Here is a 216,720-nt window from a genome sequence, read left to right as displayed (position 1 = left end):
TTTATTTTTATATGTCCAGACATATTTTACATCATGTTTGTTTTGCCTTCACGTTCCGTACATAATAATAAATAATTTGTGTAATATTCGTCACTTGGTTTATTCCGGTGCATTGCGCGTTGCGAAATTGAATTTTTAAGCCAATTGCTATAATTGATTTCGGTTATTTTTATTTGATTTTGTAAAAATGTAGACTTCGAAGCGGCATCGGCAGCGCGAAAATTTTAATTACTTCATAAATGAAAATTACTTGCCTCAGTAGTTTAATTAATAATAAGAATAAAAGTGTGTTTATAGTGTGTAACCTATATTTTGTTCCCTTATTCCTACTGTCTTAACTATACCTCATCACCATCAGCCAATAATCATCCACTGCTGGACATAGGCCTCTCCTAAGGAGCGCCACAACACTCGGTCCTCGGCCTTCCTCATCCAACCACTACCCGCCACCCGCCTGTATAAGGTCGTCAGTCCAGTGGGCAGGAGGGCGTCCCACGCTGCGCTTGCCTGGTCGTGGTCTCCACTCGAGAACTATACCTACTTATTGTCAATCTCCGGTGAGGATAATGGGCCGAAATGAAGTGCAGTGTATATGAAACTCATATCTTCATACATAATGTTAAGAATCTTATAGATGAATAGAGTATTTTGGAACGAACGGTTAACACAAGCTATAAAACTGAACTGACCTTGTTCTATCGTCTATATCTAAGTTATATAAATAAACATTAATGTTTAAATGTTATTTCTTATGTTTATGTGTGCAAATATATAGCTTGATTATTTTTAAAATTTCATGTTTAGCTAGCCGAAACCCTATCCCGAGATTTAGGAAGTGAATTGTGCACCATACCTCGATTTAACGTATGTAGATGTAGTATACACAACAATCTACATTCTACGATTTACATATTACCTATATTATTTAACCTTAACGTCTTATTGGAGATAATACACAATGTTGAATACATTCCTAAGGCAATCACGATATAAATAGTAACATGCATGTGCGGCATCAAATCTTTCGCTGTTTAAACAAAGCCATTACTATTTCAATCCGACCAATAGGAAGATTTCTTTTAGCCCATCAAAGTGCCGCATAAAAACTTTTTACGACCGCCTCTTTTTAAAAAGCGTTGACACAAAAACGGAAACTAGCTCTATCATTAGCTAGAAAAAAAGATAACGTTCGAAATCCGAAATGTTCGTTTTGTATGTGGCCGGTTGCGCAAGATGCGACGGAAATACTCTCGCGCCCGCAACCGACCTTGATGATGACTGGTATATTGTATCCTCGGTTTAAGGATGACAGAACTCTTAGGGCATATATATTCACAAGTACCTATACGTACTCGATTTTTTCAATGATAGAGTTGATCATCTGGACACGAATCAAGTGTTGAATGAACAACGGAATCGCTACAGCTAATCTAGGATGGAACATTATAAAAAAATCGTAAGTATACAGATAATTAATATAGTAATATTAAGGTAGGTATAGGTCTAGGTATATAATTATTAATAGCTATGTAGGTTTAAAGTATTTATATGTGTTCATAATATATTTAAGTATTATTGTATGTAGGTATTTACACATTGTTCATAGTAATTATGTTGTATTTTCTCTTGTCTTGTCACACGTTACCCCTTTCTTTATACTTTATATTTCCTTTCAATGTGATTGTCTGGAAGAGATTACTTTTAGTAATAAGGCCGCCAATTGTACCATTTTTCTTTTCTATGTTTGTGAAACTGTTTCTGTTTGTGTGCAATAAAGTGTATTTTATCTTTTATCTTTATTATAATAATAATAATAATGTTTTAGGCAAATCGTCTTATTCCTCAAAAAAGTTAAATGTATAAATCCGTCAGTGAAAGAGACAGACGCTGCGCTTCCTATACGGAACAAGACGGAGGTCTCACGTTCAATGCCGAGTTGGACATCATTTTCTGTTAATTTCCAAATTGATGATAGTTGGTGCTAGAGCTATGGTGTTGTTTATTATTTTTTTATTTAAGAAGTGTAAGTCTGTATTACATATATTTCACAGATACTTGACCCTTTCATAGCAACTCCACAGCTCTGCGGCTACTTGCTCTAAAGTATGCTCCAGGTTAGAAGGGACGAGGAGGAGAGGGGACGGAAAAGGAGCGGTGGTAGCTCAGTCGGGTAAGCGCCCAGCTTCTCACGCAAGAGATGCGGGTTCGAATCCCGGCCCTGACATGTACCAATGGCTTCTTTTAACTTAAGTACAATGTACATCATCGCTCTTACGGTGAAGGAAATCATCGTGAGGAAACCTGCATATCTACCCGCAGTGGACCAGCGTGGTGGGAAATGGTCCAAGCTTATGGCTATTAGAAAAAAACTATTACTCAATAAATGAATACTTAAACGAAAGGAGTTTTTAGATTGTTATTTTATTCTGTGCGCTGATAAATATGTATTGTACAGATATATATATATATATCTTTTTTAAATATTGTAGGCCTTTTGTATTATTATTCTTTGTATGTTTGCATGTCAAAAACTTGACAGGAAGTGCTGGACGAATTATGAAACTTAAGATCTTATTGTATTATTACCACTTTTACGCAAATAAATGATTTTTACTTTACTTTACTTTTACTTTAGGAAGGCAGTTTAGACCTTGGGGATATGAACAAAGGTTCCACTCGAGAGTGTAGGTACTTACACCCCCTCAGAGAATAGAATAGAATAGAACAGGGGACGGAAAAGATAGAGAAAGGAGGAGTGTATTTTACGGAAAAACGTGAAGCAAAGCTTGCCGGCAGCAGCTAGTGATTACATAAAAAAAGCTTTCCAAGTAAAAAAGACTCAAACTCAAAAAACTATTTTGTAATAGTACAGGGCTAGTGGTGGCATGGTGGCACCACCAGACTGGTGCCAACATGGTGTCGCGGTCAAATATAGGCAAAGGTCAGTTGGTTCATTCACGGATTTCAAAGTATCATAGAAGTTCTTTAGCATGACCAGTTCAGTCACACTTTCTACTTACTTTTAATTGTAACAACCATTACAGTTTTGAAGAGAATTTTAAAATTAAGGATTTTTAGTAAGCAATCCAGGGTTTCAAAATATAAGAAATGTATATTAAAACCATATTTTGTTTTTTCTTCGATTTTATTATAAAAATTAAATTGTTCATACGATACGAGTAATACTTAATACTTTTAAATATGTTACAATAAAGTAGAACAAAAAATATTTGCTATCTATTTTTAACAATTGTTCGTAATAAGAGCTTTAAAAATAAATCATTTAATTATAATATATTATCATCTGTATCTCATAAGAAAGTACATATAACGTAACATATAACGTAAAAGTACATATACATATTAGTATAAGATCACACTGACTAGAATGCCACACCCCTTGTCCGTTTTTATATTATTTCATCATTTGTTTTATGGACAGATATATAAATAAAAAGGCCTTTACTTTTAACTAACGTTACATGACGTACCTAATAATTCCAAAAAAAAATATTATTTCTTCAATTAGCAATTTGGAGATTTTGTGATGCATAGAAGTATAGAAATCTGTCATATAAAACAAATAATAATCAATATATTATGTATTAGTCAAACATCTTGTTAATCACAAAAATATATGGGAATTTAGGAAATGCGTTTGTATATACTTAGTCAAATCAATTCGTTAAGGACATTATATTAGTCACCTACATACCAGGTAACACTCGAAAAAACAGGAAGATTTTTGTATCTAGAATAATATAAATAAAATATATACATAAATAGACAGGGAATACTCAGACATAAATATTTGTTTATAACAAATACCAATAAATATATTACATTCTATTATGACCGCTGTATATAATATACTTACCTACTTATAATGTTATATATACCTACTAATAACAAGCATTTAAAACAGTAACAATTGCATAGCTAAAACCTAGTAACTATTTAAAGTGACAGAATATTTTTAACATTCAATACCAACCTATATTTTTCTAACTTCGGCAAGCATAAAAAATCTACAATAATCACAATGCAATGACATTGGCATTTAAGCCTTTTATTAATAATAATCTGAACATGCGTGGTAATATTTAAAAAAAAGTTCAGTAAGGTGATGGCTAGAAATTAGGTCATTTTTATAGATTGTAATTCAGTCAGGAATAGATGAAAAAATAATGAACTATGTTAAATTAAATATGAACATAAAAAACCATTTTCGAGGAAGTCCTAATATTTATTTCTAAAAAATACGCAAACTGAGTTCTAAGAAATATCCTCCTATTTTTAGTAAGTACCTAATTATATTTAATCTTTGGCAACTTAGCCGTTTATGTTATTTACACATATAAATTAAAATTAGCATTATAGTGATCACATGATATGATAAATTAAATAGGATGCCTATTTTGCCTACGAAGATTATTATTATTGGTGACGATTTGTGACATAAACGAAACATATTTATAAAATACATAATATTAAATTAATCTACCATTATGTAATATATAATATATTTGTACATTAGCTGGATAGATGCAGTGCAGTTGAATAATTCATCATCATCATCATCATCAGCCTTCTATCGCCCACTGTTGGGTATAGGCCTCCTTATTTGTACGCCAATTCTTCCGGTCCTGTGCCGCTCTGATCCACTGCTTCCCTGCAACCTTGCAGATGTCATCGGACCATCTAGCAGGTGGTCTGCCAACCGCTCTTCGTCCGTCTCTAGGCCACCATTCTGTGACCGCCTTTGTCCACCTTCCGTCCTCCCGACGAGCCAAGTGTCCCGCCCACTCCCATTTCAGTTCGGCGACCCGCATACCGACGTCGAACACTTTGGTCCTTTTGCGGATCACCACGTTGGGAATACGGTCTCTAAGCGAAATGCCTAACATGGCTCGCTCCATAGCTCTCTGTGCAACTCTGATTCGGTGCACAGTTTCCTTGGTCAGCGTCCATGTTTCGGCACCGTATGTTAGTGTGGGCAAGACACATTGGTTAAACACCTTGGTCTTCAGGCATTGTGGGATCTTAGACTTCAGGACATCATCTAGTTTTGAAAAGGCGGCCCATCCCAGTTAGTTTTGAAAAGTTGAATAATTACCTAACCTAAATTTGATTTAACTGTAAAATATTAACTTCAGAAATATTTAGTTTAGTTTTAGTTATTATTTTGATACCTAGCTACTTATTATATAACATAACTTAAGTGTACAGTTAATAAAGCATAAAAAATATAATATTCCCCAACAAACACAACATCATATCGAATGTAAGTCACTCTCGTATAACACGAATATAATTTGAAAGTTAAGATTTTGCAAAGCATATTATAATTATTTAATATCGAGTTTTCGTAAGCATTAAACTTATATATAAACACTAGCTGTTCCCGCGCGCTTCGCTTCGCCTTAAAAAGTTTTCCCGTGGGAATTCCGGGATAAAAAGTAGCCTATGTTCTTTCCCAGGGTCTAGACCGTATGTATACCAAATTTCATTGAAATCCGTTCGGTAGTTTTGGCGTGAAAGAGTAACAGACAGACAGACAGACAGACAGACAGACAGACAGACACAGTTACTTTCACATTTATAATATTAGTAAGGATATGAGCACTATCATCACAAATTTAAACCAAGCAGTCCGTTTATTCACATAGCATGGTAACCATTCAACCAGCTGTTTAATACCTTAGACCTTCCTAGATTTATTCAATATAATCTGGTCCTTTTGTAAACTTTTACCACCGTTCACATGTTAATTTACCGGCATTTAAGTCTCTAATGATGAACCAATAAGTGCTATGAGTCATCGTCTTGGGTTCCCGTGATGACCTGCAGCACCCTGAAGGCTCTGGACTGCCGCGGGGGACCGTCTGATGCAAACTTGTGATGAAATACCCTGGAATCAGAAAGGATAATTCAGTTAGACAATTTCAAAACTAACATGAAATGAAGTGTTTGATTTATTGGTTAGAATATTATGAGTATGTTTAGGTGTAAACAAGTGCCACTTATGTTAAATTGGGTACCTAACTGAATCAATTAATATCGTTAGCTACAACATCACTGTGTAATAGTATTTTAACTGTGGTGTTAAGTTGAAGAAACTCAAACTTCGTCAGTCAAGGATTCAAAAACTACAAAACAACTTTTTAGCGTAAGCACAAGTTATTGGCGTTAGAGTAGCGAATAATATTCCTCAAAGTATAGCATGAAGCGTAACGCTGACAAACACACGGAAAACAACTTTTCAGTAAAAATATTCTGTTTACTTTGGATGAGTGCAAACATGTCCGCCTCATCGGCGCCCGCCGGAGCTGAAACCATCACATGTGATATGTTAGGAAGTGTTGAGAATCGGGCCCACCCGTCACGCCAATTTTGATGTATCTGTGTATATGAAAATTGAAAAAAAACTGCAAAATTACACTATGTTCGCCTGAATGTTTGTATAGGTCTTTTGTTGTGTTTGTGTGTCGGAGAACGGTTTCAGGAACTTGCAGCTGTATGGTATAAATAGCAAACAGTAAACCTATTTCCATGAATAAATTTAGTTTAGCGGGGACAGATTCTTGGAAAGAATATAATGAAGTATGTTGTAAAACTTACCTTCTGTTAGCTCCGTCGTTCCCTGACTCTATATGTATAGGAATAATCCTCTCTTTAACTTGATTGTTCTGGAAGTTTCGATTCAATGATGGAAGGTCGTGCTGGGCCGACGATCCATCGTCCATTCTTACTAGCTGTGGGGACAAAACTCTCATGATTCGCTGAGTGGGCTGGGAGAATGGGCCTTGAGGAGACGCTTGTCCCTGGTAGTTAGCATTTGGCTGCATTCCGATAGTGATCCTCAAGTGAGGCTGAGGTTGGCCTTGACGCCCGTGATCCTTGACCTCTGTATTCGTCACCTCCATCTGTATGGGAATAACTCGTGCCCCAGTTTGCCCACTCGGAGGATTCTCTTTCGGTATACTCTTCCTATTTTCTGAGGGCAGGGTGGACCAAGTAGGTTGCGGTTGCTGATATTTCGGTGGACTGACAACTTCACGGATGTTTCGCTGCTTTTCATTGCTAAGCCTAACCCATTCTGGTTCTTGGTTTGCTTCCCTTGGGGGAGTCGTAAGTTCCCGGCTCAAGCTCTTTCTGACGCCATCTAACGGCCTCTGGCACCAAATTGGTGGAGGCGTTTTTGTTCTTTCCTTCTGTGTTTTAACAAATCCGGGCATCGCTTTAGGGCTGTCGGGGCAAAAGTATACTGGTTCTTGGTTTACATAGACAACTTCTTTTTGCGGGGGCGTGTTGTTGTATTCCGGCTCAGGTTTATTTTTCCTTCCAGTAACTGGAATTGAAATGCTAGATTGGTATCGTGGCTGCTCCTGTGATTGATATTGATTTGATGGTGGTGTCATTGGCTTCTTATTTTCTTGTACAGTACGCCACGGTGGACTGTAATTATCTTGGACTGTACTGTTGTTTGTGTCTTGGTGTTCTTTAGGAATATATTGTTCAGGTTCATTCCTTGTCTGATTCATAGATGGGTTCCTAGCATTCCTTATTTCTTGAGCCCAGGGAGGCGTTTGTGGTGCTTGATTATTGTTGTTTGAATCTTGGAGTTCTTTAGGAATATATTGCTCAGGTTCGTTCCTTGTCTGATTCACAGATGGGTTCCTAGCATTCCTGATTTCTTGAGCCCAGGGAGGCGTTTGTGGTGCTTGATTATTGTTCACTTCTGGTGTTGTCTTCCATGGTGGCGTGTACGTTGCCTGTTGGTTCATAGGTTGGCTGTTGTGGTAAATCGAAGGTGGGTTTTCCGGCTCCCTAGATTGGCGGTTGAGAGTGTTTGTTCGCCAAGGAGCTGCATTTTCTGATTTTGGACTAGGCGGTCTTTGCTGGTTAACATTGTTATAAATAACATTGTTATTAGTTTGAGTGTTATTGTTATAGTTGTCCCTAGGTCTTGATCCAGCTCGTGGTAAAGTATTATAAACTGGTCCTGAGCTGGCCGGTGATGGCGACGCTTTGCTTTGATTTGGTGAATACTGTTGGGTATTCGGTGAATACTGCTGGGTATTCAGTGAATACTGCTGGGTATTCGGTGAAAACTGTTCGCGATTGTATGGAGACTGTGGGGTAGCAGGAGAGTCACGTTTTTCAGGTTGCCTCCAACTACTGTTTGGAGATGGCGAAAATGAAGAACCATTGCTGATAGGAGACTGGCCAGCATAAGGTAACGGACTCTTGTTGAATTGGGAGTCCTGCCTCTGGAGAATGTCCCTGGTCGGTGTCACCCCTACTGGTGAATAGTTCTGTCCCGGATACTGCGGCTCTGGCTTGTGAAGAGGACTGTCGGGACTCTGGTTCAAGTATACATTATTCTGACGCTGGACGTTATTGTACTGAGGCGAATAGTTCCGGGGTGGCTGTTGCGGGAACGATGATGGCGGCATTTTCACTGTCAACGGGCTCGGCACCTTCTCAGTGAACTTTGGCACTGGCCCCATGCGTTGTTGATCAGCCTTCTCAGCCTCCCAATGATAGGGGCTGTTGGTTTTTCTCAGCATGCCAATTGGATTTTCTGGGATAACGATTTCGGGGCGCTCTCCGGGAGCCAAAGTATTTGGTTTTGGTGATTTGGATGGCGGCGCTGAGATGACCAGCGGTGGTGGGGGAGGAGGGGCGGGAATATTCATGGGCGGGGGTGGAGGGGGGGGTATGGAGCTGCCTTGTGGTTGGTAGTTGGCTGGTGGGTAGTTTCTGTTTCCATTAGCTTGTTGCTGGGCGTAGGCTTGTTCGTGTTCTTCCTGGGACCGTTGCCTGGCGAGCCGGCGCGCCATGCTCGGTGTCTTGATCTGGGACAGGTCGAGGCCGCCCGGGGTGTAGGTGAATGGCTTCTTGTCCTTCGTCATCATGGCATTTTGGATGCATGCCGGAGGCTCCGGGTTGTTGTTCATAGGCTGAAATTATGAAAAAAAGGTTTTGTTAATTTATTGATAATATCGACTTTAAATGTATAGTCAGAGCTTTAGATACTTTTGGTGTGTTGAGTTACTAAAAGTTTTATAATTAACCACGAAACGAGGTCAGGTTTGCATTTGTGCGCTCTGCACGCTTTGCGTTTCGTATGCTGCCGACTTGCCGACAAAGTTTAGAATGGGGCTATACCGAAAATACTCCTGCAATATTTAGCATATAGCCATTTTATATACTAGGTATGCTGTATTTCTGTTTATTATGTGGACATCCTTATATTTTATAACTTTCTGTAATTATTTGAAAAACTACGTTGTTTGCAGTTGTACCTTATGCGTATATATTTTATACTAGCTATTCCCACGCGCTTCGCTTCGCCTTAAAAAGTTATCCCGTGGGAATTCCGGGATAAAAAGTAGTCTATGTTCCTTCCCAGGGTCTAGACCATATGTATACCAAATTTCATTCAAATCCGTTCAGTAGTTTTGGCGTGAAAGAGTAACAGACAGACAGACAGACACAGTTACTTTCGCATTTATAATATTAGTTAGGATAAGGTACCTAACCTACAGGACTCTTGCATGGTGGCTTGCAGGATAGGTGTCAGAAATGGTGATAGTAAGCTGTTTGAAGGTGCAGAGAGCCGATTCTGCAGATGATATAACAACTAACCTGCGCCTTGCCGTAGTTCGGGATTCTGCCGAGATGTCCGCCGGGGATGTACCTGGAATGTGGCCAAGAATACGTTATTTTTATACACTGTCCCGTATCTTCTTCGTGTTATTGGAATATTTTATAATGGCACTTGTGTACGACTTGATACATAGTAACGAAGCGATGTTTTAAAGTGGTTGGATTAAATGAACTCCTACGGATTGAACGTTACCGAAATTGAAAATCTTATACAACCGTTTATCATCGAATCACTTAGAAACGGCACTACAAATTTTGTGTTTCATAAAATAGTTATAAGGATAATACATGTAGCTACAGAAGATAATTAATCTGATAAGTATATAATTAGACTGCCTGATATAATTTTTACCAAATGCCAAAAAGAGGGACTTTGTAGTTTCGATGTTCATGTCTGTTTTTCCTTTGACTCTAAGGGATGCATATTTGCGACTTTCCACCACCTCTGACCTAAGTATATTTTCCATATTCAATGCTATTAAATATTAAAGAAAAATATATACGTCAACATACCCATTTTGCGCCATTTTCAGTCGGTAAGTGCTCAATCTGCGGTCTTCAATACATCAACACGAGTCGTCCTCGGATCGCTGCAAGCAATGAGATCATGTTGAGAGTTGGAGTAAACAAGATGGAAACAGGGAACCTTGCAAGCAAATGTTTCTTTAATTAATACAGTGTTGAATTTTGTAATGACACTTTCTTTTACATCATAGAAGCATAGAGTTGCATATAACATCTATAGTGGAAAGGCACCCTTATACTTTTGGTCGTGATCGTGAGTTAACATAACATAAAAAATTAAATAAAATAACGAAAACATTCAATGCCTGGTAGTTACTCTCTCTAGCAGGGAAGGGAAAGGCACATTGATAAAGTAGTTGCACTTTTCACGAATATTACGTTAATCGATGTATTTGTCTTGTAATTTTTCGAGCAAAACCTACCCTAAACCTCATCAACCTTTTGTACTCTAATTATGTTACAAATTGTTAATTTTGGTGTACTTACACATAAAGAATACTCTACATATCTAACTAAATAATCCGTCTAGTAGTACATGAATGTGGTCTACTACAAACTTGTACTTAATTAGTAGTATGTAAACATCCATATTAGTCATTCGTTTGCATCAAGGCGTCTCCTACTAAGCTTGATGGCATCGGATAAGGAATTTTGGCACACTTCAGGTAATAATTACATACAATGGCTGGACGCCAGACGGTGATAATTTTAGATTATGCGATCCTAAATTAAGTTTGTGCATCATGAGATTGTGTTTACGTTGGATAATCTATCTATACCTACACAGATAATTATTTTTAATTAATAACTTGTGCATCTGCTATCGGTATACGTACGGGGCCGTGGTGAACTTTTATAAGTGCCATTCATTAGCAGGAATTTTGGTGGTCATCAGGGAACTAGAACTAGAGAGAATGATGGATCGTACGCAACGGACGCATCGCATTCAGTATTCACACTATTGCGTCCATGCGGCGGCATTGCCGTTATTAATAACGGCAATTTTAATTGCCATTATTAACGGTGAAAAATTCTCAGTACCGGATGGTTTTTCGTCTTCGAGGCGAACTATGTACCACTGCTACACACATCACACACACACAACACGTCCCCGGATTTATAACAGATGTAGCTGGTCCCTTCATCATCAGGGATCGCTATTTTAAAAACTCCGCCTGTATACTTTTAGGCGCAGGCCACCGTACCTATAATATTTGAACCCTGCATCGATGTTTGGTAGGGGGCAGTCGAACTTTGCATCAGTTTATGGTACAGGGGGTCACTCTATATGACGAAAAACTAACTTTCGGAGCGCTGCTGCGCGAGCCACGACTCTATCTCGTTGTATTAAACGTGCTGATTGCACGACAGCTCTCGTTCGTTAGTTTTTCGTCAGTATAGAGTAACCCTACAGGGCAGGCATGCGACACACATTCAGTCCGCGTCTATTTCAGTCGCGAGGACGCCGAATTAGGGCGACCGCACACGTGCACCGTTGGACAGGTGATGATTCGTTGCGGCTACTTTGTAACACCTCATGTAAGAGCCTGTTAGCAGTTGTTTAGTCTGTTAAGAAGCTTATGAGATATTAGATATTACCTAGTTATTATTTATGAGCACAGCTCGTGAGCTTTCATCGATTTAAAAGTGTTTCAAGTATAGCGCGATTATATTTTCATGTTTCCAGCTAACTTCTCAAACTACGGACCTATGTGATGTCATTATTTTTATAATAATTGTGTTGCAAAATTAAGTTTTCCATCAGTAGTAAAAAGTAACGTGACCAACAAAGTTTCTATTAGAGAAATATTTTTATTTTTCGTGAATTTCTTAAACTTTTAGAACAATAGTTTTAGAATGTGCCCTGAGTCATCCCCTTTTGTCTTAGATGATAAGTTCATACTAAGAGAACACACTATATACAGGGTGTCCCAAAAGTCAACGTCATCCCTTAAAGGGCTGATAGGTCAGCTCATGAGAGGCCAGAATATCACAATATAACCTTAGTAAAAACTCGATCATTTTCGAGATATTGACACTTTTATAAATTTGCTGAAAATCGACACCTTGGATCAGTTTTTTGCGTGCCGCCGGTACAAAAATCCATATTGTTAGAATTTGTTTGGTGTTGCATCACCCTGTATAGCCCTGCTATTGATCGCAGTCAAAAAAATATCGAGTAATGCTGTATGTTTAAAAAAAACACAGTTTTCAAAGTCATAAAAAGTAATTGTATTTTTTTATAAACAACTTTGACACGACATACTGTAAAAAAAATATACCACGGAAACCTGGTACCTTATTTGAAAAGATTGCTCATTTAATGCAGTTTCCAAAATGGTATGAAACGTTGCTATTGTTACAATTAACAAAAAAGTTATTGCTATTTTAGTACAAAACGACCTCGATGTAAAATTGTTTGAAGGAAATTTATCTGACTGAATTTATTAAGGGTAAGTCATGTTGGAATGAGTAAAAGTAAAATAGGTGGTGTGGCCGGGAGTGGGAAAAGAGACAAAGTTGTCACAGTTAATAAAAAAAAAACGCATTTTGAGTATCTTTCTCGAAAAAAGTGGACTATAGCAACTCCACATTCCCCATAAATGTAGCGCATGGTAACGTACATTCCTGAGTAGTGCTAATGTGTGATATAATGAAGTAAAACGCTTACACATGTACATTGTACACCCACAGTATCCAAAAAAGGGACAGATCAGTTTGTCATTAACATTACCTCTAATTACTTGTTATTTATTTTAAAGTAATTGTTAAACAAAACCAAACTCTCAAAATTATGATTATGACCATTAATGAGTATTATTTTTTGCTGATTATGTACTTAATATAATAATGTGGTGTTATAATTTTGAGAAATAAAAATAAAAGTCAATAAATGTTTGTTTTTTTTTTAAATTAGGTGTAAAAAACGCAAAATACGTTTTATAAGAGTTTGGTAAGTTTTTTCTTAGCTATTTTTGCGTCATCTATGTTGCCACGGCTGACCCCATCACCTATTTTACTTTTACTCATTCCAACATGACTTACCCTTAATAAATTCAGTCAGATAAATTTCCTTCAAACAATTTTACATCGAGGTCGTTTTGTACTAAAATAGCAATAACTTTTTTGTTAATTGAAACAATAGCAACGTTTCATACCATTTTGGAAACTGCATTAAATGAGCAATCTTTTCAAATAAGATGCCAGGTTTGCGTGGTATATTTTTTTTACAGTATGTAGAGTCAAAGTTGTTTATAAAAAAATACGATTACCTTTTACGACTTTGAAAACCGTATTTTTTTTAAACATACAGCATTATTCGATATTTTTTTTGACTGCGATTAATAGCAGGCCTATACAGGGTGATGCAACACCAAACAAATTTTAACAATATGGATTTTTGTACCGGCGGCACGCAAAAAACTGATCCAAGGTGTCGATTTTCAGCAAATTTATAAAAGTGTCAATATCTCGAAAATTATCGAGTTTTTACTAAGGTCATATTGTGATATTCTGGCCTCTCATGAGCTGACCTATCAGCCCTTTAAGGGATGACGTTGACTTTTGGGACACCCTGTATACAACACGCTGTATTATTCAATTCATCGGGGAAAGGATCGTATATATGTAGTAGCAGGGTGAAATCGCCAAAATTTGTACATTTTTTGTCCATTTCTCTTGGTTGCACTAAAACCTACTACATGTGAAAAATATAACAACTTCACATAGAAAATTTTGGTAAATCATATTAGTAGAATAAGTAACGTATTAAATTATTTGTATTTTATCATATTTTGTACAGTGATTATTGAAATTTACATAAATTTAAATCTTAATAAAAATATCATATTTCTTTGTTATGCTCTTTGTAACAGTATTTTTTTGTATAAAATAGTATTAAATATAAATTATTTTACTTGCATCACCACGAGCAAAAGTTTTTTTAGAAGTGGCGTTAGTGTCGCGTCTCTGCCATTTTGTTTGTAGTCGTTATCGAAGTTATAGTAAACTCGGAAGAAAAAAGACTTTTCAGTGTTCCCCTTTGTAACAACCGACAAATTAAGTTAAAGGAAAGTATTTACAAAGTAATTCCTGCACGTAAAATCATGATTTCAGTCTGTTTACTATGCAGTTAGTCAAATTTTCGGAAAACTAAATCCACGTGTGTTAAAATATTTTTAGCTTATGAACGTAAGAATTTTTGTTCCATTTTGTTACAATTTTCTTTGTAACGTTACAAAAAGGAAAGCTAAGGGCACATTCAGACTGACAAGAATGTGATGACATTTTTTAAACTAATAAATTACAAAAACATATTAGTTGTACAGAAGTTTAATTTCAACTATCCTAACTAGTGATACCTAATACCAAAATAATTAATAATTCAATTAATAAAAAAAACCTCATAGATATATATTTTTTTTAAATATTTTTGTTTAAAAAATTACGAAAGTAGTTCGTGTTTTAATTATTGAATAGGTACCGGTCAAAATCATAACCATCCTTTTCGCTTCGCCGTAGTACTGATTAAATAAAAATTGTTTTATTTATTCATAGTAGTGTGATCGAGTCCGTATAGTTCCTTTTTGTAACGTTTCCCTTTTGTTACGTTTTTGTTACGTACAAATTTTGGCGATTTCACCCAGCAGGTACTGACCGATTTTCTGTGAAACAAAAGTAAATCGACACACAATACACTTGCCAAAAAGCGATGATATTAATGTGATGTTCGTGCATTATCATAAATAACACTGGAGTTTATGATGAACGAGCTCACCTGGCCAGTGCCAAGTTTCAGTTTCATAAATACCAGTGTTGTGCATTCGGGAAGTTTCCCTACACCTGCCGTTTTATATGTGTCACGGGATAATTCGGTACTGTGCCGAATCGGTATTTATGCGAAGCCAAACTACGGTAGATATCCGTGGTGAAAGAAGGTAGGTACTTATTACAATCCTAATCCTAACTATCCTAACTAATATTATAAATGCGAAAGTAACTGTGTCTGTATGTCTGTCTGTCTGTCTGTCTGTCTGTCTGTCTGTCTGTTACTCTTTCACGCCAAAACTACTGAACGGATTTGAATGAAATTTGGTATAGGTACATACGGTCTAGACCCTGGGAAAGAACATAGGCTACTTTTTATCCCGGAATTCCCACGGGAAAACTTTTTAAGGCGAAGCGAAGCGCGCGGGAACAGCTAGTCACTGATAAGTTGTAAGAAGATCACTCATCAAGTCATCACCGTCATTCGGGGGCACTGGACGTTTCATGCAACCTAACGTGAAAAATTGAAAATCTGATTGAACAACAAAAGTAAAAAATCATATTTGACCTACTTGCTAAGTATGTACAAAACTTTCTACATATTTGTAAGTATTTAATTTGATTTCTAATTGCTGATTAAATGTCATACACTGAGTTGCAGAAAGGATCTTTAAGTTAATGTCAGCTTTAAATGTATTGTTGCCTTGCTTTGACAGTATACGGACAGAAAGAGACAGACATAGATTTAATGTCGACATTAGCTTAAAGTCCCTTTCTGCAACTCGGCAATAGCTCATTAGAGCCACCCAGCACACACCCCGTACCGTCTCTAATCTCGAGCCGTTCTTAGTTTTAAGTGCCTTTACTTCAATTTAATAACAGTTTAATGATCATGATTTTAATAAGTTTACGCTGAAGCAAAAGTAAGAGTCTCGTCTGATACTAACTATAAGATGAATGTATGTTATTTGTAATCTTATTCCAAGTCTGTAGTGTTTATTTTGGGATGCTGGCAGACAGCGTCCACTCATTCACGTAATTTACGCCCGAAGGAGGTTTGATTACTCATTCCTCGTTCGTGATCATGATCAAATGATCATATGCAAGAGTGCGTCACTATCTTATATGTGCAAAGTCCTTGATAGTTAGGTAAGTGATATGAATTTCCGTGACCTCTTCAGCCAATCATGCAATGAAGTTTTTTTACGAGCGAGTGTAAAAATAACAATGATAAAGTTCCAGTGACAATAGCATCAAATTAATTACCCCAAAACGAAATGCTTATGTAATATTGAAGTACATTTATCACAGCATCAGAATATTACTAACTAAAGACGAAAAAAAATAGGTTTAAATTTTTGCAAAGTTGTGACCAATTGGTGTCATTTTGAGAGTGGAAGTTTATCATTGCTCGTGAGTGTAGGTAGGTAAGTAAGTAATATGAATTTCCATGGCCTCTTCGTTCGTGGAATGAAGTTATTTTTATTATGGTATAGATACCTACCTAAGTACGTATAAGTATTATTATAATCACTCACAAAACAAAAACTCAAAAACACAAAGCCCTTAATTATAGTCTATTGCAGGACATCGAAGACTGGGAGGAAATTGCCATAATCTCCACGCTTGACAGGCAGGTTGGAGATTTAAAACATTTAACACTAAAGTCCCTAAAGCAAAATATCTGATTTTAATCAAATATTTGACCAGGTCGGGAAAGTACCCAGGACCCTCCGTACAGCAGCCACTAACCACAGCACCATCCGGTAGTCTGGGTAAACACTCAAATATTGTACTTATGATTGTATGTACCTACTTCCTTACGGGATAGGCAGAGATGCAGTGTTATACCTGGCCCGATGTAACTAGGGGTGGGCTTAATCAAATGCCTGTTTCCCGGCACGAAACCTCCAAAACCCACCGTGAACATCGGTTTTAGCCTTTTAATATTGCCGTATAACTAAGTTAGTGGATGTTAAATGCAAGAATATTTTTAAATAGTTAGCAGAACGTCTAAATAAACGTAAGTAGGACAAATTCTTTCAAAAATAAACAAACATTTGTTGATCGCTATATTGTTACACAGACGTTTTCTTTTTCAGGTTACCGGATGCTGACAGGCCACGGGATACTTTACCTCCGGTTTCCAAAACGATATTCCGATATATTCAAATTAATGGAGGTAGGTACCTTTGCTACGCCTATAGAGCTTCCACTATGTTATTGTATTTTAGACGTTTCCTTATGTCTGGTAATGTAAAGTTGGTTTTCCTTTGCAGTCATCAAATATGTATGGGATTTCGACTGTCAAAAAACCAATAATATAATGGACAGAGTATAGTTTCTCATTTGAGTTTCTCATTTGATCTATATGGGCCTTACCACAAAAACTTAGACAGTATTTAACAGATGTTAAGTGCTGTCAAACGACTACAAAATCTGTCAAATTTCGTTTTAAACACTTGTTGAACCGTGTTTATACATATGTGTTTTAAGGATGCACTTAACGTAAATCATGCGCAATGACAATAGGGTAGTTTTGCAAGGTAACTAGGTATATGAAAATCTATCTAAATTTTATTTACTTAATCCGTATTTTGAGCAACGTAAAAATAGCAGACCCCTATTTTTTTCCTTTTAAAGTTAAACCATCATTTAGATTTACGTACTTATACATATTAGTTAACATAAAACTAGACTTTGTGCTTGTAATCTATACCAGTGTGTTAGCAATATCAATAATAATTTGTTATTTATCTTAATTTCAGGAGGATATTTTATGCTGTTTTATTACTTTATTAGTATTTTATAAATTATTATTTATTTAATGTTATCTGAATCATTTTAATATCGGCAATTGTAAAAGTTAGGTGTAGCAACACTAATTTTGAATTGGCGGCCATTCGTGGTACTGTGTCGGCACGACAAGGTGATACTTACAAAAATTGTATGTGTTTTGAAGAAATAAAACGTAATCAGTGTGAAGAGTGTTTATTATTCGTATAAAGTTAATATTTCAGAAGTTTCGGATAGAATCTGCCCACCGGTGAGTGATTTTAAACATGTTATTGAAAATTTTCTACCGTTATTTACCTATATTATTATGATCATATTCTTACAATCAATGCTTTATCAACCCGGCGAATACCTGGACGTGTGATCTATGGTACTAAATTACAAGTAGCAGTATTTACTACAACAAAATCCTTTATATTTACCGTAGTAAGTACAGTACAACTACCCACTTTACATAGACGGGTACATCGCTTGTAGGTAAATAGCTACCAATGTTGGTTGGTACATTCCACAACTTATTCGCCGAGAATGATATCAAGCCCGATTTGTTGACTTCTTATCGAATGCTTGAACACAAAGTGAACTATGGTAGTAATAATTACCTACCGCACTTGCGTTCTCATGAAGTAAGTAAATAATAATAAGTGATTTGATTTTGAACCATTTGTACGTACCTACAATAACTTGATAAAAGACATTACGATGTTAATGCCAATTTTAAGGCAAATTAAAATTAAGCGGACGAGTACCTTCACGAACAAAAGTGTTATTTGATTTTACTTATATTATTTATTGGTTGGCTGTGATAATTTTAATACACGTATGATTATTTAATCACTGTTACTTTAATTAATTTATATTTTCTACTCCTTCTCTTCCTTAACCTTATCCAACTAAACTTATAATATTTCGCGTACCTGTTTAATATACTCATTTAGTAAAACAAAATGTCTGATGATCGTGATGCAAGTACCCCTGAGATAGTAAATCAAACCACGAAGAGGAAGAGAGCGGGCTCAAGCTCAACCTCACCTCTCAGGAAGAGGCGTCAGAAGCGTCATCATAGTCAGTCTATAGGTCCGGGGAGACGATCAAGATCTAGATCTAACATATCACGAGATCGTAAAGGGACACGAAAACACCGACGTCATCGTTCGCGGACTGAACACCATCGCGGGACTAGACGTGTAGGTAGAAGCCGCTCCCGTTCCGGACACAGAAGGCGATCTCGAAGGACGCGAGTGCGAACACGGAGGACATCTACTTCGACTAGCTGCTCTACGCGTTGCTCCGAGAGAGACTCGACTTCTTCGTCGACTGCCAGCAGTTCAACTTCAAGCGATGGCACTCATAGTTCTCGCTCTAGTACCAAACACACAAAAACTAAGCGAAATCGTAAGAGAAGTCCACGTTCTGGCTCGAACCGAGATAAAGATCATACAGTAATGGATAAACTTATAGATGCTCTAGGTAAACATGGTCGCAATACTTACGTAGGCGCTCATGATGTTATAAGTACTTTTGATCCAAGCCAGAAGATGCAGTCCACAAAAGCTTGGCTCAGAAAAGTTAACGAGACCGCGGAAATCTATAAATGGAGTGATAAACAAACAGTTTTCCATGCGTTACCGAAGCTTGCCGGTTTAGCCCGTACATGGTACGAAAGCTTGCCTTCAGTCAATTTAAAATGGAAAGAATGGCAACGCAAACTGCTACAAACCTTTCCAGATAACTGTAACTACGCAGACAAACTATCAGAGATGCTGGCGCGACGCAGTCGTAGAGAGGAAACGTTAGAAGAATACTTCTACGACAAGGCAAAGTTAGTCAGTCGCTGCAATATCAAGGGAAAAGACGCGGTTGACTGCATAATACACGGAATTTTTGACACAAACATCAAGCTTAATGCTCAGGGAGCAAACTTCAAAAGTCCTAACAAGCTGCTAAGATACTTGCGTAATATTACGATGAAGTACCAGAAGGAGGTCAAAAGGACGCCGGCACCATCCAAAATACCCGCTGTTACAAGAAATAATGACATGTCGAAGAATAATAACATTAATAACGCCACTCGAATTTGTTACAATTGTTCGGAACCAGGTCACACTGCTCCTAGGTGCCGCAAAGAGCCACAGAAGTGCACTAAGTGTAATCGCATCGGGCATGTTGCCGATCACTGCAAGCGTGAACTTAATACGGACATCAATAAGACGGTTAGTACAGACGAAGTTTCTAGTCAGTCTACAAAAGTTCTACTTATTACTGCTAAGCGTGATAGTGAATATATTTACAATAAAGAAATAAAAGTTAACGGAAAATCAAAAACTGGATTTGTAGATTTTGGAAGTCAATGTACTTTAATAAAACATAGCATAGTTAAAGAACTAAACTTACAAATACAAGACGACAATTTACCACTTATTAAAGGTTTTGCTGACGGAACAATGCGACCTCTTGGAAGAGTATCGGTTTACATAAATCTTGATTTTATCGAGGCCCGCATAGAAGCCTATGTGGTCCCGGACCAATATTTGAGCACGGATCTGCTTATTGGACAGAATGTCACTGAAATGTCTGAAGTTGTTGTGTATAAAACTAGTTCCAGTCTAACACTATATTCTAGTAATCCTAAAAATAATAGAACACCAATCTACAATTCAAACAACGTTGTCGTTAAGGACATTCTTTCAGTAGCAATGACTTGTGAAGATGGTTACACTGGCTGGATATGTACCCATGGTAATACTTCTTTCAAACCAAATGAAGAGTTAGTGATATTACCCGGGGTTTATTTCTTTAAAGATGGACTAGGATGTATACCAATAATAAGCTTTTCGGGTAAAGAAATCGTGCTTAAAAAGAATAGGCTATTAGCAAGGGGCTGTCGTTTGCCCACTCAAACATCGGCTCCAATGGAACTTCCAAACGAATTTGAAGTCAGAAGAATGACATTATCAGATCCTTCGACGGCTAAAGTTACAAAAACGCCCATATCTTTGGAAATGCTTAATATAGGTGATGATGTTACGCAAGAGCAGAAACAAGCACTTTTAGATTTATTGAATGAATTCAGAGATTGTTTCTCTTTTGACATGAGCGAGTTAGGAACGACCAATATTAGCGAAATGCACATTCAGCTACAGGATAACTCCCCAGTAGCTTATAAACCTTACCGACTTTCTTATAGTGAAAGAGAGGTCGTTCGCGATATGGTTAATGAGCTCCTGGAAAACAAAATAATTCAAGAATCGGATTCGTCGTACGCCAGTCCAATAGTATTGGTCAAAAAGAAAAACAATGAATACCGTTTGTGCGTGGACTACCGAGCTTTAAATAAGAAAACGGTAAAGGACTCTTACCCTATGCCGGTAATAGACGACCAACTGGACCGACTGAGCGGTAAAGTTTATTTTACCAGCCTGGACCTTAAATCTGGATACTACCAGATACCGATGGCAGAGGATTCCAGGCACCTTACTGCGTTCGTAACGCCAGACGGACACTACGAATATGCAAGGATGCCGTTCGGTCTGGTTAATGCACCGGCCATATTTCAGCACATGATAAATAAGGCACTCGGAAAAGACCGATACGACCTAGCCATTCCTTACATGGACGACTTGTTATCACCGGCATCATCTGTTGATGAAGGCATGCTAAAGCTACGGAAGATTTTATCATCACTACTTAGTGCAGGTTTAACCCTCAACATAACTAAATGCTACTTCTTTAAGAAAAACTTAGATTATCTGGGGTATGAGGTATCTGCAAATGGACTCCGCCCTGGAAGTAAGAAAATAGAAGCTGTTGCATCGTTTCCGAAGCCTACTAATGTTCACCAGGTTAGACAGTTTGTTGGCCTAGCCAGTTTCTTTCGTAGGTTCATTCCTGGCTTTGCTACTATAGCCAAGCCTCTCACGGTCTTAACTAGATCTGACGTGACGTGGCGATGGGACAAGGAACAAGACTCAGCTTTCCAAACATTGAAAGAGAAGTTGATTGAAAGACCTGTCTTGGCACTATATAACCCCAAGTACTTGACGGAGGTTCACTGTGACGCTTCCAAGCTAGGAGTAGGCGGGATACTGTTACAACGACCGGATGAAAAATCACCATTAAAAGCAGTTGCATATTACAGCAAGCAAACTGCCAAAGAAGAAGAGTATCTACACTCTTATGAGTTAGAGACTCTTGCTGTAGTTTTGTCATTACGGAAGTTCCGGACCTACCTAATAGGGATACCTTTTAAAGTCTACACTGACTGCAACGCCCTGAGGACAACCCTTACTAAAAGAGATTTAGTGCCTCGTATTGCGAGATGGTGGCTCCATTTACAAGAATACGATTTTAGCGTGGAATACAGGCCTGGAGACAACATGCGTCACGTCGATGCCTTAAGCAGAAATCCCGTCCCTAATACTAGTAATGAAGATCAAATAGACACACGGGAATTCGAAGTCATGAGCATATCCACAACGGAATGGTTACAGACCGTTCAAATGACAGATATGAGATTGAAATTTATTAAATCTATTCTAGATAGTGGCAGAAAAGATATACAAGATATCATAGATAATTATGTTATTAAAGACAACAAAATTTATAGAAAGATAGGTGATAATCTAAAATGGGTAGTCCCTGATGGCGCCAGGTGGCGGGTATGCCAAATTTGTCACGATGAAGCAGGCCATTTCTCAATAGATAAGACATTGGATAAAATGAAGCAGGATTACTGGTTTCCTAGGATGAATAGGTTTGTGCGCAAGTATGTGGCAGCCTGTCTCAACTGTGCTTTCAACAAAACCTCAACCAGTAAAGCCAGTGGTTACCTACACCCTATCCCAAAAGGAGATGTTCCATTCCACACGCTCCATATGGACCATTTGGGACCCTTTGTCCGAAGTAAAAATGGTAATACATACATACTTGGCATCATAGACGGTTTTAGCAAATTCATATTTATAAAACCAGTGAAAAATGTCAAAAGCAAAACCACCATCAAAATTCTTGAGGATCTCTTTAGTGTCATAGGAAGTCCAAAAGTAATAATCTCAGACAGAGGAACTAGTTTCACTTCTACAACGTTTAAGAAATATATACAGACAATCGGAACAAAACATGTATTGAATGCAGTGGCCACGCCACGCGCAAATGGTCAAATCGAGAGATATAACAGGACCATATTGGAATCTCTAGCGGCATCAAACCATGGCATGGACGAGCGTGAATGGGACAGTCACGTTCAAAAAGTACAGTGGAGCCTTAATAATACTCTTAACAAGAGCACAGGTATGTCGCCATCAGATGTTGTCTTTGGAAGGAGAACCACCAATCCGAGCGAAGGCCCTATTTTGAATGCTATTCAAGATATTACCGATTCGACATGCAACGTCGACATATCTACACAAGGTCTAGAAACAGCAAGGGATGAAATCCGTGACAAGGCTGTAGATAGTATAACTAATAATCAGATGGCTATGAAAACATATTACGACAACCACAGGGCTCCGACAAAGATATTTCAATTAGGTGATCTGGTTATGATCCCCAATAACCACCTTCCAGCAACCGGCAAAAGTAAAAAGTTACTTCCGAAGTTTAGAGGACCTTTTAAAATAAGTGCTGTTCTCAAAAATGACCGCTACGAGATCTCTAGCATCGAAGGTCACACTAAACGGAAATATAAAAGTATTTACTCTGCAGACGCTTTAAAAAAGTGGATTACTTTTAACACCCCTGATGACAATGTACTCGAAAATGATCCCAGCAGCTCGGACAGCTCGAGCTAAAATTTAATAATAATAGATGTGATATACCAACTAACATCCTAAACATTATATTCCTTGCATCCTTTACATGCGCCTTTATTGTAAATCGTATTTTATGTATTATTATAATTATGTCCCCACCACCTTCCTATAACTAGATGACCCAGGCGAGCAAACACAATGGATCCGCTGATGGAGTACCTACTACTGTTTGATGGCCTATGAAAGGAATAAAAAGGTGTGTGGCTTCTTGTTATTCAATATTTTAGTACTTTATTGATAATGAAATATGCTGCATTTACCTGCGGTGCTCATTCATCAAATCTTTATGAAAGAAATATGCTGCTTATATGCGGTGATCAAATTAAACTGTATCTAAATAATAATAAAAGTGAAAAATGCCGTTCATCTGCGGTGATCACTGTATATAACTTGTAAGATATGCCGATATATTGCATTCATGCAATATATTGTTCATTATCTAATGTTTAAAAGAGATATGCTGCTTACATGCAGTGATCAAATTATTTTGTACCTGAATAAAAGTGAAATATGCCGTTAGCTGCGGTGATCACTGAGGACCTTACAACTTGTGAGACATACCGATAATTATGTTGCGGTGATCACAGAATGATAACTATGTAATATTCACTTTATACATACTTGGTAAATTGATAAATCGTAAAAAATATATATATAATTAAAAAAAAACTTAAAAAAAAATAAGAACTAAAATTATATTAAATATGCATCTACTCCTATCAAACACCTAATACCTAGTCATACTTAAATAATAAATAAAAAAATACTCTTTGCTTACAGGAATCCCACAACCAGCAGCAGACAGTGGCAGTACACTCCAGAAGAACGTGATATATGTACAAGTGTCGGTGGAAATCTAGCCTGTAGTGTCACTGATATTATTTACCTACTAAAAAAAAAAATCACAATGATATTAATTTTGTATAAGTAGTTGATTAGTGCCTATGAGTAGATCAAATTATCAAATCAAATGTAAATATTCAAATTTGTAAGGGATAGGTATTTAATTTATGCACTCTGTTATGTAATTATTTGATTTAAACAATAACTTGCATTATAATGATGATTATGATTTAAATTTAGTTTGTATGGGGTCATACAGTTGCACATTCGAATGGCCGGACCGGAATAGGGTCATTCCGAATACAGGACGGCCGTCTGTTAGCAATATCAATAATAATTTGTTATTTATCTTAATTTCAGGAGGATATTTTATGCTGTTTTATTACTTTATTAGTATTTTATAAATTATTATTTATTTAATGTTATCTGAATCATTTTAATATCGGCAATTGTAAAAGTTAGGTGTAGCAACACTAATTTTGAATTGGCGGCCATTCGTGGTACTGTGTCGGCACGACAAGGTGATACTTACAAAAATTGTATGTGTTTTGAAGAAATAAAACGTAATCAGTGTGAAGAGTGTTTATTATTCGTATAAAGTTAATAAGTGTTTTTCAACCTGTGGGTCGCGACCCCCTGGGGGGTCGCGAAGCTTCTGTAGGGGGGTCGCCAAAGGGCGAAAAAACTAGGAACTTTAGTAAAAAAACAATAAAGACAATTACATAGTATTAATTTATTAAGAAAGACTCTTACTTTAAAAATACTTTTACTTAAAATTTTCTTAAATGCGAAGGCATTTTTATTAATTAAATTATCTCATCGTGGATCTGTTTTAGTACAATAGACCACATCCCCACCGTAAGGCAGATTACACAGAAGACCGAAGAGTATAATCAACCTCTGCATCTAGCCTTTGTGGACTATGAAAACGCCTTCAACTCCATCGAGACATGGGCAATTTTGGAAGCGTTGCAGAGATTTCAAATCGACTGGCGCTATATCGAGGAGTTGAGGAGTCCCGATGCCGCTGGACATGGCATATGTATAAATGGCGAGTACATGTCACACCTCTCTGTTTCGCGGCGAAATCATTATTATGGCAGAATATCTGCAGGAACTCAGCTGGATGATGGAAGTGGCCTAAATGCTGCTTCCCAACGTGTAGGCTTCGGGGTATAAACTTGGACAAGACGAAAGTCATGTACAATGCTCACATCGAACCGGAGCCGGTGATCGTTGGTGAGACAACAATCGAAGTTGTGCAAAGATATGTCTACCTCGGGCAGACTATTCGGCTAGGCAGAAGCAACTTCGACAAGGAGGCTGCAACGCACATCCAACTGGGTTGGGTTTCATTCGGAAAACTTTGTCAGCACATATTATATAATATAAGACTAAAGATCTCAACCAGTGCGTCCTGCCAGTGATGACGTATGGTGCAGAGACGTGGACACTGACGGTAGGACTGGTCCACCGATTTAAAGTCGCTCAGCGTGATATGGAGAGAGCTATGCTTGGGGTTTCTCTGATGGATCGTATCAAAAATGAAGTTATCCGTCAGAGGACTAAGGTTACCGACATCACTGACAAAATATGCAAGCTGAAGTGGTAATGTGTTGGTCATATCTGCCGAAGAACCGATAACCATTGGGTAAACGAGTTCTTGAGTATAGACCACGAATAGGCAAACGCAGCGTGGGAGGCCTTCCTGCCTGGATCAAAGACCACGGCCACAAGTACTTATATTTTTTTTGTAAAGCCAGGTATTTTGCCTTTTTATTTTCATTTCACCCTTGAAAACTTTTATTCAAGATATTTAAATGCTCAAAAAAGTTGGAAAGTAAAAGCTAATTTCATAAAAGAAATTCCGGGTCGCAATGGCATTAGTCGTACGTACCTATGTACAATTGTACATGGCCACACGTATCCGATGTGTGTAATTGTAAAATAATGTGTTTTTAAATCCGATAAGTATGCGTACTACTTCGAATCCTAATCATGGAGACCATAAATACGTCGTATGGAATGAATATTGTGAATACTGTAACAGTGTAACATACACATATATACATGGTATAAAACCGAAAGGGTCAAGGGGGTCGCGAAATATTTTTTTATTCCAGGGGGGTCGCGTCATGAAAAAGGTTGAAAAACACTGATCTATACCTATAAGATCACTGTATTAAATCACGTTTCCGTAATGCCCAATTTTGTTAATGTTTTAATAGGCGTTTTACTACCTATCTAATAAACTTATCTTAGGTATATCTGCTTAGGTAAGCAGATATTAAGCAGACCTAAGCAGGAACAGGCACAGTTAGATAGATAACCTCTGGATAATGTGTTATTAAGAGATTGTTGTACAGGCACAGGTTAGTAGGTATATTTAACGTTATAAGCGCTCCTAAAAATCCTACGCACACGGTGTTTTTGTAACCCGCCCAAAGGGTTAAGTTTCAGTGTATTTCAGTCGGAACTACTTAATTGTTATAAACGCGAAAGTTTGTGAGTAAGTATGTTTGTTACTCCTTCACCAGAAAACGGTTGAATAAATGTTTAAGAAATTAAGTACTTATATAGAAAGCTGACACTCTGGATTAATACGCTTTTTATTCCGGAATTCCCACGTAAAAATAGTGTTGTTTTCTTTTTGCACACCTTATAATAAAATTTTCTTGCACCTCCTGTGGGTTGACTGGTAGAAAATGCTTGTAGCATTAAGTCCACCCTTTGAACACTTATTTTTATATTTGTGCAATAAAGGATTGAATAATAATAATAATAATAACGTTTTAAGGCGAAGCGGCGCTATTGCAGGCAACAGCAATTCAACAAAATAAAGACTAATATACTTAAATCATAATAATTTATAATAATTACAGAATATTTACAGTATGCCCTTCAATTCACTCTCTATATTCGCGATTTATCAATGATAAACCAAATAAAAAATAAAACTCACCAAAAACAAAAGAAGAAAACAATCCAAAACTAAAGCGCGCTCACTTCACAGAGTTCGATATTCGAAAATTTGCTTAGCGTTCGAAAACAGAGTAGTGTGGGGAAATACAATAGATATGGTTGCGTAAATTCGTTCGTTCGGATGCGCTGCCGGGCGCCCGGGCAGTCGGCGCAGCGCTAGGGAACGGGAATTGGCGGGAGACGCGCGGGAACGGAGTAGGGATGGCGGGAAATATTGTCGATAGTTCCAGTATCATGAGCATAAATAATTATAATGGTCTTGGTGTGACGCTCGTGGTTGAAAATGCGTTTAGATGTGCAATGACTTGCGCAGCGGCAGCGATTATGCTCAGATTAGCCCGTCAGGGTGATAGTTTATAACAAAAGATTAAATTTAAAAATACCGATTCACACTGAAATAAATATTTAAGTAGGTATTATATAAAATATTATAGGTACCTACTTAAGTTTTGCAGGTGAATTTATGTGATGGTAAATGCTACTAAATGATTGTGAAACACAAAATGCATGTTTGTATTGGCTACTTAAATCTTAGATAACACTTTTAATACTCGAGACGGGCCCAAAGAGCATTTTAGCATCATCAGCGATTAATTTTACGTGTTTTCTATTAAATTTATATCTACTGTTTAATAGTAAATTCAAATTTTAAATGTTTAACTTGAAAACAAAAACCATCAATAATACAACAAAAACCATTAATAACAGTTAATAAAAGTATCGATATCGATAACTACACTGTCACGTCTCTAGCCGTTGAGTAATAGTTTTATTTCAGCGTGAAGGAGATCGCCAAGCCGTGAATCGCACACTCATTGTTGTAAAGATACCGTTTATTTATTAGCTTTGCACCCGTACAGTGGCAGACCCCCTGAATATATATAACGGTTGCCTGAAAATTAACCCTTATTCTGTGAAAGTTCTCTTACAGTGCGTGGGGTAGAATCTGCCGCTTTAGAATAGGACAGCCAACTTTTTCAGTTACAAATGATGAATACCTAAATTGTCTGTAATAGACGTAGAGACCATGAAGAGATTGAAGAGGCAAGAGATGATGATGATGATGAGGCGTGAGATATTCTAAAACTTTAAAGTTTAATGTATCGTTATATTTTATTATTATTTTACTAAAACACTAACTAATTCGTCTAACATTATATTTTATTAAAATATAAAGCCCCAAAGCCGGCAAAAAGCTTATCGATCATAATCACCTACGCCTCCAAGATCAACCATGTAAAAAAACGGATGCAGCCTCGCATACCAGACGGATCCACCTGGCAGGTAGACTATGAATCATACGCGGCGTGAGAAGCAAATTAGATTTAAAGTTCTCGGTCGAACCATGGAGTACAGGTACATAGCTACTACCTGCAGTATACAATATAGGTACCTCCTCCCTTTACCTATGAGTACCAAGGATGATCATTTCCAAGGAAGGATAGGGAATTCCCCGGGTCAACTGAATTTTTTCTACCAATACCACACAAGAAGATATCTTAGGAAATATGAAATGAATGTTCGCCACATGAAATATATACCTACATAACTATTAAGTATTATAAATTATCTACAGGTACCTATATAACTACCACTAATAAAGATCAGTTGTAACATAATACCTATTTGGTCTTATATTCTTATTATATTGTAAACCACATAAGACATCTCTGAAAGTTCATCTTAGGTAGGGACTGGGAGCAAGGAACATAAATATACTTCTCTAACAAGAAGGTAGGAAGGTACTAAATGCCACAGGGCCCAAGTCGATACCCTGCATAGAACGTGGATACGGGTATGATACTTTCAGCTTACCAACATTACGACGATTTACACGAGCAGTCCAAAAATTCACCAATAATTTTACTAGAAGTCGGGAAATAGCCAGTCGTAAAGAGCGCCATGTAAACAGCCGCGACCTCGCCCGGCTAAAAATACAATATATTTGGGAATATTTGCTCGACACTCGGTGGTTAGGTAGCTATATTTATATAGAAGTGATTCAACCTGAAGAAAGAAACATGTAGAGCGCTTTAAACAACCTCTTTAACTCCTCTATCAATTTCTCTGTTCCGTAGTGAGTAAAAAGTAAATCACAATGAAAAAGTAAGATACCGACTTATAGATACTTAAATAAATAATTAATCAATTAAATAGGAGCTAAAATAATTAGTTTAGTAGTAGTAGTTCAGTTTTCTACGTTTTTGCGAAGTTGCAACCGGCTACCTCATCAGTATCAATAAGATCATGACCAATGATTACCCTAGTAATAATATATTATGTCAATGATCAAGGATACTAAGTAGGTTTAAAAAACTGAGAACACTCGGCAAGTCTAGATTGTTTCCTTTGTAAAACGTATTTTAGCGATAGGGCCATGCGTATGCGCCGAATCTCGGGTCACGCACCAAAATAGAACCTAGCTCGGTATTCAGAACAATAACGCCATTCCAAAGCAATCGTGAATAGGTTATTACGTGTATCTGATACTTTAAAATACAGAACTGTAAATCTTAACGGTATAATTAAGCCCGAACTAATCTCTAAACTGGCCAAGTTTTTCCATAGAGAACGGTAAATACTTAGTCGGCATTTCGAGCTTTCACACCTAGGTTCTAGGTAATTACTTTATATCCCTGCGAGATAGGATTCGCAATGAAGAAATCCGCAGGAGAACTAAAGTTACCGACATAGCCAAAAGGATTAGCACGCTGAAGTGGCAATGGGCTGGCCACGTAGCCCGCAGAGCCGACGACCGCTGGAGTACAAGGGTTCTTGAGTGGAGACCCCGTGTCGGCAAACGGCGTGTCGGTCGCCCCCAACCCGTTGGGCTGATGATCTGCGGAAAGTAGCGGGAAGCCGCTGGATGCAGATGGCGGGTGACCGTTTGGGGTGGCGATCGTTACGAGAGGCCTATGTCCAACAGTGGACTACAGAAGGCTGAGAGAGAGAGAGAGAGACTTTATAAACCTGGAGTTCGACACCCTAAAGCCAAAACTAAAACTTTTCCCAAAAAGGAATATATCTGATACTTAAGTGTCTATCATTTTCTTTATGCCACCAATACCTACCTGCCAACAGACGTCTTTTTACTGATTATTTCCAAGATCTAAGCCTCCTCGCCTCTTTATCCTGTTTCCATTGTCATTGCCATTTTATTTAGAAGCTATTGTTAATTATCACTACAGCTTGCCTTCACTTCGTATCTGCCGAGTTGTCCTGAATATCGCACATTTCAGTTGGAATGGTGCCGTAGAAGTGAGTCGCGCACTATTAATAGCGACCAACTCGCCAAAGTTTGGTGCAAAGTACAAGATTTAAGCGATTTACTAAAAATTATTTAGAATATACCAAGTTTAATAATTATTTTTATTGTCTACTGGAATCTACTCAGACTATGGAATCTTCTACGTACTGGGCTTCTCGTTAGAGAAGTATGTACCTACTTACTTATGTTCCTTGGTATTGGTTTTGGAAGGTAGGTTCTACGTACAAATTGGAATTACATAGTATGAAGAGGGTGCAAATCTGGCAGTTTTGGGAAAGTTTTGGGGTTGGCCTTTCACCTCACCTTGAGTCTATCAATCTGTCTACAGCTGGCGAAACGCTATTGATCTAAGTTGTGATGTCGTATGAATAAATTTACAACTGCACATATTACATTTACGGTGCATTTCGCTGTACTTATCTACTATAATAGGGCTAACGAGGGATGATTACTAGTAGTAAATAAAACATATTTCACATGTTTGTCAAGTATAAGAGGAATAACCTTTATATTCTTTGCATCATAGTTTTTCACCTTAAAGCTATACTTAGACCTATTTCTGCACTCATTGGAGCCGATTCTGAAGGCACATATTTTAATTTTAGCGATGACAAAATTGCCAAACCTTGAATGTAAAGTATGTGAAATGTGATTTACACTGGCAATCCTAAAGCCTTAAATTTAAAATTGGTGCCTTCAGAATTACTACCATTATTTAACTTTATAGAAACGAACATAATGACATTGTCTGTATGTCTGTTACAAATTACAATACAAAATTAGAACTTCTAATAGGAAACACCTTGGCAGTACCTGTTGCTATTATTATTATAGGTTATAAAATAAAATGCATGTGATGGCACGATGGTACGATACAAACAATGACAGTGTGTCCATATTTTTGTTTTGGTCATGTTGCAATAAAATATAGTTTTTGCATTGAATACTGGTGTACATTGTAGCGACACACGCAGGTCGTCCTCGTACCTGATTGAAGTTTGGTTGCTTTAGCATCTCACCCAATATTATACTTGATTTTATGTAAAATACAATGTACACCAACATCAATTTCTACAAAGGTAATTATTACATTCAAACAAAAACTTAGATAATATAATGCACAAAAGATTAATATAACATTACGTGCACGTAATTTGAACTTTTCAATTATTGCTTAGAATATCTTAGAAGAATAATAAATAGCCCGACACGCTAAAACGGACATATTATACGCAAAACAAAATTTCCGCGCTGTACTATGGAAACTACACGATTTTTAGACAATATTTTCTAAAAGGGAGCAGATTGTTTTAAAACAATACTAATGAACCAATGTATTATTTTATCAAAATAAGTGCAAAAGCTTTTTTAATATAACTTTTTGATTATTTACTGAAATTGCGTCTGTTATTGCAGGAAACAAAAATTCAATGGCCCTCAGGATTGGTCTTTATAAAATAAATTTCCTGCTCCGAAAACGATAAGGGCGAATGTTACAAAGTTAAATAACTTTATCTTATGAAAGCACTATTTTATCATCGGAATTTTATTAATTACTAAATTTGTTGAATTATCTCACATTCATAACGTTAATAATAATCGTGCATTCCTTCAAACACCAATAAGCATCTATAATTTACACAATACGACTGTAGACTTTGAATAATATTATTTTCTCAAAACTTTAACATTATTAAAAAAAACTTACCACTTACTAATATCATTTAAAACCCTTAGATTCCTTTCATCACTATATTAAAGAGGTATTTTCGACGCACAACTTTTGTGTAAGCTTCTAATTTTAATATTTGTAAGTATCAAGTGACAATATATTATAATATGTAAAATATATATCAATGAATATAAAAGAATTTAGATCTCGAATTACAAGACTTAAGGCCGAAATTAAATCGGCTTCAAAAGTGTTCAAAATATCAGATAACTCTTGACAAAAATTTGATTGTACTTTTATGTAAGTATACAATTTTAGATAGTGTGGTAACAATAATTTTAGTTTCTAAGATTTTAGATAAATTATACACATTTATAAATAAATTCAAATACAATAAATTACATATTACTTAATTAATAATTCCTCAAGGCGGAACCGAGGCCGACATCGACGCCCGCATCAACAAGGCCCGGTCAGCCTTTGCGCAGCTCAAGCCCGTCTGGGACTCCTCCGTCATCGCTCGCCGCACTAAAGTTCGGATTTTCGAGTCAAACGTCAAGTCAGTACTCTTATATGGTTGCGAAACGTGGTTCGTAAGAGATGACCTAACAAGAAGGCTACAAGTATTTGTCAACAAATGCCTTAGACAGATACTAAAGGTATTCTGGCCGCGAACCATCTCGAATACGGAGTTATGGAGACTGACCAACCAGAGGAGAATTGACTCGGAAATCCGGCTTAAGAAGTGGAGCTGGATTGGCCATACGCTGCGGAGATCCGAAGACCATCCACCCAAAATCGCCCTGACAAAGTGGGCTGCATCTGGCAAGCGAAAGAGGGGACGGCCAAAAACCACGTGGCGTCGCACTGTCGTGCAGGAGGCAGCCGCCCTCGGCATGAGCTGGCACGAAGTCGAAGGCATGGCACAGGACCGGTCAGAGTGGAAATCTACACTTCGAGCCCTATGTCCCTGATTAGGGATCCCAGGACCTGATGATGATGACAATAAATTACATAATAAGTAATCATTACGAAGCTGCGATTATAGCAGGTGTATAACTTCAAGTCCAATTTTGATAAATTACGTGAATTTATAATCATACAACATTTTATTGAAAATATTTACAATACGTTGTATTATTTATAACGCCTTTTGTGTATAACAAAATGTATAATATCAGTTGTATTGAACACAAAATACCTAAACGATAGTAAAGAATATTCTTCATACGAAACAAATCTCAAAAATGATATAAAACGCTTATCGTTTCTTAAAATCTATAAAAAATAACGTTCCTACGATTTCGTACACAAAATATGTCATTTTACTCTTAAATCTAGGCACAAATACGAAAATTAATGACGTAGACAGATATTCGTTTAAAATTATCTTTTTGATTCTAAACGGCTAGTACGTGTTTACCTAAACTTTACCAAACAATTTCATTAGCACATCACAGATCAAACAACATTCCTAGTCGAATTGCACGGAGGTAACCCTATTTACAATAACAATCGACTTCTACATTTTTGATTGCCAGGTGCAAACACCGCTTTTGTTTTTGTTAGATGTCTAAAGTGTTTTTATAGTGTTGCCTAACTGACAGTGTTTTGTGCGTGCGTTATTCCTTGTTTTCTAACTATGACTTTTTCACATACATATTTTTGATGAATCCTCCAATGCAATCCAAGGCAGGCACATAAAGCTAACGAAACAACAGCCTTACATTCCAACACGTACTAACCAAACCAATTATATATTTACATTTGAAAAACATTAAAAATAAAACATAAGTTATCGGCTATCTTAAAATAAACTACCTTACAAATTATATCTTAAAGTCTAATTTCCCATTTGGCTTCTTTCAAGTTGAACTATAATTACATCTTGTCATAGTCGTTATCTATAAAATGCTTATTTTGGTATAGCTGTTACAAAAATCAATATCTCATATTACTATTCAAGTTTGGTTAACCAACTGTAAATATGTATCTACTAGCACTATCACTCTTAACGTTATATATTGTATTCATTTAAATATATAACTACAATCTTTAGGATTTGTGAAATATATATTTACTTACTGAGATCCTTTATAATGTTCTTTAGTTTGTCTCCTTCACAATACTGCAATATAATCTATTTATATCTATCATTTACCTAACTGTTAGGGGTTAACGCTAAATGAACTAAAAGTCTCCTTGAAAGATAAGAGACAAAACATATACTCTAGAGTCCAATATAAAATGACAAGATTTAATATAGTTCACCTGTTTTAAAAAAAACTCGAACGACGCACTTTAAAACAAATGTGCAATTTGTTACTTTACAAACATAGCCCTTCATAAAAAAAACAACGCCAATTTGATTGCCAATAAAAATAGAAAATAATTTTGATAATGGAAGACGGCCAAAAAATATAAAATACTAATGATTAAACAGAGTATTATTTCAAGTCTCACTTTCTAAATAAACAAAGTAAATGCTCTACATTCAACATATTATATGGCAAAACCGACTAACAAAAAACAATATCTTTCTTTAGTAAAACAACAAACTAATCTAATTGAAACTTTTATAGCAACCGTAGTATACAAAAATACACAGTAGGTAACAAAAATAACAAAGATTAGTTTGCAATTTAAACACAATTCAATTCCGTATTTATCACTTTCCTTTTAGTTCACAGTCACCCATCACAATCCTTGAACAAACTTGCACATTTTAATATACGCGTACTGAGCACGCATTATCACGTACTGGGCACGCACTAGCACGTACTGGGCACGCACTAGCACGTACTGGGCACGCACTAGCGCGTACTGAGCACGATTTAAGTGTCTGTCGAACGCTGCGATCGCGAAGGCCTCAAAAGAAGCCGAATAACTCCTACTCGATGTTGCTCCGAGGGCCGTCGATGGGCATCGTGTGCAGCACCTCGTCCAACAGTTGCAGTGCCCTGCGGATAGGTTAGATTATACAACGATCTATTATATAATTATTGGAAAACTATTTATATCTTAAACACTACTATAAATATCTTGTAACATTTTCTGATATCCTTTGTAGCGTGCATTATAATAAAGGAGAACGGCAGTGGGCGTACCGCCTTTTTTTTGGAGCGTTTCAGAACCATGTTTTCACCATTTATTAATACAGTGTAGATAAGGTATTTTCAGTAATTACAATATTTTTAGAAGTCGGGGGAAAAGAAAAAATTATAAATGAAGAATATTTAAATCTAAGGATAATGGAACGTAAAAAAAACATATAGAGAACGGAACGTAACAACAGTGGTGCCAGACCTCGGAATATTACCAACAATCAAAAAAGTAATCGAATAGAAATATCGATACATTCTTAAATACAAAAGATATTTTATTTATCAATAAATTACATGTTCTGGTACTATTTGTGCCAAAACTAGTACATTTGGTTTATAAAATATCATTATATTTAAGTCTTGAAGACTTTTATCCATAGTAAACCATTTTCTTTTTCTCTTTATTCGATTCACTATAATCGATATTTTTTGAATATTTAAATCTAATAACACTGAATCTTGCTTGTCAATCTTGTCATAGTAGTTGTTATTTCATTTTCCATTACCTAACCTAATTATTTAATATTTTGAATACCGCTGAAACTGCTGAAGATATAGAACAAATGTGACAAAGGGGAGAACCAGACCCGGTTCCTGTTCCACTTCCCCGGCAGGCTCCCGTCCCACTTCTTCATCAGGAACCTGCAGAAGCAGCAGAACAAGAACACGCAAAATCCTGACAATATTTTCTATGAACCATAGGATGATAAATACCTAAATCAAATATGAGAAGAGCAACTGCGTTCTGCAGTTCGAATCCCGGCGCTGATATGTACCAATGTGTTCTTTGAATTTAATTAAAATGTATACCATCACACTTACAGTGAAGGAAACCTGCATACCTATCTCGATTTAGCATATCTAGAGAGCCAGGTGCATGTACTTACACCCCAACAGAGAATATAATAGAGTAGGTAATAGGAACATAAAATTCCTAAAGTTGATTCCAGGCAAATTATGTTATGTAAATAAAACAATGATCTTTTAAACAGTATATTTATTTCATTACATTACTCGCCAAATGCATACCCATATAGTAGAACCTTTACATATAGCATTTCGAAATGGCATAGCAGTTCCCTGTTGCGGAATGGCAATTTAAAACTTCAGAAGTTGGATAAGTATAACATTATTCCATGATGAAAGTAGTAGCCTGATCTAGTCGATAATATTAATAAAATCATTATATTTATTATGTACGTTGCACGTCCCGTATTTATTTAAACGTAAACATATAACTTGATATACCTAACATATTATTATCAAATTATTATTCACGGTGTTCGTCTTGTGTTGTTCAAGTGTTGACATGGTGTTGACGTTTAGTTGTTGACATGACACATTTTTTTATCATTTCAATTTTTCTGCTCTGGTTTGTCAATTTTTATCATTATACTGAGATCCAACCTAGACATTTATGACGTAAATCACAGAGTACTTGGCATTAACCTTACTTCACTTGACGTTCCATTCTTCCTGTATGAATGTTTACGTTCCATTGCGACTACATTTTAAAGATTCTTTTTTTCCGTTTTTCTCTTTTCTCCCAGCTTCTAAAAATCTAGTAATTAATTGACTTGTGTACCTGTACAGTGTCTCTCTAATCATGGTACTTTCATTACGGAACCCGTCATTTCCATAGTGGTACAAAACGTCCTTAGAACCCTGCCTTTGTCCTTTCAATACTAGGGTTAAAATCACGATTCATCCACATTACATAACTCTTTGCGGTATCGACACTGGCCTAAAATCACAATCGCTCCATCGTGCATTACATCAATCTTTGCCTTCCTTCTTCTTGCCTATCAGTGTCATAAGTGCTAACTAAAATCAACACCACACAAACAACTTTCATCTCATTCTAGATTCTAATTACCCTCGTCCACTCACCTATGTAGATGCACCTCGACCCAGCAAGGCGTCTCCTTGATACTGGAGCGCGGGTAGTCCGGCCCCCAGCCCTTGACGAACGACAGTCGGACTATGCACAGACGTCGCAAGTCGTCCACGCCTATGCCCGCCGCCGCTGTTAGATCTGTGGGCGGTTGAATATAAGTAAATGTTAAGTATTTCGTTATTTATAGGTTTTAAAGCTATGTGCCAAATGACGATGCGTAAAATTCAGGTGTGAAATGTGGCGTTATTAAAACGGTCTCACTACACACACTATGTACACTAAAATAATATTAATCCAATAAAGTTATTTATAACACGTATATTACGCCGCAAATGGTACAAATATAGCATCACTGCAGTAAAACTAGCTATCTATCTCTAGTAACAAAGCGTAAAGCCGAGTAAAATGTAAATGGCAAGTGTAATTTTTTTCTGACATAATGTTAAATGTGACGTAACAAAACGGATTTCACTGCCGTAAAATCATCTCCCTAGTAACATATCGTATATTACTGGCATGCACCGGCCGCTTGACTACAGTAAAACCATCTCTATCTCTCTAATAACAAAGTCATATATTACTCGGATGCGCCGGCTGTATGTGCCCGGCCACCGCGGCCGCGCGCGCCGCCACCGCCGCCTGCGCCGTCGCCGCCTGCGACTGCATCTGCCGGTGGCACTGGCGGAGGTCGAATACCTGGGGACAATGCAGACATTGTAAGTGATGATGGTAAAGGTAGATTCATTCGTTGATGTACACTTTTGTATCTTGTCAAACTCGTACATAATGTTCATCCTTGAAGACAGCTAGTAGTTAATAGACACTATATTGTCAATAGCAGCTAGGGAGGAAGCGTCCACGACGCCAGCGGGCGACGTGGAGGCACGCACTAGTATGATTTACTCTATGGAGGAGAATTACGTAAAAATCTCCGCCTCCACAGACTAAATACTAGTATCCGCCTTCGTCAGTCCCAGTGCACGTCTAGCCCTACGGTCTTATTCATAAAAAAACCTTAAAGTAGGTTTACTGAGCTCAATAGTTACGGAACACATTAAGCCTATTTGAGGTTTCGTAAAAATCTCTATTCATAATAGTTCCGTAAAGCTTCAATAACTATAGTGATGCTAATAGATTTCACAGACCAAACATTTTGACATTTACCCTATTAAGTTGCCGGTCCGACGAAACCATAAACAAAAATAGCGAAAACTTTCATTCATTTATCAATCTATATTATCTATGTTAGCCACGGCGCGGCACTTAAAAAAGTTTACGTTGGCTTAAAGGCGCAGTGGCCAAGCCAAAACCCACAAAAAAAATATTGGAGTTTTACCTACCATTAAAACTCTTATTATGTTTCCAGCGACATCTGAAATCCATGTTATTAGGAGATAGCATCTCCCTTATCGTCACGCCAACTTGCAGTTTTCAAATATTCGCGCCTAAATTCCACGCTTCTCATTGGTCAAGCACTCGGGCGGCGTCCTTTCTAGCCGTCAAGTTGGTGAATTTTCCGCCATTATATTCCCGAATAATCATAATAATGCAGCGCCAGGTAGCGCTTGCTGGATTTCAGATGTCGCTGGAAACATAATAAGAGTTTTAATGGTAGGTAAAACTCCAATATTATGTGTTCCGTAGCGACATCTGAAATCCATGTTATGAGAAATGTCTGTTATCACCTGGCGGCTAGAGATGACGCAATAATGTGAAGTAGGTAGGTACTTTGATCATCATCAGATATAAAGCTGTGATGAGAATCTAGGTACTAACTATGGAAATACCAATGAAATGGAGGAAACCATATTATATAATAATACTAATTTATTGGAAATAAATTGGCCATGAACCTATAGGACCTAATCACAACAAACTTAGAATAATTATGTTACTATCTAGGCATGTAATATCACATAATAATTCTGTCAGAAATCAATTTTCTAAAAATATAATTATTATCACACAAAATATTCTTATCTCAATCACAATGTAACAAGAACAAGAATATAATACTAACAATAGAGTATTACACAGATTCAAAATATAATGACAAGGAATGTTTGCCCTCATTAGGTTTAACAACTGGTAGCAATTCTCTTTGATAAAACTTACGAAAAGTTATCACAGATTGCCAATTGGCTCTAGAAATAATGTCATTTACAGGTTACAGGTTCTATCCAGTTTAAGGAAGAAACAGCTGACCGTGTACTTCCTGGTGAAGCACTTATACCGGAATCCTTAAGGCAACGTCTAATCCATCCACCAATAATAGTAGCCGAAGCTGGTTTAACTTCTCCTCTACATGTTAAAAACAATTCAGTGAGCTGTTTCCCCTCTCTCTTAATACTAGACAATTCTAATAAACGTCTTAACCAGAAAATTACATCAATATTATGATCTGCCCCCCGATAACAGCTTCCAACCTGACTGTTGAAATGAGTTGGTATCTGTTTTTTAAACCAAATACAGGAATTCGGACTATACTATTACCATTGTCAATTAAATGTTCATTGTCACAACGCAGCAAAGTTAAATCATGTACCCTGAGCCTCGAGTATAATAGGAGTAAAACAGCTATTCTCTTAGTTACTTCAAACCAGTTATCTACCTGTGGAGAAGAATGTTGTAGATATTCTATGAGCACCCGTGCATCCCAGATGGGTGCTTTCATGGGCACAGGTTTTGCTACTGAAATAGTTTTTAAATCGTGTTTTTCTACCGGATTCTGCGGTGTTTTTTCCTGAGAACTGATTTCACACATACTATAAATAACAGATTTATGAACAAGAACCGATTTGAGGTATGCCCCAAAGGCTGAAGATCCTTTCTACTGCTGGGCTGAGTAAATGCCACTCTGGAGTTGGTCGACCACGTGACAAGCAGTTTGCGTTGTAAGGGCCTGGAAGGTACTGTGGTATCAGCATAATGTCGAGCTCGTCAATGAGGTCCATTAGTGTCTTGGCTAGACAATGTAGGGTCAACGACCTGGTCCCTCCTTCTTTCTTGATGTAGGCCATAACTGTCCAGTTGTCGCTCTAGTCTGCAGTAATACTGTTGTATGTCTGAGTGTCTTGTATTTCATTCTTATGGCACCTATAACAGTGAACATTTCCTTTCAATTGCAATGCCATGACATCTGAAAACTCTCCGACTGGCCGATGACTTTGGAATCGTTTATTTGGGTTCCCTGTGCCTGGTCTGAGGCATCTGTGGCCAGGTAATATATCACTTGATGTGGTTCGTGGATCAAGGACGGGATGTGCAGATTCTGTAGCCACCACTTTAGTTCTGTTGAAACCTCTTCTGGAATCAATAACTCTGTCTGGGGGCATAATTAGAGTTTTTGACAGTGTCTTTGCATAAAACGGCAATGCAGCCTTCCCCGGTGGGTGATGAAGGCTGCAAAGTTGAGTTTCCCTAAGAGGCGTTGTGCCTGCTTTAGGATCCAACTGCCACATGCCAACAGACGAGTAATTGACTGTTGAATACTGTCTGTCTTTGATGGTGGGTGGGACTTGCAGTTTGCGTGTATGTCCCAACCCACATCCAAGAAATCCAGACTTTTTGATGGAGTCATTATGGACTTTTGAAAGTTGATGATCCATCCTAAGCTTTGTAGAAGATCTATGGTTGCTCTTGTGTGTTCTAAAAGGATCTCTCTCTTTGCACTGACTGACAAGGCATTAATCGGCGAGATACACAATTATGTGAAATCCTCGAGTCCTGAGGGTTTTCGCTATCCAATTGGTGATTGTTGCAACCATTTGGTTTATCTGAGCAGTCATTCTTTGCGACATCTGTATATGGAAACTTATTATGTTTTCTGCTGACGGTATAATCAGTGGTGGTTTCGTATAAACTGGGATTCGAGCTGATTTTATTAGTTTTAGTACTACAGGTGGCGCCATGAGTGATTCCCAAACGTGAAGGTAGTATTGAAGGCAGCCACATACAAACGGCTATAAGTCATTTATCATAAGATTTTTTGAATTTATTGTAATTGGACTTGTTTTTGTTATCGAACTTTTTGTCTCCCCCTCCTGCTTGAAAACCACGAAAGGGCCTTGGCTTATAAGACGGATGAGCAGAGTGTGAGTGTGCCGGGGGCACGGGATGTACCGACTGTAACGGCCTAGCACTGCGCGCGGGTTGTCTTGTCGGCGATGTAAAGACCGATAACCCTGACCTTGAAGTCGAAGGTTGTGGTTCACTGTTATATTTCACAGCAGCACGCTTTAACTTGTCAATACCGCCTATTTTATTGATGTACTCTGCCAGCATTACTGGATTAAATAAATATTCAGATGACGGTGGAATATTGTCTACGCCCTGACTGATATATTTATCGCCAATAAGTTTCAAAAGTGCCCCCCTACGTGCCGCAATACATTCGTTCCGCTTTCCGCAAATAATCTGTAATATATCCTGAGACACTAGTTTATACTTAGAATCCTTATCAAAAATTTCTTTCATTTTCGTATACAAGGTAGAAGCTGTTATCGGTTCATTGACCTTTGACGCCCAGTCAATAACATTTTGCAGTGAAGAATTAACTATTTCATTTTGAGTTAAAAATGCATTCGATAATGCTGCAAAACTACGCTCCATACGAGGCCAGTTAATAAAGGAACTCGACTCGTCGGCCAGGCTAGCCAATTCTTCGTTAACTTTTAAGTCTACGAACGCGGGACACGCTAAATATTTCTTTTGGGTGTCAGCATATCGCACAGACTTCCAGTCACTTTTGTTAAAGTGTTGATGTTCCACAAGTTTAGCCACTCTATGAGATGGCGCCGCCGGAACTAACGGTTCTTTTATGGAAATTGATAAATTACACACCTCGTCATTTGATTGTGGTGGAAGTAAAAATTCTTGTGGCTTTAGTTGGTTTTCCTTATTTGCACTCACTAAGTCAGATAATTGACTTACCAGCTGCTGCGACAGAACTTCAAACCTTGTATCGAGCCCAGAAGAACTCGATGAGCAGACACGGGGGCGGGTTGCGCCCCGGCGGCGGCGGTGGCGCGGGCGCGAATGCGAGCGCGCGCGACGGCGGGACGCGCGGCGCGTGCCGCGGCGATCCCTGCGGCTGCGGCGCGCGCACTCTGATGAGCTGCTGGCCCGGCTCCTGCTGCTGCCACTCCGAGAACCATGGCTTCGGGAACTCGACGTATCTCGACGTCTCTTACGAGAGCGAGAGGGCGGCGGCAGCAGACGCGTGGGCGTGGCGGGGGCGGCGGCCGCGCCGGCCGGGCGCGGCGCCGGGCCGCCCGCCTCCTGCACTTGCGTGTTGTGTTTCTCTGGCGCGCCTGCTACGGGGGACCGCAGCATGTACACCACACACTCATTTTCTTCGGAAAGGCACGCGCCATTTTGACTTGCGGAAAACACTTCCGCGGTCGAATTGCACTCATCTGACACTGCATCCATCTTAATTTTGGTATTTTCACACAACACGCGAGACGCGAACAAAATCTTGTTGGAAATTTGCTAATATTTCAGTTAAAACAAGATTTTGAAAAAACTGCAATGCGTACGACTTTAAGTTGGACGCAATAATGGCGGAAAATTCACCAACTTGACGGCTAGAAAGGACGCCGCCCGAGTGCTTGACCAATGAGAAGCGTGGAATTTAGGCGCGAATATTTGAAAACTGCAAGTTGGCGTGACGATAAGGGAGATGCTATCTCCTAATAACATGGATTTCAGATGTCGCTACGGAACACATAATAATTAAATTTTTACGTTACCATGGCAACTTATTTTCAGCAAATATTAACCATGGAAGTAATAATACAACAGGAATGCGCACTCACCAAAATGATGCAAACTAAAATAGACCTAAAGAATTCACCTTAAGATTTATATTTGAAGTGAAAGAGGCCGCGAGCCGATAGAGAGGGTTATCACAGAGCCCTTCCTCTCTTTCTAACAATTGCCAGGATTTAGTTGTGTAAACTTTAGTAGATTATGTACGAAGAGAGCTATGCAAAAAAAATATTAAATTAACTCATAGACTACTGTATATCATATCATTTTCAAAAACAAATTTATAATAAATCATTATAAACATGTAATTTTAATGAAATTATTGGTATTTGAATGAATAATAATTTCATAAAAAATATTGGTAGTTTTTCTAAATACTTTACGACAAGACCGAAGTTGTCAAGATGACGGATGACGTTTATACTGTTGTGAGAGACGTTATGGTTAGGGTGACCATTCCTTCGTACTTTTGAATCACTTTCCATTAATTAGGACCTGTTTCATTCAACTTTTTGTTTTATTTTATACCTAAGTATCATTAGGTATTTTTGTGGCTGTTATGTTATAAGGCTGGTAAAGAGTTATGAGCTGTTGATTTTTTTGGTGATAGATATGAGTATTATAAGATAATTTATCAAGCTTAAAACCGGCGGAAGCACTTAGGTTGAGATATTTTTTTGAAATCTTATGATTTTCATCAACTAGACTATATAAACGGAACACCCACAGAGAAAACACGTTTTATGTACATAGTTGCGTTTAATGTTAACCTGTTTTGACACTTTCTTGTCAACACTACACCCAAATTATATTTTCCCAAATTTCAGCTTTCCTTCCAATGAAGAAACATAGCAAAGGTGGTTCCAAGTAATTCCCACCAATTTTCATCATTTTAAACACGATGATAAATCTCGATTCATCGCAAGTGTTTATTATCGTTACAGTCGAACTATAAAGTCCTGACAATAAAGAGTGCGATTTTGCTAAGACTTTTTATCATTGTCAGTTATTTACTTACCTGTACATCAATTTTTAAAATTAAATACCGATTGATAATGGCTTTTTAACGGATTTATCTTTTAATAAATATAATAGATCGATTAAATACGGTCTTCAGCAATTAGTAAGGATCCACTTCCGTTTTCAGGACTTTATAGTTTTACTGTACACACCAATTACAGTTATTTATGCACAGGCAGTTATGAAAATGTTTATAAAAATCTAATTGATATGGAAAAAAAAACATCACCCACCCCATTTGTTTACTCAGTTGTCATATCACCAAAATACATTCGTACCTACATTGCAATCGAATTATTCGAATAATAGGTGACTTTGAGACCATCGACACCTATTCGCGACATGATAGATTAGAAGTGATGTCTCATGAATTACCTAAAACTATGGTCACCAAAAATAGAAAGAGATGGAGGGCTCCGTGCTGACTATCTTTGTCGGCTCGTTTTTTTGGTGCAGTGCGCATTCCTGTTGTATTATTACTTCCATGATATTAACTCACAACAAATGTCAAATCGTCAATAAAGCAGAACAGCTGTTGACCGGCCGCCATGTTTTTGTACAAGAGGAGGTTTACGGAAGGTGTATAGTAGGGTCCAGCCAACTTTAGCATATCAAGGTTTTACGAATCAGTTGGAGAGTTCTTTAGCGCTATGGATCGTTTATGGATAAAGTTTTTTTGACATTTGCTTATAGCAGGCCTATAGGTCTCCCGTAACTTTTTATGAATAAGACCGCTAGTGTCTAGCACCGAGCCTATAATCGTTTGCAATAGAATCCAACAATTATTACCGAGCCTAGGTATCGCCGACGCACTAAGTATTTTAGCAGAGATTTGTATGTAATTCTCCGTCAGAGTAGATAATAATAATAAATTCTAAAAACTAAAACTCTACATTTTGGGTCCTCCGAGCCGGATCAGTACTTGATGTTACTTTGGACACTGTCACTTGTGACAGTAATTTCTTAAATATTCTACGCTACTAGACAATATTATGTCGCCGTTTTCGGTTCTTAGATCGCAGTATACGTGAACTAAAACACAAAGACTCACTTTAATGCAGGCGGAGGGGTATATCTTGTGCACGGCGTCGCCGGGCGCGCGGCCCGCCTCGCGGTCCAGGTAGTAGGACTGCACGAACACGGAGTGGTCCGACAGGCAGCGCAGCCACACGTCGCCCTCGCCGCGGAGGTCTAGTTGCACGCCTTTGCCTATGTGGAGTCTGGAAGGAGGTGTTGGGTTAGAGGTTATTCTATAAATAGCGGTTCGTACTAATGACAGTTAGGATGGTCAGTAAATAAGCGGTAATGTACGGTCAGGGGCAGACAAACCTGACCTCTCATAGTAACATGTTTCTAAGAGGGGTCAAGTTTCTCTGCCTACAAGGCGTGTGCCAGACGGGCAGCATTCACCGCGCAGGTCTAGTTGTACGCCCTTGCCTATGTGGAGTCTGGAAGTGAGATAGATGTTGGTAAAGGTTATTCTATAAATGGCGGTTCGTAGTTATAATTACAGTTAGCCCCTGTTTCACAATGACCAGACATGCATGTCTTTTATCTTACAGGTAGACAGTAGTGGCTACCTGTAAGATAAAAGACATGCTGTCACTCTCTGTTATTAGTGTTTTGACAGTGACAGACCAACCAGACATTGTGAAACAGGGCTTTAGGATAGTAGTAAATAAGGGGGGTTTGTAATTAACATTTGTAATTAACGTAGGTCTAGTTGGACGCCCTTGCCTATGTGGAATCTGGAAGTGGGAGGTTTTGGGTAAGAGGTTATTCTATAAATGGTGGTTCGTACTAATAATTACAGGTAAGATGGTCTGTAAATATGTGGGTTTGTAAATAAACGATATTGTTCAGGTGTCAGATAGGTCTAGTTGCACGCCTTTGCCTATGTGGAGTCTGGAATGAGGTGTTGGGTTAGATTTATAAAGAGCTGTAGTTTAGAAGTAGTGTTTATTTTTTATCTGTGGTTTAGAAAGGGTGGAGGTAGCTCAGAGAGTGTGGTAGTAGGTCAGCCGATAGGAATGCACGCTCAATGTATAGGTATTTACTTAAATCCTACGGACCTCTTTTTTCATTGTACAATGTATACCATATCTCTTACGATGAAGGAAAATATCGTGATGAAACCTTCTTATTTATACATAAATATATATAATGATTATGTGAAGACACCAAGCCACACTGAAACAACGTGGGCGGAAATAATCTAGAGTGAGTCCGATGTAGACACTCACAGAATCTCACAGGGAATAGAATCGATTATTTATAATTATTTACGATCATTACCTCGCTCTTTCACTCTGTTCTGTTCTGTGCACATTGCTGAGGGCGCCCAAACAGAATCTGTTTCCTCCTGAAGGGTCTACGTAGCCGTCCACCTGAAACAAATAAATACGGTATTGTACATAAAATTTCCATATTTCAACTAAACAGGAAGCGGCAGTTGACACGACTGCAATAGGACTGCAAACCAAACGCGAAGTCCGATTGCAGTTCAATTCGGCGTGATGTCGTGATCGATCGGACTTCGCGTTTGGTTATCATTCTAAGGGTCTGTCTAGACCCTTAGAATAATAATATGACGAAGACTTTTCCGAAGATACCACAAAATAGTGTCATAAATTAGTTCAATTTCCCTCCATTGAAAATTAGCATGACTAGACCCTAACGAAATCTCTCTAGCCGAATAAAATTTAACCTTTACTTACCGTAACATTAGGTCTGCTCGAAGGTACTTTGAAGGTCTCCCCCACTTGAGTGTCTAGCTCGAAGTACGCGACTGAACACCAGTACTCGGGCGCTGGTTGACTTGACAGCAGGCCACCCGGGTTGCCGTTATCTGTAAAAAAATTTAGTGAATTACCACCTACACGTAATCATTATTATCAAATAATATTAGCTATTTATGGGTGGGGAAAAAAGAGATTACCAAGGGATCTGTGTGATAAAGTCAAAGTCACATGTTTTTAGTCATCGTATAAATACAAAAAAAAATGATGAACGTTAATTTTTACAAACTACTACTAATAGGGAGGTGAAGGACTTTATTGGGACTCGTGATGTAACCGCATGGCATGGTGCATAATGCTACGTGTGTAATTGTGTGAGCAAGAATAGCATATCCTAACGCTCTCACTCTTGTGGATTTCAAACATTTTATCGCAACTGATCCACAGTACATTGCGTAACAAAACTTTGAAACCATAATTTAGAACTACACATTATTATAGTTAGACCACACAAGCCATCGAAGTTTTAGTAATAAAGAGTACTTACAATAGTGATGATGGTGGGTGGGCGTGTCGACGGCGGGCGCGGCGGCGGGCGGCGGCGCCAGGCTCTGCGTGTATGTCAGTGTGTTGTTGCCCGTCCATGTGCCTGCGACAAAAAACACGTCTAAAATATATAATTTAAGCTAAGAGTAAGTCAAACAAAAGTATGTAAACAGTTATATTTTAATTGCATGACCACAAATATCTTCTTGATTGTTCTTGAGTGCGGTGAAAAAACTAAGTAGAACGCGTCTAGGTTTGTAGGTAGGTAGAATGTCAGAATAGCGTCATTCGCTGACTGTCCAGGGTGGGCCAGTGGTAGGTATACCTATAAAGTGATACGTCACTCGGGGAGGCTCCTTGCCAACACCCATAAAAATACATCATACGTAGATACAATTAAGTTAGTATATCGGTTTTCGGCCTTTAGAGCACAAAGTCCAGTTAGATGTGGTTATTTTAACTGAGATTTATCACACTGGTGACCCCGACGTGATAACTATCAGTTTCTACCCAGCTGGCGGCGGGCGGGCTGGCGACGGGCGCGGGGCTGGCCAGCGGCGTGGCGGGGCCCAGCCCGTTCTGTTGCGGCTCCTATACTGACTGTGGGGAGCTTAAACCAACGCATTTTCAGGTCTCATTGGAGATGCGGACGGAATGCGTAAAAACAAACGACGCCTTTGACACGCAAAAACTGCTATCCTACCATTACTTCATGAGTATGTTAGCCGCCATTTTGCTCTTACTTCATCCCTCTAAAATTACCTTGTTGATGTTCGTTGTGCGCGGCGGCGGGCGGGCTGGCGACGGGCGCGGGGCTGGCCAGCGGCGTGGCGGGGCCCAGCCCGTTCTGTTGCGGCTCCGGAGGCACTGACGACACCGCCACCGCTGATACTGTGGGGGGAAAGTTGAAGTATAAGAATGGGAGAGATTTTAAGGATCAGGAGGCTAGAGAGTTGTGGCGCCTTGGGAGAGGCCTAGGCCTATTGGATTATTGGCTCTTATTTCAAGATGCTGTGTAATCTTTAACATGGTAGAGATGCCTAGGCCTATTGGATTATTGGCTCTTATTTCAAGATGCTGTGTAATCTTTAACATAGTCAAAGATTAGCGTCAGCCACTCCCTCACTGCTCAGACGTACAGATACAACTTAAACATACTTATTTTGTGCAAGATTAATAATAAACTTACTGGGTAGAGTCTGCGTCATTTGCGTGTCGGCGGCGGTGGGTTCGGCAGCGAAGAATGTCGTGTTAGCGTTGTCTATGAGCGGCGTGGTGGCTCCCGGTGACATACCCACGGGAATCGACGCTGGAAATTAAAATTAAAAAGACTTTTAATTTTGCTGTTAAATATTTGGCTATACCAACATAGTATAGTGCCTGTACCAACTGGTTGTGACTCAATTTTGCCTGTAAGTTGCCGTAGGAGACCAATAATCATCATTGAAAATAATACTTTTTAAGTATAACAGTAAAAAGAACAGCTTCCCAAATATAATTTAAAAACAAAAGCACAATAAAAATGCAAAATAAATAAAAGAAACAAAGCTTACAGTGATTCATTCTTTTCGGCAGCCACATGGCTCTCGCGTCCATCGTGTCGGGGGGCTCTAGCTTGGGCACTAGCGCCCTCTGCTGGCCCATCATCTGCTGAGGGCTCGGCATGGGCATGCTCTGCGATATGCTGGGCATCTGCGGAGTGCCCGGGGACATCTGGGTGGGCGCCTGGGCCATGCGGGGCGATGCCAGCGGGCCCCCTGGGCTCATACCCCCCGGTCCCATATGCGGAGTGCCCGGACCCATATGTGGAGTCCCAGGCCCCATGTGAGGGGTGCCAGGCCCCATGTGTGGGGTTCCAGGGCCCATGTGAGGGGTGCCAGAGTTTCTTTGGGGACCCATTTGAGGTGGGCCTTGGTTGACGTTGGGGTTCGACATTTGCGCGCCTGTGGGGTGGTTGGATATCATTTGTGCGCCGGGCGAGTGGCCCATGGGTGGCGGCGGCGCGTGCTGGGGCGCCCCCGGCGGCCGCAGCGGCGCGCGCGGCGCGTGCGACGACGAAAACATGCTTTGTAGACTTTCCGCTGCTAGATAAGAGACAGAAGCAGAAACGAAAATTAAAATTGGCTGCGATTTTGCAAATTATAATAAAAACATTGCTGATACGACTAAACATTTATGGCTATGATGAAGGACAGTTTCACATACACGATAACTTCAAGACTGTTTTTAATCGTTCATTACTGGAGGCTTAGAAAAGCCTCATTTAATGCTAGAGAAGATTACCAAAACACAGACATGTATATCAATTAGATTTCCTCCTATGCCATGCCGTCAATAGCCGCCTGCAGCACAGCAGATTGGTGGCATAATGACAATCGACAGTCAGCATAGGAAGAAACCCCAACCAAAAACACAGGTTACACACACACACTACTCACCTGGCCCCTGATTAATGATGATGTTGGCCGGCTGAAACTGCGCATGGTGGTGCGGCATGCTGCCGTGGTGGTGCCGGGGGCTCGTGGCGTGATGTTGGATGGTGACCAGCTCGCCCGTGTCCATGTCCATGCCATTGCCACTGAGCCCCGCCGTGTATTCGTCTTTGACTAGCCGGCTCGGACCAGACTGTAGGGTTAAGCCTGACAAGTCTGCAAAGATTAATTTGGGGATTGTGATTATAAATTGTTGGTTGGTGTTTTGTTAGCAATCACGTCAAGGTCAATCAGACAGTCAAAGTGCCCAAAAATTTAAATTGAAATACCTACTAATCTACATAGAAATAAACTGGGCAATTATGATGGATTTTTTTTTCAATATTATTTGACTTCTGCTTCTGATTCTGATCATAACATAATATATGTGTCCATTAACCCTCACAGATTTAGATCAGGCCCATAGATCACTATCTAAACAATAATTTGAATGACTTCTTGTAAGATTTATCAAGATCAATATAACTTACCAATGCCAGGTGAAACCACCCTCTCATAATGATAAGGGTTCACGCACACTGAGTCACATTTTAGGTCAAAGGCAAACTGACAGAATTTAACATGCTTGAGCTCATTCTTGTGGAGGTCTGGCCATCGCCATATTCGCGCGTATATCACGTGTGGGAACCCCTTGCGGCCTGCAACCTGAAAACAGAATATAATTTGTTTAATTTTATGAGTACCTGTAGAGAATCCAACTTTCTTAGGAATAGCTGAAAAAAACTCTATTTTTGCATTGCACAAATGCTCATGAATCCCCAAAGTGATCATCACAGCTGGCTCGCAAACAAGCTCACTTTTTGCTGTGTATTGAGCTTTGGAATGAGCTCAGTGCATTTAGGGTACACATCTAGAATCTAGTTCCTAATGATTTCCTCACATACCTAATACCATTTAGCATTGCTATTATTCAGACGGTCGAATGGCGTAGTGGTTAGTGGCCCTGACTGCTATGCCGAAGGTCCCGGGTTCGATTCCCGGCAGGGGCAGATATTTGTTTAAAGACAGATATTTGTACTCGGGTCTTGGGTGTTGATATTTATAATTAATATGTATCTATCTATGTATTTGTGTAGATATATCAGCTGTCCGATACCCATAATACAGGCTCTGCCTAGCTTGGGGTCGGATTGCCGTGTGTGAGATGTCCCCACATATTATTATTATTATTATTATGTCGTTACCGTCTCGGGACCATGGGGTCCCGGGCATTTGGAAGGCGTGCATGGGGCCGAAGCCAACATGTAGAGGCCCGTTTGACAACATTAATCTATATGAAATGTGACACCAACCGACGATTTTCCCTGTGCAGACTATAGAAGTAAACCCAAGGAAAATCCCTTATAATCTTATTATTATTATTATTATTTACTTGAATGAAGCCATAATTACAACTTGATATGTGCTATAAATAAGTTAATGTGAATTAAGAAATGACTCAACACCAGTGACTCGGATCAAAATAAGGAAGTAGAGAAACATTCTCAGAATATTTGGGCACTGAGTATTACAAATTGTACTCATGATGTATGTATGGGAACAGTTGGATTATCATTGAATTTCTGCCTTTCTTGTTAATCATGGCATATTGGCTCTTACCTGTAACCGTCCATCAAGTGTCCTCTGTATAGTGACACATTTGCTTGGATGTGCTCCATTTGTTGTGATAGCTGTGATTAAAGAGTCCAATTCCTCTCTTTTCTCCTTCAGTTTCTTAACAAGCGACTCTATAGCTCTCTTCGAGAAGCCTTCACTTTCTCCGCCCTGCCTGTGACACATTAGGGAGTGCACAATGCTGAGGCAGGCATCAGCAGAGGTTGGTGCTGCCGTATTCATGGCTAAAAACATAACAAACTGATTAAATGTGACTTATTACTCAGTGATTTAGCAGACATGATATATTTAACTGCCCCTAGACTACCTATTCAATAAAGGTATTCTGTTCCTCTGAAAACAAGTATTTGACAATACAAGAAGTGCTTAGGGGTACTATATATTTAATGAAAGCGACAATGGGCATGCTATGAAGTGTATCAATACAACCGGTTCAGTTACCAAGCTCTCCTACATTGGGCTGAAGTAAATAAATGGTTTTCTTTTCAAATGTAGAGATCCTGTTGGTTACATTTTGAAAGCATCGGTACCGTTATTAAAAGTTGCACCACGATTCAGTACAGCTACCAGGCACACAGGAATCATGTATATTTAACGTGATGGTTAAGTTTAACTACAAATTATTATTACTTTCGTATAAATCATTGGTAAAACAAAAATGATTTCGTGTGAGATGAAAATAGCAATATCTGAAGGAAAAGTAACGGAATACCTGCATTAATTACTTGCCTGTGTGTTTATTATATAAACTTTGGGGTTAATTTGTGTGATAAATACTTCAAAATTAGGGAAATTGATTTTCTTTATTGAAAGACAACACCAAAACAGAATGCGACATTTTGTCCATAGACAGTAAAATTACTTTTTTTATTTTCATTTTTTTTAATGATGTGTGCCAATATGCAAAATAACATGACATTCTTGTTCTGAAATATAATAAAAAATTAAAATAAGATTGAAAACTCTAACGTTTAAAATACAAATCGAATATAGTTGAAACTAGAACTTGTGAAGTACTTCTTCTTGCAATATTATGTTTCAATCAGGTGAATTATCGCGCTTTGAGTTTTGGCCATTTTGGTCCTTCATCGTGGTCCATCACTAACCCAGTAACCCATCACTAGTTCGATACAATTATGTCACGTTTCGTTCTACACAGTTTCACCTTCTCTATATTTTTGATTTCACGTTGTTGTTCAATGCCATATAACTCTGAGTAGTCTGTGTCAATGCTGAGTGAAACGGAACAGATGTTGTGAGTTGGGTGGTTTTGATGGAATTTGTCAATTTCGTTTTTGATTTCAGTGTAAAAAATCGAAATTGAAGTCAAAACAATAAAACAGTTTTTTTATCTTAACAGCATTTTATATGCTTATCTAACATATACAAGAAACCCGTGTTGTTGGATAGTGTACGTGTTAAAATTCAAAGTGGGTGGATTTCGAATTCGACTAATTATTTGGGCGAAATATTACCCGCATAAATTGTGTCATGAAAAAGTTGGTGGATTCTCATCGATAATGAAAAATGAAGAGCCTTGACTATTCCTCGATTAACTGCGAAGGCATGACCAATAAACCGATTATAACATGTACGTACACAACCTGTTTTGTGACCTGTTAGTAAGTGTAGTAAACAAGTACCTTGTGATTAAATCTGATTTCTATACCTCAGGTGCAGGCGATTGGAATTTGTTTTGTACCCTGGAAGCGCCACTGGTGGCCGCCATCCCGCAGGATACTTGCGAATGGCGCCGGTCCTATGGCCGAGTCACAAAGTCTGTCTCCCTCGACTCATCTTTTGTCAAGTTTAACAAGGAGGGTTTGCAAGCTGACAACAACTGGAACCTCCTCAAGAAACCCATATTTCATATTTACTGGACAGATTGTGCTGTAAGTTATTACCATGACTATTTTAATTTTTACAGAAATTAGACACAACCAATCTTAATTGAGGATTATCTTTTTCAGGATGTAGAATATTATAAAACAACTTTACGAGAGGAAGTTGAAGCATGGATGAAGCAACTAGAAGCCAAGGCCATAACAGACTTCATGGTGGTCCATGTAGAGACTTACGATGTCCGTAAAACAAATAAACTATTGCCACGGACCACGGTGCTGGATAAAATTAAGGGAGACTTTGCTGCTAAACAAACGGAAGAAAGATTTATTTCTGTGATTAATCCTATAAAATCAGAAGCAAGGTCTGCGGAGTCATGGCGAGGTTTGGTGGCAAAACTGAGGCATTTTGTCCTGGTAGCATATAATAAGTCACTCATAAAGTTTGAAGAGTACATGAGAGAGCAGAGGGAAAAGCGCAATGATCCTGAATGGGACTTTTGTAAATATTTCATTTTACAGGTATGAATTATGTTAATGTATCATGTCCCTATAAATTATAGCTATTTAAACTTAAAACATAATTTATGAAAAATTGGCTATTTCCTGATTTCACTAAAAATAATTTTAAAACCTTTTTATTTCAGGAACAATTAGCCTTTGTCTTAGAAATGTTAAGTTTATATGAAGAAGCTCTAGTCCAATATGATGAATTAGATGCTTTATTTTCTCAATTTGTGCTCAATTCTAATATAACTAAAAGCCCTAAATGGCTTGATAGCTTCAAGCAACCAATTACATCTTGGCAAGCCCCGAGACTGACTACTCTGGTTCCTCATCAACTGAGGGATCAAATAATTAAGAAGAAAGCCACTTTACTGGAGTTCCGAAGTTATTTATTTCAAAGACAATGTGCCATGCTACTGCTTACCTGCAAGCCTTGGGAGGTAAGGCATCTATATTTTTATTTGTACACTAATATAGTTCTATACTATACTATACTCTCAAATTAAATATTTTTGTAAATCCTGAAGAAGATTTACAAAAATATTTAATTTGAGAGTTATATTAGTAATAGTAAGTAAGTCCTTCGTAATATCTAGTTGGTATTTAATTAATTTTAAGTTATTATTTGTACCCATGTAGTGTAAAATAAACCTAACCATATGATGATAGGATGATTTACCTTAAATAAGTAATCACAATATTGATTACCAACAGTACAATCAAGTTATCATAATACATATCTCTACATCAACAAGTTAATGTAGCCAACCATACAACGATTTATTCCAAGCAACATGTAATGATATACTTCCTGTAACAGTTTAGCAGGTAATTAAAACCGTAAATCAAAGACTTCCATGATTAAATGCCTAATACAGTCCAATGCATCCTAAACACAATAATTGGTCTCACAGTAAACTAGCCCTTATAGTTAGTGTATAATAAGAGCTTTCTATCCTTTGTTTTATTCTTCAATTTCAAAGAAAGTACAGTATTAGGAGTTATTAAACTAAGACATAGAGTTTATTTTAGCTAAACAGTAGTTTTGGTGGGTAATTTTGATCGGCAAAGTGCAATTTTTCTGTATGCCCAGCCATCTGTGAATTCTGCCAATTAAGTGCAGTTAAATTGACATGCCTAGTCTGATACGACTCACTGATTTAGTTTGAGTCTTTGCAAAATGAATTTTATTTGTCTTTTTAGATTAACTGTGATTTTACTTATATGCTAATTAATTTAAAAACGAGTACAGCTGTATGGCTTTAACAAGGTCATGTGTCAAAACCTCAATCGAATCTCGATCTGTACCCGTATCATGAAAATTCGAACTAACGAATAGAATCGAATGCGAGTGCGACTATTGTCAACTTGACAGCACTTTCGAACACTTTTTACCTTTCGAATGAGTTTCGAAAAGAATGACCACAGAGTACATGATATTATTCTGACAATGACCTATGGAATGATAGCTGTCAAACTTTCGCAAATCTGTACACCGCAATACACCGCCATTTTGTTGTTGACAGGTTGACAGCACTTTCGAATAGACTATCGAATAGAATATGCTGCGGTTTTTCATGATACGGGTACTGTTTTCATAATGTTGCGACGATGAAGGAGTTGTAACACTTGACCGCCTTTTTTACAAACACTCTGTTTACTATTTCCATTTCAGATATCTTCCCGCTGCCTATCAACTGTCCACAACACCATGAAGGAGCTGTCTCTACTAAATGTATCCGTCGCTGAAGGTAAACATCAAAACAATACTATTTTTTTTAAATGGCTGAAGTAGAAGCTCTTTTTGAAAATCTAAATTCCTTATACAGTAGGTATATCGTCATGACCATTGCGATCCTTCGATTAGGTATCTATCCATTAGCGACATTCCTTTTTTAAGGCTGTGTTGATTAATATTATATTAAACCGAATTTTCGCAGTTAATTTTGATATCGAAATAAAATTATTGGTCAAAAAGAACGAAACCATAATTAGCTCAACCAAGTGTGAGCTAAAATCCCAGACAGATACACTCTATTGTGTCAGCACGGGTCTGTTATCGACTTTCACTGTCACTATATTGCGATTCGCGATAAATGCGCCGCTGCAATTGGTAAAATGCGCTAACTAGTTTAATTAAGTCGATAACCCGTGCCGCGAAGCCAGATATCAAAACCCGTACTAAAGCCTATCTTATCCTCAGGTGCCGCAAGCTGTTGGTCACTCCTAGCCTGTACAGAGACGCTAGAAGCGTGCGAGAACCTCACCATCACCGACAGCAGTGCCATGGAGCTATGTACCGCCCACCAGGCGCCGCTACTGCACTATGCCAAGGACAAGGTAACGTGGGACGCCCCCCGGCTCACTGACAGCAGTGCCATGGAGCTGTGTACCGCTACTGCACTACGCCAAGGACAAGGTAACGTGGGACGCCCCCCGGCTCACTGACAGCAGTGCCATGGAGCTGTGTACCAGGCGCCGCTACTGCACTACGCCAAGGACAAGGTAACGTGGGACGCCCCCCGGCCCACTGACAGCAGTGCCATGGAGCTGTGTACCAGGCGCCGCTACTGCACTACGCCAAGGACAAGGTAACGTGGGACGCCCCCCGGCCCACTGACAGCAGTGCCATGGAGCTGTGTACCAGGCGCCCCTACTACACTACGCCAAGGACAAGGTAACGTGGGACGCCCCCCGGCTCACTGACAGCAGTGCCATGGAGCTGTGTACCAGGCGCCCCTACTACACTACGCCAAGGACAAGGTAACGTGGGACGCCCCCCGGCTCACTGACAGCAGTGCCATGGAGCTATGTACCGCTACTGCACTACGCCAAGGACAAGGTAACGTGGGACGCCCCCCGGCCCACTGACAGCAGTGCCATGGAGCTGTGTACCAGGCGCCCCTACTACACTACGCCAAGGACAAGGTAACGTGGGACGCCCCCCGGCTCACTGACAGCAGTGCCATGGAGCTATGTACCGCTACTGCACTACGCCAAGGACAAGGTAACGTGGGACACCCCCCGGCTCACTGGCAGCAGTCTCAAATAAGGATAGCATGTGGACCAATCACCATCCTAATAAAAAAACAGCTAGACCATTTTTTATGAAATTTGGCATGTAGTAGGTACACACATATAAATGCAACTTTTTATCCCGGGATTCCCGGGGGAAAACCTTTTTTGGGTTAAGAAAGCTAGTGGAAACCTAACCCACAATTTATGTGATCAATAATGTCTAATCTAATGTATTCTATTCCATTTATCTGAAAAGTGCCTAAAAATCTAAAACTACATTTTAGACTCGCACCTTTTGCCACATATTTATCTAATCCACTCTACATGCAAAATCTATAAATAAATGTTAAATAATAATTTAATAATACGAAAACTTTTCTCCCCCCAGCTCCACGAGCTAGGCAAGCTCTGTGGCCTACTCCCCGGCTCTCCCGACCCCACCTCGGCACAGCTACACCTAGTGGTGATGCTCTCAGCAGGCATGGGCGACAGTAACGGGGCCCACCCCACGGACCGACTGAAGGAAGCGCTGTGCTCCACTGCGAGCTTCCAGCTGTATTATTTGGAGCTGGCGGAACGGGCTATGGCGACTTATAAGCATATTGGGAGGTTGAGGTTAGTTTGTTGTGTGGTTATTTCGCTGTAAGTATTGTGCATTACCTTATGATTCTGCGTTTCCTGCCTCTAAAGCAGGCGCGGCAGCTCTTAACACAATTTTTTCACAAAATTACCCGAAACCCTACATGGTAGTAGATACAGTGTAAGGGCTTATTCTGATATATCAATCGAGCATAAATGTATCTAATGCGGAAATATAAAGAGGTGCGATGAAGAAACAATATTGTAATAGTGCTTGTCGATGCAGGAAAAAGTAGAGACAGAACGATTAGAAAGAGATAGCATGACTTTGTCCGGCATTCTGCTATGGTTATAACTAGGGTTGTCCAATGGCATATCGATTTGTATTATTGGTCTTAGACTAGGCTCTACACAAATCTGCCGCTCAATTATTTATTTATTACAGAATTAAGAATACATTAGGTATCCATACTTCATAAACACCACATTCGAAACAATAATCCTTTATCCCTTTTACAGATTCGCCCGTCTAATCGGCCGGGACCTAGCATCCTTCTACTCAGAACAAGGGGAGACGAGCAAAGCTTTGGTCTTCCTAATGGATGCCCTGAGATCCTATGAGGAGCAGGGTTGGAAGCAGCTGGCAGCGCAGACTAGACTGGAGCTGGTTAATATTGCTAGAAGCAATGATGTGCAAAGGTATGTGTCTTATGTGTAGAGATCAAAATGCAGCAAGACACTTTTAGGTCCCCATTGGACGTCGGGGTGAACTGTGTCAAAATCGCGCGATGCTATTGGTGCGCGCTATGCCGCTCGGTCGCTATTGGTCTAATCCGGCAAGTCGGCTTCGAATCCTCTGCTATCATTCGTTCATAAATGAGAAATGCGCAAAAGATCGCTATTTTAAAACCTATCAAATATTTTGATTTTCCTTTCTCTATAATTGATGTTCTTCCCTCCTAAAAGATACCTAAAATGTGTAAATTTTCCAGGTTCACAAAGCTATCGGCAACAATCGCTAGCACAGCCGAACTAGAAATCCTAGTCAGACAATTCTACTTCGACGAAATGATGAAATCCATCCAAAAGAACCTTCGAGACCAACCAGAAAGCGTTCTAACAGAATTGAGCGATTGTTTCAAACTTATATCGGTCACACTATTGCCATCGGAAAGAGGAGCCTACATCACTGACAATACGATCGAATGTCGTTTGGTGCTAGAAAGCTTTCTACCCAAAGATGTGGTTTGTACGAAAGCGGCTATAAGTGTAGAGACATGTAAAGAAAAGTCAGTGGAGAAAAAGACGCCAGTAAAAGGAGCCAAGACTGATTTAACAGTTAGTAGTAGTGTTAGTCAAACTAGTTCGCCTAGGAAACAAGTGCAAGAGACTGCTACGGATAATGATGCGCAGGAGTTTATTACTAGGTAAGTTATTGTTTATTAAATTGAGCTTTTTATGGCATTATCATAATGTGCGTCAGAATAGGTACCCATTTTGACAACACCGTTAATTTCCCCAAATTAATAAATGAAACGTTTATTTTCCAGCATAAAACTAGATGACCTTAAACCTAAGAATCCTCTATTAAACCCTTTGAAAATCGTCTCGCAACTCCATTACAAAGAAGACAACACATTAGAGAAAGCCACGATCGAATGTATCAATCCAAAGATGACGTTAAAGCGGTCCGATAGCAGCAAATACAGAAAACCATCTAACACTTTAAGAGCGGACTACACCACCGCTTTAGTCTGCGAAAATGCTTGCTTAAAGCCTGGGGTTAATGAAATAACTTTATACTTAACACCAAAAGTGCCCGGTCTGTTCAAACTAGGGCAAGTTTCGTTGCTGATCGAAGAGAAATTAGAGTTTTTGTCCAATGGGCTGGCAAATGCCAAATTGGGCTACAATGTGGTCACTCAAGGAGTGAATGTTTACTTGAATAAGGTTGATCCGAAAAAGGATTTGATCGCTGGACTTGAACATGAAATGGAGTTGGTGGTTACTAGTGGCAGCTCGTGTATTGAAGAGGTAAGCCAATGATTTTATACTTATAACTTATAGTTTTTCCGTGAGTCCTTTTCCGTGCCTTGAAAGGATTGCTAGTGTATTCACAATCTACTACTACTGCTGGGTATAGTATAGGTCTCTTTTAAAACTGAATGCACACACAGTTTCCTGTAATGGTAGAGTAGAGATTACATCAAACATTGACTATTACATTTATGTACGGTTTTATTTTAGGTTTTAATATTTTATTTTTGTTCTTAGTGCCATTAAAGTGCTTTGAATTCATACCAGTCACTATATTCGTACTTCGTCACTACATTGCTAATATGATTTACAACCAAACAACTCACATCACCCTCCATTTCAACCCCTATCCCCTTCCAGAAAACGGAGATAATCCTCAAAGCGTCCCCCGGCGTGACCCTCCACCACGGGGGTGATTCCGGCGCACGGCTCGCCCTGCCCGTGCCCGCGTGTACACGCTTCCACTGCACGCGCCTGCCGCTGCGTCTCGCCGCACACATAGTCCTACACGGCACTGTGAGTTGGGTATTGCTACTGAGATGGGGGTCAGGTTTCTTTGCAGTGAACTGTACATATCGCAAGGTGAGAGTATGGTCGTTTGCCGCTTCCGCTATGCATCGCGGTGCGTTTATTTCTACACGGCACTGTGAGTTTAACTCTATTTCTCTCTTGTTTTGACAGCATAGTTACAGAGCAAGACAGAAGCAGATTTTAATACCCTTAAATGTTTGGTGCAAGTCACCCTAAATGTGTAACTTGTGTTCTTTTTTGTGCATTCAGATAAAGAATATTTTTCTATCTATGTGTTGATGGCCCTGACACTTCTAATAGCACCTCTCGCCTCAAAAATTTCTACCAGCGCAAATCCATAACCACAAACATTACACTCCAGGTCTGGATCAAGTGCCCATGGTGGGAGACAGCTACCGAAGTGCCCCTCCAATTCTCCCCGCCCATGGTGGCCTCCCACCGGCTGCTCACGTGTCAGACGCGCAAGTTTGTGTTAACGACACTGAAGTGCGGGGCGCGGGATGTGCGGTTTGAGCTGAGCAATGCAGAGCTTAGTGATGCGGATGTCAGGCCGTGTGGGCCGGGCGATTTGGTGAGTTGGGTTTATAATACCTATGAAGTATAAGGGCCTGTTTCACAATATCTGGATAATGGCTACCTGTTGGGTAAAATACATGCTGTCACACTCTGTCATTATTTTTTAGACAGTGACAGCATGTATTTTATCTAGCAGGTAGCCACTAACCAGACATTGTGAAACAGGGCCTAAGTATTTGTTGATTGTGAATTCAGTACCATGACGGTCTTGTTATGTGAAAAAACAAATAACACAATTGTCTGCCTCACATTGTAGCTCTGGATCTCTGAAACTGATTAATCATTTTCAATATGGTTATTTTGTTGATTGGATATTGCTAGCTATGGTTCAACAAAGTCGCTTGTAATGTTTAATTATTATATTAATCAGCGGAAACATTTTGCTCTCTAGAATAACTTATAGATAGCACCGTAACCTTCCCATAACTAATACATCCCCAAAAACCTTCACAGATAGTCGGGTCAGACGGCACAACAGCCTCCTACATGTGGGAGCTACTCCACGACCCACTAGACGCCACCGCCAAGCCCGGCCCACTAAAAGTGACCTTCTCAGTGCAATACCGTCTAGAACATTCCACGGGCCCGCACCAACTGTTCACGTACCCGTTCGAGATACAGGACTATACGACTCTGTTTGTGATTAGGACCAAGTTGGAGCCGTGTAAAGGGTCTGACTTTTGTCGGGCATCGCAAATGTGCTGTTTGCAGCTTACTGTGCAGAGGGTAAGGTTTAAAGTTGATTGTTTTTTGTCGATGACCTTGAATTGTATTGGTAATATTAAATTTATATAACAAAGCTATCAGCTGTGGCGCCCGTCTTAAGCGTGTATTAAACACTACAATAATAAAAGAATAGAATATGTGTCACGAATTAACACGTTTAAATTAATTTAATTTACAGATAAAAGAAACGGAATACACGTCTCTTATGTACGAGGTGCTAGCCGACCAAGCCATGTGGGCCGTGCTAGGAAGGACTGCCGGTTCGTTATTGTTTTATTATCGCAACTGACCACTTCATTACGTTTATGCACCTAAAATATAAGAAAATTACCCCATATTCGGCCTCCTACAACAAACATAAATAATTTTCAAAAAAAGGACTATTTCTAAAAAGCTACCTTGTTAGCCCACCACCAGTCCACATGTACCACTACATGGGTATGGGTATGTAATGCCGAAAACCAATGATAATTTTGAAGTACGGTGGTCTGCGCCTAAAAGTATACAGGCGGAGTTTTTAAAATAGCGATCTCAAGCTCAGATGCTGCTCAAGCACATCCACATAAACACCACTGCTACACACATCACACACAACACGTCCCCGGATTTATAACAGATGTAGCTGGTCCCTTCCTCATCAGGGATCGCTATTTTAAAAACTCCGCCTGTATACTTTTGGCGCAGGCCACCGTACTTCAAAATTATCATTGGTTTTTTAGCTTCCACTATATTATTGTATTTTAGACGGTTCCTTATTTCTAGTAAGTAAAGTTGGTTTTCCTTTGCAGTCATCAAATATGTATGGGATTTGGAATAACAAAAAACCAATAATATAATGGACAGAGTATAGTGATGCCCAATTAAAGGTTAACCCTCTACATTTGCTACTATTTCCAGGCGTAATAACGCTATCCCCTACGGCTCTCAGCGGCGAGAGCGTATCTCTGGACGTGATGCCGCTGGCGGCGGGCCACCTGCCGCTGCCGCCCGTGCGCCTCTCCAAGTACATCGCTGCCAACACCAAAGGTAACATCTACGGAGATAAATAGATATATAATAAGTTAAAATATCCTAGCCAACGTTAAAAACCCCGAAAGTCAACACTAAAAGACGCATAACCTTTGAAAAGTTAAGCCGATTTTGATAAAATATGGCTCAGAACAGTCGGGGTAATAAAATAAAATAATAAATAAATAAATAGTCATTTATTTCAGGCAGGCACCATACCCACCAGGTAATATTTCCTATGATTCTAAAAAACAAAAATTAAAAATCAGTTTAGCTGTTTAGAACCTACGCTACCAGAGACAGATACACAGACCCGGCAAGTCGTTTTCCGTCGGGGGTTAATAAACTGGTTTGGTTGGGTTGGTTTAGTATTTTAGTCTGAACTTTTAGTAAATTATAGCACGAGCCGTATGACAGCTGTCAATTCCATACATTTCATCTGTCATTTGTTAGTATCTGGCATAAGCATCTGTCAATGAAACGTCATAGTCCTCTCGCTATAGTGTACAAAGGTGTAAGATCAGGGGGGGGTCACTGCCTTAATGGCTGAACTTTTAGTAGAAAGTAGCGGCATCTCTTTATATTACTCTTATTACCAAAAAAGATGTAAGATGGCGTTATGAACAAGACCATAGAACAATAACAAGACACATAGATAAGTAGTATTTCAATGTCAACATTGTCATGATCTATGGCTATTATGAAGAAATTGCGTGTCAGTGTCAGTTCAGTTGTCTTACAATGTCTCGCAAATAACATTTTTGTAATAAAAGCCTATACTCTCGGTATACTTATCGTTATTTATAAATTTTATATACCTACAAATAAAAATAAACATGGTGTGTTAAGAAAAAGCATCTTTATCCGCAAAAAGTGTTTTAATGAAATTCTTGTGACCTCACAGATTCTATATGGATCCAGGTTCCATGTGGTTCCACGGCATTGGCAAAGAGCGATCGACATCTTCATATCCGCTGAAGATTAAAATACTATGTGTACCAAACTGATAAATGTCGTCAAAGATTTGCCTCGCGAGGATAAATGATGCACTATTGGACGAAATGACTTTATCACCACAAGTGACAAGATTTGCTTCTCTTGGGAAACATAAACTAGCAAAACATGAAGTGGTTTTCATGGTGAAAGGAATAAAAAAGGAATACACACACCCACTCGCATATTATTTTACAAGTGACATGAACAAAACTGAACTGAAACATTGTTATATGCGAGGTAATAAAGAATTATATAATAATTTGTTTTTTATTTATTGTTGCATGTAGGTAGGTACATAAATAGATTGAACTTACATTTAGCTAATAAATGTAATAACTGTTGTGTGGTGTAACTACGTTAAGGCAAATATGTCTTATATCTTTATAGATTGAAGTTAATAGCCGGATCCCCACCAGACGATCCAACGCGATCCGATCGCGCGGTCCAAGAATTCTTACATACTAAACTTCTTGGATCGGGCGATCGGATGGCATTGGATCGTTTGGTGGAGATCCGGCTATTAACTTGTGATAACAATATCTATATATATACAGGGTGTCCCACCCAACAGGGCACCCTGTATGTATGTACAATGAGGCTGAGAAATATAAAGAGATGGCGTGGCGCTGTTCAGTATGACGTATAGAGTATGACAAAAAACTCCTCGAGATGCCACTCTTTTCAGAATTGTTTATTTTTTCTCTATGTGTAAGATTACGCACGAGAGTCGAGGCGGCGTCGCGTCGTGGCGACGGTGACAAAGAGGCGCGCCTTCCTTATCCTACTGATATAATATTATAAAGGCGAAAGTAACTGTGTCTGTCTGTTACTCTTTCACGCCAAAACTACTGAACGGATTTGAATGAAATTTGGTATACATATATGGTCTAGACCTTGAGAAAGAACATAGGCAACTTTTTATCCCGGAATTCCACGGGATTTTTTTAAGGCGAAGCGAAGCGCGCGGGAACAGCTAGTACAAAATAAAAAGTCCTTTGTCACATTTCACAGATAAAAAAATCTCACTTTTGTTCACAGACCCAAAGAAGGACATCTCTCAACACCCTCGCCTGGAGCCGTTCAGCCCCGGGCAGGTCTACCACGCGGGCAAGGCGAAACAAGTTCATGTGCTGCCGCCCTTACCCAAAGAGCACTTGGACGTGTGAGTGTAAAATGTGTAAGAGAAGATTTAGAAACGCATACTAAGATTTGTAAAGCCGAACAGCGCACTCGTTCAATATTTTGAAATTTTAGGTTTTAAATGTCGATTAAATTACAACCAGCATTCAAGGCTACAATATCTGCGTATCTGACTTAAATTCCCACAAAATTTGTATTTGTTGTTAGAATATAATTCATTTTCGTGATTTTACCTGCGAAGCGTTTATAGTTGCTGGTGCATGGTGCTGTCTGTGTGTATTTAGCCTAATCCATTTTAATACCGCGATTCAATGACATGATAACTAGACAAAACTAAATTATAAATACCTCCTACAATCGCCCTCTTTACTGAAACTGGTTTGTATTCGTGTTTACTACATCGGTACAAATGCTTTTATCCATTCGTGTTTAAATTATTGTATAAACAAAATATGAAAGTAGGCTGCTATTAGAATATAGAGATGTGGAAAATATTTTAACTAAATGTTATTGTATGTAATGTATATTATTATGCTGTATGTTTCTTTTTGGATTTTAGTTGTCATCCCCATTATGGTTCGGAAGGACTAGGTACAGTCTCAGTTAGAGAAACCAGCCACCTCTGTAGGGTGGACACTTTGAGAGAGGTCAGGTTTCTTACCCCCAGACTGTATGTAATACCATGTACGGTTTAGGGTAATTTAGTCAAAAATTGGTGTTAGAGCTTTTAAAAAGTGTACGATAAATGCAATATATATTAGCGTCTTCTTTTGGTATTGTTATTATAAATGTTTGGTTACATCGCTTATATTATATGCCGGAAAATACTCATATTTTGATAGATATTTAATTTGTATGCACCTAAAATTTGTATAAAAGGGTCATTTTGTGAAAAGGGTATTTACGCCGCTTCTAACATAAGCGAAAACTGAATCTAAGGACTTTATTTGACATGGCTTCAGGGTGCATTTATTATTCACGTTTCAATATTTTAACTCACTGGTACCAATGGTTTACAAGGTCAAATACTTATCTACATAATATGTAATATCGTACATTACAATTGCCGACTCATCTTTTTAAAGCAAGTTTTTTTTTATGTTCCTGATATATCAGCTTTTTTGTATGCTAGTGGACACTGAGTTACTTGGTTCAGAATGACTCCCTAAGTCACCCACATTCCTCTTCCTATACCACTTTTGCAACACCCATTTTCATAAAAAGCTAAGGGGGCTGCGGGTGAGGTGACTAGACTATCATAGTTTCTATTATATCACGGATAAGCAACGAATGTCTTATAATACTACCTTACCTAGTCTCTTATCTTCTATTTTGTGTTTTGTTTGGTGCTCGTCTTAAAATACGGATTTGGATAAACGTATACTATAAAAACATGGGATTTTTAATGTATTTTATTGGGTTGCCATGTGGTTGCCATCCTGAATAATCTTAGTTTCTGAATATGTTAGAATTTATTTCATTTAAGTTTAGCTTATATATTTTTCCATCATGTCATTGTATATAAATAAAATAGCAGGTAACATTACAGATATATTTCGTTGTTAATGTGTATGTAGGTACGGGGCTACTGATATTACTTCATATTTATGTTTGTATACCTACCATGTTTTATAATAAGTCAATTTGGTGCTTCTGTTTACTAAGGGTGGGTTGCACCATTAAACTTTAACTATTACAAACGTCAAATCCCTTGACGAGAGAGATCAATCTTCAAGAGATTTGACGTTTGTAATAGTTAAAGTTAAATGGTGCAACCCACCCTAAATTCAACTAATGAAAAAAACCTGAGACACCATGAGTTACATTTTAATATTATCATGAGGCAAAAAAATATGTTATGTATTTATATAAAATATATTATGTAACCCATTTAATTTATACCATTCCACTTGGTGCATCATAAGAGTAAATTTAAATCAATTCCTGTAGCATCGAGTGTATGTCCTAATAAGTTCAGACTTCCCTTCCGTGGATTATACATTAGTCTTGAGCTTTTCTATTTGGTGCATTCTAGAACCTTTTAAACTATCCAAAGAGCCATGAGCTATCACGATTCCACTCTAGCTGTCGTAAAAAAAGCAGTGCTATGACATTGTCACCTCTGAAAGTGAGCAGTGCTCTCTGATAATTATGACATCGATAGTGAAGTCAGAGTAGTTACCCCACCCTGGTAATCCAGCGAAAATATATAGGTAAGTTATTACAACTACAGTTAGGTATCATAAATTCATAATACTTATACTCATTTATTATTATATACAAAATGTAAGGCAATGCAAAAGCAAATGATATATGATTGTAAATAGATGAAGATGCAAAAGTTTTACTGTATAACTGGAGATTGTATTTATATGTTTCATACTATACCTATGTATATTAGATTAAAATAAAGTGTTTATTGTTATAAATATTGGCTTTTTAATTTCCGTAAAATATAAGAAAGTTCATAATAAGTAAAAGTTTCTACAGTAAGAATTTTATCTAAAACAATTTTCTACTATCAACTTGCAGGGTTCAGAGGTACAAAGTACTAGAACTATCTTTCTGTGTGTTCCCTTGTAAAATTCTCGGAAGTACCTAGTTAAGTAGTAGTGGTTCATATTGTATTCTTGCAACGAAGGCAAACAAAATGGTCGCACCACCAGCACCACTCCATCATCATTAACCGACCAGCCCGGCAAGCGCAGACCAAGACCTAGCCATAGACAGGGTGAAAGTTGAGTCATCATCATCATAGAGTTGTTAAAGACTGCTTAGGTGAAGTTCCTTGCTTCTGTGCTGTGCTAAGTTGATGACCAAAATAAATTACAAACAACTTATTCTGAGGAACTGATGGATTGATGCAGATGAACTTATTCTGAGCATTAATTAACACTCTGTGTGCCGTCTGTCAGTGTCACTTGTCGCTATATGTCAAAAATCGTAAACAAAAACACCGCCGTAAAGCGTAAAATTCCTCCAAATTAAATTGAATTTATTTGCTACCAATATAAGCGTTAAACGAAACAATGTCTGACTCCGAGGAAGATACGGTCAATGTAAACGATTTCGAAGATATTCATGCGGAAATAGAGCGCCGCAAGAAGAACCCCGAGACGTCGGGAATGTTTGTGTCTGGCTGGGACGATGAGGATGAAGATATTGAAGAAGTTAAAAATCCTCAAGGTACGTTACTCAGTATATTGTAGCAGGGCTTGTATTTTGCTGATAAATTGGTAATAAAAATAACCTAATCCTCAAGTAGATATAAACATTACATATTATTATTTACTAATTTTGTAGTGCATTACATACTTTGTACCTAGGGTTGCCAACCGTACTATATTATATAGTATTGTACTATATTTTGGCTCTTCGTACTATATACTGTTGAACTAAAATATAGTACGCAAAAATACTATATTTCAGTAGGTACACTTTTCACAATAATAAAACGATGCGTGAGGTCATTTTCCAAACAATTCAACTATTATGAATTCAAAATTCGCGCTCAAAACCTACGAGACGGGGCGCGTGGCGCGGCGCAAGATGCATACGGGCGGGCTGTACAGTGCCACAAACTTATCTGTTCCGGTGACAGCTCACATAAATATCTAATATTTCTTAATTCTATAAGATTTTAAGTTTGCTCGTATTGCTAATTCGCCCTTGCGGTGCCGGTGTTAATAAACCCATCTAATCTTTTACAATATACATTTCATTAGTAAGTAATGAGATATGGATCAATTTAGTTCGCTCTCACTGGAACAGATAAGTTTGTGGCACTGTACATGTATCCGAACCATTGACAAAGGAATAAAGAGAAGACGTGGCATATCCACGAAAAAAATGCGCCTACCTAAACTTTAGTTTCAATTAAAATGGCGGCTTTTTTCTTTAAAAATGTAAACAAACAAATTGTTTGACAGCTGAAGTACCTTGTGTTTGGATGTCAATCAAAATGGCGACCGGTCGCAATGTTGTAATTTTAGGCAAAGATAAAACTACTGTTGTACTTTTTTACGTAGGATAACACCAATAAGTTAAAAAGAGACGACGATATATTTTAAACTACCGATTTTTATGCCAGGTCCTCTCTTTATTCCTTTGTCAATGATCCGAACGTGAAGCGTCAAACGTCAAAGTCAAACTGACAATGTCAAAGTTCTTCCTTTTTTCTGTGAAAAAGTTTTCACGTTGCGCGCCGTTGTTTTGTTTTGAGTTTCTCAACTTAAAATTGAAGTTGGCCATCGACATGGATGAACTTTACTCTGATATTTTAATTGTTAATGAAATATTGCAAAAATCAAAAGATTGTCCTGAATTTCAAAATTTTAGTACTGGCCAAAAATGGCAACATATTTTTAAACATCTGAGAATAATTTAAAAAATATTTATTAATTAATAGCCTTCTTACTTTCTATTCCCGCCACTTCGGCGTTTACAGAAAGAATTTTTTCTATTAAGTATGAACACCAAGTAACGGGAAGAAAGGAATCGAGCAAAGCTCGAACTAATAAAAAATGAGCTCTTTATTTTTATAAACTTAAACATAGAGTGCGAAAAGGCATTTAATACGTTTATTAGATAAAAAACTTTTAAAAGATGCAAAAAGTGCGAAAAAGTTCAATTTTTACAAAAATAAAAATAACTGAGTAACAAATTAGTGATTTATTCGATTTTCAAAAAATGTACTATATTTTTCTTTAGTGTCCTATATTTTTTTATAACTTATTTTGAAATATACTATAATTTGGTGAAAAAATGTTGGCAACCCTATTTGTACCAGAATTTACTACAAACAGGAAAAGTTATTATTATAAGTATAAAAAGAAGTCTATCACTACCAATACCAACTTATCTTACTTATCTAAGGTTATGCTGGTCATTTCTGTTCCCACAGACAATCCAGTCACTCATGTGTTATGGGCAGCAGAGCATGGTAAAGTAGACACATTGAAGGAAATCCTAACATCCTCACCAGGATTGGTCCACGCTAGAGACTCTGATGGCTACAGCCCTCTCCACAGAGCTGCATATGGAAACCATTTAGAAGCTCTATCATATCTTCTTAGCGTTGGAGCTAAAGTTAACTTGACAACAGAAGTTGGATGGACACCGCTGCACTCTGCGTGCAACTGGAACAATTATCAGATTGCTGCACGGTTATTGGCTGCCGGAGCGGATCCTGCGGCACTCTCAGAAGGAGGTATTACTTAAAAAACATTTGCTTCCTGTCTTTTTGTAAGAATTGTTGCCTATATTATATGAAAAGCTATGTAAAAATGTTACAATTCTACAGTTGTTCATGTTGAAATCTCTGATAACCTTGAAACTTTATTCAGATTGACATTACTAACTTTACTGAGCAATTTATGAAAAGGCAATGTTTCTTTTTTCAGCCCAGTCCCCACTGCACTTGGCTGCCGGCATGTCTCACTGCAAGTCCACACTGCTGGTTCTGCTGATGCGAGAGGACATCTCAGACCTGGCCGCTCGGCAGAACAATGCTCATGAAACAGCTGAACAACTTGCCCGCGGTAAAAGCATATACTCCTCTTTGTTTGAAATGGCCATACCAGCTGCCTCGTACATCCGGAACCTAAGCTTCACTTGCAACCCACATTACAGGCTTAGTATTAAACAATAGGATTAAGGATTGTAAGATAATATTATGTATATGGAAATAAAAATCAATTTATGGATATAATTTTAATGAGTTCTTAATTAATAACTTAGTTTAGATACTTACAACAGATAGGTACATAAAATCAATACTATAAACTATAGGGTATTCAGATTAGCACCTTTTGCTTATATTACAACAGAACTTAATGATTATAAAAAACATGAATCTCTCCTTACAAGTACAACTACTTATTATTATGTTAATGGGGGTATACATAACAGACTTTAAATTAAGGTGAATTGATACTGATATTACTGATGCTTCAAAATCTTCAATTTACGATACTGCGATTTGACTAACGATAACCACCCTTGGAGATCATATTCTCGACTACAAACATTGCACCTGACACAAGATATGTGTCTGTGTGCAAATTCTTTAAACTTGCAATCAAATTGCGTCTATCAATCCTTCGAAGTTCAGGCAAGCTCTGCCGTGATTCCATAGTCATGTAGGGCAGTACTAGGCATCCAATACCAAATGCTTTACATCTGACACAGTTTTTCCATATCTCTTTGAGATCTTCGTCTCTTATGACTGGACAAAGCGGCAGTAAGTTTATAGTTTTCAGGCAATTAGCCTTCTGACGTTCAGTGATGGGATAGTCGGCAGAAAGGAACGGCGATAGCAGGACGGCCCGCCACGCCTTGCGGATTATTTCTCCCGGTGTCGTGTGTATTTTCGACAGCAAGGGAATCATCTCGTCATAGAGCGAGGCGCGCAGCAAGTAAGGTATCACTTTGATAATAGTGGGACCATCACCGTATAAGCGCGTCAGCTCTGCTACCAACTTCAGTCCTTCAATGTTACTTTCATTTGCTTCAAGAATTTGTCGAAGTGCCCGCGTTTTATCTTGAATAAAAGGGCCTACCGCCCATGGCATATCAATGTATTCCAAATTGATTGTATAGAACAGCTCCAATAGTGAACTCCATAGCTCTTCTCGTTTTCTATTTGTTACTTTTGGAGCTGTGTCTGGCTCGACGATGCTCATCAAGCATTGCAACGCCCTTAACTTCTTATGCTTGTTAAAGTCTGTCTCTTCATCAAATGCAATACGAGATAGATATATTGCTCCCATTTTTGAACAAGTGGCTTTCAGAATGTACTTAGCAGTCATCAAGTCTCTGTTATCCAATCCGAAAGAATTCCTGCTTTTGGTGTCGCTGCCTTTTTCCAGTAAATTTTCTAATATCTGTATTCTGATGGAACTGATGTTAATACCATTTTTGTCCGCAATCTCATTAGCAGCGTTGTTGACGTCAAATCTCGTCATTTTCTCGACGAATTTCGGATGGAGATACAACGCTCTGATAAGTTGAGTGGGTTCTGTAACTAGTTGCACCAATTCCTCAGTAGCCCATTCTATTTTATGTAAAGCATGTCGAGTTGATAGGGTTGAATGAAGGCGTTCCATTTTTCTTACTGCTCGATTACCGGGTTGTAATGCGTCCCAGCGCTGTGCGAAGTGGTAGCACAGCTGGGCGGCCGCCACTTGGTCTGCTCCTCGCCCGCAGCCTTGCAGGACATAGAATAGGCAAGCTCCGGCCCACTCCATATTCGCAATATGTCGGACGCAGCGATGAGCTGACTTCAGAAGTGGCTCCTCCCGAGTAGACAGGCGCCACGGCTCTGTGTCCTTCGCCTCGGGATCCGTACTTTCCACTTTCCTAGTCTTCATTGTTTGCTTCAAGGCATTGCTGCAGATCATGTCTTTGGCCGTCTGGACATCTTTGTCCAACGCTAGTAAAGCAACGGCGGGTAACCATTGCTCATACGTTTCCAAAGTGATTTCGGATTTCAAGTTCAACCACATGTCGTCACGCAGGAAGAGGTGGAATGGAAGTCTGTGGTGACCAATTTCGGGGAACATTCCTTTGACTGAAAACAGTTCAAATTCATATTGTTGAGGAGAGCTCTTCCTCTTGTAACCTTTCAAAAAGTTGAGTAAGAAGTATTCTTTACTCTTCCCAGTTCCAAACAACATATAATAGATGCAAAGGTAAACTTCATAGAAATACGGATTAATAGATATCAAACGGCCGTGCAAGGAGACTTCGCCATTCTTCCAAAAATCATTCAATATATCTCTCAGAAAAGCTTTATCTTTTATACTTTCCCACAAAATCGTACATTCATCCACCAAAGGTTTTTCGTCTTTTTCGACCTTGACTTGCTGGCGTCCTAATTCATCATTGGATATTTCATAGTTCAGATTCCAGGTAGTGAGAACAGCTATCAACTGAAGAGAAAGTCCATCGTCTATTGCAACATTCAGCGTTTTACACAGATCGATCAGTCTTTCGAGGGATAAATGAGGCTGTTGTTTCAAAACTAAGAACAGTACTAGTTTCACATCCCAAGTTTCTTCAGTGATATCGGGTAATGCTATGTCTGCTAGAGTCATATTGTATTTAGATTTGAGGATGTATTGAGGCGGATAAGATGCGACATTTCCTGCTATGCCATCAACGCCAAACACGCGTCTAACTACTGGTGATGCGAGGTAAGTCAGGGCGCCTTGAGGCATGGATTCATTGGGTCCTTTGAGAATATCTAGCATATAATTGCCAAATTCTTCAACATTATCTGTGTTGAGCATGAGCAACATACTAGTAAGGAACAATTCGTCCGTTTCTTGCAGAACGCAAACCTTGGATATTATTCTCTTCAGAGTTTTATCTTTGAAGTGTCTAAACACATCATCCACAGAAGCAGATGAGCCTGCCATGTTTGCAAATAATCTGAAAGGTATAAAGTCGTTTCTGTTGCACAAGCTTGCCAAGTAATCATTATCGTATTCGTACCCTTGTTTACTGTCAACCCTGGAGTAGAACTGTAACAAACAGTCTTCAGCTGAAAATGATGACATTGGCATGTAGATGTAATGGAAGATCCAAGCAGTTGAGAGATTCTTCATCACGATGCTAGTGTTGATCATGGCATTGAGAATGGACAAAACTTTAGTCAGATGGTACATGTGTTCTTCAGCACAATTAGAGATAAGCTGGACAAATACCCTGGACAATTCCAATAAAAATGCAGAATTGTCGGTTCCATCTAGAAATTTCGATAATAAGGAGGAAATTTCATGGCTTGAAATGTTCTCCAACTTACTCAAGATATTCTCTGTAAACATTCGGACTTTGCTGGTGGTGCATATCCGTTGTAACTGACTGAAAAGTGCAGAGTTGCGCCAATGATGCGTTCTAGAAAGCCGTGCCAAATGTTTACTACGGTCGGTAGTTTTCGGATCAGCCACATCTATGCTTCGCTGGGAGTCTTCGTTTTGAGAATCCTCACAATACATTTCATTCATGCTAAATTTAGTGTCATAAGAATTTTTCAAATGATACATATTTTCGACTGTCGTAATTTCAACGTCATCCAACAATTGAGTTCCTTTGAAGAAATCAATATAGCATCTTTCGATTGTTTTGCCGTCTTGATTATTGTTCATGATTAAAAACTCATATTTGGCCATAGCTGATTTCAATGTCACCCTGCCCTCTTTTTCAGTTAAACCATCAAAATATTCCAAGGCGAGTTTAGTATTACAATCAGTTAAGCATCTATGAATGTATAATAGGCTTCCATAGCTTTTCAAAGAGGCTGATATATTCATTATAGTTTTTAGGTCTTTCAGGTCCACTTTAGGGGCGGAAATAATTTTATGAATCACCAGTAGGTAGTCAGTGTGAGACATAGGGTAGTTATATTTTTTTAACACTACTTTGATAGTAGCGTAATTCAGTTCTTCTTCTATTTCTCGGGCCAGTGCTCTATCGGTGTCAGTGGAAGTGAAGTCGTTGGTAGCGACTGCAGACATAGTGACTGCAAGATCGTGAATATTTGCGTCCCATGGAACATCAAGGTATCTGAGTACATTAAGAAGGCAGTCAAGCTTGTTACTCGGCACACGAAACGCGTTCAATAAGATTCGTAAGCGAGTGCCATCGACGCCGCCGCCGCCGCTCGCAGCCACACTCTCCACGTAAGATCTTAAGGTGTCATCTAATTCAAAATTATGCCTGGTAGCATAAGTTGGTAAGTAGCCCTGCAAAAATGATTCTAGATCTTCCGTATAGCAACGGTGTAACATGATGAGCGAAACTTCAGTTGGATTTTGTGAGCTTAATTCAGCTAGCAACATGTTGATTTTATACTTCTCTTTCAACTCCATAATGTAGACAATTCGTACTTTTAATACATCAAGATCATCTAGTGAAACAGGCCTGATAGTAATAGTTTTCATGGAATTTTCTAGTACCATTGTTATTTCATCTATAAATTTTAAGCCAATTTTGGGCCAGTATGATGAACTTTCTAATTTAAAAACCCTCTCAGTGGTCCATCTCACTATTATATCAATATGAAATGGATTTTCCTTCAATAATGATGGCACAAAATTCTTTAACCAAATAATTAATGCACCTATTTTTGTGTTGTATGGAATGGCATTTAAAATTAACAAAATATCATCAGGAGCTAGAACAATTTTCATATCAGAGTACTTCCTCCAACACATACAAGCCAAATCAAAATCAGAGTTTGTTATAAATAGAGTACAGAGCTGTATGAAATTATATTCAAATAAATTAATTTCTTTATAACTGTTATTACCTTTGAAAATTATGTACTCAGTAAGGTCTGCTTTATACATGATATCACACAATTCTTGAATCAATTTTACATCATCATTATCTTTAATTTTTGCTTGAACAATGTAGAGCAGACACTTGTAAATGGTGTTGTATTCACAAAGTCTTAAAGCAGATGTTAAAAGGAAATTTACATCTTGTATTTGTTCAAAAAGGGGTTTCATTTGCTTTATTACCTCTACGTCTTCATTATCAGGTAAGACTGCAGTGTCCACCATAGATCTGAGTTGAGTTTTCAGCATTTCTTGAGAGTCCATTGTCTTGAGACCTTTTTTCAGGCTACCCATGTTAGGCCCAACTTCATTCAATGAATGCAAGTCTTTTTGAATGGAGTGCACCTTAGCCTAGAAAACACAATTGATACATTAGGTATGTGTTACAAGCATTGTCTTCTCAATATTCATATATAGAGTAAACTTTTACTAATTATAAATTAATAATATGATTATGATCATCATAACTTTCCACTGTTGCATAATATAGGCCTCAAGGAGCACCACAACACCCTTTCCCCAGCCTTCCTCATCCAACCATTATTGGCTACCTTTCTAAGTATACACAATAAGTAATGATAAGAAAATTAAAAGATGTATTTTTAAAATGTTAATATTTCAACGACTCATACCTCCTTTCCATCAGCATAGATATAGTAAAATGCATCTGAGTAGGTCCCCACTGGATAGTATTTAACTCCTTCAGTTCTATACTCAAGTGTTATGCGAGCGTCAGCCAAGTCCAGGAGCCACATGCTGCTGCCATCCATCAGCACCAGCAGCTCACCCCAACACTGGACCTGCTTGATATCTGATCCAGCAGATAAAATAGTTTCCTTCAACCCAGTGATTGGACATTCCACGACAATTGAACCCTGGTCCACAGACACGTCCACGCCCCCGAGATGGACAGTAGAAATATGGTGCATGATCGCTCGGCGTTCCCGCACCTTTTCTACAGTTATCTGTAGCTCAGACGCAGCTGTATCAATGAGCTTTACTATTTCTTTCGAGGGATAATGAGATACCAAACATTCTTCACTCTCACTGATAAAATACACAGCGCCATTGATTGTGCGTACATCCCGGATTTTGTAATTTGGGAAGTTAGTTAGCTCAACATTTCTTTTGTTCTCTAAAGTTACGTCTAATACGCAGAGGCGTCCAGAAGCTAGAACAATCCATAGAATATTATCTTGTAGCACTGTGTCTATTATTTCTTCTTCCATGTTGAAGCATTGCTCGTTTTCTGGAGATTCTTCATTTGGTTTTATGTTTATGATATTCACAATTCCAGATTTACTTGTGAGCACCAACTTAGGATAAAGAAGGTGAGTTTTTAAATGTTTTGCGCTGCCAAAGGAATTTAAAGGCCTCCTTACAACATCGCAATATTCTTCAGACATTGTTACACAGAAATTCAGCTTTATAGATATTTTTCTTTCGAAAAGTAGGTACACAATAGAAATAAAAACACTTCAAATTTTAACGGGCCAACGGGCGAACAAAGTTGAACAGACGGACGACGGCTAGGAAACAAGAATTTGACGTGTGACGTTTATTGTCAATGTCATAGACCAATCCAACAAGTTGGAAAATGAGAACTAAAATCACCATTAAACTTGCATTTGATACTCAACGTTGTATTGGGAGAAGCATAGATACTTCAGAACTCAGAATAACAACGGTCTCTCATTATAGTACGTGCGCCATCCAAACGAATCGAATGAAATGAGAATAGGATTTGTTGGTTTGGTACAAAAACGTACTTATAGTTACCTACACACCATGTCAACAACGTTAGTGTAAGGAACATAATACTTCTATACGAGAAGCGTTGTTCCAACGATTCCTTGGTCTCCGACTTCTTATTCTGATCATGAAACATAGACATCAATCACAGAGTATGTTTTACTGTCATTAACGTCGTCGTGACATGTGATGTGACGTGACGTCTCATTGTTTTTATTTGCTTGGTTTCGTGTTGTGAGGAAGTGAGGAAATATTGATCGATTCATTTGGCCTAAATTACTAAATAACTTCAAGATACCTGACAATTGTTTGATTTTACGATGTCTTCTATAATACAGAAATGCAATGATGACAACATCCCCTTGGCTGACGATGATCCCCAGGTGATAATAAATGATGATGTGGATAATAGTCACTTGGATCATGGTCGTTCGATGGATTCGCTTCCAAGTTCTTATACTGGAGGGTCATCAAGCCCTGGTCTCAACGGACCGCAAAGCTTTGAGCCAGACACAGGCTTAGACGAGCAGGAAGAAAAGGCAAGATTGATCTCACAAGTACTAGAGCTACAGAACACTTTAGATGGTAAAGTACCTTTTCAACTTTAGTAGATAAACAAAGAATTTTATGTACGTATTGCTGAAATTTTGTTCTTTAGAAGTTAGTTCACTTAAACATAACTATAATCTTACTTCACAGATTTATCCCAAAGGGTTGACTCGGTGAAGGAAGAAAACCTGAAGCTACGCTCAGAGAACCAGGTCCTCGGCCACTACATAGAGAACTTGATGTCTGCATCGTCTGTGTTCCAGTCAACCTCACCCAGTGCACCCAAGAAGTAAACTGTTCTATAACAAACTAAATAGTATGGCTAAATGCTGTACCTGTAGCTGCCTAGATTTTTCACACAAAGAGTTTTCTAACTAATAACTTTTTGCTATAGATGGAACTTGGCTATCAATGTGCAAGTGATAAACATATTGTGGCTTGATTATAGCTTTGCAAAGAGCACAACTAATTCAGTATTGGAGTTGCATATTGTCTGTTGTTGCCTGCAATAGACTTGACAACCAAGACTATTTTGTCACATTATATTATTTACCTTATCATTTTAGAAATAATTTTATTTATTAGAGGATTGTTTAGATCTGATATTAATGGAGTATATTGTTATGATTTCAATTTTGTGCATTATTTTAGTGACCATGCATTGTAAGGATGTTAAGGGAATTGTACCTTCTAAAAGCTTTTATGTAATACAATAACTGCAAATATTGATATATTTACTGTAATTTATCAGTATATTTATATTAATTATGAAATGTATAGAAGTGGTGGTGCCTTGTTGCATGAAAACATATTTAAACAATGCCTACATTCCAATATTTACAGCAAGCACTTTTAATTTTAATTTAACTACTGACACTATAAATATTATTCGTTATTTAATAAACACAACCTCTAAGTATTCTATTGTAAATTAAATATGCATAATGCTCTCGTTTTACTTACACTTACACTAATTTAAATAAAAATGAGAGAAAACCAAACTGACCAATGATTTCAAAAGGAAGGATAGGCCCTTCAGAACATTTTACTCAAACCTTCTTCATACAAGCAAAATAACTGTCATCTGTCATAATTTGTTTGAACTATGTCAGTGCCTAGCAACTATCTTGACGACGTAACCTTGTACGTGCGTTAATAATTTACCGTCCCGGACATTGTTTTATTATTTGCAGGCGCCATATTAACAATTTAACACAAATCTGTTTTGGGCTGTAGACCTGTAGAGCGTCCCGAACAAATGGACTAAAAATCACGCTCCAAAACGTAAGTATGTGCAACAAGAAAATGTTCTCGGAGGATAGTCAACAAAAAATTACGTCCGTACAAGGTTACAGCGCGCGGCCATTGTAGAGTTTGGTATTAAAATAATTATCAATTTATAATGTGTTTATTACTTAATTCAATGGTAATCACCGATGATACGATATTCGATGTTTCTTTTTGACCTTCGTATAATGGTTTTTGCAGCCTTTCACAACACAACTACATATTTTTCACAAGATTCACAAGACCATCTCTCGGCCACAGACAACTGTCGACTGAGGAGCGTTGGCCCTAAAATGACGATTTTAGGGCCAACGCGCGGGTGCCATTTTTTGAGTGGGAGGCCCTGTCCTTACGCTAGTAATATATATGTCAATGAAACTGACTTTTAATTTTAAAACCTTATCCTAAATATGTAAGTACTTCTACAGTTATGTTTTTTTGTAATGTAGGTAGGCACTTTAGATCTGCCCAGCCCGTCCTGAGTTTTGTACCTATTGTTGTTAGGACAGTATAGGTACTTGTAAAACCAACCTAGATATTTTATGTGCCAGACCAGAACCACTGAACGACGTAGACCAAATCTCCCTTTACGTTGGCCGATGACCTCGCTATTGCGTTGCGTTGCGTCACGTAATCCCGAGAAGCTCAATAAGTGAGAAGGTGGTGATGGTGAGACACGCTTGACTCACGCGCGCACGCGACAGGAGTCGAATTCATGGATGCCGCTGCGTGGAAATAACGTGATCAAGGCGTGAATGTTATGATCAGTTGATACTTTAGTTTAGAAAGTACAATGTTACTCACTTTGGATGGAAAGCTCCTAAGCGTATAGCTACAAATAAGTATCTATTTATAAATACGACCAGATAGGCGTAAAAGCATAGGTACCTATATACATATATGTTCATAAAACCTATCCCAGAATCGGACCATGATCGAACCTAAGTCCGGTTAGTGCACTGACTAGGTTCTAGGGTAGGCGAAATCGAGAGAGAACTGACCAGCTAATCCTTTCACCACGGTAACAAACCCAAGTTCAGCAGGTGTTTGCCACCAAAACCCAAGGACTTAGTATAAGTCCTTGCCAAAACCCTAGAAAAAGAAAAAATAATCCATTGCTTTGAACGTAGCAATAGTTATCAGATAGGAAAAACTGATCATGTTGACACGTTTTTAATCTGTGCAATTTCCGATCCGATCATCATTCCAGTTCTGTCACTTGTGAAGTGTGCACGCGAAATTTTCAAGAAAAGTGATTTTCTGATTCAATATGCCGAAAAAACTAAAAGTTGTTGTGAAATCGTTGTTTGGTCACGAAATCCGGAAGGATGTTAGCTTGGACAGTTTAAAGTCTTTGAAACTGGAGGATGCCTGGCCTTTTATCAGGGAGGAGATCGAAATTGAGATTGGAAGCAGCCAGCTCGTTTGTATTCCACACATAACGGAAGCAGATTTGTACAAAGTTACGTCGCTGTTCGTCCCAAATGAGAAGGAAACGAATGGCAAAATGTTTACGCCACTCGGCGAGCTCCGAAACAACATCAACACTGAGAAGTCCAATCCCGAATACGTGAAACTATTGACCGAAGGCGACCTACAAGAACCTGACTTCAAATTTCCTCATGATAGTGTGAAGGTATGTGAAATCATTTAATTTAAATGGTTAATATTATAAAATTTCACTCATTTATGGCGTTTTTCGCGTCAGGAACTATTCAGGTCATAGATACCTACCTATAGGTAAGTAGTTTGACCTTGGCATGTCCTGATGCCCCATGGGTCACATAGACACAACAATAAAAGGTACCTAGGATATTGCTCAAGTTATAAATGCCTATTGATTATAATATAATGTTGTTTTAATTTATAGTTTAGTGGAAGAAGCCACCTTGCAGCACTTAGCTTTCTTAATAAAATTATAAATGGTGAAATTTTGAAGAAAGAGTGAAGTTTGCACCATAGTATTAAATACCAGCTTCTTTTCATCAGCTTTTGGGTTTCCATCTAAATTTTGGGATAAAAAATTTGGGTATTTAATGATAAAGAATATTTGAAAATTATTTGAGTATTGTTTTTATGGTCATTTCTAACTAATTCTAACAAATTTAGACAAAAATATTTTCTCTGCAAAATATTTGTGAGTATCTATGATAGTAGTAGTTACCTAGTTAACTATGATAAAATGATGTTTTTGTCTAAGTACTTACTTAAATCTGCTATAGTTAATACATGCCATGTTCAGGGCATGAGATATTAAAAACAGCAAGTTATTAAATTAATTAAATTGTTTTTTTTTGTCTTAAATCTCTGCTATTATAATGAATAAATAATGTTCAGAACATAATATAATTGCGCAAGTAATTAAATTAATAAAATCAAAATTGTTTCAGATAACTCTACAAGATGAGGCAATAAAGAACAAAGTCAGAGTCATCATGGTGAATTTCTCAAAGTCATCCATACCAAAGGGCAAAGATCTAGTTAACAATGTTTACTTAGATGTCAAAAATAATAAGGGTGAGTAATGCTTGAAAAGATTTTTCCTTGTGGTTGAAAAGATTTATATTTCTGATAAGTTTATTTATCATATCATATTTTGATCCTGAATATTTGAGTAGGTACTTCAAATATTGATTTCCTATAACTTTACTTATCATTTAAATGTGCTAACAAATACTCTTAACTTTTACTTTTCAGTAAAAGTTAAGAGTATTTGTTAGCACAGTTTTACTACAGTAGAAATAATTTATTTTAAAAATGAATTCTATGTTAAGTACCAAGAAATCTTAAAATGCACATTTCACACTTATGAACAAACAACATTCTTTACAGCTCTCCAAGGCAAGAAGTCAGTGTACATGATCACAAATGTGCTCTATGCCAAGACAATAGAGTTCAGAGTGACTCGCGGCACCTCCTCAAGAATCTTCCATCTTGGCAATGGATCTCCACTGGTGTTTGGGCTTGAAGAGTTCCTTATTGGGGAAGACGGCAAATTGACTGCAAAGGTAAGTTGGCTTTTACTCCCTGTCCTGGCTTTCCTTCTCTTATTTGTATGTGCTTCTCAGTTTTGTGTTATTAGGTTGGTACTCTGGATTGCTTAAGTGGGCTACTCACACACATTCCATACGAGCAAACTTAAAAAATAAATCAAAGAAAATACACTCGCGAGCAACCAAATCGACTCAAGCCTTGACGGCGCAAACATACATTAATACAAGTAAAATTATGAATAGAAATAATAAAAATGATATGTCATTTAAAAGCTTAAGATGTCAGCTTTAATTTGATATCATTATTATTGAAATCCATTCATCATTTTTGAAATAAATGATGTCTGAACGCAATTGTAGGAAAAACGGGAATTTAGGAAAAAAGGGTATGGGTATCGTATTATACAAATTAAACAAAAAATGTTAAGATAAAAATTTATTTATTTAAATCAATACTTTGTATTGCCCCCTCTTGCCCTAATTACAGCCTGCAGCCTGTTTCTCATAGACCTTATCAACTTTTTGACAGTTTCCTGAGGAATGCCGTCCCACTCCTCTAATAAAGCTGTCTTCAGCTCGTCCACGCTTGCAGGGACTGGATTCCTGGCCCGAACTCTTCTTTTGAGCTCGTCCCATAAGTGTTCGATGGGATTCAGGTCAGGACTGAGCGCAGGCCAGTCCATCGTGCGCAATTCCTTCTCTCTCAGAAACTGCCGACTGACTCGTGCCGTGTGGCAGCGGGCATTGTCGTGCATTAGCACGAAGTCTTCACCGACAAATTCTGCATAGGGCACAACATGACCGAGTAGAATGTCGGTGATGTACCGATCAGCTGTTAACCCGCCTCCTCGGCCGCCTCCAGGCACGAAAACAAGTGCGGTTTTTCCCTCTAGAGAAATACCAGCCCACATCATGCAGGAACCGCCGCCATATGCTACTGTTTCAGCGAAACAACATTGGGCAAATCGTTCCCCCGGACGCCGGTAGACCCGGCCTCTCCTGTCACTGCCATGCAGACACACTCTGCACTCATCAGTAAACAGGACCGACCGCCATTGCGCAATGCTCCAATCGAGATGCTCTCGAGCAAACTGAAGACGCGCTTGTCGGTGGCCTGCAGTCAATTTGGGGCCTGATGCAGGTCTTTTTGGTGTCAAGTTGGCTTCCTTCAAGCGTCTTCTCACTGTCCACTCGCTGACAGCCACTTGTCGTACACGTCTCAGTTCTTGCTGCACATCAACGCCCGTAAGGTGTCGATTGCGCAGCGAGGTTGAGACAATGAAGCGGTCGTCTCTCTCTGAAGTGCAGCGGTGGCGGCCCGTTCTTGGTCTTCGATTGAAGGCACCAGTCTCTTGGAACCGTCTGTATACTCGGGATACAGCAGACTGGCTCAAGTGGAGCTGGGCAGCGACTGCTCGCTGACTTAACCCTTGTTGCAGCAAGGCAACAACTTGAGCAGCTTCTTCTGGTGTGGTATCCATGGGTTTGCGAAAACAAGGAATACAATGCAACGAGATGTGTACCGGTCAACTTGCAACAAGCGACTGATAAGGTACACCGGATGTGGAAAGGTTTTATAGCGGGATCAGGTAGCGCAAGGCGTGGATTCCTAATGAGGTAATTAACACTGACGGGCAATTAAAATGCGTCATTAAATCTGCGCTTAGTTTTTTTTATGGTATTGATCTTAATTGAAAGCCTAATTCTTCAGCTTTCGAATGACATATCACTTTTATATTTACCATTTATCGTTTTAGGAAAATCAATGTATATGTGCGCCGTGAAGGCTTGAGTCGATTTGGTTGCTCGCGAGTGTAGTAGATTTTCAACGAAACTAGGGTAGGTATTTTCAATGTCCCCGATATTTTTACGACGATCATAACTTCAGAATGAACATCAAGGCCTCAATATACTATAATGTGCTTGTTTTTGACTAACCTACTTTAATCTATCTGACTTTTATCTTATCTGGATTTTTATGATAAATCACAATTCAAACAGATAAGTCGTTCATACTTCAATGAAACAGCTCTCATATAATGATGTATACTTATATGCACTTTTGGTACCTACCTAATTATAAATATCAATTGTTTCTTTATTCTAAAATGCATTACCAACAACTTTTAAGCTAGGCGAGCGTGTCTGTCTGTTTTTTTAAAGAAGCAGTACTGAAAATTTCCGATCCAATTTATAAAAAAAAGTTTGAGGATTTCAGTCCTTAAGGCTGTCACTAAAGCTGGAAGAAAATCAGAATCTGTCAAATCTAGTGAGGGGGGGTTGAGGTATGCGGGGCGTTCTACGGACAATGACATGAAATTTTAACATAGTACTCGAAAACATAAAAGTGAAGACATGCCACTTTGTTAAAAATATACTAAGTAAGTAATATTGTTTTGTGATACGAAAATATTTATTTTTATTTGAAAGTATTTTTAATATTTAATAATTAATTATATATAAAGTCGTACCCGTGCCGATATTTATACAGGTTGTTGCAAAAAGGGTTTAATACTATGCCGAAACCTACGTGTGCAGCATGTTATTGATGTTATTTCTAAGCCAGGAAATGAAATCAGAATGTAAAAAAATCGCGAAAATATTATCAGAGTTTAATAGTTCAGGGTGTTGTATTAAACTCTGCCCCCGTGTGAGGTATAAGAATAGTAAATAAAAAAAGTATAGTTAGCCGAAAGGGCGTTACTCAGGCGTCACTCTGAAAAACTTTTATCCTACGTAATTTTTTATATTCGTGAAAAAACGCTTCTTCATATAATTTTTTTTTGGTCACGTGACCTTTTAGTTAGACGACCTGTTTTTTTTTGGTGTTTCAAAAGCAGAACAGTAGTTTGCAGAACTCTGCATATACAGGGTGTCACAAAAGGTTACGTAGCTGGCAAAGGGATATGGGGAGGTCACCAGAAAAATAATAACATGTAAGTACCCCCGCAAGGGAGTACATTAGTACAAGGCGTGAGTGTGTGTGTTTTTTTTTTAAGTACTTATGTGTATTTGGGATATGATAGAAATAATATTTTTGTTTCTTAAAAACCAAAAAATTTACACCTTGCTGCGCTCTTTTGCTCACTGTAAGTACACCTACAAATATTGTTGTATTAAAAAAAACGGTTTTGTAATAACGATTATAAAAAAAATGTTATTTTCATGTCAAGGAGTCATTTACCTAATTACGATTTCACTCAACAGCAGGTGAACTGAAAAAATAAGTTCTAGTTCTATCATCACTTTAGATCGCAAACATTGTAACTCCACTTTTCTCGGCGAAAAGTACTCTTTGGTATCAATAGAAACGTTTTTTGAATTCACATGTTTTCCTCTTTATTCGAAAAAAAAAACTGTATTCCGCATTTTACCATTTGTTTTCCTCTAAACCCCAAACCGTGATTTTTAAACAAGAAAACTTAGTAATTACCCTTTATTCTCATATACAACGTGCGATGTAGGCGAACGTGAACGAAAACTATGCAATAAGCCTTTGTTTTTATTACTACTTTAGTAAATTACAATAACATACTCAACAATGTTAATTTTTTTTGCAATGTTATGTTGTTAAATTAAGATCTAATATTAATTTTATTAACATGAAGTTACTTTCAACTTTTTTTTGCATCTATGCGTCGAATCACACCATGACGGCTGCTGCAGCTTCCTGCTGTCCTGCCCTCCAACCAATCCCACCAGTACTGCAGGTTGCGTCGAATACGAGCCATTCTCTTCGACTTGACAAGACAGGTGCTCCCGGAAGGATCATAGATCGCACGGAACCCGTACCGTATAGAGGCAACGGACTCCTTTGCAACAGCCCCCCAGATTCGGAAGTAGCCCATGCACTGCATGGCGAGCACAGCTGCAGCAATTTTTTCGTAATGAATCATTGGGATGTCATCCCCGAAGGAGGCTCTCAGCCTACCTCACGACCTGTGTGACATTAGAAAAATGCACTGTGCTAACGCCGTTTGCGAGCTTGATTTGCAGGACCGCGTTGTATGCCAAGTTCCACAGCAGAGGGGTCCAAGACCTACCGCTGTGGAACTCCGCAACTGAACTTCTTCAGTGAAAACAAACCCTCTCTTTTCGCATCCTTAATGTACTTGTTAGACACGTATGACCTCTGTCAATTTTCTGCAGATAAGAAGACAAGTGATGGTATACAAGAGCCGCCCTAAAGGTTCGCCCTCTAGGGGATAGAGTTGAACGCGGTTACTATTTTTAAGCAAACAGCCAGCGCAACAACTCGCCCGTGGTTCTTATCCTGCTCCGACAGTGAACGAACGCAAAGTATTGTACCCACTATTCGAATCCGCATTTCGGATGCCAAACTGACTGTCCGAAAGGTCGAAACCGTACCACCACAGAGGTATGACTCGTTCGAAGAGCTTATCAGGCTCTTACAGCAATCAGATGTGTCGGTACACTGAAAGATAATCTACAGGCCTGCTTTATTTATTTAGGAGCACTAATGGCCTCCTTTCAGTCATTGAGTCACTGGCACTCAGGCTGCGGTTGAACAGGAAGATAGACTGTCTAAACAAATCATTTTTAGGCTAGTTAAAAAAAACTTTAGGTGGGTAGTATGCCAACTAGAACTACAAATAAAACAGTATTTTTGTCTCCTCTAAAATTTGGTCACGAGGAGTTACGATGATTACGATCTAAGGTGACGCTGACGATATTTTATACAAGGTATTGAAAAAAGGGTATAAAGCTTAGCCAAAAGTGGATTTAGGTGCCATTCTGATCCACTTTTCTTCTGCAATTTTAAAAATTCACGTAACAAAACCTTTTACATAGAAACTTATTCGATCACGTGACTTTTTACTATAGAGACCGAATTTATTTTTCGAGAATTTCTAAAACTTGGAGAACAAAAGTTGTTCAGAATAACCCCTGAGTCAAACCCTTTCGGCACAGTATACCCTTTTTGCAACATCCTGTATAGGTAATATCAGGTCAGGTTTATAAAAGACCTGGGCCTGTAGAGTGAGACTCGGCATGGGGAGTCATAATTTATAGATCTTTTAGGTTGCATTGGCGAATGGGCACTGGTAGCCCTGCCCTTTTCTATAACTATAACTATAGGTAATTTTATGGCAATTTAAAAATGGTATAACATTTATCTATTTGAAAAAATCATTAAAAATATAGGTACATTACCTATCACCCTAATTTAAAAAAAAAATTCAGCCCTTACTTTAAACTTATAACACCCCTCTATTTCCTTCAGGGGTTATAAAACCTGTGTATTTAATATTTTCTTATGAGTTTTTTTTTTAAATACTAGGATCTTACATAGTTGTACATAATATTATGCGGTATTTTATTCCACTTGTAACGCATAAAATTCATAGCTACAGTAAACATTTCATTTTTTTCATGGCGAGATACAGTCGCACTTAACCGCTTTTTTGCAAAGCTTGTTAAATAGATTTAAAAAATTATGTAAATTTTAGATCTTCAATTTTTAAAAATACTTACTTATTTTTAACAACCTGTAGTGTACAGACTACCACATCTTAAAATATATATATTTTTAATTAACTACGGTTTTTGGTTTCAAATAAAACAAATTATGAACTTACTTTTCAACACCCTGTATATTGTGTAGCTTACCTACCATACACAACCGTTAAAATAAAATAAATTACCCCTCAGAATATAAACAGGCTCGCGCTTTGGCATACTGCATTGACCGTATAGTTCTTATTCGGAGAATCTAATAAGTGTCATTATGTGCAATGTTTACCTTTATCTATGCATCTGTAACTCTATAGTAAAAAATGTAAACAAATCGAAAAGGCGAAATGTTTTCTAAGAATTTTCGGCTTTTCTGCATCTAAAATGATTAGAAAATTAACTTTCCATAGCAAATGCATATGTATTATAATACTTGTAGTCATAATTTGTTGATTTAATCAGTTTTTGTGAAATATTTGATAAAAAATAAAATGGCGTGGGTATCGCTCCTAACAGGCCGCCACCAGGGCGACGACTGAAGAAATCTGAAATCTGTCACGGTGTCATCATTTTTAAACCGGAATTTATTAGTTTTTTGCAAAAAAAGTTGACTTCTGGTCCATTAAATCCAACTCTTTAAGGTAACTTTGTTAAGAATTTAATTACCTACACATACATATAAGATTCCATGAAAATGGGCCCTCTGATTTCGAGGGTTTTTTCATAATAAGTCAAAAAATGGCAAAAGACATGGTGTGTTTGCAATTTTTTTTAACATACTTATTATAATCCTGCACCAATTTATAAGCAACTAACATGTTCAGTATACCCTCTGCTACAAAATATATTTTTATCAATGTGATAGAAGCCACCGTTTTTCCAATCTAATCAAGTATATCAAGCCGACTTTAGCATTTTAGCTTTAGGGATCCCCTTAATCCGATTGTCAACTTCGTTATTTTCTAGAAATGTTTTACGTCTTTGCCATTTATATTAGTGCCGCTTTGAAGTCAGAAATATGTTGGCAAATGACCAAACGGCAATTCGGTTAATGTCTCAGATATCTTAATAAATTTCACTAGTGGCAGGTAGGTACTATTGATGCAAATTTAGCATTAGGTTGGCTGGTTGGAAAGATACATTATCTATAGGTATGGATAATAAATATTTATCTATTTCTTGCATTATACTTCTAATCACTTCCAACATAATCGGATAAGTTCGTACTTCCACCATATCTGAAAAGGTATACATAAGTATCTCCAGTTCTCCATGCCATACCAGAAAAGATTAAAGGTTCTCACATAACTATGATGCATGTTTGGTTGATGATAAAAGTATGCGAAAAAAAACCGACTTCATAAAACCACTAAAATGTAAGAAATAATTTACATCAATTTTATGTGACATTACAAATATACCTACAGTGCGACAAACTTATCTGTTCCGGTGAGAGCGAACTAAATTGATCCATATCTCATTATTTACTAATGAATTATATATTGATATACATAGATTAGATGTGTTTACTGAAACCACAAGAGTGAATTACCACTACTGGCAAACTTAAAATCTTATAGAATGACGAAATATTACACATTTACGTGAGCTGTCTCCGGAACAGATAAGTTTGTGGCACTATAAGCAGGAACTGTTCTTTTTTTATGTTGGTGCGGTGACAAAGTAATCTGAAGAAATATGGCACCAACTTCAAAAAAGATCAGCAGGGCGATCACGAAAAATATAGAATCGAATGCGAGTGCGACTAGTGTCAACTTGACAGCACTTTCGAACACTTTTTACCTATCGAATTGACAGTTGTCGCACTCGCTTTCGATTCTATACGTTAGCTCAGAACCCGTATCACGAAAATTCGAGCTAACGTATAGAATCGAATGCGAGTGCGACAACTGTCAATTTTATAGGTAAAAAGTGTTCAAAAGTGCTGTCAAGTTGCCACTAGTCGCACTCGAATTTGATTCTATATTGTTCGTGATCGCCCTGCTGTTTTTCGTGATCGCCCTGCAGTTCCTGCTTAGGTATATTTGTAATGTCACTAAAAATTGATGTAAATTATTTCTTACATTTTAGTGGTTTTTTGAAGTCGGTTTTTTTATTTTTGAAATTCGTATTTTATTTTATTGTTTTTAGTTAATTTTCAATAATATTCAATCAAAAGTAAGATGCAAATGATACCAATAAGTCCTACTAGTCAATACGAATCATTCAATCCTAAACACGAGGTAGTTGCTATATACCGTTGAGGAGTTCCTTTGACTGCCTTCTGTTTCCATCATCAGATCAGCTCAAGGTCACCATCATATTTTTTTGTTATAAGAACTATATTTACGTTCTAAATTTCATTAGAATCGGTTAATAGGTGGCCAAAATGGAAATTAATACCCTGTTTTTACCCCTTTACCCACCCTTGGGGGTGAGATAAAATTCTGAAAATGATGCGCTTCTACACATAGGATAATATGGATTAACACGAGCTAGACTTCAAATTATTAATCATTATAAAGGAGCAGGGTATAAGTATATAATGCGCTACATATCACCACCACCTATTTAAGTATTTATTAAATAAAACAGAATAAAATGTGATCTACGACTAATAAACCTAAACTAAAATAGTACCTATAAATATTAAGATATTATATTGATTATGCGTAATTAATTACAATACAATCGATACGTTTGTCTATTATAAAATTTATAAATTTGAAGGTCGAAATCAATTGAATATACCTATATTTATCGTGAATTGTTTTGACTGTGATGTCGCGAGAGGTGTGTCCCTGATAAGAAGAAGGCAGATTGTTATGACTTGTTGATCTTTAGCGCAGTATTCCTATCAGCATTATGAAGATCCATGTGACGTATATTTTTTGATTCTGAAACCGTTCTCCCACAAACTGATCACTGCCGAATGTTTAGCCGAGAGAATGTTTCTTTAGGGTTTCTTTTACGAGTTTACACCGACTAAAACTTTTTACCGTGTAAAACTCATAAATAAAACATTCTGTAGGCTACACATTCGGCAGTGATCAGTTTGTAGGAGAACGTTTTCGGAATCATATTTTGTACTCAACAACCAACCACGAAAAAAAACCGACCCGTTTTTAAGTAGGGAGGTAGTTAGGTACTTCAACCTAAGTTAGAAAAGTTAGATGATGATCATAATAATATCGGGGTGATGCCAATCGTGTCTGAGTTTATCACAGTTTATTGCATTGCCTCATCATCATCATTTTACATAGATAGATAAAGTTGGAACAAAATTACCATAAAGGATATAATTATTCATGATAATTACTAGAGAGCAAAGTGTCCACAGCTAATTACAGGCTACAATATGTAGGTATAGGAAAATTTTAAATGCGAGTTCTCTGCAATAATAGACTAGTAACAATAACAATGAGGAACTGCGTAACTAGCTACCAACATTTTATGTATTTAGCTTGTAAGTTGTGAGTTAACTCCATTGTATTGCCACGCAGTTATGATTCAGTGGGCCGTGAGTTATAATTCTCTGAATTAAAATATCTACCTCTAAATAGATATAGTCTATCTAGATCTAGTTGGTACTCCAAATAATATCTGTTTGTAGGGAATCCCCTAGCCCTAGACTCACAAATCAATACCACTCGAATTAGGTTTCTGACTTTGTATCTAAACATAAGTAGGTAGGGGATTATTGATAAATGGCATCGATAGTACGTTAAAAAAGTAAACTAAGATGTCCGTGATCAATATCACGTCAACATTTATGTGCATTTGAATGAGACTCGAAGGTTACCGTGATTAGTTACTGTTTGTAATATCGTGATACCTACTAGGTAGGTACTAGTGCCTACAGTTTATTTGCTTGTTGAGATGTTTTGCGACGAACATAATTGATGTTTTAATTAGACAACAAATACCTACCATTGAGCAGTCATTGAAAACAATTAATGAACAGTAGTAGTTTACAGCCTAGTATGTATTATATTATGTAGATACTCATGGCTATACATATGATGATGTTTTTATAAACTTTTTAAAAAACATGTATTTTTGGATTTTGTGGCCGAAATATTTTAAACTTACTTTTTTATTTCCAGAATCCAGTGACGATTAAGTCCAAGTCCCTTCACTGGCAGAAAGTAGATCCATTGGACCAGTTGTACCAGCCTGAGCGAGCCACCGCAAACGCCTAATCTTCAGAAGAAACAAAAAGGATAGTTACTCCGCTTGAAACCACATTGTTCGGGCAAATATTTCTTGAATGGTAGATACATGTGGTACCCGAAGGTATGGGCGTTTATACATAGAAAATCTCTATGGTATTGATATGATAACTGCAAAGCATCACTTACTGACTATAAATTTATCAATTTCTGCATTGACATATTTTACATTTGTAATATTCGTCTGTTTACTTTTTATCAAAATGATATGTGTTAATTTGTAATTTAACCTTAAGATATTTTATAATATGAAAAAAAAACATCACTTGAAGGGTTTTTTGGAGTCTTTTTATAGTTAAATAGAAATACCTAGTTTTTTGCAGTTTTAGTTTAAAAATGGCACAGCCATGACTATTTGTACGGGAGGTTTCTGTAGTTAATTAATGACGATTCTGTGTAGGTAGGGAATGTATAATCATGCTGCTATATAATTTCTGGAAAATATTATTAAGTTCTTAGGCAGCCTTTTTCTCCCCATTATCTATTGTATATGAATATACATTTATGTATTGTAAATATTGTAACAGAAGCTTATTATGTCTGTAGCTATAGATATTTCGGAAAAACTAACAACTATTCTGTGTTAAGTGTTTCCGTAAATTGGTGTACCTATGTATGTTTTTTACATTCCACTTTCGCTTGAGTGACTTAATATTCAATGAACTTCATAATAGTGTTAGTTCAGTTACTGTGGCTGACCCATAGCATTAGAATAAACGTGTTTAACATCAATTTCCTGTGATTAAAATAGGATTTTCATTCCATCAGTATTCTATATGTGTAGGTATTTATTTTCATTTACATAATAGGAACCAAAAACTGTACTTACAAAATATCATACCAAAACCTACTTTATTTGTGAATCATGTTATCATGAGTGTTAAGTGTGTGATTTAAATGTTGTCACTGACATTATGTGATTTTAATTAAGTATTATTTTATCAATTATGTTTGACCCATCATCCGAATGTACTGTGATTACATCGCAATCAGTTTTACACTTTAAATTATTGTGAAATAAACACTACTTGTGTAGAGAAATAATGATGTTGATTCTGAAGGCAGAAATTCTAATTTTAACGCTGTCAAACTAAAAAAATTGCTAGCATAAAATGACATTTACGGAAACAATCATAGAGTCGAATTTTAAACAGGTTTTGACATCGCTAACTTTAAAATTTCTGCCTTCAGAATCGATATCAATATCGTTTCATTTATACTTCCTTCCGTTCTTTTTGATAATTAATGCAGTTAAGCAGAGCATAAAACCCTTACCAACTTACTACAATCACACTGGCCAACTCTTTCGATCATAATTAAAAAAATAAAGATTTAAAAAAAGTTTTCTTAACCGAAAATTATTTTAATTACATCATACCTTAAAGATTACAGTCCAATAACTTATAAAGTACAGTCTTACAAATCCTAAATAATTATATACTAGTATTTCTTGATAGTTTTCCTGATAAGTGCCATGCGTTGCCGGTGTGCCTCGGTGACTGTTGATCTCTTGTAGGGGCGGAGCTCATCATTGCCAAATCCAGGGATCCACATGTTCCATTGCCTCTCTATGGATAAAAGAAACTAGTGTATTAGGGAGTTAATTGAGGGTTTCATAGTTGATAGTACACCATGTGAGGTTTTTTAGACCAATTACTGGAATGATAATTGTTTTTTTCCCAAATCATTTTATTAAATATCCAATAGAAACTTAAGACATAAGTAGTTAGCTTTAGCAATACAATACATTATTTATGTAAAGCATTTCGTAAACTGCATATCTGTACATAGATGAATAGACTATGCATTCTGTTATTGGCAAAAATATTATAAACATCTGTCTTCACTTGTAATGAGAGCCATTATTACAATCAAGTTCCCTTGGCACAATAATGCTAGTTGACATCCAACTGCATTTGTCAGACTTATTTTAAATTATTCTAGTCATTTGCTAAGTGTTTTATAGGTCATTATCATCTAAACAATGATTAGAAAACTGTCCTTTCTGATATATTACTATTATTATTATTTTTCAAACAAATAAATATAATATAAATAAATAAAAAAGCTTGGGAATTTAATGAATAGAAATGGACAATCAGGGAGATATTGTTTTGTTTTAATTTACTTCCTTCATTACCTTAACTATAACACCATAGTGCAAAATATTAAAGAAAGAGGACCCACCTAAGTGCAGTTGCACATCTCTGAGCTCCACGGTGGGTGCATGCCGATGCTTGGCGAGGGCACAGGCGGCGTTCAGTGTGGTGTCAATGAAGTCGTCCGCGAGCTGCAGCAGCATCTCCTCCACTTCCTCGTCGAGCTGCACCGTCGGGTCCACCTCCCGGACCAGCTCTTGTAGCCGGGGTCGGCTTAGTAGCTGTCAGAAATAATAAATGTTGACAAAAGATATTAGTAAGTTTGTGATGTAGTATTTTTTGTTACTAACGAACTTGCAAGGGTACTATTCTGCATAAAAATAGCATAAAGTGGCTAGTTTGGTTTGCATTACGCAGGCAGCTTGCTTCCAGATCACAAATATAGCTATTTCCGTAAACACTTCATCCATATAACAAAAAAAATATAACCTCAAATTACCTGGGTAGCCTGATCCCCTCCTCCACTAGAGATGCCCTTAGAGCCCATCTGAGATTGCGTCCCCATGGGGCTGTGCGACGAGGGGGACCCCTGGAGCGACGTGGACTGCAGTTGAGGACTCTGAAGAGGGTTGTTTACGTATTGGATCGCTCCCTGGTTTAGGCCTAGATTTGGCATGTTGCTCCCTTGCCCCATATTACTGTTTGCCATTGCTTATAGGGTTTCTGATGTGAATAGTGCAATAAGTTTAATTTAATTCAATAAGAAATAAATTCAGTAAATTCACAGCACAATCAATTCAATTTTGTTTTTATGTTTTGTGGCTCAATCACAAAAAAACCAAACATCACATCACCATAGACTTTTTGACAATGACACTAAGCTTTTTTAATTTCATGTTTTACAGTGTTGCCAGAAATAAAATTTGAAAAAATAGTGGTTATTATTATTCTGAGTCTACGGTACATATTGAGTTATATTCATTCAGGGTAGGTCATGGAAACAATAAATACTCGTAAGTACTTACCACCACCAAGGTGAAGCAAAGCATGTATACATTTAGTTTCTACCTTTTTTGGCCTAAGATTTATTTGCCTAATCTCATATTGCATAGTAACGTTTGGTCAAAGTCTCGTTTCGCCGAAAACCGTATGGCATAAATCTCTTTTCGTAAAAAGTTATTTCGCATAATCTTGTTTAGCATAATAATGGTATGGCCAAATCTTGAATAGCCTAATAATGCTATGGCATAGGTTTTACAAAGTAATAATATTCGTTTGGCTTTGACTTCGATAGAGCGTCTCTCTTCATAGCGCAAACTGGTGCCTTGTATTGTGGCCGCTATGTGTATGTGGGAAACGCTCCGCTCCGCTTCGCTGCGCTCCGCTTTGCTTTTGACGATAATGTGCACCTAACACGCTCCTCCTCGCTTTGCTCGTCGTCGCACCTATCTTTAGGTTTCGATCCCATGGGGTTTAATGGCGTTTGTAATCATTATAATGTTCATTCACTTTCGATATTTTGATCATTCAATATCGTGAGCAAACGAGACTTAGGTGTTTCAAGATTGTGCCAAAAGAGTTTTAGACGAAACGAGTCTTATGCCGCATAAGTCTTGGCGATGTGATGATTCTACCAAAAAAGTTTAGACCTTACGAGTTATGCGAAACGAGTTTAGGGCAATAAAGATTAGGCGAGATGAGCGGAACCCATACATTTAGCTTAAGCCGCGTACAGACCGGCCCAACGAACGCCAACGAACGTTTTTCGTTGACCTTCGTTGCTGCAATCTGCCCTGTATTATGTATGATAAATATCCATCGTTGGGATAACCGTTTGCGTTCGTTGGGCGTTCGTTGGCCCGGTCTGTATGCAGCTTTAAAACAACGCGAACTGGGTGTAGGATGATGGGATCAAAGTTCAGTTATCAATTACATAATTAAATTTATTAAATTATATTTATATTCAGTCAATATCATCATCATCGATGGATGATAAGTCAGATATATCGCTGCCGGCGAACCTGTCCGCCGATATGGAATTATTCCGCAGCTCGTCATTGAAAGACAACAGGGTCTTCCTCAGGTCCCAGTTGTGTATTCTCAGGCGTCTGAAACAATAATTGTAGATACTTTGATATAATTGACATACTCAAGCAAATAAAGAAAAAATGGTGACCAGACTCTTGCCATCTTATCCTATCGTGCATATCATCCTACTCCTAAACGTAAATATATTTCATTCAATAAAGCCACGTACACACCGGGCCAACGAACGCCAACGAACGTTTTTCGTTGGCCTTCGTTTCTGCAATCTGCCCTGTATTATGTATGTTAATATCCATCGTTGGGATAACCGTTGGCGTTCGTTGGGCGTTCGTTGGCCCGGTGTGTACGCAGCTTAACTGGATGAAATAATACTTTTAGTACTTCATTCATTACACCCCAACCCTATAAATGCCAAAAAAAACGAACCTCCATTTTTGCTTACCACATTCGCCTCGTAAGGATACACAAGGTACTTTCACCTATGGAATGGCCTCCATTTTTATAGTGTTTCTTTATGTAAGCGTCAATTCACACGTACCACAACCACACCACGTCGCAGCGACAAAATGTGGTCAAGCTGTGGTTACGTGTGAATTGATGGTGAATTGTGTGACAGCGGCTTTTTGCAGTTGCGTTGTGGCAGCGACAAAATGTCGATGTGGTTGCGTTGTCGCTGTCATTGTGATGTGGTAACCACGTCGTCGTGTGCAGTTAATACGGAAAACAGGTTGCCGCGGTGCCGCCGCCGCGTGGCGGCGTTGCCGTTGCGAAGTGGTTGCGTTGTGGTTGCGATGTGGTCATATTACACAGGTGGTCGATAACAACGGCAAAATGTGGCACGTGTGAATTGGATTATTCATTGTCAATACAAAATATACGCCCGACCACATCGCGTGGTTGTGCTGTGGTTGTGGCTGTGGTGCGGTTGTGGTACGTCTGAATTGACCCTAAGAAGTCACGAGAGACGGTGGCGCCATCAACAGTAGAGCGTCTAGTACAGGTTTTGTTATTTATGAAAACGAAAAAAGTAAAAGTTTTCTCCTGTCATCTGCATACATTATCAGTCAAAAGTTTCATGATAGTTATTCCATTAGAGGCGCCACTTAGTATGCGAGAAAACGTAAACTTTTATAGTTTTCGACAAACTATCAAACCTACTACTGTACTATAGTACATTTGATAGTTTGCCCTCAGTTTGCGAAGAGTCACTATGAATTTCACCTTTACATCTACCCCCGAATTAATAGACCCAAAGAGGCTTGCAAGCCTGGTGTAAACAGATATTTCGTTCCATGAATTCGGGGCAGCCAGCCACAGATTTCAGTCATAAAGCTAAGCTACAAAATATCGTTGTCCACTTACATTTCCGCCTCCTCTCTCTTGAGGTGTGTGATGTGTGTGAACGTGGTCACCACGGCTTCTATCTCTTCTTTGTCAGGGTTCACCAGAGCCAGGGCATTCAGATTTATTACTGGCGTCTGTAACAAGATACACGGTTATTATAGGTATTGACACACTTACAGCGCAAATAAAAAACACTCATAAATATACGCGGCACATGGACTGACAAACTTATAATTTTATTATATTATTACACACATCCGATAAGGAAGGTAAAATTAACTTTCATAGCCACTTATATTTTTAGTAAAAGAAAAATATTCCTTTGCAAAATTTGTTTAAAGTGACTTTATCAATCACCTAAGCCTACCTCTTGGAGGGACATTGCGACTGAGAGGGGGCCAGGTTTCTCTACAGGCCACTGTGCCTAAATGCATATCCTTACTAATATTATAAATGCGAAAGTAACTGTGTGTGTCTGTCTGTTACTCTTTCACGCCAAAACTACTGAACAGATTTGAATGAAATTTGGTATACATACGGTATAGACCCTGGGAAAGAACATAGGCTACTTTTTATCCTGGAATTCCCACGGGAAAACTTTTTAAGGCGAAGCGAAGCGCGCGGGAACAGCTAGTAAAAAAAATAAAACCTAACCTTAAAACACTGCTCAGCGACCTCCTCCGAAGCCAGCGTGACCGTTGCGATCTCGTGCACGATGTGATACTGCGTGGCGCGCTCCTGAGGCGATGACGTCAGCACAAACGAGCGCCGGAAGTGGAACAGACGCTCGGGGCGGTCTAAATGGAAGGTCTTCTCTTTGAAGACTCCGTCTACGACTATGTGGACCATGGATTTCTGGAATTGTTGATGGTTGATGTTAGCATGAGTAAAAAAATGTAGATGAATAATTGGGTACATCTCCCACACGTCCGTGTGACCCTAAAGTAGGCAGGGCCTGTACTATATGGTCCAGACACTTGAAATAGATAAGTACATATAATGTTATTGTATAGCAGGGATGGATAAACCTTTGAAATCTCTACTTCGTGAAGATGAACTTGAATTGGTACGTAGAATAGAATAAAGTAGAATAATGACGCGACGTTCTTCCGAGGATTGCCCCTAAATGTCCGGGTCGTAGGATGAAAAAGGGTTTATGGCTCAGTTTGACCCATATACTTGCCACCTTTACTGTCATTTGAAGTTGCGCCGGACATAAATAAAGGCTCCATTCGTGTACGTTCCAATCGTTACATTAGCACTAAGACTCACGTTATAAACAACGACGTCAACGTTAAAGCTAGTCGGGTCGTGTTGACAATGGAAGACGGTTTGCCACGCGACGGCCACGTCGGCGGCGCCGCGGTGCGTCTTGCTCTCCGCCACCAGCCAGCGCTGCAGCTCCGAGGTGGCGTAGTGGTGCGTGGCGGGACGATCTTCTGAGGATTGGGGGGTTTGGAGTCATTATTATGGTGTGGTGACGATTTTTTATAAGAAGTTATTTGATATTGAATAGAATAATACAGTTTGTTGCGTAAAAAGTCATGTGATCAACAAAGTTTCTATGGAAGGAATTTGGTTTATTTTTTAAGCGAATTTTGAAATTCTGATTTCATATTCGGGCTTAGATATAAAATGCGGCACATGTAGGTTTCGGCTTAGTATACCCTTTTTGCAACACCCTGTAGAGATAACAGAGGAAAGATTTGTTTGTATTGAATATAGTCCAAAACAACTGAATTGATTAAAAAATATGTCTCTAAGGGCTGAGGAATAGGATGAAACCCTATGCTAGGTAAAGATCCCGCATACGGCTGGTTAAGTTAGAAAAATATGTACTTAATGATTTATGATTGCTTATATTTGTTTATACCGAATCACTAACCTGTGTAATTTTTTGAAATAGTCAATACTGCATTGTTATGGTAAAAATTCACAATCTTGTTCCTGTGAGAGTCGAATGTCGTGAAATACAGGGTGATGAATTTCTCAGCCAGCATTTTTACTTTCCTGTCACTGTTTACAAGGTAGTTCTTCAGGAAAGGAAATACTACCCCATATTTGTTTACTGCAATACCATCCTGAAAAACAATCAATACACCTTAATAAAATATTTTTAATAACTACAGCAGTCAATATAATGTAATGGAGAAAAGAGACATGTACCTACATGTCATACATATAACGTACAACATTTGTGACATGTCCAATTTTATTGTAGATTTATCTTATCTCCATTAAATTATATTGACTGCTATAGTTATGTATCACGAATATAAAGGCCAAAAGGCCAGGCAGAGTCAAAAACTTTAAAAATTTATGTTACATATTTCACATTTGTCAAAACATGAATTAAAATTACTATATTTAACCTCTGATTTACTCTCACGGGCAATAAAAAAGGTTCCACTGAGGAAAACACCGAATTATTCGTCGTCGGTATATTGTGAGTGGAACTTTGTGGTTGAGCATTAGCAATAAGCATATTTCACATATTTTTTTATGGTAGGTACAATATAGAAATCAGTAATCAGACCACAAATACAACAATATCAGCTATGAGAAAAAACCAACAGAAAAATAAACATATTTCACAGATGCTCACCAACTCCTTGAGCCGCGGGCACTTGACAGTGATCTGCTTCACATAGTCCAGCATGGTCATGTCCGCGCACAGCGGGTTGCCCTCCAGCCACAGCCGCTCGATACGGCTCAGCACGCGCAGGTCCGTCAGAGATGCTATCTACAATAATTGTATTTTTTAATCCTAACTAATATTATAAATGCGAAAGTGTCTGTTACTCTTTCACGCCAAAACTACTGAATGGATTTGAATAAAATTTGGTATACATATGGTCTAGACCCTGAGTAACAACATAGGCTACTTTTTATCCCGGAATTCCCACGGAAAAACTTTTTAAGGCGAAGCGAAGCTCGCGGGAACAGCTAGTATTTAATAAAAAATAGTTGTGATGGCTCAGGCTCATGATTAGGTAATTCGTGAGCTATATTAATATTATAACAGCTCTTGTTCAGACTCACATTTACGTTATGTCTTTGCTTACTTGCGGCTGGCTCTGCTTCAAGTATAGCAGAAAGTGTCTGTGAGTGTGGACCCAAGTTGAAGCAGATTCTTTTAGAAACTAAGTTTTTTTTATATATAAATTCTTGATGAATGTATTGTTTAATTACTTACAACATTATTACTCAAGTTGACACCAATTAGTGGTCCTTTTATGAAGAAGTTCATTATTTCTTGTGGTATACATCTGGAAATAAATAATTACTTAGATAAAATATGTAAAAAAAATGTACTGAAAGATAATTTAAAACATTATTAGACTACCATCACACCTTAAATTATTATTACTCAAGTTCAAAATCTCTGTGTCTCTTCCCATCCTAAGCATTAGTATTTTGAATGAAGCCAGCAATCCCATTGTGTAGAAGTTTATCTGCTTATCTTTGAACTCTGAAAAAAATAAGAAAAACAATAAGACTTAAATAAATAAATAAATGGGAAAAAAAAATAAATTAAAAAATATAAAAAAAAAAAAAAAACAATTATAATACTGAAATTAAATAAGTACTCTTCAGTATACATAGATAGAAAGATAGATAGAATATTCTTTATTTTTACATAAGCACAGAATTTATAAAGCTTATTTACAAACATATAGGTACAAAAAAGGCAGTCTTATCACTAAAGCGATTTTTTCAAGACAACCTTTGGGTGGAAGAATATTTATGTTCAAATAGGGTCAAGTGTTCTAAAGAATTTAACAATAATATTATATAAGAATTATTAATAAATATACCTACAAAATAATAAGAATATACTTACTCTCTGATTTTTAATTGGAAAGAATTCTGACATTTTAAAAGTGATGCTACTAAAAAAGTTCTTTACCGAAAAAATGAAAAATTGCGATCCATTTCTGGGCAATAATTTTTTCTTAATATTTTTATACAAAAAGATAAATCTAAATATTTACTTGCTCAACTAAATACAAAAATAACAAATTTTTCAATATAATAGCTGTTCCCGCGAGCTTCGCTTCGTCTTAATAAGTTTTCCCGTGGGAATTCCGCGATAAAAAGTAACATATGTGTTAATCCAGGGTGTCAGCTAACTTCATTCCAAATTTCATTAAAATCGGTTCAGCCGTTTTGACGTGAAGAAATAACAAACATACACACATACATACATACATACATACAAATATACACTTACAAACTTTCGCATTTATAATATGAAGTAGGATCACGACTCACGACCCATGTATCGAATTAATTTTAATTGCTTTATTTTATTCTTTAGCATGGCATCACTTCCTACTAAATTCAGGGATAATAAACCTTTTTAATCAATTTCAAAAATTGGTGTGGGCTCAAGTGAAGGGGCATGTCGCAAGACACAACACAACCTACAAAATGGCGGAAGTTAAAAAACTACTACTAGAAGGTATAAAAAATGTTACTCCTGAGAAATGGCAAGCATGCATCAGCCACACAATAAAAGAGGAAGATAAGATGTGCACTCTCGACGATTTCATGGACAGAGTTACAGAATCTCTAATAATTAAAGTCAGCGATGCTGATGATGAAGATACTGATGATGATGATGATGATAATAGTGATGATTAGGTAGAGATTTTAATAAACAAATCCATCATCATCCATCCATCGTCATACCTATAGCAGTTCACTGCTGGACGTATTCCCTCCCAAAGCACGCCACTGGATTGGACAGACTCTGCAGCTGGGTAGAAACAACTTCCAATCAGAGGTCAATAGAAGAATACAATTGGGCTGGGCAGCATTTGGCAAACTTCGTCAAGTCTTCTCGTCGCCCATACCACAAAGTCTCAAGACGAAAGTCTTTGATCAGTGTGTCCTACCGGTTATGACCTATGGGGCTAAAACGTGGACACTTACTGTGGGACTGGTTCACAAACTGAAGGTCACTCAGCGAGCTATGGAAAGAGCTATGCTTGGAGCTATGCTTGAAAGATCGCATCCGGAACGAAGTAATCTGACTGAGAACTAAAGTCACCGACATAGCTCACCGAGTTAGTAAGCTTAAGTGGCAGTGGGCTGGTCACATCTATCGAAGAACCGATAACCGATGGGGTAAACGTGTTCTGCTGTCTTACTCCCAGCGATGAGTCGCTGACACAATTTCACCTGTATCGCTAATTTGGTACCACCACCGCACATTTTAGACTCACAGTTTGCTGTGCCGACACGACACGCAAGCCAGTCAGTGCACACAATACAATTTTATAGAGCGACATCTCTTTTTTTTACCTCTATTCAAATACGAACGCAACATCGCCCTGACATCGGCGCGGCTACCGTTTCAAAAATAATTACTAGTTGTTTTTAGATATATTTTCTACGACAGCGATAATTATATAAGATAATTGAGATTATCTTTAATTGTATTTTTCACTGTTTGTAATATATTTAGGTAGGTACGGTAATTATTTCTCACCGTAGGTAAATCCCCTTTTAATTTGGAGCGCCGCACTTAATAAAATGGATACAGGGACTAAAAAAAATATATTATAGTCTCAGATGTCCAGACTCGTATTGAAAAAGTGCCCAGCCCAAAAAGGTTTGTGATCTCTGATTTGTCTAAAATTGATAACTGTCAGAATTCCGTAAGATTACTAATAACAGTGTAGGTGAAATTATACTTATATACCCATAACAATGATAGATATCATATAATAAACTACAGTATAATGTGACATACATTATACTGTAGTTTATTCTGGATCTCTCAAGTGGAATTTTTATTTATGAGTATGTACCTGTCTATGGACTTGTATATTTACAGATGTAATATTTTTTAGATTGGTTAGTCAAGCTCCCTAAATAAATTATATTACTCAGACATCCACTTAGACTGAAGGCACTGAGTACATTTGAAATATTTTCAATAAACATGCCAATATTGAGAATTTTTGCAACATGTATCAACATGCACAACTTTTAACAGTTGTTATTATAACTTTTAGTAGTTCTGCAGTGATACAAAAGCAATTTGGATAAATCTTTATATTTTTTTACCCATATCATTGCAGAAGTTAGACAAGTCCAGTTCCATCTTCTCATTCAGCCTCAGGCTGACCACACATGCCACTATCTCCTCCAACGTCTGATGATACCCGAAAAGGTCAGTTGAAGTCTGGTCATTGAACAGCACATCAATATTATGCATAGTGGAGCAAAAAGGAAACATAAAGTCAAGTTTTATAAGTTTCAGAATCACATTCAAATTATTTGTATAGAATGATGCTATGCCATTAGCAAAATTGTAATTAATGGGTATAAATGTCGTCTTCAAGTAGTCGCCCAGATTTTCAAATAACTCTTCAGGGGTACCGGTCCAGTAATGAACCTGAAACATAACCAAACTATGAACTAAAGAACAACTGTGTTATCTTTAACCAATTACTATAAGTAGCTAAAGAGTAAGGTAGATAAAATTGTGCGAATATCAAAACGTACCATGATTTTGTGGAAACAATGTTTTGCACCTTCATCTTCGCTGATCAAGCAGTGGTCCACAAATGAAGTAAATTTACTGTTAGCTGTTAGTCTACTAAGAAGAAATTTTCTGTACTCTTCAAACTGATGTTTTTTGGAATTCATTCCAACTTTTGTTTATTGAACTTAAGAGTATTAAATATATATTTTCGTAGTTTGATTTGTTTGTTTTCAAATTTCAATGCAAAAATCAACAACACAACAAAACGCCATAATAAAATAAATGACAAGATCCGTCATAAAAAGTATTCTGTGGTAATAATACAGTTCGGAATCTGCAATCGTGACGTGCAACCGGTAGGGGTACGAACATAAATATACTCTAAGGGTGCGAAATAAAAAGAATGGGTTTTGCCTTGGTTTTGCAACGATAGTGGGTTCCGACAATATCCGCTATGTCCACAGAGTAGCCTCTGACAACCAATGGCGTTATACTCTGTGATTTTAGTTATTATTTTAATGTTTTCCAATAATCAAGAAATCTCGTTCTCGAACAACGAACATATTTGAAAAAAATCCATTTGTTTTCACAAATTGGTCGTGATTGTATCCTTATTTGAATCGTTTTAATTTGAAAATGAAATTAATTCATTACATTCCAATAACAGCGCTTTTTTGTACCTTAGTGCTCGCTAATTCATCAGGTAAAAAGCTTCAAATCGGCATCAAAAAAAGGCCCGCAGAATGTTCTATGAAAACCCGGAAAGGAGATTTATTACACATACATTACACGGTAATCCTTGTTTTATAGAGTTATTTACAAACGTTTAAACATTATATCTGTGCATGAACTAATGTAGTTTAGGGAGATCACAAACCCAAGTTTGAAGCCAACTCACTGTGTTTTTTTCCTGTTTGTTGCCACAGAAAAGATTGAGACCATTTCTTGCCTATAAATTAAAAATATAATAATATTCAACTACATATTAATTTCCATTTCAAAGGTATGTTACGCCCCCAGTAGCTACTTAGCAGTATGTAGATGCATAAATTTTATTCAAAATCATATCATAGTTCAAATATAGTTTATAATACATTATGTTAATCTATTGCAGGGAACCCTTGTAGATGGCACTGAATTCGACTCATCTTACTCAAGGAAAATGCCCATCACCTTCACTTTAGGTTCCGGACAAGTAATTAAAGGTTGGGAACAAGGGTTGATGGGCATGTGCATGGGAGAACAGAGGAAGCTGGTCATCCCTCCGGAACTGGGCTATGGTCAGGAGGGATCCCCGCCAAAGATACCAAAATCTGCTATTCTTATATTCCATGTTGAGCTTGTGAAAATTGAGAGAAATGAAGACTTGTAAATAAATTAATGTGTCACAATTTATTTATAATGTTTTTTATTATATAATATTTTGAAAAACATTCATAACTACATCACATTTATTTCAGTGTTTTCATACATTTCGCGGGCTTCATGCCAGAGGGGCGTATCTGCATCGACCCTACTTTTCAGGAGAGCAAAAAAACATCATAACTTTGTTAATAAGTAATCTAGCTTGCTATAATTTTGCATATACCTTAGTTAATTATTCTTTGTTTTAATTAAAACTCAATTTTTTATTATATCTATGCTTTAAGTACATTTTATGGCGTATACGTCTATATGCCTTGACGGAAATTATTGTATTGCTATCCCTTTTTTATCTTATTTATACTTTTTTATTTGTTGTCCAATTATGTTATATATATTTTATTTGGTTTACACTTAAATCATTTAATATACTGATAGCAAAATATAACTAAAAATATAACTGCTCCTATTTTTTTCGAATTTTATACGCCCTTTTGCCATGGCGTTATTTAACGGATGTTCTCAATTTAAGAGAGATGATACGCCGTTAAAGAAAATAAAAATCTATTTAAGGAACTATTAAACACTGTACGCTATTCGAAGCCTATACATATAATGAGAGCGGCACTTCCGTTTTCCCTAAATCGTGTTTTTGTTACCTGTTTGCACACGTTTTACTCCTTCCTCCACCGCATGGCAGGCCGGCGCTCGGCTATATAAGGGCCGACGCGCGGCGCTTGCCTCATTGGCGTCCGAGTTCCCGGCGCGTGCGGTCGACTTTGAGCAGCGCTACGCTTAAAAATATTTTTTCATATCGACCGTAAGACATCGTGTTTATGTAAGAATTTTATTTTCTTTATTTTAAATTTTTTAACGGTTTTTCCGTTCGAAATTTTTACCTGTTATTATTTCTAAAAAAGTGTTTATTAGTCAGTTTTTCATGTGTATTTCAGCACACTGTTACTATGCCCATTTTTTCTTTTATTTTCTGGCATGTATTTTTCAGCATATTTACTCATTAAGTTGCCCGATTTCGGTCGTGCAACTTAGCACACTGTTACTATGCTCATTTTTTCTTTTATTTTCTGGTATGTGTGTTTCAGCATATTACTCATTAAGTTGCCCGATTTCGGTCGTGCAACTTAGCACACTGTTACTATGCCCATTTTTCTTTTATTTTTCTGGTATGTATTTTTCAGCATATTACTCAATAAGTTGCCCGATTTCGGTCGTGCAACTTAGCACACTGTTACTATGCCCATTTTTTCTTAAGATGTGCATCTAATAATTAATGTTAATGTACACAGATATGTAGGATTTTGTTTTTAGGCAAAGATGTGTGACAATAATGAGATACAATCTGGGGATGGTGACCAAGCCCCAAAACAATACAACGATGATAAAATGAGTAGCTCTGACGACTCTAGTTCGACCACTTCATCTGATGAATCCTCTCCCAAAAAGAAAAAACGAAGATGGCGAAAGGAACAACGTCGGTCGAACAAGGCTATTAAAAGACTTTCGAGGCAAGTACACGATCTCCGCAGCCTTTTTTACAGACCAAATTCACAGCCTTCTGAGATTCAGGAATTTCATGATGAGAATATCACTAACTCTCCTGTAAATGAAAGTTTCAACGGACATCCACCTGATGTGCCGTTAACTAATAAACCTGACTTTAATATCAGCCTAGAAACAACATTAAAGGCACCTACAGTACCTAAAACACCAGTGGGTTATGTTGAATCGCTTAAAAGCCTGCAGAGATTTGAAGATCAGACTTGGAGTGATGTACGGTTCTCTGAGGTGGAAAAAACGTACCTTCACTCCCCAGGCTTTGTCGAATTAGAAACTAACGACGAAGTCAAGGCATATGAGTCCTCTAAGAATGCTGCTTACATGGAAAAGAGTTTCGCAGCCTTAACCTTCGCATTATTGAAGCAGAGAGAGTCTTTAGAGAATGGATTGCGTGAATTTATTAAATGGAACCAAGATTCCGACCTGGTCAGTTCCACTGACGTTAAGGACAAGCTCGAGTCAATATTCCTGAAAGGAGACTTTTTTAAGGTAACTACTGACGCATTGCAAATGGTCTGCGGACATAGGGCGGACATAGTACAGCAGAGGCGAGATGCCATCTTAAAACATGTCAAAGACCCCCTGGTAAGGTCAACCTTAAAGAAAGTTCCTCCGTCGTGTACGAACCTGTTTGAACCTCAGGCTTTCACTACGGCTCTGGAAAAGGCCGGGGGAGTCAGAAAGACTTTTTGGACCCATAAATCAAATCCCACTGCCTCAGCTGCGCAAGCAGGCTCAAGTGGCAATAATCGGCGCCCCGCGCAGGGGTCAGCTTATTCATATGCGATGCCTGCGCAAGGCTATAACGCAAAAAATAGTATGCCTGCGCAAGGCAATACATACTACCCACCTACGCAAGGTGTACAACGTTACCGTCCTGCGCAAGGACCAAACAGCAGTGGTAATCAAAGGGGCGCAAACCATGGCAACTTGCCCTTTCGGGGAAGAGGTGGTCACCAAAACAGAAGAACAGATACCCGAGCAGCAACCAAGCGGTCGGCGTCCCCTTCCTATAGAGAGAGAACTAAAAATGATAAGAGGAGAAGATTCTGACTGGACAGAATTTCGGGCAGGGCAATTGGAGAATTTTATCCATCAGTGGAAAAGCCTCAATGCCCCAAACTACATTTTAAAAATGATACAGGGTTACCAAATACCATTTGTAAGGAAGCCACCTTTATTGATGCCGAACCTGGCCTTGCAGGAGCCATCCAAATATTACATTCCTCAATCACCAGAGATGAACAAGGTAATACGGAAGTTAAAAGATCAAGCAGTTTTAGAAAAGGTGCAGATAAGTCCAAGTTTTTTGTCAACCCTATTTCTAGTCCCAAAAAACGATGGCACCACCAGGCCTATATTCAACCTCAAGGCTCTCAATCAATATGTGATAATAGAAAAATTTCGGTTGATAAACATGCACAGCATTCCAAACTTTTTACAACAGAACGACTGGCTTGTGAAGGTCGACATATCACAGGCATATTTCCATCTACCTATACGAACGAGACACAGATGCTTTCTTCGACTGGTGCACGAAGGCGAATTACTACAGATGACGTGTCTTCCACTTGGCTTAAGTTCGGCACCCAAAGCTTTTGCCAGTTTGACAAATTGGATAGCACAAGTCCTTCGCAGCAAGGGCGTGAGACTGATTGTTTACCTGGACGACTTCTTAGTGGCGCACCAAAACAAGCAAACCCTCGTAAGTCACGTGAACATAGTGTTACAGTTGCTCGAAAAACTCGGCTGGCAGATCAATTACCAGAAGTCAATTATAACGCCACAGAGACGCCTCGAGTATCTAGGGATTTTATGGGACACCTGGCAAAACGAAAAGTCCCTACCCACAAAGAAGGTTACAAAAATTCTGGGGATGGTCAACACAATGTTGCACCAAGGTCAATCAAACCTAAAGAACCTAGAAGTGTTGGTAGGCATGCTAAATTTCGCCAGCTTCGTGATCCCAAGAGGCCGTCTAAACTTTCGTTCACTCCAAAGGATGCTGAACTGGGTACGAGCAAAGAATCCAACTTTCCGCTTTTGCCTTCCAAGCGAGGTCATTCAGGAGCTACGATAAGATAAGATAAGATAAGATAAATCTTTATTTGCGAAAAAACATGGTATAAAGATGTTACACAAGCTTGGTTTCACATGTTTTGCAAAGTAACTTTTGCATGCAAATTTTACATTACACTAATATAATACAATTTACTCAAATATTTACAATTAAAACCAATTAGACATAAGTTATTATTTACATACAAAAAAATTATAAATTGTGTCATTAAATTTACATAAATATGTCAATATAAGTGTCAAATGGTAAATAAATAAATTGAAATATGATATTAAAATTATAAATTACTGGTCCCTACTGAAAAAATCACTTATGTCATAGAAATTTTTCTCACACAACCAATAGTACAATTTTTTCTTAAATAATGACTTATTCAATGGCTTAAGTTCACTCGGGATGTTGTTGAATATTTGTACACACATTGATAAGCAACTTTTCCGGTACTTAGTTTTCGGTATTAAGCTATGAACTAACTTGTTAGGATACCTTTGTGGCCTAGAATTCAATTCTGACGAATTTTTAAATAGTTCTTTATGTTCATTGACAAAATTACAAATCTCGAATATGTACAATGAGGGTAGTGTCAGTAAGCCTAGTTTTTTAAACAGTGTCCTACATGATTCGTCGGAAGGGACCCCACAAATAGCCCTTATGGCCTTTTTCTGGGCTATAAATGCTTTTTTTCTATTTGTGCTGTTTCCCCAAATTATGATTCCGTACCTTAATATGGATTCTATGTATGCACGATATGAAGTAACTGCCGTGCGTTTATCAGTAACTTTACGAATCTGATTTAGAGCATATATGAATTTATTAACTCTGCTACATAAATGATCAATTTGTATTTTCCAGTTAAGATCTTGATCTATAATAAGACCTAGGAATTTAGTTTGCGTGACACGTTTTATTTTATCTACATTAAGATTAAATTTATATATTAATTGGACTGGATTATTAAATTGAATATAAACAGATTTATTAAGATTAATTTTTAACTTATTACATTGTAGCCATTCTATAATTTTGTCAACAGTTGTATTAATGTCGTTTTCGTGATCCCGAACTGAATGGTTTTTTTTATTAGTGCTTACTACTATTGAAATATCATCCGCATATATGATAGCCTTGTGATTGGTCACATGTGGTATATCATTTATATATAAAATAAATAGCAAGGGACCAAGTACGCTACCCTGGGGGACACCACATTTAGTCTCTCTATAGCAAGACGAGTATGACATTAGTTCGTTTTCTTGTAATCTATTGACTACAACACATTGCTGACGACCAGTTAGATATGTTGATATCCATTGAAGGGCAACTCCTCTAATACCCATTCTTTCTAGCTTGTGCAATAAAGCTTTGTGAGCAACAAAATCGAAAGCTTTCGATAAGTCAAAAAACAAACCAGTTGTGAAATAATTTTGATTAATACTCGTAAAAACTGTACTTAAAAGAGTAAATATTGCTAGAGTAGTTGATTTGCGCTTTTGAAAACCAAACTGTTCTTTGGAGATAATATTATATTTCACGCAGAAGCTGAGCAGTCTATTGAGCATGCATTTCTCAAAAAGTTTTGACAAAATTGGTATAAGAGTTATTTGCCGATAGTTATCTGGATTATCTTCACTGCCTGCTTTGAACAGGGGCTTTACCAGTGATAATTTTAACTTTTCTGGAAAGATCCCTGTAGAAAAAGATATATTTATTAGATGTGTCAGTATCTCTAGCAATTCGTCACAGCCCATTTTTATAACTTTAGTACTGATTCCATCGTATCCCTCTGAATTTGTATTATTCAAACTCATCAATTCCTTTTTCACCTCTTCTGTTGTCATTGGCGTAAGAAATATAGAGTTAGAAGTACATTTTCCGAGTTGATCAGTAGTATTAGGACCTGAATGCGTATTCGTGGACTCTATAAAGTGATTGTTAAAGGCTGTCGCTATCTGAACCGGGTCGGAGATATTATTACTATTTATAGTTAAGCCTGAAACGTTATGAGGATCATTTTTTATATTACCCATGGTGGTTGAGCAATGCCCATCAATCTTCATCAATACAAATGCCAACACCGACTCACTTCCTTACGACCGATGCTTCGGATATAGCGTGGGGCGCGAAACTGAACAACACCAACCTGTCGGGTCCGTGGGCAAAATCCGAAAGGTCACTACACGGAAATCAGAAAGAGCTCCTGACAGTTCTGAAAGTATTGGAACAGAGTCCTCAGCTAGGGCTTCTACATTCGTTGTTGCTGTTGCAAAGCGACAGCCGGACCGTTGTAGCTTACTTGAGAAACGAAGGAGGTACTCGCTCAGTGACTCTTATGGACTTAACATTCCAAATCTATCAATTACTCGACCAATTTCAGATCCATCTCAGGATTTACTACCTGCCAGGAACATACAATTGCGAAGCAGATCACTTATCAAGACTAAAAAAGATGCCTCAGTGGCATCTTCTACCGCAGGCAACAGGGGTAATATTCTCCAAATGGGGGAAACCTCAGATCGACCTATTTGCATCTCGCGAAGCCCATGTAGTTCCCACCTACGCATCGCTGGATCAGACGGACAAAGGAGCGCAATTTCACGATGCTCTCAGCCAAGTTTGGAATTATCAACTCGCTTGGGTGTTTCCTCCTCCATGTCTGGTTCCGAAGGTATTGCAACACATGAATATGGCGAAAGGAACTTATCTCCTCGTTGTGCCTCGTTGGGAGCGCGTATTTTGGCGAGCAGATCTGAAGAGGAGAGCTCTGTCACCTCCCCACACGATTTGGAACCTTCAAGAAGTCCTCAAAGACATAGCAACTTCGCTGCCGCCTCCGAACGTACAAGATATGACTCTAGAGGTATGGAAATGTGGGGGTGGTCTCGGAATCTAACAGAGTGGTCAGATGAACAGAAGAACCTTCTCAAGTCTGGGTGGCGGGACTCTACCTTAAAAACGTATAAGAGCGCTTGGGGGCGCTGGTGTAATTGGATAAAAGATAATAGAGTCGACATGAACTGCCCCACGGGTTCAGATTTAGCAAGATATCTATCCGATCTATACCAAAAGGAAGGACTAGCATATAAAACTATATTGTTGCATAAGTCGGTGGTATCCACTATGTGTAATACCGAAAGCTCTGGATCTTTAAGTAATCACAGTTTAGTGAAGCAGGTCCTGAAAGCAATATCCCTTAAAAAGCCTAAGTTGACAAAACCTCCAATTTGGGATTTGAAGCAACTAACTACATACCTATCTACCGTACAGGTGAACAAGGACAGTTTGTATGAAGTTTCTCGCCACACGGCTGCCCTCTTATTACTTTGCTCTGGTCGAAGGGTTCATGATCTAACCTTATTAAATATCGACTCTAACCACATGTTCTCCACGGATGACTCCATAGTGTTATGGCCAATGTTTGGGTCCAAAACGGACACAACAGATTACAGACAGTGTGGGTGGAAGCTGCTTAATAATGATACTTGTGAGGCATTGAACCCCATCTACTGGATTAAACTTCTTATAAGACTTTCACAAGAAAGAAGGGGAAATGTAAATAACCTATTTGTTACATTAAGAGGTATACCAAAGGCTGCATCCCGTACCATAATTGGTACCTGGGTCAAGTCATTGCTGAATGACGCAGGGATAAAAGCCACGCCTGGAAGCGTTAGAGCTGCAGTGGCTTCAAAAAACTGGGTAGACAATTTCCCCCTCGATAGTATCTTAGCTCAGGGTAATTGGCGCTCTGGAGATACTTTCAGACAATTTTACCGTAGAGAAATAAGGTCCAATCATTCTAATACAAGTATGAGCAATCTGTTTCGTTGTGCATAGGCGATTTATTATATACTTTTGATGATTTGTTGATTGAAATTATTATTGTAATCAAGATGGATCATTATAAAATAGTGTAACTGATATTAATATTACTAATGTGTTACTGTAACTCTTAGTTTATTTTTATTGTTATGTATCTATCAATGCAGAAACAGTTAATTGTTAATGATTTTCTTATGTATAGGTACCTAGGTTGGATCCAATAAAGTTTATAGACTGTTAATCATTTTGTTTCAACTGCTTATTAATTAACTCCTCACACAGCTCAAAATTTTTACTCTCCTGACTCATGCATCACTACCTGACTAGCCTCTTGCTATCAGTTAGAACCTAGAGATCACATTGGCGTCCTCCACCGCCAGGCGATAACAAACACTTCTCATTATATGTATAGGCTTCGAATAGCGTACAGTGTTTAATATTGGCGTTTTAACTTACAATAAAACGCTTATTAAATACTTACCTATTCGAAGCCTATACAATAAGTTCTGCCTGGCAAACTTATTTAATGACGCAATGAGGCAAGCGCCGCGCGTCGGCCCTTATATAGCCGAGCGCCGGCCTGCCATGCGGTGGAGGAAGGAGTAAAACGTGTGCAAACAGGTAACAAAAACACGATTTAGGGAAAACGGAAGTGCCGCTCTCATTATATGTATAGGCTTCGAATAGGTAAGTATTTAATAAGCGTTTTATTGTAAGTTAAAACGCCAATATTAAATACATGGTAAAGCTGTAAAAAACACAGAATAATTTATTAGAAACAATAAGAGTACAAAATAAAACAAGAATGACTGTTAAAACAAAATTTACTCTAAATTAAGTGAACATAAACACAAAAAACTCCTCATAGAAATGACAAAGGGCTGAGGTTGGAACCTCGCAGAATGCAGGGGCTTTTCTTGATGAACTCTATCTTCAAAAAGAAGCCCCAAAGAAGGTGGACCTGGTGCAAGCCGGACTCTGTCACGAAAAATGAAATCGATTTCATCATCATGACTGATAAAGAGGCATATATTCAGAGATATCTCAGAGATCAATCGCTTTAATCACCGTATACTCAGAGGAACTCTGAATATCGATCTAAAGCTTTAAGAACGGCGACTGATGAAGCCCACCCTTTGACCAAGTCTCCGCCAGACCACTGCCGGGTCCGAATGGTTTCAGTTGGAGCTTAAACATTTATTTGACGTATTGGAAACTACTACAGACATTGAAGAATCCTGCAACGACGTGATCAATGCAATACAGAAAGATGGCACTAGGTTCTGTTCAATGTAACACACGGGAAGGAAGTTTAAGCTTTCAGGCGAGACTCTTTGACTTAGGGAGACCAAACGGCTTGTGCTGGACCATTCCGTCAGAACTAGAGGCTCTCAAAAAATAATAATTAAAAAAATTAAAAAACCGACTTCAAAAAACCACTAAAATGTAAGAAATAATTTAAGGTTTACACAAATTCTACTCGTATGAGACAGTACAAATATACCTAAGCAGGAACTGTTCTTTTTTGATGTTGGTGCGGTGACAAAGTAATCTGAAGAAATATGGCACCAACTTCAAAAAAGAACAGTTCCTGCTTAGGTATATTTGTACTGTCTCATACGAGTAGAATTTGTGTAAACCTTAAATTATTTCTTACATTTTAGTGGTTTTTTGAAGTCGGTTTTTTAATTTTTTTAATTATTATTTTATTTAATAGTTTTTAGTTTATTTGTAATAATTTTCAATCAAAAGTAAGGTGCAAATGATACCAAAATGTCCTACTAATCAATACGAATCATTCAAGCCTAAACACGAAGTAGTTGCTATATACCGTTGAGGAGTTCCCCTGACTGCCTTCCGTTTCCATCATCAGATCAGCTCAAGGTCACCATCATATTTTTTTGTTATAAGAACTATATTTACGTTCTTAATTTCATTAGAATCGGTTAATATGTGCCCAAAATTGAAATTCATACCCTGTTTTTACCCCTTTACCCACCCTTGGGGGTGAGATAAAATTCTGAAAAAAAAATGGGACCACCTGGAAGCTCAACCCAATACAACAAAAAAAGAATTTTCAAAATCGGTTCATAAACGGCGGAGGAGTAATCGGTGAACATACATAAAAAAATATATATAAAAAAAAAAAAGATCCCGACGAATTGAGAACCTCCTCCTTTTTTTGAAGTCGGTTAACAAAATGATGGTGATTTAACACACTGCGGATTGAAGAAGCTATTAAACAAAACCGGGGATCGAATGTCTTTGCTAAGCAACTTGAAGGGACCCTAATGACAAAATTGTCAACCAGCCGTAGCAAAATCGACTATTCTAAGCTGGAGATACTCGCAGCGATCAAGGACTTCCATACCCGATTGTACGCTTCTCACGCGCAACAGCCAGAACCCCAGATGTGTAGGTCTATTGTTTTTCAAGAAAGGAGACAAATTGCTCTTAAAAACCTATAGACTGATCACACTCTTGACCCAGTGAATAAGATGTTTATGTACATTTATAACAGTCATCACGAGACTTGATTTGATGAATTTCAGCCGCTGGAGCATGCCGGATTTTGTGGGGGCTATAGCACCGTCGACAACATACACAAAGTTCGGCAGATTATACAGAAGAAGGAAGAATATAATCGGCCTTTGTGCCTAGCTTTCGTAGACTACAAACATTTGTACTCCGCCGAGATCTGGGCTGTTCTGGCATCCTAGCAGATATTATTAAGTATGTCAAATAGATTGACGATACATCGAGGCGCTGAAGTGCCTAAGGACACTGAAACGATTACTGTCCAAGTATAGAACCAGCCACAAGATTTATCCATAGGCAAAGGGGCGTGAGGGAGGAGGACGTAATTTCTCCGATACTGTTCCGTGATGCATTGGAAGATGTATTTAAAACTCTGGACTGGAAAGGACTAGGCATCAATATCAACAGTGAAAACATATTGTCATTATATTTTGTTAGCAATATGCACATACGTCTTTGTGACATGGCGATAATTATTTGAATGCGCCCCACTGATGTTTATACGCCGTTTATACGCCTCTCTGACATGGCGAAATTATTTAAATGCGTCCTACTGATGTTTATACGCCGTCTATACGCCTTTTTGACACGACACAAAATTATTGTTACATCGTATACGCCTTTATGTTATTTATTAATATCTCAAAATCTAGTTTACTGAAAATTTCAAAAAAATTACAGAACGTGTATTATAGTATAGGAATCGATTGGAATGAAAAACGCAAAATCGATTTTTTGCGCATACGCCCCTCTGGCATGAAGGCCGCGATTTATTTAAATTGTTGTACTATGGATGTGTCAATGATTTCAAAAGGAAGGATAGGCCCTTCAGAACATTTTACTCAAACCTTCTTCATACAAGCAAAATAACTGTTATCTGTCATAATTTGTTTGAACTATGTCAGTGCCTAGCAACTATCTTGACGACGTAACCTTGTACGTGCGTTAATAATTTACCATCCCGGACATTGTTTTATTATTTGCAGGCGCCATATCAATAATTTAAGACAAATCCAACTACTAAAATTAAAACTGTTTTGGGCTGTAGACCTGTAGAGCGTCCCGTACAAATGGACTAAAAATCACGCTCCAAAACGTAAGTGTGTGCAACAAGAAAATGTTCTCGGAGGATAGTCAACAAAAAATGACGTCCGCACAAGGTTACAGCGCGCGGCCATTGTAGACTTTGGTAGTAAAATAATTATCACTTTATAATGTGTTTATTACTTAATTTAATGGTAATTACCGATGATACGATATTCGATGTTTCTTTTTGACCTTCGTATACTTAATGGTTTTTGCAGCCTTTCACAACACAACTACATATTTATCACAAGATTCACAAGACCATCTCTCGGCCACAGACAACTGTCGACTGAGGAGCGTTGGCCCTAAAATTACGATTTTAGGGCCAACGCGCGGGTGCCATTTTTTTGAGTGGGAGGCCCTGTCCTTACGCTAGTAATATATATGTCAATGGGATGTGTCTACAAATCTGGTACATCCATAAGTACCAAATTTTTGGAGACATCCAAATTCAAACAAAACCTGGATAGCTGTGTCTAGAGTCGAGATCCTAAATGCAGAAAGGGAAAATCTACCAATGGGGAGGAATAGCAGGTAACTAGATCGTCTCTCGTCGAATCTGCCACAAGGAATTGGAGTATTTTTTTTTACTGCATATCTAACTACTGGTAGGTAGTAGCGCAGCTTCTGGCATAGGTTCAGTTTCTGGCCTCCTGCAGTCTGGTACTCTGGTGGTAGAGATACTAGAGATGTAGAGATGGCGAATGCAATGCTCAGAAAAAGGAATCTTATATTTCGATCTGTGGCAAAATTACCAGATTATTTTGACACATGAACACAGAGTACTAGAAATAAAAACTTTCCTTCCTTGCTAATCTCTTTCTTGCATTTAGATTTATTTTTACCGTTCATGAGTGATTTGTGGTTTAAAGTTAAGTGTAATCCTTAGCATTAGTTCACCAACAATGGTGAAAATCATTTTCCTCCACCCAGACTTGGGTATCGGGGGCGCAGAGCGGCTTGTTTTGGACGCCGCATTGGCCTTCAAATCTAGGGGACACGAAGTGGCGTTCTACACCAATCACCACGACCCAACTCACTGCTTCGCCGAGACTAGAGATGGCACGTTCCCGGTGACCGTGGTCGGGGACTGGATCCCGCGGTCCATCTTCGGTCGCTTCCGGGCGGCGTGCGCGTACGCCCGCATGGTGTACGCAGCCGCATACCTCGCCTGGTCCGTCATCCCCGTCGAGGAGCCCATGCTCATATTCTGCGACCTCATCTCTCTCTGCATCCCCTTCCTAAAACTAGCCAGAGGACATTTCCGAGTGGTATTCTACTGCCACCATCCAGACAAACTGCTGTCACCTGACGGTGGAACACTGAAGAAACTTTACAGAGCACCCTTGAACTGGCTGGAAGAACTAACAACAGCGCAGGCTGACAAAGTTCTAGTCAACAGCAAGTATACAGCACGGGTGTATCAGGATGCATTCCAAAGGATTAAAGACATTCCAGATATTTGCTATCCGTCAATAAATACAGAGTTCTTTAATTCTACAACTCCTCCTCCTTTGAAGGAGATAGTGCCTGTTGGTACGGACAAGTTCATATTCCTGTCAATAAACAGGTATGAGAGGAAGAAGAATTTGCAGCTGGCTTTAAGAGCTCTGGAGCATTTGAAGCATTTGTTGAGTGAGTCGGACTGGCACCGTGTGCACCTCATCATGGCCGGCGGGTTCGACCCTATCAACTTGGAGAACATGGAGCATTACATGGAACTGACTGACCTCGCTGCAGAACTGGATATTGAAGATAAAGTTACTTTTATGAAGTCACCAAAAGATGTAGAGAAAGTTTCTCTGTTGTATAACTGCAAGGCCCTGGTGTATACTCCTTCTAATGAGCATTTTGGCATTGTGCCACTGGAAGCTATGTATTACAGCAAGCCTGTGATAGCCGTCAACAGCGGTGGTCCTACTGAGACAATAGTTAATGAAGTGACAGGCTTCCTCTGTGATCCTAGCAGTGAAGCTTTTGCTAATGCCATGAAGAAGTTAGTTTTAAGCAAAGAATTAGGAGAAAGATTAGGTGAAGCCGGCAGGAAGAGGTTTGAGACTAAATTCTCCTTTGATGCTTTCACAGAGCAGCTAGATGGGATCCTCACTCGTGAACGCCAGTTTATATCTGAGGCCCGGGCAATAGGCTATGAGAACAAGAAAGCTAAATAACATGAAGCCAGCACTCCAACAATATTTGATATTGTTTGAGTGTTCCTAATACTTACCAAAGTTCTTGACTTAAATATTTTTTTATTGAATTGTTGCTTTGAAATCACAAAGTATCTCACTTGAAACATAAGCAAGTAGCTTAGTACTTACATATAACTACATTTAAACTTTTGCATTTTTGTTTGTTGTTTAGTCTATTAGTGCACATTGATTGATAATACTTCTTCCTAGTTGTATTAGAGAAATAGCTTATTTATTAGCTCTATGTATTTTGGATAACTAATGCCATGTTGTAGCTTTTTGACTGTAAAAGAGATTACATTATTGTTATCAATCGTGTAAATATGTAAAAAATGCTAATAGGTACCTACTACCTAACATAAATGTATGTATAATTATAACTAATGTAAAAAGGGGTTAATTAATAAAGCTGTTGTAACAGAAAATAAATATTTTTTATTGTTTAGGCTACTATTTAAAATAGATACACAAGCGTACAAAACATTCCTTATCATTATCACCATCATAAGGCATATAAAACAAAACTTGATTTACAATACCTTAGTAATGTAATATGTAAAAACATCAGTATCACTTGGCTAATAATAAAAGACATCACAGTCAAAAATAAGTTCCGATTTTAGGACAAGGCAAACAATCTTCCTAGTTATATTACGTAGTTACATGAAACTCTATACATAGTTGCTAGTTTTATAACCAGTCTAATCCAGAATTCAGTCACAATCAAGTCAGATTTAGAAATATTATTAAAATGGCGGATTTCATACGATGGAGTACAGTCATACGAGGCCTACATAATACAGTGTAGTATGATGCAACATCACGTGATATCAACAGTCCGTCCGCCATTTTCACATTGTTTCTTTATGTAGGCGCCTTATAATAAAATATTGCTTGGTTCAGTTAAAATCCTTTAAGTATTTTTTATCACTCAATGAGAGTTTTATCCATAGTGAAGACGCGTTCCTCATTGTCGGCGGGCATGGGGTCGATGACCTCTACTTGCACGTCGTACTGCTGGTCGAGGCCGAGGTAGCTGTCGCTAGTTATGTACACCGTGTAGATCACTCGACCTGCAATATATAACATGGCTTTGTTACTTGTGTGCTCCAATAACAAGATAGAAAACATCTAGGTAAGTAGCGAAACCCTAGTATATCGCTAATCTATCTAACAGGATTAATTCGCTAATAAACCACTAACTAAATAATAATGTCACAGGCCTGACTGTACACTCCGGGGAAATAAAAAAACCCCTTTTATTTCCCGTGTGATATAAGATATAGAGTGACAATAATACCTGACAGCGGTAAGGTTTCTTTGCACACTGTGCGATGAAAGGCAAAAGGCGATTTTACAAAATCTTTGCGGTCCAACGCCACAATGCACCGTGTACCTTCTTACCTTTTGTTACGACACATGCTTCAAACAGCGAACAAAAATAAACGTCACGAGTTCAAAATAAAGTGGCAGCTCAGGGTGGCAGTATTTCAGCCACTGCCTGTAAATACTCACCAGTTTCCGGTGGCGTGTGGAAAGTCAGCTGCTGGCTAGAACCACCCCTCAGCGTGACTCGCTTCAGTGCGACCAGCTCCGCGCGGTCAACGACCCCGAGCGACACGAACCAGCCTTCGTTCTTGCCGCGGGGGAAGCGCGGACACAGCACGGAGCTAGGGTTGCCGCCGCGACGGTGCGTGTCGAGGACTAGGGTGTATTCCTGTGGAGTTGGATTTAGATTAATAACTAGGCGCTAGGGTTACCAAAGTGGCCCTAACGGTGGGTGTCCCAAGACAAGATGGTATGCAAAATTTAAATGTTTACTAGCTGTTCCCGCTAGCTTCACTTCGCCTTCAAAAGTTTTCCCGTGGGAATTCCGCGATAAAAAGTATTGTGTTTATCCAGGGTGACAGCTACCTCCATACCATTTCATTACAATCGATTCAGCCGTTTTGATGTGAAGAAGTAGCAAACATACACACACATAGTCACAAACTTTCGCCTTTATAATATTAGTAACTAAGTAGGATTAATGACAAACCTGGTCAGCATGCAGCGGCACCCAGTGGTCGCGCGCGGGCGGCTGCCGCACCGGCCGGGTCTCCTCCCCGTCCACGTCGAACCACGCGCCGCGGACTGACACCTTGATGTCGACTGTCGGGAGGTCGCATATTGCCTGGAATTTATATGGATTGGTTTGCAAAACTTTTTTTAATGCTCTTTGTGGGTTTGAAGCTAATAATTAAATAGCATGATATCATTAAATTTAATATCGCAACAATGGGGAGCATTTTAGCTTATAAGGTATACTCTTAGCACCATCTCATCTTGTATCAATCCGTCCCAATATCGTCACCACATTTGGAACTTTAAGCAATGGTCTAAAATAGTCTAAATTGGAATAACAAATATGAACCTCACCTTATAAACCTGTTCAATCTGGTGCTCATCGAACTCCTTTCTCAAATACTTGGCTAACAACTCATAATTCTTCGCACACGCCACTTTCAGTCCATTCAGCATCATACACGGCTTCCTAGTATCCTTGCTCATTTGCGTGAAGAGGTACAGATGGTGGGACTCTATGTGTGGGAGGGTGGTTAGGGGGGAGTCCATGGGCCAGCGCGCCTGGACGATGGCCTGCATGAGGATCTGGCAGGAGAGCGAGACGGGCAGCCAGCCGTATTCGGATGAGGTGTCTATCATCGCCTGTAAGAGAATTTTAGATTAGTTTTTTATATTGTTTTGGTGTAAGAGAGCTTATTTGCATTTATAAATAAAATGAAAGAAGTTTTTTTTATTTTCTGACTTGGTTAATAGGTACTCTAACTTCAGACAGCTTGAGAGAATCGAAGGCATCGATCGGCATCATAAAATGCTTTTGTAAGAATTACCTATCTCACTGACGGTAGGTACAGTCAGCTGTATAAGTAGTTATTATAAACTTTGTACCTTGTCAAACTCACAAACTGCCTATTCAAACATTAACGTTTTGTTATATAGTCAGTTTCACAAGATACAAAACTGTATAGCTACTTATGCAGCTGACCGTACATAAATGAAAAATGCAATATTTCTAGTTACATACGACGGATTTCCTCTAGCTGCTATTTTACAGTCCCATTCACATTTGAAGAGTCTTTGCACAGTTATACCTGGATGACCCTAATACTCTGGTCGAGCACAGACTTGGTGTCGGTGAGATAGTCCGTGTTGGGCAGCTGCAGGCGCGTCATGTGAGCTTGCAGCAGGAGGAACGCCTTCACGTGGGACGAGTCCAGTGACAGCGGGTCCACTGGGAGACGGCACTCTTTTGATATATATAGATAAAAATGTTCTAGTATGTACTCTTAACCTCAGTCGGTCCCTTAGAAGCAAGATCGATTGCACATAAAAAAATGCATTTTCTCTCCTCTTCTTGGTCTAGCTCCAACAATTTCACTGTCCCATATATTTTTTACGAGTCTAGTGACAGCGAGTCTAGTGGTAGTCAATATGTTGTTATTTATGTCATGTTTAGTGCCAATTTCTCCATTGTCGGTTAGAGCATAACCAGGGAGTAGTGATTAACTTTTGACACATCTGTCATGATTTTTATATGGAGATGACGTTTAATTTATAAATCAATCCCTGTCGGTTAGATAATCGACTATGGAGAAATTGGCACTTAGTCAATAAAGTAGCATTCTATTCTATTCTATTCTAATACTCGTATGCACAGTTATACCTGGATGACCCTAATACTCTGGTCGAGCACAGACTTGGTGTCGGTGAGATAGTCCGTGTTGGGCAGCTGCAGGCGCGTCATGTGAGCTTGCAGCAGGAGGAACGCCTTCACGTGGGACGAGTCTAGAGACAGCGGGTCCACTGGTAGACGGCATTCTTGGGATAGGTCCCTGGAATGGATTATAACATTATTTGGTAGGTACTCGCAGTGAGTGATTGGTTTCTAACTTAGGCACAATACCTACTACATAAATAGTCTACAATAGTCGTCTTGAAAATATACAGCTGACCTAGTTTGAACAGAAAAACAGCAACTATTGCCATTTTCCAAATATTTACATTAAAAAAGTTATCCTTTTCTCAATTTTATCACTTACAAAATAAAGAGAATCAAAACTACACCTTATAATCTTACCCGTTAAGCACATCTTCGTTATGCCGCACCGGAAGCGTAGCGTATTCCTCACAATCAGCCAACACTCGCAGCAGTTCGTCAAATGTTTGCGTGTGTGACAAATGTTCGCTGAAGTGGCGCATGGTCTTGTGTGACAAGTAGTAGTATGAGGCGATGCGACCCATCCAAGTTGAGGTTATTGTGCGTTGGTCCTGAAAAAAGATATTCGTTTATCTATAATTGCAAAAGTATGTTACTTTCCTTTGTTGATATTAACTAGAGCAAATAGGCTTATCTACTCTTTTTTTGAGGTGAAGCATTCGGCCTACACCTATTTTAGAACTGCCCAAGTTTTTAAAGTTCTGAAGGGCTCTACACGACAATACCACACATATATGTATACATTTGGCTAGCATGTGTGTACGGTGTCGTACATATTAATTCAATTGCAATAATAACTAACTACTGAGCAGTTCATATTACTTAACTTATCGAGAGAAACTTACCGAATCTTTCTATACTTATAACTTACGTGTATTGTGTTGTGGTGATTATAATAAACCTGGATAATATCACGGATCTTTCATCTTCTACCAACCTACAAACTTAAGTGTGCGGTAACACCGTACATTAATGGTCCTTCGACAGTGTGAAACTTGGTGATCTTTTCTACGAAGCGCATCGGTTTAGTCTGGCTTCTCACCAGCGAGATCCCCCAGATTAGATTGAGACGGGCGTACGTAGCTAGATCGTGTACCAAGTGTTCTTCGAGATCCTGAGGGCCAGTCGGTGAACTACAGCCGGCGGACGAAACAAGGATATCGGAGGACGAACCAGCAAACTTCAACCACTGCTCGTTCCTGTAACTGCGGGGCGGGTCTACTACTTCAACTACTGCTCGTTCCTGTAACTGCGGGGCGGGTCCACTACTTCAACTACTGCTCGTTCCTGTAACTGCGGGGCGGGTCCACTACTTCAACTACTGCTCGTTCCTGTAACTGCGGGGCGGGTCCACTACTTCAACTACTGCTCGTTCCTGTAACTGCGGGGCGGGTCCACTACTTCAACTACTGCTCGTTCCTGTAACTGCGGGGCGGGTCCACTACTTCAACTACTGCTCGTTCCTGTAACTGCGGGGCGGGCCCACTACTTCAACTACTGCTCGTTCCTGTAACTGCGGGGCGGGTCCACTACTTCAACTACTGCTCGTTCCTGTAACTGCGGGGCGGGCCCACTACTTCAACTACTGCTCGTTCCTGTAACTGCGGGGCGGGCCCACTACTTCAACTACTGCTCGTTCCTGTAACTGCGGGGCGGGCCCACTACTTCAACCACCAACATCAACAACATCGTATTATCATCAACATGGAAGATCTAACCAGTCAGCAAACATGTTTTAAAGAGATCCAAACGTTATGTACTAACTACAACAAGGACAGCTCTAGGAGGAAAACTGAAGCTTATCTAGAAGAACGACTTGCGAAACTAGATGAACTATGGAAAAAATTCAACGAGAAACACAAGAAAATCTTGGAGGAAGTGAAGGAAAGAAATATAACTTATTTTACGGATGACGTTCATGGAAAACTAAAGGTGTTCTACGAAACCACGAGGAAGGACATTACAACCAGGCTAAAACTGATGCAAGAGCAAAAGGCTACAACTTCATTGGACTTCGACTGTTCGTGGATATCAGAGATCAGCGGCAGCATACTCTCGAAACAAGAAAACAACTTCAAAGCGATTGAAAAACTGATGTCAAAAATAAACTTGGATAACACCGAAGAAAAATGGGAACTTGAAGAGCAGCTGTCCAACTTGAAGGCCAAATGGCAGGCCATCGACAAGCTGCACTGGGGAATAGAATCTGAGCTGGATGAAATGACTAACAAAACTTACTACGCCAGATTTGATAACATTGAAGCCAAGTACGACGAAATGAGAAAGAAACTCAATAACAAGATCCATTCAACCATTCATTACCAGCAGTCGGCACCGAGAGTTGAAATTCCCGAGTTTTATGGAGACTATAAACAGTGGATATCATTTAAAGACCTATTTTTGGAAACTATTCACAACAACCCGACCATCAACAAGGCGCAAAAGATGCAGCATCTCAAGACCAAACTACGCGGAGAAGCCGAGAAAATCGTGCAGCATCTCAACATCAGCGCGGATAACTACGAGTCCTGCTGGAATTTACTAACTCAACGATACGACAATCGTCACTTACAGTTTGTGACTTTCATGAACAACTTAATGAGAACACCCTCTATACAACAACGTGACGCATTTAACATAAAGAAAATGCATGACGTCATCAACGAGACAATGAATGGATTGACTAACATCGGCATAGATACTAGAACATGGGATCCGATTATCGTATACTTAATGTCGCAGAAACTTGACGCCAACACGTATGACGAATACATAAAGTTAGTGCAGGATCAACGATCACTACCGAAGTTATCTGACTTCATGAGCTACTTAGAAGGAGCATTTCTGGCATACGAAGCAAAGAAAAGTACGAGGAAAGATTTCACCCCCCCAACTCCCCAGAAAACTTCACCGGGGATAACATTTAAACAATATTCACCAATCAAGAAATCCAACTATGACGTCAAACCAACATACTCAAAAACATTTCATACTACGTTTGGTCAGTGTCCCTTATGCGACGGAAGACATGTGCTGATGCAATGCCCAAAGTTCGTCGACATGAACACGAGGCAGAAAAATGACACAGTTATGAAACTTCGAGTCTGCAAAAACTGCCTGTACAGCCACGAAGAAAATGAATGCAAATCAGCAAAGACTTGTAAGGAATGCAATTTGAAACACCATACATTGCTGCACTACAACCGCAAGTCAGAAAACCATCACTCATCAAATCATTTATCATCGGATGTTCATGAAATATTACTAACTACGGTTCAACTACAAGTACAGTCGGCTGACGGAAACTATATCACTCTGCGGGCCCTGCTGGATCAAGGGTCCCAAGTAAACTTAATAACAGAAAACGCAGCTCAACTACTTAGGCTGCCTAGAATGAAGATGAACGCTACAGTAAGCGGAATCGGAGCATTAAGTGGGGACTGCAAAGGAAAAATAAAACTTAACTGCAAATCATTATACTCGGACTATCGATTTGAAACTCAAGCGATGGTTATGAAGAAAATAACTAACAATTTACCAACTACAACTTTCGAAAAGGGCGAATGGCGTTACTTACAAAACTTGAAACTCGCCGACCCTGACTTCAACATCTCGCGTTCAGTGGATCTGTTACTTGGAGCGGATGTATACTCTAACATAATTCTGGAAGGACTCCTGAAAGGCGACCAACAATCCCCTACTGCACAACACACGCAGCTAGGGTGGATTCTATGTGGAAAGTCGAAAACTTTGAACTGTCACGTGACTCTAATTGAACTATCAGAACTAACTAAATTCTGGGAAGGTGAAGAAATTATTCCTAGTCATCAAGACACACCTGCAGATGAACTATGTGAGGAATTCTATAAGAAGACAGTACGTCGAAGCCCAGATGGAAAATACATAGTTAAGATGCCCTTGCAGCCAGACTATCAAGAAAAGCTGGGAAATTCACGAAGCATCGCCATCAGCCAATTTATACAGCTGGAAAAACGATTTGAGAGACAAAAGAAACTGGCTATAATGTACAAGGACTTCATGAAGGAATATCAAGACCTGGGCCACATGGAACTGTCTAGAAACTCACCATCAACACCTCAATGCTACTTACCACACCATGGGGTGCTCCGAGAAAGCTCCACGACAACTAAACTGAGAACTGTATTCAACGCTACGCAAAAGACCTCAACTGGCTACAGCCTCAACTCACTTCTGGAAAAAGGTCCCAACCTGCAAAAGGATATACAATCACTGATACTGAAATGGAGAACTTATAAATACGCCTACACTGCCGACATCGAGAAGATGTACCGCTGCATCTGGATTGATGAAGAGCAACAGCCGCTTCAAAAGATAATCTGGCGTTCAACGGCAACAGAACAGCTGCAAGAATACCAGCTCCGGACTTTAACGTATGGAATGAGACCAGCACCATGGCTTGCTATGAGAACGTTGAAACAGATAGCCTTAGATGAAGGACACCAGTATTCAGCTGCTGCCCAGGTGCTACAGAACGAATTCTATGTCGATGACCTGGTCAGTGGGCACCACTCCCTTGAGGAAGCCGTACAACTTCAACATGACCTCATCAACTTACTACAAAGAGGAGGCATGAACTTAAGAAAATGGTCGGGGAACCATCCGTCGCTACTTGAAAACTTAAACAAAGAGCAGATCGCACCAAAAAACAACTTCAACTTTAAAAATGACGAGACGCAAAAAACCCTTGGTATTGAATGGAATCCAGAAAATGATTCATTCCACTTCAGATGGACACTAGAAGAAGGTCCCATAACTAAGCTGACTAAGCGAAAACTACTATCAGAAATATCTAAACTGTATGACCCACTTGGCTGGCTCTCCCCAGTGACTGTATCGGCAAAATTACTTTTTCAATCACTATGGATCAGTAAGATTGGGTGGGACGAGCAAGTTCCAGAAGATGCTTATCAAGAATGGGCAAAATTAAGAAGCGAGATTCACGTGATAAAACAATTTAAACTAATGAGATGGATGGGTAACTGCCAACAAAGAATAGAGCTCCTGGGATTCTGTGATGCGAGCGAGAAAGCTTTCGCTTGCGTATTATACAGTCGAGTACAAGATGAAGATGGGCGGTACGAAATATCTCTACTCGCCGCTCGAACAAGAGTAGCTCCGAAGGCTCAGAAGACAACACTACCTAGACTGGAACTGAGTGGAGCCTTACTGCTGACTAAACTGATAGAAAAGGCTCAGGAAGCACTAACTAACTACACATTATCCGTGACAGCATGGTGCGACTCCCAAGTGGTCCTAGCATGGATAAAGGGTGATACGTCAAAGTGGGAAACATTCGTAGCCAACCGCGTACGAAAGATAAGACAAACACTGACACCCGATAAATGGCACTATGTGAAATCTGAGATGAACCCGGCGGACTGCGCGTCGAGAGGTTTATACCCGAGCAAACTACAAAACTTTACTATGTGGTGGCAGGGCCCAGAATTTCTGCAAACCTGGGAACAGCAAGAAACTTTAAAAGAAGCTGCATGTCTCTACACTGAGAGTACAAATAACCACGAGAACTACGAGGAAGATCAAAATACTTCAAAACCAGACCACTTCATCCATGACCTACTCAAGAATAACAGTTCGTTAACCCGAGTAACTAGAACTGTGGCCTACGTTCAACGCTTCATCAACAACATGCGAAACAATGCGATGAAATGCGACACTCCTTACTTAACATCATGTGAGTTGATAAGCGCAAATAAAGATATAATAAAATATGTACAGCAAACTGAAATGAAACAAGACTATCAACTTCTGGCGAAAAAACAGTCAGTACGGACAACAAGTAGTAACTACAAACTCCAGCCTTTCCTGGATGAGGAAGGAATAATGAGAGTCGGGGGACGATTAAGAAACTCACTTCTACCGGCCGAGATGAAAAACCCTATCATCATTCCGAAGAAATCGAGATTCACCTGGCTACTTATAAACCAAGCGCACCAAGCAGTACTTCATGGCGGGGCGCGCCTAACATTAACTTACATCAGACAACGTTACTGGATCATCAGCGGAAATAGAGTTGTCAAACAACAACTTCGTCAGTGCATCCGTTGTCATCGCTACAACCCAACTAAAAACTACCAGATGATGGCGGACCTACCAGAACAAAGAGTGACCCCCTCGAGGCCCTTCACCCACACTGGAGTTGACTTCACAGGCCACGTCGACATAAAACTGAATAAAGGAAGGGGAGTCAAGACTTCCAAGGGGTACATTGCCATCTTTATATGTATGGCCACGAAAGCGGTTCATATTGAACTTGTATCCGATCTAAGCACAGAAGCGTTCCTAGCGGCTCTCCAGAGGCTCTGCTGCAAACGAGGGACGCCAGCTCACCTGTATTCGGATAACGGAACAAACTTTGTTGGAGCTGCAAGAGTTCTACGGCAAGAGTTCAAAGAATTCAAAGAAATACTATCCCCACTATTCTTTGCGGAGATTGGAAAACTAGAGATAAACTGGCACTTCAATGCACCGGCCTGGCCGAGCGCTGGTGGCATCTGGGAATCAGCGGTGAAGTCTATGAAGCATCACCTGCGACGAGTAACAGGAGACACGAAACTCACATACGAAGAGTACATCACTCTACTGGCAAAAATAGAAGCATGCATGAACTCCAGGCCTCTATGTCCACTAACTGAAGACCCAGAAGAACTTGAAAACTACTTAACACCTGGGCACTTCCTAACTGGCGGTCCGACGATGACGCTTCCACAAGCAGATTACAGCGATATTACTACTATCGACATTCGGCGTCGCTGGCAATTAACTGAGCACATGCTTCACCACTTCTGGAAGAGCTGGTCTCATGACTACTTGATTAAACTTCAGACGAGAGCTAAATGGAACCAGCCTACAAATAATATCAAAATCGGAGATTTAGTACTGGTGAAAGAGGATAACATTCCACCTGGTAAATGGGCCATGGGTCGCGTTCAAAACGTACACCCCGGACGAGACGGGTTGGTTCGAGTAGTCACATTGAAAACTCAAAATGGATCTCTTCAACGACCAATCGTCAAGGTGGCTCCATTACCCATACAAACAAGTCCCGAAACAACAACTACAGAACAAAAAACGAGCACAGAAGTACAGAAGCCAACAACTCCAAACTCAAGACCGAGAACACAAACAAAAAGATGCCTATCAAGTTTACTAACTGTATTATTAACACTATTTACGCGCATAACTGAGTCACGTGCGAACAGAGCTCAAATTACATACATCGAATCAGACCGACCTATCTACTATGACTCAATCGGCAAACTACAAATGATACACAACGAATGGCGGCTTGTCATGTATTATAACTTAACTAACTACTGGGACAGCATACGACGCGTCGAAAACTATGTTAATGAAACCGAGAAGTGGTGCCAGAAAACAGATCCTCGATACTGCAAAACGACCTTCAATCAACTACGTCACGAGATGCAGGACCTCGAGCACTATAACAACATACTGCTGTCCCCACACGTACACCTGAGTTCCAGCAGGAAGAAGCGAGGGTTGATCAACGCAGGAGGATACATTGCCAACAGTCTCTTTGGCATATTAGATCAGCACTTCGCCGACAAGTACCAGAACGACATCGAAGCGGTTCAGAACAACGAAGACTACTTGTTAGATCTAATCAAAAACCAAACGTCCATTGTAAAGCTACAAAACTCAGTCTTAAAGAGAAATGAAGTGCACATACAGCAACAATTTGAAATCATAGACGAATTCATCAATCAGACTAACTCAAACTTGATAACTGTCAAAGAAGATATAGAGATAGCAATGGCGACCAGCTACTTCAACTCTGCTGCAATGTCTGCCTACATGCTCATACAAAACTTAAAGAAGATACAAGAGATGCTCTACAACACTCTCACCGACGTATACAAAGGTCACATCGACGTACACCTCATCACTCCTACCAACTTGATACAGCAGTTAACATACATATCAGGACAACTTCCAAAGACGCTATCACTGCCTATCAACGACATTGAAAAGGATATTCGAGACCTCTACAAACTTCTCTACGTGAAAGCCAGAGTAACTGAAAGCTACTTCATCTTTGAGATGCATCTGCCACTTATATCAGATGAGGAGTTCAACATCATGCATATTATTCCTCTACCTATGAAAATGTCTCAAGAAACAGTTGTTGTCAAGACGAGTACCGAATATCTAGGTGTAAACTTCAAGAAAAATACCTACATATCACTTACGGGTGACAACTTGAGAAGGTGTACGAAACAAAAAGACGATAGCTACTTATGTCACAACAACATTCCTGTCTACAACTTACACAACGACAAAACGCCATGCGAAGCAACTTTACTCGGACATCCGTCAACATTGCCATGTGACGTCACACGCACGACATGTAAGGAAGAATGGAAGGAACTTCATGCACCGAACACCTGGCTGGCGATCTGCTGCGGCTCGTGCAGCTTACGAACCATCTGCAACACTAAAATATCGTCTTACATGTTAACGGCGTCGGCCATCGTTACCATAAATCAAGGATGCATTCTACAGTCGAACGAGCTAACAATTTACGCTAACAACAAATACACAAGCAAAGCAAAGATAAGCTATGACATAATGCTACCCGAGACAATGAACTCAAATGTAAACAACATCGTGAACTTGACCTATACTAAGGTTCCCTACAAGCTGACATCGCAAAACGCTGACATATTGAAATTGGAACAGCAATTAGCGCATCAAACAGAAAGCGAACGCACACTACCAACGCGGATTACGAGTCATGACATTCACCAATATGTCATTGGATACTCTGCCCTATTCCTGGTGCTACTTGCTGGTGGTATTTGGATGGGGAAGAAGCTCCGCTGCAAACCAAGAGAGACCAAAGGAACAAGACCAGACAAAGATGAAATTGAACTGAGACAAATCAGGACGACATCCCAACTGGAGGCTGCGAGACGACCGGACAACCGCGCCACGGGACCAAGAAGACCTGATGACGCCGACCAGACGCAGCGAGACTTCATTATTGGAGCAAACAATTTAGCATTTAACTTTGACTAGCATTTGATTCTATTACCTAATGAAATATTTAATTTAGCATAACTTCTTACTTACTTTATTACTTAAGTACTTGGTACTTTTCTCTCGATATCTTATCTTTTACTTATTTTGTTTTTTGTTTTCTCCCTTCGGGTGCCCAAGATGTACGGTGTCGTACATATTAATTCAATTGCAATAATAACTAACTACTGAGCAGTTCATATTACTTAACTTATCGAGAGAAACTTACCGAATCTTTCTATACTTATAACTTACGTGTATTGTGTTGTGGTGATTATAATAAACCTGGATAATATCACGGATCTTTCATCTTCTACCAACCTACAAACTTAAGTGTGCGGTAACACCGTACAATGTGCCACCTATAATTAAGTATTTAAGAAACGCAAGCTGTGTCGGCGACTAGTAGAGTATAATCTTAAGTTCTTTTAATTGTCTAAAGATACATTTATCGTAGATTATGTAGACCAAATATATATATATATAAAACTTTTTGAAAATGTAAAATATGTATACAATTGACGTTGTGATATACGAATTTCAACTTTTCAATTGACGTAAAGACTCGGAACTCGTGAGTTTCAAAGTCAATTTTATCCTTGTAGTACCTAAATTTACAATACGGTCTATGAATTTAAAGGTTTGTCCCTACCTCCTCAATCTCCACACAGTTGGCGCTGGCGAGCTCATCAATAGACGTCTGCACGAGGTTGCTCAGGTAGCGGTTCACATCCTGGGGCTCCACGCTCTCCAAGTGGTAGTAGGAAGGGTTCTTGAGCAGCCGTCTGAAGAAGTACGTCCAGGTCAGGTAGTCTAGGATGTCTTGTTTTGTCTGGACCGTGCCTGGAAATAGAAAGCGGAAGAATACACATTTTGGATAGGAATAATTGAAGTAAATATAATTATATTTATTAACACATTAAAAATACATATTTCGTTCATTTAAATTCTACTAATCAAAATCAATTCAAAATCTACGATCCACAAAAAGCTTCGTCATTAACCTATATAACAAATGTTATCAGCAATATGCCTCGTCAAAAATCACTCAAAAAGGCCACCCCGAATCGTACCTGGCCCAAAGGTACCCATTATACTCGCAGCATTACCGCGTTGTATAGCGAGTGATATCCTTTGAGCGAGGTACGAACCGGAGCGGCGGTCATAACCTCTGATAACTATACGTCGTCCAAGGCCTTTTAAAAAAGACCTTGCCTCAGACCCCCATACTCCACTTGTCTCAAATGCTACAGGACTGAAGTGTTGTTTGTGTTCTATAAATCTACTTTCATTATACGACATTTTCACCGTCAGAAATATCAAAAACATCTCATGATAAAGCTTGTACATCTATAAACTTCTTCTTCTTACATGTATGAAGCCACTCGTACAACACAAACTGAACAACACTCGTAGACTAGCATGGCGGGAACGGGCCCAAGAAGAAAGTTAGGACGTTTTAAAAGAAGCTTGCACAATGGTTGCATTCGTGTATTAACTAGCATCGTTATATAAAAATCAATAAACTTTACCAGATAGATAACTGCAAATAAATTAAATAAAAATGATAACTCACCAGCAACAATCTCCGCGTTGAGATGGTCGGGCAGCACGCCTAGAAGGCTGGACTCAACCGGGAATGGCTCGTAGAGGAACTTCTTGTAGAAATTCTTCTTCTGGTCGTGAACTAGTACCACTGCCACGCCTTCGTTGTCGTACTGAGGAATGAAAGCGTAAGTATTAGGGATACAGCTGGTGTTGCGTTGTAATGAGGGTATTGTAAGTAAATAAGTTTAGGAAATTGAATCTACATGCTACAGGCTCTGCCTAGTTTGAGCCCGAATGGCCGCGTGTGAGATGTTTCTTTATTTATAATTATACACGCTTTAATGTACACATCACAGACGTCTATTGTCTGTGGTACACATATATTAGAAAAGTTACAAATAAAAAAATATGTGTACAAAGGCGGGCTTATTGCCAAAAAGCCAATTCTTTCAGACAACCTGATGGCCACACTCCACAAATTAATATTAAATTATAATAACAAAATTCAAAGGTGCACAAACCTGCGGCCTTCCCGCGCGGCCCATCATCTGCAGCACATCCGTAATAGGCATGTCCACGTATCTCTTCTGTTTGCCGTCGAAGTACTCCGTGCCCTTGATCACCACCAGGTGCGCTGGGAAGTTGACGCCCCACGCTAGCGTTGCTGTGCAGATTAGGACCTTGCGGTAGAGGAGATAGGGTTGAAAGTTAACTTAAAAAAAATCGACCCTACATATTACGGGTACTTGACACCATAGGATAGCATTGCCGTGGAGATTAGGACCTTAAAGGAGTCTACACATCAAACCCGCCGACCCGCCGACACAGCCCGGCGGCTTGGTGTCGGCGACCCAAACCCGCCAACCCGCCAACATGTGTCATGGGGCTGTGTCGGTGAGTTAGTCGGCGGCAAGAAATCAGTACAACTTTTTTACCAGCCGGCCATGCCGCCGACTTGCACGTGCGGGTACGAGTCGCCGACATGATTCTTGAAACAAAGTCGCCGACACCAAGCCGCCGGGCTGTGTCGGCGGGTCGGCGGGTTTAGTGTGTAGACTCCTTAAGAGTACGTTTAATAGGGCTAAAAGTTGTCAAATATCTTATCACAAGAATAATTCGAAGTACTCGTTGCTCTTGATCACCACCAGGGGGGTCATTCTCCAAATCGACGGCCGGCACGCTTAAATAACAATAATGAAGCACTAAAGGGTTGATAAAGTGTACCGAAAGGGGGTGATTCAGAACAGAATTCGCCTTGCTACACCCTCTTTTTTAACAACCTATAAAGTTGAGTAAAAGTCCACCAACACCAACCCGCACTGGGCCCGCGTGGTGGACTAGGCCTAAAGCCTTCCTTGGCCCCAGCAGTACGGACGTGATGGGTTGTGATAATGACGATGATGATACATATAGTAAAGTGATCACACCTGTATCTTCTGGTTGATGAAGAGCTCCTCGACGGTGCTGCGGTCACGCTCGTGCAGCCCCGCGTGGTGGATGCCGATGCCGAACGCGAGGGTCAGCTTCAGGTTCGACTCCCGGATGGACGACAGCACCTGTGTGAATGAAAATAATACGTTTTATGCGACCGAATGGTGTAATGGTAAATTTTATAATAATTAGAAGGGTGCATGAAATGAGCCTGTCAATTTACACGGACGTAGACGTAAATTTTAATTTATTGGTAGTTTGTTTGGTGTGTGGAAAGGAACCAAGGTGAACGCATCTGATTGTATATTTCATCTATACTTTTCACTGTTATGTTCTGTACCTAGTTCTCAAAGTAATTATTAAAAGGAGGAGATCTTTCGGAACAAATAGGTTCCTACAATATTCCCACAGCGGATTTCAAGCCCGGGACATACTACACAAATGTAGTAACCTCTAAGAAATTCGTTCGTCACAATATAAGAGGGCCTATCACAGACTAGCGTGACAATTCGATACTATTTTGATACACACACTTTTGGAACCTAAAAATTTGCTTTACATTTTGTAAGCTAGACATTTGACGATATGCAAAGTAAACGGAGGTTCGAAAATTTTGTAATCGTAGCAAACGTTTTTATAACTAAATCACCTGTTCCATCTCAGACTCCTGCATGTGGAGGAATTGCTTCGGGTTGTCTTCAGCGGCGAGGTACGCGATCAGATCCAGCGCCGTCAGTCTGCAAGGGAAGTTAAACATTTTTGTAGAAGGCATCGAACTAGAAAAAAGGCTGAAGGAAGCTCGCTAACTAAAAACTGAGGCACCCTATGTAAGTTAATTTCATGTTACGACGAGCCGACACATACACATTCACACTCAAAGTAAATCAGTGCGCCGCCAATACGACGCACCTTACAACGCACCCACACACTCTCATGTCACCGCCATTGTTGTGCCTCAGTTTTTAATAAACTGGATTCCTTCCGCCTTTTTTTCTACTTCAATGGTAAGAGCCTAGTTTCTTAATTTTTCATATAATAGTTAGCTTTGTAAAGAAAAACAATAGACATTGACAATTTGACACCCTGTTTATGCTCTAAGCTGATGGCTGGAACGTGGGCTTGTTCATGGTCATCATGTGGTCAACTCTAGTGAACGTGACTGTACCTGGTCTGCCTGCGACTAGACACGAACACGAGCGCGGGCGCGCTGGGCGAGTGCGTGCGGATGGCCTGGAACGTGGGCTTGTTCATGGTCATCATGCGCGGGCAGTAGTGCCGCCCCGGGTGCCCCGATATGTGCACCTGGAAGGAACGGACACAGATAGATAAATGGATAAGTCAAAAATTTACTTAACACAATACATACTCAGGTTACTCAGCAAGATCACTAATATTAAGATTACATAAACACACAGTACCGTTTTACGTGAATTTTGACATTCGCCAAGAATTAATTACACTTACGAGCAATGAAAAGGTATCAGTGATCGTAAATATACTATTTTAATTCTAAATTAAATGTGTAAAAATGAGGTAAGTAATTTGGTGTTCATATTGTGCTCTTCAACTTCACTTCACTCTGGAACTTCATTGCTCTTGAGCATAGAACAACGCGGACTCGTTTGAGTTTAAAATATGTCAGAAATTTTAAAAAAATACATATCTAAAATTGGTGTTGTAGCAGTTGTAACATACTAGCTTCCCGCCCCGGCTTCATATTATTATACAGAAACAATTATGTTATATTAATAATTATTATGTTGCAAAAACAGCAGTTTAATCTGAGCCCGAAAATGAAATCAGAATAATAATTTCCCCCAAAAAATAATAATTTTCCATAGAAACTTTGTTGGTCACGTGACTTTTTTACTATGAAGAATTAATATTTTTTCGCGAATTTAGACATTATATTATTATTTCTAGACTTGGGCAGCTCGCGAGGGAAAGATAAAAATGAGTAACTTCATCCCATATTTCCTTTCTTTCTTTCAATCACTTGAGACAATTATTTATCTTCTTATCACTTACTCACAAAGACTATAGGGAGTAATATGAACCCGAGTTTCACCGAGACTCCGCGAGTAACTTCGTTCAGTGAATCGCTCTTGCTCTTTCGTGTATGTTGATCTCGCTCATCTACCGATCCCTAACAAAGAAGATACGCGCAGGAGTACATTTTTTGTTAAAAAGTAAACTGAATTAACTTTTAATAATGTCAAAATAGGGTGCACTATTGATAAGAACTTTAAGTTAAACTACTAAAATTACTGATGTTAAAATTCCAAGTATGATGTTTTAGAATTTTGTTTGAAAGCTATCTTAAATATACCATCTTTACAAGATTATTAGAAAAATATTTTTTCCATTGTTATTAACATTCATGCATCTTTTCCACATTTCACTCTTTTTATCGTAGGGATTAGCCTTTCAATTGATGCACTGAGCAATCGGAGCGAAAAGATAAGAAGATAAGAAAGAAAGATACGCATCTTTGAGGGAAATGAAATGTATCTCTCTTTTCTCTTTGGTGATACATTTTTCGCATGTCTAATTATTTCACATTTTTTTTTTTTAAAAACGCATCCGTTGCGAAGTGTTAAAATTTAAGCATGCAAAGGGACTTAGAGACACAGTAAGCGAATTTGTATTATTTTTAGTACCAGGATACTATGATATGTCTGGTATGCAAAAATCAAACTACTTGTACGGAATTCCCAGTGCGCGGGTTTAATACCGGCTATCTGTCCGTCTGTCTGGTGTACTTCAAGATATCCTATCTACTTGTACTGTCACTAAAAACACAACCATACCGCGATGTAGAAGAGCCGCAGGCAGAGCCATCTGTTGGTCATTCTAGAAATTAAAAATTTACAAGACAGAGAAAAGTGACGGAGTTTTTGGAAGTAAGTTTAGCCGAAAATGGGATGATTGACCCCACTCAGGTAAGGTCTGCTAATTACATAACCTGTTGTACCCACTTACCGGCGCGGCGGCCAAAAAAGAGAGGTTAATATAATTAGGGTCCAAAAATGCGCCATAAATCTATGGTGCCTTAATCCAGCCGTGTATATGCATTGCATTAACTTTACATTGCATTGTATTAACATTTACGAGCGAGTCCTCACTACATGCTTGGGGCTAGGCCTGTGTAGATGTATATTGAATGATATTTAGAAATTACCTTACATTTTTAAATTATCTCAGTTTCCACCCTGTATACTATTCGTTCAAGCAGGAGGTCTTATAAACAATCAATGGCCATATTTCGTAAATAGCAATATTATACACTCACGAAAAATTAAAAAGTTCCAGAGACAATCATCATCATCATCATCATCATCACCAGAGACAATAACACCAAATTACTCTTAAACTGCAAAAGTTATTTTAATGACGCCGTCTGCAGTATTAAAGTAGGTAATTTTATCAGCGTACGTATTTTAATAAAATTTTAAATTAAATGTTTAAAAAAATAGGAAATCATTTTATGTCGACATTCTGTAGTATCGTGCGGATTTGCTCACGCACGCGGATTGCTCGCCATTTTCTCGCGATCCGCGTGCATATTCCTCGCATTACAATAAATACTTGTATGAAAGGAACCCTTGCGGGTGTCACGCGTGCGGGGAAGTCCCGCGTGATTGAAACCGCACGATATTAAATGTTCAGTTGTGAAGTAGCTTTAATAGATGTCACTATCCTTCAGCCTATTTCGCGGTATTAAGTTATCTTGTATATTAATAACCCTTTGTTCTTATACAAATAAACTTTGCTTCTACTACCAGCGATCTGATCATAAGGCTACTAAGCCTTTTCATGGCCCTTCGAGCCGGATATACCCTTTCTCATTGCTCGTGAGAGTCGTGAGTCATTGAACTGACCTCCAAAGGCACGGGTCTGACTGAGGGCCTGAAGTTGTAGAGCCCCATCTCTCCTATATTCAGCCAGTTGGCGAGATCTTTGGCGTTGGCCAGAGCTGTGGATAGCCCGATGATTCGCAGCCGCCGTGATGTGTGCGACTCGATGAAGTTTGTTCTGTTCAAGAAAAATTAGTTATTATTATTACAAATATGCCGCTTGGGTAAAGTGGAACCCAAAAGTTAAACGTGTAAGGGCTGATTTTTCAATGGACATGGCGATTACAGCCACAATAGTCTTGCCGTAAGGGCTGATTTATCAATGGTCAGATAAATGTTTTATGAGGATTATTAAAATAGTTACTGTCACTGTTTAGTACAAAGATTCAGCCGCGACAGCATCATAATTTATTCGTGAGATAATTTTTATTTGTCTATTGAAAAATCGGCCATAAGTTGACTACCGTACTTTTATAGCCTAAACAGCTACGGTGTCAACACAGTCACAGACACAATGTGTTTGATGATGAAACACACTTTAATGCAATAAGTACAAAACAAAAAAAGTCATTGTTTACAAAGAGCAACAAGACAATTTACACTCGCACTTATTACACTCATCTCGAGACAATGACTTCCAGAACAGGCCCTCTATCTTCTCCCAACAGATGTATCTCGTATATCACTATCAGCGCCACATCGCGCACGTAATTCCAGATAACGCATTGTGTGTGCAACAAGTGCGATACTAAAACTACATTTATTTATTTTGAAGTTCATCAGGAAAATGTATAGTAGCACTTAATACACTCACCTCGAGACAATGACTTCTAGCACCGGCCCTCTATCCTCTCCCAACAGATATATCTCGTCTATGACTATCAGCGACAATAAGTGCAAAACTAAAACCGCCATTGTTTATAAAGAGCGACATGACAATTTATACTCGCACTCATTACAGTCACCTTGAGACAATGACTTCCAGCACCGGCCCTCTAACCTCTCCCAATAGATGTATCTCGTCTATCAGAGCCACGTCGTGCATGTAATTCCAGATAACGCCGTTTTTGTGCAATAAGTGCGATACTAAAACTACTTACTAAACTATGAAGTTATTATGAGGAGAATTTACACTCGCACTTATTACACTCACCTCGAGACAATGACTTCCAGCACTGGTCCCCTATCCTCTATCACTATCAGCGCCAAATCGCGCATGTAATTCCTGATAACGCACTGTATGTGCAATCGAGTGCATTAGGAAAATTTAAATTCACACTTTTTACACTCACCTCGACACAATGACTTCCAGCACCGGCCCTCTATCTTCTCCCAACAGATGTATCTCGTCTATGACAATCAGTGCTACATCACGCACGTAGTGTCGACTCTGCCAGGACCGACTGATGCCGTCCCACTTCTCTGGTGTCGTCACTATGACTGAGGAGTTGCGTATTGCGCGGACGTCCGGGGATACGTCACCTGGGAGGGAAGATTTATTTATATTGTTCATGAAGAATGAAGAACTAATAGCATTTGCGTGAACTTATATGGTAACAAACTTATTAAATTCTATAGTAAACGGAAATGTCATTTCAGATTATTATGAGGTATCGTGTGTCATAGATATTTTTTTTGGTTTTTTAGTTCATTGGTTCTTTGCTAATTGGGGAATGATGATCTCAGTCGTATGATGACAATGATATTATATGTTTCCTCCCGTAAATTAAGAAACAATATGAAAATGGGAGCCGTTACATAACCGTGTTTACGGCCATTATGTTTATTCCTCTAAAGATAGAAAATAAAAATGTGTAATTGGACATACCAGTAAGCTCCACGACTTTCTTGCCCAGTTTCTCTTCAAGTCTGACTTTCCAGTCTTTTATCCTTTCCTTGACTAGCGCTTTCAGCGGTGCGATGTACACCACCTACAACAAAGATCAATAATTTATTAAATATGCCTGCAAAATATATGTATGTTTTGCATCTCCATGTGTATTGTGTATACTAAAGCACTTTATAATTATGGAGTGCACTAAACGAGCCTCCACGATTGAGGAGCAAAGAAAGGCTCACAGCATATTTGAGAAAAAGGTAAAAAGGCTTTCCACGATGACAAACCCTTTCCGCTATACGATGTATGTCACCAACATGCTAGGCCTAGTGGTGAACCATAGTCTGTTAGATCATTAAAACCCTTGTTAATTGTAAGTGCCATCTTAAATAAAATTATACGCCATCTCCATATCATCTAATCACTTGTTATGATGTAACAGTGGTCTTAATGATTTAACAGAGTATGGTGAAACTAGGCCTAAGAAGAATTATTAAAAAACAAAACTTTCACCGTACCTTACACTGCGGATACTGATTAAACACCCTGTACATAGCGACCTCAGCCACTATGGTCTTGCCGGACCCAGTCGGGGCCCCCAGCAGCACGTTATGATCCGTGTGGTACAGACAGTGGAATAATTGCGTCTGTATCGGGTTGAAGTGTGTGAAGTTGTATAGCATCTCGTATTGAGCGTTGCCGAGAGCGGTCACCGGGAGCGGTTGCAGCTCTAGGAGGTCTGGAAGAGATAGATAGATGGATATTAATACACTTTATTTGTACACCAAAAAATATAATAAAATTCAAATGTTGTATATTAATTAGGGTACAAAAGGCGGTCTTATCACTAAAAACTATCTTTACTAGACAACCTTTGGGTGGAAGGAATGAAAGGTAGAGGCGATGAGAGATGAAAGAGGTAGATTATGATCTGTTTCAGCGATTTTCGATTTGTGTAGATTTGTATTTTTTTTTACAAAATCTAGACGCGCTATGTCGATTAAATAGAATAAGTTCTTACCTGTATGAGGAGGATGTGTTTCTGGCAAAATCAAATGTTGGAATGTCAGTGGAAGCACACAATCAGAGCCTAGCCACCTGCGAAAGGAAATAGAATATTACTTAATTGAACACAGGTCCTGGTTGAAAATGCTTATAGCATTAAGTCCACCTTTTGTACACTTATTTTAATATTTGTGCAATAAACGATTCAATAATAACACATATTTAAAATTAACAAAGGAATTATACTTGTAAGCATTTTCTTCTTATCATGATTTTAATAATCTAGCTCAAGTGTTTTTCATGGAATTGAACGAATTAGGGTATAATAGGCAAACAATGCGACGTATAGGGGATATGGCTAGGGGCAAACTTTAACTGGTGAAAAGCAATAAAAAATATGTTTTTGATGATCACTCATGATAAATAATTGTGGTTACCTTTCTGATGTGGCTCTGATGTAGTACTGCGGGGGCAGCGGCTCGGTGATCGGTATCGTTATTATTAATTCTTGAGGCTCTTTTGTTATTACCTAAAACACATTTTAAAATATAATCATTAGTACTCGTATGACTAGGTAAGTACTCGAATACTTATTTTAGGGTTGGTTTTGTTAAATCAATATAAAAAATATAGTTGGCTGATGTAAAAAGTGGAGTCTGAAAGAAATGAACCAAATGGCTTTGTAAATCAAAATTTAACAACTTTTAAAAGTCGTTGTTTTGTTGGTAGGGCCCTTAATCTTTTACTCTTTTCAGCCTCATCCTTACATAAATTCTTCAGTCAAAAGGCCTATTATATATTTAGTGTATTTGAGTACCTGTTTCTTGGTAATGAGGAAGTACTCGTGGTAGTACATGATGTCATTATCCGGGTCTTCCACCCAGATCCAGAAAGCTTCCGGGGCTTTCCCGTGGTACTTGTCGTTCCATCTGCGAACAATATAATTTCATCTAGTTTTGTCACTGTTAATAAACAAGAAGCGTCACGACTACGCTTATTGCTCAACGTGACGTCACGTATACCTAGTGGATCTAGGAAAATAGGTAGGTATTTTCGGTAGCACAAATTATAAAAACTTTCCCATAGGACAGAGTCCAGAGTTTAATGCGCGTTACACTAATCACAGCGCCGCATTATTTCGAATCGCGTATAGTGCCATTTATCTACATCGATAAAGAACCCGTGTAGCGGCAGCAGTCTTACTTGAAGTCGGGCGTGATGAGCAGTCGTATCCGCAGCACGGTCCTCGTGATGGGGTGCAGGCTCGCCTCCATCTCGAGTGTGGGGAACTCTTCAGCGCACTTCTTCACGTGGCGAGCTGCTTTTGGGTTGCGGATTAGGTCACCTGGTGGCCAACATTAGAGTCATCATTTGGCAATTTAAAGTTAAAATAATTATCTAATATCTTATACACATGAAGTGGTTCAATAGATTAGAAAATATCCAACGTTCAAAACCCCGACATTCAACACTAAAAGTAGCATAACTTTTGAACGGCTAAGCCGATTTTGATTAATAAAGCTAAGAACACTAGAGGTAAAATTACCTATGACCAAAAAAAAACATATAAAAATTGGTTCAGCCGTCTGTGGACGTTATATACGCAAAACTTATAAATTCTGAACTAAAATGGTACGAAATAATTATTTGATAAATAAGAGAATAAGATGATGGCAGAGCCAAATCTGGTAAGTCAAATCTGTATTGTACGTATGTATGTATGTTTACTCACCAATCTCCCTCTGGTCCATGTCTCTTATCTGACTAATTGTCAGCATGGGGTACTCAAGCCGTGATAGCACCTACAACAACATAATACATACATAATTAGGTAGGGTATATTGGACACTGGAAACAATAAATCGTGCTAGAAATAGTACTGTAACTGTAAGCCAAAATTGTAAAACAGTGACATTCAGCGGCCGCTTCACGGGTTCGTTATCGACGCCGATAAACTCGTTTAATGCGCGTTCCAATAATCACAGCGCCGTATTTATAGCGAACCGTGATAAAGTGACGTTTATATTATCTACGTAGATAACAAACCCTGAGCGGCAGCTAAACTCCTTTTTAATATTTTTATTTATTTATTTTAAAAAAATTGCATATACTAATTTTGTCAGTTTTACTTTTACTTATTCATTTGATCATATTACGGACAACCTATGTATGCGTAAAAAATAACATATCACTTGGTGAGTTACAAAACCAGTACCTCAATCGGAAAGCAGTTGAACTGGCGCAGCGTGCTGTGGAAGTCCCAGGTTTGCAGCTCGAGCATCTTGGCCATCTTGAGGTACAGCCCCGCCATGTACGCGTTGTTCTTGCGCAGAGTTATCTCGAATAGTGCGCGCACTATGCGCACTGCGTTCTATAGGAAGTAAAGGTAAACATAGATTTATTTGATATACTGACAACAACAAAAAATAATACAAAACATCAACAAAATATAGACAATTATTATATAGCAAAACAAACAATAACAACAGTTTGCTGACAAAAAGGCACCAGCTCAGCATGTGCTGTAGACAATAAGGCCATAGCGCAGCTTTTCAGCTGGCCCTTATAAAGCGACCACGAGGTATGTAGGTAAATACGAGTATCGTATAAAATTAAGTACAGTAACCGACTATTTACAAATTACGCCGTACGTTTGAAAAATTCAAAAATGTTCATGAATTTTAGAAACTAATCTGAGTGGATAATCCGTTAATGATTTTGACAAACTTTAGTCCAACTGTGTTTGTAACTTTATATTGGTTAGTAAGAATAAAATATCACTTTACCTGTGATATGTAGTTGAGATCCGACTGCAGTGAGGACCCCTGCACTCGCGCTCGCGATAAATACACCTGAAAGATGACGTAGCTTGATAATTACTACTATTACTATAATTAAAACTAGTTTTGCAGATACTTTTAAAGATGAAATTGAACAGATAAGACATAATTGTGATACTAAGTTCCTGTCCAGAGAGAATTATGTAAAAGAAGCACCTATCTCTATGAGATGGCAACCGGTAACAAGTAAAGATGTGTATAAGATAATTCGTAACATGAGTGTAAGAAAATCAGCAGGTAGCGATCTCATAAGAATGTGTGATTTAAAATGTATTATAGATAAAATAAGCCCCATAATTGCTAAACTTACTAACCTCTGTGTGATCCATTCTAAGTTCCCTGAACGTTTAAAAGAAGCTATTCTACGCCCCATATTTAAAAAAGGTGATCACAAATTAACTACTAACTATAGACCCATCGCCATTTTGTCAAGCATAGAGAAAGTCATTGAAAAATGTATTGTGAACCAATTAGGCTCATTCTTAAGCAATAACAACATCTTGGACCCTAATCAACATGGTTTCCAGAGAGGCAGAAGTACTGGAACTCTTTTAACTAACTTTACAGACAATATTAATACACATCTCAATAACAAACAATTTATTGTAGCAATATTTTTTGATTTCAAGAAAGCGTTCGACACCCTCGAGCACGAGATGCTGCTTCGCGCCATGGGGGAGTGCGGGGTGAGGGGGCCAATGAACGAGTGGTTCCGAGACTACCTCACCTCGCGCTCTTACCGCGTGCGTGTGGCGGACTCGCTCAGCGAGCCGCGGGGCGTGCGCTGCGGGGTGCCGCAGGGCTCGGCGGCCGGGCCCGTGTGCTACCTGATGCTGGTCAACAGCCTATGCCGGGTGCTGCGGCACTGCTCGGCGTACATGTTTGCGGATGACCTGTGCGCGTTCCTCGCGGGCCGTGATATGGCCGAGGTCCAGCGTCTTGTGCAAGAGGACGTAGATAACGTAATTAAATGGTCACACGATAATGGAATAATAATTAATGCAGATAAAACCAAAATGTTAGTCATTCACTCACCGTATGCTTTATTATCAAATAACACTTGTAATATAATAACACATTCGTACGAATGTTTTCATAGAATGCAAAATCACTGCACGTGTGGGTCTATAGAACGAGTCGAACAAGTCACTTACCTTGGTATGCAAATAGATGAGAACTTCGGATGGATCAAACATGTAGATTATGTTATGAACAAATTAAGAATTTTATTAAGTAAATTCTATCAACTAAGCTTTAAAGTACCTAGAAGTATATTGAAATGTCTTTATCTAGCCCTGGTTGACAGTATAATTGGTTATTCTCTGCACTGTTATGGACTTACATTCAAAACTCATATTGAAAAGATAGAAAAAATGCAAATAAAATTCTTAAAATTAATTATAGATAAAAAGACAAAAGCTAAATGTAACCACGATTATAGAATCCTTTTTGAAACATGTAACATTTTACCAGCAAGCCTTAAGCATAAATATCTCCTCCTTGTAAACAGCCATGGTAGTGAAGAACATAAAATACCTATCCAGCATACTTGCGGCACAAGAGGGGCTGTGCAAGGAAGGTACCAAATACCATATACAAATAATTATTTTGGTGGAAGAATGCTCTGTAAACAAATACCCAAATTATATAATGAATTACCGGTAAGTATTAAAAATGAGAAAAAATTATCTTTATTTAAAACATTATTAAAAAAACATTTACTTAAAACTTATTACGATACCTAAAACTTATTATGATTGAGAGTGGTGCCTTCCTTGCACTGCTCACTTGACACAGTCAATATATTGTTTATTTTGTTAATTTTTAAATAACAGCTTAATTAAAATGTCACCGTTTACCCACAGTCAAACCAAAAATATTGGTTTTGTGGGAATTCTTCTGTACCCTATGTATCACTGCAATGTTTATAAATAAATAAATAATAATAATAATAATTAATATATTTTGTTTATATCATCAGCGATGAAAAAGTACAACATGACTTTCTTAGGTTATGATTGTGAAGCATGTCATACTAAAATTCAATAAAACTGTTTTCTTATTCGTTACTTTTTTCTTGTGTGTAAGAGATGGCTCTCATCGATAAGGCCCCCTTTGTGATTTTTTTCTAGTCTACAAGTATGTTTTTGTATATCTGATTTATGTCGTGGTCAATAAAGTTATATTCTATAATTTCCTGAGTATGAGTGTAAAAAGTGCAATTCTACATATTCCTAAAACTCCACTGACCTGCAGCAGTATGTTTATCTTCCAGTGTATGTCTTCAGGCGGGTCCTCTATGCGCAGCTCGCAGAACTGGTCTTTCAGGTTCCACAGCTCTGTTAGTTCCTCTTTGCGTATCTGAAAGTGGATAATGATGAATGAAATATGAAGATGGGCGCTTCCGTGCTTCAGACGGCAAGTTAAGCCGTGGGTCCCGGTTGCTGCTTCGGCAGCAGTCGTTAAGCCTAGTCGGTCCTAAGCTTGGAAACATCTGACAGTCGGGTTGCCCACTTACCCGACACTGTCAGCACAAGCTTGCTTGTGTTGGGCCCACCAACCCGCACTAGGCTAGCGTGGTGGACTAAGCCTAAAATCCTATACCCTTTTTGAAACACTCTGTATAGTTACTTTGAGTTGCTGGAAGTCGGAGCAGCGTGTCAGCATCTCGAGCACGTATCCTTGCGTCATGGACTTGCGCACCATAGAGTTGAACACCTCCATGGTCTCACACGTGATGTAGTAGTGGCTGGCGGTGCGGCCGAGGTCTGGAATACACGGAAAATACTTATTCTTGCGGATTCGAACCCGCATTTCTGGCGTGAGAAGTGGGCTTACTATTGACCCGTCTTAGTTACCATTTGATTGGCAGATGCTGGCCTGGTAAATAAAGTTCGTTTGAAAACGTACAAATGGCAAATAAAATGTATGCATTTGAAAAATGTGAAATACTCTGTGACGTCGCATTGTTCAAACAGAATGAATGAACAGTAATAGAAGGCCTGACGTCACTGGCCCACGCCACTAAACATTAAATGGGCTTCACCTAAGTGTAAAATGGCTTCATTGAAAATGGAAAAATAAGTCGGCCAATTTACCTTTTTTTATAAAATACTAACTAGACAGAATTTAGATTTTCATACATACAGTACAATAAGAGATTCTAGTATTCAAAAGCTTCAGGCTGTAAAGTCTCTTACCGGTAACATTCAAGTCCCCAGTCCGTTCGTTGAACCGTATCATGTGCGTCTTGTCCAGCTGCATCGCCGCCGCTGTTATAAGTTCACGTCGCTTGGCCTCGAGCGTCGGGTCTTCTTGCACGTCTCCGTATGTTAGACCGTACACCTGATGATAGGCAAATTACTATCAGTTCAAAAAGTTACGATATTCAACGATTATGATTTACGATAAAAAAATAGAAAGGATCCTTGGGATTTCTTATAGATATTTAATTTAAGTTAAATCAATTCACATTACAATAGATTGTATTATAAACTACGAACGCAGGCATGTTCGACTATTATAGTTGAAGCCCCTATTTATCAGGGTGTCCACTCAAAATGCTTCAAAAAATTCCCTGACTTTTCCCTGACTTTCCATGACCATTTCAGAAAATTTCCCTGACCAGAGAGCAACATAAAAACCAAATTTAAGTAATTTGAAGTTTCGCTTTCATTTCTTTGAAGCTTAAAATATCAGTATACTAAGCCGAAGGGACATGACTCGAGAGAGGCCATCCTAAACAACATTTTAACCGACTTCGAAAAAAGAAGGAGGTTATCGATTTGTCTGTATGCATGTTTTATTTATGTATGTTCACTGATTACACAATAATTTCTTAATCGATTTTAACAAAAAAAAATGTATTGGCTTGACCTCAGAATTTAATTCCACCCCCTAGGGTGAGAAAAAGGGTAAAAATAGGGTTTTATTTCCAAGGCACCTATTCATTGAAATTTAGAACGTAAATATAGTTATTATAACAAAAAATATAATGGTGACTTGGAGCTGATCTGATGATGGAAACGGAAGGCAGTCCTCGATAATGAGTACGGTATTAAGTTTTTTTAGATAAAAATTTAAAAAGTCAAAATTTGTAAACTCAATCTGCATTTATTCAGTGTTTTATTTTGCAAAAGAGGTTAATTTAAACTTTTTGAAGCATACTTTATGGTTGATCTAGTAGGTTTTACTGGTTTTAAAAGTACGTCTTCGCGAAAACCATGATTTTCGTTCAGAAAATTTGTGAGGAAGGTTCCAGGCAGATAACATAAACTTTTTCTTATTAGACATTGGAAACCGAAAAACAAAAGAAAAGTGTTTGTATTGTGCGATTGCATTCTAATTTCACACTAAGTAGGTGCCGGGCCAAGGCAGCGATTTTGCAGAGATACGGTCGCGCTGTCGTCGTCGTTATGTTCTATAGAATGACGAGCTGAGTCAACTTGTACAACAACCTGTATAATAAATTGGACGTCACCACTATACCATTCAAAACCTCGGAACTGAGACTGAGATCTCCTGGTAAATCTTTAAATATTCCATCTTAGTCATATTTTATTAAATCACCATACTTTATGTAGGGATCAGTCAAAAAAAATTGATAACTAAACGAGATTTTACTTTATGCCTTATGTATTTCACGTCTAAAACAATAACGTAAAGTACTAATATTTTTCCAAAAATATGCTAGAGTAGTAATTTTCCCTGACTTTCCAGGTGGCCCATCAATTTCACTGACTTTCCCTGACCACCTTGAGCTTCCCTGACTTTTCCCTGACTCTCCCTGACTTTCCAGATAGTGGACACCCTGATTTATTCATCCGTTATAAACTTGCAATGACTTTTTGGAAACTGGAGGTTAGTTTCAGAAACATTCATTTACCCTACAGCAATGACAGTACATACAATATATTATCGGAGATACTTTGTATGGCACTACAATGGCGGCGACATGGGAGTGTATGTGCGATGAAATTGGTTAATTGCGGCGAGCTGACTTACTTTGAGTGTGAATGTGTGTGGGTCAGGCTCGTCGTAACAATGAAATCGACTTACTTAGGGTGCTTTAGTTTTTAGTTAGCGAGCTTCCTTCTGCCTTTTTTCTACTTTGATGGACAAAGTGATGATATTTATTTATTTTTACCTGCGGGTTGATCCTCATCCGCACGAACAGGTACGTGTAGCTGAGCCACTCCACCGCCTCGTCCAGGTTGGTCACCGTGCCGAGCGCCACCTGGAATTATTTACATAAAACATTAGTGAAGTCTGTTATGTGCTTCGGACGGCACATTAAGCCGTGGGTCCCGTTTGCTGCTTCGGCAGCAGTCGTTAAGCCTAGTCGTTGAAAACATCTGAAACATCTGGGGTCCACCAAGCCACACTAGGCCAGCGTGGTTCATTGCAAGGAGACCCGTGCCCCAGCAGTGCGGACGTGATGATTAGTTAAGTAAATCACCGGTGGAAATGGTAAGCTTATATTTTAAAGTTGAATGTATACACAACACAAAATTCACATTAATATATAATAGAAAAAAAAAACTTATGTTGCTTTTCTAATGAGTCCAGTAAACTTTCAAAATACGATTAAATTTTTATGATAGACAGTCTCATGAAAACCATAGCTACGTTCTTTGAAAACACCCAAATAAACCAACAAAACTCACCTCAGCGTTCAGATTATCAGCCAGCAAGTTAATGAAATTACTCTCAATCGGGAACTGGTTAGTCATGCTCTTCAAGTAATGACTGAGCTTGTCGTGAGTGGTGATGATGATGCCGGTGCCGCACGTGTCGAACTGCGGGCGGCCCGCGCGACCGAATATTTGAAGTACGTCTAGGATTGACAGGTCCACGAATGAGCCGTGGTTTTGGTCGTAGATTTCTGTGCCCTGTTGGAAGATGGAAATGGATATGTTAAATTAATATCATTATCAGTGTGTAATCTTCCACTGCTGGAGACGCCCACGAAAGGAGTGTCGGTTTTTTTTAAAGACAAAGCGGAGCTTGCGGTTAACATTTGGTACTGTTTCTTTCTAGTATGATAATTAAATAGTCACGCGCCACTTAAAGGCTGCTCCGGCCGTTTAGCCAAATCAGATTAACACACAAAGACATTTATTTTCCTTACAAACACTACATATTTAATTTTAATATAAAACAAAAGAGTAACTCACTCTAATAATGACGGCGTGCGCGGGCAGGTTGACTCCCCAAGCCAGCGTGGACGTGCACACCAGCACCTTGATGTAGCCCTCCGAGAAGTACTTCTCCACCATGTTACTGGAAATATATGTTTTATTATCATCAGAATAATATTTAACATACTGTTTACTGAGTGGATTGGGGTTATATGGGAAATGTAATATCGGCTGCCATTTACAGGCGAAAAATAAAATAGAAATAATTTATTCGTTGTAAAATGAATACATTCTCAATGAAAGTCAAATAAACTACTCCCTATTTGAAAATAAAAATGCTCAGATTATATTCTACGGAAAGATTGGGGGCAATAAACTCCAGAGAACAAATAGTGATCTAAGCGGAAATAAAATCTGGAACCCTACGATACAATATGCCATATTGCCACTATTTTTCCTTCAATTTCAATTTGGATATGTTAGAAAAAATACTTCAATTACACAACACTCACCGATCGCTTCTCAGCATACCAGCGTGGTGACACGCGAACCCACTCGCAAACAACTCCCCAAGCACTTTATTAGGGCTGCTACTAATACTCTTCTTAGCTTTGAAGTAACCTGCCGAGTCTTCTGGCTCAAAGTGCTTCAGATGTCCCTTCTTCTGGGCTAGTTCTTTAAGTATCATGGCTGTTTGATGCGTGGCGTTGCGCGCGTGAACAAACACCATGACTTGGTGGCCTTTTTGAACCATGTCTGACGCTTTGTCGTAGCATATCTCGTTCATTGATTGCATCTGGAATTGGGAGTGGTGGTGGGATGAGTGTGAAACATGGTGTACTGAAAGTGTACATAGTATAGTTGCTGTAAATTGATTGGCTATTGAAATATTAATTTTCGGGACTTTTCGGCGTGATTCTGTATTTTATTATTGCAGGCATTAAAATAGTTTCCGCAAAAGACGAAACTTTGCCTTAGTTTCCGTAACGATGAAACGATTTCTTGTGTACAAAGTGGTGTATCTGGTTTAAACTATTATGACACTTTTTACTAACGATTTTTTTGCCAACTATGTAATGTATCCCTATACTAGTAAAGATCGTCAACATACCATCCTCAGATGCGCGCCGCCGCCGCTACCAGCTTCTTTAACTCCCACAAAGATCTGCTCCAGCGGCACCGGACGGAACCGCGAGTCGAAGTAGAACAAGCCGATGTACGGGTTCACTCGGAGGAAACTGCGGAGTGTGACGTTTTAGATTTAAAATATTGTGGACTTTATTTTAGTTCAGCCAACAATCGTTTACTGGTTCATTGGCACGAGAGTCGAAGTAGAACAGCGGGTTCACTCGGAGGAAACTGCGTGTGAAGGCAGAGTGTGAAGTGTGAAGGTTTAGATTTGCAATATTGGAGAATTATGTAAGGAAGAGTCAAGTGTGCAATGTGACGTTTTAGATTTGCACTATTGTTGAATAGATTTGCACTATTGTAGAAGCATGTAGGGGAGAGAAAGTGTGATGTACGGGTTCACTCGGAGGACACTGCGAAGTGAGGGGACATTGTGAAGTGTGGAGTTTTAGATTTGAAATACCGAATTATTTTTGTTTATGTCTAGCGCACGCGACGTTTACTGCTGGAAATAGACTTAAAATTTCGGGAAACGGATGCGATGTTGATGATGTAAAAAATTAAAAACTATTCAGCAGTGTAAAAGCCAAAGAGGCTTTGATGATGATGGTGATAGATGATGATAGATTGAAGGATCTCGGTTTTGGTAGCACGCCGTGTAAAACCTCCAAGTGAATTCTAACCAAAAACTCTTATTTATGATCAGCAGCGAACTATTGCGGCTCATAATAGCAACTTGTTTACCATAGCATCAAGCTGAGCTTTAACCCTACCTAACCCCTTTCAGAACCCTTTTCCCACGGCATGTAACACACTAGCCTATTTATTCTTTCTTTTTACTCGTGCTTTGTGTTGTTTAAATGTGTTATCTTGTTTATTTGAACTGACCGCGCCACATCTACGTAGTTGGGCAGCGTGGCGGACAGGCCCACGATGCGGATCATGTTCTGCGAGGACTCCACCTGCCGCAGCGTGCGCGCCACCACCGCCTCCACGGTCGGCCCGCGCTCGCCGTGCAACAAGTGCACCTCGTCTATGATCAGTAGCTACTGTAAACTTCCTTTTATATCTGAGGGTCTCGACGAAAGTTGTAACAAAACTTAGGTAAAACTAGCCAGAACTATTTTATTTTTCTTAACGAGACTCAAACTCAACTGGTAATCACTAATTTATTAGTTAATAACAAGTGGCTAGCTTTACACGTCCAAACGCTTTGAGCTCTAGTCTGAGACTGGCGCTCCGAAATACTCCGAATGCCGCGCCCCACCAAGCGGCACCAGTGTGGCTAGTTGACAGAAAATCCATTTACCCAATTATTTAGGGTAATTATCAGAAAACCTTACACTACTACAACAGTAACTGACCGCGCCACATCTTGGTAGTTGGGCAGCGTGGCGGACAGGCCCACGATGTCCATGATTAGTAGCTACTACAACCCCGGATCCCGGGTTAGTTCCCGGCTGGGGCAGATATTTGCACTCGGGTCTTGGGTGTTGATATTTATATTTAATATTTATCTGTATTTGTGTAGATATATCAGACTCTGTCTAGCTTAGGGTAGAAGGGGCGTGTGTGAGATGTTCCCACATATTTATTTATTTATAGAACTGACCGCGCCACATCTACGTAGTTGGGCAGCGTGGCGGACAGGCCCACGATGCGGATCATGTTCTGCGAGGACTCCACCTGGCGCAGCGTGCGCGCCACCACCGCCTCCACGGTCGGCCCGCGCTCGCCGTGCAACAAGTGCACCTCGTCTATGATGAGCAGTTTCACGATGGAGGCTAGTTCTGTGTCCGCTGTAAGGGAAGGGTTGGTTAATATTAATAATGGTTAAAATGATTCGAATTCAGGGCCATTCCAGTATCATATGTGAAAACTATTAAATGGCTCTTAAATGCATCATATATCTAGTTTAAGATAGCTGTAAGTTGTCCGAATAAAATAAAATAAAATAATTCCAGATCATAAGATGTTCAAAGCTATGTATAAAATGGGTCGTCTATGTTTTGTATGTAAATTGAGCTAAATAAGTAAAACAAACTAATTGACTGTGTTAAGAAAGAAAAATGATAAATAACTTAAACCTTGCAGATAACTTAGACCGATTTCTTTGCAAATAATATGAAATTAGTAAATATACTTACTGGCGCCTTTCCTAGTGACGACGTCCCATTTCTCCGGTGTCGTGACGATCATCTGAGTCTGTTGTACTTCAGTCTTTGTCAGTTTCATATCACCTGTAAAAAAAACCGTGGTCAATATTTCCGTAGTTAGAAACTCTAGTATCTACCGTGGTATCTATGAAACTGCCGAATTAGCAAATTTATCAAATGGAGACTACAAACTATGATATACTATGCGATCATAGTAAATAATATACCTGTTAGTTCCCGTACGCTGATGCCAAGACCTTGCAATCTTTTGCCGAAAGAAGCCGTCATCTCGCTAGCTAGCGCTTTCATTGGTGCTATGTAAATTATCTGCAATTACATTAGATTTATTATTAGACCTTCAGAGAAAACCTTGATTTAGATTATAGCATGACTAGATTTTCATCTAGCACAAGAATATCCACCAATAATGAAAACGTGGAAAATTATTAGACGGATTCAAAAGTTAATTGTTTATGCAGCTTTCATCTTCATCATTGGCCTGTCTATAATTGATATATATTATGTACTTAGGTAACTATTTAGTTTTTTGAATTATCTGAAACTTTTATTTCCGTGTCCAGTGCAACTTTAACCCAACACTCACCTTAAACTTATTCTTCATAATGACACCGTTCTCGATATGCTGTTTGATCTGGTGCACGACTGTCAACAACGCTATGTTAGTCTTCCCCGCGCCGGTGGGCGCACATATTAGGAGGTTCTCGTTAGTGTGGTAAGCCGTCTGGAACACTACCGACTGGATCCTGTTTAGCTCTTTCACGTTTTCGAACGCCATTTGGCCGATCTGTCAATGGAAATGGTATGGTTTAAGAATAATAAAATGGAAACTGATTATTAAATTTACATAAATGTTTTCCAAGTTTGCGCATGATTAGAGAGTAATCGCAGCGACAATATCGAATAGCGAACGACTACCAATGGCGTCACTTAAACCTTGCTTATTGGTCAACTTACGTGAACAGAACTGTACTAATAAAGTAGCATGCATAGGTTAAAGGTTCACACACCACCCTTTCGCCCAGTTAAAACATTAAGTATAGTCAGAGTATAGCAAGGCCCAATAGCAAATATCTGTAATTGACATTGAATTATAAACCTTATTCTCTAACACATCAAACTTACCGCATCGAGTTGTGATATAGGCACCCGTTGGTTGCCAACTGTTAGTGTCGCTTGTTCGTTCTTGGGTATCGTCACTTCTTCGTATTCCTTATTGTCTTTCCTTATTGCGTTCTCTGGCAGTATCAGCTTTAGACCCGATACGAAACCTGAGAATCGAAGAAGGAAGATTTTAAATACCAGGTCAGAAAGCCTATACTATACCTATTTCTATTTATTACTAACAAAATATACATAGGTAATACAGGATTCAGCCTATACGGGAATATCTTAAAGCTCAAGGCAATGGTTATCAGACTTCTATAGGTATAGCTTCATCTATGGGCCGTCCCGCATTTAAAACCAAAAATGAACCACCCAGGGATTTTTCCCCGGGTTTGATGTAGGCATAGGGACTAGGGAGATATATTTTTTAACTACATAGATGAGTAGGTAGGTACTTATAAGTAAGTATTTTTATTTATTTAGTAACTTAATATTGTACCTGTCTATCTAACTGATGATTTATTGAAACTGTAAATATCTATGTACACAATACAATCTAAATAACTAATATAAAATTAAAATTAAACTAAAAAGAAAATGCTGGCCAGATCGCTGCCACTGTCGGGTAGGGTACCCAAGACGCTGGCCGCGTTACCCCGCTGTATAGCGATGCTTAGCCTTTGTAACTACATAGATTGATATCCCACCTGCAGAATTCTTGGCTTCAATGGAAGAGTCGAATACGTTAGGATACTGCACTTTGGACTGGAAATACGACACTTTCTGCAGCAGCGGGTCCACATCCTTCTTTGTTACAGAAAATGGCACCACCGGCTTTGATAACTCCGCTATTCTGAAAAAAACATAAAGGAAGTTTAGACCGTAGGGTTTATGCACCAAGTTTATATTTCGGAGATCTGTTGCGCTAATCACATTACTTGTTACATTAAATATGAATACCGTTATGCTGTACTCCAAAAATTTATTTCTTATTCTGAGAGTACGGTGAAATATACGTTACTAACTAGTTAGACTGTATTAATTTAGGTGTTTTGGGAGGTGCGTCAATACAAACGACGCCATTCCTTTAAATAACCATGACATGGACCCTTAGCATTGGTTTTATTGGCAGATGGCCGCAATGTTGTCCTATTCCTATTACATAGAAGATTCCGTTACCTCCTAGCGCGCATCTGTGCCACGTCGATCTGCGGCTCGGGCTCATCACCGGGCCGGGCGCGCCTCGATCGCTTCTCCTCGCGCCGCGCGAGGCGGGCCAGCGCGCGCTCTTGTTCTGAGGCAACTGACACTTGGCACAGGTAGTCTGGCATCTTGGGACCGGACGGCTTGGAGGGTGATGTCGCTGGGAAATGTTTATAGGTTATATTATGGGTCAAAATTCTTATTGAAACCGTTAGAGCAAATCTAAGACAGTAATGCGGTGTACGATATAATTATAAAGCGTTCATTTGAAAGAAAGAAAGAAAGAAAGAAAAAACATTTATTGCCACATAATCGGGAAAACACAATAAAACACAAATACAAAAATTAACTTAAGATTAAAAGGTGGCAAAAGGACAAACTCAGCAATGCTGCGAGTTATACCTCGTATAATCTATGCAGCGCTGGTTTTCAGTATGCCCTGAACTTAGGTGCTAAATTATATACTAATAAATTAATTAAACTAGTGACACAAGCTTAATTTGATAATAAATGGTATAGTTTTTTATATAAATAAATACTTTATAATAAATATTATAGTTTTATATTTACTGTTTCCTTTTTTAATTTTTCTGAGGCACAACATGATTATAGCAACGATTATATAGCATACAAAGTGGCGCCTCTAGCAGAAATAACATAAAACCTCGTACAGAAATAGGCAGGAAATCTAGAGATATAGCAGCAGAAAACGGAAAAGTTGTTCGTTTACGTAAATGACAATACCTTCAACAGGCACCGGCGGGGGCGCTTTCAGACTGTTCAGAACACTCTGTCGATTCTGCAGCAGCTCCTGAATAAACTCAAACTTGTCGAAGCCGAGTAGTTCGAACATGTCGTTCTGAATCTCCTCGTTGTTTCGCGAAGCGTTCAGTAATGTGATCACTGACTGGAGGATGTCGGCGCTGGATATGTCAGGGTTGCCTTCATAAAGTTCCTTCATCTTTGTCTCTAGCCATGTCTTGTTGTACTGTGAATGGGTAAAAAGGTGTGTGAACAGTTGCGATATAGGTATGAGTACCTATGTGTTAAGAAGTATGAATCATAATGCCTCACAACATAATTCACAACAATTTCTCTTCTGTGAAGAGTAAAGTTATAAATACCTTACTTTATATAATACCTTTGCTAAAGACACTGAATATTGCTTTTATAATTTTAAATCAGGTTTAACAGTAACTTGACATGGTGTTTGACAGATTCATAATGTATATGACGGCGCTAAAAATCTAGTTTTCATAATTATGTCCAGTTTTTGTGATAAAGCAACTTACTTTAGATTCAGGAACCTGCTTTACATTTATTTTCTCAACAGGCTGTATTTTCTGGGGCTGTACACTATACTTCATGGAGAAGTCATCTCCGATGTTGGCGGTGGCAAGTTTGGTGGTGAGTCGCGGCAGATGTTTCTTGGCCGGGCGGTACGGAACACATTTTATAACAATATGCTCGCCCCAAAGCTTCTGGTTCTCTTTTGTTTCTTCACTCAACTCCTCCTTGATAAATTGTTTGGTCTCTTCTGTAAGTTCGCTAGATATTTTTGTTACAATCTGAAATTGAATTGAAGGTAAAATAATAGTTATAGAACACAAAGTACACAATATTTTTCCGTTTTTTTTTAATTTGTTTGTTGTCTGTATGTATGTTAGCAAACATCTAATATTTATTAGATGGCATTTTTTCCGCCTTCATTAATGAAATAGTCATAATCTTGAGAAGTGTGCTAGGCTGTAAGCATTTTCAATTGAAATCAGACAAGGTCTAAGAGCCCATAAAATCCTGAAATAAGCAATTAGTAATACCACACTAACCTCACAAATTTTGTTAGCAGTAACATTAGTAACTGTTCCAAATGTCTGCCGCAGTTGAGATAGATGCTTCAGCATCACAATGTCCTGAAATATTGAGAAAATATGTCAACAACATCTGAGTTTTGGCAAAGAGTAGATGGTTAAATAAAGACAAAAAAGGGGTGTTTCACATATTTATACTTGAGACAACCCTATTATATGGTCGAATGGCATAGTGGTTAGTGACCCTGACTGCTATGCCGAAGGTCCCGGGTTCGATTCCCGGCTGGGGCAGATATTTGTTTAAAGACAGATATTTGTACTCGGGTCTTGGGTGTTGATATTTATATTTAATATGTATCTAGTTAAGTTAGAGCGTCGCGGAAGGCCGTTTTTAAAAACACAGAATTTTTGATTAATTACGTTTAATCTCGACGGAGTCTCTACAGGAACTGAGCTACTTGCTAAGCTTAAATCTAAGAATCGCCTGCGGTGACGCCGTTGCCACCGTGGCTAGTCATAACATCCTCTTGGCTTGTCAGCACTCTTGAATATTATGTGACTACATTGTAGCATGGGAATGGAATGTGCTATTTATGTTTGGATGGATACTAAGCCATGAGAATGTATAACTCCTCCCTCCTTAAGTTCGAAATCCTCATTTGGGGATTTTTCCGAATGATGATTTCGAATATCCTTCTTATATCTGTAAAGGTAAAGTAATACAATAATAATGATTAAAATTAAGATTACATAAATGATTACTTTTCCGACACTGATGCTTTTCACATTGATAACACTTTCATTGACTTTGCATATCACTTCACTTTCACTTTTCTTCAATAGGTATGACATAAGACGGATATCTGAAAGGTCGATTTCCTCCAGGTTGATGGGGTAGCTTTCCTTTTCAGGTTGTAGGGGTAGAATTTCTGGTAAGCTGAGTAAGGGTAAGTCAGAATACTTAATTTTTTCAAATTGTAGAGTTCGCTTTTTCAGTTTGTACTTTTCTATTTCAATTATACAATTTTCATTCATAGTGAGTATGTATGTTCCTCGAATGTTATGGTGTGTAACCTCGTCCTTACAGACTTGGGTAAGTACGGAGTTGTCCTTGGAATAGAGTATCCAGCGATTAAGTTGTATGGGGGTTAATTTAATATTTTCCAGCTTTACATAAGTTGGTCGGCATGACGTGGCGTTAGGGGTGCGTTTCATCAAGTCTATGACACATGTATCCTCAATGAATGCAGACATCTCGTTTTCATTGCATAGATAGTATTGTTCGTCGATCTTCTTGCAGGGCTGGGAGAGTGACTGAGTTTTCAACCCTTTCATAAGAAGGTAAGGGAATTTAGGAATTATAAGGGTAGTTTGGTTGGACTCGTTGGTGGTAGGAATGGGGAGTATTTTATAATATGCATATATATCTTTTTTAATTAATGGAATTTCTAAAATGAAGGTTATCTGATTTTCCTTACTATAGGATTTTAATTCTATTGTTTGTTCTATCTTTACTAAATTTGCTTCGTTTACAGGGTATACTAACTTATTATTTTCCTCTATCTTTTTCAGTATTTGTAACAGTTCATCTGAATCTAATATTGACTGATGTAGAATCCTTAATTTACTAAAAGCTATGGTTGTTTCCAACTCATCCAATCTGATAAAAAGTGTTTGAAAGTTATGAAAGAAAAGATTATACACTGATATGATTTGTTCACGTATTTGTACAGATTTAGTTATATTAATTTGTTTACGAAGTTCCCAAATTGCTTTATCTAATTGGATGAAATTGTTCTGTGTACTATTTGCAATATTAACAAAGGACTGCACCATTTCGGTAACCAATGATCGCTGATTAAATTATCATACCTAATGGCGTCATCGTTATCTAGATTTCCTGTAAATATCTTAATGAGTGAACCAAGAGGGTTCAAAATACCTCTTTTTATTCTTTTAGATGGGGAAATTTGTCTTAATTTTCCGATGGTTGTATCCTTTATGTAATCTGTTTGCGTTTTTATATTCGCAATTCCTACGTCTAATTTTCCTTTAAAATAACTAAGAACATGATTATTCAAGTTCGCGTATCTATTTACGTTAAATTCTAAATCTCTACATAATAAGCTTATATTTAATATTTTAAAAACTATCCACTTATCGGAACTAATAACTGCTTCTCCTTTTCGGACGGGCAGAATTCCAGCGCCATTATTGACTCGCTGAAGTCGAAGGGCCTGGGTCGTGAGGACCACGGCCAGTAGCAGGTGGAGAAACCTGCGGAGGGCGTTTGACATCTTTAATAGGTACCTTGCTAAAGCGGTCCCTTTTCGCGATAACAGGTACGATGTTTCTAGAGATGTCTCCAGCCACTCGTACTTTCTCAAAACGGGGTTTATCCTTACTACGTCGGTTATTTATCCCTTTAACAAAGACTGTGTCACCGCAATCTATATTAAAGTCGGTCTCACCGCCGCGTTTCTGAATAATCTTCTCCTTTTTATTTATCATATGATCTGTTAGGTATTTATATAGGTATTTAGTCCTTTTCGCGTGATCGCTTATTAGTTTTTGGTGATACTGTTGTTCAAATTTCACGTTAAATGTACTATTAGCGTCTGTGTGTCCAAAAACAACCTCGAATGGTGTAAGACCTGTAGTTGAGTGTATGGTTTGGTTGTATGACATCACTGCATACGTCATTACTGTTGCTGCGTCAGTGATTTTGTGTTCGTATTTGGCTAGGCGATATATTTCTAAGATGGTTGAATGAAATCGCTCTATTAAACCCATAGAGTTCGGATTATGAGGTGTCCCTATGTGTAAACGGATTTTGTAAAAGTCTAAGGTCTCACGCATAAGTACATTGTTGAACTCTGATCCAGGATCAGAACTTATTTTTCCGGGTACTCCATATATAGAGAAGTATTTAATAAGCGCTCTTACTACTTCAGGTGTGGATTTGTTAGGTATTTCAAATGCTTGACCAAGTTTGCTGAAGGCGTCTATTATAGTAAGAAATGATTTTCCTTCTATGGAAAACAGGTCGATAAAGATTTCCTCAAAAGGTCGGTTTTGAGTTTGGGTGAGTTGTAATTCGGGTTTAAACGGTTTTCGGTCGTATTTTAATTTTTTACAAGCTTCGCATGCATTAATGATGCTTGCTACCGTTTCATTCATGTTATTCCAGAAATACGTACGACGGAGATGGGTTATGGTTTCTTTAATCCCCCGATGGCAAGTTTTCCCTTGATGGTATTTGAGAACTATTTCGCGTTGTTCATTTTCGTCTTCGACGTAAATTACTCTTTCCGTGCATTCGAATAATTTTACCGTATCTTTTTGGAATAATGATATTGCTGCTTGGGTGAATTGGATGCGATGTTGTTTTTCGTCGAAATAAAGGAAATATTTCTTTTTTGGTTTAATATGTGTTTTCAGGAATTCTTTGATGAGGTTTGGTGCATCTAACGGTAAGTGTACTTCCAAAATCGATTGTTTTTTATTAGATAGGTTTTTCACTGAAATTTCGTTTCTATTCCAGGAATAGACAAGGATTTGGTTTTGTTTTGTATCTACGGCTTCTTTCAGAATAGGAATACCTACGGTATCTATGTCATCTGCTGAATGGGCTGTAACGGATGCAATTGTCTCTTTACCTTCGCTACCTGTAATAAAATTGTGCTGGAAGTGGGTGATGGAATGGAAAACGGAGATCTAGGCCTATTTGTTGGTATGCTTAATGTTTTTTCCGAGTCTGATGATAATTCGATTATAGGTATACTATTTTCCTGATCTAAATTAACATCCATTGAAATGTTGTCTTTATCCAGTACATTTAATTGAATTCTCGATAGCGCGTCAGCGTTTGTGTTTTGACGTCCTTCATTATTAGTGTGTTCTAAACGTCGTTTCAATAAGTTCTGTTTTAGCATGTTATCTTTTTCTCTAGGAGCTACTTCGTCAATTTCCATCGGTGTGTAGCTGACTAGGCACTCAAATTTTGTGACTTTAATGGGTTCGGTAAACTTTAAATGGACAATTTTATCTGTTGTGTTTTGGATTACAGTATGAGCAAACGAATCAACACATGTAACTAAAGCATACGAACGCCTTCACCGAAACAAAGGAAGTCTACGATGGCTGTACCGTTCTGTAAGTTGGTAGGTATTTTAACGCGTGTCTCTGTTCGCGGTTCCAGACATATCTCATGAGGTGGTGTATATATAATAGGTATACACGTATCGCGCGTCTGTAGCACTTGGTGATCCATGTTAATGGTAGCGCCTAACTGTTTTAACAAATCTGAACCTATGAGGCCGTCATATCTCTTGTCTACATCATAGATAAAGAATTTGTGTCGTAGGGTGCTCCTGAAAGTTTTCAGTAGAGGGATGTATATAGCCTCACTGTGAGTACTACGGGCATGCGTACTGATGACTTCGAAGGGTTCTTCAAATTTATAGTCGGTAAAATATTTTTCTACAAGCTTTGGACTTATGAAAGACCTAGTACTGCCGGTATCTATCATAAATCTAGCCCCTATTTCAGGTAGTACTATGTGTGGTAATTTTAAAATGCTATCGCAGTTTAAATGTATTACTTCTGATTGATTTCCGAGGCTTCTATCTGAAAATCCTGGTTTTCATCATTTTGTTCGTAAATTATGTCATCTGATTGTGTAAAATCCGAGTAATAGCCGTACTGTTCATCGTTTTCCGGTGAATAGTAATTTTCCGGTGAACAGTAATTTTCCGAGGAAAGGTGATTTTCCTGCGCGTCTAATTCGTTGGAATAAAAGACGTTATTTTCTTGTAACATGTTTTGTCGAAGGGGTGCAGCTGTGCGCATGGAGACGTCAGTGGTTATTGGTTTATTGTTTTGGTGGTTAGGTGGAATACCGAATTTAAATTTATTTTGGTTTCCGTGTTGCGCGTTAAATTGCTGTTGCATCGGTGGACGCCACTGCTGGTTCGGTATGCCGAACTTGAAGTTATTTTGTTGGTTTGGAATTCCAAAACGGAAGTTTTGCTGTGGGTTATTGGGTCTGAAATTGTTATTTATCTGTTGGTTAGGTATACCAAATTTGAAATTTTGTTGTGGTCTAAATCCTGCATTTTGGTTTAGGCCACCACGGAATTGTTGGTTATTATTATTATTATTAATTCCAAACTTAAATCCAGGGTTTTGCTGTGGAATAACAACATTAGGTGTATTTGAGTGGGGTGAAGTTAATTTGGTGGATTTATTATTTTTTGAGTTGTATTGAAATTGGAAATTAATTTCCTCAGTGACGACGCTTAAAGCCGCCTCTAGGGTGGTACATCCCTTTAAACGAACTATTCGTATCATGTCCTCGGGTAGATTATAGAGGAAGACATTTAATGCCGAATTATTATAAATGATCATCTTTGCAGCTTTTACATCTTCGTCTACAATTAAATTAACCTTGGACAGTAATGCGCTCTTCGTTAATTGAATTCTACTACAAAAATCTATATACGATTCGCCAGGTTTGATTTTTAACGATTCTAACGTAATCGCGATGCATTCTTCGGATCTAGGGTCACCGAAATGTTGTAGTAGCAATGCACACAGTTGTTCCCAAGTTGTTATATCTTCTCGTTCGCTGAGCAAAGACGCAGCTTTGCCCTCGAGCCTGCTTGTAATGGCATGAAAAACATACTGGTTTTGAGCTGCATTTCCCTGAATGGAAAAGCTCCTCAAAATGTACTGAGACTTTCTTATATATAGGTTTAGGTGTCCCGGTTCACCATTGAACTTAGGTATCAAACACAAAAGATCTCTCGGGATAATTCTTATTTGCTCTTCTGTATGGTTTTCTTGGGCAGTTGCCATTTTATTATATTTAATCTAATTATATAATTATCTTAACTAAATTAATCCTAATTTGTGCGATTTTTGTCACAATTTCTAATCTAATTTTGTGCTATGTTTGTCACAATTACTAGCCTACTTTTTGTGCGATTTTTGTCACAATAACTAAACTAATTTTCATTAAACTATAAACTTAATTACATAAAGAGTCGATTTTTGTACTCTAAATGATATTAGATAACTACCGTGCTATTTTTGTCACAATAATTAATCTAATTCACCTAAAACTATAAACTTAACTACATAAAGAGTCGATTTTTGTACTCTAAATGATATCAGATAACTACCAGTTACATAGAGAGTCTATTTTTGTACTCAAAATGAAAATCAGATAACTATCAGATTAGGTTTACCAGCAAAAAGGAATAGATGGGACAAGACAGGATAGTGAAAAGGTTTACTCACACACCGCTCGCCATATCCTCCAGTTGTCAGCTGATGATGTGTCTCAAAAACGTACCCAACGCACTTAACAAATTTATTTGTTTTCTGGTTCTTCTTCACACTCGCGAAAACGTCGCTATTTTCCCCGCGGAAAGACAAAATATAGTCCTCTATACGCGAAAAAAGCGCATGAAAATATCCGGAAGGCTGCGCCAGTTAAGTTAGAGCGTCGCGGAAGGCCGTTTTTAAAAACACAGAATTTTTGATTAATTACGTTTAATCTCGACGGAGTCTCTACAGGAACTGAGCTACTTGCTAAGCTTAAATCTAAGAATCGCCTGCGGTGACGCTGTTGCCACCGTGGCTAGTCATAACATCCTCTTGGCTTGTCAGCACTCTTGAATATTATGTGACTACATTGTAGCATGGGAATGGAATGTGCTATTTATGTTTGGATGGATACTAAGCCATGAGAATGTATAACTATCTATCTATGTATTATATTTAGCTGTCCGATACCCATAACACAGGCTCTGCCTAGCTTGGGGTCGGATGGCCGTGTGTGAGATGTCCCCACATATTATTATTATTATTTGTGGCTGGGACAGATGATCGCTGTGATGAATGTTTGCCCACATACTGTGGCTGGTGACTGCAGCCAAACTTAGTGGTTTAAATTCAAAATTATTATGGCATCTGTCCTACTCCATTTCTTAAGGTTCAAGCATGTATAAAGTAATGTGTGTGAACTCATTCATATTACTCTATACCGTAAAATGGTAGCTGGGTAAATAAACCATAACTGTTTATGTGAAATGTACCTGGTCAAGGAACATCCGAAGGCTCAGAACTGCTGCATCCTCTATCACATCATCAGGCTGGTCTCCAGCTAGTATCTTAGCAGCTACCTTCAATTCTGCCATTAAAGGTATTATCTCTTGAAAGTTCAGTTCTCTTTGTTTAATGTGGTTGATGATGTCCGCCCATGATTTGAATCTGTTGATAAATGAGGCGAAAATTTAGAAAATACTTAAATAGTTTATAAAGTTTATTGCACAATATATTGCACAATGATAATAAATACATAAACATTATGTTTAATGCTTATCTTTTTATAATTAAGCATATCAATCAAATAAAACTAAAAATTTCTCAACAGGTGAGCAATAATAATTATGTTGATTCTTTTCAATGCTTTACCTTTGCAGTTTCCGTGACTTAGCCACATAGGGTTTAGTGGGGTCAGAGACAGGCTTTAAGCATCGCGGCTTGTCTAGCTGGGTGTGGGCGCGGAGGGCGCGTGTCAGTCGAGGAAGTTCCATAGCTTCACTTACTTTAACCTACAGGAAAAAATTATTAGATTGTATAAAAAATACTTATTGGTTATTTTATCTTAGTAGTATAGTGGAATGTTCACAAATTTCCCTGGCACACTACATAAACCTCAAACTTGACAAATATTATGAAATAGATAGCGTATAAGTATAAATAAAAGAACTAGGTAACTATAAAAGTAGTTTTAAACTTTGTAAACACAACATATTTCAATAGTTTACTTGGATAAAATTACCTTGCAAACGTACAGTTTATGTCGAAGGTAGATTAAAAAATGCAGATGTTATTAAAGGTGGTCTTAATTTTCTTGCTTTAAACAGTAAAGTAAACACCAATTTATTTATAAAAATCTGAAAATCGAAAATTTACTACTGAAAGCCGTGCCGTGGCCGTGGCCTAGCACACACAGAGTAAAAAATATCAGCTGTCACTGTCAAGGTTTGACATCTGTCATACTCAGAAAAAGGACTTCATTCATTATTTATATTTTTACACGATTTGGCGGCAAATTAAAATTGATTTGTGTCTTATTTGTGTATTTTATGTGCATGACTCATTCATTACATGACATGACTGCACGGCATTATAACAGGGAGTGATAGGGAGCCAAGGACTTTGTATATACAGGGTGTCCCAAAAGTCAACGTCATCCCTTAAAGGGCTGATAGGTCAGCTCATGAGAGGCCAGAATATCACAATATGACCTTAGTAAAAACTCGATAATTTTCGAGATATTGACACTTTTATAAATTTGCTGCAAATCGACACCTTGGATCAGTTTTTTGCGTGCCGCCGGTACAAAAATCCATATTGTTAGAATTTGTTTGGTGTTGCATCACCCTGTATAGCCCTGCTATTGATCGCAGTAAAAAAAAATATCGAGTAATGCTGTATGTTTAAAAAAAACACGGTTTTCAAAGTCATAAAAGGTAATCGTATTTTTTTATAAACAACTTTGACTCTACATACTGTAAAAAAAATATACCACGCAAACCTGGCACCTTATTTGAAAAGATTGCTCATTTAATGCAGTTTCCAAAATGGTATGAAACGTTGCTATTGATTTAATTAACAAAAAAGTTATTGCTATTTTAGTACAAAGCGACCTTGATGTAAAATTGTTTGAAGGAAATTTATCTGACTGAATTTATTAAGGGTAAGTCATGTTGGAATGAGTTTTTTTTTTTTTTTTTTTCATTTTCTATTGTATCTGCAATCAGTCCCAGAACTATGAGCAGATTTCTTCTAAGTTTAGTGGCATTGAAAAGAGTCCCCCAATGGGGACCCCTCTTTATTTCATCGCTAGGAGTGTGCTAGCTCCATAGGTTCCCTTCTCTTCAAACGACGCTGGAAGTTTGGTGTGGTCAGCTGAGCAGCTAGTTCGTTCGGGTGGTTACAGAGACGGTTTCTGTAAGATCCAGCCTGAGTGCGAATTTCTTCAGCTACTGTAGGTATCCCCAAGTGCTCATGTAGTTCGCTGATCCTTATAAACCAGGGTGCCTTGCCAATTGCCCTCAAGATGGCATTCTGTACCCTCTGAATGATGTTTACATTGGAGATGGCTGCGCTACCCCAGAGCTGGATTCCATACGACCATACAGGTTTTAGCACTGTTTTATAGACAAGCAATTTGTTTTCCACTGAGAGCCTAGAGTTTCTTCCAAGAAGCCAATTCAGATTCCTATATTTCAGATTGATTTCGTCTCTCTTAGTCTTCAGGTGTTTCTGCCAGGTTAGTCTACGATCAAGATGCATTCCGAGATATTTAACTGTGTCATGGTGTGGTAGCTCCGTTTCTCCAAGTTTTACAGGAGGACAGTTTCCCTTGCGTAGTGTGAATGTAATCTGCACTGATTTTGTTGCACTAGCTCTAATTCGCCACTTTTCAAGCCACTTGTGAATATCATTCAGACTTTCTTGCAGATTAAGTGAAGCCTTTTCAGGGATTTTATCACTTGCCAGAATTGCCGTATCATCCGCATACGTTGCTGTCGTAACACCTTTACTTTGAGGGAGATCTGATGTAAATATTGAGTAAAGTATTGGGCCAAGCACAGATCCTTGGGGAACTCCCGCATTTATCTCATAAAACTGGGACATACTGTCTTCTTCCTTTACGTAGAAAATTCTATCCTCAATGTAAGATTTTATAATGTGGAAGAATGAGTGCGGCAGGAGCATTTTTATCTTACACAGCAGTCCAGTGTGCCATACTCGATCAAACGCCTGCTGGACGTCAAGAAAAGCTGCTGCACAGTATTCTTTTTCTTCAAGAGCACATCTGATGGTACTACAGACTCTGTGGACTTGCTCAGTAGTAGCATGCTGTTTTCTGAAGCCAAACTGGTGCTTGGGTATCACTGATCGTTCAGTAAGGACAGGAGTTATCCTTCGCAGGATTACTTTTTCAAAAAGTTTTGATACCACTGGTAGGAGACTGATTGGTCTGTATGATGTAATCTCATTTGGAGGTTTGCCGTCTTTGTGTATCATTGTGATTTCAGCTATCTTCCAAACAGATGGGAAATATCCAGTTCGGATAACAGCATTGAACAAGGCTGTAAGGTAAATTATTCCTTTTCGGGGTAGTTCTGTCAATATTTTCTTATCAATTTTGTCAAAGCCAGGAGATTTTCCATTTTCCAGTCTGTATATTTGCTGAGCTATTTCCTTTGGGCTTGTGTGTTTCAGCGGCATGTCAAGCTGGAAGTCTTGACTCATCACTAGGTTTATATCTTTATCCTCTGAATCTGAAGATGCTGCATTTGGTGTGAAGACCACAGCAAGGTGCTTTGCAAAGGCTTCAGCTTTTTCTTGACTACTTCTCACCCATCCAAGTGTAGAATGTTTTAGTGGCGGTTTAGATTTTTGGGGGCGGTCATGTTGTTTAGTTACTTTCCAGAGAGAATAGTTAGTGGATTTAGTTGCACTTAGTCCTTCAAGTTGAGTTTGTAGGAGTTCATTTGAGCAGTTCTGAATAATTTGTTTTAATTCAACAATAGCTTTATTTAATTTAGATTTGTCTGCTGGATGGCGACTTGTTTGCCAAATACGGCGCAGCTTTCTTTTTTCTAAAATCTTAGCTCTGATTTCTTGTGGAACAGGTTTATTTTTCTGTGTCGTTACATGATATGGTGTACACATCCAGCAAGCTTCTTGAATTATATGGAAAAAATTCAAGGCGGCGTCTTCAATGTCGTCAGGTGTTTTAAGACAGATTTTTAGGTCGAGCTTTGTTTCCACTAAGTCCCGAAAGGAGTTCCAGTCAGTGTGTTTGTTATAGATATAATTTCGGTTTTCTCTATGCATGACAAGTGCACTCATTGTTAGTATAACTGGAACATGATTTGACGAGCCGTCCAGGCATGATTCAATTTGAAAGTTTAGTCTCGATAGCCCTGCCGTTATAAAGAAGTCAATGGTATCTGGCAGCTTTTTAGGATCTCCCGGCCAGTGGGTTGGTTCAGCTGTAGAAAGTGTAACCAGATGTTTCATATCTAGACATGCTTTCAATTCTTTTCCTCGTGTGGTAGTTAATCTAGAGCCCCAGTGTATATGTTTGGCGTTCCAGTCACCCCCAGCTATGAACCGCTTGCCAAGCGTCTGGAAAAATTTTGAGAACATATCTTTGTTGATTTTTGGCTTTGGTTGGCAATACACAGATAATACATTAAAGTTTCCATTTTTGTCCTGTACAGAAATAGTAGTGGCTTGAATATGATGGCTACGAAAATGTGGGAGTTCATGATGACTTATAGATGATCTTATGATCACAGCTGTTCCTCCATGAGCAGTCCCATCTGGATGATTAGTAGTATAGATATTATAGTTAGGAATTCTTATTTGATTTTTATTAGTTAAGTGCGTTTCTGATATTAGGAGAATATCTAGTTTGTGTTCATTTATTAGGACTTCAGCTTCTTTGATCTTCGCACACAAACCATCTATGTTCCAGGTGGCGATCTTGAGAGTATTCATTTTATAAATTTAGTTATTAGCGTTGACATAAGCCCAACGAGGGGCGTTATTTGTTCCAGGAGTATATCCATTTTCTTTGTTTGCTCTATTAGAAGTTTTTGCATGATTATTATTGGCTCAGTCTCATTTGGTTTGTTGGTTTCTTTTCCTTTGGTGGCTTCAGCGAATGTTTTAGTATTAGTATTTCCCGGTTTAGGACTTAGTTCAATATTTAGTACTTGTTCCTCTACTTTTTTGTCATTATTACTCGTACTTTGCTGGTAAATTGGCACAGTTTTTGCTCGGGTTGCCTTGCGTTTGTGGATTTGTTGATAAACCTCACAGCCTTTGTAGTTTGCAGGATGAGTTCCCAAACAGAGAGCACATTTTGCTGGAGTATTCTTGTCTTTATTTGGACAGTCACTAGTTTTGTGGGATTCAGCACATCTAACGCAACGGTATGGCTTGAGGCAGTTGTTTTTTGTGTGTCCATATTGCTGGCATCTCATGCATTGCACCACAGTACTGCGTTTTATGGGGTCTTCAATCTTGACTGCGGTGTGAAAGATGTACTTAATATTCTTTGCTTCTTTGTTCTTGGTGCTGGGTTCCAGGTTAACAAAGAAGGTGGTCGATGGTCTTTTATTTGGACCAACCCGAGCGTTGATGATCTCTCCCTTGACTATATTTCCTGTGTTTTCTATTGCTTCTTTTATAGCTTCTATTGGTGTGGTGTGATGAAGATTTTTAATAACTATGCGATAGCATCTCTCCGCTTTGGGTGTAAAAGTATGTCCAATCATATTCTGCTCTCTCACAAGGACCATCAATGTTTTATAAGCATCAATAGAGTTGCAGGTGACACGCAGTTGATTTTTTGATACAATTTTTATTGCATAGTCTGTTTTTTTCAAAACACTTTCTATGGTACTGACAAGTTTATTGACATCTTCCACTCCATATAGTAGCAAAGGAGGTGGCTTATTCTCACGTTTTGGTAGTTCGCCTTCCGCGGCATCTAGTGGTAGAGTTAAATATCTATTGCTTGTATTTGCTGGTGGGGATGGGGATTCCGCAAACTTCCTCTTTTTATTGGTCCTAAGTACGGGTACCCTTTGCCACTGGGGATGTTCAGATGATTCATCATTAATTTCATCTTCCATGATTTCAGAGTTCACACTTTCTTTAACAAATAGGCTGGGATGAAATATTTGTTGTATCATCTTCTTCTTTTGAGGTTCAGTGGTCATTTTATTGCTGTCTGTAGAAGTACTTTGGGTGGAGGCATGATCAGGACCGCCCAGTAAATCTACTGGATTGGTAGGAATTATTAATTGCTGGCAACCCTAACTTATAAATTTTTGAGGGTAGAAAAATAATTGTCAGTTTGTAAATGTTGGAATGAGTAAAAGTAAAATAGGTGGTGTGGCCGGGAGTGGGAAAACAGACAACGTTGTCAAAGTTACAAAAAAAACGCATTTTGAGTATCTTTCTCGAAAAAAGTGGACTATAGCAACTCCACATTCCCCATAAATGCATGGTAACGTACATTCCTGAGTAGTACTAATGTGTGATATTGTAGAAGTAAACACATGTACATTGTACACCCACAGTATCCAAAAAAGGGACAGATCAGTTTGTCATTAACATTACCTCTAATTACTTGTAATTTATTTTAAAGTTATTGTTAAACAAAACAAAACTCTCAAAATTATGATTATGACCATTAATGAGTATTATTTTTTGCTGATTATGTACTTAATATAATAATGTGATGTTATAATTTTGAGAAATACAAATAAAAGTCAATAAATGTTTGTTTTTTTTAAATAAGGTGTAAAAAACGCAAAATATGTTTTATAAGAGTGTGGTAAGTTTTTTCTTAGCAATTTTTGCGTCATCTATGTTGCCACGGCTGACCCCACCACCTATTTTACTTTTACTCATTCCAAAATGACTTACCCTTAATAAATTCAGTCAGATAAATTTCCTTCAAACAATTTTACATCGAGGTCGTTTTGTACTAAAATAGCAATAACTTTTTTGTTAATTGAAACAATAGCAACGTTTCATACCATTTTGGAAACTGCATTAAATGAGCAATCTTTTTAAATAAGGTGCCAGGTTTGCGTGGTATATTTTTTTTACAGTATGTAGAGTCAAAGTTGTTTATAAAAAAATACGATTACCTTTTATGACTTTGAAAACCGTGTTTTTTTTAAACATACAGCATTACTCGATATTTTTTTTTACTGCGATCAATAGCAGGGCTATACAGGGTGATGCAACACCAAAAAAATTCTAACAATATGGATTTTTGTACCGGCGGCACGCCAAAAACTGATCCAAGGTGTCGATTTTCAGCAAATTTATAAAAGTGTCAATATCTCGAAAATTATCGAGTTTTTACTAAGGTCATATTGTGATATTCTGGCCTCTCATGAGCTGACCTATCAGCCCTTTAAGGGATGACGTTGACTTTTGGGACACCCTGTATACAAAGTCCTTGTAGGGAGCCTACTGCTTGTCACGTCCATCCATCCAACGCCCATCAATATTAAAAGCATCATCATCATTGGCCACGACATCTTGATCAGATGATAGTTGCAGCGTCAATCCATTCGATGGGAAGAGGTTTGTGCGCATCTTTTTCTATGGCTGTAGAGTCCGATTGCAGCTCGACACCTTCTGCCACAGAGATCGCAAGTGTAGCGTGAGTCTGCAGACGGTTCTTGAACTGCACGAAGTCTTTTCTGCCTCAAGCCATCGAGCCAGGCTTCGTCGTGGTGAGAATGGCCAAATCTGACCCGCTTTGCAGCCACTAACCAAAACTATTTCATTACTCAACATCAGTATTCCAATCATCAAACCCGACCATCTCAGCACCACAACAAGTGACTCCAAAAGTAACAGCGACAAATCAGCTGTTGTCTTGTGGCGAAAAAGGAGAAGCCGGACTAAGACGCCGAAGTGTGGCTCTGTTCATGGACAGTAGCAGCGAAAGACTCGGCATCAGCTTCTGCGTCTCGGGGGCGCGAAAGCGTGTAGCCATATCACCCGGCCTAGCCTCTCTCCTAAATGGAAGCACATCCAAAGCTACCATGAAACGTAAAGCCTATGACGCACTGCCGGTAACACTAGTGGGAAATCAGTCCTGTAGATTAGTACGATGCCGTAACAAGACCATCGCACTATTGGAATGGGCCGATGACACCCCGTTTGTCCAGGCATGCTCATGGCTCACTACGCTTGGAGAGAGAGCACAAGATAGTAACGTCCCCAAGATAATAAGCGTAGACGCAATGGTGATCGAGCATAAGAAAGGTGAAATTGTTGACCAGCTGGGCTGCCTAAAAGCCTCAAAACAACACGAAATAGTTGTGTATGAGGACAGAGGTGAAGACCTAAGCTTTCTCAGTGGACACATACCCGTGAGGAACAACAACCACCAACAAACTGAAGCGGTCACCGGATCAGAACGCCTACAGGAGAGGATGGCTTCCGAGTCCGTCGCTGCTGCTGAACAGCAGGAAATAAATATGAGGATGCAGAGCAGAATCTCGCAGGGGCGCGCACAAGGGTTCCTTCAGGCATTCAAATCAGCTGCCCAAAGCCTTATGGGGAAACCACAGAGGACACCTGAGTGGCGCCAAATCCCCAAAGGCCCCATCCGAAAAAGAACGGCCCAAAGAACCATAACAAGAGCCGACATGGGTCAGGTGGTCCCACCGAAGCTAAAAACAGCAACCTCCCCTAAAGAGCATTTGGAGAATGCCGTCATAGAATTTGTGGCAATAACAACCGCCACAAAGCAGGTAAACCTCTTGTCGTGCAAAACCATCATGCAGACCTACAGGCAAGAAAACGAAGGCCGGCTAAAAATTCTACTCGAGGAGGCCGAAGCCTGCATATACGATAACAGTAGTTGCCAAGTCCTCAGAGGCAAAATGACTGGAGCGTATATGGCGGCTTACAGCGAGGAAAGCGGATTTGTACCCTGGGAATGCAACTCCTCAAAATTTACTGTGCCACACAACAACCAAATAGTGGTCGTCGCCCAGTGCACCAGGATTATGCTAGAGGATAAAATCCTAGCAAAAGTGGAAACCATCAACGCCAACTGGAATCACTGGACGATGCCCACTATCACTTGGGTGAACGGGGTACCTGGATGTGGGAAGACAACCTGGGTGATAAATAACTTCGATGTGAGCAAAGACACCATTATCACAACAACAACTGAGGCGGCCATCGACATAAGAAACAGGCTAGCGCATCGTATTGGTGACATGGTCAAAACTAGGGTGCGTACGATGGCATCAGTCCTGGTAAACGGCTTTAGAGAACATGTCGGTTGCCAACGCCTGATAATTGACGAAGCCCTGATGAACCATTTCGGGGCAATCGTAATGGCCGCCCACCTGTCTCGTGCCTGTGATATTGCTCTGATCGGAGACATCAATCAGCTACCATATATCGACAGAGAGAACCTATTCGAGCTTAGGTACAATCGCCCAACACTGGTAGCAAACATCACCCAGGAGCTGTTGTGCTCATACAGAAACCCCATGGATGTTGCATACGCCCCAAAAGGAAGTATACTCAGGCATATACGCAGCCACAGCGCGCATCCAATCCCTGCAGCTGAAAAGGTTAACAGACGCAGTAATTCCCAAATCCCAAACCAACACTCTGTTCCTGGTGCATACACAGGAAGAAAAAGAGACCTTGACCAGCCAAGGGTATGGTGAAGGAATGGGCTCACGCGTCCTAACCATACACGAAGCACAGGGATTGAAGTACGAATCCGTTATTATCATAAGAACAAAAGATAAAATAAAGTTGCACGATAGCATACCTCACGCAGTAGTGGCGCTGTCGAGGCACACCACCGCCTGCACCTACTATGCGGATGACACCGAGGACGCTATCGGCAACCTCGCTAAAACGGCAATAACAGCGCCAAAGAAACGCATCCTCGAGTACAATCTAAAAATGGCAGTTAAGAATCGAGACGAAGAGGTCATTGCACTTTCTGGGGAAATGTTAAGAAGGCAAAACGGGGCGGAATAAATCATAAAATATAATTTTGGTTAAGAGCGCAAAATATAGGTCAAATTGGGAAAATAATTTATATAACTAACCTATTGATTATTATATCATAACTAACAATTAAAATAAGTTATCTTTAAGAACAGAGTCACACACTAACATCAGGCAAAACATGACCTATAACGACTGAGGGGCCGAGCCATTGCGAGGTGTCTACTAAGTTCTCCGAAGACAGCTGGCATTGGCCCTGTCCTTGTTAAGTTTGTTGCCATTACTAATGTAAGTGTGACTCTGAAAACCATTAATTTAAAAAAAAAGGAAAAAAAAAAGAAAAAAAAATAAAAAATTCTTGTATAATGAGATACACGGCTGGGGGTTTTTAGTCGGTTAACGCCCGACACTACCTGGGTCCTCTTCCCAGGTGTCCATGTGGATTTTCCCCCAGTAGTGGAAAAAAAAGGGAAAAAAGAAAAAGAAAAAAAAAAAGAACAATATATATATAAAAGATAGAATATATATACCTATATATAAATGAAACTTCCTTACCGAGTAGAAAGTAGATAAAAGAATTAAAAACTATCTCATAAAAATTACCACTCTTCAAAAGGCACGGACATAAAGTCTGTGGAGTGATAACAATTTCTTAAAAAAAAAAAAAAAAAAACCAAAACTATTTTTATTCAAGGTGTTCATATCAGGGAAAAATATTTTAAAAAATCTAATCCACTTTTAAAAACGCTACCTAATTAGCTCGAGGGGAAACATCTAGTACAAAGATTTGATCATTCAGCACCTATAGTTATCTTCGTTCTCCCATGCCTCATAATAATAAAGTTTACACCAGGATGTACTGTAGTGGGCTACACATCCATATATGTTTCATCAATGGCTGCTCTGGCGGGTCATGGCACCATAGAAACTTGGCCATTCTCCTTTAACCTAGGAACAGGCGACAATAATAATCAATCAAAGGCACAAACACACACAGCTCTTGCACCCACTCCTCACTGTCTCGCCTCCTGTGGTTAGCATTCTACAGGTGTTGCAAAAAGGGTATACTAAGCCGAAACCTACATGTGCAGCCTTTATGCAGCATATAAAATAGAATTTCAAAATTCGCCAATTATAAAAGTCATTCTCCATAGTAAAAAGTCATGTGACCAACAAAGTTTCTATGGAAAATGTAATAAATTAATGACTGAAGTCTGAAATGTAATTACTTATACTTACCTAAATTATATTTTTTACCCTGATCCAGCCAACACTTCGCCAAACACCCTGTCCTTTGCTCCATAGGTGTTAGAAAGTCTAGAGGCGTCATAGAACAAGAACAACGCAAACGGTGAGAGTACCATGCTACGTACTACTACGAGCGTACTACGCGCTACGGTGCTACGATCGTAGCGGGCTACGCCGTTCGTAGCATGTATCCCTGAAAAATATTTAGCATTGACACGCATTGTTCTACTATTTAAGGTACTGGAGTACTTTATTACAATAAAAAGCCATGTATTTAAAGTTGCTTTATTGTATTTAAGCAATTACATACAGATATACTAATTTTATATGGTAGTTGTCTATATTATTTTATAGTACATCGTATTTTTTAAACGTGTTTCAAGATTCTAACATGGATATAACGCATTATTATTATGGTTTCCTTAGATTTTCGTTTGTTACCTACATACAGTAAATAATGTTTCAGTACTGTGATAAGTAAGAACAACACCCACGTAGACGGTTATCCGTTAATTATATTCGTTCAATAAAGATATTGTTCTATACATCTATAGGTATAATATTAAAAACACGACGTAATATACAAGTACGTACTTACGTGTTCTGTAACAATTTTTCAGATAAGTATTTATCATTTATAACATTTAATTTTAATATTCAAAAATTATTTATTACTTACCGTTAAAATATATATCAATAAAGATGGTAATCACGTGAAAGCCAAAACTTCCTTTATGGAATTCAACATAAGTAGGTAGGTAATTGCCAAAACATTGTCTTAGTGAAGACCGTCTTAGTGAAGACCGTCTCTGCAAAACTTTCAATCACAAAATAAATCAATGCCTTTTAACATAATACAATTTCCTACATAATTTATATTATAGTAGAAGATAGGTAGGTACACGTACCTACGTATACATACATAGATATTTTCTTGAATCTGAAACTCAAAATGTGAAACCAGTGCTAATTTAATGCTTTATGTGCAATGCAAATATACTACATACGTACTTAGTTATATAAAATACTAAACACAAACTGAAATGCTATGAAATCATAATATTTTGAATACAGGATTGTGTCTCAAAAAGATATGCCACATTTGCACTGATTGTTGGTAGCGGTAGGTACTTAATAAAAAAACAAATTTGAAAAAAGTACAAGATTTGTTATTTGTTTACACTGACCACTGTAAACAAATAACAAAAAACCATATTAGTTACAATAAATGACATACTTTTTAAGGAACCGTTTATAATTATTTTTGCTTATTATAATTCATAATAGGTCGCTTTTATAATAAAAATCCGTCACAGGTATTGTAGGTTGTGTAGTATGTAAGTATACCTATTTCAAATTTACAAAAATTAAGTACAATGGTTTGTCTTTGTTCGTAATTTGAATGTAAATTTGTTCCGTCTTAGCTACAATGTTAATTAGTAGGTACTTCGTACCTTCCTATAAGCACTTGACCGACAGGATTATAAAAGCAACCTTATCTTACACTAAATTATTTTAACGGTTAACATATTATTTCTGGTGTATTTGTATTCTTACCTTACAGTGAATGGTTTTGTTACCTCTGTTTCGAAATACAAGAGCTCTTAGGTTTTTACAATTTCGTACCTTAACTTAGTGCAATAGCTTACGGTAACGGGTCCATATATCGCGGTATTCAAAATGGCGTCCTTATTTCGAGTTATATTTATTTTCATGATTATTACTCATTTTAATAGGTTTGGATACTCTAAAATTACATTTAATCGTTCATTATCTTTAACTGAAACTACTTGATGTAGTAAATTTGTTTAAAATTGCCTAAAATTACTAAAAACTCATGTAATGTGCCGTGAGGGCGACGCTGCCATGTTTTTCATACAAACGCGACCCGGCTTACGTAAGGCCAGCCATATTTAATAATTGTGTTTTTTAATATTTATACGACGTTCAACTTTGTAAATAGTTTATATTTAGTTTATTATATTCTTATACTTACATTAAATTTAAATTTTAACTCTTTTTAAACTACTTTAACCCCTTTAAACTCAAAAACAAAATACCTCGGTATAAGGGCCTGATTTTTATACGTTGTTCCTAACTCCGAGTTACCCTCGGTATAAGGAAAAATACTATGTCATGATTTTTAGCTTATAACTTTACAAATAATAACATTTGAAGTATATGCTTGATTACATAATAATAATGATGAACGTGACAAGCTTATAACCTAATTCGGCGGTACAAAATATCCTCTAGGAATCTTAATATGACACGATAATTGTTGACCCAAAAATCATGGTTACATAGAAAACCTTAACTTAGTATGTATATTTGAAATGATAAAAAACAGTGTTATTTCATCGCTATTAACGTAAGTGATACATAATTTTACCAATATTTTATGTATGATTTGAGTAACAAATCTATGTTGTTTCTAAATCGATAATTTGATAACTCGGAATATGGATTATTAAAATACTTGCTGAACCCCTAACATGGAGTATGACATTTTACATAGGTAGGTACCTACCTCGGAAATCGGAATATGACTACATCACACCTTCGCAGTGTCATCCGATGCCGTCATCAAACCATAAAATCAAGATGAATTAGCGACTTTCTTCCTAAATATAAAAGGGGTGTGGATAGATATGCCTGACTTTACGAAACTACTACTAGATACTACCTACTTATTACTCTTTATAAAAGAAGAAAGAAAGAAATTTGTAGACGTAAAACTTTATTTGGGTGAATAAAATAACACACACGACCGTGGAGTTTTTATAACACTTATATACACAATTGCCTAATTTCATTTCTGTATTTTATTTCCATTATCCTTCTACTTCGAGGTCTGATGGCCGTTGTAATATTGTTATCCCAGAATTCCCAGATAAATGAATGTCCTGTATAATGCATTTCATGTTTGGTTTAGGGGTCTGGTTGATTTTTTCATTTTCTTGTTGTTGTCACTGAAAAATAAAGTAAGTAGGTAAATTGTATGGATAGTTGACAGAATTAAGCTTATCCTTATAAGTTGGTACCCATTTTCACAAAACTTAGTGAGTTTAGAAACGAAAACGCTAGAACAAAAACCTAGGTTAGTAACTAAACTGATGCCAAATTACTGATAAAAACATAAAAATATTTCCATTTTACGTAATTTCCTAAAATAATTCGCACACAAGCTTACCTTATCGATTTTCCAATTGCATATTGCAAATACAAACATAATAATTTAATAAAAGATGTTTGTTTTCTAATGTAAAGACTTAACAAAAATACTTTCAAAGAATAGCGGCAAACTTTTCGGCGGAAAATTGAACATGGCGCCGGCGCGCCTCCAGTCCAGCGCGCATGCGCCATAGAGATGTACCTAGTGCAATGTTCCTTGCTTCCGACCTATGCTTGAATGAAAAAATAATCGATGCTGGATCGATTCCTGGGTAGATACTTTTATTATAATCATATTCGTTTATGGTAAATACATTAGGTACTCATCGGAAATTAGTACTGATAAGGTATTTGGCTTTTGTAAGTATTCGATACTTTTCCTCATCCCTTACACATCTACTTTTATTACGTATCATCAACTTTTAAACATTTAAGTAAGAACATAAAATATCGTGGAAAAATTTTAGACCTTACTTAGATAAAAACTATAGTAAAAAATGTTTAAATCATTCGAGTTCAATAATCGATTATATTCGATTACTGTCACTATTTCATCAATTTACCCCATCTCTACTCTATTTTTTTTTTAATCGCTTGGAAAAGTCCATAGAACATCATAAAAGCATTATGAATATTTTTTCTAGCCAATGTTACCAGTTGCAATAATGAATTATGAAAATGTTACATAAATAATAGAAATTATCACGAAATCCAGTATAAATGGAGAGTATTTAATTCTTTTCATTATTTTCAACTACTATTTAGAATAATTAAATTTATTTGGAGTACTTTAGGGTTAAAAAAGTATATCGATATTTTAGATTGTAATTTCCTTATGTTCATGGCCACACTCATGGAGCCACTGACAGGACTAACTCGGAATATGGAACAGGCTACCTCGGTATATGGAAGAAACCATAATCCTACCTCGGTATAAGGGCAAATCGACATGTGTAATAAATTATATTTTTTTAAGTATAATTAATGTGTTATCAATGAATCTGTGTTAAGAAATATAAAATTTAACGTATATTCTTACAGAAGACAATATTTCACATCAATATTGATGGTTACAAATGCTTATTTTTCTTACTTACTTTCAAATGTTGTTATTTACCTCGGAATATGGACCCGTTACCTTAATTTTCCTTTTCTGAAATTGATTTTAGTAGATATAAAGAAAATCCGTATAAACTATTTAAAGTCATCTTTTCAGTGAGTACTACTTTACCCTCTTTTATACCGGCCACATACCAGTGATAGTGGTTTACTTGTCTAAGCCACACACACTCTGGTCCATCGGAGTCGCATTAGCCTGTAATATCGGATCGAGGCAAAATCGAAAATCAATTATTTCCAATGAACCCTTCCGGAAAACCGGAGTTCCCCACAAACACCACGGCAAACCGTATACCTGCACAGACAGACCTCTCCGGTACTCTGGAGTGAGTATGGCCATACATAGTATCTCTATTTAGTCTGTGGTTAAGGTGCAACTAAATGAGCAATTCATTGCATTTGCGAAACAGAGGCGAATATTTCTTAAAACTAGAAACTTATTATAATAACTTCTCCTTCATTCAAATTTTCAACAGTAACGGTACATTTCCATTTATATTTTAAACAATAAATCAATACATTTAATTAAATTAATCGCTTATAAGATATTTTTAATGATTAAACTACAGTTTAAGTATTAATATAAGCACTGGCTTCTTTGTATGTTTTTCAGCAAATATGATTTTGAAAACTAGGTAATAATACCTTAAAATTTATATTTTGAAGCCACAATTCAACTAAGATTTTTGAAACAATCTAACTAAGTAGTATTTATACAATTTCTCTATAAAAGCCTATAGTTTTTATTATAATAACAATGCACACGCAATTTAAATTACAATAACTTGATAATGTTCATGCAACTTATTCAGAACAACTCCATAATTGTTTTCAGCAATATTATGCCACCAGTGCGGGTGAAAGGTAAATAAGTTAAGAAACTTAGAAAATAACTTGTACCTTTAAAGGTAAAGATATAGAGGCATTTGCCCGCGTTCCAGGAGTTATTATCATTATATCAACAATTAATGCTATTAAATTCTACTTCGTTTCAAATATAACTCACCACAAGACGTAAGTACACAAAATTAAAATACTTTTTTCCTATAAAAGTAGCAAAGTAAAAACATTGGAATTTATAAATTAAATATTTCATTATAGTAATCAAATATAGATTATATTCAGAACATCAATAACATTTTCCATAATTTTAAAGGTGATATCAAATAAATTGCTCCAGAATATTGTACATTTCTAGAAAATTTTCGTGTGGGTACAACGCTTTACAAAGTGATCGTGAAGTCGTGATAAATATTATTTGTAATGAGTACAAAATAAACAACAAATTGTTGCAACTATGAATGTTTGGTCCAAAATATAAATAAAGAAGTAATTATGAGTAAGTGGTTATATAAATATTTTCAACATTTTAAAATTTGTTGTGAACACAGTATTATCGGTAAGCTTCGAGATATGATTTGGATTGATATTTCACTACTATTAGGTAGGTACATTAGATAAACTGTTCAAATTAAAGAAAGATTATCTAAAAATATTGTATGTTAACAACAAAATATAGTTTTCGAAATCTCAGCTTTAAAATTCCTACAAAATACTGAAGGAAGGGACCAGCGAGTGTCTCTAACAAACATCATTTATTTTCACTTTTACTAAAGGCGAATACTTTAATATATGAACAGGAAAAAAGCCAAAAATATTATTCTAAAACTAGGAAGATCTAGAAACAAAGGAAGTCCTAAAAATATTTTTTCGTCATGTAAGATTTAGAGCTCCTCAATTTTTCTTGATACCTCTGACATATTTTAATTCTTGGGTCTATACTTACTTGTGTATACTTCCTTTTGAATTAGGTAGACTCCTAATTATGTAAAATTATTGGATATTTTCAAAATTGAAGCGGCCTAAACCTTCCCCTCCCCTCCTTTTTCAAATAGTTTCATTAAATGGATAGGACGATTTTTTCAAGTCTAAACATTTGTTTGATTAGTAAGTAAGTACTGCATATTTTTGGCTTTTACTCCGAAAATATTATGAATTACGGGAACGAAAATAAATATTTCTTCATTTGATCTAATATTTCAGTAAAATTAGTTTTTCGTGATGTGTAGGTTTTCTGCTTGTGAAGAAGTGTCATCTGAAAGCTGAAGAAAGAGATCTTTTATAAATGTTTTAAGCTAAAACGTATATAAACATAAAGAGACAGCCTTGCGGGAACCAAATGCTGGATACTATGGTAGGTACAGGTACCTATAGGTACCTACTATGGCCTTGTCAGCTAGATACATACATTTTATGTACCTACCTATGATGACTTGGTAAATCTATTAGGTTAGCTTGCCCAAGATTGGCACTTGAAATAGAAATATAGGAGGACTATTATGAGTAATTAAAAGTAAGTATAGATATTAGATATATAAATAAAGTATTACCTGGGTTGCTGATGTAACTTGTCCTCTATGAGGGGCTTACAGACCTGTTAATAATAAATAGTAGTTTTAAATATTAACATAATTTTAAAATATATATGTACACCCACATTCCGCATCTATTGTGAATATTCTTTACAACCACAACGGTTAAAGCTTTATTTAACCCTCATTGATACAATGAACTTAAACCAGTATACGTCTAAAGCACGTCGAAATAATGGTAGGTACATATCAGAACCAAACTATATGATTTCTCGTGTAATGCATAAACATTAGACTCACGGCAATGAAAAAGTTCCACTTATAAAATTACAACGTTTAAAACATTTAATTTTGAACTTGTTCCAAATATTTTCGTTTTTAGTTGATAATAAATATCCTTATCCCCTTGCAGGAGGCATCATTCGTTTAGGAGTAATTTAGTGCTGTTGTTACTGGAACTTTTCCAGTGCTCATTTATGTAATAATCATCACCGATTAATTGAAAGTTTTGATTTAATTTAGGACAGCAAGTAGATGTTAGTTGTTGAAGTACAAGGCACGAAAGCTTTAAGGTTATTTATCAAGTTACGTATGAAGTACGTAAGTTAGTTTATTAATTTAAAATGGTTAGGTAAGTAAGTAGTAAATTCAAAGCATAAAATTACCAATAGGTACCTACTAACTATAGATTGCAGTCAGTAGGTAAAACTCTTCTACACCAGAGATATCGTGGAAATAACATTTAGAATATTAAAGTTGCACATGGACAATAAAAGCAGACACAACCAACGATACAAATAGAAAACGAACCGAAGCCTCGATGACACAAACAACGTACCAAAGCAACACAAAATCCATCACCACTTACCGGCAATGGCGCAATTTTCTACATTAACGTATTAAAATAACTGTTATTTCAACTAATAACGCATAACGGGTAAACTAAACAGCTGCTATCGAAACTTGTTCACACAAAGTTGGCTGGAAATACGAAATGGTATGATTAGTCTATTGATAGTGGTGATCGTGATTACATAGACGTATACTACCTGCATCCCACGGCAAAAATTTACATATTATAATGTATAATAATATGTATTTTGGAGTTGACGTATGTAAGTTAAGAGCTACTGAACACAGGATATTGTCGTTGCCGCACATGGGTAACTGGGTACAGTAAACCGAAATAAAGTGACAATTTGTAGCACAATAACTTGCAGTGGGTATACTTTACAGAATAATTTTGCCATGAAATAAAGGTATACACGACGATGATAGATTAGAGGAATTACTAAGTATACGTACCGATGATTAAAGCCAGTATGATGATTCCAATGACAGCAGCGATAATCATCATCTGAAAATAATAAGCAATGTAAGATTCTTCATCTTATCATGTCGATGATACAAACACAAGAGCTAGATTAGGGTTTGTCATCGTAGTAAAACGGATTGGATAGTCAGGTTAGCCTGTAACTGCTAAATGTATGTATACATATAGGCAAGGCAAGGCAAAGAGACACGTCACTCGAGTGCTTTCGTGCACTCTAGAGCTAACCTAAAGCTATGTTACCATCAAAATTATGTGCGTAAATTCCCGAGTTCTCTTCAGCATATGCCTCTTTTCTTCTTCTTTCAAAGACCAAGGATTAGACCCAAACGAAGGACCAGAGCAATATAAAAAATATTGACTTTCATAAAAATGTACTACGAATAAAACCTAGTGAAAAGGTTAAATATACTGTGACTGACCTTTAAATTCTGAAGCCAGAATTTGCTTTTCAGCTTCCCAGCCTGCTGTTCGAACTGCGAAGCACCTTGTTGCAGCGCGTCTGAAATCAATAATAAAAAATACTCATAGAACTTTAAATTGACACTATAAGAGTAACTTTATTCCTACCAGGGGCTGTCGACCCAGATCTGGGTCTACACATATCTAAATGTGTTGCAAAAATAATAATAAATAATTATAATAATATGTGGGGACATCTCACACACGGCCATCCGACCCCAAGCTAGGCGGGGCCTGTGTTATGGGTATCGGACGGCTGATATATCTACACAAATACATAGATAGATAGATATTAAATATAAATATCAACACCCAAGACCCGAGTACAAATATCTGTCTTTAAACAAATATCTGCCCCAGCCGGGAATCGAACCCGGGACCTTCGGCATAGCAGTCAGGGCCACTAACCACTACGCCATTCGACCGTCAACATGGTATAGTTACTGTCGATTTTTAATGTTATCTGAGGTATTAAATTGTTCAAAATTCAAATTATTTATTTGTTGCTGTCACTGTTTTAAATTAAATAAAAAAATCTTCTACCGCGTCAGCATCACACTTTTTTAACCAAAGGGGTGTGATTCAGGGGTAAGTATCATCTTTTGTTCCACTACTTTTTTAAATTTGCGATGCAACCCAAATCCCTTTCTGTAACAGCCTGTGTTGAAGTATAGCAGAAATAACCTAATTTTTTGGAATATGTCTTTATTATCAGGGCAGGCTCTATCCTATTTACCTGCTCTGTCATCGAGCTCCGATAGTTTCTGGTCTCGCTCCAGCACTTTTTCAACGTTGGTCTTCATGATGTCCACCACCTGAAACACAATGTTATTTGCATTAAATTGGAGGACGGATTATCTTCCCATTGCTTCTTCAGGCTATGTCGTGCGTGTCGGTGAGTAAATCGTCTATGAAATCTTTTGTTGGTTTCAGTCAAGTTAATCATAACTTGATTATGACAAGCTATGTGATTGTCATTGAATTATGTTAGTGGTTAAATAGAGTCAAGAGCAGGACCATGGGGTCACTCTCTAAACTCTAAATCGACGAACGAACCAACAAACCAAAATTGACACGCAATGAACATGCCACGATAGAGTTTTGTTCTTCCGAAGCTTCGGGGCGCTTTTGTGTCAATTATTGTCCGTTCGTTGGTTGATTTAGAGAGTGACTGACGCCCCCGGGGATTGTACTGACCTCATCGACTTGCGCCTGCGTCTGCTGCAGACGTCGCTGGGCGGCGATCTGCTGCGGGGTCTTGGGCCCGCCCACCGGCATGTCGCCGTCGCCGCCCGGCGCCAGACCGCCTTCCGACGCCCTGCCGAGTGCCACGAGAATTGTTCATTGTAACGTCTTTCACGCCACCGCCAGCTACGCTCATGCCGAGTTGTAGAAAGGAGTATTAAGCTAATGTTTGACTCTTTTTGTCCGTATACTATCAAAGCTAGGTACAGTAAGTAAGGGGCAGATAAACCTGACCCCCCTCAGAAGCATTGATACTATGAGAGGGGGGTCAGGTTTCTCTGCACTTGACCGTACCTATTACAATTATGGTCGACACTAGCTTAAAATCCCCTTCTGCAACTTAGCGTAAGGTTCACGAAATGAGCCAGCGTTTTGGTATATCAGTAATGTAACTGATAAAGTTTGTATTAAAGTCGTGTGAGATGTTCCTACATATACCTATGTTTTTAAAAGTAATAAAGGTACAAAAATTATCTATAATTACATCCTACATAATACTATTTACCAGAACTACTTTCTGAAACAAAGCAAAACACGCGATTCAACAGCTTTATGGAACCTTTTATGTTTGTATTAGATTGCTACAACAGGAAAAATAACATACGCCCTCAGGGTCACGGCTTGTCAACATTTTCTTGTACTAATAAAATGTAATTTATTTTAATTTTCCGTTTTGCTCGGAACAGAAATTATTCTTTTATTTTTAAGATCCCTTCTATACTGGGACCTTTCATTGTCCGGACGCTGTAAATCTGTCTGTCTATCATTAACTCGCCTCACTTTCACTTGTAATGGAAAAAAAGCGAGTATTATATGGTCTAGACTCGCCTAAATTACTTACTAATTAGAAGATTTACTTCATAGGATACTACACCTATGTACACTCTCAACTTTTAACAATTATTTTATTTCACATCAAGCAGCAACGTTGTTATCTAGGTGGTTGCAATATTATGATGATGAACACCATATTTTAAACTACTTATTTGGAATAAACCAACTAGGTAGGTACCTACCAGTGAAATTGTGAAAGGAGCTCACTGAATTTTCGTTTCAAGATCGCCCTTGGGTTGCGCTGACTACAGTTTTGATACAGAGAATTGTTCGTTCGCTTTTAAAATGGCAAAAAGGTAAAAGGAAAATATTTCTATTCACAGTGCACAGGCATTCGCCCCAACAATAGAAGCCTCACAGCATCACCCGTGCCTTGGCGAGAAATAATTGCTCACTGTGCATTTTCAGTTCGCTAGTTTTCGCTCGCTTATTAAGTAGATAAGGTTTCAGTTTGTATTAAATTTGTGTATTTATTTATATAGATACTTTCGCATCTACAATATTAAGTGCTGAAATAGCTGATGAATGATGAATTTGGAAACTAGACTAGGCTGGTAGCATTTGTATGGTGTTTTAGACATGGGCCAAGAAACTGACTAGTAAAAAATACACCTAGGTACCTAATTGAACTTTGTGAAAACGCCCGCTATGGCTTCATTGTAATACATTAAGTACATAATTATATCGTATGTATCTCATTAATTACTACATCATGAGTCAAACTTTAGGTACACTAGTTTAAACTGACAAAGTACTTAGAAACCTACCACCCACACCTATTAAAGGTCACAAACACAAAGGTTGTTGGAAGGGTCGATAGCCCTCTTTAAAAGCGTATCAAGTGGTAAGTATATTTTGCTTTGTGCCATTGTAAAAGGGCATGGAAGAACTGCTAAAGGTTTTGCAATGCAAGACCAATGATGCTATTATAGACGGGATTAAACGGACCGTGAGCTTACTGTGAGTCACGACTTAGACAACGTATGTACCTACGTAAAATAAGGTTACTTTATCATTTCATGTTAATCTCCACCGTTACGATATATGTATAATTTATGTATAGCCCTTACATATTATATACCACCAGAGTCCGAAAAAACAATTTAAAATGGTCCTTCTGTATAATATGACAAGGATCTATCAAAGCTTGACTTTCTTAAAATTTTCAGGAACATACCTTTATATTTTATATTAGTTGAACCAGTGGTAGATTGCATCATCATCAAAAACATAGTTGGCCCTAAAATTAAAAATAAGTTCAGAGAAAACTGCAACGGCCTATTCAAGCACTGTGGTGTTCTGCCCGTGGACTTAAAATTTAAATACGTGCTTCTCAAAGAACAATTTTTTAACCAGGAAATCCAAAAGCCCATATCCCACAAAATCTTTACTCGAAAAATTGCCAATAACTTTCTCAAAATACCCAAACACAACAATTACTATGGAAAACGCATAACTGCACAGCAAGTACCCATCATAATAAATAGTATTCCAAACGAAATCCGGAAAAAAATTACTCCCTTAAATATAAAAATAAAGTTAAAAGAGTTTTTCCTACAATCATTAGAAAATAATTAGCACCCTGTATATGTCGTCAATGTGATAAATTTTACAATGTCGGTAGTTTCTTTAGTGTGATCGCCCGTCCTGCAAGTGTAATTAAAAACCACTCTTATTACTATTCTATCAAGAGCTATGAAGAAATGAATAGTGTTATCTGCCGGCCGGCACGGTCTCGCTCGCTGTATTTTTTTGTGATCGTATGTTAAGGTGCTAGAATACTTTTGCTTATATGGCTTATACCTACTTATATTGTATGACTACGTTAATCATTACCTAAAAATAACTTGTATGGTAGATTAAAATCGCATCACACACAAACCTTTGAAGGCTTATGTGGTGTTGTATACTGTTAATTTATATGTACCAATATGTGTTTGTTAATAAATAAATAAAATAAAAAAAAATATGATCTGCCTACTCAGATAGATACTAACTTAATAAATGATTATCATTATTTAGTCATAATATCATTCATATCGTACCCGCCAGATGACAAATGGGGCAGCAGGGTCTTTAAAAAGTGACTTTCTTAAAATACCTTTATATGACCTGCCTACTCAGATACTGATTCTAACTTAATATTAAATGATTAATCATTATTTAGTCATCATACCATTCATATCGTCCCTTCTCCTAAGTAAAAACTGTTTTACTGAAAAAACTTATATATTGCAACTGCTAGCGTGGAGGCCTGGAGGGTGACGAACTAACAAAGGCTTTCATAAAAAATATTATGACTACCAAAATACCCAACAACATCAATAATGTATTGAAGTGTTCTGTACTCATTCCTATCGACCTACTTTATAGTAGGCAGTTAGCAGATGCTAGACCAATCTGAATCTAGACCGTAATATATGATCAATTTTGCTATTTTCCGATAGGTCTTCCAACTTGACCGTATCAATGAGAGCCATTACCGTAATTAACTTACTATACTTTAACTTATTATATTAAAAAAGGTTACGCAGTCAGTACGCATTTGATGTAGGAACTTACATTTTGTTAGAGGGTTGACCGTAGACCTTTCAGCACTTGACGTATGGGATCGATTGGTCCACGCACCTCGCGACCAAGTCACAGCTCACAAAGTAATCCAGGGAAACTCACAGGTTCTCGATTTAAACAAGCAATGCACTTTCCACACTACCTTACTTTAAATGAATCACTTTATGAATGAAAATCGTTCACCGTCCTCCTTTCGCAAATATGTCTGCTGGGTGTCTATTTATAGTAACCGTTTCGAAATCCACCCAAAAACCTTAATCAACCCCTTAGGACACCAGCACAGAACTCGTGTGTGACGGGAAAAGCGGGATGCTTCAATTAAATAGAAAACGAATTGGCTGAAACCGGTTTTAAGCCGAAAAAATATGTGGAGAAAACCTTCCGACGGGGTTTTCCGATTTGTGTGAAAGAGGGCGCGATTGTACTCGTGGGTATAGCTACGAATTATCTAAAAATAACATCTGTATACCGCATTTATCGGAAAGTACACTATCAGTGTGATACCACAAGGTCTAAATTGGTTTATAGGGGAGACTGTGTTGTTTGTCTGTGTTGGTGAGTGACGCGCGTGTGTGCGTGGGTAGTTGGCGCATGCGCGGGGCGCCTCCTGTCCACAAAAATCAATTCTTCGGAGGTACGTGGGAGTTACGTAATGAGGGAGCATGGCCGAACAGGCGGCGATGGAACTTGATTGAGATAAATTCTGTTGATTAAAACGTTATGCGGTTACCCGTAAATTATGTTTTATTGGTCGTATAAATAAGTAATATTTCCTTTAGAGGTAGAAATATTAATTAGGTACTCATTTAAGTCACACTCAACACTCTGTACTCCGAAGTCCTCATAAAACTACTACCATCACCTGTCTTTTGCCATCGGTGCAGCTGCAGCGGGCCCGATGGCCTCCCACTCTATACCTGATGGTTGGTACACTTAAGGACTTGTCTACCCCAATTTAGAAGTTTGCCCCAATTTTTATTATTATTTTATGGCTTTATGCTACAATCGCAAATTAAGGAAAAATATTTATTATAATATGTAATGAAATGTTTGTGTGACAATTGTTTTAAAGTTGATTTTAGATTTATTTTATTGATTAAATGTAATTTTTATTGTATTATTGTGTATGTGTTTTGCCATTGTTAAAATTAATTAATTATAATAAAATTGAGCTTTCTATCGAATTAGGTTACTCTGTAATGATAGCATAAGTTTTATAAAATAAATAAATTATAGAAAATGCCCAGAACTGCTTTGAGAAAAGTATGGTACAGCCGTGCCGCTGTTGACGTGGCTTACTTTCGAATAAATAGACTAATTCTCGGGTTAGTTTTTTTCTCAATGGTGAAACCGGTTGTAGTTAAGTCACCTGAAAAACAAAGTTTCTATGGAGAAGGACAGAATTTTATCGAATTCTCAAAGATCGTTGAACAAAAGGTGTTCAGAATTCAGAATGCCCCCTTTTCTGCTCACTATACCCTTTTTGCAACAACCTGTATTTCGAACTAAAACATAATGATTTCCACTGTCAATTTTTGGAAATACAACTTAGGTACGAACAGAATATACCAAGTAGGTATACTTACTTCCTAATTAAAATTACAAATTAACAACAACAAACTACCAATTCCGTGAAGTTGTTTTAAATTTCCAAACAAACATACTTACACTTAACATATCGATACCACACGAGTACTTTAAACTTGACCGTGCCGGGAACACAACCCGTTCACCTCGGGGCGGGAGGCCGAGCGGCGACCGTTGCACCCGCACCTCACTTCCGGTTGCCGGGGGACTTCCGGATAATTAGGATGTTTGTTTGTTACAGATCTCTTGTAATTAATAGTAGATTTTATTTTATTACGCTGCCGAAAATTGGTGTTGTAAGTTGGGCGAGTGTATTGATGTAAGGCATCCGTAATGTACGTACCTACAGCTTCCTACATGTTACAGTATTGAGCATTGCATGTAGTATAGATTGATGATCGGAGATCGTTATAAATTAAATGTCAGTAGTTCAGTCAGCTTTAGAAGCGGTTAGTTACACATACACATTACATTTTTTTGTAAGTACATTTTCAAACTAGCAAAAGCCGTCGCGTCGGGGTCGTAAGTAGCTACTTTTGAAGCTGACTGTACAAGAAGTCAGTAGGTACGAGTCGAAATGATTGAGATCATAAAACAACTATAAATATTCATGTGCATTGCCCATAGCTACCTACGTATATACATTTTATACTTATTGAATCTTAGACTATACCTAGCAGTATGTTCTTATTTTATACATAGGTAAGTAAGTGTACTTACCATTTATACACTTACTTACTTATATGAACAATATATAGAGCCACCTAATAGATTATTGGTCCACGAACAAAAGATGCATTACCAAATTATAATCACTGGTACGAATTAACTTGAAATACTTAAACAATTAATATTTGTAGTTATCCGCAAACAACATAAGTAGTTGAGGGGCATATTGTACCGCTAATAAAATATATTAATTATAAATAATAATCAGAGGATTTTGATCCTCTGTAACAACATAAGTACCTACTTATTTATAAAGTAAAACTTTTTTTCAGTTACAATATTAATTCCCGTTAATATTCAGCATTATATTGGCGTAAGTACCGTAAAATAACTTAAATATATATAGGTACCAAAATTCTTTTGTTTAGCGCTACCCACAGGAAATAAAAATATTGTTTCAGCGAATGATCGGCGCTGCTAATCAACTTATATCTACATCTTTATATCCTTTAGGACTCCTTAGGTTCCTTTCCACAAAGAACACCAAATGGAGCAGGAAAGTTCTTGAGTGGAGACCACGTACCGGCATGCGGCAAGCGTATCGTTGGGCGGCCCCCGCAAGATAGACGGATGATCTAGTCAAGTCCTCGGGAAAGCGCTGTCGAAAAATCGGACAAGGTGGAAAACGTTAGGAGAGGCCTAAGTTCAGCAGTGTGCGTCCTATGGCTGAGATGATGAAAGAACACCAACAATAGCACGATAACGTTGCATTGCCCGCAGCCGCTGCCTTCTTGCATCAGGGCGATGATGTGCATCCACACTGGGGTGGCGGAGTGCGGGCGTGAGGCCCCGGCCGGCGGCGGCGGCGGCGGAGCTGGCGGGGGCGGCGGGGGCGGAGCTGGCGGGGACGGAAGGGGCTGCAGTAGGGGCGGGGGCGCCCGGCTTTTCCTGGACCAGTGCGACCGGGACGAGTACAACTGTGATAACCGCCGAAGTGAGTGTCCTCACTTGTTTACCTTACGTAAACGAAGACTAAAGATAGTTCTGGTTTAAACCCAGCTTTAGACTATTTATTTTTATGAAAACTCTGGACCACAACCGGTTCTAAACCTCCTCCCTTTCTCTTTAGTCTACGTTTTATAATAAGAGGGATAATATTGCATCTGTCTTAGTAAAGTGATGTTTACTTTTTGCAGAGTATGAGAAAGTAGAGCTACAAGAATGTTACGTAACATCAACTGCAGCTCCAACACCTTCACCTATAGTGGAAGATCCCGTGACTACTCCGACCCCAATCACTACTGTTACTACCGTCCCAACTACAGTAAACGTAACTACAATATTAACAAAGGAAGATGCAACAACCAATGTCACTACAGAATCTCCAGTCACAACCAATATGTCTACCGAAACCAGCAGTACTTATATGAATACATCGACTACTGTGTCTTTAAAGACTGAAGTGGATTCTAAAACTTGCACTTGTACTCCGCCTCCACCAACACAAACTGCGACTACGAAAAACTTGACTGAAAACTCATCGAAGTCAACATCAAATAATGATATAATTACTACAACTACTACTGATATAAGTACAACCACTGCAACTGATATAACTACAACCACTGCTACTGATATAACTACAACCACTGCTACTGATATAACTACAACCGATATAACTACAACCACTGCTACTGATATAACTACAACCACTGCTACTGATATAACTACAACCACTGCTACTGATATAACTACAACTGATATAACTACAACCAGTGCTACTGATATAACAACAACCACTGCTACTGATATAACTACAACCACTGTTACTGATATAACTACAACCACTGCTACCACTGGTACTATAGCTGATACACCTACAGTAGTTGAAGTGCCGGTTACAACTACAGGATCATCTACAGGTAATCCTCCTTCTGATAATAACATTTCCAACTGCATTAGTAGCAGATATTGCTACATCAACAGAAGCTTGTACTCGAGAAGCTCGTGAGTAGTCGTGAGTGCAGAAATTAACATTTATAAATATCACGTGAGTCCTGACCGTAGACGAATACTTGAAAGTGGAGAAAGAGGACCAATGAAAGTTTTAGTTTTTAATGTAAGTACCTATTATGAAAAGAGGTTAATAAGGTTTTGGAACTTATGGTAGATTTAGTTTTTTATGTAGTAGATAAGTACTTAGTTTAATTTTTCGTAAGATAACAACAGGTTCTTACCTACTTTAGAATCAACTACCTGTGGATATGAGACATTTCCCAACCACTGCGGACGACCAATAAGTTGGGAAACTACGGTTAAAGGAGAGAGGAGGGACTTTTACAGAATCCTGAAGGATCGATATGGAGATGATGGAACAAAACGAGGTTTGTATGTTACTGAAAACTATTCACTTCAGACAGTTGGAAGAACCCCTAACGCATTTGTCACCAATCAATTTATTCCTTCACCACAAGCGCAGAGAAAAAGAAGAATAATACAAAAAGGAAAATCACAAGATATTGAATATACGTTAAAAAATAACAAGAAGAAAAATAGAGAAGAATACAGAAAATATAAATTACCGTTCAACAGGGGGGTTCTATTAGTTAATAGAAATAAGGATAAGTTTATATTTGGGCCACATGCAGATACCTATTAGGTAAGAAAATGAATCATTTAATGAAGTAGTGCAATAAAAAACTAATAAATATAGTTAAGTAAGATTAATAACTTAAAAATCTACTTACTTTACGTACCTGTAGCAATAAATAATGTCTACCATTCCATTGAGCTGTAGTTCCTACCTATGTAATAATCTAGATGGATTTGTTAACCACATTACTAGTGCCTCCTGCGTCAATGCGCCCTCCATGAAACATTAAGCACTTGCGAATAGGGTTTCGTTTTTCCCGACCTTTTTCTGTTCCCGGGAAACGGGAAATTTTTTCAAGATTTCCCGGGAATTCCCGGGAAACGGAAATTTATTTTAAATGCTAGTTTTTGCTATTTTCGGGTATTAAAACACTAACAATTAAATCAAATATACTTTTATAACTCTTACTTTTTTACTCGTATAGGTAGAAAAAAGCAACAGTCAGATAAATAAAATTAACAACCAAAATTATAATGATTTGTTTTACATGCAAAATCATTTGTTTTTCTTAATTGTAAATTAAACCAAAGGTATTATGATTAACAGTTTGAAAATAATATTATTTAAAATTAATTACACTTGAGGCAATGTTTTAGAAAAATTTATTCATTCAGCGATTTATCGCTCAACCTACTTCTTATTTTAGTTTTTTCTCTGTGTTAGTACCTAATTTTATAAAAATAAAAACGCGGACACAAAACCGGGACATAAAAAAATATAATTATAAACAAACAAAAACCCGACTGCACGCTAAAAAGGTGAAAACAAGTCCCAATGTTAATGAAAAGTATCGTGGACCACCAGAGGTTTCACCATTTAGCTGAATGTTACTTTTAGAAAACGGCCTTGTGTGGCGGTCAAGTTAGTCCCCGGAGTCCCCGCCTGCGATACTTTCCATTAACATTGGGACTTGTTTTCACCTTTATAGCGTGCAGTCGGGTTTTTTGTTTGTTTATAATGATATTTTTGTATTTGTAACTTTTTAGTTGTTTTTATTTTATGAAATTTTACGTCAGTAGTCGGGTGTTAGTTCATGAACATTTTTTATTTCAATAATTTTGGTGTTGTTATTTAAATACCTAAAATATGCATATTTTTGTAATGTGCAAATCAAGCCCATTCATTTGATACCCCACACGGCATAGTTGCAAAAATATTATTTTTTTGATCATCACGTTATGTCCTCTAGAGGGCGCTATGTACATTTTAATGTAACGTCATCGCGCCATCAATACGCTTCTAACGATACCTCATACATCAAAATCTATCAAGCTGTTTAGGCTACAGGAGGGAACAAAGAAACAGACAAACATACATACATACATACAATCGAAAAACATTACCCTCCTCCTTCGGCAGTCGGGTAAAAAATATGACAGGCGTCTCTACCGTTAGTTTGGTTTTAGGTAAGAGAAACAGATAAATAAAGATGAAAATATAGCATAGAATCGATGAAAAATAATACCCGGGAATTCCCGGGAATGATATTTTTTTTCCCGGTTTCGGGAATGACATATTTCCCGGGAATTCCCGGGAACGGGAATTCCCGGGAACACGGGAACGAAACCCTAGTACTTACTGTAACTTTGGTTCTCAGTAAGAGAGACTAGGGTTAGTGGGTCATTCTATTCTATTATCTGTGGGGGTGTAAGAACCTGCACCTGGCTCTCTTGAATGGAACCATTGTGCATATCTCAAAGGTCTAAACCCCTGGTACTCAACTTTTTTTTTTTAAGGGCCACAAAAACCTTTAAGTGATGGTTTTGCTGGATAAAAGTAAAAAATATATGTTTTTTTAAGTATTATAAAACGATGTAAACTATCGAATAAAATATATAAAAAAAATGCATATTCCCTATTATCTCTCATGGCACGCGGGCCACTGATAAAGGCTCGGCGGGCCGCATGCGGCCCGCGGGCCGCACGATGAGTATAGCTGGTCTAAACCCCCTTATCTAAACTATCGAATAAGAGTATAAAAATATATGCATATTCCCTAATATTTGGGCACACGGCTCTCGACTTTTCAATAGTCTTTGCTGTCCTTTTCCGCAGCTGGCCACAGTTTACTCGTTCATACTGCGTAATAAATTTAATGTGTCCAGTTCTTCTGATTACGAGAATTCTTCCATAACTTAATTTAGAAAAAAATAACTACTTTTAAAATATACTAACGACTGCCATTATAACCTAAAAGTAGAAAGAGCAACTTGTGTCATGTTCATGTCATAATACTTACAATACAAATTTAATTTTATTGTGTTGCAATATGGAGCATATTTGAGTGGCTCGTTGACTAGCGAATGGCTGTTTACGCCTCATTACAATAGAACAACTAGTGGCAGCCCATACACTACCAACAAAAAATATAAAAAGTCCTAAACTTTGCAAACAAACAAGCATATCAAACAAGAAGTGGAGAGGTTATAGGAGGCTAGGATCTACTCGTATTGGAAGAATTTTTATGTGATCCATCGTATCTGATCACAACGAGCATCACAAATACTCGGTGACATTAACATTTCTTTGTTTACACTTGACATTTATTTAACTATACGCAAACGCAAAGAAGTTATTATTCTGAGATTGATATATAAAGAAATATGACGTCACATCCGCCCTAAGAAAATGGGTGACGTTTCTCGGAAGTTAGAATTTACCGAAGTTTTTTCGTACTTTTCAACTTCATTTACTTGCTCAAAAATAAATTATAATCAAAAATAATGATGGAGTCTTAGTTATGAAACAACAAAGTTTATTATAAATAATATTTGACCTTTATTTGAACCACTTGCATATTCCCTATTATGTAGTATGGTTGTATTGTCGACATCGACATCATAATTTTTGATTGATTATACCAATGACTATAGGTATAACGTTGGATTCTAATCAACTGTGTATGTAGTTAGTATTGCATGGTATTACCTACTAACAAGAATATCAGGTATAGATCTGTAAATAAAATTGACATTGCATGGTTTCTGTCTTTACCATTTAACTAGTCTCTAGGTGTACTTAAGTATAAAAAATAAAAAGAGACTTTCGAAACAAAATAATAAATGTGATAGTTTGATCGAGTTCTTACTTTGTTTATGGTAAGTAGGTACAATTTAACTACACGATATTTGTAACCTTGACACTTGAAGAAACACGGTAGAAAATTTCAACAGTTATCGTGCCACAGGTAGGTTCTTCTGGTCAGAGAAGCACATAGTTATGTTCCTTTGGCAGGCCTACTTCTACACTCAAAAGCATCACACTAACTATACTCTAGTCTTATTTTTGTTTAACAATTGTTAGCACATAAATAATGCCGTCAATTTGATTCGACCCACCGAAACGGTATTTTGGTTTTCAGCTTACTGATATGCAAGACGGCTGAATGGTGGAGTGGTTCGTGACCCTGACTGCTATGCCAAAGGTCCCGGGTTCGATTCCCGGCTGGGGCAGATATTTGTTTAAAGACAGATATTTTTACTTGGGTCTTGGGTGTTGATATATTTGTATTTAGTATATGTATCTATCTATGTAATTGTATAGATGTATCAGCTGTCCGACACCCATAACACAGATTGCCTAGCTTGGGGTCGGATGGCCGTGTGTGAGATGTCCCCACATATTTATTTATTTATTTGATATGCAAGGCAAGATGCATGTGATAATTACCCATCTAAATGCAGTACAAGTAGCTATGGTCATGCAAATGAGAAGCGGATCGGCAGCAACTGGGGCGCGTGATGTAACGTTGTGTTGCACAAAGATGTGCACTTCCACAGCCTACTTCAGGGGAAAATAGCTATTTGTCGAACTAAGTAGCGCTACTGTCTAAGTAAATACTAAAGTCATACTGTATAGGTACTTATAGGTACTTATTACCAATAAATTTTGAATTAATCATTGCCTAAGTAATATCTCTGCACTATGCAGGTTTACTGGGTTCCGCTCATCTCGCATAATCTTTATTGACCAAAACTCATTTCGCATAACTCGTATGGTCTAAACTTTTTTGGCCGAACCATCACTTTGCCAAGACTTATGTGGCATAAGGCTCGTTTGGTCTAAAACTCTTTAGGCACAATCTTTAAACACCTAAGTTTCGTTTGCTCAAATTTATGTTCGTCTATACCTATTTATAATCTTGTTTCTCCTAATGTTATCTTAATAAATAATATATTAAGTATGTAGTAAATGTACAAATTGTGGTATTTTTCTCCTACATCCCGAAAATCACGATATTGTATGATCAAAAAATCGAAAGTTAACGACCAATATAATTATTACAAACCCCATGAGATCGAAACCTAAAAATAGGTGCGACGACGAGCAAAGCGAGGAGGAGCGTGTTAGGTGCACATGTTCATCAAAACCAAAGCGGAGCGCAGCGAAGCGGAGCGGAGCGTTTTCCAAACAGCGGAAACAATACAAGGCACCAGTTTGCGCTATGTAGGGAGACGCTCCGTCAAAGTTAAAGCCAAACGAATATTATTACTTTGTATAAACCTATGCCATAGCATTATTAGGCTATTCAAGATTTGGCCATACCATTATTAGGCTAAACAATGTTATGCGAAATAACTTTTTACTAAACGAGATTTATGCCATACGATTTTCGGCGTAACGAGACTTTGACCAAACGTTACTATGCAATACGAGATAAGGCAAATAAATCTTATGCCAAAAAAGGTAGAACCAGGTTTACTACTTACTGCATTTAACGAGATAACTGGGCATTTTGTCATAATACCTACTAACTGTCTAACTATGCTGCAATCATTGCAATATTTACAATATATCAGTACTGATAGCATAATTTAGGAGCTTAATTGTTGGTTCGGCGTGGAATTTACTAATAAGCAATCAAATTGTGGGTGTTATTATTATCAAGACATACTTCTCAAGAACAATTCATAGCTGTCTTACTGCCAGTTTCTATAACTCTATCTATAAGTCGCAAACACAAGTTTCGAACCTCCGTTAAAGTAGCGTATTGTCAACTGTCACTGTCAAAATGTAAGGCAAACTTAGTTCCAAAGGTGACATTTGTTTTTTCCATATGTTAGGTGGAATTTCACCAAACGCTAAACGTCCCAAGTAACATTTTTGGTTTTAAAAAGGTTTTGAAAAGGTTCTAGAACCTTTGTATGGAAATCAACTCGTGAGACTTAGAAGGCTCGATAACCTTATAATAACCTTATATTAACCTCCTGAGTGCAAAAAGGGCCCACGTTTTAGAACCTTTCTGAGAGCTACAGCAAAACCTATAGCTCAAACCCAGAACCTTTTGAACAACTTACACAGAACCTAAATAAAACCTTCACAACCTTAATTTAACGTTAACATAACCTTGGAAGACAGCTTTTAAGTTCTAAATTAGTCCTGGTTGTAACTCTTCTATAACTTGAAACATATTTGATGGATATTTGTAATGCCTTCCCAGGACTCTCGGGTCTTAAAATGTTTCTGTGTAAGATTTTATAATAATTATAAAAACCGGCCAAGTGCGAGTCGGGCTCGCGCACAAAGGGTTCCGTAGCAGCAAAATTACAGTTAAATCAACCTATCTCAAAAACTATAAGAGATACTTTGATCAAACCAAAAATCGTTGAAAGAGTTAATTAGCATGCATCACCTCTATTTTTTTTAGAATTTTATACCCCGTAGTTATAAAAATAGAGGGGAGGGGACATACTTTTTACGACTTTGAGAGCTGATATCTCAAAAACCGTTCACTTTAAGAAAAATGTTTTTTAGAAAACTTTATATAATTTTAAAAGACCTTTCCATTGATACCCCACACGGGTATGTACATCGAAAAAAAAAATTTCATCCCTCAGTTACATGTATGGGGGGCCCCACCCCCAATTCTTTTTTTTACTATTTAGTGTCATATTTTTGTAGCGGTTCATACAACACATATTCCCATCAAATTTCATCACTGTAGTACTTATAGTTTCCGAGTAAATCGGCTGTGACAGACGGACAGACGGACATGACGAAACTATAAGGGTTCCGTTTTTGGCATTTTGGCTACGGAACCCTAATAAATGGTGCCATTACCTGACACTTTCCAAGACTCAAAATGGCTAACTTGTAAGTGTTGTATTAATACAAAATATAGTAAGTAGTTAGGCTGAAGTCAGGAAATATGAAAACCTTGTGCGACTAGCACTTTATTGTGATACTTTCGGATAATAGTTCTGTATAAGTGACGGGCCTTTTGTAAATGATAAATTTGAAGATATTTTAATTAAAAAAAATAGATAAAATTTTATGTTTGGTGTAAATTTATATTAGAAATAAAAGTACTGTCTATATAAAAAAACAAATATTTGGAATAGTATAGGAAACGCTACTGAATTTTCCCTTATTAATTAAAATGTATCTTTTTAGTAAGTTTTTTTTTATATTTCAGTGAAAAAATATGGCGGCCGTTAGGAAATTACTAAAAAGCATTAAACATATTTTGAGGATGCCTCTAAAGCTTTAAAATATTCTTGTAGGACTTAAATCATGCCTTTAGCTCATAGCCAGTGCTTAATGCTTTTGGTTTTCACCAAGTAGTCCTAATTTGTTTGCCTAGACAACTCTTATCAACCTAAAGGTTTAAGATAGGTTTTAAAAAATACTTATAAGTAATTTAAATATTCCATAACTTTATGGTTGTATCAAGGTTAAAAATTTAACCTTAAGCTCTCACTTTAGCATTAATGCTAGCTTTTCTAGAAGTAAATCAGGAGTCTACGACAACTATAAGATCCTAGAACTATATGCTCCTGAAATACATGTTAAAATAACGTTAATATAAACTCTTATCAGCAGCTACAAGGTTGTATTAATAAACAATTAGTTTTAGGACTTAGTAATCATTCTCAAGTACTCAATATGACCAGATAGCAAAGCATTAACCTTTTCACAACCCTTATAAAACCTAAAGGCATTTCTTACAACCTAAGCTCGAATGAAATGTTACTTGGGGTATTTAGTAGCCTGTCATACGTCTGTCAGTAAGTACAAAATGTATTTAAAATTTGATTTAAATACGTTTAGCGTTTGGTAAAAGTGACCCTTCGCGTAGATTCGAAAATAGTATCGAATCCTATGCTCGCGACACGGTGCGGTAGTTACTTTCATACGATTTTGACAGATTGTTACTTTTGATTATGTCAAAATCGTATGAAAGTAACTAGCAGTTATGGATAGATACAGATATAGAAACTGGCAGTTAGGGATGTTCACTTATAAAACCACTCCGTACAACAACTAACAACTGTCGTTTGTTTATTTGTGACGGATACGTATAAATACATTGGTAAAGCTAAAGTTTGGATTATAATTCTCCCTTAATTCAGCTCACGAGTGACATCGTTTTAAAAGCTGCTGCGTTGCATAGAAATGACCTAATGTACGAATAGTTGATGCGGGTTTAGCTCAAGTTTAGTCGATTCATAGTTTTCTTCAAAACGGAGTAAAAATGCATCATGTAAAATAAAAAAAATAAAGGCTAAGTAGTAAGGTACCCACTTCAAAACAAACTTTTACTTATTTATTATACTTACTTATTTATCATACTTACTTACTTATTTATTATACTTATTTATTATTATACATGCACATAAAAAGAAAAAGACTACTTACTTAAGTAATGCATGAAATCCATAATGGTATGATCAATTAGAAATCAATCACACTCAATCAAAAAGTTATTTTTGAAGGAGTACATTATTATTTTATAACTCAATGTCTGCAGGGAAGCTTTAGCATCCATTAGCTTTAGATATATTATATATTTATATTTCGTTTATTTTCCAAAAACATTTTATAATAGGTAAGTACATAAGTTGGTTGTAGGTACTACTCCGAGCATTATGGTCAACCATAGGCTCCATCATTTTACACTGACACCCATCACCTCAGTAACAAAAGCTTATCTTTTGTGTTTTGTGTACACAGACGCTAGACGGTAAGGTCAATGTTTTCACACCATCTACATTTCATAACACTTTATCAATTGTATTAAATTAATACCTTGGTACAAAATTCTCACAACTATAAGGTATCACTTTATTCACTTATAGCTACGGTTTTATTTATTTACCTACTCAATGAAATTAAAGGCTTAGCTGGTTGTTTACTATTACGTAATGGCATACCTACCCGAATCATAAATTATGTATAAGTATACCAGGTCAAGTGCGAATCGTACATTAAGAAAGCAATTTAGGTTCTACGCTCAAGTAGATCAGCTATGCCTGTTCCTTAAATCATAGTCGTCGACCCAGGGGTAAAGTTAATACATTTTTGAACACTAAGTTCAAACTATTATGTACCTACTTATACCTAAAGCCATTTTTTATTGTCCCACCTGCTTTAGAGCTTTCAGGCAGCAGATAGCTTCATATGGGTCAAACTTAAGTATATTATTTACATAGGACAAATATTTAGGAAAATGAAAAGGAAATTACCTACCTAACTATTGAATAGGAAAATCGTCATGATTCGGCTTTTTATCCAAAAAATTGGCTTTACCATCAAAACTTTATGGACACTAGCTAATCGCTGTCAAAATTGGCCAATTTCGTACTTTAACTATCACACTTTAATACATTTAACTACAAATTCTAATTACAAATCAAGAATCGAGTTGTTGGTACCATCGTTATAAATCTCCTCAAATGATGTATACTAAATAAAACGTCCAAGGTTGGCGGCTCCTTTCGTAACATCATTACGCTTATCTTGTCGGAATCCAACTCGGCATAGGTACGTAATCAAAAACAAACCTTTCCTCCACAACTTAGCATCTCGGAGGTAGGGTTTCGTTCCCGTGTTCCCGGGAATTCCCGTTCCCGGGAATTCCCGGGAAATATGTCATTCCCGAAACCGGGAAAAAAAATATCATTCCCGGGAATTCCCGGGTATTATTTTTCATCGATTCTATGCTATATTTTCATCTTTATTTATCTGTTTCTCTTACCTAAAACCAAACTAACGGTAGAGACGCCTGTCATATTTTTTACCCGACTGCCGAAGGAGGAGGGTAATGTTTTTCGATTGTATGTATGTATGTATGTTTGTCTGTTTCTTTGTTCCCTCCTGTAGCCTAAACAGCTTGATAGATTTTGATGTATGAGGTATCGTTAGAAGCGTATTGATGGCGCGATGACGTTACATTAAAATGTACATAGCGCCCTCTAGAGGACATAACGTGATGATCAAAAAAATAATATTTTTGCAACTATGCCGTGTGGGGTATCAAATGAATGGGCTTGATTTGCACATTACAAAAATATGCATATTTTAGGTATTTAAATAACAACACCAAAATTATTGAAATAAAAAATGTTCATGAACTAACACCCGACTACTGACGTAAAATTTCATAAAATAAAAACAACTAAAAAGTTACAAATACAAAAATATCATTATAAACAAACAAAAAACCCGACTGCACGCTATAAAGGTGAAAACAAGTCCCAATGTTAATGGAAAGTATCGCAGGCGGGGACTCCGGGGACTAACTTGACCGCCACACAAGGCCGTTTTCTAAAAGTAACATTCAGCTAAATGGTGAAACCTCTGGTGGTCCACGATACTTTTCATTAACATTGGGACTTGTTTTCACCTTTTTAGCGTGCAGTCGGGTTTTTGTTTGTTTATAATTATATTTTTTTATGTCCCGGTTTTGTGTCCGCGTTTTTATTTTTATAAAATTAGGTACTAACACAGAGAAAAAACTAAAATAAGAAGTAGGTTGAGCGATAAATCGCTGAATGAATAAATTTTTCTAAAACATTGCCTCAAGTGTAATTAATTTTAAATAATATTATTTTCAAACTGTTAATCATAATACCTTTGGTTTAATTTACAATTAAGAAAAACAAATGATTTTGCATGTAAAACAAATCATTATAATTTTGGTTGTTAATTTTATTTATCTGACTGTTGCTTTTTTCTACCTATACGAGTAAAAAAGTAAGAGTTATAAAAGTATATTTGATTTAATTGTTAGTGTTTTAATACCCGAAAATAGCAAAAACTAGCATTTAAAATAAATTCCCGTTTCCCGGGAATTCCCGGGAAATCTTGAAAAAATTTCCCGTTTCCCGGGAACAGAAAAAGGTCGGGAAAAACGAAACCCTAGTAAGTACTTACATACAATACAAATATTACTTTATATTCATATTGCCATAATAGCGTAATATTGTGTACAAAGGTCCTCTGGTTTGCGCGCTCCCATTTCAAAAGAGCTACTAGCAGCTATTTACGAGCTCCCATTACAAAACAGCCACTGGTCACACTTTATTACCATTACAAAACAGCCACTGATCACACTTTATACACTTCCTTTTTCGTTTGTTACCATGACAACATTGGTTTGTTGAAAATACAAAAGTACTCTGTGATTACTTGATTAGGTAAAAAATCTATGCCGACTGACGGGACTCATTATTCTGAGCCGTGAAATTAAACGATTATGACGTCACGACAGCCCGCCATCCTGACGGGAATTTCAAAGTGGTCGTGATGGTTGTAATTTTTTAACTTTCTTTAAAATACCTTAAATTACTTATTTTGGCGTTGAATTTTTTTTTACTATAATAAAGTCATGTAAAACTATCCAATAAAAGTATAAAAAAAAATTACGCATATTCCCTATTTATACTACCTGCAAACACTGAACGGATATCCTCGACTGTGTTTCCGGTTCGTTAAGCTCTTGTCGTCTAGTGAGCTTTTGTATGGAGGGCATAGACACAGTAGTAGCTAAGTATACTGTTGATATTCTAGTCATATTTAGGTATTTTCATAATTATGTTTCAGTGTAGAGGGTTCAATTATTAGTAAATGCTTTAATATAAGTACTTATAAGCAATTCAGTTAAGAAAATACATACCAAAGTATTACTTAAGTAAGCACTTTACTGTCGTACCTACTGTATGAAATCCAAGAAATATGAATAAGAAGGGAATCTGCTGTACCATAGACTAATAGTCTATGGCTGTACTTAACAATTATTTGTATTACATACCTACCTATGGACACCGTATATATTGTTATTACAACATAGACGGTGCGGTGGTAAGCGGGGTAATTATTATTAGGCTCTCTTTTCAATAGCTGCAGTAGCTACTTAAAATTAACACATTTATTTGTCAACACTACATCTCAGCTGTCTGTACAATCCATGCAGACAATTTAATGTTTATTATCTATCATTAATCTCTAGCCAAGGCGTACAATTAGTTGATAATGGTGGATCGCCTTGCGAGTGCTCTGATTTAGTTCCGTTTCCGATTTATATTTCATTATGTTATGATTTATAGGTAAAACTGCGGATATAGAGCTGTACAGGGTGTCTTAAATGTATACCAGCAGATGGATGTTATACACTTGATGGATGTATAGGTTAATAAAATTTTGGTTGTCGCTATGCGTTGTCTAATCGGCATCTGCGTGTTATAATTAAATAGGACGTAGGTCGTTTAGCCATTTTCGTGTTTCAGTAATAGCCTAGTCTAAGAGCTTGATTTTAGTCATCGTTTTTGGGATATTACGTGGCAGTTTCAATCCCTACAGTCATTTAACCGGTGTATCATGTTGTATGTAGATGTAGACCTCTTAAATTCTTCATGGTCGATAATACTCTCAGTTCTAAATAGTAATTTAAGCTCCAGTGATCTTCATCCAAGCTGGAAGCTTCAATCGAGCTTAAAAGCTAAATTCCCAGTTCTAGGAGTTAATAACAGCCCCGGAAGCACTTGAAGAAGGTTACTTGCCACGGAGGCTATATATTGTGGGCTCAGGCGGCGCCGGCGCAGTGCTCGCTGTGACCGTGACTCCGACTGTAAGTGTCGACTACATTCTTGTGTTGTGCTATTCGAACGTTGAATTCAAATTTTCGAACGCGTAGTGTTCTTGTTCTATTTTGAGTGGTGTTGCTGGCTGGATAGTGGTTTTTGTTTGTTTTTTTATTTGTGCCAGTGAGTTACTTACAAAAAGCGCATAGTACCAGGGTTATTTATGTGATATTTTTGTTTAGGTGGATTCAAAGATCATCGAAAACTTTATGAAGTACCTTAGCATGTCGGTGACATACACTAAAGTTGTTGGTCAAGGGTTGGTTACTCTAATAAAGCGTTAATTGTACCTGCTCACCCAATGCACATCTATAGTTACTTCGTAATGTATTTGCTGGGCCAATCCTCAATGACTACAATGTCTGCACTTGCATCAATGCACTTCTTTGCAAAAAGCAATAATTTTGTTAATTGACGTATTTATTATGCACAAAGTATGATACTTATTACATGTGTCGCGACAGTAAGCTGCGTAATAAAATAATTTGTGTCAATGTTTAATAAAGTGAGTGTTTCCCAATGTTTTCTTGCTAAACTGATGTTCACTTAGCGCAAGTATAATATTTGTGTTTCTGCAATAATTATGATGACGACATTTAGAAGGGGTCATTACTTATTATACAGCTCAATGATTTGCAGTCACATGATCAAGACTTTGCAGGATTTTGCCGTAAAATCAAATCAATAAACTTGATATTTAGTTTATAATTAGGTAGTACCTAATTACTTTTATTTTTATTTTTATATGCATGCCTAAATAATTTTAATACAAAAAATCTTTTATTTTGCGTCCTGCGTGACAAACTGTGTTTTTACGGCTTGTTTTTGTGTAAGTTCGAACCTGCTGTGCGATTCTGTAAAATCAGACATCTCACTTCGATCTTCATTCTCCCTTCACCTTTCACTTCACGTATGTCATCTCATACATTAGGTATTTGTCAAAATCTCGAAATTGCGGAAATTACAGAATGCCAATTTCAAAACTCACTCCGGATTCAGAATCGAGTTTCAACCTAAGTATCTATAAAAAAGTTTGCATAGGAAGCATAATAGTAAATAAACTATTCGTCTTATGTTGATGGTAATACTTAAAAAGTATTCCAGTTTAATCCTCGCGACATTAGTTAACTACGGGAACGATAACATGTATTGAACTGATACAAAAAAGTTAATGATTTCTCATTTATTCTTATTTACCAAGACTTAAAAATTATTTAAACTTTTCAAAACCACAAATATGTAACTCATCCAATACTTTCGGGTGTCCCTGTGTACTTTCAATGACCATAACATAGCTTTTTCTACATCTCTAATTCCAGTCAGTCTCCAAAATGCGCGTGCTTCTACTCACTCTGGCCGCAGTGTCCGTGGCGCAGGCGCGGCCCGGCATCTTCACCCCCTTGCACTTCAGCGCCCCCCTGCACGCAGTTGCCGCCCCCGTGCACCCGCTAGGTGTGGAGTACGTGGACGCCGCGCCCCCGGTGGTGCGCCCCCACCCCGCTGTCGAGCTGAATGCGGAAAGTGAAGCGCTTCTGCCGCGCGAGCTGATCAAGTCCAGGGACTTCTATGATAACCCTGCTATAGCTGCTGGTAAGCTTTTTGGAAGTATACATTTTATTATAAGGTGCTTAAAGTTAGCATCCAGTGGCGTACTTTTTTTTAAAGTCGATTGACCGGTGAAGTTTTAGCCATCAGCCGGTTACAGGGTCTTAGTTACAACTTGAAGATTGAAAATTAGACATGTTAGATACTATTTTTAAGTATCTGTGTAGATATACCCATCAGCTGACCGATTATACCCATATACCATGCCAGGCTCTGCCTAGTTTGAGGTTGGATGGCCGTTGGCTATGTATGAGATCTATTATAATTATTTCCATGTTGGAGATGTCCCGACATATAATAATTACCCCATGTGGTCCTGCAGGTCTGGCCAAGGAGTCGTGGTTCACGAACAAGGAGATGCGCGTGGTGGAGCGCGAGGCGGAGAAGATCCCCCGAGAGAGGATCTACCACATCGTCAAGAGCGCCGGCTTCTTGGACCGCCACTAGAATGTTTTAGATGAAATTCTATCTATCGATAGCTGACAGTTACTTTCATACGGTTTTGACAAATTTGAAAATTGTGTGATAACTATCAGCTATATATAGATAGAGTATTGAAACGGGCAGTTTGTCAGCCTGTGTCTCGCTATACAGGGTGTTACAATAGTTAATGATTAGTGGGTGTTGCAAAAGTTAAGTAAGCCGAAAGAAGGCGAATGAGGGTGTCTTTCTGAACAACTTTTTCTACGATGATGAGAATGTGCAAAAAAATTACCTTTACGTGAAGTTTAACAACGACATCTTGATATTTTTATCGCGAATTCCCAAAAGTCGTAGAACAAAGGTTGTTTATAATGACTCACTAACTGCCAGTTTCTATATCTCTATCTATCCATAACTGGTAGTTACTTTCATACGATTTTGACATAATCAAGAGTAACAATCTGTCAAAATCGTATGAAAGTAACTACCAGTTATAGATAGATGAGTTATAGAAACTGGCAGTAAGTCATCTCCTTTCAGCTAACTATGTAATACCACTTTTACAACACCTGTATAACTGTTGCGTGACGAAATACGAAGTTTCCGAGAGCTGTCTAAGTCACTATATTTTGATAATGTTCGAGGTTTATTAATTATTACTTTTATGTAATAAGTGTAAATATATTTAAGGTTATTCATTATGTAAATACGTATGTTTAAGCTGTACTGTGATCTCGAGCAATAAGTACTTTAGTAAGTTATTGTTCAATAAACTTTTTATAATTGAAACTCTGGTAGTTATTAATTTAATATATTATGTAAGTATATTTGACTTTATTTATACTCAAGAAGGTAGCAATAACTCAAAAATGACTGAGCTCATTTTGAACTATTTGTGCAAGTCGAAGGAAGATTCATAAGGTGAGTAAGTACAAGTGACTTTTCGGATAATAAAATATAATATTCGTTTTTAACAAAAAAAAAACTACCTGCTCATAATATGCTCATTAATTAAGGACTGTTTATAAAGTTTAACATGAAACCTTCTATGAATTAACTATTAAAATGATTGTATCAGGGTCCACAGTCGGTCCTGTATAGTGGTTTCTTGAAGGAGCGCCCTCGCTTGCACGTCACCCAGCACTCGTGTACCGGCTTCTGAATGAAATCTGAAATTATGTACTATTATCATTATCTTCAAATGTGTTAACATCATAATTAAAACTGCTTCACAACCAGTAGGTATCTGAGTAGGGGGCTTTGCAGATGTCAAACTTGAGAGTTTGTGTCAAAGTTTGTCGGAAATGATTTGATAAGATGCTTACGATGTAAGTACGTTACGTTTAATTAGGTACTTAAAACATATACGTAGGTACTTAATTTAAATTTTAATCGACCACACTAATAAAGGCTATTAAATAAGTTATGTTATAAATGTTATACCTAATTGCCAATAAACTTTCATAACAATCTGGCGCCATGCCACTTGCATAATGAGATCAAAATTGGAAGAGGTTATTGCTCATTATCTTTTTGATTTTTATACTTTAGTCATTAAGTTTGTAATTAAACAGATTCTGAAGCGGAGCCCATTATCCTTCGACTGAAGTGGTTTAGTCTCAAGTGGGACAGTTTGCTGGCGCCATAAGCAAAGATAGCGCAGGGTCTGACCCTGCAGGGTAGACTGACCTTTCAAAGTCAACCCCCAGCTAAGAAGGGTAAAGTAAAGAGTGTAATGACTGGTTTTCTCAGGTCGTTGTTTTTTGTAAGACAAATACTAATAAAACAACTGTATTTAGGTAAATCAATTAATCAAAATAAGAGGTCCCCTAGTAACAAAATATAAGTGCCAATTACGGCTACGACTTGTGATCGATTTTCACTCTCACCCAATAAGACTTTGGGTCGCAATTCAATTTCAGACGAGACGGCTCAATTTTCCCAATAGTCGTGATTAGTAAAATGTTTACTTTGAAAATACTCTTGTGATTGAATAGTTATTGGTTTTCATGGAATCGGGATAAGGTATGATGAAATTAATGAATGAAAAGCAATTTGAATTATTACTTAGAAATTAAGAAAGTTTGAAATGTTTGTGTTCGTTATCAGAATATGATCTAGGAGTCTGGAGACAAATAAATCAAACCGGCTTCAGTTTTTTTGTATGTACTTACATAATTAGTTTTTGCTAAGAGAAACCAGCAAATACGTAGCCAGTCTGTGGTAGCGTTTGCGTATCAATAAAATAAATCAATATTTCAATATTTTGCACAGCTTGAACCTACCCCATTGGTCAAGAGCGAGCTATGAATGTTATGGCTGTTGCCTGCAAAAAATTAACCTTTAAGGTTCACGGGAGCTAGGCTGGCTGAGCTGAAATTAGGGGGACAATGTACATAGTATCCACTTGAGAGAGCCACTTCAGAGTAGAATATAATAGGGTCCAATTCCTAAGATGACGTACCTTTCTTACTGTCGCAGTTGAACTCATGCAGGTCACACGAGTCTATGAAGGTCCTCATCTCCCCGCACGAGTCGATCCCGCACAGCGGCACCTGGTCGTGCCGGCAGATGTCCGCCATCTTGCACTCCTGTAGCAGCTGGAGGGTGTACAGGTCGGGGTTTTATAAGTGGCGTTCTCCAGGACAATGAATGAGACACACAAAAAAAGAATTTGGAAGCAAAAAACAACCTGCATAGTCAGCTTTTTATTTACTGGAGATTAGAAATAGTTCATTATCCAAAGAAGTATAAGTGCTTATACAATATCATTATTTGGGAAATTTCTCCAGGGATACTTGGATCCTTAGCATAAATTATTTGTGTAATGTGTAGTTCCATACCTCTTCTTGTACTTAGTGCTAGATTTCAGCTAGATTCAGGTAATATTTTGACAGAAGGACTTACTTTCTCTTGGTCCACATGAGCATCGCAGATTTTAACACAAATCCATACAAAAATCAGAAGCATAGCAACATTTGAATGCATCTTGTTGTAAACTGAACATTATCGTATGTTTAACTTCTAACGCTTCGTCAAATGCGGCACGTAATCAATAATCGAATAAGTACCTAACTAAGTAGATACGTAAAATATATAGTATTGAAAATCTAATAAAAACATACGGGATTTATGGGCACTTTTGAAATATCGTATAAAATTTTATAGAGTTTAAAATAGTAGAGGTGCCTACAAATAATAGTAAAACTGGAACTAAGATAGTAGATATATACCTATATTATAGTTTTCAAATAGATATTTTTATGAGAGATATACAATGTATACGCAGATATGGTATGGTATAATATACATCACTACAGTAAAATTCCGAAAAACGGAGGTTTAGTAAAATAGCAATAGCATTATTTTTAAACGCCGCCGCCGCTCTAAAACTCTATAACCACAAAAAACTCATCAAATTATTTTAGACTTAAAGTTTATTTTTATTATTAACGTTACAATCAGTTCTATATTCTGGCTTCTTGAAGGACCTTCCTCTCTTGCAGGTCACCCAGCACTCGTGGATCGGGCGCTGCTTGAAGTCTGAAAACAAATTAGAGCTTCTTCACCATCATTATAAACTTTGAAACAATGACACTTCCCCTGCAAATATCTTCATCACACAAGCCGTATAAAACGTATATCACTGCAGGACGCGTCGAAGAAACCTCCAGTATATTGGAAGAGGCTCCACAAGAGCCTCTTCCAATATACTGGAGGTTTCTTCGACGCGATCTAAATCGATCGCTAGTTTCAATACTCTACCTATCTATCGCGATCCAAGGCCTTGTTCTCCCTGGACACCGCGCGGACCAACAGCGGTAGTCGAGCACCTCTGAGACGGATGTGTGAGACGTATAATAAAGTACTCCACCCAGTTGACTTATTCACTATGAGTAAATTGAAATTCAAAAATCAAATAAGATGTATACTGGATGATACTCAAAATGCGAAGCCTAGTAAATAATATAGTAGGTACTTACTAAAAATACTGTAGATATAGATTTTCAAAATTATATATAATAATGTAGAATTTTCTATTTAATTTAATTAGACAATAATTTTATAATGTATAATAATTAGGATGCATGATTTATTTTCCCTTTTAATAAATTGCATGCTTAATTTTAGTCATAAATATTTTTATATCAACTAAATTAATTCTAAAATGTCACCAAATAAAGTATTATAATATTATATCCCTGAGAAAAATGTTCAAGGAAGTAGATTTAAGCATTTATTTTATATCCGTCTGCATATTACTCTCTGTGATCTATTTCTGTTATTTTTCCTAAATAAATAAATAAATAAATAAATAAATAAATAAATAAATAGCTGATAGTTATCAGCTATCATACGATTTTGACACATAAAAAGTTGCATACTATCTATATGCATAATTCGTATGAAAGTAACTGTCAGCTATAAATAGATAGAGTTATTGAAACTGGCGTTAATCGACGAACGAAAGAACGAGAAAAATGAAAACGAGATAGAGTCGTGGTTATAGCGCTGCAGTTTTGTTTTTCTAAAGCTTCGGAGCGCTGCGCTAACCACGGCTCTATCCCTTTGTATTATTTTTCGTTTGTTCATCAATTTAGACAGTGACCCCCCGTGTACATACCCTTCTTGCTATGTGGCAAGTGTCGTGGTCAGCGCTGTAGTTTTGTTTTTCCAAGTTTCAGAGCGCTGCGCTTACCTCGGCCTTTTTTACAATTTTTTATTCATTTGTCGATTTAGCCTCTAACCGTCCTGAACTTACCTTTCTTGCTATCGCAGTTGAACTCGTGCATGTCGCAGGTGTCGATGAAGGTCCTCATCTCGCCGCACGAGTCGATCGCGCACATCGGCACCTTGTCGTGCACGCACAGGTCCGCTATCTTGCACTCCTCCTCGTTCTGGAAGGATGAAGAAGGTGAAAGAATCATCAGCATTAGCCCTCTATTGCCCACTGTTGAACTGACAATCATCATCATCATCACGACCCATCACGTCCCCACTGATGGGGCACGGGTCTCCTTCCAATGAAATAAGGGTTTTAGGCCTAGTCCACCACGCCGGCCTATTACGGTTTGGTGGACCCCAACACAAGCAAGCTTGAGCCTAGAAAATAATCATCATTATCAGCCAATAGAGGGCCCACTGTTGAACTAAGAATACCATCAGAAAATTACAACATTTAGGACTTTCACTTAATAACATGTTCCTTAGGACTCTCTACAGAGGTAAGTACCATTATTTACTTCCGTGACTGAATTTTAGCCCCTTCTTAAAGGATGGAATTTAATCAGAGATGTTCCTCTTGCTAGATAATGTAGGTATGTATACAATTTAAGAATTGAATCCATGATGAAAGTAGCTCATGCAGGCTAAAAAGTTTTTACTTACCTTTATAGTTTCACTGTGACTGGTAACACATGCAACGAAGTAAGCGAGGCACACTGAAATTTCCCAGACTTGGTTAGAGTTTTCTTTTAGAGAGTTATAGCTAGTTACGTACTTATATATCCAATACATTCATAGGTAGGTAGACTCACCTAAACGTAAATCCATTATCAAAATTATCTGAACAGATAGCAGATGAATCGTAACAGCATTAGTTTGGGCATTTTAGTTTATTTCTATTTGCACACAATTTAGTACCTATTTATGATTCATACCAATAATCCAATAAACGAAATATACCTATGTAGTGGGTACCTGTACGTATATTTTATACATAAAAATGTTATGGCTTAATAAAAAGGAACCTATTGAAATCAATCTACACGATTGTTTCAAACAATTTTTTTACTTTTACATTTGAATAAAGTTATTTCAGACCGTATTTTATACTCCGTTTAAGTACCTTGGTATTTGATGTTTGTGTTTAGCGCTACTTAGATGTCACATAAGAACTGATTATGATATGCTTTTCCAATGGTATTTCAATTAAGCTAGCAATCCCTACAGGCTACATAAAATGTAATTGGCTCCATAGTGCTCTCAATAGTTTCAGTAATAATACTAATAATCCAATCAATAGCAGAAGTAGAGAGGCGTGTAAAATGTAGAGTAAAGCAATTTACTATCGAGAGGCGGCGCAGATTCAATCACTCAGCTAACAACTTATCTTCTTCATGAAATAGCAACTACCTATGTACACACGGCAACGTTAAATGGTTGGCAGGGCACACTAACGTAGGTAGTGTATGTGTGTGTCGGCGACGTCGACGTAATTATTTAGTTCTGGGCAACCCACACACGGATATTGTAAGCATGTAGTTGTGCCAGTGACAATGATTCATTGTTTTTATGATATGAAGCAAAATTTTGCGAGACATTGTAATAGATTGAATGGCTCAGTTAGTATGATACAAGACTTACAATAATCGGTATGGTGGTTCAAATCCCACTGAACTTACAATATTCCTTTTTTGTTTTTTTTTATAGATTTAATTTATTTTTAATATGGTTAATAATATTATTGTAGTATATACGAATAAAAGCAACACAGAAAGTAAATGAAACAAGTTATTAAGTGTTAAAATTACCAAATTTATTCTTGCCGTAGCATAAACATTAAGGATGTTACGTTTTTGTTGTTTTCCGTTTTAAAACATAGTTTTAGTTTATATTAATAATGAAAATTTTCAATTAGCAGTTTTAAATCATAATAAACATCAGAAAAGGATGGACTGGCTGTTTTACTAAAGTAAATAGGCAAGTCATTAGTTATATGAATCAACATTGAATAGGCCGCAGATCAGCACCTGGTCGTGGTAGCAGCTGTACGCCACCTCGCAGATACCCTTCAGCTCTGACTGGGGAAGACAACGACTGGTTAAGAATTCTCAAGGCATACCCTACTACCCCGGTTGGACTGGTCCACCGATTTAAAACCGCTCAACGGGCAATGGAGAGAGCTTATTGCTTGGTGTTTCTCTATAGTCCTATAGGACCATATCAGAAATGAGGTAGGTACTAATTCGTAAGAGAACTCGAGTATCCAAATCTGCAAGCTGAAGTGGTATAATTTTCACCACTTTTTCGCCATAATATCTTACGTCCATCCTTGTCTGATTTAAAGGACTTTTCATCACTAAATATCACCACATTGTTGCACCAATCAAAGTTTAAAATAGTCAGTCGCAAAACGCACTCTGTTTCGACGATGCTGATCGGTTAGAGCAGTTTTCTTCGTCGGCCTCCGACACCGCAACCCAGCAGCACGCAAGTGAACCCGTACGGTTTGTAGGGATAGATTATGTGTTGTGGCCGTAGAACGGGTGCTGCAGAACGGATCAGCGCTATGTGCAGCTACGATTTCTCGATGGCGTGTTGATGCATCCGTATAGACGACTACTGTCTACATGTCCCGAATCTGCGTATCGGTGAACCCATAATTGAACAGTTCTCCTCTGCAAACAAAAAAAACAAATACTTAGCTTATACAAATACAAATACTCTAACAGTCAAATAAAATATTTGCAATTCTATGTTACTTACCGTTAAACGTCTTGCGATTTCACTGATTGTAATGTTTTGTTCATATAAATACGATTATCTCCGCCTTTTTGAACATGGTTAAGTGACTTTCCATAGTGACTGCGAAGAGTAATTAATTAAATTGACAAATCACAAAGTGAATCACTTTGCAGACGCAGAGGTGAATTGTCACTAAAACTAAAAACAAATTTCGTTTATTCATATTGTATGAGGGTAGAATGGTTTTAATTCTCAAATGAAGAACGAATCATATATTTTTGGCGAAGAGAAATAGTCGACAGCTATGCAGCTTGTAGTCATTTGTCAGTTTCAAATATATTAATGTTATACTCAACAGCGTTTAAATGAACGCAAAATTTGAATTAAGTTAAATAAAAATAACCATCCGTGGACTCGAACTCACGACCTATGTTTCATTAGTCTAACATTCTACCAATGAGCTACGAAGTGTATAGACACAGGTAGTGAAATTTTGCTTCACATCAATTTTATAACTATTTCACTAACACTACCGGTTGATATTTTTATGTCACAGCTGGTATACGGGCGTTTGCCTACGCGCAAACTCGTTTGTGCTGTTGTGTGTGTGTGTGGTTTGTTACTGGTGTGTAAACCGATTTCTGCGTTTATGCACACATAGACAACGTTAGTGTGCACACATACACTACGTTAGTGTGCCCTGCCAACCATTTGACGTTGCCGTGTGTACATAACAATTTCAGGGTCTTGATCTTGATACTGTTGTATTGATTTTATTGTAACGTTGTTTTATAATAAGTGAATAGTAATTTGATAGATAAAGTTATATGTTAAGAAGTGTCCGAAGTATACTTAAGTAGGTAGGTATACATAGATTTAAGTGAGACGCCAATTACTTAACTAACTTTTATTTAAAAACGAATTTGTTTCAATATTAATTTATTACTTAAGATATTGTAGGTAGGTACTTAGCCGACGTTGATATCCAAATCTCTTTCGTTTGGGCAGCTATCGTCATCTTTAACGTGCCTGAAAACTGAAAAATACAGGTTGAATATCTACCATTATAAATTGAACAAATAAAAACAAAATTGGCTACTTTACCGCTAGCGATACCATACTATACTCGCCCTCACACATACTTTACTGGCCCTTACCCACACTGTACTCGCCCTTACCCATACTGTACTGGCCCTTACCCAAGCTGTACTCGGCTTTACCCATACTATACTGGCCCTTACCCAAGCTATACTCGCAGGCGTACTCGTACATGTCGCACAGGTCTAAGAAGGTCCGCGCTTGGCTCACGGACTGGCCGCAGATCAGCACCTGGTCGTGGTAGCAGCTGTACGCCACCTCGCAGATACCCTTCAGCTCTGACTGGGGAAGACAACGACTGGTTAAGAATTCTCAAGGCATACCCTACTACCCCGGTTGGACTGGTCCACCGATTTAAAACCGCTCAACGGGCAATGGAGAGAGCTTATTGCTTGGTGTTTCTCTATAGTCCTATAGGACCATATCAGAAATGAGGTAGGTACTAATTCGTAAGAGAACTCGAGTATCCAAATCTGCAAGCTGAAGTGGTAAGACAGGTGTGGGTGTTGTGGCGCTGCTTCGGAGAGGCGACTACGGGCTGATGATGATGATGAAAGCATACCCTAACGCACTAGGTTATCAACTGTGTAGTACAGGTATAGTGGTTGGATGGAAGACCGAGGACAGCACATCAGTGATATCTTGAAATACCAAACTACAGCAGTGGAAGAAAGAATTGGCCGATGAAGAATATGATGAAGTTTTCAAATGATCGATTTACTTTTTAAATCAGGTAAGTACCTACTTAATAAAGGGACTTACCAACATACGAACATCCATGTTGATATGGGCGTGGCTGGGAAGTATGATTAAACAGCAGAATACGAGTAGCAATAAAACATTTCTAGAACCATATTTGTATCCCATTTAGCCAGATATTTGCTTTTCGATTTTATATAAAGCTCTGTCATAGAGCTCTCGTTAAGAAGTCTAGCGATTAAAATGATGTGTGTTAGGATAGGAACAATGGAAATGTTTATGTGAAGAGTATGATATGATAATACAGGCCTTACGGAGGATGTAGTGCTAATATTTTAGGAAAGTCGATACCTAAGTAGATACCTTCTTAACTTCATTGTTCTAGGTTCGTGGAAATAGATATATTTACCTAGCTATATAGAAGTCTCAGGAACGACTCCTTAGTAGGTACTTACACTTAGGTAACTAAGTACCTGAAATTAAGTAAATAATTATTACTGTAACATATTATCTGTAATATACTTATAACTATATTTATTTATATGGGGATATACACAAAGGATGTTAAAAAAGGGTAGGGTAATAAGACTAATAAGCCAAAAGGGGCTGACCCAGTAATTCTGAACCAGTTTTGCCCTAACTTCGACTTTTAAAAATTAGAGAAATTTGCTTAATCTCATAGAAGTAATAAAGTACGAGTATCCATAGAAACTTTGTTGATTCAGATTCATCATTGATTCAAGGTAAAATTTTGCAATAATTTGTTAAACAACAAGATTATGAGTCTGAAAGAAACTCCCAGAGTACCTAATTATAATTTTGTGTTCAATTGAGTTTTTAACAGTGGGAAGTATTATTTTATCCCGAATTTCCAAAAGTTTAATATGAAGAGCTGAGTAAGCCCTTTACTTACCAATCATGCAACATCCGGTAAGTACTTATAGTAAGTATAAGGGGCCGTCCATTAATCA

The 216,720-nt window shown here is 38.0% G+C and overlaps 16 protein-coding genes and 1 long non-coding RNA gene across 22 annotated transcripts; 9 read left to right on the top strand and 8 right to left on the bottom strand.

The window, feature by feature from the left end:
• Window positions 1–5,618: 5,618 nt before the first annotated feature.
• Window positions 5,619–27,575, bottom strand: LOC105390517 (extensin-2). Of its 2 annotated transcripts, XM_038106709.2 has the most exons (6): window positions 27,379–27,575; window positions 10,189–10,265; window positions 9,655–9,706; window positions 6,622–8,966; window positions 6,285–6,329; window positions 5,619–5,911 (listed from the first exon to the last, which is right to left on the bottom strand). In XM_038106709.2, the coding sequence occupies exons 2-5, from the start codon at window positions 10,200–10,202 to the stop codon at window positions 6,311–6,313; spliced, it is 2,430 nt and encodes an 809-aa protein (XP_037962637.2). In that variant the 5' UTR covers window positions 10,203–10,265; window positions 27,379–27,575; the 3' UTR covers window positions 5,619–5,911; window positions 6,285–6,310. The 2 variants fall into 2 exon arrangements, with proteins under 2 accessions (XP_037962637.2, XP_037962635.2); XM_038106707.2 differs by lacking the exon at window positions 6,285–6,329.
• Window positions 23,328–24,993, top strand: LOC125488729. The gene is made up of 2 exons (XR_007266446.1): window positions 23,328–23,769; window positions 24,354–24,993. It is a non-coding gene; the product is annotated as an uncharacterized LOC125488729 (long non-coding RNA).
• Window positions 27,576–33,346: 5,771 nt separating the features above from the next.
• Window positions 33,347–52,382, bottom strand: LOC105390488 (mothers against decapentaplegic homolog 4). 4 transcript variants are annotated; one of them, XM_048622005.1, is made up of 14 exons: window positions 52,251–52,382; window positions 51,507–51,745; window positions 50,378–50,552; window positions 49,854–50,063; window positions 48,969–49,499; window positions 48,605–48,724; window positions 48,178–48,306; window positions 47,417–47,518; window positions 46,849–46,979; window positions 46,427–46,518; window positions 45,183–45,351; window positions 37,921–38,035; window positions 37,333–37,477; window positions 33,347–35,298 (listed from the first exon to the last, which is right to left on the bottom strand). In XM_048622005.1, exons 2-14 carry the CDS (start codon window positions 51,741–51,743, stop codon window positions 35,229–35,231), a joined length of 2,226 nt encoding a protein of 741 aa, XP_048477962.1. In that variant the 5' UTR covers window positions 51,744–51,745; window positions 52,251–52,382; the 3' UTR covers window positions 33,347–35,228. The 4 variants fall into 4 exon arrangements, with proteins under 4 accessions (XP_048477962.1, XP_048477961.1, XP_048477963.1 ...); XM_048622004.1 differs by having other exon boundaries at window positions 52,234–52,370; XM_048622006.1 differs by having other exon boundaries at window positions 48,969–49,496; window positions 52,234–52,370.
• A 359-nt stretch (window positions 52,383–52,741) lies between these two features.
• LOC105390879 (trafficking protein particle complex subunit 10) lies at window positions 52,742–65,207 on the top strand. Its single transcript, XM_048622081.1, has 16 exons — window positions 52,742–53,112; window positions 53,196–53,413; window positions 53,492–53,884; window positions 54,010–54,309; window positions 55,545–55,620; window positions 56,073–56,209; window positions 57,276–57,502; window positions 57,986–58,165; window positions 58,459–58,893; window positions 59,017–59,500; window positions 59,864–60,019; window positions 60,396–60,605; window positions 61,064–61,336; window positions 61,515–61,596; window positions 62,234–62,362; window positions 64,379–65,207. Exons 1-16 carry the CDS (start codon window positions 53,049–53,051, stop codon window positions 64,504–64,506), a joined length of 3,492 nt encoding a protein of 1,163 aa, XP_048478038.1. The 5' UTR covers window positions 52,742–53,048; the 3' UTR covers window positions 64,507–65,207.
• Window positions 65,208–67,407: 2,200 nt separating this feature from the next.
• On the top strand, window positions 67,408–70,191 carry LOC105390478 (ankyrin repeat domain-containing protein 49). The gene is made up of 3 exons (XM_011561791.3): window positions 67,408–67,666; window positions 69,384–69,689; window positions 69,883–70,191. Exons 1-3 carry the CDS (start codon window positions 67,510–67,512, stop codon window positions 70,128–70,130), a joined length of 711 nt encoding a protein of 236 aa, XP_011560093.3. The 5' UTR covers window positions 67,408–67,509; the 3' UTR covers window positions 70,131–70,191.
• A 5-nt stretch (window positions 70,192–70,196) lies between these two features.
• Window positions 70,197–76,342, bottom strand: LOC105390469. Its single transcript, XM_011561779.3, has 2 exons — window positions 75,456–76,342; window positions 70,197–75,174 (listed from the first exon to the last, which is right to left on the bottom strand). The coding sequence occupies exons 1-2, from the start codon at window positions 76,227–76,229 to the stop codon at window positions 70,465–70,467; spliced, it is 5,484 nt and encodes a 1,827-aa protein (XP_011560081.3). The 5' UTR covers window positions 76,230–76,342; the 3' UTR covers window positions 70,197–70,464.
• A 474-nt stretch (window positions 76,343–76,816) lies between these two features.
• LOC105390461 (short coiled-coil protein homolog) lies at window positions 76,817–78,119 on the top strand. The gene is made up of 2 exons (XM_011561767.3): window positions 76,817–77,160; window positions 77,275–78,119. The coding sequence occupies exons 1-2, from the start codon at window positions 76,896–76,898 to the stop codon at window positions 77,415–77,417; spliced, it is 408 nt and encodes a 135-aa protein (XP_011560069.2). The 5' UTR covers window positions 76,817–76,895; the 3' UTR covers window positions 77,418–78,119.
• Window positions 78,120–79,600: 1,481 nt separating this feature from the next.
• On the top strand, window positions 79,601–92,152 carry LOC105390451. The gene is made up of 4 exons (XM_011561758.3): window positions 79,601–80,047; window positions 80,802–80,928; window positions 81,244–81,419; window positions 90,986–92,152. The coding sequence occupies exons 1-4, from the start codon at window positions 79,682–79,684 to the stop codon at window positions 91,079–91,081; spliced, it is 765 nt and encodes a 254-aa protein (XP_011560060.3). The 5' UTR covers window positions 79,601–79,681; the 3' UTR covers window positions 91,082–92,152.
• A 288-nt stretch (window positions 92,153–92,440) lies between these two features.
• Window positions 92,441–94,047, bottom strand: LOC105390441 (transcription initiation factor TFIID subunit 12). The gene is made up of 3 exons (XM_011561748.3): window positions 93,710–94,047; window positions 93,299–93,491; window positions 92,441–92,679 (listed from the first exon to the last, which is right to left on the bottom strand). The coding sequence occupies exons 1-3, from the start codon at window positions 93,917–93,919 to the stop codon at window positions 92,552–92,554; spliced, it is 531 nt and encodes a 176-aa protein (XP_011560050.2). The 5' UTR covers window positions 93,920–94,047; the 3' UTR covers window positions 92,441–92,551.
• Window positions 94,048–95,135: 1,088 nt separating this feature from the next.
• On the bottom strand, window positions 95,136–103,472 carry LOC105390431 (nuclear RNA export factor 2). The gene is made up of 10 exons (XM_011561736.3): window positions 103,120–103,472; window positions 102,679–103,009; window positions 99,955–100,072; window positions 99,797–99,869; window positions 99,206–99,343; window positions 98,486–98,681; window positions 97,873–98,039; window positions 97,255–97,455; window positions 96,619–96,734; window positions 95,136–95,318 (listed from the first exon to the last, which is right to left on the bottom strand). Exons 1-10 carry the CDS (start codon window positions 103,261–103,263, stop codon window positions 95,174–95,176), a joined length of 1,629 nt encoding a protein of 542 aa, XP_011560038.3. The 5' UTR covers window positions 103,264–103,472; the 3' UTR covers window positions 95,136–95,173.
• A 153-nt stretch (window positions 103,473–103,625) lies between these two features.
• LOC105390421 (peptidyl-prolyl cis-trans isomerase FKBP2) lies at window positions 103,626–104,494 on the top strand. The gene is made up of 2 exons (XM_011561726.3): window positions 103,626–103,891; window positions 104,214–104,494. Exons 1-2 carry the CDS (start codon window positions 103,736–103,738, stop codon window positions 104,469–104,471), a joined length of 414 nt encoding a protein of 137 aa, XP_011560028.3. The 5' UTR covers window positions 103,626–103,735; the 3' UTR covers window positions 104,472–104,494.
• An 11,842-nt stretch (window positions 104,495–116,336) lies between these two features.
• LOC105390412 (alpha-1,3/1,6-mannosyltransferase ALG2) lies at window positions 116,337–118,179 on the top strand. The gene has a single exon (XM_011561715.3). The coding sequence runs from the start codon at window positions 116,468–116,470 to the stop codon at window positions 117,731–117,733; it is 1,266 nt and encodes a 421-aa protein (XP_011560017.1). The 5' UTR covers window positions 116,337–116,467; the 3' UTR covers window positions 117,734–118,179.
• A 489-nt stretch (window positions 118,180–118,668) lies between these two features.
• Window positions 118,669–164,728, bottom strand: LOC105390588 (activating signal cointegrator 1 complex subunit 3). The gene is made up of 44 exons (XM_048622217.1): window positions 164,568–164,728; window positions 164,198–164,337; window positions 163,819–163,993; window positions 156,734–156,817; window positions 156,197–156,472; window positions 155,649–155,892; window positions 154,881–155,064; window positions 154,409–154,554; window positions 153,720–153,865; window positions 153,181–153,381; window positions 152,804–152,903; window positions 152,568–152,660; window positions 152,033–152,219; window positions 150,404–150,530; window positions 149,805–150,088; window positions 149,329–149,434; window positions 148,819–149,043; window positions 148,299–148,388; window positions 146,353–146,497; window positions 145,784–145,920; window positions 145,403–145,513; window positions 143,099–143,164; window positions 142,528–142,683; window positions 142,045–142,114; window positions 141,516–141,657; window positions 141,130–141,241; window positions 140,750–140,841; window positions 140,329–140,405; window positions 139,826–140,046; window positions 139,299–139,401; window positions 138,763–138,952; window positions 137,495–137,648; window positions 134,779–134,915; window positions 134,263–134,350; window positions 133,610–133,738; window positions 132,704–132,862; window positions 132,211–132,352; window positions 131,287–131,477; window positions 121,893–122,083; window positions 121,479–121,647; window positions 120,173–120,460; window positions 119,793–119,927; window positions 119,270–119,471; window positions 118,669–118,827 (listed from the first exon to the last, which is right to left on the bottom strand). Exons 2-44 carry the CDS (start codon window positions 164,317–164,319, stop codon window positions 118,682–118,684), a joined length of 6,543 nt encoding a protein of 2,180 aa, XP_048478174.1. The 5' UTR covers window positions 164,320–164,337; window positions 164,568–164,728; the 3' UTR covers window positions 118,669–118,681.
• Window positions 164,729–179,615: 14,887 nt separating this feature from the next.
• LOC105390573 (vesicle-associated membrane protein 2) lies at window positions 179,616–188,108 on the bottom strand. Of its 2 annotated transcripts, XM_048622125.1 has the most exons (8): window positions 187,679–188,108; window positions 184,235–184,355; window positions 183,774–183,852; window positions 182,998–183,077; window positions 182,551–182,602; window positions 182,114–182,226; window positions 181,264–181,307; window positions 179,616–180,975 (listed from the first exon to the last, which is right to left on the bottom strand). In XM_048622125.1, coding segments are annotated over exons 1-6 (348 nt in total). In that variant the 5' UTR covers window positions 187,681–188,108; the 3' UTR covers window positions 179,616–180,975; window positions 181,264–181,307; window positions 182,114–182,212. The 2 variants fall into 2 exon arrangements, with proteins under 2 accessions (XP_048478082.1, XP_048478083.1); XM_048622126.1 differs by lacking the exon at window positions 182,114–182,226.
• Window positions 188,109–191,342: 3,234 nt separating this feature from the next.
• Window positions 191,343–191,954, top strand: LOC125488800 (bypass of stop codon protein 1-like). The gene has a single exon (XM_048622283.1). The coding sequence runs from the start codon at window positions 191,343–191,345 to the stop codon at window positions 191,952–191,954; it is 612 nt and encodes a 203-aa protein (XP_048478240.1).
• Window positions 191,955–205,637: 13,683 nt separating this feature from the next.
• On the top strand, window positions 205,638–206,656 carry LOC105390571. The gene is made up of 2 exons (XM_038106540.2): window positions 205,638–206,047; window positions 206,385–206,656. Exons 1-2 carry the CDS (start codon window positions 205,789–205,791, stop codon window positions 206,507–206,509), a joined length of 384 nt encoding a protein of 127 aa, XP_037962468.2. The 5' UTR covers window positions 205,638–205,788; the 3' UTR covers window positions 206,510–206,656.
• Window positions 206,657–209,904: 3,248 nt separating this feature from the next.
• LOC125488799 lies at window positions 209,905–212,038 on the bottom strand. Its single transcript, XM_048622282.1, has 4 exons — window positions 212,023–212,038; window positions 211,874–211,941; window positions 211,248–211,383; window positions 209,905–210,028 (listed from the first exon to the last, which is right to left on the bottom strand). Exons 1-4 carry the CDS (start codon window positions 212,036–212,038, stop codon window positions 209,916–209,918), a joined length of 333 nt encoding a protein of 110 aa, XP_048478239.1. The 3' UTR covers window positions 209,905–209,915.
• Between the last annotated feature and the right edge of the window lie 4,682 nt (window positions 212,039–216,720).

The sequence above is a fragment of the Plutella xylostella genome, chromosome 7 (genome assembly GCF_932276165.1).
Source record: "Plutella xylostella chromosome 7, ilPluXylo3.1, whole genome shotgun sequence".
In the NCBI taxonomy this organism is placed as follows: Eukaryota; Metazoa; Arthropoda; class Insecta; order Lepidoptera; family Plutellidae; genus Plutella; species Plutella xylostella.
The sequence above is the reverse complement of the archived record's forward strand: the minus strand, read 5'-3'. Positions and strand labels throughout refer to the sequence as shown.

Excerpts from the sequence above, each read along its gene's own strand:
- LOC105390517 (XM_038106707.2), bottom strand. Across the intron at positions 8,967-9,654 it reads CGAACTACGGCAAGGCGCAG|CCTATGAACAACAACCCGGA; the intron begins GTTAGTTGTTAT and ends TCATAATTTCAG. Across the intron at positions 5,912-6,621 it reads AACGACGGAGCTAACAGAAG|GGTATTTCATCACAAGTTTG; the intron begins GTAAGTTTTACA and ends TTCTGATTCCAG.
- LOC105390488 (XM_048622005.1), bottom strand. The coding sequence starts at position 51,743 with ATGAATACGGCAGCACCAACCTCTGCTGATGCCTGCCTCAGCATTGTG. Across the intron at positions 50,553-51,506 it reads CACTTGATGGACGGTTACAG|GTTGCAGGCCGCAAGGGGTT; the intron begins GTAAGAGCCAAT and ends TTCTGTTTTCAG. Across the intron at positions 48,307-48,604 it reads AATGACGCAGACTCTACCCA|TATCAGCGGTGGCGGTGTCG; the intron begins GTAAGTTTATTA and ends TTCCCCCCACAG.
- LOC105390879 (XM_048622081.1), top strand. The coding sequence starts at position 53,049 with ATGAAGAGCCTTGACTATTCCTCGATTAACTGCGAAGGCATGACCAAT. Across the intron at positions 56,210-57,275 it reads TGCACTATGCCAAGGACAAG|CTCCACGAGCTAGGCAAGCT; the intron begins GTAACGTGGGAC and ends TTCTCCCCCCAG. Across the intron at positions 62,363-64,378 it reads CATCGCTGCCAACACCAAAG|ACCCAAAGAAGGACATCTCT; the intron begins GTAACATCTACG and ends TTTTGTTCACAG.
- LOC105390478 (XM_011561791.3), top strand. The coding sequence starts at position 67,510 with ATGTCTGACTCCGAGGAAGATACGGTCAATGTAAACGATTTCGAAGAT. Across the intron at positions 67,667-69,383 it reads AGAAGTTAAAAATCCTCAAG|ACAATCCAGTCACTCATGTG; the intron begins GTACGTTACTCA and ends CTGTTCCCACAG. Across the intron at positions 69,690-69,882 it reads TGCGGCACTCTCAGAAGGAG|CCCAGTCCCCACTGCACTTG; the intron begins GTATTACTTAAA and ends TTCTTTTTTCAG.
- LOC105390469 (XM_011561779.3), bottom strand. The coding sequence starts at position 76,229 with ATGTCTGAAGAATATTGCGATGTTGTAAGGAGGCCTTTAAATTCCTTT. Across the intron at positions 75,175-75,455 it reads TCTATGCTGATGGAAAGGAG|GCTAAGGTGCACTCCATTCA; the intron begins GTATGAGTCGTT and ends TGTGTTTTCTAG.
- LOC105390461 (XM_011561767.3), top strand. The coding sequence starts at position 76,896 with ATGTCTTCTATAATACAGAAATGCAATGATGACAACATCCCCTTGGCT. Across the intron at positions 77,161-77,274 it reads GCTACAGAACACTTTAGATG|ATTTATCCCAAAGGGTTGAC; the intron begins GTAAAGTACCTT and ends CTTACTTCACAG.
- LOC105390451 (XM_011561758.3), top strand. The coding sequence starts at position 79,682 with ATGCCGAAAAAACTAAAAGTTGTTGTGAAATCGTTGTTTGGTCACGAA. Across the intron at positions 80,048-80,801 it reads TTCCTCATGATAGTGTGAAG|ATAACTCTACAAGATGAGGC; the intron begins GTATGTGAAATC and ends AAATTGTTTCAG. Across the intron at positions 81,420-90,985 it reads ACGGCAAATTGACTGCAAAG|AATCCAGTGACGATTAAGTC; the intron begins GTAAGTTGGCTT and ends TTTTATTTCCAG.
- LOC105390441 (XM_011561748.3), bottom strand. The coding sequence starts at position 93,919 with ATGGCAAACAGTAATATGGGGCAAGGGAGCAACATGCCAAATCTAGGC. Across the intron at positions 93,492-93,709 it reads GAGGGGATCAGGCTACCCAG|CTACTAAGCCGACCCCGGCT; the intron begins GTAATTTGAGGT and ends TATTTCTGACAG. Across the intron at positions 92,680-93,298 it reads AGATGTGCAACTGCACTTAG|AGAGGCAATGGAACATGTGG; the intron begins GTGGGTCCTCTT and ends TTTTATCCATAG.
- LOC105390431 (XM_011561736.3), bottom strand. The coding sequence starts at position 103,263 with ATGAATTCCAAAAAACATCAGTTTGAAGAGTACAGAAAATTTCTTCTT. Across the intron at positions 103,010-103,119 it reads ATTGTTTCCACAAAATCATG|GTTCATTACTGGACCGGTAC; the intron begins GTACGTTTTGAT and ends GTTATGTTTCAG. Across the intron at positions 100,073-102,678 it reads TAACTTCTGCAATGATATGG|AGTTCAAAGATAAGCAGATA; the intron begins GTAAAAAAATAT and ends TATTTTTTTCAG.
- LOC105390421 (XM_011561726.3), top strand. The coding sequence starts at position 103,736 with ATGAAATTAATTCATTACATTCCAATAACAGCGCTTTTTTGTACCTTA. Across the intron at positions 103,892-104,213 it reads TATTACACATACATTACACG|GGAACCCTTGTAGATGGCAC; the intron begins GTAATCCTTGTT and ends AATCTATTGCAG.
- LOC105390412 (XM_011561715.3), top strand. The coding sequence starts at position 116,468 with ATGGTGAAAATCATTTTCCTCCACCCAGACTTGGGTATCGGGGGCGCA.
- LOC105390588 (XM_048622217.1), bottom strand. The coding sequence starts at position 164,319 with ATGGAACTTCCTCGACTGACACGCGCCCTCCGCGCCCACACCCAGCTA. Across the intron at positions 152,904-153,180 it reads TTATGAAGAATAAGTTTAAG|ATAATTTACATAGCACCAAT; the intron begins GTGAGTGTTGGG and ends ATGTAATTGCAG. Across the intron at positions 149,435-149,804 it reads GGTATGCTGAGAAGCGATCG|TAACATGGTGGAGAAGTACT; the intron begins GTGAGTGTTGTG and ends ATATATTTCCAG.
- LOC105390573 (XM_048622125.1), bottom strand. Across the intron at positions 183,853-184,234 it reads CGCAGGCGCAAGTCGATGAG|GTGGTGGACATCATGAAGAC; the intron begins GTCAGTACAATC and ends ATTGTGTTTCAG. Across the intron at positions 182,603-182,997 it reads TCTGGCTTCAGAATTTAAAG|ATGATGATTATCGCTGCTGT; the intron begins GTCAGTCACAGT and ends TATTATTTTCAG.
- LOC125488800 (XM_048622283.1), top strand. The coding sequence starts at position 191,343 with ATGTCTACCGAAACCAGCAGTACTTATATGAATACATCGACTACTGTG.
- LOC105390571 (XM_038106540.2), top strand. The coding sequence starts at position 205,789 with ATGCGCGTGCTTCTACTCACTCTGGCCGCAGTGTCCGTGGCGCAGGCG. Across the intron at positions 206,048-206,384 it reads TAACCCTGCTATAGCTGCTG|GTCTGGCCAAGGAGTCGTGG; the intron begins GTAAGCTTTTTG and ends GTGGTCCTGCAG.
- LOC125488799 (XM_048622282.1), bottom strand. Across the intron at positions 211,384-211,873 it reads GTCACAGTGAAACTATAAAG|AACGAGGAGGAGTGCAAGAT; the intron begins GTAAGTAAAAAC and ends TCATCCTTCCAG. Across the intron at positions 210,029-211,247 it reads CAACTGCGATAGCAAGAAAG|ACTTCAAGCAGCGCCCGATC; the intron begins GTAAGTTCAGGA and ends ATTTGTTTTCAG.